Source organism: Mesoplodon mirus, assembly GCF_964341445.2.
Source record: "Mesoplodon mirus genome assembly, chromosome: 8".
Taxonomy (NCBI): Eukaryota; Metazoa; Chordata; class Mammalia; order Artiodactyla; family Ziphiidae; genus Mesoplodon; species Mesoplodon mirus.
Window position 1 is genome coordinate 18909512 of NC_138984.1, and position 254696 is coordinate 19164207.

The 254696-nt window shown below is 49.2% G+C and overlaps 15 protein-coding genes across 42 annotated transcripts; 9 read left to right on the forward strand and 6 right to left on the reverse strand.

Moving 5' to 3' along the window:
- The first annotated feature begins 12170 nt into the window (after positions 1 to 12170).
- Positions 12171 to 31378, forward strand: PTPRN (protein tyrosine phosphatase receptor type N). Of its 3 annotated transcripts, XM_082630097.1 has the most exons (23): positions 12171 to 12360; positions 14003 to 14053; positions 14298 to 14411; positions 17310 to 17406; positions 18867 to 19128; positions 19213 to 19567; positions 19997 to 20128; positions 20719 to 20753; positions 21452 to 21726; positions 21920 to 22006; positions 22335 to 22414; positions 22584 to 22648; positions 23314 to 23532; positions 23960 to 24160; positions 24261 to 24408; positions 24570 to 24643; positions 24851 to 24928; positions 25041 to 25160; positions 26250 to 26416; positions 29460 to 29513; positions 30153 to 30217; positions 30437 to 30510; positions 30727 to 31378. In XM_082630097.1, exons 1-23 carry the CDS (start codon positions 12246 to 12248, stop codon positions 30796 to 30798), a joined length of 2940 nt encoding a protein of 979 aa, XP_082486223.1. In that variant the 5' UTR covers positions 12171 to 12245; the 3' UTR covers positions 30799 to 31378. The 3 variants fall into 3 exon arrangements, with proteins under 3 accessions (XP_082486223.1, XP_082486225.1, XP_082486224.1); XM_082630099.1 differs by lacking the exon at positions 21920 to 22006; XM_082630098.1 differs by lacking the exon at positions 14003 to 14053.
- Positions 31379 to 33086: 1708 nt separating this feature from the next.
- On the reverse strand, positions 33087 to 40258 carry DNAJB2 (DnaJ heat shock protein family (Hsp40) member B2). Of its 3 annotated transcripts, XM_082630101.1 has the most exons (10): positions 40163 to 40257; positions 39785 to 39885; positions 39037 to 39146; positions 37915 to 37968; positions 37607 to 37729; positions 36769 to 36861; positions 36435 to 36537; positions 36175 to 36245; positions 35114 to 35320; positions 33087 to 34008 (listed from the first exon to the last, which is right to left on the reverse strand). In XM_082630101.1, exons 2-10 carry the CDS (start codon positions 39847 to 39849, stop codon positions 33998 to 34000), a joined length of 837 nt encoding a protein of 278 aa, XP_082486227.1. In that variant the 5' UTR covers positions 39850 to 39885; positions 40163 to 40257; the 3' UTR covers positions 33087 to 33997. The 3 variants fall into 3 exon arrangements, with proteins under 3 accessions (XP_082486227.1, XP_082486228.1, XP_082486226.1); XM_082630102.1 differs by lacking the exon at positions 40163 to 40257 and having other exon boundaries at positions 35089 to 35320; positions 39785 to 40151; XM_082630100.1 differs by having other exon boundaries at positions 33988 to 35320; positions 40163 to 40258.
- Positions 40259 to 45761: 5503 nt separating this feature from the next.
- On the reverse strand, positions 45762 to 47663 carry LOC309809200 (tubulin alpha-1B chain-like; the record flags this gene model as incomplete). Its single annotated transcript, XM_082630103.1, has 2 exons — positions 47495 to 47663; positions 45762 to 46742 (listed from the first exon to the last, which is right to left on the reverse strand). Exons 1-2 carry the CDS (start codon positions 47630 to 47632, stop codon positions 45762 to 45764), a joined length of 1119 nt encoding a protein of 372 aa, XP_082486229.1. The 5' UTR covers positions 47633 to 47663.
- Positions 47664 to 62369: 14706 nt separating this feature from the next.
- On the forward strand, positions 62370 to 66204 carry LOC309809810 (tubulin alpha-4A chain). The gene is made up of 4 exons (XM_082631256.1): positions 62370 to 62458; positions 64231 to 64453; positions 64765 to 64913; positions 65160 to 66204. Exons 1-4 carry the CDS (start codon positions 62456 to 62458, stop codon positions 66129 to 66131), a joined length of 1347 nt encoding a protein of 448 aa, XP_082487382.1. The 5' UTR covers positions 62370 to 62455; the 3' UTR covers positions 66132 to 66204.
- A 1456-nt stretch (positions 66205 to 67660) lies between these two features.
- Positions 67661 to 71111, reverse strand: STK16 (serine/threonine kinase 16). Of its 4 annotated transcripts, none has more exons than XM_082630593.1 (8): positions 71045 to 71111; positions 70489 to 70677; positions 69698 to 69917; positions 69314 to 69447; positions 69020 to 69140; positions 68799 to 68894; positions 68271 to 68392; positions 67661 to 68157 (listed from the first exon to the last, which is right to left on the reverse strand). In XM_082630593.1, exons 2-8 carry the CDS (start codon positions 70572 to 70574, stop codon positions 68019 to 68021), a joined length of 918 nt encoding a protein of 305 aa, XP_082486719.1. In that variant the 5' UTR covers positions 70575 to 70677; positions 71045 to 71111; the 3' UTR covers positions 67661 to 68018. The 4 variants fall into 4 exon arrangements, with proteins under 4 accessions (XP_082486719.1, XP_082486721.1, XP_082486720.1 ...); XM_082630595.1 differs by lacking the exon at positions 71045 to 71111 and adding an exon at positions 70976 to 70998; XM_082630594.1 differs by lacking the exon at positions 71045 to 71111 and adding an exon at positions 70883 to 70959.
- Positions 71112 to 71217: 106 nt separating this feature from the next.
- On the forward strand, positions 71218 to 82388 carry GLB1L (galactosidase beta 1 like). Of its 5 annotated transcripts, none has more exons than XR_014294906.1 (18): positions 71218 to 71339; positions 72725 to 72811; positions 72993 to 73159; positions 73387 to 73537; positions 74025 to 74085; positions 77880 to 77974; positions 78073 to 78247; positions 78336 to 78394; positions 78498 to 78619; positions 78729 to 78769; positions 78967 to 79085; positions 79437 to 79511; positions 79631 to 79720; positions 79851 to 79964; positions 80253 to 80384; positions 81069 to 81284; positions 81446 to 81805; positions 82256 to 82388. XR_014294906.1 is itself a non-coding variant. In XM_082631462.1 (18 exons), the coding sequence occupies exons 3-18, from the start codon at positions 72743 to 72745 to the stop codon at positions 81707 to 81709; spliced, it is 1950 nt and encodes a 649-aa protein (XP_082487588.1). In that variant the 5' UTR covers positions 71218 to 71339; positions 72174 to 72226; positions 72507 to 72742; the 3' UTR covers positions 81710 to 81874. The 5 variants fall into 5 exon arrangements, 4 of the variants coding, with proteins under 4 accessions (XP_082487588.1, XP_082487587.1, XP_082487590.1 ...); XM_082631462.1 differs by lacking the exon at positions 82256 to 82388 and adding an exon at positions 72174 to 72226 and having other exon boundaries at positions 72507 to 72811; positions 81446 to 81874; XM_082631461.1 differs by lacking the exon at positions 82256 to 82388 and having other exon boundaries at positions 81446 to 81874.
- On the reverse strand, positions 81822 to 88341 carry ANKZF1 (ankyrin repeat and zinc finger peptidyl tRNA hydrolase 1). Its single transcript, XM_082631465.1, is given in 21 exon segments — positions 81822 to 82091; positions 82093 to 82115; positions 82118 to 82154; positions 82381 to 82466; positions 82596 to 82601; positions 82605 to 82751; positions 82883 to 83031; positions 83137 to 83268; positions 83271 to 83553; positions 83556 to 83569; positions 84250 to 84375; positions 84378 to 84392; positions 84589 to 84817; positions 85424 to 85571; positions 85665 to 85777; positions 86173 to 86262; positions 86266 to 86366; positions 86490 to 86592; positions 86814 to 86926; positions 87821 to 87970; positions 88234 to 88341. Coding segments are annotated over 21 exon segments (2130 nt in total). The 5' UTR covers positions 88238 to 88341; the 3' UTR covers positions 81822 to 82030.
- A 222-nt stretch (positions 88342 to 88563) lies between these two features.
- ATG9A (autophagy related 9A) lies at positions 88564 to 98151 on the forward strand. Of its 8 annotated transcripts, none has more exons than XM_082629908.1 (16): positions 88564 to 88738; positions 89713 to 89770; positions 90188 to 90319; positions 90441 to 90484; positions 91335 to 91399; positions 92189 to 92350; positions 92542 to 92683; positions 92922 to 93670; positions 93751 to 93904; positions 94010 to 94189; positions 94597 to 94845; positions 95047 to 95225; positions 95327 to 95444; positions 96230 to 96452; positions 96647 to 96792; positions 97079 to 98151. In XM_082629908.1, exons 3-16 carry the CDS (start codon positions 90217 to 90219, stop codon positions 97082 to 97084), a joined length of 2520 nt encoding a protein of 839 aa, XP_082486034.1. In that variant the 5' UTR covers positions 88564 to 88738; positions 89713 to 89770; positions 90188 to 90216; the 3' UTR covers positions 97085 to 98151. The 8 variants fall into 8 exon arrangements, with proteins under 8 accessions (XP_082486034.1, XP_082486032.1, XP_082486033.1 ...); XM_082629906.1 differs by having other exon boundaries at positions 88564 to 88727; XM_082629907.1 differs by having other exon boundaries at positions 88564 to 88727; positions 89716 to 89770.
- A 414-nt stretch (positions 98152 to 98565) lies between these two features.
- ABCB6 (ATP binding cassette subfamily B member 6 (LAN blood group)) lies at positions 98566 to 105809 on the forward strand. The gene is made up of 19 exons (XM_082629905.1): positions 98566 to 99390; positions 99714 to 99851; positions 100111 to 100297; positions 100493 to 100594; positions 100762 to 100945; positions 101557 to 101678; positions 102202 to 102311; positions 102494 to 102559; positions 102732 to 102857; positions 102995 to 103071; positions 103160 to 103223; positions 103335 to 103420; positions 103633 to 103690; positions 103906 to 104010; positions 104441 to 104615; positions 104759 to 104871; positions 105112 to 105206; positions 105278 to 105346; positions 105534 to 105809. The coding sequence occupies exons 1-19, from the start codon at positions 98842 to 98844 to the stop codon at positions 105640 to 105642; spliced, it is 2535 nt and encodes an 844-aa protein (XP_082486031.1). The 5' UTR covers positions 98566 to 98841; the 3' UTR covers positions 105643 to 105809.
- A 98-nt stretch (positions 105810 to 105907) lies between these two features.
- ZFAND2B (zinc finger AN1-type containing 2B) lies at positions 105908 to 108813 on the reverse strand. Of its 2 annotated transcripts, none has more exons than XM_082629914.1 (10): positions 108766 to 108813; positions 108569 to 108641; positions 108212 to 108306; positions 107854 to 107985; positions 107574 to 107725; positions 107229 to 107324; positions 107093 to 107153; positions 106940 to 107007; positions 106536 to 106608; positions 105908 to 106315 (listed from the first exon to the last, which is right to left on the reverse strand). In XM_082629914.1, exons 2-10 carry the CDS (start codon positions 108621 to 108623, stop codon positions 106271 to 106273), a joined length of 777 nt encoding a protein of 258 aa, XP_082486040.1. In that variant the 5' UTR covers positions 108624 to 108641; positions 108766 to 108813; the 3' UTR covers positions 105908 to 106270. The 2 variants fall into 2 exon arrangements, with proteins under 2 accessions (XP_082486040.1, XP_082486041.1); XM_082629915.1 differs by having other exon boundaries at positions 108569 to 108644; positions 108766 to 108806.
- Positions 108814 to 122784: 13971 nt separating this feature from the next.
- RETREG2 (reticulophagy regulator family member 2) lies at positions 122785 to 128774 on the reverse strand. 2 transcript variants are annotated; one of them, XM_082631258.1, is made up of 9 exons: positions 127960 to 128774; positions 127563 to 127669; positions 126479 to 126506; positions 125982 to 126117; positions 125523 to 125607; positions 125077 to 125220; positions 124821 to 124915; positions 124531 to 124666; positions 122785 to 124273 (listed from the first exon to the last, which is right to left on the reverse strand). In XM_082631258.1, exons 1-9 carry the CDS (start codon positions 128238 to 128240, stop codon positions 123660 to 123662), a joined length of 1626 nt encoding a protein of 541 aa, XP_082487384.1. In that variant the 5' UTR covers positions 128241 to 128774; the 3' UTR covers positions 122785 to 123659. The 2 variants fall into 2 exon arrangements, with proteins under 2 accessions (XP_082487384.1, XP_082487383.1); XM_082631257.1 differs by having other exon boundaries at positions 126479 to 126509.
- Positions 128775 to 128844: 70 nt separating this feature from the next.
- On the forward strand, positions 128845 to 134504 carry CNPPD1 (cyclin Pas1/PHO80 domain containing 1). Of its 5 annotated transcripts, none has more exons than XM_082631260.1 (9): positions 128845 to 128911; positions 129813 to 129900; positions 130348 to 130456; positions 130988 to 131069; positions 131233 to 131353; positions 131439 to 131567; positions 132514 to 132575; positions 132943 to 133060; positions 133294 to 134504. In XM_082631260.1, the coding sequence occupies exons 2-9, from the start codon at positions 129832 to 129834 to the stop codon at positions 133837 to 133839; spliced, it is 1236 nt and encodes a 411-aa protein (XP_082487386.1). In that variant the 5' UTR covers positions 128845 to 128911; positions 129813 to 129831; the 3' UTR covers positions 133840 to 134504. The 5 variants fall into 5 exon arrangements, with proteins under 5 accessions (XP_082487386.1, XP_082487388.1, XP_082487389.1 ...); XM_082631262.1 differs by lacking the exon at positions 128845 to 128911 and adding an exon at positions 129326 to 129545; XM_082631263.1 differs by lacking the exon at positions 128845 to 128911 and adding an exon at positions 129476 to 129550.
- Positions 134505 to 136290: 1786 nt separating this feature from the next.
- Positions 136291 to 142841, forward strand: SLC23A3 (solute carrier family 23 member 3; the record flags this gene model as incomplete). 3 transcript variants are annotated; one of them, XM_082630820.1, is made up of 12 exons in its annotated part: positions 136291 to 136455; positions 136583 to 136740; positions 136854 to 136975; positions 137164 to 137237; positions 137562 to 137743; positions 138067 to 138190; positions 138345 to 138453; positions 139604 to 139857; positions 140450 to 140555; positions 140836 to 141003; positions 142007 to 142102; positions 142549 to 142841. In XM_082630820.1, the coding sequence occupies 12 exons, from the start codon at positions 136291 to 136293 to the stop codon at positions 142839 to 142841; spliced, it is 1851 nt and encodes a 616-aa protein (XP_082486946.1). The 3 variants fall into 3 exon arrangements, with proteins under 3 accessions (XP_082486946.1, XP_082486947.1, XP_082486948.1); XM_082630821.1 differs by having other exon boundaries at positions 136854 to 136951; XM_082630822.1 differs by lacking the exon at positions 139604 to 139857 and having other exon boundaries at positions 136854 to 136951; positions 138098 to 138190; positions 138414 to 138453.
- Positions 142842 to 144060: 1219 nt separating this feature from the next.
- Positions 144061 to 219877, forward strand: NHEJ1 (non-homologous end joining factor 1). 2 transcript variants are annotated; one of them, XM_082630165.1, is made up of 8 exons: positions 144061 to 144168; positions 147046 to 147222; positions 147660 to 147872; positions 155208 to 155346; positions 155926 to 155984; positions 218088 to 218205; positions 218773 to 218891; positions 219361 to 219877. In XM_082630165.1, exons 2-8 carry the CDS (start codon positions 147046 to 147048, stop codon positions 219433 to 219435), a joined length of 900 nt encoding a protein of 299 aa, XP_082486291.1. In that variant the 5' UTR covers positions 144061 to 144168; the 3' UTR covers positions 219436 to 219877. The 2 variants fall into 2 exon arrangements, with proteins under 2 accessions (XP_082486291.1, XP_082486292.1); XM_082630166.1 differs by having other exon boundaries at positions 144063 to 144168; positions 146946 to 147222.
- A 14021-nt stretch (positions 219878 to 233898) lies between these two features.
- On the forward strand, positions 233899 to 239775 carry IHH (Indian hedgehog signaling molecule; the record flags this gene model as incomplete). Its single annotated transcript, XM_082630507.1, has 3 exons — positions 233899 to 234210; positions 236643 to 236904; positions 238645 to 239775. 3 exons carry the CDS (start codon positions 233899 to 233901, stop codon positions 239301 to 239303), a joined length of 1233 nt encoding a protein of 410 aa, XP_082486633.1. The 3' UTR covers positions 239304 to 239775.
- Between the last annotated feature and the right edge of the window lie 14921 nt (positions 239776 to 254696).

Here is a 254696-nt window from a genome sequence, read left to right on the forward strand (position 1 = left end):
CAGACCAGTAGCATCAGCATCACCAGGAGACTTGCTGGAAATGCTAATTCATGACCTTCACCCCAGACCTCCTGAATCAGAAACTCTAGGAGGGAGGAACAGAAATCTGTGTTCTAACAAGCCTTGCAGGAGATTCTGATGTACTCTAAAGTTTGGGAATCACTGCCTTAGAGTTTTCTCAGCACTCTGTACATCCTTAATCTCATTTAATTTTCACAATAGCATCAAATGAGTCAGCAAAAAGAGTATAGTCCTAATCCTAACTGAATGTTTATTATATGCCAGGCACTGTGCTAAGCAAATTTCATATGCCATCTCATTTCATTCTCTCCACAAATTGTGATCCTTTGGCTACTTGAGGGAGAGGGGGAGTGTTGACCTCACTCTGGTCTCTGGAGTGGGCCAGTCAGAGCATCCCAGGTATTAATTCACCACATCCTTTCAACCTGCAGGTTTGTTCTGGAAGGATGACATGACCCAGGATGTGATGACACAGAAGATGGGGCACATTGGCAAACTCCACCCCCAGGATAAATGCGTGAGGATCGGGCAGGCAGCCTTTCCCACCAAAACCACCGGGGTGAGGTGTGTGAAGCCTATGGTCAGTCCATGCTCTCTGGTGGACAGAGAGAACAGGGAGGGAATGGGTATTAAAACTGCAGGTAAGAGCCGCCAGGAGCACTCTGAGAATGACTCAGAAGTCCTGTCTGGGATCTGCAGGAAACAGTTCCATGAACCACTGGTGACATCTGCAAAGGGAGACGAGGGAGGCGCCAGCAAGCCTAGGTCCCATTTGTCATCCCCATCTCTTCTAGGGGCAAGCAAGGGGAGAAACTTCGACTCTGTTCCCCAAGGTGAGACTCATGTGTCTTCTCAAGACTTTTAAAGCCCTGACTTTGGGTCCCATCTCTTTCCCTCTGGGGCCCTGTCACCCTTTTCTGCCTCCTTCTTGACTCCTGGCTTCCCTCCTCACAGGCCCCAGTGGTCAAGGTGAACAGGGATCAGTGCTTTACCTCCAAAGTGGTTTTGAAGGCCCCGAAACGAGAGGTGACCAACCCTGTCAAGGTGAGGGGCTCGCTTTTTCTAGGGAAGTTGGAATCACCAAGGACATGTTTAAATGAGGGAGGCAGGTGTGAAGGAGGGAAATGGGTATTGGTGTGTGAACACAGAAGCTGAAGAAAAGATCTTTCCCAATTGAAAAGTATCGCCATTCTCCTGTCTCTCTCAGACTACTTGTGGGCATTCATATGAAAGGTTGGGGGGCATGATGCAGATGCTGGGAGTCTCTAAGGATGAAATGATCTATAGGATCATTCACAGGCACTGAGTTTACAAAGGCATAGAAAAGTGCAGAATTTTCAATGTTAAGTAAAAAGTCCTTCTTTTCTCCCTTGTATATAGCAAGTGATAGCAAAGCTCCTTTGGATGAATGGGAGACGTAGCCCAGAGGCCTTCATATTCACCTTTTCCCCACCTTGCTCTATTCTGTGGCTTGGGCAAGTCAACTGGGCAAGCCTCGGAATTATCTACCTAGGATGCTTGAACTCTTCAGAAACCAGATTGAAAACACCCATTTAGCACTCCCATCTATCTATAGATGAGGCATTGGGGCCCAGGCTGGTCAAGCAACTTACTCAAGGCTGCATAGCAAGTTCATGGCAGAGCTAAGACTGGACCCAGGTCCCCTGATTCCCAGCCCTTTCCCCTGCACAGTCCCTGCCCTTCCTCTCAGGGACTGCAGTGTGGGTTGTGCTGCCCCAAACATCAGACTCCTCCACATTGACAAAAGCCCTTTTTTGAACTAAGACCTAAATTACAAGAAGGTGGCAGCCAGTGGAAGATATGAAGGAAGGGCCTCCCAGGAAGAGAGCACCGCAATGACAAATGCCCTGACAGAAGGATACCATGGCAAGGCTGAGGGAAAGTCAGTGGTAGAAGATTAGGTTGGAGATGTAGTTTCAGGGTTGACCACACAGGGGCTCATAGGTCATGGTGAAAGTTTGGATTTTATTCCAAGGGTAGTGGCAAGTTAACTAGGAAATTTTAAGGACGGGGATGTAATAATGTGATATGATTTTAAGAGGTCACTCTAACAGTGTCAGGGATGGATTGTGAGAAAAGCGAGAGTGAAAACAGAGAGTCCTGTAAAGAGCTGATCATCCTGGTCCAGGGGAGACTGAAGTGGCTTGGACTGGGGTGGTGACAGCGGAGCCGGCACCTCCAGCTAGCCATGTGCTCCATCCAGGGGCAGCCTGCACCTCTGGGGGCTTCTAGCCTCTCACGCTCTCCTAGGAAACCAGTTCCTACTCCCATAAGATGGCAGGTGAGCTTCCTAAGCTTAGGTTGGTCACTGGATCCACACACTCAGAGCTAAGTGACAGACCCACCTGTGAGAGACCGGTTGCTGCCGAGCCTTCATGAAAGCAAACAAGGTGCTGCCATTCTTCTCCAGCCTGAGCCCAAGGGAAAATCAGCGGATGAGAACTCTATGAATTCTGTGTGGGAGCAAAGGGAACAGGCACTCAGTCGATGGGTTGAATCACTGTGAGCTGACTCAAATCAGGCTGTTATTGAAGCATTTGCGGGAGAGTAGGTGAGAGAAGGGCCACCTCTCCACATACCGATTCCAATCCTTTGTTCCTGGTTTTAGGGCTTCTTTGAGTCACCCCCACTGTGGGCCACAACCTTGTCGCTGATTGAGACCTAATGCAAAGCTGCTTTGCCCCAGTGCCCTCTGGGGGGGCAGTTCCAGGATGACCAAAATCTGGATCATTAAAGTGACTTTGATGCAAACTCTCTGTGACTTGCCCTGAGGCAGGATGGGTCGGGTTTGGACCTGGCCACAGCCTTCAAAGTGAGAGAGGTGGGACCAGAACAAGAGTTGCGGTGAGGAGAGCACAGCTCCTCACTGCTGCCGGAGGCTGCTTCTCGTCTTGTTTTCTTTCCAGTGACCATTCCTGAAGTGAGGAAAGTGAGGATGGGACCACAGCTGGAATGGCAGCCTTCTTTACACACATCCAGCTATGCTGTGTGGTCTAGTTGCCCATCCTTCCATGTCAGACCGGCCTGGACCCTGCTGTTTTATGAGGGTCTCCCACCTCCTGTATTACAGCCCCTGCCAGGGCTCTCCCACTCTTTGTGCTCTCAAGAATCAACATAGGGCTTCCCTGGTGGCGCAGTGGTTGAGAGGCTGCCTGCCGATGAAGGGGACGTGGGTTCGTGCCCCGGTCCGGGAAGATCCCACATGCCGCGGAGCGGCTGGGCCCGTGAGCCATGGCCGCTGAGCCGGCGCATCCGGAGCCTGTGCTCCGCAATGGGAGAGGCCACAACAGTGAGGGGCCCGCGTACTGCAAAAACAAAAAAAAAAAGGAAAAAAAAAAAAGAAGAATCAACGTAGAAGTGCTGTAATCAAAGTGTACACACATTAAATGTTTTGCTGACTCTTGCCAGTTTGCTCCTGGTAGCTTAAAATCTTACAAGGGAGGGAGTAATCTGATCACTCATGCTCAGCTCAGCCAAATACCAGAATGTCCTATTTGCAAAGCTTTATACTTCCCACGGTACTCTCATACTCATACTCTCATACATCAGAGGTGTAAGCACGTGGCAGATATCAAAATTTAGTTTCTCTGAAGAACTGGGACTTGGCCACACATCTCATCCATTTAAGCAACCCAGAGAAATTAAGTGACTAGTCCTTGATGGCACCGATTCTTGGTCATGCTGCTGTTTTTGCCCTCTCCCCCTCTATTCGTTGGGTTCAGGAATGTACCTAAACCCAACACTAGACAAGTCATATTCATTTGTACCTAGTTCTCATTCAATTGGGCCCCTGCTACTCACCCACATTTCCCCCTCATTCATTCCCTCTTTCTTTCCAAGACAGAAAATGGAGAGAAGATGAGCATTTTTTTTTTTTTTTTGCGGTATGCGGGCCCCTCACTGCCGCGGCCTCTCCCGCTGCGGAGCACAGGCTCCGGACGCGCAGGCCCAGCGGCCATGGCTCACGGGCCCAGCCGCTCGGCGGCACGTGGGATCCTCCCAGACCGGGGCACGAACCCGTGTCCCCTGCATCGGCAGGCGGACCCTCAACCACTGCGCCACCAGGGGAGCCCAAAGATGAACATTTTTAAAAGGAAGGTAAGTTTAGTTCTTATCACAGAGGGGCAGATTATATGATTTGGATCATATTATTTGATAGAAAATGGGAAGCCATTGAAGGTCTGTTGAGCAAGGGAGTGACACAATGAAAGCAGAGCCTAAGAAGAACAATCTCACATTTCTGTAGAAGGATGGGTTAGGGAGTAGGAGAAAAGTGGCAAAATTCTAGAAAGTCTATTGAAATAGTGCAGTGTGCCACACGAGGACCTGAACTTGAGTGAAAGAGGACATATAAGAGGGATATCTTGAAGGATGAATTAATAGGCCTTGGCAACTGTTAGGGGTTGAATCTTGTCCCCCCTCAAAATTCATAAGTTGAAGTCCTAATCTCCTGTACCTCAGAACATGACCTTATTTGGAAATAGGAGTGTTAACAGATATAATTAGTTAATTTAAGATGAGGTCACTTGGGTGGGCCCTAATCCAGTATGACTAGTATCCTTATGAAAAGGGGAAATTTGGAGACAGACATGCATAGAGGAGAGATGACATGAAGAGATACAGGGAGAAGATGGCCACCAACAAGCCAAAGAGAGAGGCCTGGAACAGCTCCTTCTAGCCCAAGAAGGAACAAACCCTTATAACACATTGATTTTAGACTTCTAGCCCCAGAACTGTGAGACAATACATTTCTATTGTTTAAGTTCCCCAGTTTGTGGTACTTTGTTACAGCAGCCCTAGGGAACTAATACAGGTGACTTTTGGTTTTGTTAGAGATGTTTTGCCTTAGTGAATAATGATGCTGCTCATGGAGCAGGAACATCTGGAGCATTGGTTGGGGAAGGAAAATGGATGTCCTCTTTTTTTTTTTAATTTTATTTTTGGCTGCATTGGGACTTCATTGCTGTGTACGGGCTTTCTCTAGTTGTGGCGAGTGGGGGCTACTCTTCATTGTGGTGTGCAGGCTTCTCATTGCAGTGGCTTCTCTTGTTGTGGAGCATGGGCTCTAGGCATGCAGGCTTCTGTAGTTGTGGCATGTGGGCTCAGTGGTTGTGGCTCGTGGGCTCTAGAGCACAGGCTCAGTAGTTGTGGTGCATGGGCTTAGTTGCTCTGCGACATGTGGGATCTTCCTGGACCAGGGCTCGAACCCGTGTCCCCTGAATTGGCTGGTGGATTCTTAACCACTGCACCACCAGGGAAGTCCCTGGATGTACTCTTAAAGGTTAAAGCCAAAAGCCTATTCAAGGACATCACAACAGCAATTCTCTCCTACATCATTACTTTTCCCCTGCATGCCTGATTATTTTCATCAATATATAAGTATGCTGCAATATCTCCTAGATCTAATTTTTTTCTCGACTTCTGCTTCTGGTAGTGGTGCACTACGTAATTCATACTATCTCTGCCTGCTGAAGACAGCTTGTCTTAGTCTGATTCCTCCCAAAATCAAAGCCTGAAGTAAGGGCTTGCATGGGGGTCATGTAGATTGGGATTAGATTTCAAGATGAGGAGTGAGAGAATGGGAAGGGTGAAACAGAGGGCTTGGAAAGCTATTTAAGGGTGCATTAAGGAGTTATACGCAACTGAGGTACGTTCTTGTGGGGACTCTCTTAGGCATCATGTACAATGCACCTCAGAGCTGTCCTCTGAGACAGAGAAAAGGAAAGTATTTATCCTATGGGACCATCCCCCACTGGATAAAGGGTTGCACTACAGGATGCTAATTTCTTCACATATCCAGGTTTTTCATACATGAGAATGTCTGAGCAGAGTCCCAAGGATATCTAATGCTGTGGTAGCAGAGAGGACCCAGGCCAAAAACAAAAGATCTGCAGTGCAGGTGAGGCAGGCGGTATCAGATTACACCTGCGTCTAGCTGGTGGCTGCAGTAATGGCTAGAATGAAAAGGTAACCCAAGAAGATGCAAGATTTAGAAGAAATGGGGTCTAATATACCTTAAAAGCTGGATGGAAGGGCTTCCCTGGTGGCGCAGTGGTTGAGAGTCCGCCTGCTGATGCAGGGGACACGGGTTCGTGCCCCGGTCCGGGAAGATCCCACGTGCCGCAGAGCGGCTGGGCCCGTGAGCCATGGCCGCTGAGCCTGCGCGTCCAGAGCCCCTGTGCTCCGCAACGGGAGAGGCCGCAACAGTGAGAGGCCCGCGTACTGCAAAAAAAAAACAAACAAAAAAAGCTGGATGGAAAAGTATCCAAAATCTTCTTAAAAGCGTCAAGGAGCTAGCAAAAGAGTGAGGAGTAATTGACTCAGGTCAAGATCCAGGAAAGGAACAGAATCCAGAGGTGGTAAACCCAACAGTTGCTTTGGACTGGGGAAATTTTCCATTTTAAGAAGCAGACAAAAAGCTGATTTAGACAGCCTATGGAGCTAGAGTAGCAGATGTCAGTGTCCAGGCCTGTGAAAGGAAGAATTCGAGTAAACTGCTCTCTGTTTTGGTCTGGGACCAAGAAGCAAACCCTAGAAATAAAGGGAAAATGGAAGTCAATCTACCCTTGCTCAGATCGCAGCATGTCCTTGTAATTGTATTAAGGTTATATCAGATTGCTAGTGCTTTTAGGCACCTGAAGAAGTAAATGAAAATCCTCTAAGACCTTAAATTATTTCTACAAAAAATTTTTCAAATACTATAGTCTGCACAATAGATAACAGAAACAGACACATAGTGATCCAATGATTGCAAAGCAAAACAACTGTGCTTTACTATGTTCAAGCATATAAAAGCCAAAGTGTAATTTTTGACAAGGATCTAGAAACCACAGAAAGTAATATGGAAGATTTTTTTAAAAGAATCAAACAAGTCAAAATACATGAGGCAAGAACTGATAGAACTGAAAGGAAAAACAGAAAAATTCACTTGTATAATTGGAGACTTCAACACTCCTCTGTCAGAAATTGATAAATCAAGCAAGCAGAAGTTCAGAAAAGATACAGATGACCTGAGCAGAACAGTCATTCTATTTGATCTAATTGACATTTAGAATATACCATCCAACAACAGCACAATGCACATTCTTCTCAAGCTCACATGGAACATTCATTAAGATAGACCACCAGAAAACACACCTTAACAAATTTGAAAGACTAGAAATCATACAGAATACATTCTTAGACCACAATGGAATTAAACTAGAAATCAATAACAAAAAGATAGCTGGAAAATCTCCAAATATTTGGAAAACAACACCTTTCTAAACAATCCATGGGCCAAAGAAGAAATCTCAAGAGAAATTTTAAAGTATTTTAAAATAAACAAGAATAAAATATAATTTATCACAATTTGTGGCATGAAGTGAAAACAGTGCTTAGAAGGAAATTTATACAATGAATGCATACATTAGAAAATAAGAATGATCTAAAATCAATAAACGAAGTTCATACTTTAGGAAACTAGAGAAAGAAGAGCAATTTAAGTCTGAACCAAGCAGAAGAAAACAAATAATTAAAATTAGAGAGAAATCAATAAAATTGAAAACAGGAAAATAATAAAGAGAAATCAATAAAACTCAAAACTGGTTCTTTGAAAAGAAAAAGAATCAAACAGAAATTCTAAAACTTAAAAATGTAAGAACGGGCTTCCCTGGTGGCACAGTGGTTGGGAGTCCGCCTGCCGAGGCAGGGGACGCGCGTTCGTGCCCGGGTCCAGGAAGATCCCACCTGCTGCGGAGTGGCTGGAGCCTGCGCATCCGGAGCCTGTGCTCTGCAATGGGAGAGAAAAAAAAAAAAGTAAGAACCAAAATTTTAAACTAATTGAATAGGTTTAATAACAGATTAGAGACAGCAGAAAGAGAACTGGTGTACCAGAAGATACGTCACAAGAAACTTAGTCCTTCCCTCCAAAAAAATACAAAGAGGCAAAGGGTGGAAAACGCAGAAAAAAGGGTAAGAAATCAAGAGGATTCAGTGAGGAGGTCCACTATTCATTTTAATTGAAATCCCAGAAAGAGAAGAGAGAGAATAGGACATAAGCAATATTTTAAAGATCGTGGCTGAAAAATTTCCAAAATTGTTAAAAGATATTGATCCACTGATTCAATATTATCAACAAATCTCAAGCAAAATATTAAAAAACTAAAGCTAAGACAGAAAATATGATGAAACTGCAGGAAAACAAAGACAAAGGAAAAATTCTTTAAAGCAGCTGTGAATGTGGTGGAGGAGGGGATTATTTTCAAAGGAGCAACATTTAGTCTAATAATTAAGTCCAAGACAGCAACAATAGAAGCCAGAAGAAAGAGAAATGACATCTTAAATGTATTGAAAGAAAATAACTGTCATCCTAGAATTCTATAACTAGCAAAATTATCCTTCAAATGGAAGGAGTTCCACTTCTGTCTGTGTTGTAGGAAACTCAAAAGATAAACACTCTCATTCTAACCACAAGAAAATAGCTGGTTTAACTATAGAATCATGTTTTCTTGAGCACATCAGAGGAAATGGTTGGGGGACACAATGAGTCTTCTAGGGTGCTGGAAATGTTCAATTCCTTGACCTGGGTTACATGGGTGTTCATTTTGTGATAATTTATTGAGCTGTTCATTTTTGTCCTATGCATTTTTCTGTTTTTTATATTTCAAAATTTACAAAGTTTTAAAAACGGAAATAAATGGGGTGAAGTGAGAAAGATGGCAGGGGGAATTGTGGAAGGTGAGGAGAAGACTTTCCTGAGTATATCTTATTATATAAGTTTGATTTTTAAACAGCGTAAATATGTTACATATTCTAAAATAAAAGTATATAAAAATAAAAGCAAATCCTAATATTGAAAATAAACAAACTAACCAAATTATATATCAGATTAGTAAAAATGACTACACAAACAAAAGAATTATTTCAAATTACTTTAGAACACAATATTTTGATGATATATCCCTGGGGATTATAAGGACAAAATAAACTACCCAAAGTCTTAAGTGTATTCACTGTTTTATTAGTAGAGTAATATCTATATTATTATTTGTAAATTATTGCATGCATATTGTAGGATTAAACAGATAAATGATTATGTTAATGTTATGGGAAACCAATTTTTTCAGTGTAATAAAGAGATACAAGTATAAAATTAAGAGTTCAGTAAAAATCACAGCTAAATTTTAATTGGAAATATCAGTGTGTGTGTGTATTTGTGAGGGTATCTTAATATCCTGGCTCTGTGCACTGAAAGGACCTAGAAGCAACATCAATCACCTCAGTAGCCATTATCACCCCTAGAACCCAGACTGTGGTCTCTAAAGTCAGTTCTTGCTAAAAGCTACCAAGTCTCTTTGGAGGAATGACTGCTTCCATGTCTAGGGCAAGGAATAAAAAAAAAATTAACCTGGTACATGTTGGAATGATAGAAAGCAAGGGAGCTTTCAGTGATTAATGGGATGTTTCAAAAGGAAAAAAAGAGGGGCTTCCCTGGTGGCGCAGTGGTTGAGAGTCCGCCTGCCAATGCGGGAGACACGGGTTCGTGCCCCGGTTCTGGAAGATCCCACATGCCGCGGAGTGGCTGGGCCCGTGAGCCATGGCCCCTGAGCCTGCGCATCCAGAGGCTGTGCTCCGCAACAGGAGATGCCACAACAGTGAGAGGCCCGCGTACCACCAAAAAAAAAAAAAAAAAAAAAAAGGAAAAAAGAATGAGTTTAAAGGAGCTTTCACTTAATTACTTACTTTAGGACAATTTGAATATTACTGTGATTGACTGATATAAAAAATCCGTACTTCCATAGTAATGCTCAAAGAAAAAAAGTTATAACAAATATTTTTAAAACTTAGGGACTTCCCTGATGGCGCAGTTGTTAAGAATCCACCTGCCAATGAAGGGGACATGGGTTCGAGCCCTGGTCCAGGAAGATCCCACATGCTGCGGAGCAACTAAGCCTGTGTGCCACAACTACTGAGCCTGCACTCTAGAGCCCACGAGCCACAACTACTGAAGCCCGCTGCCTAGAGCCTGTACTCCACAACAAGAGAAGCCACCGCAGTGAGAAGCCCACACACCACAACAAAGAGTAGCCCCTGCTCGCCGCAACTAGAGAAAGCCCGCGCACAGCAACGAAGACCCAATGCAGCCTAAATAAATAAATAAATAAATGTATTTTTTAAAAAAACAAAAAAACACAAAACTTACTTGCCACTCTTGACGGTAACTATTACACCAGCTCATTACTCTGCAAATTAATAAAGAGAAGAAACTAAGAATGTATGCTACCTTTCTAGTTGGAATTGTATCTCAGGATACAACTAAGTGCAGTTGATGAGAGAATGCTCTTCTTTATGAAATAATATCAGCTCACAAATGTTAAAGGAGTGATAGAACTAGAAAATCACGATTTTAGTCAAAGATCATCAATGAATGGCAAAACCACTAGGTGAAAAGTTGCTGGGGAACTACTTTATGACAGAGATCTGGCTGTCTCTACCTTAAACCAGTGATCAATTATAGTATCACTAATAGTGGGACAGCCAGACATTATACACTTCCTGAAATGATGCAATTGGAGTCACACAGCATCACCTGTAAATTTTTTGTTATTAAAAAATTTTTACCTGATCCAGTCAAGAATTAAGTTCTATTTTTCAGGAAATGCAGGGGATATACAGGATATATACAGGTAAAATACAGGGAAACATATCACGAGGAAACAGTCACAAATTCAGAAGGTAGGGAGTTGTAAAGAAAACCTGACCTGGTATCTTCCACAAGAAAATGTCAAAAAATGGGGAGGGGGGGGACACACTGTTTATGTTAATTTAAAGAGAATTAAGAAACATAACCAAATGCAATGGTGGTCTTTGATTGACTGCTACTTTGAACAAAACAGCTGGAAAAAAGGCATTTTTGGAAACAATTTGAGACATTTGAATATGAACTGAGCATTAAATGATATTCCAGAATTATCGTAAATTTTGTTAGGTGTCATAATGGCATTTAGGTTATATGGGAAAATACCCTTATTTCTTGGAAATGCATACTGAAACTTTTGGAAGGGAACTATAATGTCTATTGTTTACTTTTAAGTACTAAAAAGAAGCAAATATGGCAAAATAATCAATAACTGTTCAGCCTAGGTGATGAGTGTATGAGTACCATGCACCACTATCTTTTTAATTTTTTTAATTTTTGTATTTTGGAAAATTTTTATGAACAGCAAGAGAGTAAAGTGATCAATTTTGACCTTTAGAAAGCTCACTCCCAAGCTTATTGGGTGACAAGAATGGAAGCAAAAGACTAGTTAGATGATTACTGCAGTAGTCATCACGAAAGAGCATCGTGGTTTGGATAGGATAGCGAGTATGGAAAGAAGTGGGCTGATGGGAGACATATTTTGCAGGCAGAAACCGTAAGATTTTGATAGGCTCGAGGCGGAAGAGGGCGAAAGAAAGGCGAGCCAAGGCTAATAACAAAAGCCAATATATATCCAGTGTTTAGTATATGCCAGTGCAGTGGTTGTTCTAAGTGAGCTTAATTCCTGTAAATCTTCACAACCAGCTTGTGAGGGAGGCACTATTGGCACCTCCATTTTACAGATCAGGAAACTTGGGCACAGAGAGGTCAAGCAACTTGCCCAAAGTTATACCCCTAAGTAGGTGGCATTGCTAGAACTGGAATCCGAGCACACACGCAAAACCATTCCTGCTCTTAAGGATAACATCTGTACCATTAATTGAGATGCGAAAGAGTACATATTGTATTCACTTGTATGCTCCTCATCTTAAGGTTTATACTACCCGGCTTACGTATCTTTCTTGGCCCTCACCCACTGGAACCCTTCTCGCCAACCGTGCGAGTGGGTGATAGAGGTGGTGGTCCTTGGGGAGAAGCCTATGTCAAGGTGAGGCCAAGTGCGAATTCTAGAGAGGCGCCTACTATTTGGGGTAGGAGGGACCGGGTGGGTAGGAGGGACCGGGTGGGTAGGACCCCCAGTAAGCCAGTGCTTTTACGCCACGAATGACGCAAATCAACGCAAGAGCCGGGGGTGGAAATGTCGTCACCATCCGCCTGGGGTTGGCGGAGTTGCCGCGAGAGGGGCGTGTAGACCCCGCCTCGGTGGGTGGGGAGTGGCAGGCCCCGCCTCGGCCCCTCTGGCAGGCTCCGGCTCGAGTCGCTGCGGCTCCGGCAGCCGAGCGGGAGCGCGGAGCCCGGAAGGATGCGGCGCCCGCGGCGGCCTGGGGGTCCCGGGGCATCTGGGGGTCTCCGGGTGCTCCTCTGCCTGATGCTGCTGGGCAGCCGTCCGGGAGGCTGCAACGCCATTAGCGCCCACGGTCAGGAGGAAATGGGGGGATTGGGGGAGGATGGTGCCGGGAGCAGAACTCGGTGGGGGGCGTGGGGGGAAGTGTCACGCAGGTCGCGAGCTCAGGTAGACTGTGTGTGTGGAGTGGGGTAGGGGGAGGCACTGTGAGATGAGGAAGATGAGAGGGCGTCTGCGAGGAAAGGGGCGTAGGCCTGGAGGTGGGGCTGGGAGCCCGGGGGCGGGACCTAAGAGAAGCGGGGAAGACTGCGGTTTGGGGAGACGGAATGGGGGTGCATATGGACAGAGGGACCTAGAGACGGGATACAGGACCTCAGGAGAAGCAAGTCTCTCCGAGGCTCCAAAAAGTGGCGACAGGCGCTGAGGGATGGAGGAGGGGAGGGAAGGAGAGGGAGCCCTGATCTGCTGGGAGTAGAAGTCGGGGCCGCGAGCTCCGGGGTCCCAGCTTTCCGTACAGGATCAGGCCGAGGGAGGGGCCAGGGTTTCTCTTCAAGCCCAGAGAGGCCGATGGCTGTAATCTGATCTCCGATAAGAGAGGGACAGCTGGGGGAGGGGGCCGAAGAAGGTGAAGAGGGAAGGGTCGTCTCACGTCCCCCTCCCCACGGCCAGGCCTGGTGCTGACTCACGTCTGTGCGGACAGAGACAGTCAGCGCTGACTCACGGGCAGGGGGAGGGTGGGGGCGGGGCGCGCGTGGGGGAAGGGGGCAAGCTCGCCGTCTGGCGCTCTTCTTCCCCGCCGGGCTTGGAGGCCAATGCGAGATACTTCCTGTGGCGCCGCGGGTTAGGAGGGTGGAAGATGAAGGCTGGAATGGCGGAGAGGTGACGTCCCTTGGAGACTCCTCACCCTGTTACCCTTCCCTCCCCCATCACTGCTTCCAGGCAAGCCCTCAGCGGCGCCAGGCTCAGAGCTTCAGCACCACGAACCGCCCCAGCAGTACAGGGGCCGCGGACTGCAGGGACAGCGTGGGGAGCATTGCCTTAGAGACACCCCGCTGCTACCCCTTTCCCACACGAAGGGGAAGTGTGCTGGGGTTCCCATCTCTTCTGAGCCCCAGGCCATCATAAGATGCTTGTGGAGATTGGGAAAGGAAAGTCCCCTTTTCCTCAGAATTTGGACAAACACTGCCCCATAGTAATTCTATGAAAGCAGAAGTATCAGTATATGATTCTCCACCATCACGACTCCCATGCACCTGGAGGGTTCTTTTCCCCATTACTCACTTAAGCTCACAGAGGCTTTTAGGGAAAGAATCCAGACTTGCAGATCTTTAAAATCCAAAGCCAGGGGCTTCCCTGGTGGCGCAGTGGTTGAGAGTCCGCCTGCCGATGCAGGGGACGCGGGTTCATGCCCCGGTCCGGGAAGATCCCACATGCTGCGGAGCAGCTGGGCCCGTGAGCCATGGCCGCTGAGCCCGTGCGTCCGGAGCCTGTCCTCCGCAACGGGAGAGGCCCACGTACCGCAAAAAAAAAAATCCAAAGCCAGATCCTGTGCTTTCTTCTCAAGAGGAGGACTCTTCCTCCTCTCCTCCCAGCATAAAGCCTTCCTTAGAATGAAAGAATGGACCCCATCTGCTCCCCCCTTTGCTAGCCTGTTCATCCATCTGACCGTTCTATGTGTGTGGGTGTCTGAGCCTCCGCTCACCTGTCCCCTACAGGCTGTCTGTTTGACCGCAGACTCTGCTCTCACCTCGAAGTCTGTATTCAGGGTGAGTGAGGCCCAAACATAGGATTTACAAAACAGGGTTGGGGGGTGGGTATATAATAAGAAAGAAGTGGGGTGGACTGGAAGGGAGAAGGGGAACTGGGCTTGGAGAAAAGGGGGACTGGACTGGAGGAGCGGAGCTCTCTGAAGCCAAGAGAGGAGATTGAGGGAGTGCTGTCTATTTGCAGCCTGGACTTTGGAAGGCCTGTTGTCCAAGCCCCCCGCTGACACCACTTTTGTGCTCTTAGATGGCTTGTTTGGACAATGCCAGGTGGGAGTGGGGCAAGCCCGGCCCCTCTTGCAAGTCACCTCCCCAGTTCTTCAACGCTTACAAGGTGTCCTCCGACAGCTCATGTCCCAAGGTGAGGTCTAGATGCTCTGGAGGAGGGAGACTGTAACTTGTTTAGATAAGGGTGGGGAAGGGAGGGGTCACCTGACTCCAGGATTTCTCTCACGGAACATTCCTATCACACCCACTCTGGAACCTCACCTTCCCAGACCTTACTGGAGAAGGAGACAAGACAGGAGTGGGGGTGGAACCCTAGAGATAGGCTGTTCACACTTAGACTCTCTGGAGGAATCCAGAGGAGGCTTCTAGAAGACGCCACTGGAAGAGGCCAGCATTTATATCTTTAGGACCAACCCACTCTCTGGAACTGACTGAGTACTCCAGGGCCATGAATCCTGGAGTCTTCAGCCAGGAGAATACCCCCCTCATCCAATTCCCTCATTCAACCAATATTTATCGGGTACTTGTACGTGGCAAATGTAGTTTTAGGTGCTTGGGATATATCAGGGAGTGAAACAAAGATCTCTGCCTACTGGGGTTTACATTTGGGGGTGAAGGGAGGGAATACACCAGAAATTAGAAAACATTAGTATGTCAAAAGGTGATAAGTGCAATGGACAAAACAATTACAGCAGGATAAAGGGATCAGAAATGGTGAGGTAGGAAGCTGTGGTATTAAATTGAGTGGTCAAGATAGACCTTATTGAGACTATGAAATTCAAATAGACATCAAGGAGGTGGGGATGCTTTCCCAGAAGGTTATCTCAGGGAAGAGTGTTTCGGGTGGCCATGGAGCTAGAATAAAAGTCCTAAGATAGGAGCATGAGTTTGAGGAACACCATGGAGAACCCCTGTACAGAGTGTCTCTAAAGGAGTGCTGGAGAGGAAGAGTAGAAGATGCAGTCAGGTAGGTAATGAGGGAAGGGGTGCTCTGGGATTTTATATGAGAATGTATGGACATTGGCTGTACTCTGAGTAAAAGAGGAAACCATCGCAAGGTTTGAGCATAGGGGTGCCTGATCTCACTTCTGCTTTAAAAAGATCACTCTTGCTGCTGTGTTGATAATGGAATGTAGGGAGTCAAGGGTAGAAACAGAAACACGAAACATTAAAAGCTATCACAGTAGCTCATGTAAGAGATGAATAAGCATGGACCAGGGTGGTTGCAGGGAGGTAATGAGAAATGACAGAATTCTGCCTGTATTTTTAAGGTAGTGAGCATGATTTCATGAAATATCGGCTAGGGCCATGAAAGGAAGGGAGTAGTCAAGGATGACACCTAGGTTTTATTGCCTGAACAACTGGGTTGATGGACATGTCATTAATTATGCAGAAGGATCAACTTGGGGAAAGGGGTGTTCAGTTTTGAATACACTGAGTTTAAGATATCCATTCAATAACGTGGGAAGTTGAGTATATAAGATTGGGTTTTGAAAGGGAGAGGTCTGGAGTGGAGATAGGAATTTGGGATTCTGTGGCATATAGATGGTAATTAAACCCATGAGGTGAATGAAATAACCAAAAGATTGTGTGTTTATGAAGAAGAGCCCTAAAGAATTCTATTATTAAGAGGACCAGGAGAAGAAGCAGAACCAACAAGCGAGTCTGAGAAGGGAGAGCCAGCAAGGTAGGAGGAAAAACAAGAGTGTTTGGTGTCCTGGAAGCTAAGTGAAAGTGTATCAATGAGGAAGGAGTGATCAACAGTGTCAAATGATGGTGGTAGGTTAAGTAAGATGAGATCCGAGAATTGACCCTGGGTTTAGATATGCAGAAGCCACTGGTGATCTTGATGAAAGCAGTTTTGGTAGAATAGTTGGGAATAAAATCCTGAATAGAGTGGATAAGAGGGAATGGGAGGAAAAGCATTGGATACAGCCAGTATAGAGAACACTTTCAAAGAGTCTTGCTGCAAAGAAAAGCAAAGAAATGGGGTGATAGCTGGAGGGGAATGTGGGATCAAACAGTATTTTTATAAGATGGGAGAAACTGCATCATGTTTGTATGTGAATGGGAATAATTCAGTAGAGAACAGGAGAAAATGATGATGTAGGAAATAGGGGAGAATTGTGGGGAAGATGTTCTTGAGTAGGTAAGGTAGTAGGGGATGAAATCTAGTGCTCAAGTAGAGGAATTGGCCTTATACAGGAACACAGATAGTTCATCTAATGTTAATAGGCAAAAAAGCAGGTATAGATCCCAGGATATGAGTTAAGAGCAGTACAGATTATTAATCCAGAAATAAGGAAAAAAGGAATGGGGGAATGGGGGTGGAGAGTGGGAGATTATCCCTTTAAAATAGATGACTGACCTTTCCTGAGAGCAGAGTTTCATGGAGGAAAATGGTCAAACAGGAGATCTGCCTCAGGATAAGATGATGTTGATGAATGTTTAAAACAGGTGTATAGTGCTTTGGAGTTTTCCAAGCACTTTTATTTCCCTGATTGCACTTAATCTTTACTACAGACCCATAAAGTATATATTATTCCCACTTTACAAATAAAGAAAACTAAGGTTCAGGATCAATAAAAAGAAGCTGAATAATAATATTGATGATGATGATAATAATAGCGCTTATTGAAAGCTCCCTATGTGTCAGGTACTATTCTAACCATTTTGTATTGTGTATTTTAATTATCGCAACAATTTTAGGAGGTAGAACCCCCATTTTTCAGATGAGAGAACTAAGGCTCAGATAGGTTCAGCTAAGGTCACACAATTAGTTAAGTGGCAGAGGACTTAAACCCAGTCTCACTGGAAGCAGTCTCACTCCCAAATCTATACCTGAGTGTGGGACAAGGACAGCTCAAATCACCCACCGCATCTCTAGACCCCCTCCGCGGCTCCTCTTCCCTGCCAGATTCAATACACTGCTGGGTAGAGGGTGCAGTTTTGATCTACACTGGTCCCTGTTACTGGGCCCTCAGACTGTCCCAAGCCAATCTCAGTCTCACCCTATTCTGTTCCCTGGCAGGACTGTCCTGGCACGATGACCTCACCCAGTATGTGATCTCCCAGGAAATGGAGCGCATCCCCAGGCTTCACCCTGCAGAGCCCCATCCAAGGGACAGGTAGGCATCATTTCTCATCAACTCTATCATAGCAAGGCTGGTGGATCTGTGGTCATCCTGATGGACAGAGGGAAATGGGTACAAAAATCAGCAGGCTGGGGCATGGGTAAAAGAGGTTCTGGAGTAGTCATCTGACATGCTCACATGCCCAACACGAGCTGAGCTCATCCCTGGGGATCCAGCAAAAGAGGGCCATTAAAAACTGTTTTGTTTTGTGTTTTTTTTGCCTGACAAAGTCTTTTTTTTTTTAATTTTTATTGACGTATAATTGATTTACAGTGTTAAAAACTGTTTTGAAACATTTGGACATTTGGTATTTTGGTTTTGGTCTGGTTTGTCTTTTAATGAATTCATTTACTCAGCAAAAAATACAGGGTTATACTATGTGCCAATCACTGTGCTAATCTTTATGGATACAAATTAGTAGAACAAGACAAATTACTTTTTCTCTAGTACTGACATAGGAAAGATATGTTAACAAAGTTTCACCCACATCAGACTCAGATATGAATCAGATAATGGTAATACTTGAACCGATTTCTGGGATGCACCAGGAGATAGAGAGAGTGGAGAAGCTATACTAATTAATACTACATGGTATTGGCACAGACATATATATAAGTACTTATAAGTACGTGTAAAATTATGTTCCTTTTTACAGTTTTTTAAAAATATACGTGTATCTATTCTTTTTCAAATTCTTTTCCCATTTAGATTGTTTCATAATATTGAGCAGAGTTCCCTGTGCTATACAGTAGGTCCTTGTTGGTTATCTATTTTAAATATAGCAGTGTATACAGGACATTTGGTATCTTAATAGAAGCATCAAAGTAGTCCTCATGGAACAAATTAGAATTTGTCGGACTGAAGTTGTTTAATGTTCAGTTTTGTTACTATGTGGAATTGTATATGGTAGGAGGTACCATCATCTTTTAGTGGTTAGGGCCTCTGAAGGCATCATTCAGACCCTGTAAAGCAAAGGAAAGTAAATGACGGCTTGGGGCTCAGATGATGATACCAGGTGAAGAAGGCAGAGTGAGAGGGCACAGTACTGAATGTTCGAATGCGTACCTGGGGACATGCCCACAGGGACAGTGTGGCAAGCTGCAGACACAGTTCATCTAGAGCGGTTCCCAGCTGCCTTCCCCTTCTCCTGTTCTCCCCTTTCCATCCCTAGCCTCACGCTTCCAGCTCTGCCGCTGTGTTGCAGGGACCCAGGCATGCTTACCAGGGAGGCAATGACCTCCGCCCCAGGCTTGGCTCTCTGGCCCTTCCCGATGCTACAGTCTGCTCGCCTGAGGCTACCTCATCTCTTAAGAGAGCAGGCTCATTCTATGCTAAGCCTGGACCCACCATCTCTGCCTCGTAGGCTCTATACGCCCTCCCCCACACAACCAACACACACACACACACACACACAGAAACATAAACACACACACACACTTTGCTTTCCTCCCCAGATCTGGCTTGGCGCCCAGGAGACCGGGTCCCGCTGGGGAGCTGCTTTTACAGGGCATCCCCACTGGCTCCGCCCCTGCTCCCCATCATCGGCTTCCTCGACCTCCAGTAGGTAGGGGTGGAGCTGGGGCAGGCTCCCCCCTCTCCCCTTTGCAGGCTGACCTGCTGCCCCCTCTCCTGGAGCACCTGCTGCTGCCCCCGCAGCCCCCCCACCCTGCCCTGAGTTATGAACCTGCCCTGCTGCAGCCCTACTTGTTCCATCAGGTGAGCCCTAGACCTCCGCCCCACCGCAACCCCAGTCCCCCAGCCCTGATGTCTGCTCTCATCTGAATCTCTGGTTTCCCACAGTTTGGCTCCCGCGATGGCCCCCGGAGCTCAGAGAGCTCCCCAGGAATGGTCAGTGTTGGCCCCCTGCCCAAGGCTGAACCCCCAGCCCTCTTCAGCAGAACTGCCTCCAAGGGCACGTTCGGGGCTCACCCTGGCCATTCCTATGGGGACCCTCCAGGGCCTCCGCCTGCTCAGCTTTTCCAGGAGTCAGGGCTGCTCTACCTGGCCCAGGAGCCACAAGTGCCCAGCAGGGCCAGGGCACCAAGGCTGCCAGAGCAAGGGGGCAGCAGCCAGGCAGATGACTCCTCAGAAGGCTATGAGGAGAAAGGACTAGAGGGTCGCAGGGAGAAGCCTCCTTCCCCAGAAGAGCAGCCAGGTAACAGAGTCCGCAGCATCCACTCCCTGCCTGTGGGGCTGCTTTCTGGGAGGTGGAGCGGGGAGGGTCCTTCCTGACTGCCCACGCATTTGTTAACTTGTCCTTAAAGTCATCCGCACACTCAGCTAGTGTCTACCAACCACCTGCTCTATGCCAGGCACTAGGTAGGCAGTGGGGATACAGTGGGGGCAGTAGAGCTGACATGACTCTTCTTCAGCTGGGGGATCAAGGAGTCCCTGCTGGGCCTGAAGTTTGGTCTTGACACAGGAAGCTCTTTCCCCCAAAGTGTGGACAAGGGTGGGAAGGGGAGGGCATCAGTGTCCTGGTGTTTGAGAAGTTCGTAAATGTGCCGGTCCCCTCCCACCCCCAAACGCGTCCCACAAGTTCATCTCGGCACCAGCCCTGAGCTCCGTGTCTGGCTCCCAGCAGATGTGACTCTGCAGAGGCTGGCAGCCGTGCTGGAGGGCTACGGGGTGGAGCTCCGTCAGCTGACTCCTGAGCAGCTCTCCACCCTCTCCACCCTGCTGCAACTGCTGCCCAAGGGTGCAGGACGAAATCTGGGTGAGTGTCCAGGCAGAGAGACTACCAGCCCCGTGGAGGCCTCCACAGCAAGCAACCTAGAGGGAAAGGGCCAAGGTCAGAGGAGGGAGTTCTTTTGAGACACGGAGTCATTGCCAGCCAAGGGCAGGGAGCAAGGGGTGGGGTGGTGAGCCGAGGAGTTAGAGCAGGAAAGGACTGGAGGATGGAAGCAATGGGAGAAGAAGCCAACAGGGGGTGTGAGCTGGGACCAGGAGGCACGGAGAAAGCTGGGCGGAAGGTAATGAGGACCTAAGGAGGGGCATGGCCACTAAAAAGGAGAAGCCAATGATTGATGGGTAGAGGGAGGACTGAGCAAAGAATAGCTTTGAGTGAGAGGTGTGGCCACTAACAGAGGGAGGAGTTGATAAAACAATGAATTATAAGGCAGATGCACAGAGGCATGAGGCCATGCTTAGGATGAGACCAGCGATAGGGTCTTGGTTACTGACTGCAGGGAAAGAGGCCACAGCAAATGTAACAGGCTCAGGGCCTCTGGCCTTTTCTCCCACCTGCGTTGTGTGGACCTTGGCCTTGGCCCTTTGCCCAGAGTCTTGTTTTTCCTGTCTCTGCAGGAGGGGTTGTAAACATTGGAGCTGACATGAAGAAAGTGAGTTTGTGACACCTCCCTGACCCATAAGTGCCCAACGGCAGCAAACCCCTTGACTGAAATCCAAATCTCAGGATCAGGACCCAGAATCTGTATCCTCCAAGCCCTCATTTTGGTGGAACTGAGGCCCAGAGGCTGCAAGTCATTGTTTAAGGTCTCACCTCAAGTTGAAGGCAGAGCTGGGACCAGAAGCTAGAATTCTTGATTCACTGCTTTTTTACACTACAGTCATCTCAGACCTCACTCTGAGGGTCCCTAGGGGAAGCGGGGGGACGCGAGCAGGCAGGCTCCTGACTGCCCTGCAGCTTGAGGCACTCTGTTTCACATGTTGGATTTCTAAGATTGTGTGGCTAAACAAAAGTCGAAAAACCACGGCCTGCCTGTTCATCTTCTCCCCTAACCCCAGCTTTCCTCCCTCCGGAGCTTCTCCCCACTCCAGCCCCATCCTGCGGATTATTACTGATCATGAATAATCACTCATTCAGTCCTTTTTTCATTCATTCATTCATTCTTTCATTCATCCACTTGGCTCACTTTCCTGGATGCCCTCTCTGTACCCAGTGCTGACCTGGGCCTGGGGATAGAAAGAGAAACATGTCCTAAGCACCCCTGTGGGAGCTCAGTGTCCAGAGTGTGGACCCCCTCCCCCCGACCCCTCCACTGTTAGAGACCATACCTCTATCCTCTCTTCTAAACAGACAATGGAGGAGCAGGTGCAGGGCGCAGACTCAGCCGAGCCTCCACCGCCCACGCCCTCCCTGGCCGGATCCCCCACTGCTGGTCCCACCTCCAATAAAGCCCAGCAGGAACTGAGCTCTGGATCCTCTGAGCCTCCCAAAGCTGCCGGCCCCCCTGCCATGCCCATCCTGCGAGAGGAGAAAAGCCCACTGGGCCAGAGCCAGCCCACGGCGGCAGGGCAGCCCTCTGCTAGGCCATCAGCAGAGGAATATGGCTACATTGTCACTGACCAGAAGTAAGGGCTCCAGCCTGGGGCAGTCTCCTGGTCCCTTGGGTGTTGGGCTGGCCTGCCTGGCAGGAAGCAGAGAGCAGAAGTCCAGATGTGAAGTAGACACGGGGCTGGGCTGCTATGCACCCCTGGAGATTGTTTCAAGATAGTGGCCTAGAGGGTCCCCACTTTCCTTCCTCTGCCGGCTCCCCACCTCCAGGCCCCTGAGTCTGGCTGCAGGAGTGAAGCTTCTGGAGATCCTGGCTGAGCATGTGCACATGTCCTCGGGCAGCTTCATCAACATCAGGTGGGGCTGTATCTGGCTGGGGCTCAGGGATCTAGCAGGTAGCTTGAAGCGGGAGGTGGCTGGAGGGGCTCAGGGTAGGAGGGGAAGACAAACTGTGAGTAAGGGGCCAAGGTCGGGTCAAAGATGTTTCCAGCTGCACTGAAGGTACAGCCACACCCAGCCCTGCTACTGGCCCAATCCAGTATCTTCCCAGCCTCCAACACCCCTGTATGGCATCTCTGATTGGTTTTAGCCCCATCCTCTAACAGGGAGAGGGCCAGAGAGGACCTCTCATTTTGAATCTGGCGTCTGTGGTGGGTGAAGCAGTAACATACCTCCTATTCGGCAGTGTCGTGGGACCAGCCCTTACCTTCCGCATCCAGCACAATGAACAGAACCTGTCTTTGGCGGATGTGACCAAGCAAGCTGGTAAATACTCCTTGACCCCAGCCCGAGTTGTATATATCCAGGCCTGTGGCTGGTGCTCCCCTTGAAATATTCCCAGCCCACATGGACCCTGCCTGCCACCTGGCATAGCATGACATGGGGTGGAGACCACATGGGGCTGGACGGAATCTGACCTACATCCTTCCTGCAGGGATGGTGAAGTCTGAACTGGAAGCACAGACAGGGCTCCAGATCTTGCAGACAGGCGTGGGACAGGTATGAGATAACTGAAGGATCAGTCAAAGCCCCAGAGGGCTGATGTTGCCCACAAGAGATGAAGGCAAACGACGGGAGAATAGGAGCTGAGATCTATCTGGCTGGTCCCCCAGCTTGGCCAGAGCAGCCCTCCCCCATGCAGTTTTCTTTCTGACCAGCAGATGGCCCCAGCGGCTTCTGCTCCCCGCAGGTCCAGCCTTCTCTCCGAAGCCAGCTTACTTGGAAGAACTACCTGAGATGGCCATAGCTGTCCATAGATGTTCTAGAGCAGAGTCTCAAATTCCAAGGGAAAACATGACACAGAAAGGACACTGAACTCAAAATATGCTTCTATTCTGCATCCAACACTGATGCCTCACATTCTACTATTTGATCCCTTGGGTCTCTCTACCCTTCTCTGTATCCATTTTTAAATGCAAAAACTCCTAGGGAGGGTCACCCACTAAGTCTCTGGCAGTGCAATGTGGTTGAGTTGCCTCAATGGGGATTGAGAAGGAAGATCTTCGGCCTCTCCAAGTCCTTCTGCCTGTACCGCCATGCCCCTGCCTCCCAGCTTTGCCCCAGAAGATATCCTAGCAGGGAGTGGGCCATGGAACAGGGGTGGGAAGCAGCTCCTAAGTCTCCCCGCACCACCGCCCCCCTTGATTCTAGCCTTGTTCCCACAGAGGGAAGAGGCAGCCGCCGTCCTTCCCCGACCGGCCCATAGCACCTCTCCCGTGCGCTCCGTGCTGCTTACTCTGGTGGCCCTGGCGGGTGTGGCTGGGTTGCTCGTGGCTCTGGCAGTGGCCCTGTGTGCGCGGCAGCGAGCGAGGCAGCGGGACAAGGAGCGCCTGGCCGCGCTGGGACCCGAGGGCGCCCACGGTGACACTACCTTTGAGTACCAGGTGTGCAGCCCCAGACGCTTGTTGATGAGAGGGAATGGAAGGGGCTCGGGAGTCTGGGTCTCACCTGGGATGAGGGTGGGGAGCTGGATGTCCAGGCAAGGGCTGGAGAAGCCCCAGTGGGAGTGCTGTGGGGCCATTTTGAATGGATGGGAACTGAGAGCCCGTGGTTGCTGAAGTTCTCCCCGGTGCTGCGATTCGGGGGGGCTCTAGGCTTCTGCTCTGTGACATCTGAGGTTGTCATAGGCACCAGCCAAGCAGAACAGCCCCGAAAAGGATGAGAGCCATGGCAGAAGACCCTACCCCAGAGGAAATGGGTTTCATTCAAAAGCAATCAAGGACAAGCCTAGGGACTCTACTGAACTGAGCTCAGGACTCTGTTGGGGAGGATTCAGGGGACCTTGGACCCTATCCCATCCTTCATCCGCAGGACCTGTGCCGCCAGCACATGGCCACGAAGTCCCTGTTCAACCGGGCAGAGGGTCCACCGGAGCCCTCTCGGGTGAGCAGCGTGTCCTCGCAGTTCAGTGACGCGGCCCAGGGCAGCCCCAGCTCCCACAGCAGCACACCGTCCTGGTGCGAGGAGCCCGCCCAGGCCAACATGGACATCTCCACGGGACATATGATTCTGGTCAGGACAGGGCATCGGCCCAGAGGGGGTGAGGGGGCCGGACGGTGGGAGGGGCAGGGCTGGCAGTGGGGGCCAGCGCCAGGCTGTGGTGTCCCTGTAGGCGTACATGGAGGACCACCTGCGGAACCGGGACCGCTTAGCCAAGGAGTGGCAGGCCCTGTGTGCCTACCAGGCGGAGCCCAACACCTGTGCCACCGCCCAGGGGGAGGGCAACATAAAAAAGAACCGCAACCCTGACTTCCTGCCCTGTGAGTGAGTCCTGCTGACCTGCCAGCCCCAGCCCTCTGTCTGCTGGGAGCTCTGGAGGGCTTGGGGGCGGGGCCGGGGTCCTGGCTCAAGCTGAGTGGCAGAGGAGCCAGGACCCCAATGACTGGAGGGGCTTCTGGGGTGGGATGCGGGGTCTGTGCAGATGACCACGCTCGCATCAAGCTGAAGGTGGAGAGCAGCCCTTCTCGGAGCGATTACATCAACGCCAGCCCCATTGTGAGTGGCCCCCACCTCCTCCCCCTTTTCATCCTGCCCCCATAGACTCTGTTTCCCCACCCAAGGCCCCAGAATTGTGAGCCTGTTATCCTAGCATGGAAATGGGGCCTCTCAGGCTCCCCCAGACCCTGGCCCGCTCCCTTTGACCAAGCCTCTCCATAGTGGCATTTCCCATTCTGGCTCATGATGTATCTTTCCCGTCCGCAGATTGAGCACGACCCTCGGATGCCAGCCTACATAGCCACACAGGGCCCACTGTCACATACCATCTCAGACTTCTGGCAGGTGGGCTTTTGGAGGGAGGGCTTTTCCAGGGAGTAGGCACCCTTGTGGCCAGCCAGGGCCAGCCAGGGCCCAGGGAGGTTAGAATGGAGCTTACCTGTGTCTCTGTCCCTAGATGGTGTGGGAGAGTGGCTGCACCGTCATTGTCATGCTGACCCCGCTGGTGGAGGATGGTGTCAAGCAGTGTGACCGCTACTGGCCAGATGAGGGCTCCTCCCTCTACCATGTGTATGAGGTCAGCAGGACCCCACGGCCAGGAGACGATGGGGGTGGAGAAAGTGGATGGTGCACCACTCATGCATGTGTGAACATATGTGTATATAAACATATCTGTGCATACACATATATTCACATACATGCATATACATGTGTGTATGTGTGTCCAGTCTAGGGCCAAAAAGCACTTGTAAGGACCTATGATGAAGGGTACAGATATAAAGCTATAAAACCACTGAAACTAAGGTGAGAAGCTACAAGTCAGGAGTACAGTTTTGAGACAGGGAAGATATGTATACTCAAAGGCCAAGATTGAGACCTACTTTTATCGAGCCTAACTTAGATCTGAGTTTCCTGGAGGCTGAAGCAAAGAAAGAAATGCCACCAGTCACATATATTGCTTATTTAAAACAGAAACAAACTTTTTCATTAGGAGAAAAGATAGGTAGGGGGGAACTGGGCAGAGGCAAAGCAAGGGAAGGAGCAACACTCCTGACAAATGGGAGGTGACACCCCCCTCCAATAAAACAAGAGACATTAATTGCACACATCCAGTTTCTCATGAGCACTGGATAGCAGTTTTGCATCATCAGACGAGCACGCAACAGTCTTTTTTTTTTTAAGTTTTAAAAATTGGTCTTGCTTGTGGTTAAAGAAAAAAATCAAATGAAAATACAGAATTTTATCAAAGTTTATGGTGTGTGTAGCAAGACACTTTGCTAGTCTCTGTGCAGAAGAGGAAGGAGAAACTTTGAATTCACGAAGCTCACAATATTGGGAATTCCCTCGCGGCCCAGTGGTGCTTTCACTGCCCTGGGCCTGGGTTTGATTCCTGGTCGGGGATCTAAGATCCCTCAAGCCACGGGGCGCAGCCAAAACAAACAAACAAACGAAAACTCACAATAGTTGTGTCTAGATGAAAAAGCCACCAGTTGTCCTGAGCAGTCCATAAGTGACACAAACAGCTAGGGTTCTTGGGGACAGCTGGAACAGTTGGGGCGGGCGGTTGGGTGAGCTTCCTGGAGGATTTAGAATTTGACTGGCCTGGGAGGCCGGGAGGATTTGGGGATGCCCTGCCGCGCTCAGGCCTGCGCCCCCTCCTCCGCAGGTGAACCTGGTGTCGGAGCACATCTGGTGCGAGGACTTCCTGGTGCGGAGCTTCTACCTGAAGAACGTGCAGACCCAGGAGACGCGCACGCTCACGCAGTTCCACTTCCTCAGTTGGCCGGCAGAGGGCACCCCGGCCTCCACCCGGCCCCTGCTGGACTTCCGCAGGTGAGCGCCCCAGCGCCTGGGCGGTGGGGCGGCCCGGGGGAGGCTCCGAGGAACCGGGGAGAGAGCAGCACAGGAGCAGGGGGCCGGGAGCCAGGCTCCCTTACCTTCTCCCAGTCCATCAGGTCCTCCTCGGGCCCCAGGTCAGGTGAGGCAGATCCTCTAGCCTGACCTGGAGCCTCGGCCTCAGGTCCGCTGGTGCCCCCTGCTAGACACCCCAAACCAGGACTGACTCTGACCCCCTGGACCCCCTTCCAGACACCACCTCCCAAACCAGAACTGACGCTCTGTGTCGCTGTGCCCATTCCTCCACTGCTGTAGTCCAGCCCCTGTCTGCTCTCTGTCTGCTGGCCAGCTGTCTCCTCCCTCTCTCTTGCCCTCTTTTTCTCCCTGCCTCTCCGTGTCCGGTGCTTTCTCCATAACCCCATTCCCCCCAAGAAGGGCTCACTTTGTTTCTAGCTCTCTCCCTCTCTCCTTCTCTCCCTCTCCCTCTCCTCGGTCCCTGTTGCCTGTTTCCTCCTGTCCTGTGCTTCCAGGTGGCCAGCACTAGTCTCTGTGTCTGCTGTCCCCTCGCTGTCTCTCACTCCCTCCTGCCATCCCCCTTCTTTATCCCTCTGTGTCTCTTTGCCTCTATTTCCCTTTCCCTTTGTCTTTCCCTCTCTTTCCCTCCCTTCCTTCCCTCTTCTCTCCCCCCTCCCTCCCCCGCCCACCTCTTTCTCCATCACTCTGTCTCTCGAAGGCTGCCTCCCTCTTCCCCTCCATCCACGTTTCCCCCTCTCTGCACCTCTCCCTGTCCCTCCTCCCTGCTCTGTTTCCCCCACCTCCCTCCCATGTCTGCCTATTTACTCTCTCTGTGTCTCTGTCTCCCCCCACCATCTCTCATTCTCTTCATGGCTCTGTCGTCTCCCCTCTCTGTCCCCTCCCTCCTCCTCCTCTCTCTCTCTCTCTCTCTCTCTCTCTCTCTCTCACGGCTGCCAGTGTCATTTTTGTGATCTGCAGCTAGTATTCTCACTCCAGTTGCATAGTCACAAAAGTGATCATTGGCAGGTGTGGCCGCTGCACGGACAGGACATGAGGACGTGTGGGCCCAGGGACCACCCTGAAGGCTGCTGGGAGAGCCGGGGGCTGGGGGGACTCAGGCAAGGGACAAATACTATCAAAGGGAGTGCGGGAGGATCTCTGGATTCTTGGGGACTCAGTGGAACCAGGTGGGGGCTGGGACAGGAGGCTAACAGGGGGACCTGCCCTGTTCTGACGCTGAAACCGTGCCCAGACCAGGCCTCCAGCATCCCCTGCCTGTCCCCTCCCTAGACAGGTGGCTGAGAAGCCTGCTGCCATGGCAGGGGCCTCACCCACACTGTGGCCGCTTCCTGCTTCTCTGCCCGTTGCCAGGCTGGCCTGAGGTCTCTAGGCGCTAGGCAGAGGGCAGAGGGGCAGAGCCGGCGGGGTCGGGGGGCAGTAGAGGGAGGAACCTGGAAATAGTTTCTGAGCCTCAGGACAATGGTTTCTAACTGGAGTCCCCGGGGCCTGAGGCACAGGCTTCTCAAAAGCAACGCTAGGGGCATCAGAGCTATTTTTTTTGTTTTCCACATTTTAAAAATCTTTATAGAACTAGTGCATGGACCTGTTTTAAGGCTGCACAGGTTAGCTAAAAGGTTATATTTCTTTGCTTTAGGCTGGGATTATGTAAACTCAGTTGGCATTAGACACCCAGAACAAATTAATTGCTGCTTAATAAATATAGTTTGGTGAAGGTCCACCAGAGGCAAGGCAAAATAGTTCTTTAAGTCCTAGAAAGTGACTCTGAGCAAGTTCCTTGACCTCTGTCTGTTTTCTTACCTGTGAAATGAGAATGATGACCCATACTTTAGGGGTTGTTACAAAAGTCAGTAGCATAAAGTCTGTAAAATCTGCTTTAAGTGCTTGGCATGTAGCAAGGGCTCTATTAATTCTAAATACTGTTTCTCATCATTATTATTAAATGATTGGGAACCACTGTGGCAACTTCTGTTCAACCCCAGCCCTGATGTACCAGCCAATATGCTAGAAAACCATGTGGACTCCTGGAAAACCTTTCAAAGTCACCTGGCCCCTGCAAGCCTGGAGGAACATCACTAAGTTCCAAGCTTCCCCTGAAGTACTCTAATAACCCCTCAGAAGGTCCTCCCTTGCCCTGGCCCATTGGAGGTATCAGAAATCTGCAAGTGACTCTCAAAGCAGGAATGTCATAAGGGACAAGGGCAGGTTAGACTGGGCCACCGAGAGAGGAACAAACCCCCTGCTCATTGCTGAGCTGCTGTGATCAGGGCAGCAGAGCCTGAGGTCCAGGTGGACCAAGTCTGAATATGACCCAACCACGGAGCACCAGTGCGGAGGCAAGACTTATCCAGGGAGACAGGCGCAGCATCATATTCAGAGCGGAGGTGTTGTCCTCCCCTCGCCAGGGGAACTCCGTGCCCAGGGCTACTACCTGACCTCACTGCTGGTGAGGACCACAGGAAGCCTGGGTGGAGAGCGGAACACCTTGGGCAGTCGTAGGCGCAGAGCAAGGATGTGGCAAGATTGACACCCTTGAAGTCACCGGAAAGCCTTTCCTCCCTGAACTTCTGGCAGAAGTGGCTGTTAATATTATGTCTTATTATTAATCATACTATCATTTAATGAGCACCTACTGTGTGCCAGGTATTGCACTTAGTTCTTTACATGGATTATTTCACATAATCATAGTAAGAACCCTAAGAAGGAGATTACTACTCTTATCATCCCCATTTTACAGGTAATAAAACTGAGGCTCAAAGAGGTTCAGTCAGTTGTTCCAGGTGCACAGCTTGGGTACATAGCTCGTAAGTGATGAGGCAAGCCCAGTACCACCTACACTATCTCTGGTTCTTTGCCTCCAGCCCTGACTCCTGTCTCCAGCCCTCTTCCCTCCTCTGCCCTTGGCATGTGGGGAGAAAAGGAAGAAAGAGAGGCCCTCAGGTGTGTGTTTCAGTTCCCCTTTCCCTATGCCGGTGCGCCCTGACCTCACGCCCATTTCTTATTGCAGGAAGGTGAACAAGTGCTACCGGGGCCGCTCCTGCCCCATCACTGTGCACTGCAGGTGAGTGCAGGGGGGCTGGGGTGGGGATGGAGGGGGACAGGCCAGCCCAGGCCAGAGGGCCCTGAGGTGGGGCATTCCTGGCTCCCACCCCCTCTCTGGTCCTGCTCCCTCAGCCCACCTCCCAAGCATGCTGCCTGCCTGTCCCCTTGATGCCAGCGAACTACAGCCCATGGGCCAAATTCAGCATACCATCTGTTTTCTTAATGGCCCATGAGCTAAGAATGATGTTCCTATGTTTTGAACAGTTGAAGAAAAAAAAAAAAAAAGAACGTACTACAGAGACTATACGTGGCCCACAAAGTTGAAAATATTTACCATCTTGTCATTTACATAAGAAGGTTGCTGAATGAAAGCCTGGCCAGAGGCTGGAGAAAGCGATTCCCTCCCGCTGCCTCTGCCTCAGGGCAGAGCCAGGGCTATCCTTTTCGGTTAGCTCACTGCCCAAGAGACACCCCACGGGTCACAGGCTCCCCGCTCGAGGCCCAGTTCCCAGGACCCAGGGGCCATGACCGTTCCCTCATCCTCCGCTCACTCATCCCACCCCGTCCCCAGCTAACCCTAACAGCTCTACCAGTCTCCCCCTGTCCTCCCGGTTCCTGCTGGGTCCCAAACTCAGCCGGTCACCATCTCCTCTTTCAGTGACGGTGCAGGAAGGACTGGCACCTACATCCTCATCGACATGGTACTGAACCGCATGGCAAAAGGTGACGACCCCCCTCCCCCCAGCCACAGCTCGCCCACAGCCCAGCCTCTGATTAGGGTCTCCCCAGCCCCCGGGATCACAGGAGTTCGTGGAGGGCAGGTTGCCACACCCCCAGGCTTTCTCCAGTCCTCCAAGCCTCCCACCCCAGGATGCCCTAGGCTTTCGGGATCCTACCCTCCTCTGGACACCCCCTGAGCAGCCCCGTGCTCCCCCTACCCAGGAGTGAAGGAGATTGACATCGCTGCCACCCTGGAGCATGTCCGTGACCAGCGGCCTGGCCTCGTCCGCTCCAAGGTAACCGTTCCTCCCTGCACCCACCCTAGCCACACCACCCTTCCCCAACCAAAGTGGCAGCAACCGGCCTCTCCTGCCTGCCTCCATACCCCTCCTCTGGGAGGGCTCCCTCCCCGCCCCCGCCACGCAAGTGACCTCCCCAAAGCACCCCCCACCCCCGGGGCAGGAGCAGAGGCCAGGCCCCCCCGTGACCCTCCTCCCCCTGCCCCTCCCCAGGACCAGTTTGAATTTGCCCTGACAGCTGTGGCGGAGGAGGTGAATGCCATCCTTAAGGCCCTGCCCCAGTGAGGCCCTTGGGGCCCCTCCGTGGGCAGCCCAGCCTCTGCTCCCTCTTTGCCTACGTGAGCGTCTATCTGTGTACTCACTCCTCACTTCCCCACCTGCCACCTTGGCCCCTCTTGGGCATGTCTGGCCCTTCCAAGAGGAGCGTGTAAAGAAGGGGAAGTGGGAAGGGGCACCCCGGGAGCCCTGGCATCAGTCCCGTGGGGGAGCTGGCCGCCGGCCAGGAGGAGAGGAAAGTCAAGAATTCCACCCCAGAGCCTCCTCCTGCCTGAGTTCCCTGGCCCCCATTTCCCACCACTCTGGATGCTCCCAATATGTCTGTGTGGATGCCCTCCACCCTCCGGTGTGGCTAGAATGGGGCGGAGGGGCCACCATGTCCAGCTCTTCCTGTTCTCCCAGCCCCTGCTGCCCGCTGACCTGCCTCCACGACCCACACTCTGGCCCTTGCCCTTCCTACCCCCTCCCCCGGCCCTCCCGCCGCCACATGCCGCTCAACTCTCTCCCCCTGGCACAAGAGAACATTTCTAGAAAAATCTACTTTTGTATCAATGTGAATAAAGTTAGTGTGTCGTGTGTGCAGCTGCAACCCAGACTCCTACGCACTTCTGTCTGCTCTGCTTCCAGACTCCAGCCCCGGCCTGGAGCCGGGCCCCGCTGCCTTTCTCAGGAGATGCAGAGAGGGTGAGGGGAGGGCCAGGCTGCCGAGTCACGCTCTCCAAGGCTTGAATGGTAGCTAATAACAATTGGGCAGTGGTTTTTTTATGCTGTGCTCCCTGTGTGTCTGGCAGTCTCCAAGGTGCTTTACACCCATTAACTTGTTTAATCTTCAGGACACGCTACCAATTATTAGCCCCATCTTACAGACGAAGAGACTGCGGCACAGAACTTGCCCCAGGTACCACAACTAGTTAAGTGGTGGAGTTAGGATTCGAACGCAGGCATGCTTGACCTCTTTGCTGCCGGTCCTCTCAGTTCTTGGGCGGCTGCTTCATGTCCTTCGGCCTCAGGAATAATGTACGTCGAGCAGGACTGAGGTTAGGACTAAACGAGGTGATGCAGGCCAAGTGCTCACCACACCTTAAGCACAAGTAGCTAAACTCTGAGAGCGACTCGCAGACCCGGCCTATGAGATGTGACAACAGCCATTCACCTGGGGGCAAGGGGCACTTTCTCCCCCCTCCCCAAGAACGTTCCGCCCTGTATGGCGCCAGAGGAGCCCTCATCTGCATGTCACGAGGTGTCCTTGTCAAAGGTGGTAGATGTAGAAATGAGGCAAGAGAGCCTTGGGCATGGAGGTACTCGGGAGTTAGGGCCACCTAGCCTTGCCAAGGTTCCGACCCGTCACATGAATAATGGGCGAGTACCACCCGTCCTGCGCAGGGAGCGAAGGGACCAGTGAGTGGACCACAGGCCCTTCACCCTTCACCTGTGCTCTGCTGAGGTTCAACACCACTGGTTTGTCATCTCAAAGGCCGGACGTGGGCAAAACAGCCATTTTACAAGCTTCCAGCAGATTCTCTCTCTCTCAAGATAGAGGCTTGACATTCCTCTTTCAGGGCAGGCTGCTTCCTTGCTTTGAGAAAAATACAATATAGACCCTTTGGCCACTGAAGATGAAGCCAAGTGTTCATCCCGGAATGGAAGAGAGAGTTGGTGGGGAGCCACACCTCCCCGCTTGACAATAGAAAGGTGCTTGTCAAAGGTGGCTGGGAGGGCATCTCTGCAGGTGTCTGGAGAGAAAAGGGGGAGAGGTACCTGGCTTTCTCCTCCCTGGGACCCTGATGAGTTTGGGGCCTGGACCCTGGGTGGGGTGGACGTGTGCCACTCCACATGGAGAGGGGCAGGCCTCTGACACTGCCCACTGGCCTTAAGCTAAGGAGACCTGTGGAGGGGACTCAGTCTCTGGGCCTTGGGAGGAGGTTTTTACAGGTTTTTCACCACGTGTTCCCGGCTTTCTGTTGGCCCCATGCTTTCAGTCAAGTCATTACTCAGTCTGGTCCTAGCTGTGCCGCAGAGTACTGGGTGGTGGGACCCTGCGTAAGGGGAACAACAGCTGCCTGGGGAAAGCCAGCTGTGGGGCCCCAAGAAGTGAGGGCAGAAGAACGAGCATTTCATGGACATCTACAACGTACTCAGAGAGGGCCACCTTGGTCAGAGAGGGGACTTCTGTCAGCTGGGAAAGCCTGCAACCTCTGGATGCCTGGGCAATAAAGGGAGGTGTGTCACCCGCTGGTCCCCCAGGGGTCCCCCCGCCCCGGGAAAGGAAGCACAGGGAACACGGCACACCACCAAACTCTCGAAACTCAGCTTTATTGAGTTCCAGTGTCTCCCTCTTGGTCTGAGCTCAGCCCCGCTGGCTTTGATAGGCCTCTGAGACTCAACGGCCCAGGGTCTGGCAACACCCCGGCTCCACCACTCCCCTCCCCAGCCACCGGGCTCCCCAGGGAGGGAGGAGGAGAGGCAGCTTCTGTGGTGTTGGAGAGAAAGAATGGGCAGCGGGGTCAGAGGCCGAAGAAGCCATACAAGCAGCAACATGCCCAGAGCACCCACCACACACCAATTCCAGCCACACACCGCCCCCCCCACCCCCGCCCACCACCACCACCGAGAGGGCTAGCTTCCAAGCTCCCACGCCTGTCAGCCTTCTGAGACCAAGCCCTGCTTAGCCGATCAGCCGTGGCTCATTCTCAGACCCCGGGACTGCCCACAGGAAAAGAGCCTCTCCGAGATGCCACAGGGCCTTGACTGGTACACTCTAACCCCGGTGCTAGCAAGAGTTGTAAGGGGAAACAAAGCTCAGACCATTACCCCTTCATCCACATTCTTGCCACCCCTGCCAGGGACAAATCAAAGAACACGATCGCCCCATCTCACAGTGAGTTAACAAGCCGACCAGGGCTGGAACTACATGTCCCAAGATGCACAGCTCCATAACTGTGCACCACTTCCCCCAAGCATGATCTAACAGAAAGGAGGCATGGTGCGTTGCATTCTGGGACTTGTAGTCCCCAAGAGACAGCACCAAACACCCAGGGAAGCGTTTACAGGCTAAGACTACTTCCCACCCAGCCCCCACCCACCACCCAGGCCCGGCTCTACGCTCAGCATGGGCGAGGGAGAGGAATGGAGGGTCCCCTCCCAGTGCACAGGGTTGGGCGCTGTCCTGTTGGAACTGTGCAGCCATTCTGGGTCCCGGACATCCAGCTCAGAACACATCTGGGGAGAGAGCGGGGGCGGGATGACAGGAGAGAGGGTCAGCAGCAAGCCGTGGAGGACGGAGCTGAGCATGCAGCCCTGGGCTAGCCCTGTGGCCTCTCCCTGAGCCCTGATGCATGGTGCAGGAGGATGGGGTATGGTCCCCTCTTAAGCCTCCCTCCTGGGGCAACCTGGCCTTATCCCCCCTCTCCAGGGTTAGCCGGCCTCACCTCTGGCTAGTCCCAAGGCCTGGGGCAGGCTGAGGCAGCAAGAGGAAGGGAGGAGGAGTAGGCTCCGGTTCCGAATCTGGACGGCCGAGAGGCTCCCGCCCCACCCAGCTAGTCTCCCCGGAAGACCTTATGGCCCTACTGGCCACAGAATCTTCCTCGCCACAAAGAGGCCTTCTGGGGAAGCAAGAAGGGAGTCCCAGCCAGACGGCAGTGAAAGCAAGCGACGCGGCCCACGGGGAATTGCAGAGAGAAGAGTGCGAGGGAGAAGCAGCACCAGGAGGGAAGCAACAGAGACGTCAGAGCTCAACACTGCGCAGAAACCAGGGTGGGGTTGTCTGCAGCCGGATAAGGAGAGCCGTGGCTGCCGACTCTGGCTCAGAGAACCTCAGGCCAAGTCCTCCTTCCTTAATATCATCAGCAACACAGGTGGCAGAAGACCTGGGCACGAAAGGCCTGACCCAAGCCACTAATGCCCCTTTAAACTCCCTGTCTGATAAGAATAAGTGAATCCTGGCTCCTCAGGCCCTCCCACTGCCCTGAGGCCCCCCACCCTGGGCTTTGCCAGGGACCTATCAGCCGTGGGCTGAGCACAGCAAATCCTGACTCCACGCTGGAGGGGGGTGGACCAGGGAGGGAGCACGGAGGTGGAGAGGGGCTCCTGCAACTCAGGCCACACCCCTCTCTGCTCTCCTGACAGTGAACAGGACCCCTGGCCCCCTGAATTGGGTGGGTTGGGCCTGGTGATCAGAGGATGAGGCAGCGAGACGCCTTCTCCTCCGGAGATGGGCTGGATTTGGCTGTGTCACCCCTTGCACCCTCATGGGTCTCCCCCACGCCTGGGTCGTGGTTCTGGGCCTTGGGCTGCCCCTGCCGTCGACGCTGTGCCCCCCGCCCACCTGCTGGTTTCTTCCCAGCTGCCTCCATCTCTGACAGGCTGTAGGCCATGGCAAGCTGCAGGTCCTCGTCATCCTCAGAGAGGTCGCTGTCAGGGGGTCGCGACACAGGGGTCTGCCGGACCTGTGTGGCCCCTGACCTGGAGGTGACAGACTGTTGCTGCTCGCGACGGCTCAGCTCCAAGCCCAGTGCCAGGTCATCCGGGATACCTGTGGGAGTAGCAGCCACCATGAGGCCCTCTGATCCAGGCTGCAGGAATCTGGCCAGGCTGCCTCATGCAGCAGCCACTCTGACCACTTACAGCCCCTCCTCTGGAACTGGTGTGCATGCATTTTGGCACCTAGCGCAGTGGTTATGAGCATGGCCAGGCATTTGGCTCCAGCAGGTATGAGCTGTCTCCCTTGGCAAGTTACTCAACCTCCTTAAGCCTCCCTTTCCTCATCTATAAAATGGGAATGACGTGAGTGCCTGCATTGTCAAATTGTTCCAGTGATTAAATAAGAGAGCCCATGAAGAGCCTTTAGCACACACAGCTCCCAGAGTCGGGGGCATAAAAGGGTAGTCACGGCGACCATCCTGTACTGCGTGGCAGCGCTGTGGGAAGGAGAGTTCAGCTCCAGGAGCCCTGTGTCCTGAGTTTCATTCCTGGCTTTACCCTTTGCTAAGTAGGTCAAAGCCTTGGGCCTGGGGCTACTTGGGAGTTAGGGCCATTTAGCCGTGCTGAGGCTCAGTCTCCTCAAACGAAAAGTAGGGCGAATGCAAACTGCCCTGCTTTCCCCCGGCTGTTTTACGAATACAAGGGATGTGGTGTGTGCGCAAGTGCTTTAAACATAGTCCAGTGCTCTGAAAACTCCAGGCACCCCACTCGTGATGACAGCGACGAGCTGGCCCTCTGAGACTCCACAATTCTCTGTCCCAGCCCCCTTCCCCGGGATCACCATCTCCGACCCTGCCAGTCTGGCCTCCCTGCCCCAGGGGCGTTCAGAGAGGAGCAGTTAGGGGAAGGGGCTTTGGGGCCTGGGGCTTCCTGATCGGGATTGGGTAGCAGAGCCGTGTTGCTCACCATTGATTGTGACAGACTTCAGCTGCCCGTCCTCCTCCACTTCCACCCGCTCCTGCCCGTTCTCCATGATCCTGGGGGAGATAGCACGGTTCATTGGGCGGGCATGCCCGAGTCCTGCGGGCGCCCGTCCAGGCTCCGGGATGTCGCAGTGGACAGGGCAGTCTGCGCTCTGCCCTCAGGGAGCTGCTCTCCAGGCGTATGCGGCTCCGCTCCACCCCCACCCACCCCACACCCCGTATGGTCCCGGAAGGAGCCCTCACCTGCGTGTCGTGATGCGGCGTCCTTGGACAAAGGTGGTAGATGTAGAAACAGAGCGAAAAGCACCAGCCCCAGGACTGAAGGAGAAAGATGAGGAGGAGAAATCTGGCATTGGGACAAAGGAGGAGGAGGAGGAGGAGGAGAGGATGTTAGACAGAGGCTGTACCAGGCAGGCTGCACTCACAATGGACCAGGAACCTCTGTGGGGTCTCCCCGCAGAGCTGCCCAGAGGCAGGGTTCCAGAGACACAGAGAGAAGGCGTGGGAAGGTAACAAGCTGAGGCGAGGGGCTCCAGGACTCCAAACGCTTGCAAGCATGGGAAGGGACGGCACTTACCGGAGTGTCCAGGGAAGGAGGAAGAGAAGGTGAAGAAAGGGCCCGAGTGTCGGGCACTCCGGTTCTGAAGCTCTGAGAACGGGCCCAGGTCGTCTGCAACGAGTAAGCAGATGAACCATCATCTGGTGAAAAGATCCCCCCACCCCTAGAATGTGTGAAGCCTGCTCTGATGTCTCGAAATATAAGCTGCTAAGCAACTGGGTACATTTCTGATTTTTTTCTTTTTTGCTTGGACTGATTTATAAATTAAATTCCTTTTTAGTATTATTATAAGAAAAAGTTCCCTGGTCAATTCTGGCCACTATGAAGAATAAAGGAACGGGGGTGGGGAATAGCTCCTTTAGTCTTATGCAGATAAGCCTGGTGTGATGTCAGGCAGACACAGCTACAAGCCCCGGCTCCGCCATCGGCTGTGTGACTGTAAGCAAGTTTTCAGAATGTGCCTCAGTTTTCTCATCTGTAAATGCGGATAAAATTATCTACCTCACAGGGTTCATTTAACCATTCAAAAAAGTGGTATCTGTTGTTGTTTGTAATGGCATTATTACTGTCCCATGATGCTCTGAGTCTTGCTTTCATGGCTGTCACTGTGGAGGTTTAACAATGAATTATTGTTATCATTTAATAAGGCGAGTCTCTGAAGTGTCACTACAGGGTCACGCGGATTCTGGAATGTGTAAGGTTCTGTCCCAGAGCTCACTGGATCCACCCACACAAAATCTTCTGTCCGTGGAATTCTGCTTCCCTCTCAGCCTCCTGCCTAAGGGCCTCCCAGCTGATGGAGAGCAGGCCTGGAGGGAGAAGTCGAGCTTGTCAGAGGCCTCCCGAGTCCACTCACCAAAGAGCTCTGCAAAAGGGTCACCACTCCCGAAGAACTCCCGGAAGACCTCCTCCGGGCTGCGGAAGGTGAAGGTGAAGCCAGGGCTGCCACTGCCAGCTTCCGCCCGACACGGGCCAGTGCCTGAAGGAGAGGCAGGATGAGGAGGGGGCTCAGGGCGTGCACCCTGCCCTGAGCCAGGGGCCCCCCTAAGGCACAGAGACTCCAGGAGCCTCGAGAGCAGTGAGAGCAAGCATCCACTGCAGGAATCTGCCCTCCCCCTTCCTCCCTGACCCACTTCCATCCCTGGGTGCCCCCGCTCCACCTACCTGCCCCAGTCAGCCCTTCCCGGCCATAGTGGTCGTAGATCTCACGCTTATGCTCTGGAAAGAGAGAACAGATCATTTCTCCCTCCCTCTGGGATGACGGCCTCCCCTTCCAGGCTAGGGCCCTCAGAGGACTGGCCAGAGACTGACAACTGGGGGGCAGCAGGTTGCATAGGGGACATGCGCTACAGGTTTTAGCAGCAGCTCAGCCCTTCACATAGTGGCTCCTTCTCATCTGTAAAATGGACACAATAACAGCACCGACCTCAGAGTTGCAAGGATTAAATAAGATAATCCATCTAGCACAGTGCCTGATACATAGTGCTTCAAAAATGTTAGCTAATCATTACTATGTTATTATTAATCAGGGCCTAGCCTAAATGTCACAGAGAGACCTTTCTTGACTACCTAAAACTGGTGCCTATTATTCCCTATTCCCTATCACATCACCCTGCTACGTTCCTTTGGAATAATCTTGTCTGTGCATTCACTTGGTTAATGTGGGCCTTCCCTGACCAGACTGCGATAAACCCATCAGGACTCGTAGTGCCCGCTTGTCCTCCATCGTTCCTCAGTACCCAACAAGGGCCTGGCACCATAAGCACTCAATGAATATTTTTTGAATGAATGAATGAAAGACCTGGAGTCATATTCCTCGAGCAAGTTACTTCACCTCTCTCAGCCTCAGTTGCCTTGCCTGAAAAATGGGGGTGATAAATCCTGTCTCACAGGATGGCTGTGAGGACTCATGGAGATTACAACTACCAATGCCTGGCATAGAGGAGGCTCGGCACACCTTGGTTACCTGCCCTGCTTCCTTCCCCTTGTCAGGATCCATGCTGCAACTAGCAGACCCTGGGGAGCAGACACTGAGCCAGGGGATCAGGGGAAGAATAAAAGGGTGCTTGACACACAGTAGGTGCTCCTCTGAATTGAAACAAACAAACAAACAAACAAATCCCAGAGTCCCTGTGGGAGGGGGGCACTTAAATACCAGGTTGGAAAAAGCATGGAGGAGACTGGGGTGGTGGCAGCATGGCTTTGGGAAGGAGTGTGAGGGGGCATGAAGAGGGAGTGACAGGTGCTGCCCTGCCCTGCCCCCTGACCCCTGACCCTGGCCCTTACTGTCCGACAGCACTTCATACGCCTCGGCCACCTCCTTGAACTTCTTCTCAGCAAACTCTTTATTATCTGGGTTCTTGTCTGGGTGCCATTGTAAAGCCTTCTTCCGATACCTGCAGGAAGTGGGTTCAGAGGGGAGGGTCAGGAGACAAACGCAGGCACTTCCCACTAGGGAACAGAATGACCCACTTCCTGTTAGCCCACTATAGCCCTTCCACCACTCAGATCCCGGCCCATGCCAGCTACTAGGGCTGCCCCTGCAGCAATGTTTTAACGGAGTCCCTATCTCGCCCCTCTGCAGCCAGTGCTGGGACTATATACTTGTATTAGACGTGAGGACGAGAAAGCCCCAGGCCTAACGCCTCCCTGGGGCTCGCTGGGGCTGGGGTTGCTAAGGACGTGGGTACATGTGGCCATGGTGGGGAGGGGCACAGTGCTTGAGCATCTTTGCACTGCATCCTGAGAAAGCCCACACCTAGAGGCTGGGGGTTGGCGTAGGAATAAAGGGGAAGGGAGGGGATGGGGGGACTGTACTGGAAAAGAGCTCACACTGCACCTTCCAGCGGAGCTTCACGCTGTAGACTTTCTCCTACTCATCCAGGGGTCTCCTTCCTCCCTACAGGGGTCACTCTCTGAGGGAGGCCCGCAGTCCTTTCTAAGGACCTGGCTCTCTCAGCCCCGCCTCTGAAGGGCCCCAGGGTGGTGGAGGGGGGGGGTGAGTGGCTTTCTGGTGCACAGCGGAGGCACTTACGCCTTTTTGATGTCATCAGCGGACGCACTTCGCGGCACGTCTAGGATCTCGTAGTAGGATGCCATGGCAACTCGTCAGTCGTCAGGAGGGCCTCCTTGGGGCTGCAGTAGAGAAGGTACAGTCAGGCGGAAAGAACCGAGAGCCCCTCCCCGGGGCTGGAGACCCCGGGGGCGGCGGGAGGCGCTCCCAGGGGGCCGCGGAGCCTGCGGGCTCTTCTCGCGGCCGGTGACTCGGCTCCCTCAGGCAGCCTTATCGGCCCTCGCAGGCCGGTGCCACGGGCTATCTCGGGGCCCGGGGCCGGGGCGCCCTATCGCAGCCCCCAAACGCCAGCAGCCCGGCCCAGGGCCCCCCAGCCTGACCGGGGCCCCCCGCCCGCACCTCCTCCGCCGGGAGTCCCTGGCCTCTTGGAGCGCCCCGCCCCTGCCCCCCGCCGGGAACCGTCTGGCACCGGCTGCCCGGCTCGCGGCTGCTGCGTAGGACGCGGCAGGCCCAGCTGTGCGCGCAAGCATGCGTCAGCGGCACGGAAACTACTAGAGACCCAGAGGAGGCCGGCTCGGCCTGTCACCTTGGGGGGTGGAGGGGGGGGTGCTGCTGCAGGGGCTGCCGGGAGATGGAGGCGGAGCCGGCTATTTTGGGCTTGCACCAGGACAACGTCATCCCCAGATGGAACCCGGGGGACAGCGGCAGGCTCCATGCAGGAGCGGCGCACTTGCCAGCAAACAAGCCACCCAGCCCCTGGCCCCTCTGTGGCTTTCCTAGAGACAGGTTCGCTGACCGAGGATTACTCACCCAAAGGAAATCACCACTTCAAGGGCTCACAGACTCCCCTCTGGGCCTAAATCCTCCCCCTTCTTGAGATCCCTGCTCTAAGCCCCAGCCCTCAGAAGAGGCTGTCCGACTTCCCTGAGTAGGTCAGACTTGCCTCTCATAGCATCTCTTGGCAACCTTCCTCACACTGGTCAGAGCATTTATTTGTTTGCTTATTTGATTGACAGTCATCTCCCCCTCTAGGATGCAAACTCCACAGGGCAGAGATTATGTCTTTTTTCTCACTAGAGTATTCAGGACGGTAGTGGGGTTCAAAAATATGCATTGGATGATTAAATAATGAACAGATGGGAACGTGTTATTAACAGTTTTGACACGTTTGGGAGATTAATGGGATTAATGGGTGGTTAATGGGAAAATGGGGGGAAAAATGGAGAGGAAGTTCCCCAGATTCGAGGTTTTTCTTTCCAAACTGACCCTGAGTAGACCTCTTCCACCTTAGAGTGATTTCTGGCTTCAGGCCTCATGGGAAAGTTAGAGAACCTCCTAGAACTGGCTCCCACTTGATATCCAGGCCAATACACAAGCATTAATTGAGCATCTTCTATGTTGTAGATGCTGCCAGGATGTAAAAAGAAGACTGCGGCCCAATCCCTACCTTCACAGAGCTCCAACTACCAGCCCATCAGTATAGACCACTGGGAAACCCCAAGGCTTTGGAAACAGACAGACTTGGGTTTGCAATCTGGTACTACTGTGTGACAAGAAAACCTCTAAGGACTCAGTTTTTCCTCCCTAAATACAGGTAACGCCTAGGGCTGTTTGAAAGTCAAATAAGGTATGGTACATAGTAGGTCTTGGTACAAAAGTTCTCTGCCATCATGACTGGCCCAAGCAATACTGGTTATGTGAATCCAGAAGAACATTTTAGGCTGGGTGACCCAGAAATGCTCCGTCAAAGAGAAGGGCTTGAGCCAGACGTGAGAGAAGAGGCTGGTGTGCGTTTTGTCCAGTTTTCCTGGCTGCTCACAGCCTGAGCCTCCTACTTACCTACATCTGGCAAATTCCCATTGCGTAGGCTTTGATGGAAGACAGGCCACTACCTGCCACAAAACCCGACACTTGCTCTCCCAGACTTCCTGGCTCCAAGGTGTAGGCAAAAGCCGGATGTTCTGCCAGTCGGAAGCTCCACCTGGGACTTTGAATCTGGAGCAAGTCACAGAGAAGCAGGGGCAGTTGAGAATTCATTTCTGCAGTGGTGGCAAGCAGAGCCAGCAGTGGCCTCTAGTGTCTGGAGGAGGAAATGTCAGCCTCGATGCCTGGGTGAGAAGAGGCCTCACTGCAGTGGGTGGAGGGGCCAGGGGTTTTTTAAGCAGGCTGTCCTGTGCCCTGACCTTGACTGTGGTGCTGGCTGCCCAACTTCCCTTGGTGCCTACCTGTTTACGGAGACTTGTTTGGCAGCCCTTGTATTGATTCTGTATGCTACCCAGTGTCTCTCTAATTGTGTGTGTGTGTTGTATGTACATGTGTGTGTGTCGGGGGTCCTTTTCTTTTTTTATTTTGCCAGAGTTAGTTCCTGCTGTTTCCAGTCCTGACTGACCTTGGTATAAGAGGAAGGAATAGATTAGGTTAGGTCACTCCAAAATCTTCCAAATCTCTTTATTTTTACTTCTCTTATCTCAACAGACACTTGACTAGCACCCTACCATGTATGTGTTTGTTTTTTTGTGTTTTTTTGCGGTACGCGGGCCTCTCACTGTTGTGGCCTGTCCCGTTGCGGAGCACAGGCTCCGGACGCTCAGGCTCAGCGGTCATGGCTCACGGGCCCAGCTGCTCTGCAGCACGTGGGACCTTCCCGGACCGGGGCACAAACCCGTGTCCCCTGCATCAGCAGGCGGACTCTCAACCACTGCGCCACCAGGGAAGCCCATATGTAGTTTTATATTAAGAGTAGGAGTACAAAGAGCTTTAAGTTTCAGTCCCTGTACTCAGGGAGATGAAAACCTCGTTGGGACACAGACAAATGACAGCCAAGGGAAATTATGTGGAACACATCTAGCAAGCAAAGGGTTAATTTCCTTTGTTCACAAGGAATTCCGACAAATTTATGAGAAAAGACAATGCAGTTTTTTAAGTGGGTGAAGGGCACTGATGAGACAGTTCACAGAAGAGAAAATACTGGCTTTTAAATATGAAAAGATGCTCAGTATCATTCATAGCAAGAGAATTATAAAGGAAAGCTGCAGCAAAATACTTTCACTTCTTGGATGATTGACAAAGATCAAAAAGTGTAATATGTTGTATGGACACAGGCGGTCTCATACATTGGTAGTAGGAGGGGTATTTGGATATAACTTCTAAAGAGAGCAGTATGAAGTATATATCAAAATTAAAGGTGTATAGCCTTTGACCCAGTAATGCCAATTCTAATAATTTGTGGTTGTACATATGTGCAAAGAAGCACGTACAAGGGTTACAGCATTCTTTTCATAGCAAAGGATTAAAAACAACCTAAATACTGTATCATTAATAGCAGACTGGTTAAATAAGCAATGGTACAATGTACTGTGGAATACTATATTGTCACCCAAAAGAATAAGGTATATCTATATGTACTGATGTGCACCATCTTCTAGATTTATTGTTAAGTTAAAAAAACAAGATGCAGAGCAAAGTGTTTTTAAATGCGTGTGCACACATTTGTATATACATAGATGTCTGGAAGGGAGTACTAACCAAAAAAGTGAACAGTGGTGGCTGCCAAGAGGGGAACAAATGAAGGGGACTTATTTTTGCTGTTTGTAAATCTCTTTGGTACCTTATGAATACTGAAGCATGTGCACATAGTAACTGGTCAAATGTAATATTTTTAAATCTAGCTGGGGAAATAGGATATCAGCAACAAGGTAAGTGCTATGGTACAAGGCAGTCCATGCCAAGTACTGAATGAGTGATAGAGACAGCCAGTAAGAGGGAGAATCTAGATGAGGGAGAGGTCTCCAGTGCCGGATGGGTTCTGGGTGACTGTGATCTAACCTGGAAAAAATGGCAACACTGAGGCCAGCAGGGGGAGGTGGCGTTCCGGAAGGAGGGAGTGCAGCTTCGGAGGCAGGCATGCTCCTGACACATTAGAGGTGAGGGAGTAAACGTGTTGGGTGGAATCCAAGGTTGGGGCTCTGTCTCTTGTGTCTGCCTGCAAGAGGTAATTGTACCCTGGCTTTAGAAGCCTCAGGGATGACAGCATTCCCCTGCACTGAGGGAGTCCCCAGGAGTCAGGCTGGGTGGTGCTCCCAGCTGTCCCATGGAGATCTGAGTTGCCACCTCCCCACACCCACACCCCGTCCAACCTAGGCCTGCCAGGGCTTGCCTGCAGAGTTAGTAGCTGGGAGGCCTCACGGGGTAAGAGAAGAAGTGGCCATCCAGCTGCCCAGGGTGGGCTGGCTGATACAGCCATCAGGAGGGGAGCCTGGCCACCTCTGTGGATGCCCAGCCGTGTTGGGTGATAAAGATCTCACCTTCCTCAGGGCCCTCCCTCCTGGCCTCTCCCAAACCCTTACCTCACCTATTGGATGTCAGTGGCAGGGGTTTTTAAGAGGACACTGACAACCCCAAAACCTGGCCCCAGAGACACCCGTGCCCTTGTTCAGCCCTGGAAGCTGGGTCCCTCCTCCACCGCACATCCCTCCACCACAGTGCCTGGGCAGGGAAGTGTTAAGTGCCCCTCTCTGCTTTTGAGGCACCTGAGTCACTGTCTGGGCACTGCGGAGCTGGCAGGCCCAGAAGAGGTGGTGTCTGGAGAGGTGTTTGTGTCTGCTGAGGGCAGGAGGGGAGGACACCCTAGGAAGGGGAGGGCAGCAGCGTAAGCTTCGGCCCAGGCTGACCTGGGTTTCAATTCCGACTCCTTCACTTACTAGCTGGGTAACCTTGTACAAGTCACATGACTTCTCCAAGCCTCAGTCGCCACATCTATAAAATGGGCATTCATCGAACAAGTCTGTTTAACAAATTTGAGAATCTATGTGTCAGACAGCATTCTGGGTCCTGAGCATAGAACAGGCCTTGTTCCTATGGAGCTTCCAGTCCAGTGGGTGGGTACAATAACTGTATTTACCTCAGGATTAAAGAAGATAGTATGGATGCAGGGTCTAGTATACTAGGTACTGAATAAATGACAGCGATTTTTTCTGGGGTTTGAAAGGCTCCCCAAATAACCTCTCTTCCTTCCCCAAATTTGAAACCAGTTAATAAAGAGAAAGACACAGAACAGAGATTTGAAATTCAGTCCTTTCAGAGAAAAAAAAATGGGTTGGAGGATATAGCTGAGCTATTCAGCCAAAATGGGCTCCTAAATAATTAAGCTATCCTCCTAACCCAGAAGGCGCTGCAGAAAATCCACATACAAGGATTTTAGGGCAGCCACCTGGTTGGAAGTGGGGGCTTAAAGCTGTGCATGTGGCATAGTTTAAAGAAAGGTGATTTGTCTTTATCAAAAAGTGATGAATGTGATGGAGATTCCAGTGAGGTAAGCTCCCCCTTGACCCCCATTCCCCCGTTGTTGCTTCCACTGCACCACTTCTGCCTTAATGCCAGCTTCTGGACTCTCTACACTCCACACTGAAGAAGACAGGAGGGTGGGCTAGTGAGGACCAGCTGTATCAGATTACCCTAAGGCACTACTTCAGATCCCCTGGCCTCACCAGGCTCTTGTTGCAGCCCTGTGCAGCTTGGACCAGCTTCACACACAGACAACCTATCAGCGCCTCACCTCTTGCCCAAGGATTCCCTGTTGACCCTGCAGCCCAAGTGTGTGCAACCTGAAGTACAGGCAAGTTAATGTTTGATGAGGCGAAGGTTTAACCAAGGGAAGAATGGAGCCAGTGCAGAAATTCCCCACCCTCACCTCCTCTCCTGCCCACTCACCCAGGGGATGGTCTGAGATGCCACCTATCCAGCTACATCTTCTCTAGGGTGAGTTCTCCCTCCTTCTCTGCTTTACCCACTTCGGCCCCCATTCTGCTCCATGGAATTGCACTCATTAATGAAATCTGAAGTCAAATCTGCTTTCTGGGGAACCCAGGCTAAGATACCAACCTTCCTATCTCTTATGAAGGAAAAGCCCCTCACCCCCATGGTTTTTCCCAAGAGGAAAAGACATTTGTGAGACAATAAGGCCATAGCACTTTATTTAGGACAGACACGAAGGATTCCCCTAGTATTCATCCCCCTCCTCTTCTCCCTCCCCCTCCACACTATCCATGCCCACCTCCTCATAATCCTTCTCCAGGGCAGCCATATCCTCCCGGGCCTCGGAGAACTCACCCTCCTCCATGCCCTCGCCCACGTACCAGTGCACAAACGCCCTCTTGGCATACCTCAGGTCGAACTTGTGGTCCAGGCGGGCCCAGGCCTCAGCGATGGCGGTCGTGTTGCCCAGCATGCACACGGCACGCTGCACCTTGGCCAGATCACCCCCAGGCACCACAGTGGGGGGCTGGTAGTTGATGCCAACCTTGAAGCCCGTGGGGCACCAGTCCACGAACTGAATACTGTGCTTGGTCTTGATGGCAGCGATGGCGGCATTGACATCCTTGGGCACCACGTCTCCACGGTACAGCAGGCAGCAGGCCATGTACTTGCCGTGACGGGGATCACACTTCACCATCTGGTTGGCAGGCTCGAAGCAGGCATTGGTGATCTCTGCCACCGACAGCTGCTCGTGGTAGGCTTTCTCTGCAGAGATGACTGGCGCATAGGTGGCCAGGGGGAAGTGGATGTGAGGGTAGGGCACCAGGTTGGTCTGGAACTCTGTCAGGTCCACGTTGAGGGCCCCGTCGAAGCGCAGGGAGGCCGTGATGGAGGAGACGATTTGGCTGATGAGGCGGTTGAGGTTGGTGTAAGTCGGGCGCTCGATGTCTAGGTTGCGGCGGCAGATGTCATAGATGGCTTCGTTGTCCACCATGAAGGCACAGTCTGAGTGCTCCAGGGTGGTGTGGGTGGTCAGGATGGAGTTATAGGGCTCCACCACGGCTGTGGACACCTGCGGGGCTGGGTAGATGGAGAACTCCAGCTTGGATTTCTTGCCATAGTCAACAGAGAGCCGCTCCATCAGGAGTGAGGTGAAGCCAGGGCCAGTGCCCCCTCCAAAGCTGTGGAACACCAGGAAGCCCTGAAGTCCTGTGCTCTGATCAGCCTTGAAAGTGAAGGCGAAGAGAAACATGGGGTGTGAAGCACAGCTGACCAACAGCAAAGAACCAGCTTGTGCTGTTTGAGATTTCCCCAAAAGTTTCATAAAATCCTTGGAAGACTTTTCCAAGGGCACAAAATAGACCCTGATAAGGAGGTCCTACTCTCTCCTCCTTGTCTCTCTTCCTCTCTCAAACCTCCTGAAGCCTTCCACAGACAGCTCTCTTGACTCTTGTGCCGTGGTCATTTTTGTCATCATAACTTGCCACCTCCACCTGGCTTCCTATCCGTGCCCCCTGATCTAACCAGATGTTTCTGGAGGGCTTCCTTGCTGAGATTAACAACCCAGTAACCTGATCCCGGTCCTTGCTGGAGGCTGAAGTTGATCAGAGAGCCTTGAGCTGGTATTGTTTGGATCCCTGTTTTTCACAGGGCCTTCTGCCCACATACCTACAATACAAGGTGACATTCTGGGACTGTTTATGGGTGCTCATATCTTGGCCAGGCAGCCTATCAACTGGCAGCCACTCTGCCCAGCATTGGGCCACTTCCTGTAGCAGATAAAAGGGACACCCGGCTCCAGGCTGGAGCCCACACTCTGCCTCCCTTCCTCACTAGTCCTGATCCTGTGTGTTTAATTCTCGTCCAGGAGACTCTCCCAAGGATGGAAGCTGCCCTTTCCCCGTCTGCTCTCCAGACCACTTCACAACAGAAATCCAGATTCCCCCCCCGCTCCCCAGCCCTCAGCTCTTCTCTCACCAGCTTCCGAATCCGGTCCAGCACCGGGTCGATGAGCTCCTTTCCGATGGTGTAGTGGCCACGGGCATAGCTATTGGCAGCATCTTCCTTGCCGGTGATGAGCTGCTCTGGATGGAAGAGCTGGCGATACATGCCCATCCGAACCTCATCTGCAGTGGGCAGAATTTTAGGTCCCCCTCCCCTTGCAGCCTGGCTCCTGGAGCCCCAGGGTACCCAGAAGAGGTGGGTCACCAGGCCCGACGTTCTACCCTAGAGGAGCCCCATTCAGCCTGCTGTTATTGCCCTTGACTTTAAGTGTACTTCAACGAAAAGGCAAGGGATGTGGAGTGACCTTGAGACTCTGGAGCTGAGTGACAGCAGAGCTGGAGTTCTGATTCGCTGCGGCAACTGGAACGACAAACCAGTGCTCTGCAATTATGGAGAAGGGCTTGCTGTGGTACCTGGGACAAGGCCGTGGCAGGGGCTGCTCATCACTCCCCAATCACAGCGGGCTCCAGATCCACAGACACCACCCGGGGCACATGTTTTCCAGCCCCAGTTTCACTAAAGAAGGTGTTGAAGGAGTCCTCCCCTCCCCCGATTGTCTTGTCGCTGGGCATCTGCCCATCTGGTTGGATCCCATGTTCCAAGCTGCAGAGCTCCCAGCAGGCATTGGCAGTCTGCACTGCAGCCTGCCCCACGTGGACTGAGATACACTCACGCTGAGTGGACAAAGGGCAGAGAGAAGCATATCATGCCTGGACACGATTCCTGCCTTCCTTCCTTCCTTGAGTGGTTCTCTCGCTGAGATCAGGAGCTCCTGGACTCTGCTCTCTGTGCCCCACGTCCCGGGGGTGGGGGGCAGTGGCGGGGGGCAAAACCCTCAGGGGAAGCAGAAGATGTGACCAGTTCTAAGATTATAGAGCCTTTGCTCAGTGACTAAGCATCTTGAGGAACACTGAGGGGCTCAGATGAGTCTGACAGAGCATGATAGGCAACCCACCCATGTCCAGAAAGAAATTAGGGGCCATTAGTAAGGAAAACAAGATCCAAGTGAGGTTTCAGGGGTCAGGGACAAGGATGAGGTTTAGAAAAGCAGAAAGGACTCTGGATTCATGTTAAAGCTAGGAATGCCAGCAAGGAGGGGGAAAGTGGGCCTGGAATGGATGTGTGTGTGTGCACTGTTCTTTCCCCTTGGGTGTGTGTGATTCTGGAGTGATGAGGGGCTGGGAAGAAAGTTCTTCCTCACATGACTCGAGGCTGGTCAAAGAGTTCTTGGTGGGGCTTCCCTGGTGGCGCAGTGGTTGAGAGTCCGCCTGCCGATGCATGGGACACGGGTTCGTGCCCCAGTCCAGGAAGATCCCACGTGCCGCGGAGCGGCTAGGCCCGTGACCCATGGCCGCTGAGCCTGCACGTCCGGAGCCTGTGCTCCGCAACGGGAGAGGCCACAACAGTGAGAGGCCCGCGTACCGCAAAAAAAAAAAGAGTTCTTGGCCCCCGAAGCAGGACTGGGGTAACCTGCTTGGTCCTAGAAAAAGAGAAAGGTCATTGCCCTTCCTGGGGAGCCCCATGAGCATCAAAAAGACTTGACCCTCTTGCTTCATCATGTACTGAGCCTCCATTATCTGCCTGACACTGGGCGGAGACTGGGAATACATAACACCTAATACCCAGTCCCTGCGCTTAAGAAACTCACTGGGGAAGGGAGCGTTTCATACGATAACAGATATGTGACAGTGTGGTAAGTAGGATCCCAGAATGTTTCTTCCTGCTTGAGAAGTATTTATGGCAGACTTTAACAACAAAACGAGCACACACATCCATCAAATTTCCCCAGGCTTTAAGGCTTAATCGTGTGGAGGATGTAAAGAAATGAGAATTCTCACACTGCTGCTAGAAGCCCAAAGTGATGCATCTTTTTTGGAGAGTGATCTGGCAATATCTAGGAAAGCTGAAGATGCTCTTGCTCTAGAGAAATTCTCACATAGGTACACAAGAAAACAGGTGCAAGAACAGTCACAGTACCATAGCAACGGAAGCCAATTAAATGTCCTTCAACAGGAAAAAATGAATAAAGAATGATTCAGAAGTGGATGTGGATGAATACAAGAATCTTGGGCTTCCCTGGTGGTGCAGTGGTTAAGAATCTGCCTGCCAGTGCAAGGGACACGGGTTCGAGCCCTGGCCCGGGGAAGATCCCACATGCTGCAGAGCAACTAAGCCCGTATGCCACAACTACTGAGCTCTAGAGCCTGCAAGCCACAACTACTGAAGCCCGCACGCCTAGAGCCCGTGCTCCACAACAAGAGAAGCCACCGCAATGAGAAGCCCACGCACCGCGACGAAGAGTAGCCCCCGCTCACTGCAACTAGAGAAAGCCTGCACACAGCAACGAAGACCCAACACAGCCAAAAATAAAATTAATTAATTAATTAATTATTTAAAAAAAGAGTCTTACCCCCCAAAATTCTTAATAGAAAAAAAGCAAATTAAGAAGAATCATAATACAATACTATTTATATAAATCTTTAACTTGTATGCATCATTTACAGATAAATTTTTGTATTTGCTATATATTCTTGGAATATATCACAGAAGTAAAGAAACCAAGGGAAAATATTAACACCCAATTTGGAATAATGTTAGAGGAGGGAGGTGAATGCGTTCGGAGAAGGATTCTATTTCTTAAGCTGGGTAGCAGGTGTTCATTATATTATTCTTTATACCTTTCCGCATGTCTGAAATATTTCATAATTTTTTAATGAGGATGCTTTATCCATAAATTTTACACTTCTCTGACTTTGTAAATATGACACAAGGGCCTTGACTTTTTATGATTTTTAGATGACTGGGATTAATACATAGACCATCTGTATCCCAGCCCCATCACTCCCCCACTTGCCTCTCTGTGGGCGTCTTCCCCTGGCGAAGTGGGGCGATAACAAGAGCCCCTCCTAGAATCACTCTGCAGATGAAAGAATGCGTGTAAGCTGCCTGGCTCATTGGACGACACAAAGTAGGGTGCGCCATACCTGTTGGACCCCCTTACCAATTCCCCATCCCCCAACCCCGGGGGTCATAGTAAGAGAAAGTAATGAATTAAGCTGGGAGGGATTTCGGGACAAAGGACTCCAGAAATCCCCAGGTCCAGGAGGGAGGGCTGACTCAGCTCACCAATCACCTGGCTGGCAGGGCCAGCACCCGCTGCTGCACCTCAGAGCCTGCCCAGGCTCTGTGCACAAAGCCAGACCCTGTCCAGCCTCCCACAGCTGCTGGCCCATGCAAGGTGTGTCTGACCTGGGGTATGCCAGAGTCGCTGGAAACGATGCCCCTCACTCTGGGTTTGGGCAAAGAACTCAGCGCCTGGAATCACACAGACTTGACCTCAAACCCCACCTCAGCTGTTCCCATCCCCTTTTCTTGCTGGTGAAAATAGTATAATCTCACACTCAGCAGGCTTTGTCATTAGGTTGTTTAGTTCTGTATAGTAAGCATTAATTAGGTGCCAGGCACTGTGCTTAGCGCTTCACATACACTATCTCCTTTAATCTTCACAACATCCCCTTAGGTAGGTGTTTTTATTACCCTATTTTACTGACTCTCAGAGAGGTCAAACAACTTGCTCAAAGTCATGAGCAAAACCAGGAATATTCAGAGGGGACAGTCTGGGTCCAACCACGCTCCTAACTGCACTTCTATCCTGCCTGTCAGGGAGCCGGTAAAAGATATCAAATGAGCCCCATACCCAGCACCCTCCCTATCCCCACTGATATGTAGCTGAAATGAGGGGTCAGACCAAGGCACAGCAGAAGGACAGGACTATGAGGATATGTCCTTGCAGCCGGGAGGTGGGACCAGAGGCCAGCAGGGGCCCAAGGTCTGCAGGAAAGTGCCTGCACTTTCTGCCCCTGTCCTGCTTACCCCACTCTCCCTACCCCTAAATTCAGAGCCCTTCAGCAGCCCCTCAGACTCAGACCATGTCCTAGTTACCATGGCCTGTCCCTCTCTATCCCCTGAACATACCAGCACATTTGGGGGGCTGCACTCACATCTGGAAGTTTCTCTCCCTCTCCCCCACCTGACCTGCCCACCCGCTGTAACCCCATGAACACCTGGACCATGGGACCCTCATTTGCACGCTCAGCCCCACCTCTGCTTACCATGCTACCTGGCTGGGGGCTGGCTGGGGTCGTCTGTCTGTCTGTCTGCTGCAAGATGGAAGGCAGGGACAGGTCTGTGACGGACCCACAGCTGCCGGCCTCCTTATCCTCTCTGGTCTGCTCTCGGGGAGGTGGGGGGCGGGAATGTTGTTAGAAACGGCCCCAAGAGGCAGGCCTGTTGATGTGGTTACTGTGCAGCTGGCAGGCGCTGGGCCTAGGCCTAAGCAGGGGAGCGAGATGGGGCAGGCAGAGGAGGGGCCTGCTGGTAGCCCCACATCACTGGGTACACGGTGTCTGTTGCTCAGTCACACAACTCCATTTCCTGGTGGTGCAGCCTGGCCCTCACAGGTGAGAGGGGGTTTAGAAATCAAGCCCCCTGAGCTCCAGCACCGCCCTCACCCCCAAGGTTGGTGAGGATTGGAAGAGGAGTAGGCAGGGCTAAGAAAAGTCTGCAGTGGACCAGAAATGATGAGTCCTAGGGCAAGAGGTCAACTCAGGGCCTTCTGGGTAGAAACTCAGAATATCACAGAACAGAGGGAACTAGAGCTCAGGTTAGCCCCGTCTCTAGCACTTAACTTCCTTTGCCATCTGCAGAATGGGGAGAGGTAGTATTGTGAGATTAAGCAAGTGGGCCCCAAATCCATTCATCTGGATAATAATTTCTGAGGTCTGTGGTTTCATGGATCAACCCAGGGTAGACTGGGCTTCCTTACCTTTGAAGTGTTGGTTGGCTGTGTCTTCTCTCCAGGGATCTTGGCCTCTTAGTTCCAGGTAGGAGAGAGAAGACTTCAGTCCATAGCCAAAATCAGAGTTAACCATCTTAATATTCTGGGTCGCACCCTTGTATGCTGTGGTGAGAAGGGCTCTGAAAAAAGACCCAACCTCAGGATAACTCTCTCACCATTTGCCATTACACATTTAGTCCAGAATTGCTGTTGTTCTCCACAGGCAAAGCAAGATGCTGAGCATCTTCAGGACTATTCCTCAGTGTCTCTCCCTATTCCAATCCAAGTCTTTGCTGTTCCAGCCTGGCCTTATTTCCCCGCGGAAGGAGTCACCATATGGCCTTGGGCAAACTTATGAGACACAAATGTTACTGTTTCACATTTGTAACCTGCTTTGTAGTTCTTAAGGCAGCTTCACCCCGTATCTCCTTTGAGTCCCTCAATAACTTTGTGAGGTAGGCAAGGTGAGGCCTCCACTCCCAGAGGAAGAAAAGGAAATTGCAGCCCCTTGTGTTTTGCCCAAGGTCACGTGGGAGTTAATTAGTGGTGGAATTAAGATTCTTCTGGGACTCAGGCTCAGTGACTCTCCCCTTTCCACATGGCAGAGTTTTCGATGTCCCTCATCCACCTGAGGCGTTTTTGTGTTTTTTTTAAAAATAAATTTATTTATTTTATTTTTGGCTGCGTTGGGTCTTCGTTGCTGCGTGCGGGCTTTCTCTACTTGCAGCAAGTGGGGGCTACTCTTCGTTGCGGTACGCGGGCTTCTCATTGTGGTGGCTTCTCTTGTTTTGGAGCATGGGCTCTAGGTGCACCGGCTTCAGTAGTTGTGGCTCGTGGGCTTTAGAGCGCAGGCTCAGTAGTTGTGGTGCACAGGCTTAGCTGCTCTGCGGCATGTGGGAAGCCCCCCTGCTGCTTTTTTATTTTCTTTCTTCCCATCCTAAATTCTATGGGGCTTCCCTGGTGGTGCAGTGGTTAAGAATCGCCTGCCAATGCAGGGGACACGGGTTCGAGCCCTGGTCCGGGAAGATCCCACATGCCACGGAGCAACTAAGCTCGTGTGCCACAACTACTGAGCCTGCACTCTAGAGCCCTCAAGCCACAACTGCTGAGCCCGTGTGCCACAACTACTGAAGCCCACATGCTTAGAGCCTGTGCTCTGCAACAAGAGAAGCCACCGCAATGAGAAGCCCTCGCACAGCAAAGAAGAGTAGCCCCCGCTCACCGCAACTAGAGAAAAGCCCGTGCGCAGCAACAAAGACCCAATGCAGCCAAAAAAAAAAAAAAAATTGTATGGTCAGCGGTCATCACTCCCTTGCATATCCCTCACCTCCCTCACCTCCGTCTAGCTTCAGTTTCCTCGTTTGACTAAACCACAACCCTGGTTAAATCCATTTCTTCACCAATTCTGTGCCTGCACTGACTCAGCTAAACAGTGGCTGTAGAAAAACCCAGAACCATACTGACTGATCCGACTTCAAATGCATGACCACTAACCTCAAATGGACCCTAATGCTGCCTGGAAACCACATTACCTCTCTCCAGTCACACTTCTAGCCAGCATCATGACCAGGAATAGGAATGCTAGATTTAGCAAATAAAAGAATTTTTTCTAGCAACGCTACCCAGGAAGAAGATGCTAATGTGAATTTTCAGTCAATGTGGCAAATGGTGAGAGAGTTATCCTGAGGTTGGGTCTTTTTTCAGAGCCCTTCTCACCACAGCATACAAGGGTGCGACCCAGAATATTAAGATGGTTAACTCTGATTTTGGCTATGGACTGAAGTCTTCTCTCTCCTACCTGGAACTAAGAGGCCAAGATCCCTGGAGAGAAGACACAGCCAACCAACACTTCAAAGGTAAGGAAGCCCAGTCTACCCTGGGTTGATCCATGAAACCACAGACCTCAGAAATTATTATCCAGATGAATGGATTTGGGGCCCACTGGGCCCAGAAGTCTCCTGCTAGCACTCCAACTTCTCCCAACTGGTCTTTGAAGTTGGGCATCTCAGAGTCAACCTAGACAACACTAATTGTGGAAAGAAAATTATCCCAAAGGCAGGCAGGGGGAGGGGTCTTATGTAAAACAGAGTAAAGAGACAGATTTTTTGAGAGCATGTTAATGTATCTAAGTTATAAAATGAGGTAATCAATACTCTTCATTCCTTCAACAAGTATTTATTGAGTGTCTGCTATGTGCCAAGCACTGTTCCAGATGCCAGAGATACAGTGGTAAGCAAAAAGAGCCTGTGCTTTTTAAAAAATTTTTATTTATTTATTTATTTATTTATTTATCTATTATTTTTGGCTGCGTTGGGTCTTCGTTGCTGCGCGCGGGCTTTCTTTAGTTGCAGCGAGCGGGGGCCACTCTTCATTGTGGTGCTTGGGCTTCTCATTGCGGTGGCTTCTCTTGTTGCGGAACACGGGCTCTAGGTGTGTGGGCTTCAGTAGTTGCAGCACGCGGGCTCAGTAGTTGTGGCTCACGGGCTCTAGAGCACAGGCTCCGTAGTTGTGGCTCACAGGCTTAGTTGCTCTGCAGCATACGGGATCTTCCCTGATCAGGGCTCAGACCTGTGTCCCCTGCATTGGCAGGAGGATTCTTAACCCCTGCACCACCAGGGAAGCCCCAAGAGTCTGTGCTTTTAAGGAGTTTATATTTTTGTGGGAAGACATAATAACTAAACAAACAAGAGAATTTCAGATAGCAATGAACACGTGAAGAAAACAAAACAGGGTAATGGCCCAGAAAGTGATGGGGGGCTACTACTGAGAAGAAGCCACTCTCTAAGAAGGTGATATTTGAACTGAGCGGTAAGGAGATGGCCACACCAAGATCTGGATTGTAGTGGTTCAGGCAGAGAGAATAGCACGTGCAAAGGAGCAAGCCTGGTGTATATAAGGAAACTGAGGGAGGGAGGGAGGGGGTTATGCAAGATGAGGTCACAGAGGTAAAGGGGCCTGGCAAGGAGAATGGCTTTTATTACAAGTGCAATGGGAGGGTTTTAAGCAAGCCTCATTGCCTACTTTGTGTTTTGTTTTAGAGAGATTATTGCAGCTGCTATGTGGAGAATGCATTATAGGGATTCAAGAGTAGGAGAAGGAAGCTGGTTAGGAGGCTATGGCAGACATCCAGAAATGAGGGGCTGGTGGCTTGGACTAGAGTGGGGATGGGGGAAGTAGCTGGCTTTGAAGTAAAGTGATAGGACATGCTAATCTGGGGTGTGCAGACCTCACCAACGGCCTCACCTGACTCCTGCCTCCACTTCTTCTTTGCTGGCATGGTCCTGATTTTGTATAATTATTCACCCTTCCACTTGGTCATGGAGGATGGCCTTTCCCTAGACCTAGGGCTAAGTATAGGTTAGTCCAAACCATTCATAGTAGTTCCATTCCCTCCTTCCAGTGACTAGTTTAGGCCCGGGACCAGTGAGATATAAGGGAAAGTTTGCTAGGGTGCTTTAAGGAAAGGTTTTTCTCCCTGATAAAAAGAGATGTGGGAGGAAACCAAACCCCTTTCCCGCCTTAAGATGGTGTCATATGAGAGCATAATACTTGGAGCTGCTGTGGCCATCCTGTGATTAGGAGAGAAGATGTCGCCAGCCCATTGAGGATGCCAGAGCAGAAAGCTGGAAATACTGAACTTATTGGTGACATCACTGAATCAACCCTGGAACTGCCCTACACTCAAGATTTCTTGTAGGATAATAAATACACCCATTGTTTAAGCTGCTGGTAGTTAGGCTTTCCATTATTTGAAGCTAAAACATTCTCACTAATAAAAGAGGGGAAGGAGAGAGGGAAAGAGGAATGCAGGATGATCCTAGGTTTTTACCTAAGCACTTGGGTGGAAGGTGATGTTGTTGACTCACACTCGGAAGCCTAGGATAGAAGCAGATTTGGCAGGGAGTGGGATGAGGGTAGTAGACTGAGAGTTCTACTTTGAATGTGTTACGTTGAGATGTCTAATGTGCTTTCAAGGTATGATGTCAAGAAGGCAAATAGTCATGTGAATCTGAAGTTTAGAGGAGAGGTCCAAAATGGAGGTATACATTTGAGAGCCATCAACATATAGGTGATATGTCTTTCTTTTTCTATCCTTGCACTCAGTTTGGCAATGTATATACTCTAGGTATTCTTTTTTGAGTAACCCTAAATATGTTACAATCACTTTTTATTAAGGACCATTAAAAATATACCCCAGGGGCTTCCCTGGTGGCGCGGTGGTTGGGAGTCCGCCTGCCGATGCAGGGGACGTGGATTCGTGCCCTGGTCCGGGAGGATCCCGCGTGCCGTGGAGCAGCTGGGCCCGTGAGCCATGGCCGCTGGGCCTGCGCGTCTGGAGCCTGTGCTCTGCAGCGGGAGAGGCCACAGTAGTGAGAGGCCCACGTACCACAAAAAAAAAAAAAATATATATATATATATATATATATACCCCAAAGTAGAGATAACATAATAAAACCCCATATACTCATCACTCATCTTCAACGATTGCTCCTTCAGGGAGAAAAGCACATGGAGAGCCTGGGACTGAGCTATGGGGAATACCCTTACCCTCAAAGGTTTACCCTTTGAGGTAAACCATCAAAGACCACCAAAAAGGAGTGGCCAGAACAGAAACCAGGAGGGGAGGTGTCATCGAAGCCAAGAAGTAAGTGCTTCAACTACAAAACACTATAAGGGAAGGATAAGCTACGTCAAATACTGCTGAGAGGCTGAGAACGATGAAGAGAGAGACGTGACCTTTGGCTTTGGCAAGATGGAGGTCACTAGAGACCTTGGCAAGAACATCTAAGTGGAGCATGTGAACCAGGTCTGCGTGGACAGCAAGAAGGAGAGAAGACATGGAGATATCCCTTTGGAAAGATGGGTCTGTGAGGAGGACAGCTGGTAGATGCTCCATCTGAAAACACGGAAGGATGTGCACCAAGGCTCAGCTCCACCTCTCCCAGATGGAATCAATGGAGACATTTTAAACTTTGATGACCTTTGCTGCACTGCTCCAAGGTTGTGGTGAGACCCTGAGAAGGAGTTAGAAAAGACAGAGATAAGAATGGGCGTGGTGAAGAGGGAGAGCGATCCAAAGAGAGAACGGACATCCGTGTAGGGTAAGTGGACTAAGCAGTGCGTCATGAGGAAGAGTGAAGAAGTGCCTAGCACCATCTTCTAGATTCTGTACATGTATGTGAATGTCTAAGAGTTTTCCATCTGCTAATATGGACTGTTACCTGCACACCTACCCGGAGTTCATGGCCCTAATTCAGGGGAGCTGTATATACCCTGAGAAGATACATACACACTCACAGCCATGCACATACACACGAGTGTGCACACTCAAACACACATGCACAATCAGAAGCAGAATCTATGTTCGACTAACACGCCTTGGGCATGTCTCCCTGAAACCTTGTCTTCTCCATTTTTCCTGCCAGGAGGCCTGCTCAGTGGTTGTGAACTCCTTGCTACAGGGGCCAGGGTAATGTAAATGTGTGATGTGGGCTGAGCATATGATGTTAAATGGCAACAGGCACTGGTCTTCTGTGTCAGGGAGACACAGAGTGATGAGGGCTGCCTGAACTGGAGCAGCTTGTTGCCCATCCTAAGAGAGTAGCCGCCACCCAGCTGCATTTGTTGCCTATTGGTTTCCTAGGGAGGCTGTAAGAAATTGCTACAAACTTAATAGCTTAAAACAACGCAAATTTATTATCTCACAGTTCTGGAGGTCAGAAGTCCAAAATAGGTCTTATAGGGATTGCAGTATTATGATTTAAAAGAAAAAATATATATATGGTTACTCAGATGACCAAAATATATTTCTTATGTGTTATTTGGTCTTTGTCCACTCCTCCTGGCTCACAGTTCCCAAAACCCTGAGAATTCCCTAAGTGTTGAGAGTGATCAAGGTGTCTTTTGTTATGTTAATGAGGTGACTTTTGGACCCACCTAAGGAGGGGGGCTGCTTGCCAGTGGAGCCAACCGAGTGGTTAGAGGGTTAGAAATTTCAGTCCCACCACCCGCTTCTGACCTCCTGGGAGGGGCGGGCAGCTGGAGATTGAGTTCAATTACCAATAGTCAATGATTTAATCAGTCGTGCTTATGTAATGAAGCCTCCATCCAAACTCAAAAGGATGGGGTTTGGAGACCTTCCAGGATGGTGGACACATGGAGGTGCTGGGAGAGTGGCGCTCCTGGCGCTATGGAAACTCATGCCCTTTCCCCGTACCTTGCCCTCTGCATCTCTTCCATCTGGCTGCTCCTGGCTTATATCCTTTTGTAATAAACCAGTGATCTAGTAGGTAGAATGTTTCTCTGAACTCTGTGAGCCTCTCTAGCAAATTAATTGAACCCAAGGAAGAAGTTATGGTAACCTCTAATTTACAGCCGGTCAGTCAGAAAGACAGGTAACAACCTGGACTTGTGATTGGTATCCTGAGTTGGAGGGGGCTGTTGGAACTTTCAATTTGTAGCTGGTGGGTCAGAAGCACAGGCAACAACCTGGGCTAGCGACTGGCATCTGAAGTGGGGAGTGGGTGACAGTCTTGTAGGACCAGACCCTTAATTGGGGAATCTGATGCAATCTCCAGGCAGAAAGTGGCAGAATTGAGTTGTATTCTTCTTCTTTTTTTTTTTTTTTTTTTTTTTTTTTTGCGGTACGTGGGCCTCTCACTGTTGTGGCCTCTCCCGTTGCGGAGCGCAGGCTCAGCGGCCATGGCTCACAGGCCTAGCCACTCCGCGGCATGTGGGATCTTCCTGGACCGGGGCACAAACCCGCGTCCCCTGTATTGGCAGGTGGACTCTCAACCACTGCGCCACCAGGGAAGCCCTGAGTTGTATTCTTGAACACCCTGCTGGTGTCTGAGAATTGCTTGGTGGTGTGTGGGGAAGCCCCCTGCCCCGCACACTGGAATTGGAAACCTGTTTAGGGATAAACTAAAGGTGTTGGCATGGCTGTCTTCCTTCTAAAGACTCTAGAGGAGAATATGTTCCTTGCCTTTTCCATCTTCTGGAGGCTGCCCACATTCCTTACCATGGCCTCCTTTCATCTTGAAAGCCATCACTCTGACCTCTGCTTCTGACCTCTCCTTCCCTGACTCTGACTCTCCTGCCTCCCTGTTCCATTTATAAGGACCCTTGTGATTACATTGGGCCCACCCAGAAAATCCAGAATAATCTCCCGTCTCAAGACCTTTACCCTAATCACATCCACAGAGTCTTTTTCCATGTAAGGTAACATAGTCACAGATTCCAGGGATTAGGATGTGGACATCTTGGTGGGGAGCTACTCTGCCTATCACAATTGCTAAATGGGAATGCAGGCCTAGAATAGCCATATCTTCCAATTCTTTTCAAGATAAGCTAGAAATCTGGATTTTTACATGATCGTGCAGAAAAGAGTTAACATAGCAGAACTGAGACTTAGAAAGGCCTGCTCACAAGGTTGGCCCTTGGCTGGCATCTGGGAACTTGGCTCTTAGAGTGCACCCAGTCAACAGCTAACTGATAAAGATGGTTCGTTGTGCCTAGATGGTGTGTGTAAACGATATGATTTATACTGAACACCTGCTTTTCTTCTAAAGAGTCTGGAATTTTGGTAAGTGCAAGGCAGACGTGCCTATGTGACCAGACCCCACTAAAAACCTTGGGTGCCGAGTCTCTAACGGGCTTTCTTGGGGAGAAACACTGCAGGGAAACGTCCCATTTTCATTTTGGAGGAAGAGTACACTGTGTGAGCCCTTATGGGAGGGAGAGGGCATAGATTCCTTCAGACTCTGCTTGTGTCTTTTCCCCTTATTATCCAGTTGTTATTGTTCCTACATCACTGTAATAAGCCTTAGCTGTGAGTACAAGTTTATGCTGAGTCCTGTGAGTCTGTCTGGCAAGTCTCCTAACATCGGGGTGGTCTTTGGGGATGCCCCAAAGACAATTCCTGATGTTTTTCATATTATAAACGCTATGGGGGTTAACACTATGGGGGAATTTGGCCTCCAGGCTGCTAATTTGAAACTTCTGACTTCTTAGAGTTTTACCTTAATTTTAGTCCCATCTCTGTAGTGAAAAAATTCACCTCACACTTAGCAAATCTTTACCACATGCTAAGCACCATACTAGGAGCTACGGACACAAAAGTGAATAAGACACAATCCTTACCTTCAACAAGGTCGCTATCTAATAAGATGGACATGTACAAGAATAACTGCAGCATGATGTGCTACACACACTAAAATAAATGAATAAAATGCTCTAAGAGTCCAGACAACTGCATTCACGGTGCTTTGCTGTGTATGTACACATCCCTCAATTCATCTGGTCCTCACAATCTGAAGTTATTATCCCAGTTTTACAAAGAAAGAAGCTGAATCCGAAGGGCAAATAGGTTTTGGATTTTGCCTAAGATAGCGCAATCCTCTTAAAATATTCATTCTGCTGGGGATGGGGTGCACAAGGAAAAAAGAGGGCCAGGGAAGGTCTGCAAGAGGCCGTGTGTTCTGTAATCACCAAGGCTCCTTGCTCTGTAGAGACCATGACCCCATTTCCCAAAGCAGCCTCATTGTATGCCCTTGCCAGTTTTCTTTTTTATGAATGAGTCTTGTTCTCCCAACCATATGGTTAGTCTACTGGGAGAAGAGACCTTGTCATATTTCACTGTATTCCTTTCCATGCCTTGCCTAAGTAAGGTGTCAATTAGCTATTTTGTTGGTAGAAAGTTGCCATTGCTAGTTATTTTATCCTGCTGTGTTGTTTTGTCAGGCAGCCCTGGCCCTAGGAAACACTATGATAGGAGAGGCAGGTGAATCCTTTCTAAGTGACTAGCCTGGGAGACAGGTTTCTTAATGACGTGCCAATAGGCACATAGGGCACGTTCTGATGATTTCCCCAGTGAAGGGAGACAGCTAGAAAATGTAAGGCATGCAAGGGAAAGCAGAAGTAGATTGAAAAGCCCATTCTTGCAAGAAATGGAAATGAAACGTAAAAAGAAGGAATAGCTTCAGCTGAGACCTCCACCTGAGCTCTGAGGGCGTTGAGACGCAGGTCGCAGATCCTGCTTATGGCTTAGGGACAGAAGAGGGTGGGGAAGTCAAAATCAGCCATGATATCGGAATCTCCATTTTCTTTTTTCCTCTTTGGAGTCAACAAACGTTATGATATCTCACAACAATGCTTTCTGGGGGTGGAATCATTGTCTCCTTTCACCGGTGAAAATGCCAAGGACTCAGTGAGGTTAAGTCACTTGCCCAAGGTCACACAGGGCAGTCAAGATGCGAATCCAGGTACTGAGGGCTTCGGTCCAGAGCTCAGGCGGTTCTGGCGGCAGGAAAACGGGCAGGTGACGGTGGCGAGGGCCGGCTAACTGTGACGGCGCTGATGACGGGGCCACTGACCGGCGGGTAGCCTGCGAGCCGCAGGAGATTCGGGGGGTCGGCCCTCGCAGACAGACTGTGGGGCTCGGCTCTGCGGAGCAGCCTAAGGGATCGGCAACCTGGGGCTCAGGCTGTGCAGCTCCTGGTCCTCGGCCGCCCACTGGCGTTGGCGAAGGCCAGCCATCCCGGCCGGGGACCAGCAGGCCGCTTGCGGCTGCAAGGGGTTCCTGGGGGACAGGCCAGAGCCAGGCAGTCGGCCGGAGCCTCCAGGGAGGCGGGTCGGGGAGGGCACCGGCGAAGGCTGGCTACAGCCACTTCGGAAAAACAGCCTCTACAGCACCCGGCCTAAGTCAAAACACCTGAGCCACAGGCGCCCCCATGACGCAGGTACAGGCGAGACTCGTCCTGGCACTGCGCCCTGCGTCCCAACAGCGGAGCTCAGGAGCTCTGAGTGTCGGCTCAAAACCCGGAGCGAAGGGTTAAAGCTCCGGTCGCTACTCCTAACCCACGCGGGACAGGTGAGGGACGGGGGCACGCCAGGGGGAGGGGACTCGCCTTGGCCCCACCCCTCAGGGCCGCCTATCTTTCGGGGGCGTGGCCTCTGGGCCGCCCAGCTCCTAGTGGGCGGTCGGAGCGCGTGGGCCCGCCCCCCGCATATAAGAGCGGTGCGGCACTGCAGCTAGCGCAGTTCTCACTGAGACCCGTCACCCGGACTCTACGTGAGACCCACCGTCTGGACTCACCATGGTGAGTGCGGCCCCACCGGCATCTCGCCCGTCCCTTAGTTGCCCCTCTTCTTCGAGGAACCTCCCTCCCGGGGTGCTCGGAGCCCTCCATCCGAAGTTCCTGGTCTTGAGGAGTTGGCGGGGGGGTGGGGTGGGGGGGTGCATTTCCCCCACCCCACGCCCTCCCGGTGACTTTGGCTGAGCCACGTTGTCCACTTTCGGAGGCTGGGGAAGGGAGTGGAGTGGGGTGGGATTCTTCACGAGCAGAGAGGAGTCCTCCTGGAATCCCCTCCTGCTCCACCAAGCATTTTGTGCCCTAATTCTCCTGAGGGGAGTCACGCGGTCCCGTGCCCAGTCCTTTCCGCCGGCGAGGGAGACCCGCTCGGCTGCCCTCCGCCCCTAGCCTCCCCCTCACTTCCCGGTCCCCGGAACTGACCAAACACGTGCTTGGCGCAAGAAGGTGGAGGGGGTCAGATTACTTGGTGCAGCATCCCCCTTTCCTCCGACTGTGTGTGTATCCCTCCTACCCACAGTCCCCTGTGACTCAGCACCCCTCTTCTGATCCTGGAGAGGTGGCGAGAATGGGGTTCAGCCTAGTCAGGCGAGCCGGATTCTCTCCAACCGGAATCAGGGTGCACGGACGGGCAGAGACAGCTGGCGCTGAGCGAGAGTGCGGCCGGGGCCAGGTTGGGGGGAGGGGAAAGAGGTGTGTGTAGGGGGGTGGTATTTATAGCCCAGGGACCGGGACCGAAATCCAATCCTCGCTTTCCGCCGGGATGTAACTGGAAAGAATCTAGAAGGGGGGGCGAATGCAGGGCCAGGGTGCAGGATGGCGCTTGCCCTGCCCAGGGCAAGGCGTTTACCTCTGGGGCCTCACCGCAGGTTCCGCTTCCTTTTCTGGGTATTTGGAAACCGTCACCCCGCCATTTCGGTGTCGAAAAGGGAGGCTGCGCCGGCCCTGCGTGGCACCACTTTGGCTCTTCAGAGGTTAATTTCACACGGGCAGGGATGAGCCTAGGGCAGCGAGTGCCCCAGTACCCACAACCCGTATGGCCTGCGCCTGCCGTCTTTTGCTCTCTGCAGTCTCGGTGAGGGCTCCGCAGTGGACGAAGGTGGTGAAGACACCCAGGGTGTGGGGGTGGAGGTGACGAGCGCAGCCAGACGGGCTTGAAAGGCGGTGGGGGGAGGGCATCCTGCTGGCCAGCGTGGTCAGTTGACGCCTGGCTGGAAGGCTGAGACACCTCTGCAGCCCGCAAGAATGAAAGGGCGTGAGGGTTATACGAAATTCTAGTTGTTCCATCCTCAGAGCAAAGAACTAATCAAGCTGGGGACCTCTAGCTCTAAATTCATAGCTCTGGAAAACCTTCTATCCCTCCTCAGGCTCTTGAGAAGCTGATTTGTGGAGTAGGGATTGGGAACAGCTGAAAAATCGCTTGTCCTTGTCTCAGTTACCGCAGTGTCTGCCTGTCTCGTATGCACTTGCCCTCTCCGTCCTCCCTGAGTGTCCTATGAATGTGGCAGGGTCATATGGAGCCACAGCTCTTCCTTGACAAGGTCCCCATGGAGAAGTAGGCTGAGGGACTGGCCTGCCCTGCTGGGTGCCTCCAGTTGGAAAGTCCTATGCAGGGGAGCCTGGGCAGGCTGCCAGCCTCTTTGACCTCTGCCCAGCCCCAAGCCTCCACTTTTGCCAACTGAGTGATCCTAACTGGTAGGTGATAGGGTGGGAGAGAGGCTCATGAGGTAAGGACTTATGTAGGTGGAGCTTATGCCATGTCCCCTCTCTTTATCCTTCAGCGTGAATGCATCTCAGTCCATGTGGGGCAGGCAGGTGTTCAGATGGGCAATGCCTGCTGGGAGCTCTACTGTCTGGAACATGGGATTCAGCCAGATGGGCAGATGCCCAGTGACAAGACCATTGGTGGAGGGGACGACTCCTTCACCACCTTCTTCTGTGAAACCGGCGCTGGAAAGCATGTGCCCCGGGCAGTTTTTGTGGATTTGGAGCCCACCGTAATCGGTGAGAGGAAGAGAGGGTGGAATTGACGGGATGGAAAGTGACTCTAAGCTTCTCTCTGGAGAGAGGGTGTGTAGACCTGGCTTTCCTGGCCCTAAAAACCCCTTGCCCTGCTGGAAGCTAAAGAAGGCAAGCTGATGGCAGGCTGGCCTGGGCAGCAGGTCTGGGTTTCCCTCACACACTGGTATCTCAGGCTGGCAGAAGGATGAGCTCTTCCATACATCTGACCACAGTTACCAGGCTGGGGGAGGGAGGTACGTGCTGAGCACAGCCTTGTGGTTTCTGCCCTAATGATGTGGTTTCTGCCCTTCCAGATGAGATCCGAAATGGCCCATACCGACAGCTCTTCCACCCCGAGCAGCTCATCACTGGGAAAGAGGATGCCGCTAACAACTACGCTCGTGGTCACTATACCATTGGCAAGGAAATCATTGACCCTGTACTGGACCGGATCCGCAAGCTGGTGAGAACTTGGGATGGAAGGAAGGGAGCGTTTGAGAGGATGCTAATGGTCAGAAACATTTTTTCCCAGATCCTTTTCATGGGGTCATCTCTAACTGTACATGTCCCAGAGCATGCTGCAGCTATGGGATACTCATTAGTCTTTGCCTTGACTCCTGAGAAATTTTAGGCTTTTGTGAAGCCAGAAGATAAGAGCTCCTCAGGCCCCTTCCCTGCCCACATTGCTCTTTACTTTCTTGCTTTTCAGTCTGATCAGTGCACAGGACTTCAGGGCTTCCTGGTGTTCCACAGCTTTGGAGGGGGCACTGGCTCTGGCTTCACCTCACTCCTGATGGAGCGGCTCTCTGTTGACTATGGCAAGAAATCCAAGCTGGAGTTCTCCATCTACCCAGCCCCGCAGGTGTCCACAGCCGTGGTGGAGCCCTATAACTCCATCCTGACCACCCACACCACCCTGGAGCACTCAGACTGTGCCTTCATGGTGGACAACGAAGCCATCTATGACATCTGCCGCCGCAACCTAGACATCGAGCGCCCGACTTACACCAACCTCAACCGCCTCATCAGCCAAATCGTCTCCTCCATCACGGCCTCCCTGCGCTTCGACGGGGCCCTCAACGTGGACCTGACAGAGTTCCAGACCAACCTGGTGCCCTACCCTCGCATCCACTTCCCCCTGGCCACCTATGCGCCAGTCATCTCTGCAGAGAAAGCCTACCACGAGCAGCTGTCGGTGGCAGAGATCACCAATGCCTGCTTCGAGCCTGCCAACCAGATGGTGAAGTGTGATCCCCGTCACGGCAAGTACATGGCCTGCTGCCTGCTGTACCGTGGAGACGTGGTGCCCAAGGATGTCAACGCCGCCATCGCTGCCATCAAGACCAAGCGCAGTATTCAGTTCGTGGACTGGTGCCCCACGGGCTTCAAGGTTGGCATCAACTACCAGCCCCCCACTGTGGTGCCTGGGGGTGATCTGGCCAAGGTGCAGCGTGCCGTGTGCATGCTGAGCAACACGACCGCCATCGCTGAGGCCTGGGCCCGCCTGGACCACAAGTTCGACCTGATGTATGCCAAGAGGGCGTTTGTGCACTGGTACGTGGGCGAGGGCATGGAGGAGGGTGAGTTCTCCGAGGCCCGGGAGGATATGGCTGCCCTGGAGAAGGATTACGAGGAAGTAGGCATCGACTCCTATGAGGACGAGGATGAGGGAGAAGAATAGAACAGCTGCCTGGAGTCCACTCACTATGTTTATTGCAAAACCCTTTCAAAATAAACAGTCTCCTTGCACGGTTTCTTGTCCCCTCTGTGAGTGATTAAGCTTCTGCTGCCTTCCCCTTTTGTGCTGCCGCTGCTTCTGCTGCTGCCCTCACTATGTGCTGCTCATGACTTTTTCCCTTCCATGGCTGAAAGTGAGACCTTCAGGCCAGGAAAGAAAGACCTTCCTTGCCAGGCCCAGGAAACATGACCCCGTGTATGATCCTAGAGGAGCCCAGGATAGGGGGGAGATGAGGACCAAATCTTGGACCTGTCTGTCCAGCCATGAGCTGTTAAAGGATCTGAGGCTTCACTTCCGTTCCAAGTAGGAGTTTAAGCCCAGCACTTTCTGTATTTGAGAGTTAGACGGCTACCCTATTCTTCCCGCTGCTCCGCATTCACTGCCTCTGGAAGCAAGGCTTGGCCCAGGTACCTCTGTGCGTTATAAGGGCTTGGGAGTGGGGCTGAGCTGGCCCAGAGTTCCTGGGCATGGAGCCTAGTCATAAGCTTGGGGGATGGGAGGGAACAAGGGCGATCTCCTAGAGTTGTCTGTGTCACTGCACCTCCTAGCAGCTTTGCAAAGCTTACTGTTGGTCTTGATGCTTTGCTGGGGCCTAGGGTTGTGCCATTAAAAGTCAGGTCATTTCCCCTCTGTTTGTGCTTTCTTTCTGGCCTCAGCCTCTGTGCTAGCTGGTGGGAGGCTCCTGCCAGGGCCCTGGGGAAAACTTCAACTTTGCTAAGAGGCACCCCGGGACCCACACTGACGTCAGCAGTTGGGGGTGGGCACAGCGCGGGGAAGAAGCTTCAATCTCAGGAGGAGGAGATGCGAACCCTGCCCTTGCTTCCCCTCCCCGGTGATTCAGGAACACAGTGCCCTTCCCAGGGGAACATGTTTCAAGCCCAGCAAGGGCAGGGCCCCCGTTTACTCAGTAGAGTAGGCAGGAAGTGGCAGCTGGATACTGCCACACCACACTGGCCTCATTAATCATTAACCATGTGTGAACTAGAACCATCTGGGAGAGATTCTGGGCCAAAATGGCTGCCACCTCCACTCCCCTTGCCCCCAGGCAGAGGCTGGAGACCAGTTATGTAGCTGTCCCAAAGACTCCTCAGGTGTCTCACCCAGAAGCCCTTGCCTGGAAAACCAGCTGGGCTGCTCTGACTAAGCTACCCAGCCCTGGGAATGAAGAAATGAAAGTATGAGTTGAGGGTGCTTAAGGCGGCCCTGGTCACAGTTCTTGGCATAGAAGCCAGCTCAAACCAGAGCATCTCGAAGTTTCTGAATAAGACAAGCTAGGAGAAGAATTGCCCACCACCAACCAGCCAGATCTAAGGTAGGCACACCTGCCTCCGTACGTGGAATGATGAAGTCACGCCATTCTCGATGCTAGGCCAGTTCCTCTTCTCTCCAGGCACTCCCTTGGAAATGGCAACCAAACTTTTCGCCCCCTGCACCTCTTCTCTCACTCCAGGCACAATGAAACTAAGATCACACCAAGCTACTTTCACTTTATTCTTCTATTCATACATTTTCCTGCTCCCAGATTTGGAGGCAGATCATGAAGTAAGCTCAGCAGTCCTGCTCAGAGCCTTTACCACATTCTATCAGTTCCCTTTTCCCCGTTCCCCACCCTCACCCACCACTACCCAGTCAGGCCCCCAGTCTAGTTGTTGCTCTTGGGCGTAAGAGAGCAGAATGAGAGACAGAAGACTGAGCTGACTGTCCCCACCCCCCAGCTGCCCCCAACTACAAGAGAGCTGTCCTGGTTAGAAGGGAGGGAGATTCCACTAAGGGATGGGAGCTTCTTCCCAAGGCACAGGGGCCACCTTCTCAACATGGCCACTGGTTTCTTCAGATTTGGGTAGTGTGCTGGCTCTGAGCTGGGGGCTGAAGTGCCTCCAACTGACTCAGGAGGAAAGGAATATGAGGGCGCTGCTGGGGGTCCACAGTCATCATTAAGGTCAGCAGCTGCCGCAAGGCTGAAGAGTGCCTATAGAAGGAGGAGGGCAGGGTGATGAGGGCAGCCATCCCCTGTGCCACAGCTCCAGCCCCGCCAACGGCTGGGAGGAGTCTGAACTGCTTGCTGCCCCCTTCACTGCTCACCTGGGGCTCTGCGGGATGCTTAGTTGGTTCTGCACAGCAAGGGCCACACTGTCACCCTTCTGGAACACCATGTCATAAGGGCCTTCCCCAAACATCATGGCATAAAGCACACAGCCTAGGGACTAAGCATAACTTGGTTATTCCTTGGAAGGGGACCAGTGGAGGTGATATCGCTCCTCTTAATTCTGTAGTGAAAGGAAACTACAATATGTGGACTTCAGTCACATGACACCACCAGGGCCCAGAGAAACTGCGAGTTACCTGGAGGCCTCTGCACCCTGTGCTTAGCCACTTCCTTCAGCCCTGACAGTTAGCTTTACTCACCCTGTTCAAAGGGCGGGATTATACCACTTCCTGAGCAACTGAGTACAGTGTCAGTGACAGTTTCCAGGAAGAAAGTCGAGGGGGGATGAGGACATATGTGGTTCCCGGGGCCCCATGCGCTAGAAACCACTGACCTGTTCTACTCCACAGCAGGTACAGAGCAGCACTCCTCCCCCCCCAGGTTCCCACCCACATGCTCCTCACCCAGACATCAGTCCGCTCATCGATGACACAGTGGCTCTGCACGGAAAAGAGCTCCGGGGCCCGGTAGGAGATGGTGCACCGCTGGGCTGCCCAGTCCTGGAACAGTGGCCCCAGAGCTCAAAAGTGGGGCGCAGGTCATGGTCATGTGACCAAATTGGGGCACGCACCAGAAGGGGTTGAGGATGGGGAACAAGTGGGCAAAGGAACCTAGAGACTCTTACCTGGAGGGTCAGAGCCTGGCGGGAGCCCTCCACGTGGATGCATGCTTGACTCATGGAACCCAAGTCCATTAAAACTGGCTGCCCCTCATCTCCAAGCAAGATATTGGTGGGTTTCAGGTCCCTGCAGGAGAGTGGAAATGAACCATGAGCGTCCTTGGACAGGAAGGCTGGAATCCTAGGCGGGGGCAAAAGAATCATGGGGGCTGTTCTTTGGGAGGAGAGCAGAGACCTCTCATTTCTCTTGATGAGGCTCTTCCTTTCTGCCCAGCAGGTACACAGGAGCCTCCCACTGACCTGTGGGCATAACCCTTGGCATGAATAGCCTCAAGGCCTCTGCAGATACTCAGCAGCAGCCGAAGGATTTGCTCTTCAGTCAGGAAGTTGCCTTTGTCCTTCAGCTGTTCTATCTCGTCCCATAGCGTACCTCTCTGCAAAACAAGTTTCCCCACAGTTGATGTTTTTTTAGCCTCCGCTCCTTGAGCCTGAGTCCTTCCCTATGGCAAAGCCTATCAACCATTTCACCACACACCCCACAGCCCCATCTGGGCTCCTGAAACCCCAAATCTGAAGTAGTCAAACCAGAACATGGTCTCTGCTTCCCAACGTGCTTGACTGCTCACACAGCCCTTGGCAGGTGGCTCTGTTGCAACCCCCTCCATAGCCAGGAGACTTTCTGACCTTGAAGAAGGGAAGCAGCAGCCAGGCCTCATGTTTGGTGCCTCGCTCCCTCAGACAATAAGCCACAAGGCGAAGGATGTTGGGGTGACAGAAGAGGCGATGCATGTCTGCTTCTCGTTGCGCCTCTTCCCGGTCCTGCTGCTCATGACACAGGATTCGCTTCAGGGCGTAGAACTGTCCATCATGTAACCCCTCCACTAGGTCCACATAGCTGAACCCACTGTGGGCCAAAGGGGTCAGTGAAGGACCATGGTCATCTCCCACACTGCTTGCACCCAGAGGAATTCCCTGGGGAGAAGGGTGGGGCGGGGTGGTGTATTTCCCATTTAGTAGCAACCCTCCCAAGGTGTGACTCTAAAAAGAAGTCTGAAGATTATTACACTTTGAGCTCAAGACCAGGGACAGTCACACTTTAGGTGCTATGATCTTAATGCAGGGCTCTGCACATGACAGATGCTCAATAAATATTAAATAAATAATAGCCAACATTTATCAAGTGCTATGAACCAGGCCGTAGGGGAGACATTTGATACGCAGTACCTGGTTTAGTCCTCACAGCCCTGCAAGTAAAGCATAATTAGCTCCAAAAGGCAGATGAAACTATGGCTTATCAAGGCCATACATGGTGAATCTAGGAAGCCTGGCTCCACAGTCCACTTTCTTGACCACCACGTAGCTGGGCTCTGAATCAGAGGCTAGGCATAAAACTTTTGTGCCCCTATCATGTGCAGACTGCTGTCCTTCAAACACCATAACCCTAGGGACTAGTTAAATGATTTCCAAACACTCACCCCTCCCCCAGTTTCTGGATGAAGAGGTAGCGCTTATTGTCAATGATGACAGTTCCCCGAGAGCAGACACAAAGCGCGTGGCCCATAGTGTCTCAGTCATCCTCCTCAAGGACGGTCTGGGGCTGCCAAAGGGTTCGTCCAGGTTGAGGGTCTCTTTCAGGCAAGTCGCTGGGGGTCCAGCGGATCATGCTGGAAGGAAAAGAACGGCAGGGTCGCTGGCCGGGCACAATCCAGAAGACCCCTAAAGTGGCAACGTGGAGCGCTCAGGGCCAGATCTCGGAACCTAGAGAAAACGGGCCCTGGCAACGCCGGCTCCAAGAAGGCTGGGGTCAGGTGCCTAAAAGCCTCAGGCCCCGCGGCGACTCCCAGGCCACTTCCTCCAACCCCGGCCCACCTTTAGGCGGCTCCCACTCCCACGCCCGTTGGGCCGCAAAGGCAGGTCATGGGGGAGGGGGTTCCGGGGGGGAGGTGCGAGGCCCGGACCCACCACTTGCAGAGCCCACCCCAGTATCGGCGCGCAGAGCCCACGGTCGGCCAGCCTCAATCCCCCACTCACCCGGCTTCGGCTGGAGGTAAGCGCCAGACACCGGAAACAGCGGTTACGTCATCAGCCCGCGCCTGTGTAACGGCCCGTAGTATCCTAGCAACCTCTGGGCACCCAGACGATGTGGGGGCGTGGAGCTGAGAGGCCCGGTGCTGGCTAGGCCTGGGGGAGGACGGGTCCCAGGACCCGAGTGAGGGTTCCACACCTGGCCTTCAGTAGGGGTCAAGACGCAGGCACCTACGCCAAAAGGGAACAAAGCCGGGCTCGGCCCGAGGCCCCCCAGGACCTCCATCTCCCAATGCCAGAGGTAGGAGGCGTCATACCTCCCGCGCACTGGGTAGCCAGCTGCGGTCCAGCCCGAGGTGGATGCTGAGAGGGGCGGGTGCTGGCGGCCTGGACCCCTGGAGCTCTGATGAGTACAACCTTGAGGGCTCTGGCCTGTATCCCATTACCGTAGTCTCAGTAGTTAAGAGCTCAGGCTCTTGAACCAGACTAGGGTCTGAATCCTGTCTTAATAGCCTATTAGCTGTGTGACCTGGACAAGTTACTTAACCTCTGGGAGGCTCACTTTCCCTCACTGTAAAATAGGTATAATAGTACCTAAGGTTAAGTGCATGAACTGTGAGGCCAGACTGCCTTGTTTAAATCCCAGCTCTACTAAACTAGTTGTGTGACATTGAACAGGCTACTTAATATTTGTATCCTTCAACCTCCTCATCAGTAAAATGGAAATGATAATCATCTGCCTCATAGAGTTGTTTGAAGATTAAATGAGAGGTAAAGTGCTTAGCACAGTATTTGACACATAGCCCTCAGCAGTGTCAATAAGCAGAAATTAATAATAATATTATCCTGGTCCTCACATCCCAGGCTTGGGACTGTGAAGGCAGGTGTAATGGAAATTCACAAATTCCCAAGCCTTGGAACCAAGCAGTTGTCCTTGACGTCTCTTGCCTAAGCAGGCAGGGATAAATTGGAAAGGGGTGCACATCCAAAGAAAATAGCATGGCCTAGATGGTCTCTTTTGTTGAAGCAGCAAAGGACTCCCCAGGAAAAAGATCCCTCTTGTAATCTGGTCCCCCCCACACCCCCTTTCCTCTGATTTCCCTTGGTTCTGAACCTGTTTCTGACATTCATCTAGATTTAACCTGCTATGTGCCGGGCCCTGAGATAGAAGCAGAGGGTTCAGGATGGGTAAGACTCTCCCCACCCTCAGGGGGCTCAGTGTAGTAGAGCATTGCTTCTCAATCTTTATTTATTTGGCTGCACTGGTCTTAGTTGCGGCATGTGGGCTCTTAGTTGTGGCATGCCGGATCTAGTGCATTGGGAGCACAGAGTCTTACCCACTGGACCACCAGGGAAATCCCTGCTTCTCAATCTTGAGTTTGCTTAGGAGCACCTGGAAAACTTGTCAAAATACAAAATCTGATTCTATAGGTTTGAGGTAGGATCTGAGACTCTGCATTTCTAACAGGCTCCCAGGTGATGCTGGTGAAGCTGGCTCATGAACTGCACTTTGAGTAGCAAGATGTAGAGGATTTTACAAACTAGTAGAGTAGCGGGTAGCTGCAGGCTGTAGACAAAGTCCAGACTAATTCGCCTGGCAACTTGAGGTGGTCTCCGCCCACTTGCCCGCTGAGGTTCCCTCCCAGGAACCCGCCACGTGACCGTCGGACCACCGTCTCTGACTAGAAGAGCCCCGAAAGCGCCATGGCTCCCAAGAAGCTGCTCTGCCTTCCCTCCCTGCTGCGGCCACTCCTGACGCTGCTGCTGCCCCGGGTAGGATGAGAGTATCGAACCACCCGGCAGGGTGCGGGGAGACAGGATCAGATCTGGCGGAGGGGAGAACGAAAGTGAAAACAACAGAATACTGGGAAGGGCTAGTTCCATCTCCTCTGCTCTTGGCAGACGCTGACCCCCGACTCCAGACCACTGCTGAGCACCGTCTCTCCCCTTGCAGGCAGACACTCGGTCGTTTGTAGTGGATCGGGATCATGACAGATTCCTCCTGGACGGGGCCCCGTTCCGCTACGTGTCTGGCAGCCTGCACTACTTTCGGGTACCGCGGGTGCTTTGGGCAGACCGGCTTTTCAAGATGCGAATGAGTGGCCTCAACGCCGTACAGTTGTAAGAAGTGCTCCCGGGAGCCATGGAAGGGTGGGATTTACTCTTCCTACCACCCCCTTAAGAAGGGGATCAGGACAGGAAGACTGGCTGCGTATGAGAGGGGGTGGGAAAGGGTGGGCCAGGACCTCCTTCCAACAGCTTCCTGGAGATTCCCTGCAAGGCCTGAGCCCATAGGCCTCCCCAGCATCTCCCTGCCTTGGGCCCTTGTTAACCTCTTTCTTTCTCAGTTATGTGCCCTGGAACTACCACGAGCCAGAGCCTGGGGTCTATAACTTTAATGCCAGCCGTGACCTCTTTGCATTTCTGAAAGAGGCAACTTTAGCGAACCTGTTGGTCATACTGAGACCAGGACCTTACATCTGTGCAGAGTGGGAGATGGTGAGTTAGTTGGAGAATGGATAGAAGCAAAGCCTCCCAAGTGCGGTTCCCAGGCTACTCACATCTGCCCCCACTCTAGGGTCACTTCCATCACTATACTCAACTTCCTCCCTTCTTACCTCCCCTACTCCACTCCCAGACAACAAAGCCCAGTCACTTTTTTTTTTTGGCTGCGTTGGGGCTTTGTTGCTGCATGGGCTTTCTCTAGTTGCAGTGAGCAGGGCTACTTTTCTTTGTGGTGTGTGGGCTTCTCATTGCAATGGCTTCTCTTGTTGTGGAGCACAGGCTCTTGGAGCGCAGGCTTCAGTGGTTGTGGCATGCGGGTTCAGTAGTTGTGGCACATGGGCTTAGTTGCTCTGCAGCATGTGGGATCTTCAAGGACCAGGGCTCGAACCCATGTCACCTGCATTGGCAGGCGGATTCTTAACCACTGCGCCACCAGGGAAGTCCCTCACTCACTTCTCTGTTGTCTTTATGTTTGTCTCAGGGAGGTCTCCCAGCCTGGTTGCTTCGAAAACCTAAAATTCATCTGAGAACCTCAGATCCAGGTGAGTTGAGAAAAAAAAGACTTGACACAGAAAAAAGCAAAGGACAACAACAAAATGGGTCATTTGAGTGCCCAAAACAGAGATCATTCATTCAAATATTTACTGTTTTCATCATGCCCAGCAGAATGCTAGGAACTGGGAGACCAGACAGACCCAGTCTGGAAGAAACATTAATTAAAAAAAACCCCAAACTTATAAGATTATTTAAAAATACTACACAAGAAAATAGACAAGGAGTTGAGATAGTGAATAACAGGGCCTCTTTTAGGTAGGAAGGCCAGAAAAGGCTTTCCTGAGAAGATGACATTTCAGTTACTCTAGGGAAGGGAAAACACCGGTCATATGAAGAGTGAGGTGAGAACGACCAGGTAGAGGGAATGATGTATTTTTTTAAATTAATTAATTCATTTATTTTTGGCCACGCCTCAGGGCTTGTAGGATCTTAGTTCCCAGACCAGGGATTGAATGGGCCCTCGGCAGTGAAAGTGCGAAGTCCTAACCACTGGACCTCCAGGGAGTTCCTGGATATGGTATCTTTTAAGGCCCAGAGATAGGAAAGAACATGGCATGGCTGAGGCCAGCATGGCTGGAGCACAGTGGGTAAGGGAGAGTAGTATGACAAGAAATTGTAGATAGATAGGGACTGTTAATGTGGGATCTTACAGGCCACTGTAAGCGGTTTGCATTTTATTATAAGCACAGTAGAAAGTCATTGAAAGAGTTTCACCAGAATTATCTGATTTGTTTTTAGATTACGTTAGCCTGGATGTGGAAAATGGATTGAGGGGTGCAAGGGTAGAGGTGGAGAAACTTAACTGGGAGACTATGATTGTAGCTGAGGAGAGAGATGATGGCTCCTGGACTGTGATAGTGGTGGAAATAGAAAGAAGAGAGCAGAACTGAGCTAAAGGTTGGAGATAAAAGTCACCAGGACTCTATTGACAGATTTTGATGAGATTGACAGATTTTGATGGGGGGGTGGGGGCAGTGTGGATAGAATGAGGAAAGAAAGGAATCAAGTTTCTGGCCAGTCAAGATGGTGGTGCCATTTATTGACTTAGGGAAGATAGAGGAGACAAGGGGTGGCAAAAGAACAACTTTTGGGGAAGAAACACTGGTTCTGTTCTGGTCATGTTAAATTTTTATCACTCAAGGGAGGATATTAAGTAAGCAATAGGATATGTGAATGTGGAGCTTAGGAGGAGGTCTGAGCGAGAGGTGTAAATTTGGGAGTCATCAGTGTAAAGATGGCATTTAAATCCATGTGTACTGAGACATCACCTAGGGAAAGAGCATGAGAAAGAAAAGATGAGATGCCCAATATTTCAAGGTGTTTGGATTTCATTTCAGGTGCAAGTAGGAAGTCATCAGAGCAGGGAATAATTCTATCTGCTTTACACCTTTTAAAAAGTTTACTGTTTTAAAAAGGTCAAAATTCCTTATATCTGCTGGGGACTCTCCAGGTGCTGTTTCACTTCTTAGGGTGCTGGAGAGCTTTATGCCACTTATAGCATTTCCGAAACTCAATTGACTATGAAATACATTTAAAATGATGAAGTATTGATGGAAAAACAACATGCAGTCTGTTTTTCTCAAGAAAACAAGTGACCTCTTCATTGCTGAATCCATGGTGATGTCGCAGATCTTATCCCCCTTGACCAGTCAGCAGCATTCAGCCCAGTTGATCACTTTGTCCTTTGAAATACTCTTCTCACTGTTTCCATGATACCACACTTATTTGGTCCCTGCCCCTCCCCCTACAATCTTTCCGACCACTCCTTCTCACTCTCTTACTGATCCTTCTCCATTTCCCTTTCCACTAAATGCTGGGGTGTGTCAGGGCTCAGTCCTTGGACACTCCTCTTTTCCATATATATTTACTCCCTTTATGATCTCATTCATTTGCATGGCTTTAAATTCCATCTGATAGCTAATGATTCTGAAATATGTATCTCCAGTCAGGACCTTCCCTTGGCTTCCAAAACCATATATCCAACTGCCTACTTGACTTCTGCATTTGGAGGTCTAAAAGGCATACTGATACAGCTAAGTTCCTTCCAAACCAGCTATTCATACACCCTCCCTGTCTCAGTTAATGGCAAGTCCATTTTCCAATTGATCGGGCTAAACACTGTGGTGGAATTTTTCACACCTTTCTCTCAGGCCCCTCATTCAGTCCGTCAGGAAATCCTGTCAGCTTCACCCTCAAAATATATTGAATTCAATTACTTTTCATCGCCCCCACTGCCACCACCCTGGTCCAAACCACCTCTCTCAGCTGGATTACTTTAATACCTTCCTAACTGGTTTCCCTTCTTTGCCCCTCCCCCATGTAGTCTATTCTTAATTCAGCAGTGTGATCCTCTTAAAATATAAGTTTAAATATATATTTTAGATCATGTCATTTCTCTGTCTAAACCTCTCCAGTAGGTTCTCAACTCATTCAGAATACGAACCATGGATTCCTTAAAATGGTCTATTAGGTCCTACCTAATTGGCCCAGTCACCTCCCTGACACCCACTCTTCTCCCCATTGTTCATGCTGGCTTCTCTGCTGTTCCTGTCTTGAGGCCTTTGCACGTGGTACTGCCTCTATCTTCCTGCAGAATGACCTCGCTGACGCCTTCCCTGGGCCACCCTCTAAAATTTAAACTCCCTTCGCCCCACCATTTTATATCCTCCTTCCCTGCTTAATTTTTTCTCCTTGGCATTAACACGCTACATATTTTACCTGATTATTTAATTCACTGCCTCCCTCACTGGAAAGGAAATTCCACAAGGACAGAGATCTTTGTCCATTTTGTTCCATTCTGTATCCCTGACACCTGGAACACTGCTTAGTGCATAGTGAGCACCCATAAATACCTGTTGAATGAGAGTTAATGTATGCTTGGATTAAAGGAGGCAAAACAACCTGGGCCTCCTTTATACAGAGCACAAAATGTAAAGGAATTAAATGTTTTAAGAATATAAAAATACCCTCTAAAATATCTTTTGTTGACTCCACCTTTGAGAGTCCGCTATCTGCTAAGCACTGTCCTCAATGACAGGGATGCAGCAAATGAACTTGACAGACAAGGTTCCTGCTCACTAGTGGGGGAGACCAACAGGAAACAATTACAGAAATAAATGCTTAATTATAATTTGTTAAGCACTCGAAAGGGAAGTATGAGGTGATGTGAGAGTGTGTAACAGGGGGATCTACCCTCATCTAGGATATCAGAGGTTTCCTTGGGGAAGTGAAGTTTAAGACCTGAAGCCTGAGTTGGAGTTGCTTAGGTAAGGAGGCAGAGGTCATGCATGAGTCTTCTGAGGGTGAGTCAACAGAAATCACCAATAGGAGTTGAGAATTTAAGGCATGATACCTAATATAATGATCTTTCATTTGATGACTTAAATCTCCTGGACTGTCAGTTACATCAGGGCGCAGGTCAGATATTCTACATTTTTGTAAACTCCCATGCTACTTCATAGCAATCTCAAGTATATATGATTACATAATAACAGCTCCACTTGATGTGTTTTAACATTTTTCTTACATTTAAAAAATGAATTTACAAGAAGTACTGCTTTGTTTCCTATGCTCAAATTTCATTGCCGTGCAACTATACAAGTGCTTAGGGTTCAAAGATTCTCCTGACAAGTCACTGCTTCCCAGACACAGCTGTGGACAAGTGGGATGCAAAGTGCAGCCCAGAGTTCAGGCAGCACTGAAGTTTCTAGCACTGATGCTAGGGGTGGGGGCTGCAGAGGTGGTGGTGCCCTGATGAGCAGATCACTGCCCCTTCCTTTAGACTTCCTTGCCGCAGTGGACTCCTGGTTCAAGGTCTTGCTGCCCAAGATACATCCATGGCTCTACCACAATGGGGGCAACATCATTAGCATTCAGGTACAAGTGGAAAGTTGACTGGGCTAGGGGAAGGAGGTGCCGGTGTCCTTCATTTCTCCACCTCATAGCTGACCTCCACTTTGCCTTTCCCCTGGCAGGTGGAGAATGAATACGGTAGCTACAGGGCCTGCGACGTGAGCTACATGAGACACCTGGCTGGGCTCTTCCGTGCACTGCTTGGAGACAAGATCCTGCTCTTCACCACAGATGGCCCTGAAGGCCTCAAATGTGGCTCCCTCCAGGGACTCTATACCACTGTAGATTTTGGCCCAGGTCTCCTGAGCAAGGGTTCGGAGTGAAGTCTGGGGAAGGGGCACCTGTTCCATGTTGCTTATCTTTCACCTTTGCCTCCTCTCTGCAGCTGACAACATGACCAAAATCTTTGCCCTGCTTCGGAAGTATGAGCCCCGCGGGCCACTGGTGAGGAGCCTGAGGGGAGGGCGATCAAAGCAGGTGTCAGCGTGGGAAATGGGTTGAGCTCGGTTCCCATCTGGCTCACAGCTCCTTTCGCTTCACGCTGTAGGTGAACTCTGAGTACTACACAGGCTGGCTGGATTACTGGGGCCAGAATCACTCCACGCGCTCCGTACCAGCTGTAACCAAAGGACTAGAGAACATGCTAAAGTTGGGAGCCAGTGTGAACATGTAACTGGAGACACCGGGGCCAGCATGACTCTGTAACTGGGTGCTGGGGATGAAGGTTAAGATTCAGTGGGTCAGCTTTTACCTCTCCCCCTGCTCTCCCCCACTTTAGGTACATGTTCCATGGAGGTACCAACTTTGGATACTGGAATGGTGAGTCCAGGTGGTCCCTGGGGTGGCAGCAGGGAGGCAGCAAGGAATCAGAATCCGCGGGCTGCACGGATCAGGGCTCTAGAAGCTGGGTATGGCCACTGCTGCCCCTGCTGACAGCAAAATTCTCTGCGTGCGTTTCTTTGCTTAGTGCCTATCACCTGAAAGGTATATTGAATTAATTACATTGGTTTGACCAGGTGCTGATGAGAAGGGACGCTTTCTTCCAATTACTACCAGCTACGACTACGATGCACCCATATCTGAAGCAGGGGACCCCACACCTAAGCTTTTTGCTATTCGAAATGTCATCAGCAAGGTGCCCCACCACTTCATTAAGCACCAAAGGCTTTTATTAATTTGGGGGGAGGGAGTACCCAAATGGTTTGTAAAGGGATCCCACCAATCAGTGGTTGTTGTCTGGGCCACAGAGCCCTCTGAGCACCCTATGGCAGCATTTCTCACCCACCCAAATGGGATTCCCTGGGGACACACACACACACACACACACACACACACACACACACACACACACACGTGTAAAATTACAGAATCTTCATGACCCCTGAAGCCCTTCCCTGGACCCCCCGTTAAGAACCCTGCACTAGGGTCTTGGAATAGGGGTTCTTTGTGTGGTTTTCCTATGGCTCCTGAGAGAATGTGGGCTCAGTTTCAGGAAGTTCCCTTGGGACCTTTACCTCCCCCCAGCCCCAAGATGATGCTTGGACCTTTGAGCCTACACCTGGTAAGCTTCTCTCCATTACTCTCTAATTCTACCCCTTTATTCTCTAAATAGCCCAGCCTGTCCTACCCTCTATTCTGAAAGTTCCCTCATATTCTGATACTTTCCCCTTACTCTAACAGGATGGGGATTTGCTGGCTTTCCTAGACTTCCTATGCCCCCAAGGGCCCATCCGTTCAATCCTGCCAATGACCTTTGAGGCTGTCAACCAGGTAAAGCATAATCCCCCATCCGGTGGGTATGGCAACAGCTATACCAAGGGTTCCCTCAGCTATGCATCTTCCCTACAGTATCCTTTCTCCTCTCTCAGCACAGCTTATAAACTTATTCTTACACACCCAGGACCATGGGTATATGTTGTACCGGACCTATCTGACCCATACTGTTTCTGAGCCAACACAATTCTGGGTGCCAAACAATGGAGTCCATGACCGTGCCTACGTGATGGTGGATGGGGTGAGAACCTAATACCAGGCTATCTCTGAGCCCATTTCCTCTCCTCCCCAGCACACTTTAGTCTTAAGTTTCCCATATCTACCTTTTCCCACTGCCTGCTCACATTTGAGGGGATAAGCTGGGATGAGGAAGAGTTTGACTAAGGATAAGGTTCCATTATGAATGGATAAGTGACAGAAGGGCTACATTCTCTTTGCCCTCTAAATCAGTGTCCTAATGTGGCTTCCTGTGTGGTGGCCACAGGCTAGATGCTGAGCTCCTCCCTTTCACAGATACTCTTATCCGCAGGTGTTTCAGGGTGTTTTGGAACGAAACATGAAACACAACCTATTTTTGATGGGGAAAAAGGGGGCTAAACTGGATGTCTTGCTGGAGAACATGGGGAGGCTCAGTTTCGGGTCTAACAGCAGTGACTTCAAGGTGAGGTAGCTATGCCCACTCCCTTGCCCCCATACTTTTTTTTCTTTTTTCATTTTTTAAATTATTTATTGATTTATTTGGCTGCGCCACGCCTTACTTGCTGCATGTGGGATCTTTGTTGCGGCACGCGGGATCTTTTTTAGTTGCAGCATGCAGAATCTTTAATTGTGGCATGCGGGATTTAGTTCCCTGACCAGGGATTGAACCCAGGCCCCCTGCATTGGGAGCGCACAGTCTTAACCACTGGACCACCAGGGAATTCCCACCCCCCAATATTCTTATTGACTGAACTCCCTTGGAAAGATAGGGGCCTAATGGAAGATAAACAAGAGCTATGTCCTGGGCTTCCCTGGTGGCGCAGTGGTTGAGAGTCTGCCTGCCGATGCAGGGGACGCGGGTTCGTGCCCCGGTCCGGGGAGATCCCACATGCCACGGAGCAGCTGGGCCCGTGAGCCATGGCCGCTGAGCCTGCGCATCCGGAGCCTGTGCTCCGCAACGGGAGAGGCCACAACGGTGAGAGGCCCACGTACCGCAAAAAAAAAGCTATGTCCTTAGGGCTTAGGCAGCAAAGTAGCAGCTTGTGGGGATCTGGACATGGCCACTAGCTGCATCCCAGGGCTTGAGTAGGGATAGTTTGGCCTTAGAACTTAGAGAATGATGAACTTTCATTTGCCTTCTTTACAGGGCCTATTGGAGCCACCAATTCTGGGGCAAACAGTCCTTACCCAGTGGCTGATGTTCCCTCTGAAAGTTGATAATCTTGTAAAGTCGTGGTTTCCCAACCAGTTGCTGAAAAGCTCACATCCTCAAACTCCCTCTGGCCCCACCTTCTACTCTACAACCTTCCCAGTTTTAGACTCAGGCGGGGACACATTTCTCTTTCTACCTGGATGGACCAAGGTATTGCTGATGGTGAGGGTGGGGCTGGGGAGTAGGGTGGTAAGAGAGGAAAATCATGGGAGGGAGAGCAGAAATTATTCCTCTGATTGGAAACCCCAAAGGGGATAATTCTACCCCTTTGAGAGCTGATCCTTTATACTCCTCTCCTTCCTCCTCCCCAGGGCCAAGCCTGGATCAATGGGTTTAACCTGGGCCGCTACTGGACAAAGAGGGGGCCACAACAGACCCTCTACGTGCCAAGACCCCTGCTGTTTCCTAGGGGAGCCCTCAACAAAATCACGTTGCTGGAGCTAGAAAACGTGCCTCTTCAGCCTCAAATCCAATTCCTGGATAGGCCTATCCTCAATAGCACTATGCATAAGACATGTATCTATCCCCTCTCAGCTGAAAGTGCCTCTGAACCAATGGAGTTAAGTGGGCACTGAAAGAAAGGTAACCCTTGGACCTGGGACATGGAGTGGGCAGGATCCCTTGGTGCTAGCCATGGTGACCATAAGGAAACAAAGGCCACAGGTCTGAATGTAAGTACAAGTGCAGTTTCCTTGCCAAACTTTATTGTGATTAAAATTCCAGAGACAGTACCAGCTCCACACACCTCTATGGCCCTGTCTTTGCCCTGGTTCCTGAACGTCCCTCACCCCAATCTTCCAAATACTCTCTGGTTTCGTGGGGAAGAAGAAACCTAGGGCCAGTGTGTATGTGCCCTCTCAGAGCCTAGAGTTGGCCCCAGGTGGAGCTGTAAGAGATCAGGAAGAGGGCTTCCCAGCCCGACAGTGATGATCCTGGAGGCAGCGTGTGGAGCAGAAAGAAGTCAAAGTAGTGAAAGGGAATATGAGGCCTTGGAGGGATGTCCCACAGCTCCAGTGGCATCTGAACAAGAGGAAGAAAAATGGCTGGAGAGGTGTCCCAGAAACTTTCTAATCCAAGCCTTCCCTATCCCTCCTCCTGCCACTTCTGTTTTTATTCCAAAGGTTCCCAGATCATCTCAAATCCCTTCAACAGCCTTTCTGAGCACTGAGCGGGCACACATTCTACTTGTCCCGAATGGCCTCTAACTCATCACACCTACCCACTCATGCCCACCCTCTCTATGTACTGAACGCTGATGATGGCAGGGTCGGGGACCTGAGGGGTAGGGGCTCCCAAACGGGCAGCCAGTCGGCGCTCTGCAGCCAGAGCTCCCTGAGGGGAAGAGAAGTTGTGTTAAGGACAAGGCCCCAGTGGTGGAGAGGGTACCCAGGAAGTGATGCTGCACACTGGATCAGACCTCTAAGGAAGTGTTAGTGGGGAAGAAAGAACCTCCAGCCTCGCCTTCTCTCAGTCGCTGAGGGCGGCAAATCCCCGCTGCTCTTCTTGCTCCCACTGCTGCTCCTGCCGGTGCCGGTGCCGGTGCCGCCGGGCTGCCTTCTGCTCCCTTTTCTGAATGGCCTGCCGCGCCTCCATTTCTTCTGTCAGTGGCCCTGGCACCTGGAGGATTTCCGGGAAGGTATAAGGTAAGACCTATACAAACTATCCTTGGTAAAACTGTAAGAAAATAGAAAAGATCTAGCCAGGATCTCTGATGCCTTCCCACTCTGCTGCTTCCTCTTCCAGCTGACCTGAGCTTTGCTATAATCATGAGCATCTGGATCCTTCTCCATGAAGCTCCGGAACTCATCACGTGTTGATTTGTCAGCTGCAACCGTGTACAGTGGCCGGGTCCGGGAGTCCCTAGGTGCGAAAACCCAAAAAATGAGTTCAACATCACCTGCCACCGGCTCCTCCCAACATCATCCAAGCAGACCAGGGGAAACACTGCCAAGTAGCTGGTGCCAAGATCATTGTCAGGAGGGGTTGGCACGAGGGCCCTTACCTACTGAGCCTCTCCCAGCTGTGGCAGCTGCGTGCAGGAGGGTCAAGCCACCAGAGCCCAAGGGGGCACTGAGCAGAGACAGAACTCCAGGGTCTAGGGGACTGGCAGCTAGCCGGAGCTTCAGCATCCCCCATCTCCAGCTCGGCAAGCAGCCAAAAGCACATGCCAGAGCTCCAGCTGACCAGGGGACTTGGCCTCATCTGGGGAAGGGCCCAAAGGGGCTGACTCTGAAAAGGCCTCATCTTCTTGAGGTTGCTGGGAAAGAGTCATTTGCGCCCCAGCCTCCAGGTCTTGGTTTCTCTCCCTCTTATTCCTTTTTCTCCTCCTCTGCTTGGGCAATACCTCAAATTCACGAAGATCCAGCACCCCCAGTGTCACCTCTGCTAGCTCCAACTGTACCTGGGAGCCATCCTCTCTCCCTCTGACTCTGAACCTAGGGAAACATTTGCTATGTTAGATCCATCTCGGGAATAAGCAGAGGGTAGAAGGTTGTGGGCTGCCCCAGATGCATAAGAATGTACACAGAGAGAGAATCCAGATCACTTGAAATAAAAGTGTTTGTATTTTGTCACCCAAGATAAAGCAGCCCATCAAGAGCTGAAGCCGTTAGTATCACATGCAGAGATGCGGCTCGCAGCCCGGACAGGCCCAGAAGAAGCTATGCAGGGACAAGAGTCCCTGGACATTCCCATGACAGCCTTAGGGTGGTGCACAACAGAGGGAAGCACCAGCAGTGACAGCCATGCAGGCCAACAGTCTGCAGCGAGGCGAGCAGCCCTTAGCCCAAAACCAGAGCGTCCAAGAAGACAGGTGAATTATGTAGGGTCCACACAACACACATTCAAGCATCGGCTTCACGCTAAGACTTTTCAGAGTACTAGAGAGAGCGTCAGTGGACAAGAGATGATGGATTTGGAAAAGTCACAAAACGTGTAATTGCTACCACACACCCCACACTATAAACAGACCTGTGTGTGTGTGTGTGTGTGTGTAGTATGTAAGGGTTTACCTATAAACAGGGAAGTGAATAAGTTATGACGGTAGGGGATTTGCCACTGCAGTTCTAGGACAGACCCCGAGAGAGACTTGACAATTGCCAGATGGTGCTCAAACCCCATTTGGGGGCTTCCTCATTCCACCCGAGTGCCTCATTTTCATCACTGCGGACCTTTCTTTCTTCCTCAGTGGCCTTCCTTTCTCTCATTGTCTTCCAGTGTGTCTGAGGTAAATCCAACCTGTCTCCCGGGGGTCTTCTCCTGCCATAAAACAAAAGATGGTTCTCAAATTTAGCTGAGGAGAAGCCAGCCCATCTTCATTTCTCTCAATGAAGATGCCATCGGGCTGCAGTACGAGGGCTAGAAAATCATCTGGATGCACAAATGAGAAGCCGAGGCTTGGGCTGGGAGGTACGGGAAGGTCTAGGGAGTCCGGGGATCTGGACAGAAGGCTCACCATGGACATGCAAAGTGGTCAGCCTACGGAGCACACGCTGTAGCTCTTGGAAGGTGGGTCTGCGGGTAGCGAGGGGGATATCCCTAAGTTGGGGATCCCCACGCTGCAGGGGAGCCTCACGGCCTCCGAAGAACAAGGACCTGCCAGAGTGGGGTACACGCATCAGTATCATCCCAGCCTTCTCCAGCACCTGAGCCCCATCTGGCCCTGCCAGCAGGTCATGAACATCCTAGAGAAGAAAGTAACTCAGCCCTGCATCTCCTCACTTGCTACTTTTAAATCTCCAACCAAAAAATGACCCACAGATAATGTGTAGGGAGTGGGAGGTAGAAGATAATGGAGGGGGCTTCCCTGGTGGCAGAGTGGTTAAGAATCCGCTTGCCAATGCAGGGGACACAGGTTCGAGCCCTGGTCCGGGAAGATCCCACATGCCGCAGAGCAACTAAGCCCGTGCACCACAACTACTGAGGCTGCACTCTAGAGCCCTCGTGCCACAACTACGTAAGCCCATATGCCTAGAGCCCGTGTTCTGAAACAAGAGAAGCCACCGCAATGAGAAGCCCGCGTACCGCAACAAAGAGTAGCCCCCGCTCGTCGCAACTAGAGAAAGCCCACGCGCAGCAATGAAGACCCAATGCAGCCAAAAAGAAAGAAAGAAGATAATGGGAGAATGACAGGACTAAGACTCCTGGGCATTCACCCCATTCTACCTTCATCTACCCAAAAATAACCAAGACGGAGGATACAGGAGCCAGCCTCCCTACTGTAACATTTAATCAGTTGAGAGGGAAAAAGTGTGGATTAGAGGAGCACCAGATCTGGACACTTAACTCACCTTATATAGCATGTCTTCACTGTAGCGCCTCAGGTTGGCTCCAGCAGAGCGGGAAGCCGCACCCCGGGCATCCCAAAGCCCCTGGGCTGTGCCCCACTTGGCCCGCACTGTGTAGCGTTGAAAGGTCTTGTGTGTCAACACTTCTTGTCTGTAGACAGCACAGACTCAGTACTGGAAACCAGCTGGTACTCCCAGGCTACCAGGATCCATTCCATCCTTACCCCATGCAGCACCCTCTCACCCTTGGAAAACAGCACCAGCAAAGTGCCCAGCGGCAGCCATGAACACCACGCAGTCCCTGGGACCTCCGCTTTGCAGGTTCTGTAGCAGAAATTCTGCTTCTCCTGGGGGCACCTGGATGACGGAGCAGCAGCACAAACATATCTGTGTCACTTACTGACAGCAAGAAATAAGTGCCAATGCAAAGTGCTTCACGTGCATCATCTCTTTTAATACAACTTATTTGTCTCCATTTTACAAATAAGAAAATTTGAGGCTTGTGGAGGTAGTCAAGATCAAGTGGTAGAACCACAATTCAAACCTAGAATGGTCTATTTCCAAACTTAATTCCATTACACTTGACCCTTCTAAGATTCAAGCCAGTTCAATCCAAGACTGTGCTGTCAAGTGTAATACCCACCCCCAACAGGAAGGAAGGAAAGAAGTGAGACATGGACTGTGCTGAAGGGAAATCTAGGCTGAGTGTACAGAAGGCTGGAGTTGACCATACAACCTGTGCTGGCACTTGCCTGGCGAGGGCCTAGGACACAGCAATAGGCATAAAGAAACTGGCCCTGGGCATTTTGGAAAAGAACCCGATGTGGGTGGAAGCCTCGGGGTCAGTTAGGCTTCTCAAACTCAGCCCTCTCCTCATCCAGTATCTGTAAGTCCTCCTCACTGGCTGAGTCCGAGTCTTCTGATCCTGAGATGCTGGAAAGATCTCCTGAGAACAACATGAGATACGCAAGTTTGGTGCCCCATCTTTGACCTTTCCTCAAGCTCCTAAACTAGGGTCTTTCTCCATCCTCATGACCTATCCCCACACAGGTCTCCCAACAGTCAAAACCTGTGGAGCTCTGCTTTTCAAAGTCCAGGGCAGACAGGAGAGGCTTGTCCTTGAGATGCTGCTTTAGGTTAAACCGATGCCAGTCAAGCTTATAATGTTCCCTCTGGTTGGAGGCAAAGAAAGAAGCACAGTGTGGAAGCATGACCCAGCCTGGCCTTCTATGGTATCCAAGACCTCTAACAGAACTCCAGGAAGTATGACCAGGTAACACTAACTTTCTTAGTTAAAACATGGAACTTTATTCATTAAAGACAAATGTCTACCTCTCCCCACCCACCATTACACCTCTGCTTCCACCATTTAGCTCTGTACCTGGTCTTTTACCTGTTCCTGGTGGCTCTGGAAGGTCTGGTCACAGGTTGAACAAAACAACTTCTCTGAAATATCCAGAGGACCCTGGAGTGGTTTTCTTTCTGGGCTTATTCTCTCCCCTGAACCTAAATAAGGAGAGGGTAAACAGAGGAAGAAAAGGAGCCTAAATCCACAGTATCTAGGATTACATTCAGTGTCTGATATACAAAGCAGAGGAGGATACAAAAAGAGATGGCATGTCCTTGCCTTCAAGGAATTTACAATCTAGTAATAATGAAGCGAATTGCACAGCAATTACTTTATACAATTAATATGCTTCTGAAAAGATGTACGTAAAATGAATATAAATCAAACATTGTATGTAAATTAACCAAAGGGATTGTTTAGAGAAATCCTAGAAAATGATTTCTGGTAAGGTTAAAATTCTTTTTAATTGTGCAAAAATCACTTCCCAAATGCCACTTTTTAAGCTTATATTTCCAATTACAGTGTGCAGTTTGTTTTTTAAAAAGGTACAAGAGAAACAGCCAAACTAAAGCTGTATGAAACCAAGAGTAAGTTGTTTTATATTCAGCAAGAAGGAATGATTTGATTGGAATAGTTAAATTTGGACTATGTCAAGGAATTTTGAAGTGTTTTTGCAGGCAGCGGTGGTAACGTGATGAGGCATAAACAATGGCAAGAGATTTGTTTGGAGACAATTCAGGAGCCTGTTCTAGAAATCCAGAGATCGAGTGAATTTTTTTTGACCAAAATATAGACTTTAATTGTACACGTACAAATGTTGCCTTAAATTCATAACAGTTAAGAAACATATACACAAACTTCAGCTTAAAAGGAAAAGTAAAAAACAAACACTCTGCAGTTGGGGTTTGATAAATTTTATCCAGTAGAAAGAGATGTCAACAAGGGCTCCTAAGCTGGGAAACACCAATAAGAATGTGTTCCCTGAAGGCGCAATAAGCTCCAAAGAGCCCTGTCACGTCCCTCACGGGTCCATCCCAAACCTTCCCAGATACCTGGACAGGAAATCTGCAGAGCCTGGGCCAGAGCCTCCCCGGGAGCGTGGGTCACCAGGCGCAGGCCCTGAAGGACCGGAGTACCTGCCTTGAGGTCAAACAGGGAGACCGATACAGAAGCCTGGGCTGCAGCTGGAGCGGGGGACATGGCTGAGCAGAAAGGCGGTTAAGAAACAGAGCTCCCCAAAGCAAGATCCTATGCCGCGTCTCCCGCCAGCATGACTTGGTCTCCCCCACGCCGCAAGGCACCACGGCCCTCACCCTGGTGACAGGGGTTAATACGTGACCCCAGCCCGCTTTCTCACACCACCCAGTCTCGGACCACACAAGAGTGAAATGGCGCATTCAGCAACCAAATCCAGTCCAACAGAATTAAAATCACTGAGGTTCCTTAACCAACCGCTCCTCATTACCCATGCGACGACCTCCAGCAGTGACTAAACCGCGTGAACTCGTCCCCGCCCTCAGAAGCTGCCCCAAAGGTCCCGGGGAAGCGGAGTGACAGCCGTCTACAGTTCGAAGCACGGATTTCTACAAAAGCACAACAATCTCGTCACTACGGGGCAGCAAAGAGGACAAAAGGCCTCGCCCGCACCTGAACCCCTCCCCACGTAGAGCGCACAATTGGTCCCCTGACTTCCAAGGCCCGCCTCTAGCCTTTAATCCCGCCCCAGACGCCGAGATTGGCCGTCGTGTCTCCACCCGTCATGTTCATTGGTCAGGCTGACTGCGGGTGACAGTGAGTGGCAGACGCCGGGCCTACTGCTCCGGGTCCGGCTGAGCCCAGTGGAGCCGACGGAGACCCTGGAATCACTCGGGTCACCGTCCCTGAGGTGAAACGCGAGACCGGATACCGAAATCTCACGGCCCGGGTCGGGCCTGGCCAGGGGTGCCCTCGGAGCCCTAAGTGAGCCCGCGGCGAGTAACGGGGGAAGGGGCGCCGCGGGCGGGGCGGGGGCGCGCAGCCGGAATGTTTTGATAGCGGGGGCGTACGGACGGGGGCGCGCGCGAGCGACGGGGCCGCGCGCAGGGTTGTCCGCTGTTGGGAGCCGAGCCTTTGGCCAGGGGCCGGGCGATCTGGGGGCGCGCTGGGCTCGGGTCGTGGCAGCTGGGTGTAGGGAGGCAACCCAGCCCACCTGCGGGTATCGGCTGTCGGACTGGATCGATTCCTCCAACGTTCGCAGGAACCCCTGAGTCCAGGCCCGGCTGGCAGGGGCTCTATGGGCCCTGGGTCTACACTGACCCAGTAAGTGGTGAGTTCCCTGAGGGCTTGGTCAGCTTAGGACCCAGGGTTCTCACTAGCCCAGGGAATCCCACCGGGGCCTGGCTGGGCAGGGCTCCACAGCCTCGGGGTCTGCACTGACTGGTTGAGTGCCACCTAGATCATGCCTAGCTCCAGGACCAAGGCAACCCACAGTTCACCGAGGATCTGGGTCTACACTGACCCAATCAGTATATCCCATCCAGGAACTTTGCCTGCCTGCTGGGCCTTTGGGGCTAGGGAAGCAAGGGAAGGAGTTGACCAGAAAGGTCCTCTTTAGAAAAGACTCTCTTCTTGGCTTTTGGGTTTGGGGCTTTGTGGACCCTGAACGGTCCATCTAATTTCTGAGGCCGAAGTTGGGCAATGGAGAAACAGTCCAGCCCTGTAGAGACTCAGTCTCCACGGGTTCATTAAGACACTTCTTGGGACCCTAGAGTTGAATGAGTGGCCGTGTATAATACAACCAGAGGAAGTACGCATAGCCCTAGGCTGGAAGGGTGCCTCTTTCCCACTGCAGCCTCCCTGCCCCTTGCCTGGCCGCACCTGAGTGTGGGGCGTGGGGGGGTGGTAGGGTTGGGTTTATTTCTCTTCCCACTCCCCACTCTCCGGGGCCTGACACCTTCTCCTCCAGCAGCTGCAGAGCCAGGGCATCGAGGGCTGGAGTGGAGCAGACACTGCCCATGGAGCTGGTAGGGCCATGTGCTTATCTCAAACCTCTGTTTACAAAGTGCTTCCAAACTGCTAGTCTCTTGGGAGACCAAGGTTTCTCTAGGAGGGGAGGGGGAGGACCCCTTCTCTCCAGTGAATAGAAGATGAAGCAGACCCCCCACAGGGCCAGAATCTGCCTTCAGGCCAGCAAGGCCTCGGTAGACACTCGATAAAGGCTCTGGGAATGACTGACCTCATTGGTCAGTGAGGGCCTCCCAAGCCCTGAGCTTGCTGCTCTCCGTGGGTTACTGCTCTTTCTCTGCCTTTGATCCAAGAAGACTGGTAGTGGAGACCAAGCCCAGGATTCCTTCTCACTCATTTCTGGTCTAGTAGGCAGGGGAGAAGATGAACAGCACCAGGGGTCTGAACCTGGGTCTCTCCTTCCTCATTACCCACAGGTGGACAAGGAGGACAGGGGGCGGTGGTGATGGCGCAGTTTGACACTGAATACCAGCGCCTAGAGGCCTCCTACAGCGATTCACCCCCCGGGGAGGAGGACCTGTTGGTGCATGTCCCTGAGGGGAGCAAGTGTGAGTTCCTGGACATGACGGCCAGAGCTGGGGCCTGGGGGGAGAATTGGTGGAGGAACACTGAGGGAGCAGGGGCTTCCACTTCTTCAGGGCTCTGACGTCTCTGCTTCTGTACCCACAGCACCTTGGCACCACATCGAAAACCTTGATCTCTTCTTCTCTCGAATATCCTTTGTGTCTCTGTGTTGGAGCTCTGGGACCTTTAGCCCCTCTCTAAGCCAGGCCCCTGATGAGAAGTCGGTGTGGGTATGGTTCTAATCCTTTTCAGGCACCTTGAGCCTATAGGAGGCTAGAGAAATAATGATCATTATAAATAATGGTACCTCACATTTATCAAGAGCTACGTGCCTTGCATTTTGTAGTGTTGGTTTATAAGGAACCTCTCTAAGCGTGATTCTCCTTTTTGATGGTATGCTGATAACCATAATAATTAATGTCATTTGACTTATTCTGTGTCACTTCTGTGTTAAATACCTTATATGCACTATCTCAGACCTAATAATCCTATGAGGCAGGTGCTATTATTCCCAACACACCACTACAGACAAAAGCTTAGAGAGGTTAAGTAACTTGGCCAAAGTTACACAGCTTGAAAGTCATAGAGCCAGGACTTCAGCTCAAGTATGTGGCACCAAAGTCTGTACTTTTTTTTTTTTTAATTTTTTAATTTTTTAATGCCATGTTGGGTCTTCATTTCTGTGTGGGCTTTCTCTAGTTGTGGCAACCAGGGGCTACTCTTTGTTGCGGTGCACGTACTTCTCATTGTGGTGGCTTCTCTTGTTGCAGAGCACAGGCTCTAGGAGCATGGGCTTCAGTAGTTGTGGCTCACGGGCTCTAGAGCTCAGGCTCAGTAGTTGTGGCGCACGGGCTTAGTTCCATGTGGGATCTTCCCGGACCAGGGATCGAACTCATGTCCCCTGCATTAGCAGGCAGATTCTTAACCACTGCGCCACCAGGGAAGTCCCTGTGCTCTTAATTGCTGTCTATACAGACCACTTTTTCTTAACAATTACACGTTTATAATCTACACCAGAAGAATGGCTTCACTTGTATGCTCATCGGGGAGATCTTTGAGCTCATGTAAGTATAAGAAGGGATGGACGATGTGGTGAAGGAATACATTTCAGTGTTTCCTCTCTTCGAGCTCAACACCTGGCCCAAACCGCCAATGCAAGTCAGTCCTAGGCTCAAAACTCTGCAAACACTTATAGTTTAAGGACTGGGTGTGACACCGTTTTACAGCCTTATCTCTTTTAATCTCGCTTATAAGGAAAGCTTTCCAAGTCCCGTCTCTTCCACAAAGAGAAGTCAGACTTGATCATTTCATCAGAGCTCCAGTGGAATGGGCATGGTTCAGGCAGGAGGTGCCAGCCACTTACTTGAGAAAAATGTCTCTGTTCTGCCTTGGTTGCACCTTAGGCCTGCTGCTGAGTAGAGAGCCTGCTAGGAGGGAGGAGCCATATAGCTTTGCCAAATGTCAAGGGGTTGCGAAACCTTCCCTCCGTAAGCAAAGAGTTCAAATCCGCAAAGGGCTTCTAACTACCATCTCAAAAGGAAATCAGGTACTGGGGACCACAGACCACAATTTAAGACCTTTGAAAGAGTCCAGCGACTGGCGGCAGAGATTACTATGAGGTAGAAAAGCAGGCTGATTCTGTGGTGCCTGAAGCTAAGAGCAAAAAATAGGAGCTGGCTTGGGTCCCCTGGGGCCAAGCAGTAGAGAGAGCCCACGGGGAGTTCTCCAGCCCATTTCCCCAGAGGCTGCTCCCTAATCTTGGTCTGGGGCTTCCAGACTCTGCCTTGTTCCCATGTTATTTCGCTGGTATCTCTCTGACTCTCGGGCTGCGCCCTCTCTGCCCAACTCCCCAGGCAGTTCCTCTTTGTGGTTGCGTTCACCACCTTCCTGGTCAGCTGTGTGGACTACGACATCCTATTTGCCAACAAGATGGTGAACCACAGTCTTCACCCTACCGAGCCTGTCAAGGTTACTCTGCCAGATGCCTTTTTGCCTGCCCAAGTCTGTAGTGCCAGGTAAGTGCTGCAGTTCAGAGGGCACCAGAGCCTGTTGTTCAGCCAGCAGGTGGGGAATGGAGTGGAGTGTGAGGCAGTGACATTCCCCAGAACACAGGCTCAGGCTCAGCCTCTCCAAATCCTTCAGGACAGCAGCATGTCTGCCAAGGCTCCTCAAGGGCCACTCCTCCTCCCCTTCTTTTCCCCACCAGGATTCAGGAAAATGGCTCCCTTATCACCATCCTCGTCATTGCTGGTGTCTTCTGGGTTCACCGGCTCATCAAGTTCATCTATAACATTTGCTGCTACTGGGAGATCCACTCCTTCTACCTGCATGCTCTGCGCATCCCCATGGTGAGACTGGGAAGTTGGGCAGTTACAACCACAGGCCAGGACGTCTTCTGCAGCTTGGGAAGTCGGGGGGAGGGGGTGTATTCCCGGGCATCGGGCAGCCTCACCTGTCCTTGGCAGATCAAGGAGCATCCGGTTAAAGGCTCCACTCAGAGGACCCCTGAGCCTCACAGCTCATGCAGGGCAAGGGGCCGAGGCAACCACCCCACCTTCCATCCCTCGTCTCTTCCCCACCCCATAGTCTGCGCTTCCGTACTGCACGTGGCAAGAAGTACAGGCCCGGATCGTGCAGACCCAGAAGGAGCACCAGATCTGCATCCACAAGCGTGAGCTCACAGAGCTGGACATCTACCACCGCATCCTCCGTTTCCAGAACTACATGGTGGCCCTGGTTAACAAATCCCTCCTGCCTCTGCGCTTCCGCCTGCCCGGTCTCGGGGAGGTTGTCTTCTTCACTCGGGGCCTCAAGTACAACTTCGAGCTGATCCTCTTTTGGGGACCTGGCTCTCTGTTTCTCAATGAATGGAGCCTCAAGGCTGAGTACAAACGTGGGGGACAACGGCTCGAGCTGGCCCAGCGTCTCAGCAACCGCATCCTGTGGATTGGCATCGCCAACTTCCTGCTGTGCCCCCTCATCCTCATCTGGCAGATCCTCTATGCCTTTTTCAGTTATGCCGAGGTGCTGAAGCGGGAGCCGGGAGCCCTGGGAGCACGTTGCTGGTCGCTCTACGGCCGCTGCTACCTCCGCCACTTCAACGAGCTGGAGCACGAGCTACAGTCCCGCCTCAACCGAGGCTACAAGCCCGCATCCAAGTACATGAATTGCTTCTTGTCCCCTCTGCTGACACTGCTGGCCAAGAACTGCGCCTTCTTTGCTGGCTCCATCCTGGCCGTGCTTATTGCCCTCACCATCTACGACGAAGATGTGTTGGCTGTGGAACATGTCCTCACCACTGTCACGCTCCTGGGGGTCACCGTGACCGTGTGCAGGTGGGCCCGGGGAGCAGGTGGGAGCAAGCCAACTAGCATTCCCGGGGGCTTATGTCTCACCATGACCCTGATCCCACTAGGTCCTTTATTCCGGACCAGCACATGGTGTTCTGCCCTGAGCAGCTGCTCCGCGTGATCCTCGCTCACATCCACTACATGCCTGACCACTGGCAGGGTAATGCCCACCGCTCGCAGACCCGGGACGAGTTTGCCCAGCTCTTCCAGTACAAGGCAGTGAGTGGAGTTGGAGTTAGGGCCTGCTAGAGACTGGCTGACAGCCTGGTGGCGAGGGCTGGGCTCCCTCCTGCTCTCTTGTGACCCTGATCCCTTCCCTTTTAGGTGTTCATCCTGGAGGAGTTACTGAGCCCCATTGTCACACCCCTCATCCTCATCTTCTGCCTGCGCCCACGGGCCCTGGAGATTATAGACTTCTTCCGCAATTTCACCGTGGAGGTCGTTGGTGTTGGAGATACCTGCTCCTTCGCTCAGATGGATGTTCGCCAGCATGGGCACCCCCAGGTATTAGGAAAGGAGGGAGGGGGGCAGTTGGCCAGAGGTGATGCCGGCGTATACAGTGTCTTTGGGCAAACTGCAAAAAGGCGCCCTTCTGAGCCAACAAATCACAAAAAGGCAGCCCTGCCTTGGGGCAACCCTGTACCAGGGCACACAGTGCTTTGTAAACAGGAGCCTGGGCTCGATCATAACCTTAAACTTGCACCCTTGGCCAAGCTCCCCGAAAGGCACAAACCAAGCAGCTAGCCTGGCACGTGGCCACTCATGGGGTGGGCACCAGGGCCCCTGGACAAGATACAGCAGTGCATTGTGGTCTCTGTCCTCCAGGGGCAAGGCCTCCCCAGTAGTAGGAAAGGTACAAAAAGGGTTCCTGTAAGGAGACAATCCTGCTCACTGCAGCCTCCCTTGTACAGTGGCTATCCGGTGGGCAGACGGAGGCCTCAGTGTACCAGCAAGCCGAGGATGGGAAGACAGAGTTGTCACTCATGCACTTTGCCATCACCAACCCTGGCTGGCAGCCACCACGTGAGAGCACGGCCTTCCTAGGTTTCCTCAAGGAGCAAGTTCAGCGGGACGGAGCAGCTGCAGGCCTTGCCCAAGGGGGTCTGCTCCCGGAAAACGCCCTCTTTACGTCCATCCAATCCTTACAATCTGAGTCTGAGGTGCGTTCCTAGGGACTGGGAGATGACAGGAAGAGTGGACTCCAGGACCTGGGACATGGGACGTGCGCATGGGGCGGAAGGGCCTACCGGGTCAGTTTCCTCCTGTCCAGTCTGTGCCACTGGGCCCTAATGTGCAGAATACTGGGGGACTCAGAGACCTCCCTATGCCCTGAGCATTCTACCCACCCTTTTCTTTCATAGCCACTGAGCCTTATTGCAAATGTGGTAGCCGGCTCATCCTGCCGGGGCCCCCCACTGCCCAGAGACCTGCAGGGCTCCAGGCACAGGGCTGAAGTCGCCTCTGCCCTGCGCTCCTTCTCCCCTCTGCAGCCTGGTCACGCTCCCACAGGCCGGGCTCCCAGCACCATGACAGGCTCTGGGTGAGTAGAGGTGGGCCATGAGAGGAGGGCATGGCAGTGGCCCCCAGCCATTTGTGTGGGTCTCAGAAATGTTGATAACTGCTGTCTATGCTGGGGGGCAGGGTGGACGCCAGGACAGCCAGCTCCGGGAGCAGTGTGTGGGAAGGACAGCTGCAGAGCCTGGTGCTGTCGGAATATGCATCCACTGAGATGAGCCTGCATGCCCTCTATATGCACCAGGTGAGTGGGCTGGAAGGGGCAGGGTCGTAGAACCAAGGTGGCAGCGGAAAACAGAATAGAGGGTTTTAGATGTGAAGCACGACCTGGGTTCAAATCTCTCCTCTGCCATTTACCTGCTCTGCAACCTCCATTCCCACATATATCCCCTTCCTATCCTCTTTAGCCTAGCTTACTTTCACCCAGGGCTTTTCCACACTTGTGGTTTCCCCTGCCAGGAATCTACTTCCCTGACATATCCACAGGGCTCCCTCCTTCTCATTCAAGTATGCTCTTTCTTTGAGACCACCTCTGGCCACCCTGAGTAAAAGCCTCCCCTGCCTACCCTCCTGAACCTTCCTGTTCTGTTTTTCTCTCCATAGCCTTTAGCACCATGGGACATTGTATTTTTCCCTTATTTATTTGTTCATTATCTATCCTTCCCCACTTCCCCCAAGTATAGAAGCCCCACAGGGGGTGGAATTTTTGTCTATTTTGTCCACTGCTGTATCCCTAGCACCTAAAAGAGTTCCTGGCACTTAGATTCACAACCAATTTGTTCCAGAATCAAATGACTGGGGAAAATGAGAGCTATTACAATCTGTGCACAGGCTTGTTCCAGGGATCTGCTGAGAATTTAACCTGTAAGATATGATGTGTATGTTACACATTGTTAACACATCAGATACTCTGGGTCAGTGATTCTAGGTGAGGCAGTCTAAATGGGAACTGGCCGATACCATGGTGGAGGGTAGCTATTTCAGACAGATATTCTTCTGTCCCCAACTAATGAATCCCCCACTTCTCAGCTCCACAAGCAGCAGGCCCAGGCTGAACCTGAGCGGCATGTGTGGCACCGCCGGGAGAGTGATGAGAGTGGGGAGAGTGCCCCCGAAGAGGGGGGAGAGGGTGCCCGGGGCCCCCAGCCTATCCCCCGCTCCGCCAGCTATCCCTGTGCTGCACCCCGACCTGGAGCTCCTGAGACCACTGCCCTGCATGGGGGCTTCCAGAGGCGCTACGGAGGCATCACAGGTACCCACTGGGAAGGACACAGAGTCTTCAGGGAAGGGTGGTCCTTCTGGGGCCTCTAGGGGATGAAAGAAGTCAGAGGGACCAGACCCAACGACACTAATCCCTCCCCCACACCTCCACCTACCCCAAAAAGCCCCAGAACCCTTCTCGTTCCTGTTTGTGTTCATTCTAAGAGTATTTACTTGTATCTTTAGATCCTGGAACAGTGCCCCGGGCTCCCTCTCACTTCTCTCGGCTGCCCCTTGGAGGATGGGCTGAAGATGGGCAGTCAGCATCAAGGCACCCAGAGCCCGTGCCCGAAGAGGGCTCAGAGGATGAGCTTCCCCCTCAGGTGCACAAGGTAAGGGCTTCAAGACCCAAAAACAACTGCCAGAAGCAGTAACTTCCAGGCTGAGGTCAAAGCTTCTCATGTGAAGGGAGGTGGGCCTCTCAGGCAGAGATACTGCAACTTCCCCACCAAAGTACACTTCCTTTTCTTCCCTCACCTACTGTGAAATCCAGGACTTGATTTTTCCTTTGCTTACCTCCTCAAGAATCAAGTTTTCCGTTTCCTTTATCTCCAGGCTTCTGTTGCGTAAGCAGATAGCTGAAGACTATCTCCATTACCAACCCTTTTCTCTCCACAGGTATAGACGAGGCTGAGGAGGGTCCCTATGCCCCAGGATGGAGGCCACCGTTGCCCTGCCATCCCATCCGCCTGCCATGGAGGGCTCCTCTGAGTGTTGCCTGGCTCCACGCGTGTGGTGTTTGTGTGTCTGTGCCTGGCCAAGGAAGGTGCCAATGCTGGGCTCGCCACAGCCCCAGGAGAGAGATTGGGGGCCTAGGAACCAGGGCACACAGGACTCTAGCCTCATCCCCAGGATATCCCTTGGCTCAGAGTGTGGTGCTAGAAACTGGTCCCCAGCCCAGCCCCAGTACTGCCACCTTTGCACCCACCCCTGCAAGTCTCCAGAGGACTGCCCACCACAGAAGCTGCCAAGCAGGGAGAACCTGTGCCAACTGTGGAGTGGGGAGGTGGGGCCTGGACCCTCAACCTCTGCAGCCGTTCTCCCCGCACCCTGAACAGATGAGCAGCTCAGGCTGTGGACCTTACCTCACCCCCAGTTCTCTCCCAGTGCTGCAGCCTGCTCACCTCTCCCCTGCTTCCTGCACATCACTGGCATGTGTGCCACTTGCTCCTGTTCTGTTCGCTTGTTCCCCTTCTGTTCAGCTTTTGCTTTGTCTTGGTATGGAGGCTTTAGCTCCTAGCTCCCCTCATGCTATCTTTTGACACTAAGAAGGAAGTTTCTAAGTTGCAGGAGCAGGATGGAAATTCTTTGCTGCCCTCTCCAACTTTTAAGATGGGCCCCCCGGGAGACTGAGGCCTTCCTGGCCCCTATTGCTGCTTATTGTACCCCCACCCCCACCCACCTGCACATGGGATGGACAGGGCTGGAAGTGTGCCCTCGACTGGCTTCGTACCAGCAAGAGAGCTCTGGCCTGCATCCCACTGTCCCTTGAGGGGGATGGAGGGGCGACAGGACGGCTTCGCTTTGGGCTGCCGCATTGCATGCTGGGACCCAGCTCCTTCCCTCCGCTCCACCCCTCACGCAGCTGCGGTCCGCTGCGGGTGAGCGGTGAACTACGCTGCCCGAACTTACAGCGGAGTGGGGTGGGGACCGTGTACAGCTTGACAACCCTTAATAAAGAAGGGACTTTGACCAGGTCGCGGCTTGTTGTCTCGAGTGGCCAAGGTTCTGGGGGCAAGCGGGCTGTGGGGTGTGTGTGACCCACCCAGGTGGCTGGGGACCGGGTCGGCCCTGTGGGAAAGCTGGCCAATGCGATCGCTTGGATATACCGACCTAGTGGGCGAAGAGAGGGCGGCTTCCGATCCCAGGTTCCGTGGAGGTCAAGGACTCCGGCAGGACGTGCGATCAGATTTCCCGCCCTGAGCACGTGATCATGCCGGCTCCGCTGGTCTATTTTGCCTTCCCCAGCGTGCGCCATTCCCCCGCCCCTTCGGAGACACTCGGCCAATGGGGCCCTGGGTAGGGGCTGGGAGCGGCCCCGGTGGGCGGGGCTGCTGCGGAAGAGAGCGGCTGGAGGCAGAGGCTGAACATTCCTGTGGGCCCCAACTTGGCCAGAGGGTCCCCCGGCCGCGAGCTAGGGGCGGGCGGCGGAGACTGCGTACGTGCCCGGCGTGAGTGCGTGGCGGCGGCGCGTGCGCGAAGCGAGTGGGTGGTGTGGCCGGGTCCACGTTCGTCCCTGCCCCGCGACCCCCGCGGCTTAGCGCCCCGAGGCTCCATGACCCGAGATACCCGGGATTCCGCTCCGCGCCCCGCCCCGAGCGGCCGGTCCAGTTCTCCTGCCCCTCAGTCCCCTCAGCCTCGGCCGGCGGCCACGCATTGCCATGGTGACTGTGGGCAACTACTGTGAGGCCGAAGGACCCGCGGGTCCGGTCTGGGCGAAGGGTGGCCTCAGCCCCTGCTTTTTCTTCACGCTTGTACCCTCGACGCTGGTGGGCCTGGGGGCTCTGGCCTTGGTGCCGGCTCTTCCCTGCAAACGTCCGGAGCGGCCAGGTGGCGCTGACGCGGTGTCTTGGGCGGCCGGCCCTCGCGTAGCTCCCTACGTGCTGCAGCTGCTTCTGGCCACACTTCAGGTGGCGCTGCCCCTAGCCGGCCTGGTTGGCCGGGTGGGCGCTGCCCAGGGTGCCCCACTGCCAGGCTACCTATTGCTGGCTTCTGTACTGGGGACTGTGGCCAGCGCCTGTGGCCTGGGGCTGCTCGTGGCGGAACGGAGCCAGGCACGGCAGAAGCTAGCAATGGGCGTCTGGATCAAGTTCACGCACAGCCCGGGTCTCCTGCTCCTCTGGACTGTGGCTTTTGCAGCCGAGAACTTGGCCCTCGTGTCTTGGAACAGCCCACAATGGTGGTGGGCAAGGGCGAACTTGAGCCAGCAGGTGAGTGACCTCGTGGGGGGTGGGGAAGCGTGGGTAGCGGGTGCTGGGAAGAAAGACGGCATGTCTGGTCACACTGGCTCCATGCTTTCGAATGCCTCTAAGAAAGGGAAGAAAGGAGGGGCCAGCGCTGCTGGGAGCTGATAGCCAGCTGGTGGGGAGTGGCTGTGCTGAGTCACTGTGGATTTTTTTTAAAGCCTATTAGATGCTGGGCCCTTGAGGAGGACCTGGGTGTGTGCCCTACCCCAGTCCCTAGATGTGTTATAAGTAGTAACAATGGGATTCTGGCCCTCGTTGACAGTCTCCCCACATATGTTTAATTCTAGGTTCAGTTTAGCCTGTGGGTGCTGCGGTATGTGGTCTCTGGAGGGCTTTTTGTCCTGGGGCTCTGGGCCCCTGGACTTCGTCCCCAGTCTTACACCTTGCGGGTCAATGAAGAGGATCAAGATGTAGACAGGAGCCAGGTACACCTCAGTTTCTGAAATGTCGGATCTATCTTAATTCCATTCTCTGTCATTATTTCTTCCCACCATAAAAACCCATTTCTTTCCTAAATCTCCGTTTGTGCCCTGTTAGCTTTTCTGACCCCATCAGGGATTGCTTGTTGGTCTGTTACCGTTACCGGGGAGCTGTAATCCCGTACATTTTCCCTAGGGGCTTTCTGGCTAGTGCACTTCATTTTGATTTCTGAGCTTCCCTCCCTTACGCGTTTCACCATCCTAGGTTCAGTCAACAGAGGGGCCACCACGGTCTACCTGGCAAGACCTTGGCAGGAAACTCCGCCTACTGAGTGGCTACCTGTGGCCTCGGGGGAGTCCAGCTCTGCAGTTTGTTGTGCTCACCTGCCTGGGGCTCATGGGGCTGGACCGGGGACTGAACGTGTTGGTCCCCATCTTCTATAGAGACATAGGTGAGGGGGAGAAGGGTTGTCAGCTCAGCACTCTGGTCTTTCATTGGCCTGGTTGGTGCAGGGGACTAGCCTAGGGAAGTGGGACCGAGTTGAGAGCTGGGTGGTCAGAAAGAGGCTGTGGCGGATTCCTGGGGCAGTTTCTTCTGAAGAGGGTTCTAGGGTCCATAAGTGGGCTCGGACTCGTTTTCTCCATAGTGAACTTGCTGACCCAGAAGGCACCTTGGAGCTCCTTGGTCTGGACTGTCATCATCTATGTCTTCCTCAAGTTCCTCCAAGGGGGTGGCACCGGCAGTACAGGTATGAGGGACCCTGCTCTCACCTTGGTTGGTATTGGCCCCTCTCCCTTCTCCCACAGGCGTCCCTCCCCCAGGCCCCTTGGTGCTCTCAGACCTTTCACATCTTGCTGCTGGGATGATGTCATTAGGCTTCTCAGCCCTACCAAGGCCTCCCCTGGCTTCCCCCAGGCTTCGTGAGCAACCTGCGCACGTTCCTGTGGATCCGGGTGCAGCAGTTCACCTCTCGGCAGGTGGAGCTGCGCCTCTTCTCCCACCTGCACGAGCTCTCGCTGCGCTGGCACCTGGGGCGCCGCACGGGGGAGGTGCTGCGGATCGTGGACCGGGGCACATCCAGCGTCACGGGGCTGCTCAGGTGCCAAGCCAATGGAAAGGAAGTGTGGGAGGGCGGGTCTGGAGAAGCAGGGGTGGAGGGGCTGTCAGGAGAACCGACCCAGCTTGAGGAGCTGCTTCTCTGTCCTCTTTTTTTTTTTTTAATTGTAAAATTAATGTACACGTGCTCTCGTAATAATTCAAATAAAGAAGACAGAGAGCTAGTATCTTTTGAATTCCGCTCACTTCTCCAGAGGTTCTCATTCCATTCAGTACGTTGAGTTCTGTTTTTTTTGCGTTGTTTTACATATATACATGCAGACTCACAGAACTAATGTGGTATCGTGGAGGTTTTTCCTAAAATGAATGGTGTCATGACGTAGATGTCATTCTCAGAACGGTCCTATTATCAAAACGTTAGGGAGATGTATTCTAACCCACACATGAAGATCTTCCTCATTCATTATAATTGATCCAGAGCATTCTATAATTTGGGCATCCTATGGTTTACTTTGCCATCTACCTCTTAAGGGGCATTTAGCTTGATTCCAATCTGTTGCTGTTGAAAACAAAACACTACGCTGAAACCCCCCAGGGAGAGTTGCTGGCTCCGAGCCCTTAAACCTTTCTTCGTTGCTTGACTTTACCTCCTAGCTACCTGGTGTTCAACATCATCCCCACGCTGGCCGACATCATCATTGGCATCATCTACTTCAGCATGTTCTTCAACGCCTGGTTTGGCCTCATTGTGTTCCTGTGCATGAGTCTTTACCTCGGTGAGCGCTGCTTGGTGAAACCACCTCCCTGAGCTATCCATGGACTCCCTTGGGCATGAGCCCTGCCCCCACTCAGGTGACCCAGCTTTGGGAGGTTGTGGATCAGTGGACCCGCATAGCCTCCTGCTGCTCCCCAATGTGACGGGTGAGCCTCCTCCGCTGAGGGAACCTCAGCTCACCCGGGGTGGAGGGAGGGCTGGGGAAGGGCATCCTGGTCACATTAGGTGCCCGCTGTGGATGCGAGTCAAGGACGAACCTCATTTTTGTAACAGGATGCAGCTTGCGTTCATTTGTTCACCACAACCATTTTCACACAGGCTTTATGCAGCCTGCAATGAGGTCTTGGACACAGCCCCTTCCCTCGGGGAGCTTAAGACTCCCTCCCCTTTGGAATCTGGGTGCCTGGGCTGTAGCACAGGGTTAGTGTGCATGTGACCGGCAGCAGACATGCACATGGTCTCCGCTGCTGGGAGTGATGTCTTGCTCTCTTCGTCTCCCTCTCCCTCCTCCTGTCACTCTCTAGCCCTGACCATTGTGGTCACTGAGTGGAGAACGAAGTTTCGACGTGCTATGAACACACAGGAGAATGCTACCCGGGCACGGGCTGTGGACTCTTTGCTAAACTTTGAGACGGTAACAGAGGCCTTGGTGGCGGTGTTGTGAGGCTCGGAGACGTGGAAGAGTGTGCCTGGGACCATCGGGGCTGATGAGCAGCTGGGGGGTGCGAGGTGTGCTGTTTGCAGTTGGGGAGGAGGGATGGGGAATTGAGCTGAAAGCTGTGGCCATGTGGAACAGCGGTGGTTTGAATTCATCAGGTGAAGTATTACAATGCGGAGGGTTATGAAGTGGAACGCTATCGCGAGGCCATCATCAAATATCAGGTGAGGATGCCAGTTTGAGGCCTCCTGAGAGCAACAGCCTGGCCTTGTGGAATTACCAGGACAGAGAGGAGTAAAATGGGGGCTGTGAGGTTGAAGGTGCCCAGGGCCAGGTTGGGATTTGGTGACTGTCAGCATGTATGTGATATTCCTTCCTCTCATGTCATGGCCCCAGGGTTTGGAGTGGAAGTCAAGTGCTTCACTGGTTTTACTAAATCAGACCCAGAACCTGGTGATTGGACTTGGACTCCTCTCTGGCTCCCTGCTTTGTGCATATTTTGTCAGTGAGCAGAAGCTACAGGTGAGGGAATTGTGCTGGGCCTGGGGATGAGGGGACCGGGATCTTTGTTTAGGCCACCAGGTTCCTGGGTGGGAAGCAGGCAGGGTGAGAGCCCGCAGGCCTGCTGTGACTCTGTCCTCTTCCCTTGATGTCCACAGGTTGGGGACTTTGTGCTGTTTGGCACTTACATCATCCAGCTGTACATGCCCCTCAACTGGTTTGGCACCTACTACAGGTAACCTGACCCTGGCCCTCACCTGTTCAGGGTGCACCATTATTTCTCCAGCTCCTCAGAGGAGCTCCAGCCAGCATTCTTCTTGCAGGATGATCCAGACCAACTTCATTGACATGGAGAACATGTTTGACCTGCTAAAAGAGGAGAAAGAAGTGAGTGAGGAGACAGGAGCCGGGTTTGTGGGGAGCGGGAGCCTGCGTGGCGTTCTTTGTGTCTGGAGAATACCAGGCCTGTAATGGCACACGTTGGTGGCACTCTCCCAGGTGAAGGACCTTCCTGGAGCAGGGCCCCTTCACTTTCAGAGGGGCCAGATTGAGTTTGAGAATGTGCACTTCAGCTACACCGATGGGTGAGCCCCTCCCCTTTCACTGTCCCCCAGCCCCCTTTTCCGGTGTCCATTTACACACTGCCTTCCTGCCCCTCCTCCCTGCTTCTCAGCCCACCACTACCTGGGAAGAGAGCCTGAGCAAGAGAGGGGCAGGGCCCAGTAGTGGCTCTAGTGTTGGAGGGGGCCCCTGGCAGTGCAGCAGGCCTGCTAAGCATGCCCATCCTTCTTTGCAGGCGGGAAACGCTGCAGGATGTGTCCTTCACCGTGATGCCTGGACAGACACTGGCCCTGGTAAGAGGAGACCCAGCCAGCTGGCCCAGACTCCTTGAGCTTCCCTTATTCGAGTGCCCGTGGTAGCTTGGGACCAAGGCTGTGGAGTTAGCCCTGTCATGCCAGGTTACTGGAGTGAATGTAGCAGCCTCCATGGACATTGGTGGCCTCTTGGAGAGAAAGACTGAAAAGCCGATGGGCCTTAGAATGTTTTCCCTTTGTTTCTCATGCAACAGGTGGGCCCATCAGGAGCAGGGAAGAGCACAATTTTGCGCCTGCTGTTTCGCTTCTATGACATCAGCTCTGGCTGCATCCGAATAGATGGGCAGAACATTTCACAGGTAAGGATGCTTGGGGAGAAGACTGTAATTTAGGGGCCTGTGTGTGAAAGGATGGCAGGTGCTGGGCATCCAGGGAGTGGAGGAGGAGCTGTCACCCCTGCAGAAAGTTGGGCCAGGACACCTCAGCCTTTCTAGCAGCAGATGACCTACATAAGGAAAGTAGTCATGAGAATGAGTGGTATAGTGCTGTATGAGGCACAAAGATCTGCAGCAGCCCAGGGAAGCAGGGAGAGAAAGTGTATTTTCTCTTTATCGATGGGGAAACAGACTCAGAGAGGTTAAGTGATTTGCCCGCACAGCTAGGGTTTGGGGAGGTGGAGGCAGGATTCTCATGCAGGGCCTCTCATCCCATCTGCTTCCCACCATTCCATCCTACCTTCCAGGCCTGAGTGGGTCTCACAGGCCAGAGCATGTGGTCTTTTGGCCCCAGGTGACCCAGGTCTCTCTCCGGTCTCACATTGGAGTCGTGCCCCAGGACACTGTCCTCTTCAATGACACCATTGCCAACAATATCCGCTACGGCCGCATCACAGCTGGGAACGATGAGGTGAAGGCTGCGGCTCAAGCTGCAGGCATCCATGACACCATTATGGCTTTCCCTGAAGGTGAGCCTCCCCTGCAGAGTCCCCCTCCTGCCCAGTTCAGTCCCGTTACTCCCTCTGACCTCGGTTCCACCTCTTCCTTGCCCATCTGGTCACAGAAAACAAGTTGATTACTGCGACTTGAGGGAGGTGGGCAATTTCCACAGGGTACGATACACAGGTGGGTGAGCGGGGACTGAAGCTGAGCGGTGGGGAGAAGCAGCGTGTCGCCATCGCTCGCACCATTCTCAAGGCTCCAGACATCGTTCTGCTGGACGAGGTGAGGGCCCTGAGTGCCTTCTCCCCTCCTTCCTCCCCGACCCGTGCCCCAGCCATTCCTGCTGGGCACCGTCTCCATCTGGGAAAGCTAGCACAGATCCATGTTTCACAGAAACACCTTGCAGTTTTCAAGCGCAAAACAGGTTCTTTTTGATTCCTGAGGCTTTGGCCAGCAGCTTGCATCCTCTTCCCACTGGGGTTTTGGGTGGCAGGGGCAGTTTTACCCAGTCCCTCTCTGTAGGCAACATCTGCGCTGGATACACCTAATGAGAGGGCCATCCAGGCTTCTCTGGCCAAAGTCTGCGCCAACCGCACCACCATTGTGGTGGCACACAGGTACGGGACGGGCAGCAGGCAGCGGGGCCCACACTGGTGGTGTGGTAGGTGACTGATCTCTGACCTCTCAGGCTCTCCACTGTGGTTAGTGCTGACCAGATCCTCGTCGTCAAGGATGGCTGCATTGTGGAGAGAGGACGGTAAGGGACACAGCAGGATGAACAGGGAAGGGCCTCTGAATTGAGGGCCCCAGGAAAAGGTTGTGGAATCCCAGGGCTTTCTGGAAGGATCTCCCTCGCCAGTTCCGTCATCTCATAGACTAGTGGCGAGGACTCTTGGGGTAAAACTGATAGTTGGTTGGGACTTATGTTTTTCTCCTTGCCCCAGGCACGAGGCTCTGTTGTCCCGAGGCGGGGTGTATGCTGACATGTGGCAGCTGCAGCAGCAGGGACAAGAAGTCTCTGAAGACACCAAGCCCCAGACTAAGGCATGGTGACAAAAGTATCCTTCCCTCCCAAAGGATAACTGAGGGAAATAACCCTCTTCCCTGCCGTATTTCATCCTGGTCTTGGTGCTAGCTATAGTGAAGGAAAGGAGCCTTTCAAAAAAGCACTTTTGGGGGAATAAAAGTGTGGACTGTGCTGGGATCACTGTGACTTTCTGGTGTGGGGGATTGCAGCGGGCCTCCACCCTTAGATCAGGTGAGCATTCTTGACAGGACTCTTCTGTTCTTGGTTGGAGAGGAGAAAGAAACACACCGCTTTGGTGTCTTACTGACTGCCAAGATTCTTTATTCTTTCTAGCACCCCCCCAGCCCCCTACATGTGGGGGGAGCCCCAGTATACGGGGGATGTCAAGATGCAGGGGGCCATGTGGGGTCTGGCCAGGGCCCAGCCAGGCAACAGTTCAGAGCTGTTCTCTCCCATGCAGCTGGAGAGGCCAGCAGAGCCATCTGTAGGCTCAGCTCCACAAGCTGCTTCTCCTGATGCTCCCCGTAGGCGGCCTCCACGTTACTCCTCCTCATCTTCACTCTAGGCTGCGCCGGGCCTCCGCTCCCTGTGGACCCGAGAGATGCGAGGGCCACAGTCCTCCTCAGCTGAGCCTCCCTCCCCAAGCCCAGGGCCCTAGCACAGGCTGCAGTTGGACGGCTTCAAGCTGCGGCTCTGAGCCTGGAGCGAGGAGAGGGGGAGGAGAGGAAGACAGGGTTCGACATCAAGGAAATGAGGGGGACAGTCCTCACTGCAGAGCTCAGCATGGGCTGGAGTCATATTGAAAACACAAGGATAACCACCGTTCCAAAACTCTGCTACTTGGAAGAGCACCCCCCAACCCCCCGTAAACTCCTTACTTCCTCCCAGCGCAGGGCCTGTCTCTACCCCGTCCTCATACCTGCCGTTGTCGGTATTCTGCCTCGCTGGCTGATAGTGCTTGTGCTAAAGCTAAGTCTTCTTCCTCCTGAGAACTGGGAGGGAGGAACAGCTTAAGCTGGATGACAGTATCTAAAATGTGAGCATCTCATCTGTTAGGCATCACTGTGCTGAGCACTTCTGAGCATTATCTCAATTTTCATAGGTAGGGTTCTATAAGGTATTAGTACTGTCCCCATTTTATAGAGGGCATTAAGACTAATGGGTTAAAGAACTTGTCAGAGGTCATATACTGTAGTTCAAAAGCTTAATTTTGAGCCCAAGTTCCTAACAGTTATCCTGCATTGGATGAGAGTGGTCCCACCTACCTCCCTCCAAACTGAGGCCTTGCCCACGTCCCACCCTCTTTCACCAGAGAGAAGGTACCTTGGGACCTGGGGCTTGGTCTCTGCCAGGGACAGTTCCAGGGCTCGTTGCAGAGCCTCATCCTCACTCTGCAAAAGGAAAAATAAGACCAGTTGCCTTGGACTTTACTCTCTGTGGGTTTGCTTCTGTCCATCTGACCTCTGCCCAACTCACCAAGCCATTTTGCAGAGCAATCACTGGAGAGGCTGTCCGGGATGGAGACTGAGTTGTGGCTCTATGGCAGACATTCAAGAGGCTGAGGTCAGAGATGTGAAGGGAAAAAAGGAAGAGGAGAAACAGGCAGGCCTACCTGCTGGCAGAGGGAGATGAAGCCAAGGTCTGGTTTGGGCTGGGGATGGTCTTTGTAGAAGCTGCTAGGCTTTGTGCTCTGGAGATGGCAGCCAGTCTGTAGGGAAGAGACACTCTTGGCATGCCTCCAGGCACGGTCAGCTTGCATGTTCCTCCCTGGCCTGACCAAGGAAGTCTGGAGGGGACCTCCTCCACAAGGTCTGGAAGACATGCACTTCAAAAGGAAATAAGACTCCCTAGCCAAAGGGGACAGGTTGACGCTTCCCAACTATAATGACAGAGGTTGAGTCAGTTTCAAAAGGATGGGATGGTCCCAAAGGCAAGTAGGGGACTTGGTTGCAATTACCCTGCCCTACTTGTGGGGTGCCCCTCCCCAGAGCAATCATGGTCCAGTGGGTGACGGTGCTTGATGCAGAAGTTTCGGCCACAGTGGTCGCAGGTCAGTTTCATCATTTCCCGCTGCCGGCAGCCAGAGCGTTCACACTTATTGGTGAAGATCTGAGGTGGAGTACGGAGGATTGTCTCTGCTGAGACTCTGAGCCCCCTTCAACCCCATCCTAACAGTTGTACAGACTTCCAGGCATCTGTAGTCCCAGGTGACCATGGTTAACCCCTCCAACGCTTACCTTACGTTTCTGCTGAGCTGGATCAGAGCGGCAGTCTCCGTCAATGTGTTCCCCAACAGCACGGTCAGGGGGCTCCCCTCTGGCCACAGGAACAGGCACATTACAGAGTGGGCATACAGGTACCTGGATATCCTACAGTCAGGGAGCAGGGTTCGGTGTGTGGCCTACTCCCAAACCAGCCAAATCTCTGGTCCTGAAAGAACCTGGACATCCCCCCATAAACGCAAAAGGAAGCAATGTTCCCAGCACTGAGCCTCAGAAAGACAGTAAAAGAGAGGAAATGGGACGCAGAGGGCTTCCAGAGATTCTGCATGCCATCCTCCATCCGCCCCCTTTCACCCTCAGACCGCCCCCTCACCTTTTGGTAAGCAGATCCACAGTGATGCTGGGCGTAGGCCACGTGGTCTGCGCAAAAGATGCCCGAGCAGGCGTCGCACTTGAGCGGCAGAAAATCTGCAGGAAGTGGGTTGGACTGCAGGTCCAGGGGGACCTCGACCTCGTTCCCGCTCACTCAGGGGAACGAAAACGCCGCCGTACTCGCAGTGAACTGCACCCCTGACCTAGCCCACTACCTCCTAAGCCCCGCCCCAACCTCGAGCCCCGCCCCCCATTGGGCACTTCCAGCCCGGGAGCCCGCCCTTCCCGCCACTTGCACTTCCAAGCCCGTCTCCGCCCCGGCCCCGCCTCCCGCCTGCTCCGCCCCTCACCCCCTCACCCAAGCGCTGACAGCTCGGCTCCGAACAGTGAGCCCCAAGGTCCGGAAACTCCATCGCCGGACCGGACGGGGCCTGCTGGGAGAGGAAGCGATGCTGAGCTCCTCTAGGGTTCCCGCTCCGGGTCCAAACCGCGACCCCGCACTCTGGGGGGACTCGCTGTCCCGCCCCTTCCTCCCCACTGCCCAGCCCGGGTTACCGGAGCGTCAGCGCCTCCCGGCCCGCAGCTCCCACTCCTCCCCTGGCGCGCGCGGGCGCGCTGACGTCGTCGCGCAGGGCGGGCACGTCCCGCGCAGTCCCCGGGGGGCGGGGGAGCGTCCCGGAAGAGCCGAGCCCCGCCCCTCCAGTTGCGTGAGGCTGGGAGCTGCGTGGTTTCCCTTGGGCGCGGGCCTACCTCCACGAAGGGCGAAAGGGCCGGCGAAGGCAAGGACCGATGACATCTTGGAGGGGTGGGGTGGTTTGGGGTCTTACACAATTGGGTCCTTCGTCCGCTTCTCACTCTACACTCTCCCATTAGCCGTTTCGTTCGCAGCCACTGCTGTACTTACTCTCCTTGTTTCTGTGAAATACACATTTCTCTTCAGGGCTGTAGCTCCTCCAAGTTTAGCTTCCATGTCCTTTTGTAAGACTTCTCTGACCCTCCTCAGTTTGAGCTAAGCGCCTCTCTTTTGTGGTCTCCCTGGTTCTGTTTTAGCACTCTATCATCTTATTGTAATCAGCCGTTCCCTCACTCCCCTGCCTACCCCTGCCGCACATAAATATACTGGTAAGTCAGGGACCACGTCTGCCTTGCTTTGTGTTAGGTGGGCCCCAGCACCCAGCTCAGTGCCTGTGGTTTTCAGACCTCAGTGTGAATCCAAATCACCTACAGAGCTGCTTTAAAATGCAGATTCCTGAGCCCCCAGGGCTTCTGATTTAGTAGGAAGTATAGGAGAGAATTCTGACAGATTATCCATGTACTACACTTTGAAAAACACATGCCTAGAATATGCTGAATGCTTATTAAATATTTCTTGAATGAAGCTAGAGAGTCACTGGATTGATGTCCTGCTTTACCTTAGGGAGCCCCAGGTTGAGACCTTCCGTTTCAGCACATTTTGTTTCTCACATGCCTCTCTGGCCCCTCATGCGTGGGCTTGGTTGCACTCTTATTTTCCCAAAAGTTTGGGCATGGGGACAAGTAAACAGGTGAAATAAACTTAGAGTTGAACAGTGTCCTCCAAAATGGAGACAGAACCAGGCTACAGCTGGAAATGAGGAGCCAGCCTTCTCCAACTTTTGGCTCTGTTTCCCTCTGTGTCTGCTTCTTACAACCTTACAGCTCTAAGGCTAGTGAAAATTAAAACCATTTTTTCCTGGTTCCTCAAGCAGAAGGCCTAATTTCAGCTCTGACTGGGCTGATTGCCTTGACTTGGATTATCTGCCAAATCCTGACCTATGGCCCAGGGGCCAGGGTATGTGTTGTTCTGGTGGGCCAGGCCTGAGTCTCATGTTTGGGGGAAGTGAGTCAGCTTCACCTAGAGTGAAAATCACCAAGCTGGCTTGGACAGTCATTCCAGAAAACCCAAGAGAGTCCATTCAGTTCCTTCCTTCCTTCCTTCAACATACTGAGTGTCCTCCCACGTGCCTGTCACGGTATGATACATGCATAGACTAGGATCTACCAGGTAATACGGCAGTGCATTTCAGGTACACCCATTCTGGAGTTGACAAGTGTTATTCAAGCCAAAACCTGAAGGGTGAGTAGATGTTGGCTAGGTGAAGACCAAGGGAGAAAGGAGTGGGGTGGAAGGAGATGGTATTCCAGACAGAGGAAACAGCAAGGACAAAAACCTGGAGATAAGAGGGAACAAGATCTTTTAGATGAGCTTTTTAAAAGCTTATAGCATCGGGATCTTAGAGTGTAAGAGACAGCTTAGCAGAAGATAAAGCTGGAGAGTTAGCTGGGTTCAAATCTCAGGTCATGGGGCTTCCCTGGTGGCGCAGTGGTTGAGAGTCCACCTGCTGATGCAGGGGACATGGGTTCGTGCCCCGGTCTGGGAAGATCCCACATGCCGCAGAGCGGCTAGGCCCGTGAGCCATGGCCACTGAGCCTGCGCGTCCGGAAGCCTGTGCTCCGCAACGGGAGAGGCCACAACAGTGAGAGGCCCGCGTACCGCAAAAAAAAAAAAAAAAAAAAAAAACTCAGGTCATGGAGGCCACATTAGTGTTGAGAATTTTAACATGAACGTAATAGGAAACTGTAGATAGCTTTAAGCAGAAGAGTAACATGATCCAATTTGTATTTTGGGAAAGTCACTCTGACTTCAGAGTGGGGAACAGATTGGAAGAAAGGAGACTAGGTAGAAGGCTGTTGCTATAATAGAGACAAGAGATATGGCGTGAACTAGGGATGATGCTTAGAATTAATGAAATCTCAGTATAGAGGTTAGATATGAGATAGAAATTTTAAAATAAGTAACTTTCCAATATATCACTGAAAGAATAAAATGGTAAAAAAAAAAAAGAGAGAGAGAAAGAAATTCTGTTCCCAGAGCAGCCATAAAGTACACAGAACAAATTTTTTTTTTTTTTGCACATGCCATGCGGCTTGTGGGATCTTAGTTCCCCAACCAGGGATTGAACCCGGGTCCTCAGCAGTGAGAGCACTGATTCCTAACCACTGGACCACCAGGAAATTCCCTCAGAGAAAAAATTGTGACTTTATCTGTGGGAAACACCTCGACCTACCTCTATGCAGAAGTTCAGCCCAACATTCAGTGAGTGTATGGAACACCTTTGGCCAATCTTGCAGGGAAATTTTGTCAGCTCCTTCCCTCAACCCATCCTCACACCCTGGGGTAGGCCCTGGGCAGCCATGTTTCTGCCAAAGATGATTGGTCTGAGAGTGGTCATCTGACCCACACTGGGTAACTAAGTTTGTGTTTCCCAAAAGCATAACCTGAGACAAGGATTTGGGTGCAGATAATTCATGTAGGAGGTAATCCTAGCCAGAGTAAGAGAGCAGGAAGGAGGGAGACAGGGAAGGAAGGAAAACTAATAAAGTGTGTTATGAACTGGTTACTACTGTGGTTCCCAATTCCACTGGGAGCCCTAGGAGGAAGCATGTAAAATACACTTCAGAATCATCCTTCTAAAGGACAGGAGGCTGGGCTGACTCCTGTCTTCTGTAAGTTGGGGGTTTCTCCTGGGAGTGGTAAGTCCCCCATGTCCACCTTGCACAGCCAACCCGTACCTGTGTGCAAGCTGATTGAGCTAGGAGGGGCTTTGGGAAAAGCCCTGAGGCAGAAATACTGAAGCTGGCTCAGCTTGGAGGTGGGAAGGCATCATAGGAGCTGTCCACAGCGACAGCTGAAGCCCAAGATGTGCCAAGCAGACGAGGCACAGGGCACCAGGAGCATCTGCTATATTTGGCCAATCGGATTCTTTCCTGGGAATTTGGAATCGAGGCCAAAAAAATCAGTGTTCATAAGACCATTGGATCTGTAACATACAAGCTATGGGCTTGCCATCTGCCATACTACCATACTGTCATACTGACTGAGGGACAGGAAGAGATTGTTATCTGCAATACTATGACTGATGGGACACAGCCCCATAAAAAGAGATTGATTTTGTAGCTTACACACATGGGTTTAAATCATATCATTACCTCTTTTGCCCCCTCCTAAAGTCTACACCACCACCCCCAACAAAACTGTGGCTAACTGCCTTTATTTCATTAGTTTCACTTTGTCCCTTTTAAGATAGTTATAAGTTATCCCATTAGATTCACTATATGTCCCAAGGCTTTGTCAGACTCTTATCACACCCGAAGTCAGGCTATTGACATGCAGGAGACTCTTGATCCGGGTATGCACCTAAGCGTCCTCTGCCATAGGGATTCAGCTTTTGGCCTAGGCCCTTCAGAAAGGACAGTTGTTGAAGAACTTGCTATTTGTGAGTTCCAAGACTCCATATCTGTGGAATCCAGCATCAGTTCTGTTAGATTTAAACATATGAAATTGCTAATAGTTGACTTTTTTTTTTAATTTACAAAAACAGCAATTTCATATGGTTTAATCTAAGCAGCACATGTCACAGGCAAGAACTGTTGTACCTCTGACCTTCAATCTAATCCTCACCCTGCTGGGTTTTGGAGCCCAGATATGAAGACAAACAGGCACTGTCTGGGAATATGGTTTAAAGTCCACACACCTTAAAATCAGATGTGTCAAATGTCTATGTACCTTAGCACTTCAAACTTGCACCATTTTCTACTAACAATGTATAAGGAGAGGGTATTGGGTAGGATATAGGTTAAGCTGCCATAACAGTGACTCAGAAACAGTGGCATAAACAAGAAATAATTCTTGCTTATGTAATTATCCAGGGCTGGCTGGTATGATAGCACCTGTCGGGGACTTGGACATCTCCTATTTTGTTGCTTCACCATCATTAAGGTGTTGCCTTTGTCTACGTGGTACCAAATGAGTCCTTGTTCTAGGCAGCAGAATGAGGGAGAAGAAAAAGAAGGCATCCCCTCCACCCTCCACCCGCCCCACCTCCACCATTCAATGACCTTGAATTTGCATACATCACTTCTGTGAACATTGTATAGACCAGCTATCATTGTATAAATCATTAACTTAGTCACACGATCCTACCCAACTCCAGGGAAGCTGGGAAATGTAGTCTTTAGCTGGGTGGCTATGTGTCCAGATAAAATTCCAATTATTATGTCAGTGAAGGAGAACAGATATTGTAAGGCATGTCTCTTAGCTCGGGGGGTTGGAGCATGAGAACAACAGGACCAAGCACCACCTGGTCAGTCTTCAATTGTAGCCCACTCTACCCAATAGCCATTCCCCAGCTCCCTCCTTGAGGACAAAACTCTGATTTTAATCATCTTTTTCCAAGTAGTTGTTTTTTGCATAGGTCCCTTTGCAGCTCCCAGGAAGAGTCTTAAATGGTCTAAGTCAATGTTTTTCAAACTTTTTAACCATTACTCTCAATGGGAAATACATTTTATAACCCAACACACACACACGCAAACACACACATACATGCCTGATACTTGACCTTATTTTTTTAAAATTAATTTATCTATTATTTATTTTTGGCTGTGTTGGGTCTTTGTTGCTGGGCTCAGGCTTTCTTTAGTTGTGGCAAGCGGGGGCTACCCTTCTTGTGGTGCACGAGCTTCTCATTGTGGTGGCTTCTCTTGTTGCGGAGCACAGGCTCTAGGAGCAAGGGCTTCAGTAGTTGTGGTTTGCGGGCTCTAGAGCACAGGCTCAGTAGTTGTGGCGCATGGGCTTAATTGCTCCGCAGCAAGTGGGATCTTCATGGACCAGGGCTCCAACCTGTGTACCCTGCATTGGCAGGCGGATTCTTAACCTCTGCGCCACCAGGGAATTGACATTATTATTATTTTTTAAAATAAATTTATAGTTTGTTTATTTATTTATTTATGGCTGCATTGGGTCTTCGTTGCTGCACGCAGGCTTTCTCTAGTTGCGGTGAGCAGGGGCTACTCTTCGTTGTGGTGCGCAGCTTCTCATTGCGGTGGCTTCTCTTGTTGCACAGCACGGGCTCTAGGCACACAGGCTTCAGTAGTTGTAGCACGCAGGCTCAGTAGTTGTCGCTCACGTGCTCTAGAGCGCAGGCTCAGTAGTTGTGGCGCACGGGCTTAGTTGCTCCGCGGCATGTGGGATCTTCCCGTACCAGGACTTGAACCTGTATCCCCTGCATTGGCAGGCGGATTCTTAACCACTGCGTCACCAGGGAAGCCCAACCTTATTATTTTTGATACACTTTGATATTCTATTTTATTTTTTTAAAATGCTAGTTGCCATACACTACATTGATTTCCATCCACCATCCCATTAAGGGGCTACAACCTTCAGTTTGGGAAAAAACCCAAATTCTCTAAGCCAACAAAACTTCCCCTTTGTTGAGGCATGTAAAACAATTTGTATCTGAAAGAAAAATTTATCCCAAACTTTAAAGAAGACAAAAATGGGGAATTCTCTGGCAGTCCAGTGGTCAGGACTCTGGGCTTTCACTGCCGAGGGCCCAAACTAAGATCCCACAAGCCACGTGGCCAAAAATAAATAAATAAATTAGAGCTAAAAAGATAAAGACTTTTAAAAAATAAAGAAGACAAAAAATGATGATCATTCTTTTTTTAATATAATGCTAGAGTTTTCCTAATAATCCAACTTAACCTTCACGTGATACTCCTGGGAATATAACTGTTGTCACAGTATATTTGATTAACAATCCACTACTGATAAAAGCACAGAGGTTGGGCTTCCCTGGTGGCGCAGTGGTTAAGAATCTGCCTGCCAATGCAGGGGACACGGGTTCGAGCCCTGCTCTGGGAAGATCCCACATGCCACGGAGCAACTAAGCCCGTGAGCCACAACTACTGAGCCTGCACGTCTAGAGCCCATGCTCCACAACAAGAGAAGCCACGACAATGAGAAGCCCGCACACCGCAATGAAGAGTAGGCCCCGCTTGCTGCAACTAGAGAAAGCCTGCGCACAGAAACGAAGACCCAACACAGCCAAAAATAAATAAATACATTTATTTAAAAAGAAAAAAAAAAAAGCACAGAGGTTACAGTTCTGTAACATTAACCTGTAGAAATTGATAAGGTGTTGTTCTTGTATAGCCTTGAAGAAACATTAACCTAAAAGTTGTTATTATTTATTTATTTATTTATTTATTATTATTATTATTATTTTTTTTGCAGTACGTGGGCCTCTCACTGTTGTGTCCTCTCCTGTTGCGGAGCACAGGCTCCAGAAGCGCAGGCTCAGCGGCCATGGCTCACAGGCCCAGCCTCTCCGAGGCATGTGGAATCTTCCCGGACCGGGGCACGAACCCGTGTCCTCTGCGTTGGCAGGTGGACTCTCAACCACTGTGCCTCCAGGGAAGCCCTAAAAGTTGTTATTTTTTAGCCCTGTGGAATGTTAATCAGTTTAGTATCTAACCTAGTAATTTTTTTCATTCTGATATGTATACATTTTTTTCCTGAAAAAGACTCAGAGAACCAATTTTTTGTATTCTTTATCAGTTCCCTCATGAATGATTTATATGTGCATATAGTCTATTTGGATGAGAATTTATAATATTTCTGCTCTGGACATTACCTGTGACATCTAGCACTCAGGCAGCTATTTTGTGACCATGAGTGGAGCCAAGCAGAGCCAACATGCTGAAGATGGCAGAGAAGAAAGATGGAAAAGATCCAGGGTCACTGATAAATTAACCAACTGGGGATACCACATCTGGCTTCTTGTTATGTAAGAGAGTAAATGTCCTTGTTAGCAATGTTTTCTACATTTTGCAACCCAAAGCTTCCTTTGTGATATACCTGTTGTGGCAGCTCACCTTAATAAAAGTGAACATTTGATTCACCCAGATGGAACTTTTTGCTGGTGTATCATCAACATATGATGGTGGCTCTGGTGGTAGCAGTGGAATGATCACTGAGTTTCCCAATCAACTTTAGAGATCCTCCCCTCACAGCTCTGGAAAGACTCCTGATACAGTGATATTATATTCTATACATTAATATTCTGTTTACTTGTTTTTATCTTTATTTATTTATTTTTGTTTACTTGCTTTTTAATTTTAAATTACTTCCAAGGCTTTATAAATCCTTTTAATATACAGCTGTCTGATTTTAAATATTTTTTTCATGTTAAACTATAATCATTTCATTTTAAGAATTTTATTTATTCATTTTTTTCCTCTCTACATTCATGGCTTTAGAGTGGTAGGCTTCCAATTTTTTGGAACCTTGTGTGGAACAGACTAAACAAAGAGAAACACTGCCTCTTTCCCCGCTCCCACTCCACAAATGCTCAGATAACCAAAAGCTTAGAGAACCCTAAAAATAAAATCTTGGAAGTTCTCTCTTGAGCATAAGCCAGAATGTTTTAACTGTCAGAGACCCCAAAGACCACAAGAGAGAACGAAGCCCTCACAGTTTCCCTTGTCTCAGGCAAAACTTTTCCTGACTGATGGGTTATAGTCCAGATTAAGCTATGCATGCTGATCAGCAGCCTAGGAGCTTCCCAAGATTTAAAAGGATGATGAACAGACCAAAGCCACTACCTCCTGCTCCATAGTGTGGATGTAGGTTCCTTGCTTCCGAATAAAGGAGAACGTTGAGAGAAATCCAGTAACACTTTCCACGTTGAACAAGCTGTGTCAGAAGATATCAACTAGCAATTGAGCATTGCTTAAGTCTCTTTTATTGTAGACCAACAAAGCACACGCAGACCTGCTAAGCAGCTTTGTGCTTCAGCTGTGGGAAGCTGAGCTGCAGGCTCCCACAGGAAAAGGAGAAATGGTCTCCTCTACAAATCAGCAGGTGCAGTCACGGCCAGACACCTCTTATCTCAGCTTCAGCAGGTTTAAAGCAGACAAGGTCAACGTGAGGATGCCAGCAAGGGTGTCTCGGGCCCAATTCTACTCAAATATTAGTTTAATGATATCTGTTTAGTTTAGTGGTTTTCCTCCTCCTCAAATGACTCTTAGAGAAACAGTGCATACTGAAAGGGAAAGAAAAACCGTTTTGCTAACTGTCCTGTCCTACTATTACTCATCTCTTAGTTTATTTAATCCCCCATGAAAACCTTTTGAAGTGGATATTATGTATTCCCCTTTTGAAGATAAGAAAAGTGAGATTGAGAGAGATGAAGTTACTTGCTTTTGGAGATGGGATCTGGACCCAGGTTTGTGCATTGCCTTAAGTCCCATGTTCTTTCATTATACAACATTGCCTCCCCCAAATCGACTCTATAACCTCCTCAGCAACTGAAAAGAAGAATCTTAAGCGGTGGTTTTCTCAGAGTGTGGAAAATCCCAAATCTCTCCATGGGTTATCAATAATCAAACACCCTTTCAGAGCAAGGTACTATTTAAATATCTAAATATTACTATTTAAATAACCAGGTGTGGAAGCTCTTTGATTGGAACTGACTTCAGACCCCAGGAAATCAGAAGACCAGCATGGCCTGCCTTCACTGAGGTCTGCCTTGCTTTCTCAGGTACGTGACATACAATCTTTGTGACAATATTCAGTCACTTTTCCTGAGGTGCCCTAACTCTCCTGTGGATTAATTATAGACCTAGTTTAGGCGCATAGTTCAAACTCATATGATTTTATAGGTTACACAGTGATTTCACATGTATCTGATTCAACCCACTAAATATTGACCAAGTCTTATCAGATGTTATACTAGGCCCTGGGCATAGAGGTGAATAACTTATGGCCTCTACCCCGTAGTTGTTCAATGTCCAGAGGGGGAAGGGGATAGTGGGGGAGAGGGTGCTACTGGCATCTAATGGGTAGAGGCCAAGGATGATGCAGCTAAACATTCGACAATGAACAGGACAGCCCCTATCACCACCAACAAATAATTATCTGGCTCAAGGGGCTTCCCTGGTGGTGCAGTGGCTAAGAATCTGCCTGCCAACACAGGGGATACGGACGGGTTCGAGCCCTGGTCCGTGAAGATCCCACATGCCACAGAGCAACTAAGCCCGTGGGCCAAAACTACTGAGCCTGTGCTCTAGAGCCCACGAGCCACAACTACTGAAGCCCACATGCCACAACTACTGAAGCCTGCACACCTAGAGCCCGTGCTCCTCAACAAGAGAAGCCACTGCAATGAGAAGCCCTCACACTTTGGGCAAGCCATTTTACCTCACTAAGCCTCAGTTTCCTCATCTGTAAAATGGGGAAGGGGTCCTACATCCAAGCATGATGGTGAAGATTACAAAAATGATACATGTAAAGCACTTAGATCTACGACTAACATATACTAAATAATCTAACATATGTGTATTGTTGGTTGTTTAACTGTGTATATTATTCATTATTGCTAAATTTGTTCATTTTCCATGTGTTGATACATTGTCTTTATTTTTTATAATGGGTAGATTGCCAGTCCAAATTCTTGAATGTAATTTCCAGATAAGCTTGGTGTCGTGGTTTTAAAATATGTCCACGAGGGAATTCCCTGGTGGTCTAGTGTTTAGAACTAGTGGTTTCACTGCCATGACCCGGGTTCAATTCCTGGTCATGGAAGTAAGATCCACAAGCGGTGCAGCCAAAAAAAAAGTCCACAAAATTTTTTCTACTTTTCCCTTAAAGAGCTTGGGCTGGACTCAGTGACTTGCTTCTAATGTATAGAATACGGTGGAAGTGATAGAGTGTCACTTTTGACACTAGGTCATAAAAACCACTATGGCTTTCTTCTTGCTCTCTCTTGGACCCCTTGCTCTAGGGAAGGAAGCTGTCATGTCGTGATGACACTCAAGCAGCCGTAGGAAGAGGTCAGTGTGATAAGGAACTAAGGCCTCTCGTCAACAGCTATCTATCCATATACACATACACCTCTGTACTCTGTACTCCGTACACCATACTCATAAGAAGATTCTACGTGATATGTGGAAAAACAGCAGTATACTGAAGGAGCACTAGGAGAGAAGGTCTGGTATGGGGGGCGGGGTGGGTGACGTGCAACATCAGGAAAGCCTTCGAAAATGGAACGTGGTCTGAAGTACATCTTAAAAGACAAGTGAAATGTTTAGCAACTGGAGGGATGAGGGGTGTGGGCGTAGAGCAGGGGTGGAGGAGGGCAGTGCAGCTGAGCCAGGGAAGGAATCTGTCTGGGGTTGATGCTGTAGTGTAAAGACCAAGACAGGGCAAGGGCAGATCACAGAAGGCTTCTTTTTTTTTTCTTCATAAATTAATTGAAAATTTTTTTTTTTTTTTGCGGTACGCGGGCCTCTCACTGTTGTGGCCTCTCCTGTTGCTGAGCACAGGCTCCGGACACTCAGGCTCAGCGACCATGGCTCACGGGCCCAGCCCTCTGCGGCATGTGGGATCCTCCCGGACCGGGGCACAAACCCGTGTCCCCTGCATCGGCAGGCGGACTCTCAACCACTGCGCCACCAGGGAAGCCCTGAAATTATTTTTTAAAATATTTTTTTGGTTGCGTCGGGTTTTAGTTGTGGCGTGCGAACTCTTAGTTGCGGCATGCACGTGGGATCTAGTTCCCAGACCAGGGATCAAAACTGGGCCCCCTGCATTGGGAGCACAGAGTCTTACCCACTGAGCCACCAGGGAAGTCCCTCAGAAGGCTTGTTAACCATATCAGGGAGCTTGAATGATACCTTGTAGGAGGAGAGCCTTGATTACTATTAAATAGCAGAAAGCTCATCCAATTTGTATTTTTAACTTATTTAGCTACTTTTTTGGGCATAAATTTCAGTGGGGGACAAGAGTGTGGGCAGGGAAACTGTTGCATTGGGCCAGGTGAGAGATGAGGAGGTTGTGAATCAGGGCTGTGAGGGGGGTGAATCAAGAAATAATTAGGACATCCAATTAGCAGCAACTTGGGATTGACTGGGTGTGGGATGAGAGAAAAGCAGGCCTTCAGAGCTGGTGGTGATGACACGCATGATAGTAAATACAGAAAAAGCCTATCTGTGTAGGGGAGTAGCGGGGTGGAATGCAGAGTGGAAAGAGCATGGGTTCAGTTTTTGTTATGCTGAATAGAAGGTGCTCGTGGGACATTCAAGTGGAGATGCTCAGTCGGAAGTTCTGGGAAAGGAGCTAAGATTTAGAAGTCATCAGCATATGAGTGGAAACTGAATGGGTGAACAAGTGAAATTGCCCAGGCAGACTGCAAGGAAAAAGTGAGCCAGCGATAGACCCAGTGAAAAACCAACATTTAAGGGAGCAGGAGGAGGAAGTCCAAGAGACTTTAGTTGGACATGAAAAGAAAAACAACATGGTGATATACTGTCCTTGCATGATGGAAAATTATTATAGTCTCTGTCCTTGATCCTTGTACTTTTAAAGATCATTTAAATCTGTTTGCAATATCCCTGACCAGAAAAACAAATTCTGCCTACACTATTATTAATCAAACTCTTCTCAAAGATTTAATTTCTGGGGCTTCCCTGGTGGCGCAGTGGTTGAGAGTCCGCCTGCCGATGCAGGGCACACGGGTTCGTGCCCCGGTCCGGGAAGATCCCACATGCCGCGGAGCGGCTAGGCCCGTGAGCCATGGCTGCTGAGCTTGCGCGTCCGGAGCCTGTGCTCCGCAATGGGAGAGGCCACAACAGTGAGAGGCCCGCGTATTACAAAAAAAAAAAAGATTTAATTTCTGCCCTTTGCAGTACTACAGATAACCCTGCAAAGTTTGATGGCAGCTAATGTGACTTACTTCAGCATTCCCTTCTTGGCCTGAACATTGTTACTTCACAGTTCCCCATATGCTCCACGTGATGACATTTTCAGCCTTCATCTCTGGTGATCCTCTTCTGGGCACTCTGCTATTTGCCAACTTGTCCACAAGCATAGCAAGCCATCCTCTGGAAGTAATCTAACTTGTGCACAGTATACTCTAGGTATTATATTCTTTCCAGTAATGCAGCCTAAAATTAAGTTTAGGAGCAGCAACATTACACTATTAGCTGTTTGAATGTATAGTTAACTAAAGTGCACTGCCCTCCCCCTGCAAACATAAACATGCAACCAACCCTTTTCCCCCCAGCCTGTACTTCGTTTTTTCTTTAGCCTAACTGTAGGTTTCACATTTCTGCTCATTTTTCTTTCACTCATATGAAAAGCTTTCTTCTTGTCTCTTTCATCATGGGGCAGGAAATAGCCAGGACACCTGATAATAAAAAGTTGTAGACAAACGTATAGCAACCATCAGACCAAAGCAAGTGTCAAGAATGGACTCTCGGGCTTCCCTGGTGGCGCAGTGGTTGAGAGTCCATCTGCCGATGCGGGGGACACGGGTTCGTGCCCCCGCCCGGGAAGATCCCACATGCCGCGGAGCGGCTGGGCCCGTGAGCCATGGCCGCTGAGCCTGCGCATCCGGAGCCTGTGCTCCGCAATGGGAGAAGCCACAACAGTTAGAGGCCCGCGTACCGCCAAAAAAAAAAAAAAAAAAAGAGAGAGAGAATGGACTCTCACGGAACTCCAAACATATGGTTAATGTTTTGACCCAACTACAGGCTTCTGGCTCTATCTTCAAGCTGCAAGTTTAACAAGGAAGTAGTTTATGGGTGGGGCAGACGGCAGCCATTGTTTTTCTGATTAATTCTACTTTTCCTGAATTGCCTGTTTGATGATAACTGTTTTCTCATTCTCTTCAGAAATTTCCAGATGATTACAAGTTCATATTCCTTCAGTGACAAAAGACAGGGAGGGCCATTGAAACCCTGAGTCTCTCAGGCAAATGTAAAACAAATGGAAAAGAAAAATTTCTCACACGCTTAAGAGAGATGCAGCATAGAAGTCAGCCTCAAAAAGCCAGGTAGCATTGCCATATGGTATCTCCAGCTGAAGGCCGAGGATGTGAACTCATAAAAAAGGCCATCTGCCCAGTTCTGGGCTTTCCTTTAACCTTGTTCTCCCCCAAAGAGAAAGGATTGTTAAGAGACCACTCTTTGTGAAGCTGAGATAGTATGCAGATCGGTGCTCTATCATTCCCACACCCTGAGTATCTTCCCATTCGTGCCCTATTAATGGACAGGGGCTTCCTGTTCCAGGGTGATTGCTGGAGCCAAACTGCTTGGGTTTGGATTCTGGCTCCACCACATACTAAGGTCGTGGCCTTGTGAAAGTCAACATCTGTAAAATGAAGTAACAGTATCTATTATCTCAGGGTCATGAGGGAAAAACGAGTTAATATAAATCACCTAGAGGAGTGCCAAGCACATATCCTGCATTCAATTAGCGCTAGACACCATTTCTTCAATGTTCCTGGGCCTGGAATCAGTTTTAATACAGGTATAGGTCCTGCTTGTTTGGTTCTCCCAGGATAGATAAACGAGGACCGAAGGAGTTAATTGTCAGCATGTAGATGGGTAAGGACTTCTTGAGAAGACGGTGTTAAGGTTGTGGGCAACACTGTAGAAAACAACTGTTACGGTCCCAAATTTCTACTGACTGGGAAGCCAAAGCAATTTCCTCCTGCATACAATTTATTTGTACGTGCTCAATCTCACCAAGCATATCACACCATCAGAGAACATGGCTAAGGGCAGGTTACATCTGTCAGGGTAACCCTTGCTTCTTGCCTTGTTTTGCACAAAGGTAAATAAACAGCCAGGAGCGAGATGGAGGACAACGAAGTAAGGGCAGAGCACAGAGGGAGGGACATAGCTCACAGTGAGGCAGGCAGGCAGCAGCAGTTCTAGCCATCAACACTTTATTGTTCCAGTCAACACCTGCACAGATGTTACTGTCCACCTCCTGACCCTAGTAGGGGGTCCCACCACACTTGGACCATGGCCCAGAGAAGCAGGTCTCCTTATTCCTCCCTAAGGTAGTAAGCAAGCCCTTCGCCCCACAAGACAGAGCTCCTGCTCACTAACGTAGTGCTGGCGCATGGGCTGTGGGGTCCCTGCTCCCATCCTGACTTGGGAAAGGCTGGGATGAACCAGGGCGAGGGTGCAGTGGAGGTTATACGAGCTACAGCGACTAAGTGCACGATTACTGACCTGACCCACCACCCCGGGCTTCGTCTGCACCTCCCAGACAGGAGCCTCCCTAAAGCTTAGCCGGGACCTGCTGGGAAGGAGCTGGCCAAGAGTGGGGATTGAGCTGCTAAGGACAGGACACAGCAGGGAAATAAAGCAGAGAGGAGCATGGCACAGGAGAGAAAAATGATAAAGTGCCTGAACTAAACAACCGAGTGGGACACGAGGACAGAGCAGCACAGGTCCCTGAGGATAGGAGGAAAAAGAAGGGGCAGACCACCAGGGCTTGGGGCATCGTGGAAGGAAACTGGAGTTGAGGCAGGGAAGCAGGTGGGAAGGACTCTCCTAGCCCTGTTCACATCCACTAACCCAAATGTCAAATTATTTACAAGCTTAAAACCAATCCCAGGTACTGTACCAGGCCCAGGACAGCAGGCAGGCAGGCAGGCAGGTGGAGGGCGGACTGGCTCCATCTGATAGCCAGCTTCCCCACATATTGCTCCTCCCCAGGGCAGTAGGGAAAGGAGGAAACAGTGACACCCCTAGCCAAGAAGCCCTACTGTGCCTGCAACTCCTTCCCCTGGGGTTCATGGCTCTGCCGTGGCCTGAGCCTCTTGGGCTGACTGTACCAGAGATGGGGTATTGGGCCCTAGGGGTGGAGCATCAGCGGGCTCTGGGAATGTCTCTGGCCCCAACCCCAGCTCTGCATTCAGCTGCTCCAGCTCCCCCTGATCCAGCAATTCGAAGTCCTCAGTGGTGAGTGCCTCTTCTTCCTCGGGGGCAGGCAGGGGCTGGGGTGAGTCCTGGGGAAGAGGCGGGAGTACTGAGGGGGAAGGGGCCGGGTCATTTTCAGCAAGGCAAAGTAGGGGTGACAGGGCGCTAGGTGGAGTGATGAGATCACCACTCACTGCCTCTGGGTTCAGTGTCTCCACTGGTCCTCCAGGGGAGAGCATCACTCCATCTGTGGGAGACCCTGCCCCATTGAAGTGCGTGTTCACAAAGTGAAGGGGGGATGAGAGCCGAAGCAAGGTTTCCTTGGATGCCACATCTTCTTCCTCCTCCAAGTCTAAGTCTTGCCTTGAGAGGGCCTGAGGGGAGCCCAGCAGGTCTTCGGGAGGGGCCAGGTCCGTCTCCTCTCCCTCCCCCAGCTCCCGACTCAGGGCCTCCTCTGGCTCACTTGGCAAGCTCTGCTGGTCCAAATCTGGGCAGAAAACAAAGGGCCAGGAATGGGCCTGCTGTGCTGAGTAGCTGCAACAGGCCGATCAGTTCGAGGTTGAGGAACTCAAGACATGGAAGGCTGGGCCAGGCCTTAGGCATTAAGGCCTTTCAGGAGTTTGGAGTAGAACTAGAGGATCAGCTCCCCACAGAAAACACTTATGGGGGCAACTGCCAGAGAGCACAGCCAGCATCCCACGACAGGGAACAGGAAGCTTGGAGGGAACAAAGGACTTCCCATACCCTCCGACACGTCAGTTAGTTGTGGAGTCGTCGCCCGGGATACAGAGAAGCCACCACTTTCCAAAATAGAAGCTTCCTCATCTGACAGCTCTGAGTCTGTAATGGCCAAAGCCAGTGCTGTTTTCTTCACATCCACCTGCAGGAGAACCAGGATGGATGCCCCAGGCAAGGGGCTAAGAGAGCCCATTTTCCAGGAGCATCCCTGCCCCACCACCACCACCCACCCCCTGGAGAGGTGGCTGCTCTAAAGCAGAGCAATTCTCCTCCAGCCCACCTCCCTTGGACCTCACCACTGGGGAGAAGCCGGCCAGTTCTGCCTCGCTCTCACTCTCCGTCTCCGCCAGTGGCTCGTCACCTCCGGGGGGTGCATTCTTCCCCTGCCGCTCTAGAGAACCAAGAACAGCTGGGCAGTGACCAAGCAGGAACAGTGGTGGGGGACAAACACTGCCAAAGGTATGGAAAGTATCTAAATCCCAGGGCATTTCACAAGCTACAAGCCAAGGTCCTCCCCCATTCCCCCCCTTCTGGGTCATGGGATCCCCTTACTCCTCTTGTCGTGTTTGTGATGCAGGGCATCAGCTTCCGCCTTCATGCTGTAGTCCAGCTGCATGAGCAGGGGCTCCAGACGAGTGTACATCCTCTGGATCAGTTCATGATAAACCACCAGGGGCCACAGCAGGATACTCAGCACTGGGGGTTAGAGTGTCCACTCAGACATCCCTAAGCCTATTTCCCAAGGGCCCTCATTCAACTGATGCTTAAACAGAAAAGGCTGAAGGAAGACAAAGTCCCTTCCTGAGGCTGTTCCAACTTCTTCCCACATCCACTGCCCTCCCCAGATGACTATTCCACTGTTACTAATATGACAGCATCCCCTGGAGGACTCTGTAAATGGGTAACTGGGCAGACTGTACCACCCGCCCCTGGGTCAGTCCATGCAAAGAAAACAAAAGACAGGGCTTTGGAAAGGGGAGAGGTCAGACCCTACTCACAGACAATGTAGGAAATCATAATCCCCGGAACATAGTGTCCCAGCGCAGCCAGCACAGCGCAGCCAGAGCAGACGCGAGCGCAGAACTGCAGAGGAGAGCACAGGATCTAAGAACTGTAGGCTGAGGTATACGCTCCACTTATCTGGGTAAGAAATACTACTGCTCAGCCGGTGGAAGGAGGTGTATGCCCTCTAGGAATGCGGTGATCCAGTTTAGTCAAGAGGATGCCCAGGACCACCAACTAGGAAGTTTGCAATAAACACTGCCAAACACCTATAATTCAAACAGCAGAAGCTTATTCTGCCTCCTGTACCAGACTACTAGCTGTAAATCTTGCCTCAAGAAGGCACCAGGCCTTATCCTTCAGTCTCCAGCTGGGGAGTTCGAGTCACTCCTCCCCACCCCCGCCTCTATTTCTCCACAGCGTAGAGAACTGTTGTGTGATGTGGGGGAGGTTACCTGAGCTGGATTCTGCCTCTTGTACTGCAGCAGCTCCTGCAGGTGAATCTGGAAGGTGAGCCAGCTCTCAGCCAGGTATCTGCACAACTCGGGCACACTCAGCAGGTGCGGCCGGGCGCCTGACCCCGCACCCTCACTGGGGAGACATGACACGACCCCTGGAGGCCTCAGACACCAGCTTCCTAGGCACTCAAATCCCTCTGAGAACGTCAATGAGCTCTTTAGTCTAAGGAAGTGGACAACCCCACCTCCCAGGGGGAGGCCGTCCGGGTCCTGGGGAACAAAGCCCAGAGCTCCCAACCCTTTGCCCTGAAAGGAGCAGGCACACAAACACCTACGCAAGAACCTGGGACCAAGCGTGTTACCGGTGCATTCACTATGCTGGGGTCTGTGCCTGCAGAAGCTGCAGTACCGCCTATGCATTGTGGCGGTGAAACACTGGCACCAAAGCAAGACAGGGACTGGGCATTTGTCTTCAAGGGGTGGCCTGCACTCACCTGTCAGAGTGTGGCTCCTCTGGGGATGCTGCTTTAGAGAGAGAAGGAAAACAAGTTATTGAGGTGTAGAGCTCTGGGGAACTCCCCAAGCCAGAAACAGCTGCTCTTCCTCTGCAGTCCCAGAGTGCTTTTTTGAGATGCCATTTGCAGGAAGTATTACATTGTTATTGTCGTTTGTATGTCTGTCTCCTTCTTTAGACTTTACCTTTTTTGCACAGTGGGAACGACATCTTATTCACGTTTACACCACAATCAACTCACACACCGTCTGGCACCTAGTTACTCCAACATGTCAATTAAGTGAATATGTGGACAACAAAAAACACAGGAAAGGGGCTTCCCTGGTGGCGCAGTGGTTGAGAATCTGCCTGCTAATGCAGGGGACACGGGTTCGAGCCCTGGTCTGGGAGGATCCCACATGCCACGGAGCAACTAGGCCCGTGAGCCATGGCCGCTGAGCCTGCGCGTCTGGAGCCTGTGCTCCGCGACAAGAGAGGCCGCGATAGTGAAAGGCCCGCGCACCGCGATGAGGAGTGGCCCCCGCTTGCCACCAGTAGAGAAAGCCCTCGCACAGAAACGAAGACCCAACACAGTAAAAATAAATAAATAACTAAACTCCTACCCCCAACATCTTAAAAAAAAAAAAAAAAAAACACAGGAAGAGCTAATGCTCCTATAGTTCCTACCATATATGAAGCCCTACCACAGGCACATAAAGTGTATTCACTCCTTTATTCTCCACCTCCTTATGAAATAAGTTTTACAGTCCCTGTTTTATAGTTGAGCAAACAGGCGAACGCAAATCGGAGATCGAGTGACTTTTCCAAGGTCACATACAGGGTAAATGGGAGAGCAGGCAATGGAACCCAGGCCATCTGGCTGCAGAGTCCGCAGTCGTAACTACGACACACAATAACATTAATTTTGAGAAAGGGCAAATTATATTTCCCATCTGGGGAAGCAGTCGTGCTTTGGGAGGCAGGTGGCCTGCTGCACGCTCCCCTCACCACTCAACCCAGCCAGGTGAGTCAGGCACAGCACACGTGCCCAACGGGGCTTGCTGAATGAATTAAGTAACACTCACCTGAGATGTCAGGGAGGAAGCGAGGCTGCCAGAGATCCAACAGAAAATAGGCCAAAAGTGAGATGCTGAGTAGGAAGAAGGGCCGTAGGGAGGAGGAAGACAGCAACCTTAGGGAGAGACAGGCAGCTCAGCGGTGAGTGGGTGAGAGAGGCTCCCACATCCATCGCAAAGGCGGAAAACCGCCCACTGATGGGGGAATGGGAACCTCCAGGCCTAACTCGACACCCGAAGACAGAGAAATGGGGCAACCCAGGCGGACGACGACCTTTAAAAAACAGCTGATGGGTCAGTCCCCCAGGACAAGCATCTTCCCCAGAAAGAGGAATGGTACTCCGGGCTCTCCCGCCCCCGCTCTACCGCGCAGCCCGGCCCCGCCCCCCTCCTCCGCGGCCCTTACCAGAAGAGGCCGTTGAGCGCGGCTGCCGTGACCAGGCTGTGCAGCGGCTTCTCCCACACCAGCAGCCGCTGCGCTGCCGCCAGCACCGCCTCCCAGCCGCGGAGCCGCAGCCACAGAGCCGTGGCCAGGCGTCCCACCGCCTCGGCCGTGGCAGCCTCCTCCTCCGCCTCGCCGCTGGCCTCACCCATGCCTAGGCTCAGGCCCAGGCCGAGGCTCAGGCCCAGCCCCGAGCCCCCACCTGCGCCGGTGTTACCAGCGCCACCGCCACCGCCACTCGCCATAGCCCCGCCACAGCCGCCGCCCGAGCCCGCGAGGAGCCAGGGCTGCGCGGCCGCCGCCGGGGGCGCGTCAGGCGGAAGGGGGCGCACGCAGCGGAGAGGGCCGCTGAGGCCGCGGACGGGCGTCACGTGACGGCGGAGCGACGAATCTGTCACGTGACACGCCCTAACCGCCGAGCTGGGGCGGCCGGAGCCTGCGCGCAGGCGGTTGCCGGTGACCCTGCTCCTACGCAGATGCTTGTTTTGGCTGCGCCGAGCGGTGTCTGCCTCTTTCGGACGGAAGGACGGAAATCTCCGCTTTTACCCACCCCAGCCAATTTTCTTCTCCTTGTGTAGTCAGGGCGGCTAGGGAGGCTGGTCTTGGCCCGGTATTTCTGGAGTGATGCGGCCGATAGGGCCAGGGAGTGGGCTTCAGATGCCCAGTATACCCCGAGAGGCCTGCTTCTGCTCTGGTAGGGCGGCGACCGTCCCTTTACGCAACACTCGACGGTACTAGTCCTCCCAGTTCCGTCTCCTCAGCGAATAAACAAACAGCAGCGCGTGACTCGACAGGCTCAAAAACAGCTTCAGCTATTAAGAGAAGTAGTTTCCTTCCCATCTTTCTGTAAACTCTCCCGCCTTTACGCGTGGAAAACTTCCAATCCCTTGCTTAAGCAAGAGATTGGGGTCTGGGGGTGAGTTTAAAAATAAAACCGTTTAGGTGCTGTTTACTCTTTGGGGGGCATGTTAACACCATTTGTTGAGGTTTAAAACATAACAAGCGTTTTGTGTTTCCTTGAGATCATTTAATCTTTGCAATAATCCTACAAAATACGTGTTTAATTAGGTCTAAAATTCCAAGCTGTACAAAAGGAAGATGTACAGCCAAAAGTGCTCTTGCCTTTTGTACACAATTCACTGCTGTTAAATTTTTGTGTACTCTTCCTGACGCTTTTTTTATGTATATTATTCTGTGTGTGCGTATTATCTCCTCTTTAAAAAAACAATCGCGAGCAACTCCCTGTTCTGAGTCTTTGTTTTATTTACATCGGTATGAAAAGTTCAGCCGGGCTCGTTCATCCTCACTGCGCCAAGGTCCCCTAAGAATTGTTCCGCTTTCTCAGACGAGGGCACGCTGGGGCTCAGCGATACCAGGAATAATAGCCCGGCTCCTTCCCGGCGGTCGGGGCCGGCGGCTCGGGCCAGCGGGCGGCAGGAAGTGTCAGGCGCTGACTGGCCAGCGGCGCCCCCGCGGCCTGTAAACGCAGGGCAGACGCGCGGCGCGGCAAAGGCACAGCACGCGCCTCGAAGCCGGGTCTCCTCTACTGGGTGAGGTGGGCGCCCTGGCCCTTGAGCTCCACTCCCCGAGTCCGGAGCCCAGATCCCGGGGCCGGGAGCCCGGAGCCCCGCCCGGAGCGGAACAGGAAGACGCTCCCGCCTGCCCGGCCCCGCCTGCCGCCTCTGGCCAGTGGCGGGGGTGCTCCACCGGCGAGGGTGGGGGCCCGCTTGAGGGAGGCCGACGGGCAGGTGGACAGGCGTTCATTGGCGGTTCCGCGGCTCCCTTACAATTCGTTCCCTTTCCTTCCACCTTCGCAGGGCGGCGGCTGGTGGCGCGATGGACCTGGCCGGGCTCCTGCTGGACGAAGAAGGCACATTCGCCCTCACCGGCTTCCAGGACTTCACGGTGAGCGTACGGCCCGCCCCCTCCCCTGCCTCCCCGAGCTTGGAGCCGGGACTCCGGGCGCTCCCGTCGGGGCCCGAGCGGGGCCGCGAGCTCGCCTGATGACTCTGCCGGGGAACCAGGCGGTAGTCGCTCTAACCGTGCCTACTCGAGGCCCTGGCTGCTTGGGCCCCGGGGGTGAGCCGCGGGGTACAGGACTATGGAGTAGGAGGTGGCCAGCCGGGGCCCTTCTCAGAGAACTTCTCCTCCAGAGCCCTCAGCGAGGAGGATTCCACCCCCTGTGGACAGACTGCTGTTGGCAAACAGTCCGGAGAATGCGGGGCTGGGTGGGGCATGGGCCCCGCCAGCGGTGAGGCCAGCCTCTCGCCCCGCGCCCGCCTTCAAGCCTTCACGATCTCCATCATATCCTTCCCTGCCCTTCGCACTCCACCACCCTCCTGTCCTGTTCAGTTCCTCCCAGGACACCAGCAGCTGAGTGCCCGGATCCGAAGGAGACTCTACTATGGCTGGGACTGGGAAGCTGATTGTAGCCTGGAGGAGCTCTCCAGCCCTGTGGCAGGTCAGACAGTGTGGTGCGAATGGGCCAACGAGAAGCCTGAAAATGGGGTTGTCAGTGGTCACCAGGATGACTCTAGGTGTCCGCTGGGAACTGCGCTGTCTCTTCATAGCCAGTGCATTTGCTTGACGTGAGCAGTAGGTTTGTATTTCACTTTTGTTTTAAGCCTAGATGAGGAGGAAACATGGCTGTTTTACAAGTCTGTATCATGCTTGATTTGTATACCAGAAGCTTTAAATTTTCCGAGGATACATGTCATATATTTCCGAAGCAACGCATGTGTACCTTTTCAAATGAATTAGAGTAGAGAACAGATCTATATAGTTTCAGGTGACAGGGAAATAAGCCTTCCTGCTGAAATTCAAACCTGGAAAGGGCTTTTCGTCTCAGTGTGGGAGAATTCGATGTCTATTTTGTTATTATGGTTCTGCCCCCAAGGCCTCAGATAATACTGTTTTGGGTCTCCTGTTGATAGCAGTGGGGACAACTTTGGAGGAGTTGTTTGCTCACTCTGTTTTCCTTCTGCCCCTGCAGACATTGCTGTGGAACTGCTCCAGAAGGCAGCCCCCAGTCCTATTCGCAGGCTCCAGAAGAAATATGTAGCCCATGTGTCCCGGTGAGTCTGCAATTGAGAGAGATGGAATGAGAGTGTTTCGGCCCTAGAGAGAGGGAACGGTTATTTCTAAGGAGAAGTTGTAAAGATACAGGGATGAGCATCATAAGAGTTACAAGAGCTGAAAGACCCCTGGGCTTAGTTACTAATCCTTTTCGCCACCCAGGGAGGCTTGCATTTCCCCGTGTGCTATGATGCTAGCCCTGGTGTACATTGAGCGGCTCCGGCATCGAAACCCAGACTACCTACAGCATGTGTCATCGTCCGACTTGTTCCTGATCTCCATGGTAAGATGCCCTCTTCCCTTCATCTCTCTGGTGAGCTGGGAGCCCGGTGTGAGCTCTCCTGACACCACCTCTGGTTCCTCTGCAGATGGTGGCCAGTAAGTACCTCTATGATGAAGGGGAGGAGGAGGAAGTCTTCAGTGACGAATGGGGAGCTGCTGGGGGTGTGGCCGTGCCCACTCTCAATGCCCTGGAGAGGGGCTTCCTGAGTGCCATGGTGAGTAACTATTCTCTCTCGCTCTGCTTTCCTGGCCCATCTTTATGTTCCTTTCCCCCTTTGCCTTTTATCTCCCAGCTTTCTGCTGTCTCTTCATTTCTCTTTTTGCTTGTCCTCCCTGTGCCTTCCCTTGTTACTGTCTTCCCTTCTAGCTTTTCTGGAATAAGCACACCCTTTGGAGGTTCCTGGCATGGTGAAGCCAGAAATGGAGCATCCCTCATCACCAATCCTCCAGGCACCATAGGGGACACTCTGAGTCAGAGCTTATCTTACTGGGCTCTGATTATTTGCTTCCAGACTTTGTCTGTCCCTAGGTTCTGGGTTCCCTATGAGTATGGACCACCCTCAAGAATACTTTTTCCCCTTGCTTTTAATGGAGGCTGCAATGTGAAACCAGATATGTGGTGACTAAATAAGTTAATACGTAAAAGCTTTTAGAACAGGACTTCCCTGGTGGTGCAGTGGTTAAGAATCCACCTGCCAATGCAGGGGACACGGGTTCGAGCCCTGGTCCAAGAAGATCCCATATGCAGCAGAGCAACTAAGCCCGTGTGCCACACCTACTGAGCCTGCGCTCTAGAGCCCGTGAGCCACAACTACTAAGCCTGCATGCCACTACTACTGAAGCCCACGTGCCCAGAGCCCATGCTCCGCAACAAAGAGAAGCCACCGCAGTGAGAAGCCCATGCGTTGCAACGAAGAGCAGCCCCTGCTCACCGCAACTAGAGAAAGCCCGCGTGCAGCAACGAAGACCCAATGCAGCCATAAATAAATAGATAAACAAACAAACAACAACAACAAAAAGCTTTTGGAACAGTATCTGGCACACAGTAAGAGCCAAGTGTTACCCGGAGCAGTGGTTGTACTTGCTCCTCTAGGTCTGGTTATTAATTGACTCTGGCTCATATCCAAGCCTGGTTCGACGCTCTTCTCTTCCTACCCACAGGATTGGCGTCTCTACACTGACCCTCGGGAGATCTTTGAGGTGCTGAGCTGGCTGGAGAGCTGGTAGGTTCCAGGAGTTGGGAAGAGGTTGAGGGATTTGGTGGGAGGCTTCAGCCATAGGAGCGAAACAGAGATGAGGGTGTGTGTAACTGGGGGAGAGAGAAGACGGGAAAAAGAATCGCCCAAGGTAGTGGTTCCCAAAGCTGTCTGCGGCCCTCTTTGTAATAACCTTTGAGAGGGTGGGAGAAGCTTCTTTAAAATACACATCTTGGTCTCACTCTCAGCTTCTGGATCAACGGGTCGTCTAGGAATCTGTACATTTAACAAGTTCCCTAGTGTTTCCTGGTGGGTCCCCAGGGGAAAGAGGGTGCCAGTGGGCCAGCTGCAGGAGGGTTGCAGGCTCTCTCTGTCTCTTCTCCTCTTTCTGCAGCGTGGCTGAGCAGCAGGGCCGCCGGCGGGGCTGGTACACCTATACAGACCTGTGTGTGCTGCTGGAGCAGCCTGCCTGGCAGCTGGCCCTGGGCTCCCTCTGCCAGCGGCTGGCAAAGGTGAGGAGGGGTCAGGAAGGATAGGGAGCTTGAGCCGGCTGTGGTGTAGGGTGGGATGATGTAAAGCAAATACGGAAAGGCTCAGGAGATGAGGTTTGGGAGTAGATGGTGATAGAGAGCTCTCACTTGAGTACAGGTGTCCAGAAATGAGGGGTGGGTGTGTTAAAGACAGTGAGAAGCGGGTTTGGGGAAGGGGATCTGGGCACTGACCTTTCTTAATCCCTCTCCTGCAGCTGTCCTGCCTGTTAGCTATGGCATACGTGAGCAGTGTGGCCCTGGCTGTGGCATCAGTGGCCGTAATACACCAGTCCTTGGGGCTGTCCTGCAGCCCCCCACCTGGCCCCCCAGACCTTGGACTGGCCTCCAGGTGCCTTTCGGAACCCTGCATACCTGCTTCGGTGCCACAGTGCTTGCCGTCTCCTGCTAACGTCTCCAGCTGCCTGGAAGTCGACGTAGGGCTGCGTCCACTCTGGGGCAGCCTTCCGGCCTCACGGGCTCCGCCACCATTGCCTCCCCCGGCTGCTCCTGCTCCTCTCGCTCTTCTCCACAGCTGCCCCCTTTGCCGGAAGCTCCAGAAGGACTCCCCAGCCTGCCGTAGCTGCCACCACCCCAACCATACCGTCCCCACTGGGCCCCCCAGCCCCCGGTACCACTCCCACGGCCTGGCTCCCCCCTGGCCTTGGAGCCCGATGCTCCCGCTGCTCCCACAGCCCCAGCAATGCTCCCTCTTCGGCATCATGGAACTGGCCCGCCTTAAGTCTTTCATTTTTCCAGGCTAGGTAGGGTTCTGAGGAACGCATTAAGAGGATTTGGGAGTCCCTGAGAACCTGGAGGAGCAAAGCGTGATCTGGGTTCTTGGCTGGTCCCCTGTCCTCCTGAGTGATGGAGCTTAAGGACGTTGTGGGGCAGAAGCACTGGAGGTCACTTGCTCTTCCGTCCCTCAGTGGCTGGCTGCTTGGCCAGGGCAGTGGTGGTGCCGGGAGAAGCTTCAGCTCAGCGACCAGGGGCGTGTCACAGGTGGACAGGGGAGGAGCCCCTGTCCCTCCATTTCCCCTGGGCTCTTTTAGACTTTTGAGTTTCCTAGGATGGGGGGAGGGAGGGAGGAAACACTGGCCATGGTCTGTGTGATGTCCCTGATGCAGGAGAGGCAGGGATTGACAGGGCCATCCACGGTGGGAGCTGCTGCGGGCAGGCGGGGTGAGGGGGGAAACCCTCTCCACACCCGTCCCTGGGACTTAGTCTAGAAGAGCCAGGGACTGCTGGGACCTGCAACCTGGCCCTTTCATCTTCCACCCTTCTCTTCTTAGTCTCCCCCTCCTGGGCGTCCCTCTCTTCTGGTTCCTCTCCCGGGTGTTCTCTTCACAGGCCTCTCTGGCCACTGCTTTGTATCTGGGTTTTTCACGCTTTTTGTAGAACCAAGATTTCAATAAACAGTTTCAGTTGCGTGGCTTGGACTCTTCCTTCTGCAGCAGCCCTCGAAGAACTCTCCCCGTATCTACCTTCTCAGCCTCCCTACTCTCTGGTCCCATCATCTTGCAACTCATTCTCTCTCAGCCCCATTCCAGAACTTCCCTGTTGTTTGATGGTCATATGGTCCCATCATCTTGCAACTCATTCTCTCTCAGCCCCATTCCAGAACTTCCCTGTTGTTTGATGGTCATAGGCTCCCATATCAAGCTTCTCCCTCATCCCTGCTCCCAGCACCCTGAGGCCCCAAGCACTGCTTGACTTGGATGCAGTGGGGCCCAGAAGGTGACTGTGCCACGCCTGGGGCTAGTAGCCCTGTCTGTCACAAGTTCTGAGTGAGCACTGTCTTTGTGGATCCCTAAGCACATCTCGTGGAGAGAGGCCAAGCCAAGTATCCAGCAGAGCCCCACGAGCTTGAGGGCAAGCCCAAGGACACCTTACCTCTCTCCTGACATCCTTTCTGTTCTGACACGTGGTTGTTGTCAGCGTTATTAAAGAGAAGACCAAGGCTGGGTTATCACTGGAAGAAGGAAAACCGAGCAGCCAGCTGGACTAAGGTTATTTGGGACCATGGAAGAATATCCTCAGCAGGGGTGGTGCAGCTACCTAGGGTGCATCTTGGAAATTTATGGGGCTTTTTGTTTGTTTTTTGGCCGTACCGTGTGGCATGTGGGATCTCAGTTCCCCGACTAGGGATGGAGCCCATGCCCACTGCAGTAGAAGCATGGAGTCTTAACCATTGGACCACCGGGGAAGTCCCTATGGGACATTTTTTGATTGAAAAAATTTGAAGGGAAGGGACTCGCTGGCATTTAGTCACCCTGTACAGGATGCTACACATCCTGAAATGCTCAGGAACCCCCCTCTTATTATGAAGAATTCCTGAGACAACTTTTGAACCACCGGATGTACATCACGTATATGCAAAGCCTGTTTATCTGAGCCTAGAATTATGCAGTGTTTTACATGTAAACACAGAATAGATTTTGCACATTTGGAAAAAGACTCGGTTTGCTAGGAATGCACCTCTGTGTAAATGAAAACCATGCTTTGTTCATCACTTTACCAAGAACTTGTTCACTATTTTGGAACTTCAGGTCCCTAATGGCAGCAGTGCCTGTGGTACATGTGTCATCAGGAAAGCACTGATACCAGTTGGCATCGCAGTTGTCACGTCCACGTTGATTCCACATATGGGAGTGGGCACTGGGCTACTTCATTGTCTTCTGGTTTAGTTGGGCCCAAGCTTTCACACACTGAAAGGGTAAATTCCTTTTATTTCTCCTTTATATTACAGTGAGGACATTATACGGAGTTGTGGTCACTGTTGTACGTGATGTAGGGATGTTTCCTTTTGAGGTAGTCCAGGGGGCTGGACCCTAATAGGATTGAGAACTGCAGTGTCATCGTGGTGGTTCCAAATGGCAGTCGTGAGGAGGGAATACAGTCTGTAAAATCTCCCCAGCCTATTTTAGAGGCTTCCTCCCCACCACTCCTATCCCGGGACAGGGGCTCTAGATGGAGATTCTTGGGGGGAGGGGTCCAGAACTTGGCTCCCCGGTTAATGGGTGATGGAATTTGTGCAAGAGCTGGGCAAAGGTGAAAGGGCTGTGTCCTGCCCCAAATCCCTCATCCCTTCGCTTTGCTTCATTGACACTCCCACCCCCTGCCCGCTCCAGGCAGCTAACTTCACACAAACTCTGACCTCTTACTCTCCCTCCTTAACTCCAGGGCAGGCAAGACAAGACGAAAGGCAGGGCAGCATGAGCCGATCACCCCCCAACGCCATACAACTCCGATCCGTGGGCTCCCAGGGTACCATGGCTGCCCTGCCGCAGCCGTCTGCTGTCCAAAATCCCTCCTCTCACTCTTGGGCCTCTGTGTGTGGGTGTCCTCCCTGGGGCCTCAGCTGTCTTCTGGCTCTGCAGGTAAGAGCAGAGGTGCAGGAGCTGGTGCTGGCTGAAGGGGGTGTTTGGAGGGAGGAGGTGTGGCATGAGAAACCCTCTGGAAGTAGGTATTTCTGCCTATTTCTGAAGACTGTTCCTCTGCCTGCAGCATATCTTGGTCCTGGCTTCTCTGCTCTGCGCCTCCCACCTGCTCCTGCTTCAAAGTCTCCCTGCAGGAGGACCCTCTTCCTCCCCTGCCCAGCTCCTGGCCTCCAGCCTCTTTTCATGTGGCGTGTCTACAGCCCTGCAAACTTGGATGGGCAGCAGGTGAGGGGAACTCCCTGCAGAGAAGGGGACAGGGTCCCAGCACGTAGGAGAGGCTCGGGGAGGCTTTCAGCTGCCCCATGTTTCCAGACCTGCTGGGGCTGCTGTTCCTACAGGCTGCCTCTTATCCAGGCTCCATCCTTAGAGTTTCTTATCCCTGGTCTGGTGCTGACCAGTCAGAAGCTACCTCTGACCACCCGGACACCTGGAAACTGTGAGCACAGAGCAAGGGCACAGGGTGAGGGTGAGGTCGGGTGCTCACCTGAGCACACAGTTGTACGTGGGTGCAGGATTGAGATGGGGCAATGATGGGAGGGCTAGGCACCATGGAGTGCTGGAGCTGTGTCAGGCACCAGCCAGAACTGTAGAGCAATGGGTCTCCAACCTGTTTACCTCTCTCCTCTCCACGTCCCCAACTTCTCCCAGCCTCCCTTGTGCTGCGCCTGTGTGGGGGACCTGGCTGCCATGGCCTGGAGCTCTGGAACACTTCTCTCCGAGAAGTGAGTACGTGGGGATGCGGAGGAGAGCTAAGAGTGGTGCCCGACTGGGGAGGCTCTTGTTTCCACTTTTCAGGGACTGAGATGCTCTAGGACAAAGAGTTGGGTGGGGGGAAGCCCTCCTGGAGTTTTTTTTTTTCCACACCACGTGGCTTGCGGGATCTCAGTTCCCTGACTAGGGATTGAACCCGGGCCACGGCAGTGAAAGCCTGGAATCCTAACCACTAGGCCACCAGGGCACTCCCTGGAATTAGTTAAGATGTCCAGGCTGAGGTCATCTCAATTGAGCAGAATGTTTTCTCTTTGTCCACTTCTCCACTCCACCAGGTGTCCGGGGCCGTGGTGGTCTCCGGGCTGCTGCAGGTCATGCTGGGGCTGTTCGGGGGTCCTGGCCACTTGTTCCCCCACTGTGGGCCCCTGGTGCTGGCCCCCAGCCTAGTTGTGGCAGGGCTCTCGGCCCACAGGGAGGTAGCCCTGTTCTGCTCTGCTCACTGGGGCCTGGCATCGCTGTACGTAAGTCCTGAGAGGCGTGGTGCCCGGTGGGGTGTGTGGGAGCGGGGGAGGGCAGAGGTGCTGGCTCCACCAGGTTCAGCTGCCATCTTGAAAGGGACAACACTCTGTGGATCTGGAATCCAGGACTTTTGCTGGATTCATTTGTTCACTCTGACTTTCACCTTGTCTCCCACTGGCCCCCAAGGTACCCTCCTTCCCCCTCCATGGGGGGCTTTCTTCTCCGGGACCCCCTTTTACGGTATTCTGCCACTCCCACCTCCACTGCCCCGCCTCAGGATGCCTGCTTCCTCTGGCTCGTAAAGCTCCTTCCCTCTCCTAGGCTTATCCTGCTCATGGTGGTCTGTTCTCAGCACCTGGGCGCCCGCCTGTTACCGCCTCACCCCTGGAGGCGAGCTTCAACCTCTTCAACCCACACTCACATCCCTGTCTTCAGGCTCCTCTCGGTATGTGGAGGTCTGGGCAGGGGCAGTTGAAGTTAGAAGGGCTGGTGCGGAATGCTCGCTCAGCCCCCTACCTTTTGGTTTCTGTCTACCCCTCCAAGGCTAGCTTGAGAAGTTCTGGGGGAGGGGTTCTTTTCTGTCTCAGTCTTGTCCTCAGGTGCTGATCCCAGTAGCTTGTGTGTGGATCATCTCTGCCCTTCTGGGTCTCAGCATCACCCCCCGGGAGCTGTCTGCCGAGGCACCGTGGGTTTGGCTGCCTCACCCAGGTAGGTTTTCTCCTCCTCCATCTTCTTACTCAAACAAAGGTGTCTCTTTCTTTGGACTCTGAGTTAATGAAATTAGCTGTGCGGACTCTCAAAACACACAAGGGAGAGAAATTGCCAGTCTGAGGGGCAATGCCAGCCGCTCACCACAGGTGTCTTGTTACTGTTTAGAGACATCTGTAAGCCCCACCACTACGTGTTGATACTTCTTACCCAATTTACACATTTATGTTACTTACTCCTACAGACATTTGAGTTGGTGACCTGTGCACAAAGATTGCTTTTGAGGAGGCATTGTATATGAAATTTGCTCGCTCATCAATTTAATAATGGTCTGTTGAGTGCTTATTATGTGCTAGGCACGTGATAGGGGACATGGTGATAAACATGACAGACACGGTACCTGCACTCACGAAGCCTATAATCTGTTGGGGAATACAGATACTAATTAAATAGTCACTCAAGTAAATGTAAAATTGCATGCGGTAAATTAAAAAGGGCAGGTACCTTGTGTGATGGAAGTTCATAATGGAGAATCTGACTTTATTAGAGGGTTCAGGAAAGGCACTCTTTTTTTTACGTTTTTATTTTTATTTATTTAATTTTTAATTTTTTAATTTTTTGGCTGCATTGTGTGGCCTGTGGGGTGTCCCCGACCAGGGATTGAACCTGGGCCCTCAGCAGTGTGAGCATGGAACCCTAACCACTGGACCACAAGAGAATTCCCAGGAAAGGCATTCTTGAGGAAGTGATCACCGAGCTGAGATGTGAGAGATGAGTAGGAGCTTACTGGATAAAGGCAAGAGTGAAGAGCATTCTAGGTGGAGAGGACAGCATATGCAAAGGCCCTCTAGTGGCCAGCAACACAACAAGTACAAGGGCCTGAAACAAGGCCAGTGTATCTGGAGTGAAAGAAGTGAGGCAGAGTGTGGTGGGAGATGAGGCTAGAGAGAGAGGTAAGGGTCAGGCCAAAGAGGACCTTGTAGACCACAGTGAAGGGATGGGTCTTTACCCTGAGTTTGATGGTTTTGTCCCAAGACATTATCTTCAGAGACAATGGGGCCTTTAGGGTCCTTGTGTCATAGGCTGTCAGAGGCAGGGGGATGCTTCAGACGTGAGTCTGGCCCCAAAGCAGCTCTTTCTCCCTCCCCAGCTGAGTGGGACTGGCCCTTGCTGACACCCAGGGCTCTGGCTGCAGGCGTCTCTATGGCCTTGGCAGCTTCCACCAGCTCCCTGGGCTGCTACGCCCTGTGTGGCCAGCTGCTGCATTTGCCTTCTCCACCTCCGCATGCCTGTAGCCGAGGGCTGAGCCTGGAGGGTCTGGGCAGTGTGCTGGCTGGGCTGTTGGGGAGCCCCATGGGCACTGCATCCAGCTTCCCCAACGTGGGCACAGTGAGCCTTCTCCAGGTATGTGGACGGGGGTGGTGGTGGAGGGGAGCCGGAGGTGCAGGAGAGGGAAGGGGACTGATTGCCAGCTGTGCCCAGCCCTCTGCCAGGCACTTCACAGCAGTGATCTCATTTAGAGAGGTACCTAGAAGTGGTAAGGGCTAGGAGTGTGAGGAAGACACTAAATCACTACTGAACTCCTTCTGTGCCTCAGGCACTGTACCAGGGCTGAGGTTCTAGAGAGAAGCAAGTCGGATGAAGTCTCTGCTCTCTTGGGGACTTCAAGAGAGAGAGAGGTAGACAATTTAAGAAAAAAAAAAAGAAGATAATTTCCAAGAGTGATAAGTGCTATTTAGGGATAGTGGTTGAGTAAGGGAATAGTGGTTAGTGGGATAGTGGTTGAGTAAGTGGGATAGTGGGATAGTGGTTGAGTAAGTGGGATAGTGGGATAGTGGTTGAGTAAGGGCAGCCGCTTTAGGTAGAGTGCCGGGGGATGCTTCCTGGGAGAGTGACATTTGAGTTGGGATCCAAACGATGAGAAGGTGTCGGCCAGGTGAAAACCTTGAACGGTCGAGGAGGTGGCTGTGTGTTCTAGTGTATCTTCATCATCTAGGCTGGATCTCGGCGAGTGGCCCACTTGGTGGGGCTGCTCTGCGTGGTGCTTGGGCTCTCCCCGAGGCTGGTCCAGCTCCTCACCACCATCCCGCTGCCTGTGCTTGGTGAGTGGATGTATCAGCAGGACTGGTACTGAATCAGTTCCCCCCAGCAGGGCCCAACTGGTTGCTGGTGGTCAGCACCCTTTCTTTCTGAATAGCCTCCTAATATATGGATGTATGTGTCAGCTGTCCTATTTTCTCAGCCATAACTTGGCCTCTTGACTGGCCTTCTCTGCTCCTGAGCCTCTTGGTGGTCTCTGCCCATTACAACCTGCCCTGGACTGCAATACTCTCTGCTGTGCCAGCCCTCTCCCAACATCTTCATTACTTCTATATGAGACAGGTGGGGTGCTGGGGGTGACCCAGGCCGTGGTTCTGTCTACTGGATTCTCCAGCTTCCACTTGGCTGACATTGACTCTGGGCGGAATGTCTTCATTGTTGGCTTCTCCATCTTCATGGCCCTGTTGCTGCCAAGATGGTTTCGGGAAGCTCCAGTCCTACTGAGCACAGGTGGGAAGAGGGGGGATGGAAAGAGAAGTTGCTCTGCAGTGGGAAAGCAAGGGCTCAAGGCTTGAGTTTCTCTGGACTCCAGGCCCCCGCACCCAGAGAAGGGCTTTGGTATAGCCCATCCATTTGTTTAGCAAATATTTATTGAACACTGTGCTAGCCCCTTGGGATACAAAGGTGACTGTAGATGTGACAGTCTAGAAAAAGAGATGAGATGTGTAGAAACATAACTAGAAAGGTTCAGATAAAGAGCTGTGGTGCTCGGCGGTGAGAGAGATGGCTTCTGTTGGAGATGATCTGGGTAACTTTTATGGAGAAAGTAACACTGAGCTGGTCTTGAAGGATGGTAAGATTTAAAAACATATTTGGTGAGAAGGTCATTCCTGGTGGAGGAACCACCATAAACAAAGACATAGAAGTAGGAAGTCATAGGGTATGTCCTGGGAGTGGCAAATAACTTAGCTAGCTCAGCTTAGCAAATAGCAGTGGTTCTTAACTGTCCCACAGAGAACATCTGGCAATGTCTGGAGACATTTTTGGTTGTTATAAGCAGGGGAGAAGTGATTGTTAGTGGCACTTAGTGGGTAGAAGGATGCTACTAAACATTCTGCAATGTACAGGACAGCTCCCTCAAACAGAAAAGTATCTAGTCCAAAATGTTAGTAGTACTGAGGTTGAGGAACCCAGGCTAGAGCACAGAAGGTAAGAAATGGGAAATAAGGTTGGGGCTTTTAATACCAAACTTTCAGGAGACAGGGAGCCTGGAACTATCGAAGCATATCTGGAGGGCACGTGTATGCTCAGAAGATAGGGTGTTGAGCAGGGACCCTGTGGGAAGGGCCTGGGTGTGGGAAATAGAGAGCAGAGGGACAAAGGAGGGGGGCATGGAACAATTCAGAAAGATCTGTCCTTGGTCCAAGACTTGGGCTTAGGTTGGAAGTATTAGGCTCCTTGGCTTTGCATAGGATCAGAGTTTCCCCTCCTGCCTGGCCCCAACCCCCTGTAGGCTGGAGCCCCTTGGATGTGTTACTACGCTCACTGCTCACAGAGCCCATCTTCCTGGCGGGACTCTTGGGCTTCCTCCTAGAGAACACCATTCCTGGTAAGTTGAGGCCAGGCCCCAGCAGATTGGGGAATGGCCTGGAAGTCATCACTCCCTGGGTTGGGCAATGGCCTGAACACCCTCTCTCTCTCTCTCTTTTTCTTTTTTGAATTAAAAAAAATTTATTTTTTTAAAATTTATTTTATCTTTGGCTCTGTTGGGTCTTCGTTGCTGTGTGCAGGCTTTCTCTAGTTGCGGTGAGTGTGGGCTTCTTATTGTGGTGGCTTCTCTTGTTGTGGAGCACGGGCTCTAGGCGTGTGGGCTTCAGTAGTTGTGGCTCGTGGGCTCTAGAGCACAGGCTCAGTAGTTGCAGCACACAAGCTTAGTTGCTCCACGGTATGTGGGATCTTCCCGGACCAGAGCTTGAACCCGTTTCCCCTGCATTGGCAGGCGGATTCTTAACCACTGTGCCACGAGGGAAGCCCTGACCACCCTCTCTTTTGCAGGCACACAGCTTGAGCGAGGCCTAGGTCAAGGGCTGCCATCTTCTTTCACTGCCCAAGAGGTTCGGACGCCTCAGAAGTCCAGGGAGAAGCCTGCTCAAGAGTATGAGCTTCCTTTCTCCATCCAAAACCTGTGTCCCTGCATTCCCCAGCCCCTCCGTTGCCTCTGCCCACTGCCCGAAGACTCTGGGAATGAAGAAGGAGTGCCCTCTGAGCCAGGAGAGACAGCCGACTTGCTGCCTGGCTTTGGGGAGCAGTGCCCTGGGTCTAGCAGAGAAGAACTTAGGTCCCAGTAATTACCAGGAGTCCAGCTTCCACCTTGATTACTTTAGCCCTATCTCTCAGCTTGCTGGAGAGCCAGATCCCAGGCTCTACTTTCTCCCAGGGAGAGGAGTGAGTGAGTGTGTGTGTGTGTGTGTGTGTGTGTGTGTGTGTGTGTGTGTGTGTGTGTGTGTGTGTGTGTGTGTGTGTGTGTGTGTGTGTGTGTGTGTGTGTGTCTCTCTCTCTCTCTCTCTCACACGGGCCCACCTAAAGGTCTCATTTCCCAACAGGTGTGTTTGCCTTTCCTTCTCTTAATTAGGCTCAACTGTTCTAGAGCAGGGCCATGGTTTAGTGGGCCATGATTGAATGATATTTTGCCTGTGAACTGTCTATATTCGAACCCCAGCATTCACTAACTGATATTTATTGCGCTTCCTATGTGCAAGGTCCTGGAAATACAGATATGGATAAGACAGGGTCCCTGCCCTCTCAAACACTTACGGTTTAAAAAGACATGTAATTACCAACTAAAATCCAAAGCAGAAAGCAGTCTGCAATAAAGATCGAAACAATGCTATGGGAGCAAAGAGGAAGAAATAATGAATTCTGATTGGGGATAGTGGGAAAAGCTTTACATAGAAGCAGCACTGAGGCTGGCCTTAACAAGAGGATTTTTCGTTGTGGAACAGGGATGGGGAGAATTTTTTAGGCTCAACTATTCAGCTCGAGCAAAACAGTAAGTTGTACAAAGTGCAAGATGAGTTGAAGGATTTCAAGCTTCTCTGTGGTGATGGAGCATAAATTGGGGGTGCATGGAGGGAGAAATGAGACAGGAGAGGTAAAGGATGAGGTCAGACCATGGGATTTATGCCTGGGAGACTCATCTCTTAAACAACTCGAGTGCTGGTGGAGACCCAAAAGAGATATCTAGTGACGTTCAATCCCCTCGTTTTATTTAAAAACAAAACAACAAAAAAGGTTGGACGCGTACGGAAGGGAAATGACTTCGGGTTTATCAACAAATCCAAATCCGGGATCCCCTCTCCTGCACTTCGTCCGGCATTCTTTCTACTCTGCCTGCGCGACACTGAGGGGCGCCACTACCCCTCCACCTCTCTACCAGGGGGTCCTCCAGCCTCTTCTCGCTTTCCCGGCCACGGAGTCCCTCCACCTCCGACGGCTCCAGTTTATCAGCTCCGTGGGCCCAGATGTCCCGCCCACATCAGGCTTGGGCTCCGCCCCAGTGTCCCAAGACCCCGCCTCCCCGTGGCTGGGGGGAAATGCCCCTACTCTAGGCCTTTCGGTTTGCTCGGGCGGGCCAGCTTGCCGCGGGGAGAGTGAGAGCGCTCCAGGCCGCTCACGGTAGGTGGGGTCGAGCTCTAATCGGGGCCAGGGCCGGGGCTGGGCGGCGAGAGATTGCTCGGACTCTGCGGGCTGGCCCTGGCAACGCGGTTCCTCCCCAAATTTTCCTCCCAGGAGGGACCCGCGCGCGGCCGGGGTTCTGGGACAGGCCTCCGGGGGTGGGTGTGGGCGGGGCCGGGGGGCCGCGCGTGCGCAGCTTGCCTCCCGGCCGCGAGGCGGGGTTTGTGCGGGTACTCCTATGCGGGCAGCTCGGCGCCACCAAGTAGCCGGTTTTCGGCTTTGTTGCCCTTTGAGGGGTACCGAGCCGCGCCTCATGCAGCCGGTGCTGTAAAAATAGAAACGTGGACGGTGAAGTGCTTCCTAGTGAGGGCGAATGGAAACTGGACGCCAGGCGGGTCTCCCGGGGTGGGGCTGTGGTAAAAGGACCGAGGGGCGGGGCGTGGCCCAGCCCGGACGGTCGCCGGGATTTTGCTGCCCTCTGCAGGATGGCGGAGGAACTGCGCCGAGGGAGGGGCTCACGGCCAAGGGGCGGGACTGGGGCCGACCCGCTTTAGGCCACCCCACTCCTCTGTTGGCCCTCGGCGCTTCCCCTCCCTCATTCAAAATAATAAACGGGTGACTCTGGTTTACGTGAGGGTTAAAGGCGAGATATAGAGGCCTCAAAGCAGGACACGCGTGGTGGGAGCAGCTAACCCAGGTCTGATGCTGAATTTCTCAGACCTTTTTAGGGGGCTTGTTGATCCCAGATCCCACATTTTAAACTCCTCCCCCACCCGCAAAACAACATACTGTGTGAGGGTCCTGAGCTTCCAGGCTTTCCGAAGTGACAGGCTCGGATAGTCAACCCAATTTTGGTGCTCTTAGAGCGCACGCTGGGGCTTGGCGACTTGCTGTTTGTGACCGACTTGCTGTTTCTGACCTTGGGCAATGTGGAACTCTGGTCCCGTGAGGACTAGCTTAATCATTCCAAGATCTTCTCTTCCCAGTAGGAACAGCAGGTGGGAATGTGACTGAAATACCATCCTCTGAACACAAGGTTTTGAGGCTGCTGCAGATAAAAATCACAATATATATAGTTCTATTTCACCTGTCTAGTGACTGTACAAATTATGTTACAAGGCCACGCTTCAAAAACTAGGTTATGGTTGGAAGAATAATGGTTTAGATTGAGATGAAAATGACTGGAAGGACAGCACCGTGTTAACCACGTTAATGAAATCCAAGGATTTTCATTGTTTTCTTTGTATTCTAAGATCTGCGGCCCCCCCCCCAACTTCACTTTGTGTTTATAAACTGAAATTACATCACTTTTTTTTTTTTTTGGCTGCGCCACACCGCACGCAGGATCTTTGACCAGGGATTGAACCCGTGCCCCCTGCAGTGGAGGCATGGAATCTTCTTAACCGCCAGGGAGGTCCACCCTTTTTTCTTTTTTCTTTTTTTACCCTCAGGAAAAATCAAACTGCCTGTAAAGTAGCCATAGTTACTGAACATCTACTAGATTAAGGCTACAAATTTAGTTGCTGAAGTAGAAAGGTTGGTTTCCAGGATGTGCAGTAGGGCATGATATCACTGATGGCCAGTGCCTTGGATGTGGGTGTGGATGATGAGTGAAGTGGAGTTAATTCATGGTTTCTACCTCTGTGATGTGCTGTGCCTTATATTGACTTCTTAGTCATTCAGGGTCTTCTTGAAATGGGGTTGGGGCTTTTCTCCTTGCTTCTGGACACAGAGTTATTAGCTCTTTATTTGTGTCTCATTGATTCCTTTGAGAATTTGACCATAGCTGTGGACCTCTTCCCTCCAAATGGGTATATGCAGGTATGCACAAATTTTGCATATAATTCCAGAGGGTTTACATGCATAGACTCTAGATTAAGAATCCCAGACTTAGAGAATGTATATATATTTAGAGAAAAAATATATTTAGGGGGCATATAAATGTGTATATATATATATATATATATATATATATATATATATACCCACACACACATATTTAAAATTCTGAGAGCTTCCAGAGTTTTTTTTTTTAGATTTTATTTATTTATTTATTTATTTATTTATGGCTGTGTTGGGTCTTCGTTGCTGCATGCAGGCTTTCTCTAGTTGCGGCGAGCGGGGGCTACTCTCCCCTGCGGTGCACGGGCTTCTCATTGCGGTGACTTCTCTTGTTGCGGAGCACGGGCTCTAGGCCTGCGGGCTTCAGTAGTTGTGGCTCGCGGACTCTAGAGCGCAGGCTCCATGGTTGTGGCACACCGGCTTAGTTGCTCCACGGCATGTGGGACCTTCATGGACCAGGGCTCGAACCTGTGTCCCCTGCATTGACAGGTGGATTCTTAACCACTGCGCCACCAGGGAAGCCCAGAGTTTTGTTTTTAGATAATGATCAAATAATTTGAATTTCCTGCGCATGACACTTATGACGATGTTTTGTAAAACAAGAACTATTTCTTCTCTTCTAGAAGTTCTGGGAAAGGATAGCATTGACATATTCATTGGGAATGTGATAAAGATGCAACAAGAATGGTTTAGGTTTCCATATTGTTATATTATTAGAAAGCAGAAATACTAGTACCAATATGCTGAGGCTTAACCGCTATAGAAGAAGGAGATATTTTATGTTTTCTAGGAATTTAATATGGGAAAAAAACCCCTCAAAATTCTAAATAGATTTTTAGTGGCAAGAGGTGGTAAGGTTGGTGCTCAGCTGGTTATATACTGGGAGGGTGAAGGAGAGGAGGTAGAATGTAAATCAATGCCTTCTGTTTTCTTAGGATTTTCACAAGATGTATTTGATAGAGAACTCTCTGAGTGGTGTCCCCCCAGGCCTACAGCACCCTGGGGGCACTTTGCTAAATTAAGACTCTCCTGCAGATGGAGGAACTGGAGCAAGGCCTGCTGATGCAGCCGTGGGCGTGGCTACAGCTTGCTGAGAATTCCCTCTTGGCCAAGGCTTATATCACCAAGCAGGGCTATGCCTTGCTGGTTTCAGATCTTCAACAGGTGTGGCATGAACAGGTGGACACTAGTGTGATCAGCCAGCGAGCCAAGGTAAGTGTGAAGAGAAGTACTGCTATGGGTGGCAGTGGACATAATTTCTTTCCTAGTGAAGGTCAGGGGGCATTGACATCACCCAGCTCATTGGCCTATAGGTAGCCAAGGAAGGTCAAATTAGGTTGCTACAATTCCCATTAATGTTCTGCACTTCTACCTCTAGCCCTAGGATCTTTCCATATGAGTGTGTGTGTGTGTGTGTGTGTGTATGTGTTTCTGTAGTGCATTCAGTGGAAGGCAGAATTGTGAAGTAGGCCAGTTGATCTCTCTTCTTTTTGTTTTCTTCTTTCCTGTTCTGATGTTTTTATTTTCCCTTCCCTTCCTCTTCTGCCCTCTGTCTTCATGTTAACCAGAGCTTCCCTTTGCTGTTACTTACCAGGGAGTCAGTTTCCTTTTAGCCCTCTCACCCTGTACAACGCTTGCTCTCTTTTTAGGAGCTGAACAAGCGCCTGACTGCTCCTCCTGCGGCTTTTCTTTGTCATTTGGATGATCTGCTTCGCCCATTGTTGAAGGACGCTGCTTGCGCTGGCAAAGCTACATTCTCCTGTGATCGTGTGGCAGAGGCGCTGATACTCCGGGTGCGGAGTGAGCTGTCTGGTCTCCCATTCTATTGGAATTTCCACTGCATCCTAGCTAGCCCTTCGCTGGTAAGTGCAATTCAAATATGGGGTAGGGAAAGGGGTGCCAGCTGCTTTCCCTTCTCAAAGATTCTCAAATGAAGCTTTAGGTGGTTTTTTTTTTTTTTTTTTTTTTTGGTAAACTCCATTTGACATTTGCCTCCAATTAGAAAACTTTCCTTGACTAGAAAGAAGGCAAAAAGTTTTCTTGACTGGTACATTCTTTCCTTACAAAAGGAGCATAGTTTGGGCCTACATGCTTTACCGGGTATCTTTATTTGTTACTTCATTTATTCAACATTTATTAAGCATCTGCTATAGGCTAATTGTTGGGTGTCCAGATCTAAAACAATATAGCCTATTCCTGGAGTTCATAATCTAATGAGAAGGCAGACAGACAGGAAACAGGATAAATTATGGTATATACTTTGATTGAGATAAGCCCAGGATGATTGAGGATCTGAAAAACCTTTTTGAAGAGATAGTTTCTGACCTGAGGTTTGAAGATGAGTAGAAAATAACTGGGAGAAAATAAAAAGATCATTCTAGGCATGAATGCATTCTGAGAGGTGTGGAGATGTATAAGTGTGGGGCAAGTGGGGGAACTTCATGACTACAGGGAGCCATGAGAAATGAGGTAGACAGCGGCCAGATCTTGAAGGATTCTAATGAGTTTGGATTTTACCCCAAAGGCAACAGAGATTCACTGAAAGACTTTAAGCAGGGGTTTAACACGATCCAATTTGTAATTTATCAAGATAACTCTGGCAGTAGGGTAGGCTGTATACCAGTGTTGAGTACCTTTCTGAACATTATCTTGTCATTTAATCCTCACAACTGTCCTGTCCTGCAAGATAAGTATTATTGCCATATTTCAGAGTAGCAAGCTGAGATTGAAGGTAATTTGTCCAAAGTCATCCAGTTTATAAATGAATGAGCTGGAATTTGACTCCCAGGTAGATCTGATTCAAGAGCCCATTTTCAGGGACTCAGAAGATAATGTCCTCTGCTCACTTGTAGCTTTCTAGGCCCCAAGAGCTTTTATTAGCAATTAGTTAGTTGAGAGTGAAGAACTAGTTTGCAGGAATTACTTCTGCTTGTCCTTCCACCCTTTTATATAAACAGAGCTTGTTTTAGCATTAGAGGACAGGGTCTTCTATGGGGGTCCTAAGGTTGTAGGTTTATCAGCAGAGGGATCTGAAGGCAAGTGGGCATCATTTCCTGTCTCCCTTCTTTAGTTTCCCAGAGGTAGTGTGATGCTTTGGCAACAGTAGGGTGATGGAACAAAGTGCTTTTCAACAAACTGTTCCGTTTTTGATCTAGTATTTTTGACCCAAGCTAGTCTTGAGTGTTTGGAGAACTGCTGCTCATTAACCTCTGAATTTTTTTTTTTTTTTGCGGTACGCGGGCCTCTCACTGTTGTGGCCTCTCCCGTTGCGGAGCACAGGCTCCGGACGCGCAGGCTCAGCGGCCATGGCTCACGGGCCCAGCCGCTCCGCGGCATGTGGGATCTTCCCGGACTGGGGCACGAACCCATGTCCCCTGCATCGGCAGGCGGACTCTCAACCACTGCACCACCAGGGAAGCCCTAACCTCTGAATTTTTAAGGCCCATAAACAGTGCTTAGCAAATAATAATCACTCAATTTTGTTGATTTTAATTGAACTTCTTGTGAAAATTTCCACCTTGCTTTAGGTAGAATTTATCTATCTTGTTCAAAACCCCTGTAAATTTTTCTAAGTAACACCAGGAGGCACTGTTCCCTCAATAATGCTTGTTATGGCACCAAAACATTTGGGCAGCCTTGGGGAAGCCCTAGCAATAGCTACTCTCATTTTATATCACACAGCCCTGGAAATTCAGAAGAGTGAGATTGGGGAGGCAGTTCTTGTTGGAAGCTGATGGACTCTAATAGTTTTTTCTTTTAAAAGAATACACTAATGAACACTTGTATAATGATATTATAATTGAAAGTAATGGGTGAAGAAAACCTATCTATTCTAGGCAAATTCCTCTAATTGGGGAGCTGCAATTTAAAAAGGGGCAACAGGGGCTTCCCTGGTGGCGCAGTGGTTAAGAATCCGCCTGCCAATTCAGGGGACACGGGTTCAAGCCCTGGTCCGGGAAGATCCCACATGCCGCAGAACAACTAAGCCCGTGCGCCACAAATACTGAGCCCGTGCTCTAGGGCCCATGAGCCACAACTACTGAGTCTGTGTGCCACACTAGTGAAGCCTGCACGCCTACAGCCCATGCTCCACAACAAGAGAAGCCACCGCAGTGAGAAGCCCGCGGACTGCAATGAAGAGTAGCCCCCACTCGCCACAGCTAGAGAAAGCCCACACGCAGCAATAAAGACCCAATGCAGCCAAAAAAATAAATAAATAAAATAAGTTATAAATAAATAAAAAGAGGCAACAGTGTTTAGAGTAGAATGAATCTTGGTTGGCCATGGGGAGAACAATTTATTAATAATTATGCTTCAAGGTATATTATTAAAAGAAGAAGAATACCATCCCAGGGAAATCCCTGTACCTGAGGAAGCTTTATAGGGAAAAAGTTAGAGCCAGTGGACACTGGTGAGGATGTAGGCGGATACTATTTCAGGCTTGTGTGTGTGTCTGCGAGGTCACACAGTCATAATTTTTGTTTGTTACTCATTCTTGTCATAGTTTTTATTTAATTCTTTTTGAATGAGTAACTCATGCAAAAGGCAAACACTTCAAATAGCATTTAAGGGTATGTAGGGAAGAAATAGGTCTTCTTTCTACTCCCTTTCCAGTCCCTCATTTTCCTTCTCTGAAGCAACTACTGCTGTCAGCTTCTTGTGAATTCTCAAGGAAAGCCACATATATATGTGTGTGTATATGTATGTATATATATATATATATATATCAGTATATATATATATAAAAATATACTCATATAGTCAAATACATATCTAGATATATGTATTTTCACAAATGGCAGCGTTCTGTTCACAATGTTCAGTACCTTGCTTTTTTCACTTAGTTTTAGAACGTAGAAATCATTCACAGTAATACATTTAGAAGACCTGCCTTAATATTTTTTAATGGCAACATAGCATTTTTTTTTTTTTTTTTGCGGTACGGGGGCCTCTCACTGTTGTGGCCTCTCCTGTTGCGGAGCACAGGTTCCGGACGCGCAGGCTCAGCGGCCATGGCTCACGGGCCCAGCCGCTCCGCGGCATGTGGGATCTTCCCGGACCGGGGCACGAAACCGTGTCCCCTGCATCGGCAGGCGGACTCTCAACCACTGCGCCACCAGGGAAGCCCGCAACATAGCATTTTGATGAATGAGTTTATCAATGTGTATTTAATTGCTCTGCTGCTAATAGACACTTAAATTGTTTCCATTCTTTTGTTTTTATATGTAGTGAATATCCTGCATTTACTTTTTCTATGTGTAAATGTGTGAGTAAGTTCCTAGAAGGGGAATAGCTGAATCAAGGAGTATTTGCATCTTTGATCTCGCTAACGTAATGTTGTGTTGTCTTCCAGAGAGACTGTGCAGCTTAACTCCTCCAAGTCATGTCGGAGAGTAGGAGAGTACCTGTTTCCCCACACTCCCTACCACATTCACATTAATAATGTAATACTTTTTATGTCTCTGCAGGATATTATGGAATATACAAAGCTTTCTAACACAGAGCCCATTTCCACTTCTGGCCAACTTCTCTTCATCACCCCCTCCTCCTTCCCACTGTCTATTCTTCCTAGTATCTAATGTAATTCTTTTTTGTTGTTGTTATTCTTATCTTTTTTTTTCTAATGTAATTCTTTATATTCCATATTTTGAGTTTCAAATTTGTCACCTCTTTGGCCAGATTATGATTCCCAGGAGTCACATCTGAAGGTTTTTTTGGTGGTAGAAGGAGCACAGGCAGACCTGAATTTGTAACTCAGCTCCATCACTTTGACTACTTGTATTACCTTGGATAAGTTACTGAATTTTTATGAGACTCAGTTTCTTCATCTGTAAAATGGCGATACCAATCCTGACCTTACCACAGAGATGTGAGGATTAAATAAGAGAACATATGTAATATTACTTAACCTTAGCATTATAGTGGGCTTGTGAGAGCAAATAGTCCAACTCCATAATTTGTCTTTTTAAAAAAAGACAAGGGGTTTCCCTGGGGGCTCAGTGGTTAAAAATCTGCCTGCCAGTGCAGGGGACATGCAATCGAGCCCTGGTCCGGGAAGATCCCACATGCCGCAGAGCAACTAAGCCCGTGCGCCACAACTACCGAGCCTGCGCTCTAGAGCCCGCGAGCCACAACTACTGAAGCCCGCGTGTCTAGAACCTGTGCTCCGCAACAAGAGAAGCCATCGCAATGAGAAGCCCACGCACCGCAACAAAGAGTAACCCCTGCTCGCCGCAACTAGAAAAAGCCGGCGTGCAGCAATGAAGACCCAATTCAGCCAAAAATAAATAAATAAAATAAATAAATTTATTTTAAAAATAAATAAATAAAAATAAAAAAGACAAGGACCATGAGAGTACTTGGGGTTAAGCCATTTTCACATCTAGGTGCTATGAGAACCAGGGCTAGAATCTTGGTCTCCTAATTCCCAGTTTACTATTCTTTTCATTGTATCTAAACATGATACGTTTCATCTTGGGATTGATAACTGCCATCCTGCTCTTCTGCCTATGACTTATGAACATTTCTATGGGAAATCTGAAGATGCTGGGGAAAATTATAAATAGCTTTTCCTCTGGAGAAGATTGGCGACTCCTGTTCTGTATCCACCACACTTCCTGACTTCCTTAACTGTTGTGATCTCTTTGAGCGCAGAAGCCTCACAGGGTCAGAGCATGTATTCAGCACCCAGTAGGTATTTGTTGAATTGATTTATTGAACTGCATCGTTTCATATGTTGCTGTCTGTAAATGAAGGGGAGGGAGTGTCCCAGCCTCCTAAAGCACTTCAAGATTTTTCTTTGTAGTGTCTGTAGATTTGCTTTGAAATCTGTTGCTTCAGCCACAATGTTTTATTCTAATTAATTGATCTAAGTTAGGGTTCAACTAAGTTTGAAATGAGTTACACCCCAATGAGTCAGAGTGGTGTAACCCAATCCTGTGAAATTATTTGAGAAGTTGAAATATTTAAGGATAAAAAGCTTTTAAAAAATGCTCTATAGACATTGGAGTCCTATCAATAATTTCAATAATTACCACATTTAATTAGACATGGCATTGATTAAAAACTGTTTCTCATCATGTCTCATGCTGTTATATTTACCACTACTCAAAGGAATTGCTGTGAAAGTAGCCCCCAGAGAAAGGTTGGTTATTAACTCTAGGAATTTCTGTTATTTGAGTGCCACCAGCAAATGGATGGTGATGCTGCTTGGTTAGCAGTGGCACTTATTTTCAATTCAACTCACCAAACATTGGCTTGCTTTCATACAAGTATTCACCTCATTTTCCTCCTGATCTCCCTTGAGAAGGACCAAACTTAAAACAATTCCTAGGAAAGAGAGTTGAGTCTAGAGCAGATACATTTTCCAAAAGCAGAGCTTCTGTCACGTTCTGAGCAGTACTTCCTGGAGGTTTGAGTTTATACTAAGGACGGAGCTGGCAGACAGTTCTAGGTTGGGACGTGCTACGTGACAGAAAGAAGTGACGGGTGTCTATAGCTGGGCCTGATGGCCGGCCTTGCACTCTGCGCTGTTACCCTGCATTTCTTGGGTCCTAGTGCTGGTGCAAAAGCTGCTGCCGCTAAACCCTAACCTCCCGCGACCCTAACACACACCCAGTGTCTTCTCCTCTACTCTGTCTTTAGAGAGAAAGAATCATTTCCTGTTAGTTTGAGCCACAATACACCTGAAGTCTTTAGTAATAAGTTTTACTAGAAAATTAATGGAAATGAAAACATACAAGTCTGAAGAGTCCGGACTTCTGATCCTCATCCAGATGAGTCTGGCTTGCACATCTTATGGGCCACTTTAGTACCTTTTCCTCACTTCAAGCCTCTGTGGGGTTTCTTGTCTAAAAGCTATCCTTTTTAGGTCTAGGGTATGGGTTGGCATACTATGGCCAACAGGCCAAACCTGGCTTGCTGCTTATTTTTGTAAAGTTATACTGGAACCCAGCCACCCTCACTTATTACATGTTTTCTATGGCTGCTTTCTTGCTACAACAGCAGAGTTGAATATTGTGACAGGGACTATATGGGCCACAGGGCTGAAAATGTTGACTCTCTGGCCCTTACAGAAAAAGTTTGCTGACCTCTGATCTAGGGCGTTTCTTCTCACTGCCTCCTTTAGTTCATCTCCTTGGGGGAAGGGAAAGGAACTTTCATAATATCCCCCAGCCACAAATTATCGATTTTAGCTAATTTTTTTGACAGCTAAGGGACACCTTGTATAGGTGAATGGAATGGTTATTCTATATAGCTATGCATTATCATATGAGAACATCACTCTAGCTGCGCTGCAGTATAGCCATGCTTACATCCTTCTCACCTCTGGTTAAGAGCAAGCTGTGTAGAGGGGTGGTTTATTCCTTCCTAGGCTGGTCTCTTGGTGACCGGCTTGTTTCTGTTACAACAATGACCTTAGACTTTGCTGCATTTGTGGGAACAGATGGAAACTCTGGCCTCATAGGCTATCATCAGCCCTGAAATGGTTCATAATTGGTGTCTGGGTCTGATTTGACTTTCACAGTTCTCTACTTTCTGTTGATATTTGTCTTCTATTACAGTCCAGCTAGCATACTCTGTTTTAGTTGCACCTACTTGCTTGGAGGTACTTGGATCTTCTGCTTTCATCTCTCAGGTTTTTTTTGTTTTTTGTTTTTCCTTTTTTGCGGTACGCGGGCCTCTCATTGTTGTGGCTTCTCCCATTGCGGAGCACAGGCTCCGGACGCGCAGGCTCAGCGGCCATGGCTTACGGGCCCAGCCGCTCTGAGGCATGTTGGATCTTCCCGGACCGGGGCACAAACCCGTGTCCCCTGCATCGGCAGGCGGACTCTCAACCACTGCGCCACCAGGGAAGCCCTCTCAGTTTTTGCTTAGAGTTGAGTCCACACTTAGCTCTTACCACCTGTATCACATCCTTCTCTTAAATCACAGCTCTAGGTTGTCTATTCATACATGTTCTCCTTTATTCTTCCCATCCTTTTATCTGTGCCACAAAGAAAATCCTTGAACCTCTTTCATATACTTATTTAATTATTATATTTGTGTTTACATTCATGTAAATGGGTTGCTTGACTATGAAAATAGAAGTTCCTGTGAAAACATTTGTTTTTCAGTATTTTTTCCTGGTACCTTATACACTGTTAGGGAGTACTTTATGTTTATCTGTTGGCTAATTGGTATCTCTTCCATGGAAGGTGTCCCAACATTTGATTCGTCCTCTGATGGGCATGAGTCTGGCACTGCAGTGCCAGGTGAGGGACCTAGCAACATTGCTTCATATGAAAGATCTAGAGATCCAGGACTACCAGGAGAGTGGGGCTACGCTGAGCCGAGGTGAGAGGACATTCTTTGAGGAGCTGGGTCGGGAGTGGTACAGACAGTCAAAGAGCCTTAGCAAAGGGGGAGACTCATTTGCATTAGGGAGGTGCTTTCCCGAGGGTGGGTGCTGGGTGCTGACCAGGACTGGAGACTAGATGACACTTCTTTTGCATCAAGTACCTGGCTGGGGCCCAAGTATCCAATAGAAGCTGTAACTGAGTCCAGACATGCCCTAGGCAATGGCATGGAAAGACTCTGGAAAGGGCCAACAGCTATATAAAATCGCATGAGGGAAAAAGGACTTGGGACTTTAGGAAGCTGCATAGCTCCAACTTCAGAATAAAAATTCAATTTCACCTGTCTTTGTGGTGGGAAAACCTTCTAGAGCACATGCTGCCACTGAGCCTGTCATTTATTGCTAATCACCCTTTCCTGCTCCTGGTTGTCCTCTTCTCCCACTGGACGAGGTGTCTCTGGGTGTTGCATCTTTATCCTCTTTCCCAAGAAGTCCTGGGCTCTGTTCCCTTTCCATCTCACAGGTAGGAAACTCATTCTAAGACTCATATTTCTTTTCTGCCTCCCTTCTTGTTACAGATCGGTTGAAGACAGAGCCATTTGAAGAGAATTCCTTCTTGGAACAATTCATGGTAGAGGTAGAGTATTTGTTATTTCCTTTCTCCTTGTGCAGCTTTGCTTTACTTCCTCTTTCCAGGTGCCTGAGTGGTGACTTGCATTTTGGGTGTTAGGTTTGCTTGCATCGTTGGAGAGCCCTTTCTGTGGAAAAGTTACCTATAGAAAGTCTGATAAAGCTTAAGATGTTCCTGGGGAAGATGGGGAGAAGTAGGGGGAAAGATGTAAAAGGTGAAAGTGAGCTGATGAACATTTGTAAAACATCTCTGCTAAAGTACCTAGGGACTTTGTTTGGAATTCTCTTGGAAACCTTGGTTGACCAGTTGCTAAATTTTTGCTTGCTGAGATCTGATCCCAGGTCTGGATTGTGGAGCGGGGGGCTAGTCATTATTACTTGTCCGGGCCCCTTCGACATCCCGCAGTAGAGGAAGGTGAAAAGCACAGGGCTACCATTTGGGGACTGTCTTGTGGGCACAGTAGGCTGTGGAAAATCACAGTGTTTATACAAGGGGACTGGCAAAGGAATGAATGGGGAGTAGATAATTGTGGCCTGTCAGAAGCTCCTGCCTAGGTTTCCCTTCTAAGGATTGAGCTTGGCCAAAAGAAACATCTACTAAATGCCAAGCAGGGGTAATATTAATAGTAGTGACCTTTGATAATACCAGTCAATATTGATCTTTTTCTCTAACTCTTCTGAGACTTGTTGGTCGTACAGTTGGTACCCTAGTATTATTGCACTATTTCTAATTATACATGTTACCCAGGTTGGTACTTTATTGTGTAAGTAAATAATGCTGTTATAATATTGTGTTATGTATAGATTATTTATATTTCTGTCTTGTCTTCTAGGCTAATTTGTAAGCTTGTTGTGGACAGGGACTGCGACTCCTACTTCTTTTGAACCTGAAATTAGTGCTTTTCACAGGGCTGAGCAAAAAGCAGGTGATCTGGAACCTTCTGTTCTGCCTTTGTCCGTTGACTGAGCCGTAGCCTCATGATGCTTGAGGTCTTGACAGTGAGAACAAAACATGTGAGTTGAGCGCTCAGTCCATCTACTGAAGCAGTTGTAATTCTGGAGGAGAAGGAAATCATGTGTTGCTAAGTCCTGAAGCAGAATAGGTTTCAGGTCTTCATGGGGAAAGAGAGATCATTAAACCTAAACTTGTGACAGAGAGAGATTTCCTAGGCCATTTTTCTCTCAGATAGGTCTGGGTGTTAAGGAGGTTAATGTAGGCTGGGATGGCATACTAGTTCCCTACCTCAGCCCCTCAGTCAAACAATGAGAGGCTTATTCTTAGCTCAGCAGGGAGGTCCCTTCCTGATCTAGTGCCTGCATACGTATCCAGCTTGGTTTCTCAACATTTTTCTCTGTGTATTTTATGCTTCAGCCATGCAGAATGGCTTTGAATGACCAAAAATGCTGTTTTCTCTAGCCTTTGTGTCTTTGCACACATTGTTCCTTTATCTAGAATGCCCAGTGCCCTGGTCTTATCTACCTTGTAAACTTCTATTAATCTTTCAAGTGTCAGCTTCAGCTTCTTTGGGAGACCTTTCCGGACTGTCCTTGTAAAGATAATCCTTCTTTCCTGCTACTATAGTGCCTTGGTTCATGCCTCTATTTTACTAGTTATAACTTTGTCATGATGCCGTTTGTATGTCTGCAAGACTATGTCTTTTTCCACTGATCTATGGACTCTTTGAGGGCAAGGACCACGTTGAATGTGTTTCTGTGTCCTCAGCACCAAACACAGTGCTTAGAAGTAATAGGTTCTCAGCAGGTTTGTGGGTGAACATGTCGATAAGCCTACACTGGAGGGATTTTATGAAAATGGTGGCGGTGTGGGCTGTGGATGTAGTGTTGCTTGTTAGACCCATATTTGGGATCTTCAGTTATTCTCCTGATTTATTTTGCGGCTTCGGATAAATCACTTCTCTCAGAGCCTCTATTTTCTCATTTGTAGAATTGAAGTCTCATTTCTTCCATGCTACTGGGCTGGAGGAACACTGCAGAACTGAATGAGAAAGCATACGGAATACAGGTGCTAGCCCAGGGAGGGGATTGGTGTTTGGAACCAACTACTTCAAGAACTCTGGTCCTCTAGATTCTGGGTGGATCACATCCAAACTGCATAGACTTGTAGAATTTTATTATATCTGGAAAGGATCTGGGCGATAGATAGTTGTAGCTTTCCATTTCATAGATTAAGAAATTGGGCCTCAGAGAGGTTAAGTGACTCGCCTAAGGTCATATGGTGCTAGCTGTATGTTTAGGACCATCCACACTTCTTGACTCATAGTCTAGGATTATCCCTATTTTGTTTTGCTACTTTTATACGCACAAATAGAGGAGAGTCAAGGGCTAGGATAATGTAGAATTCTTGTGATCCCTGGGATCACTGCCCTGTCCTCGGAATGTCCTGCAGAACTGCTAGAACCAAAAGGTTTCCTACCGGGACTGCAGCATTTCTTATGGCCAGTGCATCTTTTCAGTTACTCTGCTTGCCTGGGGTCCTACAAACAGGACACAGAAGGGTCACGGGGTCACCCAAGACTGAGCTGAAAGGATGTGCCATCAAAATAAGCAACATAGGAAGATAAACAAACCAGAGACAGAGAGCTCGGGATGAAGGTGCAGGGGGGCCATGCGGTCAGTGCCTGGGGTCTGTTTTTCCTTCTTCTCGTTAGGACTATTGCTAGGCAAGAGGCCATCAAGATAGGGCACAGGAGGCCGTAGGATGGGAGGTTTCTAGGATACTAAGTCCAGGAAGAATATTTAAGGATCGAACAGGGGTTACTTCTCCATATTTAGTCCTTTTGTTTTTCCTCTCCCCTTAGGAGCCTGATTTTCATTTCCAGGGAGCCCAAGGGGGCCAATCGATGGTGGCCTAACTAGAGGGGGATTCCTGGCAGTGCCCATTCAAGTCAGGGCTGGCCCTATTCTTACAGAAGGCAACATCCCCATGTAGAGCATTTCCTAGGACTAGGGGCTAGGAGTAAAAGACCAGTCAAGGAATTGGGGGCTATTACTACATGCCAGTATGAACAGTGTTAAAGAGGAAGTTTAGGATGAGTGGGCTGGCATGGCCCACGCTCAGCAGGGTCCACTGGAGGGAGTTCCTTCCCCTGGCCGCGTCCATGCCTCTCTCTCTTCATCTGGTTGCCATCAGGCTGTACGGCTGCTGGCGTGCTCTTTATTTATTTATCCCAGTGTAATGGGGTGAGGAGGGAGCTGGCCTAAGGCTGGCATTCCGAGGCCATGCCACGAGCCACAGGCGGTTTGCATGGGTGTGTGAGTCACTGGGGCTGCATGCTGCTCAAACCAGACGCGGCTGGGCTCAGGGACAGCAGGCAGCCCAAAATAGAGCCCCGCCCTCTGCAGCTGGCAACCCCTGGCTGGGAATCAGCCCTGTACACCGAAACCTGGGCAGTTGCATGAAGTTGGCTTCCTTGGGGAGGGAGGCCTTAGCAGAGATAGAGATTTTTGCAGTTCTCTCCTCTATCTTCAGAGGAGAATATTCAGCATAGCAGTCACTCCAGTTACTGCTTTCTGAATGCCTTGTAAGACTTAAAGAATCTGTTCCGTGTAATATCTTAAACCAATTTCTATTATGTAGTTATAGTTCTACAACTATAGTTAACATTGATTTGACTCAGCATCCTAAATGTAGCCATGGCCTTTGTGTCCTGTCTAGTTTTAGTTAGTATTTTCATCCCCTGTCTGGTTGCAGCCTGATTCTAGAGCAGAGACTTCAAGCTATGAAGATATTCATTGCTGCTCTTCTGAAGCTAGAGCTTATATCAAAGACACCTGGGGAAGATGCAGAGTTCTTTAACCTGAACATTGCTGTCCTGTTAAGTTCACAGACAGCTTCTACTTGGTTTCCTTGGCTGGCTCTCCATCCTTTCCCTACCCTCAGATGTTCGTGTTACCCAGGATTGGGTCCTCCCTCCTCCCACCCTTCCCTCTCTTTCTCTCTGGGTGATCTCATCCAGAACCCAGTTCCAGCTATCACTAGTACACCCCTGAGTACCAGTTTTATATCTCCACTATGTTTCAGGCCCATATTTCTTTCTGCATATTTGACATTCCCACCTGGATGTCCCAAATGCAATACCCTAAACGTGTCCAAAATTAATCACCTACTCCCCCCAAACCCAGTTCTCTTCTATATTCCTTATCTTGGGGAATTGTACCATTATCCATTCAGTTTTCTAAGCTAGAACTTGCGAGTTATCCCCTCTTCTCTTTGTCCTTACTTCCAGAGCCTAACTTATTAACCCTTTTTTGAATCTGCTCTTCTCTATTCCGGCTTCCATTGCCTTAGATTAGCCATTCCCCACCCCGTTTCTGGTTTGACTATGCCACAGCCTCCTAACTTGTCTACCAGTCAATACTTATTTTCCTGCAGTTGAACTTGCAGTTATGTCAGAGTGATCTCTTTAAAACAGGAACTTGATGATGTCACTCTCTCGCTTAAAGTCCTTAAGTGGTTCCCAGCAGCCTGCAGGGTAAAGTTCAAACTCCTTGCACGCCACACAAGATGGTTCATGATTTGGTCCTGCTGACCTCTTCTGCCTGACCTTCTGTCACTCCCCAGTAGCACCCCACCCTTTCATCATGTTCAAGTATTGACAGCTTCCTGCCCGTACGTCTCGTGATCCATTTGCCTGGTAGTCTCTTGTCCTCATGCCAAACTCCTGTTCAATTTTCCCCACTCTGCACTGGTGTCATCCCTTTTGTGAGTCTTCCATGACAGTTTTTCCTTTTCTCAGTCTGCTCTCCTTCCTCCAGGGATAAGTACACTACCCTGCTAGCCCCACAGCCCCCTGTACTTATCACTGCTGTAGAATTTGACATCAGGGAGGATGTGGAAATGAAAAGAAGGGTAGGGAGACAGAGGACAATCGAGATGGCTAATCCTTTCCCATTTAGGTTTTTCCTTTATAATGCTTGTCAGTTCCTTCTCCTCAATATACTTTCTTGGGGCTTCCTTGGTGGCGCAGTGGTTGAGAGTCCGCCTGCCGATGCAAGGGACACGGGTTCGTGCCCCGGTCCAGGAAGATCCCACATGCTGCGGAGCGGCTAGGCCCGTGAGCCATGGCCGCTGAGCCTGCGCGTCCGGAGCCTGTGCTCTGCAACGGGAGAGGCCACAACAGTGAGAGGCCCATGTGCCGCAAAAAAACAAAAAACAAAAAACTTTCTTAACATGTCTTCCACAAAACAATACTCTCCTGTTTCTCCCTGTCTCATTGGTTGTTCCTTCTCAGAATCTTTTGCTGGTTCTTCTCCCTTACCTCCTAATGTTGGAGTGCCTTAGGACTCAGTCCGTGATGCTCTGATCTTTTTTCACTCGTTTAGTGATCTCATCTAGTCCCATGGCTTTAAATATCATCTTGTTGATGAATCCCAAGTTTAATCTTAATTCTAGACCTTGCCCCTAACTTCAGACTGCCTCCTCAACATTTTTACATGGAAGTCTAATGGCATCTCAAGTTCAACATGTCCAAAACTGAACTCCTAATCCTAACCCCCAAATTTGCTTTTCTAAAAACCCCCTCCCACGTTGATGAAAACTTCATCCATTTACTTGCCAGGGCCAACAACCTTGGAGCCATCCTTGACTTCTGTCCTTTCGCATCCTACACCCAGTTTATCAGCCTCTTAGCTCTACCTTCAAAGTACACCTGTAATTTCACCTCTGCTGCTACCACTCTTGTCTGAGCCACCATCGTCTCTTACCCACATTTTTGCATTATCCTCTTCATTAGTATCCCTGTTGCTACTTCTCCTCCCTTCTGGGCCCATTACCAGCAAAGTGATCTTATTAAAACACAAATCACATCATGATACTCTCCCGCTCAAAGCTGGCTTCACATTTCATTTATAGAGTAAAGCCCAAAGACCTTATGATGGCCTACAAAATCCTACATGATCTGGATCTTATTACCTTTCTGACCTCATCTCCTCCTTCTCCCCCGACTCCCACTCCACTGCAGCCACACTGGCCTCTTGCTGGTTTTCTAATACTCTAAGCATCACCTCCTTTAGGCCTTTACACTGCCTATTCCCTCTGCCTGGAACGCTCTTTCTTCAGATATTTGTATGGCCAAATCCCTCCCTTCTTTTCTGTCTGTATTAGTTATCTATTGCTGTATAACAGATTACTCCAAAACTTAGTGGCTTAAAACAATAAACATTTATTATCTCACATGGTTTTGAAGGTCGGGAATCTAGAAGCGGCTAGCTGGGTGATTCTGGCTCAGAGTTTCCCTTGAAACCGCAAGTCAGGATCTCGGCTGGAAAGGCAGTCATCATAAGGGGCTGGAGAATTCACTTCCAAGCTCTCTCATGTGACTGTTGGCAGGAGGTGCCATTTCATTGCTACATGGCCTCTCCATAAGGCCGCTCACATGACACGGCCCTGGCTTCCTCCAGAGCCAATAATCCGAGAGGCTGAGAGACCAAGACCAAGACCAAGACCAAGATGGGAGCTGCAGTCTCTTTATAACTTAATCTCAGAAGTGACACCTTATCACCGTCTTGTCTTGTTATATTCTCTTCGTTAGAAGTGAGTCACTAAGTCCAGGCCACACTCCAGGAAAGGGTAATTAAGCTCCACCTCTTAAGGGGAGGCATGTCAAGAAATGTGCCGGCATATCTACAGGGACTACAATCATGTCTTTGTTCAGATGTCACCTTCTCAGTAGGTTTACCCTAATTACCCTATTTAAGACTGTAAGCCACATCCCTGCCCTTCTGCACCTGGCACTCCCACTTCACTTTACCATACTCTACTTTTAATTTTTTCGCCATAGCACTTATCTTCCATATTACCATCAAATTTACTTATTTTATTATGCTTATGGTTTATGACCTGTCTTCCCCCTGCCCGAATGTATAAACTCAATGAGGACAAGGATGTGTGTTTCGCCTGCTGGTTTATCCAAGTGCCTAAAGCAGTGCCTCCACACATAGTTGGCACTCAGGAAGTATTTGTTGATGGATGAAGGAATCATATCTTCCCATTCTTCCTTATTTTTACTGTCTTATGAATAGGCCATGAAACCATCACCTGTTGGTAGCCTGAGACTTAGACAGCCCTACTGTAAACAGATGAGTAGCCTAAGGAGAAGATCACTGTCAGATTGCCAATCTACTACCTGCCTTGTTTCTTTGACACTTAGTTTACTGGGAGACAGTCCCAATTTGGGGATGAAGTATAAACCTTGAATCTTTTATTACTGAGAGATCCTAGAACCTCTTTTTTTAGAGCCAGTTAAGAAATTAAATATCCCAAAAACCAAAGGAATAAGAACCTGACAAAATCCTGGAAAGAACATTAGTCATAGAGCCCGAAGTAAGTTATTAAGTTTCTTCCTTCCTCAGTCTGTCCTCTCTCTGGGCTCTACTTCCAAGGCTGGAAGGGCTGCTCCTCTGACATATATCTGTTTTTCAATATGTAGAGGAAGACATAGCATTCAGAGGATGTTTTTTCAGTTTCCTTCATGGGCATCATAAAGAAGGATAAGTCCAGATGCATGAGAACATCCTCCATACGATTGTGTGTGTCAGTTCTCTGATCTTGAGAGACTTGCAGCTAGTTCATCCTTACAGTATTCAGTGCTGTGCATATGTATTATGAGCATAAATGGCAATATTGCCATCAAAGAGCTTGCTGTACTTAATGACTGGCTACAGGGGCCACAGTAGTGGAGTTATTGGAAAAAGCTTCCTGTAAAAGGCATGACTCGAACTGGACTTTAGTATTTCTTTCAGATTTTGCTAGGGAACTATGTGGAAGGCATTTTAATTGAGAAACACATGGACAAAGGATGTAAAGTAAGAAGAAGAGTGGGTGAGGATTAGTAGAAAATAAAGTTAGCAAGATAATAACTTGAGGCTAGATTGTGGGGAGGCCTTAAATGCTGGCCTGGAAGATTGGTGCTTTGTTCTGAAGGTAAATGTTTTTTAGCTCTTTTCTGCCTGTAATCCATTTATTTGCCCGTTTCAGTCCAGTTATTAACATCTATCATTACATGCAGTGATTTTCAAACAGCGGCACGTCTCCTAGGAGGGAGATGGGGCGCTTCCTTCTTGCAGTTAATTACTGTTATAGAGAGTGGGAAACCATTGGAAGTTTTGACTGGAGAAGTGACATATGAAAGTGATCTTTTAGGAAGATTAGGCTGTCAGTGCTTTGCCTATGTGATCTGAAGAATAGTGGTGCCATTGACAGACTGGAAAAATCATGGGTGGGGCTCAATTAAATCTAATCTTGGGCATATAAAGGAATGGTTTTCCTTATTTAAAACACAAGTCCACCAGTATTTGAGGTCTGGAATGAAAATCTCCAGGGACGAAGGGATGGCTGCACATGTTTCTCAACCATATTTCTTCTGAATTTTGCCTTCTCTTTGGGGTTTTCTTACTGGGATTCCTGTATTCACCACTGAGCCCTGCTACCAGGGGTCACCACTTCTCTCTTTTTGCCCCAAGAATGTATAAAAAGGCTTCTTTCTTTATTTTCCCTTTACAAAGCTCTATAAGGGCTTATACTTTCAAAAGAAAATTTATTAAAAATCTGAGGGGAAAAAAACCACCAAAAATCTGTGGGAAAACAAGAAGGAAATCAATATAGAGAATACAAATGGGTTAAAATTACTCATTTCCAAAGTTGGGCTTTCTGATTCTGAGAATCGCAGTTGTAAAGGGCTTTATCACATTTAAATTCTCTTATCCTAAAATGCTCAAAACCAGGTATTACAAACTCAGATGACTACAGGGGGTAGGTATATAACAGAAACATGTAGCCAGCTGGATAAAAGACAACAGAGTTTGTAGGGGCCTGTGGGAAACTAAATCCTGCATGTCTAGATACATCTAGACCCAGATTGGCTAACACAGTTTAACAGACACTGCCGCAGGGGCTGTGCACCTTATTTCATTCAAAGGAAGTTACCAACTCCTCTAAAATGAAAACTATTTTTCTTTTTTTCTGTTTAGCTTCACCAAATCCACTGCTAGTCTCTCATTTGGTTTCAATCTCTGGTCTGAGAAATCCACTTAGTTGAGAATTGAGTAGTGAGGCAGTGATAACTGATACCTTATTTCTGGCAAATATCGAGTCCTTTTAGGTCTACCCTATAAGCTTCACATACCTCTGGAACATTTTGCCACAGTTCACACAGTTGAGTCTCCCTCGTCGTCCCCTAGTAGAGGAAGGGTTTCATAAAAGCCCATTCGTTCCAGTGTGACCACTTAACGATGCCTTAGCTTATTAAAAAAAAAAAAGCCTTATATATAATTAGAGTTAATTTAAAAACATAAGATGAAAATCTTTTTCAATACATGTTGGATTTAAATTGATTATAGGACATACAAGTGGGAATGTTCAGGAAAGAGTTAAAAATAGGATTGAAGCTTAGGTTGAAAAAGGACCTCTAGAAATAGAATTGGGAATGTTCTACAAAGGAGCAGCATTTGAAGGCATGAGAATGGAAGCATCTTTTGCTGGGAACAGCATGGAGAAAAGAACAGAAGTCCAATGATCGAGATTTGGGGAACAATCATAATTGGAAGGTAGTAGGAGCCAGTGAAGGAAACGTGAGATAGGAAGAGAATCTGGATAGAGGAGTAAATTAGCTAAGAAAGGGGAACTAGCAGTTATCAAGTATGTACTGCGTGTGTGTTAGATACAGCAGTAGGTGCTTCAGCTAAGTTATAACTTTTAATCCTTACAACAAACCTTTGAGGTTGGTGATATTATCCTCATTTTAAAGATAAAGAAGCAGGGGCTCAAGGGCTAGGTAATTTGCTTCGGGTCACTTCAGGCCACAGAATTTGTCTCTATTCAAATCCCATGCTCTTCCCATCACCAGGGAGGGTCATCCACTGTGCCACGTGCTGGATAGAGACTAGACTGACTGCCCGAGGAAACATCATCAGGCAGTTCGGAATCTTGGGCAATATCAGCAGATTGTAGGCAGCTAAAGAAGGGTCGATTGATAAGGCAATGGAGGCAATAAGTGTAGAACTCTCATCGGGAAGTTTCACAATGAAAAGGAAATGAGAGCTAGCTGGAGAGCTAGAAGTGGCCCAGCAAAACTCCCCTTTAAAGAAGAGAAGACACATATGTGTTTGAAAACAAAGAAGCCACTGGAGAAGGAGAAACTTACGGTGGTGAAGGGAAAATGACATTGTGAAAGCAAGGACCTACGGAGTGGAGCAAAGCGAGGGGATAGGACTTCCTCTGGGATTTGTGGGTGGCATGAAGGCACAGGCGATATTTTGAAGATAGACGATTTGATTTCTGCCTATTTCCCTCTTCTTTCCCCAGGGGATGTAGCCTTTTCATCCAGGAAATTTGCAGTTCTTTCCAAGGGCATTTAATTCTCCTTACTTAAAAAGAGAATCAGATGGTTCCATGACGTTTCTGTTATGCTAGAAAGAGTGAAACGGACAGAAGTCAAGGTATAAGCTATATTCTTTCCCTCTTCTGAGATCCCACAACGCTTTGTATCTTTCCTGTGTCTCTTATCACTTTGGCCTTGTATATAAGAATTTCTGTACTTATCGCCCCTGTTAGGTGATAAATTCCATCGGGGCAACACTGTCTTGCTCATTTTGTTTCCTCTTCTGAACCTACCACAGTGCCCTGTAGCAGGAGGTACACAATAATGAGTGCTTGTAGTTCAAAGGTCTTGGCATTGGAAACGTTTCTCACATGGGTAAACGTCTCTGCTTATAGAAAGGAAGAGAGAAAACAAAAGTATCCGGTGACTTACCTTTAAGCTTTGCCTGATCTATTGACTTTATATAGCCTTATACCTAAAGTGATCTCTTCTGATGGCCTTCGCTTGTGGGTGAAACCTGTTTTGGATAATGAGCCACAGTGAAACATGAGAGGGAGTCTGAGTCCTGTAGGTTGGCAGCTCAGCTGTCCAATGTTTAGGGAACAAGACAGCAGGATTCGTGGGCATCCTTGTTATCTCCCATAAGGGAATTGTCAAAGGGGAAATTGCCCCGGAGTCTCAGGAAGCATTTTTTTCATTCTGTGTGGGTGATCTTTGGTCTATTTGTTTTTTTATTTGGAAATTTAAACTCTGTGTGGACAGTACTTATTAAGCACCAGTGAAATATTAAACATCGTGGAGCCATACTGAGAAGTTAAAACATGGTTTCTGCCCTTGAAGGATGGACTTTTGAAGAGAGAGATTAGACCATGTTTACACACATGCAAAGAATATTCTAAATACATAAAATATATGTTGTCTGAGAGGAGGAAGAAATAGATTCATTTGGATGGGACCTGGGGTTCATACCGGGCTAGTTTGGGTAAGGTACTTCTGGAAGAGGTGAATCTTGAGCTACAAGTTCAGAGGGATTTTGTACGGTGAATAGCTGCTGAAGGAAAGACACATCTAGGGATTTTATTCATTTATACAATCTGAGAGGCTCTCCCTAAGTGTGGTGGTTTGAGGGAATCCTTCAAAAGCTCTTTGGCATCTGTTACTCTTACCCTTGAAGCCTAAGCGGTTCTGATGCTGTACGTTGTCTTCTTCGAATCTTTATTCCAAAGAACTCCTTCCAACTTGGTGTGAGTGAAGCTAGGGATGAAGAGGAGCTTTGAGACAAGGATGATGATACTGCTCGGTGTAAAGAAGGACTAGTCAGTGAGCATCTTAGCATTTAGTTTTCTGCAGTACCCGGCAGCCGGGGAAGAGCAGAGTGAAACTGCTGAATTTAGTGGGTACCTAAGGAGATGCAAGTCTCAAGCAGAATATCCCCCCCAATTTGGGGTCACTTCTGATACTGAGATAAATAAGAATCAATATTAAGTGGATGAGATTAGCTACCTACAGAAGTAATCCACCCAACTGTTTGTAAATATATTGCTTATGAGATGAGGTTATAGATCTCAAGGGCCTAGGCTAGTACCTTAAGAAGGAAATTATGGCATCTCAGATATCTTGTTCAGAAGATTAGAGCCATAGAATTTTAAGAGCTGGAAGGGACTTTATCAATCTAAGGATATATCAAGCCTCTTTGTTCTACTTATGAGGAAATTAGGGCCTACAAAGGTAAAAGAACTCTTACGTAGAAAAACAGTGGTAGATTTTGGCACCAGGACCCAGAATTTGGCACCAGGACCCAGGGCTCTGAACTTCCAGCCCAGTGTTCTTCCATCATGTCCCATTGCCTTGCCGCATGTTACACCGCTACACATGGAACTTTCTGTGGGCAGGAGGCAAGACTAAGACCCATCTATGAGCAATAGGGAGACTCGTAACTATCTCGTAACTTCATTTTTTTTTTTTTTTTTTTGTGGTACGCGGGCCTCTCACTGTTGTGGCCTCTCCCGTTGTGGAGCACAGGCTCCGGACGCGCAGGCTCAGCAGCCATGGCTCACGGGCCCAGCCGCTCCGCGGCACGTGGGATCCTCCCAGACCGGGGCACGAACCCACGTCCCCTGCATCGGCAGGCGGACTCTCAACCACTGCGCCACCAGGGAAGCCCCATAACTTCATTTTGAGATAGGGAAGTGGTCCATGGCTAGAGAACTCTGCCCCAAGTACTGCTTCATTTCTTACCCCATATCCCTTTCTTCCAACTCTTCGTCTTGCACACCTCTTGGCTCTTACAAGCAATTTGAGAAAAACTGTTATATAGTTAATTCACGAGGTCTGAGGAGATGTACTAACAGAGGAGAAGAGTTGTACAGAATTTAGGAAAAGAAAAGCCAAGGAGTAACAATTGATTAATTTGCCTAGCACAGTGCCAAAGCAATGCTAGAGTAGAATGAGGATGAATGGCTAGTTTTTTCCGCAGTGTATGTGAACTATCACATAAAGTCATTTGCTGTGTTTGCCTTTTTTCTGTGCTTAGCAAGTAGCACTCTCAGTGTTTATTCAGCGTCCCAGGAAAAATCAGCTGAAGATATATCAGTCACTGGAATAGTATAGCCCTCACCTTGTAAACTCATAAATTGGTACTTTAATTTCTAAATTGGTCTCTTATGATTTTAGTTAACATCAGTTAATCCTCTAGAGTCTGATTATCCCTAAACTAACCAATGAAAACCAAGTTAAAGACTCTGGACCTTTGGTGATGCCAACAAAGTAGAGACTCCCCATGAGATGCTGCCTCGGCAGCCACTCAGGGTGTCTCAATCCATGTATCTATTTCCCTCCCCCAACATTTCTTATTGAAAACTGTCAATAGTAGGGGCTCATCGGACTCCCTCTTGGAGGATCAAGGTGATTTTAAATGCATCACAGATCAGTCCTCGGAGAGTGGGTATTGAATGCTGTGCCTTTTGTTCAGTGCAGTAAACGTACACACGGCCCCTTTCGTCAAACCTAACATGTACAGTAAGAAATCCTCCCATCAATTTTGGGGCTTTGCCCAGCTGGAGAAGCCCTTTGGTGAAGGGAGGTATGAAGTTCTAACTGGAAGGGGGGGTCTCTCTCAGCGCTCTCTTAACTCATAGCTTTCTTTTTTTTGACTTCATCCACCGGTGGAGGAGGGAAATATCGGTGCCCCTTTGACTCTCTTTGTTCCATTTTAGAAAATTTAGTGTCAGAGAACTTCCCGGAGTTTTGTTCCCCTGGTCTAGTGAGCCCTGATATCTCAGAAGTTCGAGCATTGTTTCTGGCTGTACTGATCTGGTCAGAACCGCCTGGATCAACTAGCAATCAACTGACACACAGACCAATAGCTCCTCTCTCCTGAATCAAATGGCCATTGTACTAACCTCATATCGAGGCTCAGAATGTCAGTTTCCAGCTTGTCCTCATATATAAATATAGGTCTCTCTAGATATAAAAAGTGAGAGAGTCTGTAAGTTGCTTTTTTTTTTTTTCTATACCCCCTTTCATGGGGAAGGCTAATGAGATGCATATCATTAAAGACCCGACGTTTTGTGGGACGGAGCCTTTTAAACTGGATGTGCCTGGCTTAGTCATGGCAAATATTTACCAAAAAAAAAAAAAAAAAAAAAAAAGGGACATACCATATAAAATTAGAGTTCTGAAAATAGTACTGAGAGAGGGAGAAAGAAAAAAAAAAAAAAAAAAAAAAACCAGGACAGAAAATACAGGCCAGTCTGTTTGGGGAAAAGGGAAAAAGAGATAAAATGAGAGAAACCTCGCAGTAAAAACAGCATCTTGGTAAACAGACTATAAAAAAAATTGTGACCTGCTTTCTGGCAGCCCTGGCGGCTGTCGAGCGGGTGAAGGTGGCGAAGCTGGCGTCTGTGTGGACACACGGTGCCCGGGGCGCACGGCTCCCCTGGCCGCGCAGGGCGTTAAATTTAGCCACATAATGATGGGCCTGAGGACAGCCTCTTGTTGACCACACCATAATTACTGCTTCGCTTTATGAATTTTATTTTGCTTATTCTGTTTCCTCCTTCTTTGGCATAAAGGAGGCCTGGAGTGGGGGGAGTCCCGCCGCCACACCCCTCCTCTTACTGGACAAATGAGTCTTCATAGAAACTTGGACTCTTGAGCCAGCAGGGTAAAGAGTAAGCTCCCTTGATTAATCAGAAGGGGAGGAAGATTTCCTGGTCCCCAAGGCTCTTGATTGATCATAGTAAAGTCATAAATAGGACTTGCCAGCCCTACTTCTCAGTGCTCTTGGAGAAAATGTTCCGAAGTCTTTGGTCTTAGAAGGTGCTCTCCTGTGAGTCTGAGAGGTTGACACTCCTACTCTGTTTATACCCCAAGAGCTAGACTCCCAGGTGGTGTCGCATGTTTGGGTCTTGGGTCCTCACTCCCTAGCTGGCTACTAGAAGTTTAGTTTTGACAACATTCTGCATCATGAAGAGGTGCATTGTTTTATATATGTTAGTCTTGGTGATAACTGGGTTCTTGAATCTGAGAACCTAATATAATTAAGTGACTATTCAGATAACTTAAAAATACTTGTTCAGAACATTTTATTGAAAGCTCATATATTGTTCTTCTTGGGCACTTGTATAGGTGCTGATTTTCTTGGTTTTAGAGTTAAAATGGCATAGTTTGCTAGAGCATACCATGACCTTTGTCAGAGTAGTGCTCTCAGGCTTAGCTTTACCTACAACTCTAGGGAAGGATGCCCTTGGTCTCAGACCAAAAGTACCATACTGGGAAGAGAAAGTAGGCTGTAAGAAGGGCATCGGAAGAGTCATATGGAGTAGGTACTGGGTCATTGGGGGTGAAGTTCTTGAGTGGTGACCTAGGCTGGCAGCTCCCTATGGCCCCACAGTGGCCCTCCAACTGAGGAAGTGGTGGAAAAGGAAAAGCAAACAGGGGTTGTGGTCAGGGTACTGGCTTGTCTCTCACTGGCCAGGACCGTCCTGTTTGTGTGTCAGGAGTGGTTGGGCTCCTCCCGAAGCCAGGCAAGAACGTGTCAAGGAGAGGCTTCTTGCAGCTCTTGTTTTCCCAAAACAAAGGAAACTCCTTGCATTGCTGGAAGTCGCGTGCTTGGATGCTGAGTTTGTTATTGCCTGATAACCTGGCCACCAACTCCTGCCCTCCTCTTCACCCCACACAGCCAGTGGCTTAGTGGGAGCAGCTTCCTGTTCCTCATCCTCAGCAGCAGATTCTCTCTCTTGTACCCAGAACGGGGGTGGGGGGGGAGAGGAGAGCTAGCCCTCCTACCCCAAGACCTCTCCTCTTCTCTTCCCATGGAACCTTCTAGAACAGTGCTTTTCAAAGTAATCTGACACATGGTCTTACTGTGCATAACTCATATGCAGCAGGTGCCACATGTGACAAGTCCGATAATACTCAAACCGTTTTATACCCTGTTCATTGAGATGAGTCCTCTGAACATGTGTTTGGATGTCATGGCGATATCAGGTTGCTATAAAAGTTTTCAAATGCTTACACTTGATTTCTGTACTTACCTTATGTGTGGGCTGGTAACAAGGAGTCCATGGACCAGGACCAGTTTGTTGATAACACTTTGAATAGCATTATTCTAGAACCTTAAGACGTAGTGAGTTTGAGCTATTCCCTATTGGACATAGAGGTCCCACCCTAAACCTGTTCAATGGGGGATGAATCTAAAAATAAATTCTTAAGGAAATTTCAGGCAGTAAGAAATAATCTGATCTCAATTGCCAAGTCACGCCAAAGAGCTCTGACACTCAGGTGGAAGGCTGGGCTAGAGGATTAAAGGTTTCTTTCCCAGTGCCAAGGTTCTGCAATCCTAAGGTTAAATGGTGAGGCCAAGAGATAAAGTTAATGACATGATGATTTTCCCTTAGGGTATTGATTCTAAACCTTAAACTGTGGCTCTAGGTGACTTAATGAGGTAAAGAAAGAAAAGGAGGGGATTTTTTCATACAGTTCATTTGCTAGTCTGTCATTATCATCCAGTTATGAGGTCTTTCTTATACAGATCGATCATGTGTTTGGGCAGCATTATCTTAGCCTTCTGTTAGGAGGCCACCAAATTGTTTCTACAGGTTGAAAGATCTAGGATTGAGGAGAAAAGTAAATATTGGCAGAGTTGGTGGAATTCAAGTAAGAGATAAGAAATGGCCCTTGGGTTAGAAATGTGGACTATTGCCTGGGTTACCTGACAGCCCTCATTGGAGAGTGGGGGGTGATACTCAAGAAAGGACAAGAAACCAGATGGAAGCTCCTGATTAAAGTAAATCTGGTCACGTGTTCCTGCTGAAAACTGATCGGTGGCTCCCTATTGACCTTAAGATAAAGTCCAAACTCCTTAGTAAAACCATTATGGCCCTTTATGATCTGGCATCTACTTACCTCTCCCACTCTTTTGCTAGGCCACACTCACCCCCAAATCTACACTTCCAAATCTACACCCCCAAACCCATCCCAGATCTTCACTTCAGTCGCAGTGAATGGCTGTCAGTTCCTAGAGCCCATTATTCTCGTATCTCTAGTCCTGGGCACGTGCTCTTCCCTCTGGAAACCTCCTGCCAACCGTCAGCAAAACCTTCTCACCTGGATGACTTCTGTTATTGTTTGGATTTCACTGAAGATGTCACTTCCTCCAGGGAATTTTCCCTGGCCCTCTGAGTTCAGGCTAGTTGCCCTTCTTTTTTTTTCTTTAAGGCAGCACCGCATGGCTTGCAGGATCTTAGTTCCCCTACCAGGGATCGAACCCGGGCCCCCAGCAGTGGAAGCACAGAGTCCTAACCACTGGACCACTGGACCACCAGGGAATTCCCTAGTTGCCCTTCTTATGTGCTACTTTATTTGTTCTATCATAGGCCCTATCAACACTGCAGTGTACTTACTGGTTTTTCTGGCTCCTTCCACTACATGGTAAGTTCCCCAAGAGCAGGAATATTTTCTTTTTTTATATAAATTTATTTATTTTTTATTTTTGGCTGCGTTGGGTCTTTGTTGCTGTGCACGGGCTTTCTCTGGTTGCAGCGAGTGGGGGCTACTCTTCGTTGCGGTGTGCAGGCTTCTCATTGCAGTGGCTTCTCTTGTTGCGGAGCACGGGCTCTAGGCGTGCGAGCTTCAGTTGTTGTGGCACGCGGGCTCAGTAGTTGTAGCACACGAGCTCTAGAGCGCAGGCTCAGTAGTTGTGGCACAGAGGCTTAGTCGCTCCGCGGCATGTGGGATCTTCCCGGACCAGGGCTCGAACCCGTGTCCCCTGCATTGGCAGGTGGATTCTTAACCACTGCGCCACCAGGGAAGCCCCTGAAAGCAGGGATATTATTGGTCTTGTTTAACTTGTCTCATCCATTGTAGGTACTCAGCAAATTTTGTGGTGCTATGTATTCTGCAGAGAATTTTTGCCTTTGTTATTTAATTTGATTCTCATAACCATCTGGTGAAATGAGCAGGTTTCACTGAGGAAAATTCAACATAATATATTGATCACCTACTCAGATTTTTAAAAAGGCTAAAAAGAAAACAAATTTACATAAAAATATTTTTCACTCCACTAGTGCCATTTCAGATTAAGGAGATATGACGGATTGGCTAAGAGAATTAAGTGACCTTGTGTCCCACAAGTAATTGCAGTTGAAGCCAGAACCTCATCCTTTGACTTTCTAGTACAGAGCTCTTTTCCACTATCTCACACTGTCTCAGAGACTCTTGTTCTAATGAAATACATTTCAGAAGGGAGGATACTCAGAGAGTAAAAAGCATTCCTGTAACTCTTCTTAACTCTGCCCATTGAAACACAGGTCTGAAATTATAGAAAAAACGGCCAAGCACCAAACTGGAGCATTATCACACAAAAGGTCAGGGGAAAATGTTAGGACCGTGGGACATAGAAATGAGCTGAGACGCAGTTGCAGGGGGATCCTCTATTTTGGAGAAGGATCTGAGAAACACTGACATTTTCAGCTGCCAAAATGTTTCCCTTGGGGCTGCCCTGGGAACAGGATAGCCAAGTGGGATGAGAACAGAACTGGGTGGGATACTTGCTAGCCCTCTTCCAGCTCTAACAATGTCTCAGCCACTGAACAAGTAAGGCAGAGCTCGGACCATTAAGGTTGCCTCTCAGCCCTTTGTATCCTTCAGCTCTTGGGAGCTGGAGGGAATTGGTATCAGCCAAATCAGCGGAAACATAGTCTGTAGGCAGAGCTGGCCACAAGGCTAGGTTCAAAATGATTCCTGTGCCCTGGCCTTTGGGCAGGGAAGAGCGTGGCCCGGGTTCTCTCACCAGCAGGGATCAGTAAATTCTAGCCATATAGGACCCAGACGCTCTTTGTCCAGCAATGTTTTCCCAGTGTCTCCTGGGGAGTGATTCAGGGCCAAGGTGACAGTGGGTTTGGAGCCTAGATGAAAGGATCGCGGGGACCACAAGACAAGATCCCTTGTGTGGTGGCCGGCTGGAAAGAGGAGGGAGTGAGTGTGTGTGGAGGTCAGTGACGCAATCCCCCTGGCTTGCAGCGATGGAGGAGCAGGCTCGCGGTGTGTCTCCTTATAAAGAGGCCCTTACCACATGAAGCAGGGGTGAAGGTGATCCCACTGTGAGTCACCCAGGAAGGGACGCCGTGTGCCCAGAGCCCAGAGGAGAAGACTTGTGGATTTCCCACTCTTTCCTTCTATGATTTTATGTGTAATATGGGCTGGTTTAGTCACTCAAGCTGCACTGTTTCTCTTTCTGTCTTCGAATCCATTATGTCTCCTCACTCTACACCATCCCTGATGTGTGTAGACTCTACATCTATCAATTTGCTCTTGATTTTTAATATTCTTTTAATCTGAAGTTTGATATCTGTTGATTTCAAGAAACCCAAACCATTTCTAATTGTGTTTGCCTTTGAGGAGATGGTCTGGTGGTTCTTTGCCAAGCATGGCTGTTCTTAGATTGTGTTTGCTTTCCTTCTTATCTTCAACCAAGGCAGGTTCATATCCTGGCCTGGAATCTGAAGAGATCCTAGGGGCCCCCCGGATCCAATTGCCCCTCAGTTGAAAGCGACTCTAGTCTGGCCTTTATTGAGGTCTGGGACTGCAGAGAGCTCTGGGGAGTGTCCCTGTAATCAGCCAGCCACCAACCCCACACTGCCTTGTAATAAAGCAGCTCTATATTTGTTCTGTTTCTAGTCTCCTCTGTAATAATGCCACAGCCCTCACTGCTCTCTCTTTGGGGAGATTTTCTGGGTAATAGGAAATTTTGAAATGTTAAAGAGGGTTGTAGACTCAGAAAATGTTTTTATCTAGGATGTGTCTTAAGTTGGGAAGGTGCCCGGGAAATCCAGGCAGCCAGTGAGAGCTCGTGGGGAGGAGTGTGCTGTGGTGAGCGTGTTGTGTGTGAGACGCTGTGGCCGTAGGGACCATGCGTTGGGGGGGGAGGCGCTGGGCCACGCTGTGGTTGTCATACGTGTGAAGCGCACCGCGCTCTTGGTGGCTGCAAGTGGAGTGTAGGGTCGGCACGGGGAGTGTGAGAGGGGTTGCAGAGGGGAGAGTGCAATGACGGAGAACCCTGTTTTGGCAAATTTCAAAACTGGCAGGTATGTTGGATGGTGAGACATACAAGGTTAGCCTCAGAATAGAACCTTTTAGAGTTCACATTCCATTCATTCTTTCAACTGCCATCCCCTGGTCCCCAGCCTTTTCAGGCCTCCACACAGTTCTGCGGACATTCCTTCTTCCTTCCCAGTCCTTTCAATTTCTCATCTCTTTCTTTGTTAACCAGGAAGAAGTCAGAGGCAGACTGTTCTGGAGAGGGAGTGGAGCCACCTTGATCGGGGCTAGTGAGAGCCAGCCAGGTGGCCCAGGCTGACCCTTTGAAGTTGAGCTACGTGACGAATACTGGGGCTGCTGTTGCCAGGGCTCTTGCGAACAATTCTGATTCCTCTCCCTGCCACCCCCCACCCCCTGGATTCTATAAATACTTTATTATATGGCATTAGTAAAAGTGTTTCTTTTTATTAGAGCTACATAATATGGTAATTGTGTGACAGAACACAGCTCCGTGAGTAGTCCCCACCCTCTTCCTAGGTGTGGCCTCCACCACCTCAGCTGGGGTTAGGCCCACAGGCCTCTCTGTTCCTCTGGAGTGTGTGCGAAGGGGGTGGGGTCAGATATGCAGACAGAGCTGGGGGTCAAGGCCTTTGGGTAGGATCAGGCAAGAGGAGTAAAGAGGTGTTTTCTAGTTTTAAGCAAAGTCTGTTTTGGTGTGCAGAGTACAGCAGGAATCCTATTATTAGCATTAATTCCACTCCTCGCATGGGGCACTTAACCTGCCTTTCCTTTTAATAGTATTGTCATGTGCCATAGAAGTAGGTTTTGAGCTTAGACCCAGGGCCAGTGGTGGCTGGGTTTCTTTGGTCAACTCGATTCATGGTACTTTTCCTTTATTTATGTATTTCTCATAACAGTCATCATTCTTACTGGTGTCTCCTGGGTTCAGAATCTGTAGGTGCTTAAGGAACCCGACCCCTCTTATCTCTTGCTCCTTCAATGTTAGAACATCTTTTCTCTTACCCCCGAGTCATTGGTCTCTGTGTCCGCTTGTCTCACGGAAGGTGTAGGGCTGGAAATTCCACAGCCTGTGGGTCTTTCATTACTGTTAATGTGTGACCTGCTAACTGTGTATTTTGTTGCCTAATTGAGCCTTATTATTTGATTCCGGTTTTTGTCCAATGAGATCTGACTTTGAACCTTCCCTACCCCTCTACTGTAGCTCTTGATCTAGGTCAGGGTATCCCTACCAGTTCTTCTCTGAATTGAGTAGGACGTAGCTTCTGCATCCTTATTTCTGTAGAGCTTGAGCATTGGGGATTTCTGCCTGGGTAGCAGCTAACAGAGTCCTCAGTGCCAGGGACGTGGGCACAATGTTTAGTCCTTTCGTAACTGCCCTTGTGCCCAGCGTTTGCATAGGGGCCAACCCCCAACTAGACTCTGCCATTCGCTCTTTACTCGCCACGGAGTTGTATGGGCATATGCTCTTCCCACCTTTTGGGACTAGCCAAGGTTAATATTAGACCTTCTAGCTGGGCTGCTGTTCCCGAAAGCCACAGGGTGTTGTTAATATTCATGTGACCGCAGAGGCTCATCAATATTCATGAGGTATCTGCAGCCTTCCTTCGGGCCCTTAGCTTGGAGAAAACAGGAATGATTAGAGTTTCTAGAACTTAAAACTAGCCCTATTTCCTGGAGTCTCTTGAGGAGAAGGCAAACCTTAAGAGTAAATGTCTGGGCCAAGAGAAAGAGGAATTTTCATGCCAATATCCTGAGCTGGTCTGACAACTTAGCGGAGTCGTGCTGGATGGCTGTTGTTCATGCTATTGTCCTTGTCCAGTGTGTACTGAGTACTGCTGGGTTTAGGTTCTTGTATGAGGTACTCTGTGGGGTAGGAAACTAGCACTGGCAAGTACTCAGTGAGTGCTAGGGATACAGGGATAACCGCCATGATTCCTGTCCCAAGAGGCGCGTGGAAGAGAGGGGGAGACAGTTAGGTATACATATATCTATTATCCAAAGTGAGAGTACTGTTCTGGAGACATACACAAAGCGCTGAGCGAAGACAAATGAGGAAGTCGTTCTCTGTGAGAGAATTAGTGAAGGAGTTCCAGGGAGCGCTTGAAAGGAAAGAAAAGTAGAATTTCCTGCGATTCCTTTAATAACCCTCAACAAGGTGTAAAGCCCCTCTAAATGCCACCTCCCCCGGGTGCCCTGCTTACCAGCCTTGCCTGCTACACCTTTTGTCAGCTGTTTCAGCTATTCCAGTATCTTATTTAATAGAACTTCTTTCCTAGAAAGTATCCTTCTGCTTCCTAGGTGGGAAAATTTCCCCCTTTTTTACTGAAAGATTTAACTAGTAAGAGCTCCCAACTGTGATATAGTTTTTGGTAGTTTGGTTATTTAAAAAGATGAACATAATTCCAGATTGCATAATTAAAAGAAGAGTAGGAGAGCCTGAGGCCACCCTTCCATTGTAGCACTAGTTGGCCACTTAGGATTTTGGTGTCATGTTTGAAAGATGCATATGGGGCCTTAGTGCCCATAGGAAGATCAGGACAATAATAAAAGGGATGGAAACAGAATTTTTAAAAAAGTATCCGGGCTTCCCCGGAGGTGCAGTGGTTAAGAACCCGCCTGCCAACACAGGGGACACGGGTTCGAGCCCTGGTCCGGGAAGATCTCACATGCCGCGGAGCAACTATGCCCGTGCGCCACAACTACTGAGCCTGTGCTTTAGAGCCCGTGCGCCACAACTACTGAAGCCCGCGCGCTTAGAGCCCGTGCTCCACAACAAGAGAAGCCACTGCAATGAGAAGCCCTCGCGCCGCAACTAGAGAAAGCCCGTGTGCAGCAACGAAGATGCAATGCAGCCAAAAATAAAAATAAATAAATTTATTTAAAAAAGAAAGAAAAAAAAAGTATCCAAAGAAAACGGGATTCATTAATTGAGAGAGTAGATTGAGTGGTAGCTCATTGTTTTAAACATGAAAAGTTATCATCTGTAAGATATGCTTTTCTACATTTCATACACGATATTGCAAGAAAGGATGAACTTGAATTATAGCAATAAGGATATAGTTGAGGTGGAGAGAAGAATTTTTTACCTGACTATAATGTTACCAGGGAAGCTTTGGAAACTACCCCCCTAGAATTCTTTAAGACTGTTTCCCTAATGACAGGTGTCGTCCCTGCTTGGAAACAATTGGAAAGCAATAGGAGAGGGCATGGCTGGCCCTAAGATTCTATGGTTAACTCTCTATTCCCCTCGATTTGCTGGTTTGTACTACAGCCTAGCAGAAGTTTCTCCCTCTTCTACCAGATGACAATACTTTTTATGGAGCCCCACATATTTCCTATGGTGACATTTGGGGAAATACTTGCATAGAATTTAAGCTGTCAATCCCAGGCATCCCTCCATACTTTCTACTAAAGACCTACTAAATCCTTCTTGAGGTCTGAGGAAGCTGACCTTGGAAGCTGGCATGCAGTTCCTAGAGTTAGGTGCAGGAATGGGTTTTAGGAAAAAAACATTTCTTCATAAGGAATATGAGGAAGGAATAATATTAACAGTTCTTTTTCTATACACATTCATTGTCCCACTCTATATCCTTCCTCTTATATTTCTTCATTCTGTCTCTTTACAAAGTCTGTTTACATTTTTTCTTGATCTTTGCTGTTCACCTAGATATTCTTTAAGATGGGTGAGAAATTGCTAGGTTACCTTAAAGAATCAGATAAATGATGCTAAAATGGAGGCTTCATGAGAGCTGGGTGCTTGTGTGTCTTATTCACCACTGTACCTCCAGCTTGTGCCTCGTTCATAGTAGGTGCTACAGAAATATTTGTTAAATGGATGAACAAATGTTTATATTTGTGAGATGAACTGACCGCTCAATGAGCATATTGCTTATTAGAATGTTTGCCCAGACCATAGTGAGGACCACAGGAATGGTAAGAGCAGTGTGAAATATCTAAGTCATTGCTGGTTGGTGACACTGCTTTCATTCTACTGTTTGATGACAAAGGATCATGTCATCTCGGTGCAAAATTAGAATTTCTACTTAAAACCAAGAAAACCAGACAGTGTGATACAGAAATATTTTTAAAATATATGGAATTTATTAACTAGAGAAAGGGCTTGTTGAGTGTTCACAGTTCTCAAATCAGCAAGTCTCTTGGAGAAGGAACCTCACAGACTAATGGCTGTTAAGACTGGAACTCAGAACCCACTAAGAAGGTTCTGGCTAGTTGGGGTTCCTAAGACATCAGTCCAAAGGAATGGGAGAAGCGTGGAGCCCTGGACTTGTCCATTGTTTGGATTCCGTTCTTTTAGGGCTTGTGATGAATTAAAGAAGGTGAATTTGAGGTCCATCCAGTTTTAGGATCGAGTGTACTCAGCTGTCAGGAAAAGACAGCAGGTGGCGCCAAAACATTGTCCTACTTCTCACGCTGGCTTGGGGAAGACACGACGTGGAGAGAGGGAAGGGTTCTCTCGGGGACAGGGAGAGGGGACTGGCTGCCCCGGCTGTTGCTGAGGTAGGAAATCCTTGCGGGCTCAGTGTCTGCTCACTCCCCCTCAGCCAGGGACTGTACCTCCAAAGTCCTACTTTGACCAGAGGTTTGGTGAGGAGAGGGGGATCCCAGCAAATCCAAGAGTGGAAGAAGGGCCAGCTCACCTTCTGTGCCTGGCGAGACTGTCTTCTTCAGGGCCTGATGCTACCGGATGCCGTGGGTTCTGAGGCTCTCGCCTCAGTCTGTGAGCCTTTCTGTGAATTTCTTTCTGTCTTTCGACAGATGCCCATCTTGGGATACCCTTCTTGTTTCGGGACACTTTCCTCATGGGTAGATCTCTTTTTTCGACCTGTCCCCCCACCCCGGTTTCTCTGGGAGGCTGAGAGTGGGGTTAAGGGAGTGGGGAATGGAGAACACTAGCCCCTGGATGAATTTAAACCGGAGGTGCTGGTCAGGAGGGCAGAGGAGGACAGGGGAAGCTGGTTCATGAGAGGCTCTTTGGTTCTGAGAAGGCAGCAGGACACTGTCCAGACTGTAGGACACCAAAGCGAGTGTTAGAAGTCACCTCAGGATCTGCCAAAACTCAGAGGCCGGCTCTTTGGCCTCCAGGTGTTGGAGCAGGCACGGCTCCCCAGCCCTGACTGATTCCCACAGCCCAGTCGTTAGCTCTCTTCTACCATTGTCCCCGACACCCCTGCTTTCCCCACTCCCTTCGCAAACCCGCCGGGCTGTCTCCAACCTTCATTCCTTGAGCTTGTTCCTTGGGCCTCCCCCCTTCTCCGGGGCGGGTTTAAGGGCTGGGCGGAGCTGTCCGCCTGAATCCCCTGTGGCCCCTTTGGTTCCTGGTTCTATATATATCCCTGTCCTTCTCTGCGCAGGGTTTGATACGGCTTTATGGGCATTTCCATCCGCTTCACAGGCACAGCCATCACAGAGGCGTGTTTCACCCGAGAAACCTCAGCGGAGCCTGGCCTGTGGCACGGACTCAGTCTGGCCCCTGAATCAAGGCTCTCTTCTCTCCCTGCTCTCCCCCGTCCCTCCCCCTCCGTGTCCCCACTACCTACCCCCAAGTGAATAACAGAGCTCTGGGGAGCACTCAGCCTCATTGGCAGAGCGTTTTGGAACTCCAGAGACTCATGGAGAATTCTTTAGTGTCCATTTCTCCACTCAGTTAGCTGGGGAAGGTATGAACCCTGACTTCTGGCTTAGACTCTGCTGTAATAGGGCAGTCAGGCACTTCTTGAAGAGAATGGAACCCAGTGGGAGGTTCTCTTGAGGCATATGAAGAGAAAGAAGAAGAGCCTTTATGGACTGAGGCCGGAGGAACCAACGGGGGCCTAGTGAGGAGGGTCATATGAGTTCAAAGTGATGAAGTGACAAGGGTACTCAAGACAGTGGGTAGGAAAGAATACTCCCCCTGGGGCCTCCCTTTTGGCTCATTCTCTGGCCAGGAGATGAAACGGTGGAATCTGGTTTAGAAAGGGAAAGTTTTCTTAGAATAAAGGGGAAACCTGTTCAGCAGGCTAGAATTTGCGTGAGGAAGCAGTAGAACCCCCACCTGCCCCGTTTTAGGATGTCTAACATCCCCAGTAATCATAATAGCTACCGTTTTGGGGTACCTCTTGAGCGCTAGATCCTCTGGCTACAAATCTCGTTGCTCTTCACCACCTTTTTATGAGTTGGTATTTCCCATGGTGTGGAGAGTGAAACTGAGATTCAGAGAATGCAAGTTTCCCAAAGTCACATAGCTAGTAAGTGTTGAAGCCAGCTTTCAAAGTGAGTCAGCTAAATCCAGAGCCCATGCTCTTTCCACTACGCCATGCTGCCTCCCTAAGGAGCCCATAAGAAGGTGATAGAGCTGATTCTGACTTCGTTTGTGGTCTGAATAATGTTTAGTCTCTTTATGTTATTTAAAATTTCACATTTCCACGTGGTTCTCTAAACCTGACACCTGTGTTTACTCGTGAGTTTCCCTGACATTCTGGCTGATTCTTTGAGCCTGGGAATTCTCAGGGCAGCAGGATGCTTGGCTGTGCCCCATGAAGGATTGGCACATCTGGGTGTACATCTCTTTGTTATTATCCAACTGAGCTCAAGCAAGAAGGCAGCTCATTGTTATTGCCTAGAGGGCTTCATCCGTGGCTTATAGACATCAGTCCATTTGTGACTCTGCTGTCCGGAGTGGCCTGGCTAGGTATTTTCTTTTCCCTGCGATGTTTACTGTTCTTTCGTGGGATTTCAGATTTCCATGATGGTGGAAGGCTTGTAAAATGTAGGCGTGGGGAAGAGTTACTGTGGCAAGAGCCTGGGCCAGGCCAGGTCGAACCAGCAGCACAGACAGCTTTTATAATGGTGTGCAGGGCTAGGAGGCTTGTAAAGGCGACGCAGGCAGATAGGGGGATAAATCATGCAAGCAGTGGGCAGGGTGGTGAGCCGAGGTTAGGAATTAACTTTGTGTTGGACGGAGCCCAGGTTGTGGGATGGGAAGAGAGGCCTCTCCTCTTTTCCTCTCCTCTCAGCTCTGTTCTTTGCCTCTCCTTTCTGTTGGCCCCATTCACTGCAGGCTGTGACATGTTTGCCCTAGCCCTTCCTGTCCCTCCTCCAAGTTGCCTGAACTAAATAAACAAAGGAGAGGGTACCCCAGAGCAAGGGAAGAAAGTACTTCACGCTTCTACCAATCAGACTGCTTTGTTCTGTTGCAAACATGGAATGGAGCTAGCTGATCCCTTCCTTCCTATAGCCACGTGTATATGAGGGTGCCCATCCCTAGTTCCCTTCTGCTTGTTCTCATGCAGTATGACTTTTACCTAGAAAATGGACCTGAATCCTTCAGGATCATAAGGAAAGCAGAAAACACTCTTCCAGCTCTTCTCAGTTTCCCCATCTTGATGTCTCAGCCTGCCTGAGCCAGGGTGTAGACCTTGACTGGCTTCTTTTGAGGGCTGAGGCGAATCCAGGTAGCTTCATTCAGGAATTATATTCCATGACGGCCTGTTTTTTCTCGTGAGGTCTCTGTGTCTCGTGTGTGGAAATGAGGAGGGAGCCGGGAGCAATGCAGAGTCAGGCCACATGAGTGGTCAGAGTGGACTTTGTAAAAGAAGTCGAGGTTAAATTTTCTCTGAAGACTTGTGCATGTGTATATATAGTGGCTGAGAGTTAAGAGGTGGGTGCTTATTGCAGGGATAGTGTTTATAAGCCTCTTCAGGTCAGAGCTACATCTGTTACGATCTTTATTCCATTCCTCCGTACAGCCTTTCATGTGATGCTTTGCAAATTGCGAGCGATCAATAAATGCTTCTGACTACGTGCTTTGGCTCTTGATTGGCATGAGCAGTCAGCCCCTAGGCCCTCTTCCTCTGTTGCTCCCTTCCCCTCCAGCATCTCTCACCATAAATTGTCCCTCTAATCATCACAGCTTTCAAGTGGATGGCTCAGCCCAAGCGAAAGTCATTGACTGCATTTCTTCCTCCCCAGATCTATATTAATAGCACTGCCGCTTTTCTTTCTGATTAGGCCCTGATTGAAAACTGGTTGCATTCAGACTTTTCTCCTTCTGTTCTGCTTTTTAGTTCCAGTGGTGGAAAAATATTCAGCTGAGGTTTGGGTTTTTCCTTTCTCCCCCACCCCACCCCACCCCACCCCACCCCCGCCTCTTTTTCTTCTCCTTTTTCTTCTTCTTTCTTCTTTTGCTTCCTTTTTTTTTTTTTTTTAATATGGTGGGATTCTTTTGGAAAAGCTATCCCCAGCCTCTTGGATTCCCCACTCACAAATCCCAGCTTTCTTCTAGAAGACCAGGTCTTTTCAAGCAGTTTGCGTTGAACATGTCGGAGCCCCCAATGCCTGTGACAGTTTCTGTTAATTATAGACGCTCTTTCCCCCTCTCACATTAGTCAAAGGAGTTTTGTGTATTTTAACAGCGCTTTCCCTTGGCTTGAATAAGTCTCTGTTCAGACATTTCCCAGGGCTGGTGAGTCGGCAGCACTCACTGGTACCCGGTAGCAGTGTTTCCTTATTTACTTCTCTAGGGGCTTCAGAGATTACCAGAGAAGGATGCTTCCTAATGTGCTTGAAATTTAGTTGTTTCTGGGTAACAGACATAGTTCTTACACAGTCAAAAACTTCTGCAGTGTCTGAGCCTCAGACAGGAAATAGATGTGCACTTGTGTATGGAGACGTTCTCCAGGTCTGTGGGTCCCTTCTTTGTGCTTTCACTTTGCTCCCAGCCTTATCCAGGCCCTGTGTAAGAGTCCCCGTCTTGACCTTACTGTTGGGCTACATCAGAGCATTTCTGGGGACCCTGGCTTCATTTTGTATTTCTTAGTCCTGAGTAAGCATTGCTCAAAGGCCTGAATAGGCCCTTGGAGCATTTGCGGAGCTGTCATCTTTGATATTAAAGTGCCCTCCTGCCTTGAAGCCCCCAAGAAAGACATTTTGCTTGCTTGGTCAAGCCAAGGCATTCTAAGTGGGAATCTGCCCTGGCACGTGATCTGCTCAGGGGCTGCTCTGAGAGGTCAGTCTCCCAGTTTGGCTAGGAGAGAGCAGGAGATCATTGAAACAAGCAGTATTCAACGAGAAATCCTAAGTGGGGCTGCATTTTGCTGCATTACGTTGAATTTGGGCAGCCTGAATTTAGTCTGAGAGGGGATCGCCGGGGTCTCACAGGTGAAGCTGTGGGTAGAGGGTCAAGAGACTCCCTCGTCAAGCATCTTTGGACATGTCACTTCTAACTGCTGGATAATAATCGCTTGTCCCATTGTGCCCTTTATTATTTTCTTGGAGATTTACTTAGCTGTGAATTTCTCCTTAAGAATAGTTTGCTTTTGAAGATACTTGTTTCCAGCTCCTGTACCATTTTCCAAGCCTAGACACCTCCCTATCTAAAGCATTGATTTTATTTGGATGAGAGCATTGAGGCAGGAGGATCTTGAAGAGTGACAGACTGACACGTTCTGTTCAGGGCTTCTCCTGGGAGCACTGGCACTTAGAGTGAGGATGGACTTTTTTGGAGTATTAAATGGATGACACTCTTAATTATGGTAACATCTATTTCCCTTTTTCTAGAAGTAGAGAGTGCTTGAAAACAATATCAGTTCTGGGTATAGCTTAATAGGTAAGGAATCTTAGGCTCCTGCAGAGAAGGTCCGCTAGCTCAGCTAGCTTGGCTTCTCCAAAGTTCACAGAAGATGGAACTAAAACTTACAGAGGGGGAGTCCTTTGCCTATGGGAAAGGGGGTGAGGGGAGTGAGGAGAGAACTCTTTTCTATGAAAGAATAACAAAAGCTCTTAGAGGCCCTGAGCAGCTGGACCTGGGGGCATATCACTTCTCTTTGTCCCTGCAGAAGGATAAAGCCATAGGAAGAGGGTTATGGAAATTCACAGTGACTCCATTTTAAAATAAGTTCTTGGATCACAGTTCAGGGAAGCTGGTTCCCCACCTGGAGTGTAATTTCCCCACTCTCTTCCCCTTTTCTTTCCTGTCTGTCTCCCCCTCCCCAATTTGTTTGGAGTCTCTGCCTCAGCACGTGTTTGGTGCACCAAATAAAAAACATCTTCCTGGGCTTCCCTGGTGGCACAGTGCTTGAGAGTCCGCCTGCCGATGCAGGGGAGATGCAGGGGACACAGGTTCGTGCCCCGGTCCGGGAGGATGCCACATGCCGCGGAGCTGCTGGGCCCGTGAGCCATGGCTGCTGAGCCTGCGCGTCCGGAGCCTGTGCTCTGCAACGGGAGAGGCCACAGCAGTGAGAGGCCTGCGTACCGCAAAAAAAAAAACAAAAAAACCCATCTTCCTGTCCTGTGACCACAGAGACTGCAGCGTTGGAAATTCCTCCTGAACTGCTGACATGGTTGTGCTGTACATTGTTTATGTTTTATGACACACGTTTAACAATATAAACTGTAATATATTAAGGTAAAACATTGAACAAGTGAAGCAGAGTTGGAAGATACTAGTGATGTGTCTGGTTAGTACAGAGGAGGAGGTAAAGGACTTTAATTTCATCACTACCGTTCTCATGTGCCCTAAGTGATAGGTGCTTGTCTACCCCATGCTTTTAAGGTGTGGTGTATAAACAGTGTACCACATAAAGGCACAGGGGCTTTCTATAAAACTGGTGACTAATTTCAGCAAAATCTTTTCATGTATTGTTCAAAGTTGAAATACTTTCAGAATTGTGATTCTTGGTGGCACAACTGGGGGAGAGGGTGTTATCATGCCCTGTGTAGAGATTGGATCCAGGCCTTTTATGTGTATTATTATTGATCATGAAAGTCGTGTGTGTAAAGGAAAGTATAAAAGAGGGTGAAGTCATCAGAGTTTGGAACAGAGCTAAGTTGCCCAGCGTCTGTGATGTTTGTTCCTGCAGAACCTTAGGTTGCCAGAGATCAGCTTTCAGGGAAATAATACTGATGAGTCCTTTCTCCTCCTGCTTACCTAGGCCTTTTGCAGCTGTGAGTGTGGCTTTTGGGGACTATTTCAGCGAGCTGGCCTCCCTGTCATCCTGCAGCAAGGGAAGGATTAGGTACATGCCTTTAGGAGGCTTTTAAACAAGTTCAGGGGAAGCTCAGGCTCTCCCTTCTGACCCCTCCTGACTTTGCTCTTAGAGAGACTGCAGTTTATTGGCCAGTTTGGAGCATAAAGGTGCACAGTTAGCTGGAATAGAATTAATAAAAGTAATGATTTATATCTGCGTGGTATTTATAGTTGGCAAAGTGCTTACATTTACATTGTCTTCTGGTTGTGGTCTTTGTGAATTAGGACAATGTTTTTATATTACTACCCCTATTTTACAGATGAGGAAGCTGGGGTCCCTGAGTTTCCCAAGGTTACATAGCAAGTAAGCAGCAGAGCCACGACTCAATCCAAGTCAGTTTAGATTGTTCCACTGGGTTAAGTTGGTCACCTGGTCTTCTACCTTATGACTCTTGGTTTGACCAAGGGCCAGGGTTCAAAAGGATAAGCTCCCCAGTGTTTTCTCCATTCAGTTTCAATCTCTGTTATATTTCTCACTATTTTTAGCAATTTTTTCTTTCTGACACTTCCTTTTTCCTCTCTATCCCTACTTCTCTGACCCCCCACTTTCAGAGACTGCCTTATTTGCTTTCCTAGAAATTCCTCTTTTAAGGCTGTCGGGAACTTTGACCTACCAGTGGTAACTACGTTTAAGAGAGTGTTTAAAATGTCTCCTGCCCCTCTCATTCATCCCCCACCCCCAAAGCATGGCCTCGCCCCGTCCTGCCATCATGCTGGCCAAGCGCGTGGGGCAGCTGTGGTCAGTCCCATTTATAAAACTGGTAAATATGGGACCGGTGTCTGTCCCCTCCAAAGGTCAATATTTGTGCAGAGTTTAATTTTAACTTAACAAGCAGTTGTTTTCTGCAGCTGCCCTGGTGTGTTGTGTTGTGTGTGCTTTCCTTTTCCCTCCTTCCCCCTGACTGTGTGGGTCTGTGTGTGTGTATGTATCTGTATCCATGCTGTAGACTTCATCTGGCCTCCAGACCTGCGGCCCACTGGCTCGGCCACGCTGTGTCTCACAAAGGACATTTGGGCTGAAGAGAGCTAGGTAAAGGGGAGTGGGCCTCGCATGTGGAGATAACAGACTTTTTCTAGGGGTCAGGGGACAGAGAACACTATTTAGTCTTCGGTAATCCTAATGTCATCACCATCACCTCCCTCTGCAGGAGAGACTCTAGAAATGTGAGATTTGAGAGAAATGGTCCCCTCTTTTAAAATCTGCACTATCCCCCTCCTTTGCTTTCTAAGGAGTGCTAACCCTTATCCAAGAACCCTGGGTTCTAATTTGGTAGCTGCTTCTTGTGTAAGATGAGGGGAATGCGTAAGATAATCTATTAAGGACTCTCCAGCTTTTAATATGCTATGATTTGATGAATCATGGAGCATCGGACTGGGTATCAAGAGTAAATTCTATTCCAGTTTCTAGCTTTAAAATCATTTAATACATGATTTTGAGCTAGCCATTTTTCCCTCTGGTCCTTAGTTAAGGGGATATGACCTTTGTTCCTTGGAGGGATTTTGTGCAAATGGATGAGATTTTATTTAAAAGAACTCTGAGCTGTTTAAATAATGAGAAAGACTTTAATACTCAGCTCATCTTACCTACTGACCTGTGCCCCCTTTCACCGATGTATTTACAATTTTTCTGCTTGTGATCACGTTCCTGGCTTCGACAATTTAGTCCATCAGGTGATCAGAGCCACAGGATCTGAAGTGGAGGAAGAACTCTGATGTGAACAGTGGGATGTGGGCTCCAGCCTCAGTGGCTACCTCCTTAGTCTTCCTTGGACATCCTAGACGTGTGTCCCACCTCAGGCCCTTGGCACTCGCTGGTCCCTCTGCTAAGAATGCTCTTTCCCCAGATACCTGCATGACTGGTTCCTCCTCTTCCTCCAGGCCTTTTCCCTGTGCCTTCTAGTTGAGGACTTCCTGGCCACCCTATCTAAAATTCCCCACCCCCCACCCCCACCAGTACTTTCTGTCCCCTTTCCCTGCTCTGTTTTCCTCCTTAGTAATTATCATTACCCAATGTACCCCAGATTTTACTTTTTACTTTTTTATTATGTTGTTTTCCTCCTCTGTGAAGGCATGGATTCTCAATGAGGGCAGGAATTGCTGTCTACCCAGTGCCTCTAGAACAATGCCTGGCACGTGTAAGCTCTCAAAATGTATTTGTTGAATACAGGGAAGGAAGGAAGGGAGGGAAGGAGAAGTAGGCTCTCTAAACCGATGATTCTTCATAGGGGGCACATAACCCACAGGGGAGGTGATCAGAATGATTTGGAGGCCTTTCTGAGCATTCATACCCTTACCGAAAAAAATTCCAATATGTGCCCCCGCCAACCCCAGGATGGTTAGGATCATTGCATAATGACCTGTAGTTACTGATGAAAATATTTGGTATGCCTCATGTGTGTTGGGTGGGAAGAAAAAGGTCGAGAACCACTGTCCTAGGCAGGCTGACAGGCTTGTCCCCTCCTGGCCTGGGAATTTCAGGCAACCCTCATGGTAGGAGATTTGTTGTTTGTTGTTTTTCTCCTCCTTTTCACCTTTCCCTACCTCCTATATACCCCCAACCCATGCCTCCTTGCCCCTCCTGTTTCCTTTATTCTCAGTCAGACACCCACCCACCTCCAGCACACACAGGCTGCCTACATTGTGAGTGGTTGTAGTCAGGACACAGAGAGCCCTTGACGGCAGCAAGCCCTTCTTGTGACATCAGCTCTGTGGCTTTAGGGGGAAGGCTGTGGCTCCAGGTCCCCAAGGGAGGGGGCTGTTTTCCTCTTCTTGATCGTTCATGTTGGTGCCCGTCTGACTTATAAACTTTAATGGCCAGTTTTAAAGGTTACCGCCATGGGGCACCTTTGTTGCCAGTTTTAGTTTTTTAATTTGGAAACTTTTTCCCCCTTGTGGTCTTGGGAGGAAAGATTTGGGGCCATTTGGGGCTGGGAATTGGTATTTGTGGGTGATGATGAGATAGCACAGCAGTATTCTGGTTCTGGCTCCAATAACCAGAATCTCTGGCATATCACCCAGTGGCCCAAATGAACCCCAAAGTGAGAAGGAAAAGACTGACATTGGGATGTATAGTCTTGGGCAGTATCGGTCAAGGATATAGAGGGTTGGGAACTTGTTGGGCTGTCTGAGAAGAATGGTAACCGTAGTTGAGGCACTGGAGCACCAGGAAAGGAAGGAGACTTCTCACTTTTATTCTAAGCCCTTACCTCTTCCTTTATTTCTAGTTGTAATCCTTTGCTCTGAATGTGAACATCATTGACAATGGTCAGATTTAACTGGGATGGAGGCAAGGCTTCAGATTAGAATTGATGGTTGGGAATGTGGCCCATTGGTGGTTGTCCCAGTGCGGCACAGATACAGATCTAACACAGAAAGCTTCACTGAGTCTTTTTGCCAAGTCTTTTTGTTATTAATCTTTGTGCCTTTATTTTAAAAAAAACCCCGAAAAACCCCTTTTTTCCACTCAGGGTGACTTCACAAAGCTTCACATATCAAAAAATGGTCATTGTCCACCTCAGAATCATCTGCATTCCTAGGAGAAAAACTGTATTATGGAATAATACTCAAGTAATAGCATCTTGGAATCAGAAGGGATTTTTAATACATAGAACTCTAATAAAACTAAAAAGTACTTGGGTACTTGTCTTGTTGTGGCATAGTAATTCAAATAAATGGGTAGATAATCTAACAAATAGACCCTAAGAATGGGCAAGCCTACCAATCCATAGATGCTTAGACACTTACTCAAAGAGATATGCTCTTTATGGACTGTTGGCTGATGTCCTCCCCTCTCTAGTGTTTGAATGGATTAGGCTGAACTCAGGATTCAACTTTGGATGATCTTGAAGAATTCGGGAAGGGATGCCTGCTATAGAAGGAAGAGATACAGCTCAGCTTTCCACGATATGCAGTATGAGGGCAGACCCTTTGGGACAGTTTCGATACCTTCCACGGGACATATAATATAGGGTCTTGGATTCAGATCTCACTCCTGGCTGTTCTTTCTGGGCTGGACAGAGCTGGGTTTGCTTCTCGTTCCCTGTGTTGCAGGGCGGGGGAGGAGTGGGGGTTGGCTCGGGGCTGGGCCACAATTAGTGACCTGGAAGCCGGGCTGGGCACCCAGAGGCTATAAATAGCAGACATGGCGCAGTCGCTGAGTGGACTCGAAGCCCAGCCAGACTAGCCGCGTTTCAAGTGGTCTGGGTGGGATTTTTTTTTCTCCGTTAACCATTTGTACATCTGGTTTCCTCAGCATTGGTGGGGGCAAAGGAGGAGGGTGGGGTTGTGAGCAGAACCAGAAGTTCACATGTGGAGTAGCTTCTGGGTTAGTTTTGCCATATGTGTATCTTGGAGCTTTTGGGGCCCTCAGGACTAGCAGGCATCTGGGAGTAAAAATGGTGACTGCTAGAAGATAAGGTCTCAGAGAAGGACATGCTGTGTGGGAAATGCGGAAGTCCTGCAGGGCCCCTGTCACTAACATATGGTGGGTGTTCCTGAGGAGGGAGAGAAGTAGGGTCTCACATGGAGCCACTCGTTATCTGGGAATAGACAAGGGCTTCTTAGTTCTCAGTACTCTATGAAACAGGCCCTCTGTCGCAGCTAAGCCAATCTGCTCACCTTCCTCCTCACAGGCATTGCTAATTCTTGCTTCTCTGCATTTGTTCCCGTCATCTGCCCTGGATTTGAAGTCAGAATACTTTGACTTTTCAAATTATTATTGAAATATAGTTGACGTACGGTATTATGTTAGTTCCAACTGTGCTACATAATGGTTTGACATTTGTACACATTATGAAATGATCACCATGATAAGTCTACTAACCCTCTGTCCCCATATAAAGTTATTACAATATCACTGACCATATTCCTTATGCTGTATATTACATCCCCATGGCTTATCTATTTTATAACTGGTGGTTTGTACCTCTTAATCCCATTCACCTATTTTGTCTCCCTTACCCCTTTCCCCTCAGGCAACCACCCATTTTTCTCTGTGTTTATGAGTTTGTTTTCATTTTGTTTTGTTTGTTTCTTTTGCTTTTTAGATTTTATGTATAAGTGAGATCATACGGTATTTACCTTTGTCCGACTTATTTCAATTAGCATAATACCCTCTAGTTCCATCCATGTTGTCACAAACGGCAAGATTTTATTTTTTATGGCTGAATAATATTCCATTACATATATAATATTCCATTATATATATGATATTCCAACACACACACACACCCATATATATACACGTCTTCTTTATCCATTCATCTGTCGGTGGACACTTAGGTTGCTTCCATGTCCTGGCTACTGTAAATAGAGCTGCAGTGAACAGTGCTGTTACTTTGGTTTGAATTCCAGTTCTTCCACTTATTTATTCGTCACTTGGACATATTATTTAAGCTCCCTGGGCTTCTGTTTAATTCATCTGTCAATGAGCAATCTTGATAGACTATCCCATAAGGCTCCTTCGAGCTTTTATAAACGCATATATGGATTTCAATCAGTCCATTTCTATTTTTCTTCTTCAGGATATATTTTTCTTCTTTCCTTGCATATATCAAATGTTTCTTTGCAATTATTTTCTGGCTATTTTCACATATTTATATTTTGTCTCTTCAAGTAGATTACAAGTTCTTTGAAGCAGGGAACCATATCTTCTCTATCTCTACCACTCACTGCACTTACTTTGAATGTTGTAGGCAGCATTAAAGCCCACTAATACTTCTCTGAGAGGCCGGCAGGCAGACTTGGAGGGGATTGGGCATAGGAAGTAATGAATATGTTTTCAGCAAACTCCACTTTGAGAGATGACTTTGTTAGAGTAAAATGGAAAATAGCGAATTAGAGCACAGATGGGAGATTTCATGTGTTTTACTGAACGATGGGATTCCAGGCCTGTTGCTTTGCTGATCTCTTTCTCTTTACCGTTTCTTCTTTCATCTCCTCTTGGAGGTGCTTTTACTTATGGGTGCAGTCTGAAGCAGTGGTTTTTTTGGACACTGCTTTAATAACACTGAGTATGGGACTATAGTTTGCATAATGGTAAAAGGACTTTCTGTTCCAAGCATAGGCTCTTTGATATTAGGTTTCGGTTCTTCTAGTTTCAGTAATCCGTCTGTTTGTAGACCTCCTTTAGGCCTGAGGATGAGGATAATAACACTGGCTGATATCTGAAAATGTATATGACATTGTTTTCTCAGTCCAGGGAGAGCAGTGTCTCTCCTGGTTGGCTTTCCTGTCCCAGGGCTTTGATCTTCCATCCCTTGTTTCATCCTTTCTCCTACTTTTAGCTCTTTGGACCAGGCTAAACAATTCCTCCCCTCTTGGGTGTTTACACTCTCCCAATGTTAGCAGAAGGTTATCGTGTCCAGTCTCAGACGTCATAGGCCATCTGCCTGGCTTAAGCCCCTAATCACTCCTTTTTTATCCTTTCCTCCCTCACCCCAAGTCAGTTATGTGACTCTTCCTGGAGCTCCCCCAAACTTATCTCTACAGTTTCGGTGCCAGAATGCCCAATACTGGGCACATGAACCAGGCAAGAAAGAGACCGTTTCTCTAACTTCAAGGCATGATGCCTCCCAGCCCTGGGATTTGAGGCAAGGAACTTTCGTTTTGTTGATATTTTCTTTCTTTCAGGTCATTCGTGTAATAAACATTTCTTGAGCACCTATTATATGCTTCCTTCTTATTAGACACCAAGAATATAATTCTATTTTATTAAACTTAGCAGACATTTAGATAATGGCTATTTATTTGCAAGGTATTATGTTAGAAGATGGGGGTTCAAGAATAATTGTATCCAGAATTTTGCCCCCAAGGAGTTTATAACCCGGTTGAAGGGCCCCTGACGTGTGTATACTGAACTGTAATGCAGTGCAGAATGAAATGAGAGCAAATATGGGTCGAACTAATGTGCTCTGGAAGAAAAGAATAAAGTAGGTTTGATTTTTGGCTCTTTGAAGGAGGTAGGGTTGTGGGCAGCAGGAAAAGATCAGGGAAGACTTTGAGAAAGAGAAGAAATTTGAGCTGGACCTTGAAGGATAAGAATTTCCCTAAGTAGAGAATGTGGAAAAGGATATTAGACACAGCAAACAACATTCATTCTTTCTTCCCAGAAATATTTTTTGAGAGAATGGAAAAGGGGCATATTAAACAGAACAACACTTATTCCTTCTTTAGATATTTGTGAGTGCCAACTGTGTGCCGGTCACTGTGCTAGATGCGGTGATAGAGCAGTGACCAAAACAAAGTCCTTGCTCTCAGAGAACTGACAGTCCGGTGAGTTGTCTAAACGAACGTGACCTTTTTCCTCTGTCCCATTGCTATTATCACTCATCATGCTTCTTACTGTACTAAGTCCTTTGAACTGAAAAAGATCATGTCTCTTAACCCTCTGGGCATTGTCATCTCCCTATGTGGTGCCATCTCCATCTTTCTAGATTATTTCTTCTTAACTAGATTTTTGACACGTCAGTAACAGAGACCAGATTCTGCACAAGCCTTGGGCTATAGTGATGATTGATACTTTTGATAAACACCCCATATCATTAGAAGATTATGAGATGTCTTATATTTTACTGTTATTTTTACTTTACAGTATACTTTTGAATTCTTTGAAAATTGATAATCTGTATATGTAACAAATGGTAAATATTAAACCAGAAAATATGATTAACCAGAATATCCGCTTCTCAATCAAGCATGTGATTGATACTATAATCATATTTACCTTGGCTGAATCTGCTCCATTTCTTTCAGTTACTGTGCTGATTCTCAAGGCCCATCTTCTGCCCAGCTGATGTATGTTTCTGTTTTACCCATGGTCTCTTCATGGCTTTAGGCCATTTTAATTTGGTCAAGTTAAGCCTTTCTTCCCAAGTCTGCAATTGCCTTTGCCTCAATTCTAAGAGAGGCTGACAGTAGGAATGAATCCAAAATTCCATTCATTTTATATTCACCACATCTGGGTTTCTTTTAGCATCATTTTCCCCCTTGAGAACATTTTCAAGGTTCTCCTAATTTTCTAGGTTTTTTTTTTTTTTTTTGGAGGGGGCAGTGCCTTTTATAAGATTGCTAAGAAGTTTCCAGGACTGACTATCTAGTCTTGAGTCTATTTATGTATCCCCTCTTCTCTACCACCTTCTCCAGATTAGTAAAATAATTTTCTTCTCCTTTCTTCATTTATTCTGTAGGCATCTTATTCTTGAGACCCAAGATGTGGGTGATACTTATCCTCTGTTCCCCTTTGTTTCCTAGGGAACCATTTGTTCTCTAAAGAGTAGTCCTGATATATCTTGCATTCCCTTATAAGGGAACCCTCTAGGTAGAGAGAGCAGCAATTAGTTTTCATATCTCCTGATTTCACTACAGCAACTACCCTAGTTCAGCAGTTCTGGAGATTTCTAGCTAGACTTTTGTGGTTGTTAACACCGTTCTGAGCCACTAGGGGCCACTCTGTTTCCCTTAGCTCTTTTGGCCTAATTATGGGAGAAATATCCCTTTTCCTTTAGTCAGTCTGTGTCTGGTCCTGGGGCCACCACATTTGGCCCTGCAGGTTGTGTACTGCACAACTCCAGTGAGTTCCATTCACATAAAGTATGATGCCCTGGAGTCATGCACTGAGTGGCTCTGCCGTTAGTTCAGCCAAGGCAATCTCAGTACTTTTTTTTTTTTTTAAACCTTAGACAAAACAGAACCCAAAATACCAAAACCCGAACCAAAAAAACAAAAAAAACCCCACGTTTACTTAGGACTAAATTCTTCCCCACACCATCACTACATTATTCATATAAATAATGCAAGTTCTACTAAACAAACAAACACCTTACATATGTGTGCTCTGGAGTTAGACAGTCCTGGGTTTGACAGTCTGGGTTGACTGCACCACTTGCTGGCTGTGCAACTTCGCTTGAGCAAGTTACTTAACTTGTCTGAGTGGGGGCTCCAGAGTCAAGTGATCTGGTTTCAAAGCATGGTTCTACTCAGTTACTAGCTGTGTGACTTTGAGAAAGATACTTAACCTATCTGGCTTCAGTTTCTTTTTCTGTAACATGGGTATATTAATGTACCCTATAGAGATGTAAGAGCTTGATAAGATAATATACTTAGGTACTTTTCACAGTGTCTGGGCACATAATAAACTCTCAAAGGTACTGGTTATGTTTATAATTATTATTCTCATATTTCTTTCCATTTAGCAATCAGTATATTGATAAAGATGGCATTCCTTGGTTCAGTGTTCATGTATATAAATGGATTTGAAATTAGTTCTCATTATCATTACACTGAACTATACTTCCCTACCTAAACAGACAAACAGACAAAACAAAAAGGAGTTCACATTAAAACAAGAATGCGATCTTCTCCTATCAGTTGGCAAAACTTAAGATGGATTATTATAGTTTTGGCAAGAGTGTGGGGAATTGGGCATTCTTTATACAATTTTAGTGGGAAGGTAAATTGATACATTATTTTTGGAGGGCAATTTTTGGCAGTATCAGATATAGCCTTTAATCCAGCAGGTAGGAATGTAATCTGTTAGAATTATTAACATGCAAAGATATACACAAGTATGTTCAAAGTAGCGTTCTTTATAATAGGAAAATTGGAAACAGTTTAAATGCCTACTGTTATGTAAATAAGAAAAATTATGGTTTATCCGTTCAATGTAATACAAGGAAGCCATTAAAAAGAATGAGGTAGACCTGTCTATACCTTGAAAAGGTGGCCATGATATACTATTAAGTGAAAAAAGAAAAATGCATAAAAATATGTGTAATATGATCCCATTTTAGGGGTGAAAATCACCTCTGTGTATGTTTATATAAGAATAAAAAAATGTCTGGGAGGATATACATCAAATTGTTCACAGTGATTACCTCTGAGGAATGGACTGGAGGTGAAGAGAGGGAGTCTTTTACTTATATAATTCTGTAGTGTTTAAACTTGTGTTAAATGTAAACTTAAGTGTTAGGTCAGTATGTTTCTTTGTAATTTTTTTAAAAGGAAGAAAAATAAATGGATGAGTTTACCCAGCACCAATTCCTTATCCTGATAGAGTTCTTTGCCTCTTCTTAGACTGATTGATTGGTTTAGCTTCCGGGGCCCACTGGTCCTTGTTCCTTTCCTAAGTCTTGTCTGGCTTGGTGGGTGTGTTGCCGGTGGGATAATTCTCAGTCCCTCTGGGAATTTACAAATTCTAATTCTCTTCCAGAGTGTAAGCACGAGATCAAGTCCTCTGGATTCTTGGCCATATTTCATTGCTTCTTTAGAGCTCCTCTGGCCCTCTTAAATCGCCCTAATTTCTAATCTAATGAGGAAGGCACTTTCCTAATTGGCCCCAAGAGTTCTACTTAGGTCTTTAGGCCTGTCTTCACTAACCTTACACAAGCTTCACCCTTCTTGAAAGTTTCCTTAGCTCCTGGACTCTTGAAAACCCTGTCCTCATCTCTTGAGAGATATGTGTCTGTTTGGTTGACTTCCTAATATTAAAGCTGGTGCTATTCTTTGGAGCTTAGAAATCTATCCTTTTGTTCTAGACTAGTTCTAGCCTCCAGTTGGTAATTATAGCATGACTCCTAGTGGCATGTGCTGTATTCCCAGCAGATTGTTACCTTGTGTCCACCTTCCTGCCAGGATAACAGAGGCTTCCTTCTTTTCTGTTCTGAAGATTTGTGTCCTCCTCACCACCACTCCCGTTAGTGGACCTTCCACTGGATTCCACCTTCCAGTTTGAGGAACACATCTTGCATTTCTCCATTCTGTCCTCTTTTCCCACCCTTCCCCAGTTGCTGAACCCTTCCACTGTGCCTTCTGGAATTAATAGTACATCATCAGCAGAATCTTCTTTAGCTTCAGTCTCTTCTCTGGGCATTTCTTTCTCCTTCCTGCTCAGAAACCTGGCTTTCCCCTGAGGATGTTTCTTTTTCACACTCCTCTCACATGGTAGCTATTTCTTCTCCCATAGTCCTCTTACTACTGAGTTTGAAGGTGGGATACGTGTCCTCCGTGCTTCTAATTGCTGCTTTCCGACTGTTCTCCCTCCTCTTCCCTAAAAAGCCTGGCTTTGAATCTCGTGTCCTACGATTATATCATCCATTATTCTTCATTGCTGTTGTAACGCACTGACTGAGTCATTCCAACTCATGTCTTGCGGACTTTAGCTCCTGACTCAGCACCGCTTTCTCCAGTCTTCTCTGATTACCTTGACTTCTGCTCTGACTCATTCACTGAGTACTATGGACATACTCTAGAGCACTGGTTCTCAGCAAGGGGAGGTTGTGCCCTCAGAGAACCTTTGGAAATGGCTGGAGACATTTTTGGTTGTCACCATTTGTGGTGGGGTGCTGCTGGCATCTAGTGTAGTATGTAACATCCAGGGATGCTGCTCAGCATCCTGTAGTGCACAGGCTGGCTCCCATCACAAAGAACTGTCTAACCCAAAGGGTCAGTAGTGCCACTGGTTAGAAGCTGCTCCAGGGTCTACTCTGGACTCTGTCATCACCAGTTATCGCAACCCCTCCGTAATCTCAATTTTATACATCCTACTTTCCAACCATTTCCTTTTCTTTTCATTCCAGCTCTCCTTCTCTACCTCGACTCAACATTCCTTTAATTCCACAGAGACCTCCAGTCCATTGACCTGACCCTCCTTTTCATTGTCTTGACTCCTTTGATGTCCTGCTTCCTTTCCTTACCCAGCTTCTATGGTCAATCATTATAATCACTTCCTTGCATGCACCCTTGATTCTGTTGCCCATCTCTTGTGTCATGTACAGTTAAACCCAACTTTTCTACCTCATCCATATCTGCATATGCAGCCAGATATAGTCAGAAAAAAAAAACAAAAACAAAAAACAAGCATGCTGACTAGTTTCAATTTAAATTCTTGACCAAGAACTTCAAGTGCACCCTCAATAATGCCAGGCAGTCATATTATACTTCCCTAATCCATTCACTCTCCCATCATTCTAGATGACTATTTCATACCTTCTTCTCTTTCCTCAAGTCCCTATCACCTTAACCTTGCTTCCTAATTTGCTGGGGGAAAAAGAAGAATCAATAAGAAGTGAATGGTAACAGACTTACGCCACCACTTCTACTTACTGCTAACATATATACCCTCATATACTGACTTTCTGCTTGTTTGAATAGATAAATTAGCCATCTACCAATCTAAGAGCAGTCCCTCTATTTGTGCAATTAGATTCCATGTTACCTATCAAGGAAATTGCTCCAGTAATTCTCCCCTCTCTAACTTTTTGCTTTCTGTAAGTTTATCATATTAGCATACAAATGTGCTATTATTTTTCCTACCTTAAAAATCCTCCTATTGATACCCTGCTTTGACCAGTAATTACTACCCTACTTCTTTGCCCCCTTTGCTACAAAACTCCTTTCAAGAGCTGTCTATTTTCATGATGCTCAATTTCTCTCTTGTTCTCTCTTAAAACCATTTCAGTGGGGTTTGACTCTCACTCTACCAAAGCTGTTCTTGAAAAGGTCACTGCTGACTTTCTCACTGCTAAGTCCAATAGTTAGTTCTTGGTTCTCATCTTTTTTGATCTACAAGCAGCCTTTGATACAGCTGGTCACCCAGGCCTTCTTGACACACTATCTTCATTTGGCTTCCAGAGCTGTGCACTTTCTTGGCTTTATTTTCCACTTCTTGGTTACTTCTTCACAAGTTCCTTTGCTGATTCCTTCTCTTCTGCACTCCCTCCAGGACTCAGTCCTGGGTCCTCTTCTGTTCTCTACCCACCTTCACTCTGACTGATTGCATTCAATCTCATGGCTTCAAATACCATCTTTACGCCTGTATCTCCAGCCCAGATCTTCCCAAACCCCACACTTGTGTTTCCAGCTGCTTGTTCAACATTTCCACGTGAAAGTCTAATAGGCATCTCAAACTCAACATATTCAAATTGAATATTTCCTTTCCATTCTCTGCTTTATTCTCCCACAGATCTTACAAAAGCCACCTCTGTAACTAGATTCAGTGGGAGTGGGAAAGGAAGAAAGCTGATTTGGCCAAGTGTTTCCTTAGCTTTTCTCTCATATCCACTGCCCACCTTCCCTTTCTAGGAAGGGACCAGTACAGCCTTTCACATCTCTTGGTCAGTCTTTTCTTTAGACCCTCCCTTAGGTGCCTTTCTACTCTGGCTAGTGGCCTTTGGGGTGGAGTGGGGGTGGGGGGCCCCTGGGGTGGGCATCAGAGGGAATAAATTCCTCTCCCACCCTCTTCCTCTGTTTTGGTGGGTTGGAGGGCCAAAGCCTTGACAGATAATGTTTTATTATCAGCAGGTGTTGCAGATGCCCTGTAACCAGAGCCTAGATTTGGTCCTTCCTTCGTCCCCTCACCTGGAGATGAACCCTGGAGTAGCTGTTCTGTTCCCTAGGGTCAGCCTGGTGTCAGGGCTGCCTGTTCTTGCCTCCTAAGTGAACCTGAGGATAAGGGCTTAGCAAACTCAGTGGGAATCTTAAACCCACAAGATTATGGCTTCCTACAAGGAAGTGGAGAGTGTATCAGTTAGGAAACGCTTAATTAGGTAACCAGGGCATTCTCTCCTCCTCAGTGAAACCTAGATCCAAAGGAGTGTGGGATGTACTGTACCTAGAAATGATCCAGGCATCTTCGAGTCCCTGTGGTCCCTGGACTACAGCGGGGAGAGTGGACAAGGGATGCAGAAATCCCGGGCTGAGGGACTAGAAAGGCTCAGAAGGCAGCTTTTAGCGTCAAGCCTGATTACATCCATTTAGGAAAATTCCCTCCTAATCAAGCCTGCCTTGACCCCTCTGCAGAGTCACACTTCTCTGTTTGTCCAGCCCCCTTCTCCCACCACCCTCAACTCCCCCATAGTGCAACCACACTCCTGTTCTGAGTCGTGGTCTGGTTGAAGTGTATCTTTTAACCTCCACTGTTCTCCTAGTATTCCTTCTTTTTCTGGCATCTCTTTAATGCCTCATTAGGCCTGCCTAGTTTTCCCTAGGCACTGGATTTTAGAGTCATCATTGGACAACTTTGGGTCACACCCCTCCATCACCACCCCAGCTATGTGTTAGGCAGGTGCCCTGTTGTGAATGAGTATTTTGAGCTGAACTGTGGCAGGTAACTCAGGCCTAGCAATTACCCTGCTAGCGCTTCAACTTCCTAACCTTGAAGCCTGCCAGGTTCTTGATTTTCTGGAAAGTGACTTTGTATCTAGAAGTTTCTTTTTCTTAGAACCTCAGATTTCTTGGAATCTGTGCCCTTTCTTTAAACTCAGAGTTCAGGGGGGCCAGGCACTGGTACAAGTCTGAAGAGCATGTCCCTCAACAGGTTTGCCATGCTTGGACTTTGGTAGTCACTGCAGCGTTGTGTTAAATATTTTTTACATTTTCATTTGGATGTTTGATTTGATTTGGTTATCACTGTCTTTTAAAATATTTTTACTTGTCCTTGCCCTCCCTAAACCTAGAGCTCTACAATGATTCAGATGGTACCAGGACCTCTTTCTTGATTTTCCATCCTAATCCATTTCATCAGGCTCCTATGAGCTCACTATCTAAACTGCCTATGTTTGCCTGCCAGGTTTAGCCACATAGGCAGAAGAAAGGCAGCTTTCCCTCCTCCTCAGAGGCATTTGATATTGTTAGTATCTGCTACAGTGAGCTCATGGACATCAGCAGCTATGGGCTTTACAGAATTAAGATTATACGTACTCTGAACTCTTAAGGAATTCATAATCCAGTAGGATGTTAATGTACACAAATAAACGTAGTATATTATAAACATGTTTCAGTTCACTCATTTGTTTAAAGAATTATTTCAGTAATTAATTGTAAGGAAGAAAATCCCCTCAATTAGCTTAGGGAAAAAGGAAATTTACTGAAAAGGCACAAGGAGATCTGTCCGTGTCTAATTTCAGGACACCTAACCATGTCTCACAGGAACTGGAAAGTTAGCGTCTTTCTCTGGGATCTCAAGATCGCTCATCTCAGGACCCACTGACAGGTTTGTTTCTGCTCCTATAAGCTATTGACTGACATGTGGCTTTGGCTTGCCTTACTGCTAACTCTGACTAGGTCTGCATGGCCTTTCTAAGTAAGCAAGCACTATTATCTAATGCAAGTCTTTATAGCAGGAGTTTTTCACCCTGGGATCCATGGATACCTTGAGAATTCATGCTTAGAATTCAGGGTTTCATGAATTGGATGCGGGGGTGATTGCATCTTTATTTTCATTAACCTGTAACAAATTTAGCATTTCCTCTCTTATAAACGTAAACAAGGTCAGAATGGCTGTCATCAAAAAGTCTACAAACAATAAATGCTGGAGAGGGTGTTAAGTAAAGGGAACCCTCCTACAGTGTTGGTGGGAATGTAAATTGATACAGCCACTATGGAGAACAGTATGGAGGTTCCCTAAAAATTAAAAATAGAGCTACCATATGATCCAGCAATCCCACTCCTGGGCATGTATCCCAAAAAGATGAAAATTGTAATTCAAAAAGATTTAAGCACCCCAGTGTTCATAGCAGCACTATTTACAATAGCCAAGACATGAAAATAACCCAGGTGCCCATCAACAGATGATTGGTTTAAGAAGATGTGATACACACACACACACACACACACACACACACACACACACACACTGGAATATTACTCAGCCGTAAAAAATGAAATATTGGGCTTCCCTGGTGGCCCAGTGGTTGAGAGTCCGCCTGCCGATGCAGGGGACGCGGGTTCGTGCCCCAGTCTGGGAAGATCCCACATGCCGCGGAGCGGCTGGGCCCGTGAGCCATGGCCGCTGAGCCTGCGCGTCCGGAGCCCGTGCTCCACAACGGGAGAGGCCACAACAGTGAGAGGCCCGCGTACGGCAAAAAAAAAAAAAAAAAAAAAAAAAAGAAATATTGCCTTTTGCAGCAACATGGATGGACCTAGAGAATATCATACTAGTGAAGTAAGTCAGACAAAGACAAATATTATATGATATCACTTATATGTAGAATCTAAAAAATAATATAAATGAATCTATATACAAAGCAGAAATAGACTCACAGACAGAAAAAACTTACAGCTATCAAAGGAGAAAGAGGGTGGGAGGGATAAATTAGGAGTAGGGGATTAACAGATACAAACTACTATACATAAAACAGATAAACAGAAACTAGGGGCAGGACGGGAATAAAGACTCAGATCTACTAGAGAATGGACTTGAGGACATGGGGAGGGGGAAGGGTAAGCTGGGACAAAGTGAGAGAGTGGCATGGACGTATATACACTACCAAATGTAAAACCGATAGCTAGTGGGAAGCAGCTGCATAGCACAGGGAGATCAGCTTGGTGCTTTGTGACCACCTGGGTGGGTGGGATGCGGAGGGTGGGAGGGAGAGAGATGCAAGAGGGAAGAGATATGGGTGTGTGTGTGTATGTATACCTGATTCATTTTGTTGTAAAGCAGAAGGTAACACACCATTGTGGAGCAATTATACTCCAATAAAGCTGTTGAAAAAAATTTTTTTAATTAAAAGAAAAAAACCACCAAAAAACAAAAAACAGATAAACAACAAGGATTTACTGTATAGCCCAGGGAACTATATTCAATATCTTAACCTATAATGGAAAATAATCTGAAAAAATATGTATATAACTGAATCACTTTGCTGTAACCTGAAACTAACACAATATTATAAATCAACTATATTTCAATTAAAAAAATAAACAAATGTAAGCAAAATTCACCATGTCATTAACAGTATCTGTGACTTTGTCACCAATAGAAATCACAGATATTTTCGTATCATTTTATAGTTGCTACAGATATCATGAAATATAATTTATGCTCATCACTACTTGAAATTCTGGTGGTTATTTGACCCACTACTAGATCTTATAATTTAATGTGTTAATAAAGAAGTACGTATATTATTCTGTTACACATTTTATTTTATTTATTTGTTTTAAAAAAATATTTATTTATTTGGTTGCGCCGGGTCTTAGTTACGGCAGGCGGGCTCCTCTTAGTTGCGGCTCGTGGCCTCCTTAGTTGTGGCATGTGAACTCTTAGTTGCAGCATGCATATGGGATCTAGTTCCCTGACCAGGGATTGAACCTGGGCCCCCTGCATTGGGAGTATGGAGTCTTAACCACTGTGCCACCAGGGAAGTCCCCACATTTTAAAAATATTTGAATATGGCATTTTAATTAATTTATTTCCTTTGTAATCTTATATATTTTATTTTATGCATTTAAAAAGGGTCCCCAGGCTTCACCAGACTGCAAAGGAGTCCACAGCACACACAAAAAGCTAAGCATCCATGCTGTGACTTTTGGGTCACACACCCAATGAAGAGAATCTGGTTGATCTAGAGATTGACTTCTCTTGGGTCAGGTGTCCACCCTTGGTCTAATTAGTTGGGGCCAGGGGATCAGAGTCACACTGATTGAATGATTGATCAATCAGTCAATAAAGGATTGATTGTGTGTGTGTGTGTGTATGTGTGTGTATATACACTCTTGTTCATTTAACAAAGAATTCGGGGCAGCTTTTTAAATATTCCTTTCAATTTTATTATCTCCCAATCCTGGAAAACAATGTTCTCTTGGCCTATCCCCAGAGAGTTTGCTGCTGAATATATTTACTAAAGTCTAATGGAGCATCCCTAGACCTCAGGCTGGTTTTAGCAGGAAGCAGCCTTGGGATGGTCAGGATCAATGCTAGAGAAGCTCAGACTATGGGAAGCAGCAATCTCAGGGCACTGAATTTGAAAAGTGCTGAGGACTCAAGTTATTCCTCCTCTGCAGGACTTAAAAGGAGCCTTTTGCCTCCCTATCCCCACCTCCCATCTCACCCCCATCCCAGACAGTACATCCCTTGCCTGATACCGACTGTTCTTGCTTTTAGAATGCTAATATGAATAGCTTTGTAAGGAAAGAACTTGCTGAAATGTCTCTGAGGTTGTGCTGTTTGCCCTCGCTTAAACTCTGCTGGACTGTGAGCATGGGAATCTGGGACTGCAAAAGGAAGAACTAAGACGTCCCAAGAGTTCCAGCCCCTTGCCTTTTGGACTCAGTGAGAGATTGGCAGCCAAGGGCTCATCTCTAACTGGGCTAATCAGAAGAGGTCCTCAGCCAGGATTGGAATATACTTGCATCCCAAAGCTCTGCAACAAATATAGAGTATAAACTCCATGAGGGAAGTGGCCATGTCTGTACCCCCAAACTGAATTCCCAGCACATACTTCAGAGCCTGGCACGTAGTAGATACTCAATAAATATTTGCTGAATGAACCTGAACTCTAGGAGCTCACAGTCTACTGGGACAGAAAGGAAACAAGTAAACATAAATAATTGAAAATTATTATAACTGTTTTGTGGAAAAAGAATAGAGTGCTATAAGAACAAATACTTTAGATGACGTGGTAAGGGGACCAGGAGAAGTTCCGTTTGAACTGAGATCTGAGATCTGAAAGATGAGAAGGAACCAGCCACTTGAAGAGTAGGGGGAGACAGATATACAGGAGATGCCCTTAAGCCCCTGGCCAGTTAGTAGCAATGCTGAGGAGGAAGTTGAAGTCTGCCTGCCTATTTATCTAGGTTCCTGTAAGCTATTTGTAGAAAAAAGAAGGGGTCTACTGTTAGTTCATGGTTAGTCTGTTCACCGCTGCCCCCACCCCACACCATTCCGTACGTATCCAGCTTGGTTTTATAATGCCTTAGACCTAGTGTTGCTGACTGACAATCAAAGGCTCCAGTGTGTGCCCAGCCATAAGAACAATTATCTGTTTATGTGTCTGACTCCCCAACCAGACTATGAGCTCCTTGAAGGCAGTGAACTCCATCTTATCCTTAGGACACAGCACACTATCTGGCATAGTCAACAGTTCTGATTAATGGCTGAATTAATAACAACAGTTAATATTTATTGAGCGCCTTCTATGTGGCAGACAGTGTAGTGAGGACTTTACATGCGTTATCTCATTTAATCCTCAGAATTACTCTAAAATGCACGTAGTATTCTTATTCCCGTTGTATAACTGGAGAAACTAAGGCTTAGAAAGATAAAGTAATGGACTTGGGATCTGAGTGTAAGCAATTCAACTCCAGAGCCCACACTGTTTTGCCAAATTAAAGTGCTTCTGGTTGCCTTCAGGTAGCTGAGGTTCCTTGGAACTCCAAGAGAGCAGAATTAATATGTTACATGATCTCATTTAACAATCCTCACAACAACCCTCTTTGATAGGAATTATTCTACTCATTTTATAGAGAGAACATTGAGGCTCAAAGAGATTAATAGACACTTAGCCAAGATCATGAAAAGAATATGTAAGTGGCGGGCTTATTTTCAAAGCTAGGCCCATGCGACTCTAGATCCCGTGTTCTGTCCCCATTCTGTGCTAACGACAGTTACTCAGCCACTAGGCAGGAATCTGCTCCACTGACTGTGTTAAAGTCCTTTGAAAGTTGTCCAGGCCTGTTGGGAGCCTGAGAGTCTATTCCTGACAGAGGGAACAGAGTGGAGGACAGGCAGAGGAGTGTGGGAGAGTAGAGACTTTATCTTTTTAAAAAAATCTTTTTGAAAAATTGAGATATAATTCACATAGCATAACATTTACCAAAAAAGTATAAAGCAAAAGTATATAATTCCGTGGCTTTACAATATTCATAAAGTTGTGTAACTACAACTACTATATAATTCCAGAACCTCTTCACCACCCCCGAAAAGAAACTCTATATCCACTTGCAGTCATTTTCCATTCCCCACTCCCCCCATTCTTGGAAATCACTAATCTACTTTCTGTCTCTATGTAGATTCACCTCTCTTGAATATTTCATGCAAATGGAATCATACAGTATATGGTCTTTTGTGTCTGGCTTCTTTCACTTAGCGTTGTTTTCAAGGTCCATCCATTGAAGCAAGTATCAGTACTTTATTCCTTTTTATGGCAGGATAATAGGCCCTTATACGGATATACCACATTTTGTTTATTCATTCGTCAGTTGATAGACAGTTGGGTCATTTTCTACTTTGGGGTTATTATGAATAAAACTGCTATGAACATTTGTGTGTAAGTTTCTGTATGAACATACGTTTTCAATTCTCTTGGGTATATACCTAGGAGCGCAATATAATAACTATATGGATCATATAATAACTCTAACTTTCGGAGGAACTGCCAAATTGTTTTTCTTCTATTAATAAACTTTTAACGTCAAAGTATAAGAGGCATACAGGGCTTCCCTGGTGGCGCAGCAGTTGAGAGTCCGCCTGCCGATGCAGGGGACACGGGTTCGTGCCCCAGTCTGGGAAGATCCCACATGCCATGGAGCTGCTGGGCCCGTGAACCATGGCCGCTGAGCCTGCGCGTCCGGAGCCTGTGCTCCGCAACGGGAGAGGCCACAACAGTGAGAGGCCCGCATACCACAAAAAAAAAAAAAAAGATGCATACAGAAAAGTGCCCCTATCATAAGCATACAGCCTGAAGAATTACAAAATGAACATAGCTGTGTAATCAGCACCCAGATGAAGAACTAGACAATTTCCAGTACTCAGTACCTACTGCCTCCAAAGGGTCACCGTCCTGACTTTTAATATGATAGATTAATTTTTCCTGTTTTGAATTTCATATAAGTGGAATTATATGGTATGTACTCTTTTGTGTCTGACTTCTTTCACTCAACAAAATTTTTATGAAATTCATCCATGTTAGTAGTACTTTGTTAATTTTCATTTCTGTATAATATTTTATTGTAAGACTATTCCACAATTTATTTACCCATGTGTTCGATGCTTCATAGTTATGCATATGTTTAGATTTTGTAGATACTGCCAAACGGTTTTCCAAAACGACAGTATCGATTTATACTCATACAAGCAGTATATGAGAGTTCTGGTTGTACCACATCCTTGTCAGCACTTGTATTATCTGCCTTTTCTTTTTAGCCATTATAGTGAATATGTAGTGGTATCCTACTGTGACTTTTTAACTCCCCCAGTGACTAATGAGGTTCTGTACATTTTCATGTAATTATTGATCACTTAGCTATGACCGAGCCTTTTGTCAATTTTCTGTTGGGTTATTTGTCTTTTTCTTATTGATTTTTCAGAGTTCTTCATATATTCTGAAAATGAGTCCTTTGTTGGTTATATGTATTGCAAATATTTTCTCCCACTTTATAGCTTGCTTTTTTGCTCTCTTATTCGTATCTTTTGATGAACAGAAGTTCCTAACTTTGATGTAGTCCAATTTGTCAATCTTTTCCTTTATGATTTATGTCCTGTTAAGAAATCTTTGCCTACCTAGGTCATGAAGATCAGGCCCTTATCATGAGCATGTGTGTGTGTGTGTGTGTATATGTGTTACGGGGAGGCGGTGCATCGCCGTATAGAGGAAGATTCCGTGGGGTGGAGAGGACAGGAAGGGTGGGGGCGAGGAGACCATGAGATCACAGCCGCCGTGGGCTGTGTTCCCAGCTGTCAAGCGTGTAATGGGGAGTGAAAGAGAATCCCTTTGGTGGTAGAGGTCCTACAGATAATACTACCGGGTCCTCTAAATCACCTCTGTGCCCTACAGACCCAGTTGACTGTCCTCTCTTCTCCACTGATACGGGGAAAAAGTGAAATATGTGCTCCTGTGTAGCGCTCATGGCACAGGGCAGGGATCACAAGCTTTCAGAGTCAGATGCCTGCTGTATTGTTGTGATTTTCTTTTTGTTCTTAAACCTGAGGCTCTTTTCTTTTTGGTTTTTACCTCCTTGTTTCATTTCCACTTGGAGAAAGGATGGTGAGGTGGCTGACTTTGAGAGAGGGGCTAAACTATCCTTCAGACTGGTTGTCCCCGATGGGCTGGTTGGCACCCCCTCCCTGAGCCAGAGCTGACAGGAGCTGCTTGTTCTTCCTGGAGAAGGAGTGGGAGTAGAAAAAGAAGGAATGAGAGTTGCTACTGCACTTTCTGAGGGGCTCTGAGGATTCCTTCCCCCCCAGGAAACCACTTGCGTCCCCCCAGCCCCTTTGCTGCTTGTTAGTTAGAAAGCCGTGGTTTGTGCTGGCGCTGGGTGGGGCTTCGGGGACAGTGTAGGCTCTGGCCCTGCGGAGGGGAGGGGGTGCTTACGAGCGAGCAGAGGGTCACCGCTCAGGCTGTACCATTTGCTTGTCACCTTGAGAAGTTCCACCTTGTCTAGCAAAACCTCCTTTCAGAGGCAGCCACCACAAAGGGCTCTTATGAGAGCGGCGGCCCCTGCCCCCACCTTCACTTCCACTCCCTTTACCATTATTTTTCTTTGGGGGCAGAGCTGAGGGGCCTTCCTGCTATGACTTTGAGGGGCTGTACTTATTTTAAAAGGAGATTTAGGGTCTAGAGCCTCCCCGTACCAGAGATTCATTTTTCTGATTTTCTAGTCCCGTTGGAGGACAGTCAAGGACTTAAGTAAGGCCCTCCTTCTCTTGAGGGCATTTTGTCTTTTCCCTCTATCAGTCTCTTGGGCTCTTTGGAGGTTTCAGAAGGAAGGCGGGAGAGCTACATTCTAGTACCACTAGGGTCTCAGAACAGGGACCAACCTCCTTCTGGGGAGTGGGAGCTGGGGGATGGGAGGGAGAAATGGCTGCCTCAGTGGGTGATTTTATGAGGAGGTACAGTGAAGGGGTTCCAGTGTATGTTCTGGAGTTCAGCTTCCTGGGCCTTCTGCTGCCCCATTCTGCAACTTTCTAGCTGTGGCCTTAGTCAAGTTTCATAACCTCTCTGAGCCTTTGTTTTCCCCTGTATAAACTGAGAATGATTTTAGTGCCTACCTGGTAGGCTTACTGTGGATATTAATTGAGATAATGGATTAAAATGCTTAGCCTAGTACCTAGTAGGCTGAAAGCATTCCAAAATGTTCATCTGACTAATATTATTCAAGCCTTCTGTTTGGACCTCTCTTTATAGTCTTCCTTCCCGTCTGCCTTCCCTTCTGACTGTGCCCTTCAGGGAGCTACCTAGGCCTCAAGCAGAACCAGAAAACTCTGGACTTTATCTCCAACTGTTTTGAACTCTGCACCTATTTTATCTCGGTTGCATTTCCAGCACTGTGAGGGAGAGTGCGGCAGCAAAACTGCCCCATTCTGAAGGGCAGACCACAAAGAAAGCGATGTCATGATTTGACTGGATTGCACGTATGCCTGCTTGGATAGGTGAGTATAGGCACGCATCCATTCTCCCACCTAGCTTTAAAAGTGAGGAGGGCTGAGGTAGACTATAATTAATTTGCAAGGTCTCAAACACAAGATTAAGTTCAGGTCTGTTTGTGTTTTTTTTCCCTAGTAGAGTCCAGTGCTGAGTGGGTGGGTGCTCAGGAACCAGAGGCCGACGGGAGAGCATGGTGAGGTCAGCCGCAGCAGGGCACAATGGTCAGGGTGGGCCTTGTGTGACACAGACCCAACAAAGCCAAACCAGACCAAACACAGGAGCAAGTCAGCTGTCTCGTCGATTTCACATATGATCTCAAGGTCAGCGTGCCTTGTATCCTTAGAGCGCCGGGTCTCTCCCAAATCACCAAGGTTTGTGATCAGTGAACTGAGGGAATTCAGAGGCGTATTCTGTGAGGGACAACACAGAGGGACCCCTTGGGCTTAGATCTTGCCTGAAATACCTCATCCAAGTGAGCTGCTGTGGAAAAATTTCAAGGGAGGCGAAGGGAGAGTGAGCTGGTCGTCTTTTGAAAACCAGGACATCACCACCACATCTCTTTTCTCTGTCCTATTAATGTTTTTTTTTTCCCTCTCAAACTCTGAAGAAGCTGTGAGATTAATCCCATCAAAAACATATGACTGACTGTTTGAATGACGTATCTGCAGGTCACGTTTTTCTACTTTCCAAATAGCCTTTACTGAGTGTATATTACTTTACAGTGGAAACACCATAGTGGAGCCTCTTGCCCAGGCCTCACTGGGGAGCAGGGAACGGCAGTGAGAAAGGGTTCCTGGTGGAACCCTTGTTGGACTTTAGCTAGAGTGTTTCAGGGAGTAACCTGTTTGTGCTTTGTGTGCTTCTGGAATAGGAAGCTTTACTCTCCACTATTATACCCACCACCTCCCAAAAAAGGAGGGTGGGGAGAATGAAGCTGAAACCTTGGCTTCTTGGGTAGGTCCTGCACATTAGGAGAGTAAAGGAGATATTTGAGAGGCAACAAGAGCATTTGAGGGGAGGTCAGGAGACATAATTATATGGAGCAGGCAACCTTTACATGTATTACCTCATATAATCCTTCTGTCAGTCTCATAAAAGTAGGTATGGGTCTCCTCATTGTTCTGGTGAGAGGACAGAGGCTAAAAGAAGTTAGTAACATAGCTGCTAACTGGCAAAGCCAGAGTTTAAAGCCAGGACCTTGGTCCTTACTGGAGACTGAGGATTGGGCTCGTGTGGCCATGGTGGACAGTGAACTACCCACAGGTTACTAGCTGGGTTTCTGTGACTGTATCTCCCTGACCTGGGCTTTGAGTAGTCACTGAATTTTTAGATCATATGCTTTGGGACGCAGTGGGGAAAGGTTAACATTTGGGTGAGACCCTGGTTTCTCTAAGTACTAGAGCTCATTAGGGCATTTCTTGAGGCTCCTTTGTCTTGCAAAGGGAGGGGAGAGAGATTTCTTGGGTACTTATTCTACTGACTGTTTGAATGACATGTTTAATCCTCTCATGAACTCTGTGATGGAGATATTGTTTGTCTCAGTTCTCCCTCCCCACCCCCCCATATCTACCCAACCCTCCATCTCTTTTTTTCTCTTAAAATAGGACGTTGATTAAATACAGTAAATTGCCCAAAGTGTCACAGCTAGCAAATAGAAGACCTTAGGTCCAAATCCGAGTCTTTGTGACTCTAAAGCCAGAACTGAAAGCTTGTTTCTACTTATCTTTTTTTCTGAGACTTTTTCCCCCTAATTCCTAGACAGTTTTGTTTCATCCTCTTTCAGTGAGAAGCCACTTATGGCTTCCTCTTTTTAAACTTTTTGATACTTCTCTTGGGCATTGGGTTCACCTCCTTTCCCACTGAGTCTCCCTGTTTTACTACCCAGGTTGAGTCTGTGTTGTCGACCCAGGAGCCATTTCAGGTTATCTCTGATTTGATGTTAGGTTTCTGGATCATCCCTCTGTAACATGTGCCTTCTGCCCTGGAGTGGAGTTATCCTTGATTCCTCTCACATTCTATATCCCATCCATCAATGAATCCTATCGGCCATACCTTCAAATACATCCAGAATCTGATCACTTCTCACCACCTCCACTGTTACCACCCAGGCCCAAGCTACTACCCTCTTCCACTTGGTTATTGTGGCAGCCTCCTAACAGATCTGCCCACTTGTCTTTCTACATTCAAAGTGATCTTTTTAAAATGTGTATCAGATCATTTCACTCTTCTCTTTATAACCTCCAGTGGCTTCCCATCTTACAGAATAAAAGATCACATGCTACATCATCTCACGATTTCAGATAAACACACAGACACATATCCACATACCTGCTATGCTCTTTCTCTGATATAGGGTGACCATCTAATTTATCATCCAAATTGGGACACGTATAAGAGAGAAAAGGAGCTCTACTAATAAACGACAACAAGCACAAACTGGGACTGACCCAGGCAAACTGGGAATCTGGTCACTTGATCTAGATAGCCAGTGGATCGTCCTGTTACTTTCCTTTAGGTCTTTTTAAAGTGTCATCTCTCAGTGAGGCCTTCTTTGACCTGTATTTAAAATTGCAACACATTCCTGCCCCATCCCGTAATCAGCCTGTGCTGATTTATTTTTCTCTGTGGTGCTAACACCATCTGATAGAGAGAATATGGTTTAATTAGCTATGTTTGTTGTTGATCTCCCCTCTCTAGAATGTAAACTTCAGGAGGGTAGGGAATTTTTATCTCTTTTGTTCAATATACTGTATCCCCAGCACCCACATCATCGCGAACACTGTAGGTAATCAGTAAATACTTGCTGAATGAATGGATGGTGTGGGGGGGTGGAATTCTATTCCAAAGAGTCTTTCTCCTTGGAGTCCTCTTCCCAAACCAGTTTTCTTGTTCCTCCCTATTTATTTTGGTAAACCTTTGGTAATCTGAGACCTTAGGAGGGTTTTCCAGTATGCTCTTACCGCACAGAGGAGCTAGTGATGAAGATTACCATGATTTCCTAACCTGACTTGGGCCCTCTAGGGAGGGAAGTTTGTATCCAGTACAGTAGTTTACCACATTGCAAGAGGGAGGAGAGGATTCTTACCCTTGGGAAGTCACGTGTTGGGGGCCCTGCCCTGGCGGTTATGATATTGTGATGGTCAGTGTCAGGGCCTTGGGGCTGTGCCAGCTTCTGGGGCTGGTGCCAGAACCAAAGACCTACTCAGGGCTAGTGTTGGGGGCTCCAGTTTGCTCATTTCTCCCTTCTCTTCTGTCTTTTAAACCTGTATACTTCACCTGTGGGTCCATACTGAGTAGGGTGAGCAGTATATCCGGGTCCAGCCTTTCCTTACCCAGGATTCTAAAGGTTTCTTTTCTGAAGCAGCCTCAGAGGAAAGGAGGGATGAGATGGGGGTGGGGAGTGGGGGTAGGATCAGACCTTTCATTTCTAGTTGAAAGTGGCAGTTGGGATTGCTCCAACAGATCCTGTTGGGATCACGAGGTAGGAGGGAGTCTTAGAATTTCCAGACCACTGGGAGTGAGTTTTAGACTCAGTGAAGATGGGAATTATGGTTAAAGGAGGGGAGTTTGGGGCCTAGCAACCAACATGGGCTGCCATAGGGACAAGAAGGGGAAATAAAATGCCCTTTATGATTTCTGTAACTTTGGTTTTCCTAACGCTTCTGATGTAGCTGTATAGCAGGGGCCAAAGTCCTAGTGGACTGGAGGTGAGAGAGTAACAGAGCTACTGGAGACAGGAGAGTGATGTAGCTCTTGTAGCTCTTAAAGGGTCACAGTACCAGCAGTAAGTAGTGAAGAGGTTCTAAATGTAGCAGAAAGCCTCGAAAGGGAAACCTTGAGGAAACTTCTGACTCCTCCATGTTGTATCAGTAATAGTTTGATGCCAAGGAAGCCTTGGCAAGTAGTTGTATAGCAGAGAAAGCCACTTGGTGAAACAAAAGGGATTCCCATGGGCATATCCTTAATTCAGAAAACAAAGTCCTTTGCCATCTCGTGGATATGAATTTAGCCTTCCAGTCTCATTTCCCACGAGATCTGTCCACCTGTCATGTCCTTTCACACCTTTGTGCTTCAAATACTTCCACCACATTCAAAGTCTAACCTTGCAAAGGCTTAACTCAATGTCACCACCTCTGAAGTGTTTTGCAGGACTCTCAGTGAGACTTGGTCCCTTCCTTCTTCTCTGGGTTCTTATTACCCTTTGTTTATAACTCTGTTATAGCATAATGCCTGAAAAACACACATACACACATACAGGTTCCTCCTTCTATCTGAAAGTAGAGCGCTCCTATGAACCATTTCATAAGCTGAAATGGGGTAAAGTGAAGGAGAAATTACCTTTTTTCATAAAAGTGAAAATCTTTTTTGGATTTCTTCCAGTTAGCAAAAACAGGTATTAATGTAGGCTTTTCCTAAAAGCAAAGTGGCATCAAGCAAATTTTCAAAAAGTGAGGGATACCTGCATCTGCCTCTGTCCCACGTGTGACTGTAAACTCTTCGAGGCAGGGCCTCTGACTTATTTATCTTTTTTTTTTAATTTTTATTTATTTATTTTTGGCTGCATTGGGTCTTCATTGCTGTGTGCTGGCTTTCTCTAGTTGTGGCGAGCTGGGGCTACTCGTCATTGCGGTGCGCGGGCTTCTCATTGCGGTGGCTTCTCTTGTTGCAGAGCACGGGCTCTAGGTGCGCGGGCTTCAGTATTTGTGGCTTGAGGGCTCTAGAGCACAGGCTCAGTTAGTTGTGGCACATGGGCTTAGTTGCTCTGAGGCATGTGAGATCTTCCCAAACCAGGGTTCAAACCAGTGTCCCCTGCATTGGCAGGCGGATTCTTAACCACTGCGCCACCAGGGAAGCCCTGACTTATTTATCTTTATACTAACTCTGTCCTGTTCTGAGGAGGGAAGGACTGGTGCATCCACTTCCCCTCCCCCAGTCCTGTAGTACCTGGCGCATGGTAGAATCTCAGTAACTTTTCTGCTGAGTGGAATTGATTCTGGGTTAATCAGATGAACATATTATACAGTAGACTGACCTGGCTCTTCTTCCCCTCCCCATTCTGGGCAGTGACCCGCTTGTGGCTGGTACACCTTGCTCCTGGCTCAGGTGTACTTATAGCAGGGGGCACTGCTATTTGCTTTTCTTAGTCCTGACTCCAGCTTCTCCCTTTGATCTCTGCTGCCCGCCCCAGCTCACCCCTACCATTGTCCTGCACAGGGAACTAATATTTCTCATTCCCAGGCTCAGGCCTCACCACTTGTCTTCCCTAGCATATTCTGAGAATGATACCCAAGGAATCAGTGATGATGGGGAACAGCTAGAACAGGATTATGGGTATGGCCCTTCAGCCCTCTGAGAGTTCCAGGTAGGGCCAGTTGCCTCCTTTATATCTGCTCATGTTTTTCTTGTCCCCTGAGGGAGCTTGTTTCTGAGCTGGATGGGTGCAGCTGATGATCTGTGATGCAGATGATCTGTGATGCAAGGAATTAAGGACTGTAATCCTGGGGAAGGCTGTATTGCCCTTTAGACTAAAATTCTATGCTTCAGAGAAGTAAATAGGGTAGTTGTTATATGCGAGGGCCCTGAAGCCACATGGTCTGCATTCTGATCTTGTTCCACCACTTACTAGCTGTAACTGCCTCAGCAAGATGGGGTCATACTCATGCCTACCATAGTCCTGCATTCATACATAGTTATTGAGCATCCCCTGTGGGCCAGGTTGTTCTAGGTGCCAGGGAAATCGCAGTGAATAAGACAGAATGGGTTGATACCTTTAAATACTTAGAGCAGTGTCTAGCACATAGTAAATATGCAGGAAATGTACCAATATTCCCTTCCTAGTACTTTTCTGAGAATAGACAATCGGGTGGGATGACCTTTGGTAGCAGCTGCAGGACCAGATCTCCCCGAGAAGGGGAAGGATGGAGGAAGGGCTAAGATACAGGTTCTGGATTTGGACTTAGGTCCAGGACAGCAGTAGCTCCAGTGGCCTTTTATTTCTGGCACTTCATTTTGAGACTAAATACATGAACTGGCTAAAGGTCACCCTGGAAATTTTATGAGTCTGTTTAGTTCCATAGAAAGAGCAGGAGGAGATGACCCTGGACTGCCTAGATTCTGCCTGGCCCGTTTGTACAGGCAGCGCAGTGCCTACCAAACCGTGTGTGGGTGACCCTAAGAGAGGCCACACTTCTAAGCAGTATGAAGGGAGATCCCAGGGACATGAGATGTGAGTACAGAGAACAGCCGTTTGCCTCTCTGCTGTCAGGGCTCTCTGGCCATAGAGTAGAGGACCTTCTGCTGGAGGAGGTGGCTTGGGGGTTGGAGAGCTGAACTTAGGAAGCAGAGTGAGGTGAGATAGAGGTCGGTGGCCTGTTTCAGTTCATTCCTCAGGGAATGCTGCTGAAGAGGGCTGTTATACTCCTAGTGAGATTACTGCTGGAAGCAACGTCTGCACTCAAGGCTCCTGATTGATTGTCTGCGGTTTCCAGTGAAAGTCCAAGACTGATACAGTCTTTATGTGAGTAAGGTTGGAGTAGAAATCTATGTTACATCTGCGGTTTCCAGTGAAAGTCCAAGACTGATACAGTCTTTATGTGAGTAGGGTTGGAGTAGAAATCTATGTTACATCTGCGGTTTCCAGTGAAAGTCCAAGACTGATACAGTCTTTATGTGAATAGGGTTGGAGTAGAAATCTATGTTACATTTCCCAGGGATCAATAAGTTTTTCAGCTACCACCATGCTCAGGGAAAGAGCTGTATAATCTTGACCATGGTTCAGCAACTACTTCACTGCTTCTCCCACTTCCTCTCTTCCATCCTTCTCCCACAGTGGGTTTTCAGAAATGAATGCCCTTATAGCACAGAGAGAGTGCCCTTGACATGAGATGTGGGCCAATCCAGGATTCTTGGGCTTGTTCCCATGTGAGCTGTTGGCATGGCTTCCCTTGGAGAACCTGCTAACTTGGCTGGGAGCCATGGCGATTTGCATGCGTAGGGACAGACGAAGTGGTTCTGGGCCCTTTCCAAGATTCTGAAGTACAGCCAGGTTTAGGTCCACTGGACACCATACTCTTTCATCTCATTTTTATTGCACTTTCTTAAGTCTTCAGCCATTACTTAAACTCAGTTCAGCCAAGTATATGAAACCTGAACTAGGCAAAGCATTCTGCTGTGGATATAAATCCACAGTTCATTCCATAATGAAGGAAACAGATAAATATAATGTGATTGTAGCAGTGTTTCTCAATTTTTTTTCATTGTCACCTCCGTGAGGAACCTTTTAAGACATTTTTTCCTAATCATCCCCCCTCAGGAAATTTTAATACCATAGATAAACCAAAATTCTGTTTATGTACTATTTGTGTATATGTGCTTTATACTTTAAAAGAGTAAGATTTTTTTCATCCCCCAAGAGCAAATTTTCTCCCCACTTGGGGGAAATATCACCCCCATTGTGAGTTCATGGATTATAGTAAAGCACAATGGGATTGCATAAGAAATATAAAATGGCAGGCAAGCCTCCAAAGCTTTGTAAACTGTGTTTCTCCCATCTCCTTTGACCGAATGTCATAGCTCCATAATTTCTTCTTGTCTCTAAGTCTGTCATTCCCATTTTGCTCTTTTTCCCCTTTCCTGGATTTCATCCTTTTTCTCTCTCCAGTGTAAAAGTTTAGGAGTGAATTTAATTAAAATAGTAATCTGTACAACTCAGGGACAATTTAGGGAAATGATTTCATAAAACAGTCCTCTAAGAGGTCATCCTTTTGGACAGAAGAACCTACAAACCTATGAGGTATTCATGGGGAAACATAATAGACAAGTATTGAAGGAAATAAAGATATTTGTTTGGAGTTGCCTTTCAGAGGAGAAGACCTCCCAAGCGGTCTTTATATTGGTCCTAACAGGTTTGGATATGGATGTCCTATATTGGATCTAAGTTCTGTATATAAATTCTTTTAGGGTTGATGCCAGTTCTGCCAGCGGGATATCAAGTTTCTTTTCTCTAGCAATACCACGTCACCAGTGATAGCATCTCCTCTCTCCTGTAGAAACTACCAGAGGCATGCAGTGTTGGTGATGGAAAACCCTTTGTCACAAATCTACAGAGTCTGTATATGGCAGTCACCAGACAAGAGATCCAAGTGGGACAGAAGCTTCGAGACACTGGTGAGTAGCTCCAGAGGTACTTGCTCTCCTGGGGTTAGAGTTAGGGTCTAGGTTTGTGCTGTTCAATATGGTAGCTCTAGCTAATAGTGACTATTTAAATTTAAATAAATAAAAGTTAAATAAAATGAAAAATTCATCCCCTCATTTGCACATTTCAGGTGCTCAATGGCTACATGTGTCCAGTGGCTACCAGGTTGGACAGCTCATATACAGAACATTTCCATCACTGAAGAAAGCTTTATTAGGACTGGTCTACATGCTTAGGAGAATTAGTGAGAGAACCAGGAAAAAAATTAATCTCCCTACCTGAGACATGGCAGGCAATATGTAGAAGAACAGTGAGCTGTTTTGGGTCAGGGAAACTCTTGTCCTACATGGTTAAAGTGGTCTTGGAGAATCTTCATCATAGAAACAGTGCTTTTCAGAATTTAGTTGGAAGTGGATTTGTGTCTGTTTCCATATTAGTGCCAAAGCCTGGCCTTTATCAGAATGCTTGGTAAATGCTAATGCCTTTCTGGTAAGAAAAAGGCAGTTATCACTATCTTCCCTTGATCTTTCTGATTTCAGGAGATCCCCAGACCTCAAGCAGCACCTCCTCACAAGGAACTGATAGCCAACTTCTGAATCAGCCAGAAGAACCAGTCTCCTCAGCACCATCCCTCCCAGTGCCTGAAAAAGAGCCCACCGTAAGTCATGAGCAGCTTCCTAGATAGCATTTCAAGATTTGGGAGAGTCAGCACCTATAGCTCCCAAGCCAGTGGTCCCTGGAATTGTCACCTAGTTGACACTGCCTTAACAACACTGGGGGATATTTGTGACCAGGCATCTAAATTGTGGATTTCTAGATGGAGAGTCATGGTCTTTTGCATCTTCCCTTACTGTATCCTCTCTGCAGTTCTTCTGAATGATGGACCTTGACTCCTTTTTTGCCTTATCGCACTTGCAGTGATGGTCTATGAGGTTGTTCCCTAGGGGAGAAGTGATGTGCGTATCTCCTGCATAGAGTCTTATATCACATTCACTGCCTGACACGGACTTCAGACCTCCTGCGTCAGCCACCCGTCTTAACCAGAGCCATGGGAGGAAGGAATTTCTTTTCCTAACTTAAGTGGAACTGTTTAAAACCTCGATTAACTTGGGTTCCTTTTTTTCTAGGTTACTTCAGGCCCTATGCAGAGACCTCAGCTGTTGAAGGTCAAGAGGAAGAAACTAAGGGGGCTCTTCAGTTAACCTGTCACTGTCTCAACTGCTGAGGATGGACTCGGAGAGTAGTTTCCTAGTGTCACCTTGAAAGGAGGTCCTGTGCCAACAGCATCTCTGACACAGAGTTACCCAGTCAGGGACTCCACCGTAAGGGCAAGAGAACTGAAGTTCATGTTGACAGGCATGGACACTATTAACGGAGGGGATCCTGGCTCCAATCCATCGGGCACTGGCCTTCCCTGTCCGAGTGGAAGCCAATCTCTGGGAATCCCATACCCTCCTTTCTTTTGGTGAAGGTTCTCTAGACCCAGGATCTAACATGGACTTTAGGTATATGGGGCAGGTCTGCAAAAAGGCACAGCATGCTTAGGAAGCCTTGTCTACCTTTCTTAAGAGTCCCTAGCCAGTCCCAGGTGTTCCTCAGAGACCCTTTCCTCTCTTTAGCATGGAATAAAAAGCACTCACACTCCCCTGCTTTTGAGATTGCTTATCTGTGGGACACATAACCAACTCACTTCACTTTACTGGGTCCCACCCCATTGTTGTCTCTGGATGAAGTCTAGGCCCTCCGTCTAATCCTTCAGGTTCTTCTTATACTTCTCTCCTGTGGCCTGTGCTAAGCCTCCAATCGGGAGCTTTGATCTTGAGACCTCTCTCCATGGTGGGCACAAGATAACAGAACATATGGTTTCTGTGCTATTTTGGTCCAACTTGATATGGGGTGTGTTTTGTCTATTTCCAAGGCATAGACAACAGGTTAATATGGGATTGAATATGGGATTGAAATTACAAAGAGCTCTGAGCCCTAGGGCCAAGTTAGTTTCCCAGAGTGGGAGAAAAAGGAATTTTATTTTCCCATCCTTCACTTCACTTCAAATAACATAGTAACTAGAAGAACTAGAAAAGATAGGATGACAGGGAACAGGAAATATGGCCAGAGGAGTTCTCTGGAACCCAAAGAATTGATGTATAGAATGAATAGTGCTTAGCAGGAAAATATGTAAAGACTGTATGAGATAGGCAGAATCTTAGTTAGAAAGTGAACTCTTTGGACAAATCTAGCAGGATTTGAGACTTCCCTGGCTGTCCAGTAGATAGGACTCGGTGCTTTCACTGCTGTGGTCCCGGTCGGGGAACTAAGATTCCACAAGCTGCGTGGCATGGCCAAAAAAAAAAAAAAAAAAAAAGATTTAGCAAAAGAGGATTCACAGAGTTCCTTGGCCTTCTCTGCTAGGTTTTCCTCTATAGGTAAGACCACCTGAAACTTCACCTTGGAGAGACAGGAAGGAAAGTAGAACTCAGGTGTTCACTGGGGGCTGTTAGGTAAAGGCCTTTTCTGGTTCAGTTACTTATGATGGTCAAAGGCCTCCTCATCCACATGTCCTCTCTGGCTGGGACTGGTGTGTCTGTCCCCATGTCAAGTCTTGGGGGAAAGAGGATGATCCAAGTAATAATAAAATAATAATGGTTATAATAACGATAATAAACAGCTACCAGTTAATGTATACCAGGTACTCTAATAAGTGCCTGACATTGAATCCTCACAGCATCATATGAAGAAGATACTGTTAACCCACTAGGAAATGGAGTCTTGAAGGGACTAAGTGACTCATCAGAGGTCACACAGCTAATAAGTAACAGCCAGAATTTGCACCCAGACAGCTGAGTTCTAACCTGCATTATCACATACATGACCGAAAGCATCTTCCAGGAAGGATGTAACGTCCTCCTTTCTCCCGTGACGCTACCTCTTTTCAAAGAGGATGTTCTTTCTACTCCCTATTAGCTCTTCAAGGGAGGAGCCTTGGCGGACTCCCGGACTTACCACCAGGCCTTTTTACCTGCTGGCCGAGTCTGAGAGAGCTCCACCAGGGCTCATTCCCAGTTGCTGCTGATAACTTTCTTTACCCTCAGACCCAGTCTGTGCCCTGGTGGTGACTGTCATTGAAGTGAATTGGGAACTATGTAAAAACAATCTATCAGATGACTTACTTTGTTGTTTAGTTTCTCTTGGCATAATTTAGATGGCCAGATTTCAAGGTATGAGACCACATGAAAAATGGAAAGACTTCTGCAGCAAGCTGGGGGAAAATAAGGGTTCTTTACCCTAGGTGATCCTTCTGCCCTAAGAGCACAGTCTCAAGAGCAGGCTTTTTTTTTTTTTTTTTTTTTTTTTGCGGTACGCGGGCCTCTCACTGTTGTGGCCTCTCCCGTTGCGGAGCACAGGCTCCGGACGTGCAGGCTCCGGACGCGCAGGCTCAGCGGCCATGGCTCACGGGCCCAGCCGCTCCGCAGCATGTGGGATCTTCCCAGACCGGGGCACGAACCCGTGTCCCCTGCATCGGCAGGCGGACTCTCAACCACTGCGCCACCAGGGAAGCCCTAGAGCAGGCATTTTTAATCAGAGGGGGATCAGGGGTTTGTGAATCCCCTAAAATTATAAGTAAAATCTTAACAGCATAATTTTTCTTTTCATGTTCTCAAAAGAATGTGTAACTTTTTAAAAAGGTTAAGTAAGAGTATGCCTAATGACCTCCCCTCCCACTGCCCCCTTTATCCCCAGAGGTTACTGCCCCCATGGGGGTGTTGCCCAAACACACCCTTAGAGAAACATTGCTCCCCAAAGCCCTGCCTCAGTCATTCTTGCTCTGAAGCTCTTGCCCCCCAAAGCAAAGGGTGGTGTTTGAAAATCATTCATCCCAGGGCAACTCCAGGGAAATCCCTGCCTTGACAAATTGGCCTAGCCAGGCTGTATTCCAGCCCTGCCCCCTGGCTTGGGCCCCTCCCTGAGGCCCCCAGGCTGGCCCAGCCCCACTCCACATGCACATAAAAGGGTCGAATTCTCGTGGCTGCTCCATAAATTTTATTCCGTAAATATTAGTTTTCCCTGTGTTTAATAAAGCAGTGGCCCACCTCCCCGCCTACCCACCCGCTCCCCGGGGCTGGGGCTGGGGCCAGGGCTGGCTGGTGGGAGAAGGGACTCTTTCAATTGCTTTGGAGTATTTTTAGAAAAAAAAATAATATAAGGTGGTTTACAGCAGCAAGCCAGCAAACCAGGAGCAGGACTAGGGACCTCGAGGAAGTTCCTGCAGGAACTTGACCTAAAAAGTAGAGAAATAGCGCCACCTAGGCTGCAAGGCCTACTTGGCCCTGCTGGTGGTTCACCCCTCCCCCACGGTCAGCCAGGACAGGCCAGCTCTTTGCTGGGAGAGAAATCTTCATCCCTTAGCACTCCAGCTGGGCAGCACCTCCTCTCTTCAGGCCTCACCGAGGGCTTTCTCAGCAGCCCTGAGGGCAGAGCCCGAGCTGGGTCCTGGAAAACCCCACGAGGGTCACTCTCTGTCCTGTCACCAGTCATCCAATCTCCCAGATCAAGGAGTGTCTCCAAGGGGTAGTAAAATTATGGAAAAGGGAGGAAGGAGCTTCTAGTCTCTGCCCACTGAATCCTGAGGAAGTAGCCCTGGAGTCCCTAGGGTGTAAAGTGGCAAAGAGTGAGAGCTGAGCTCCTGTACTCTGGACTTGGAAAGAATCTGTTCCTGTTGGACCAAGATCCTTCCACAGGCCTGATACAGTTCACCTTCGGTGAGCACTTGGGGGAGGGAGAGATGCTCCAGTCTCCTGAATACTCAGCCCGCTACTTCTTAATTTTATCCCGTGGTCCATTTGAACTCCCTTTTCTTGCGCTCCTGTTCACGTAAACCTCCCATTTTCCGAAGCCCTTACCTCCTCCTGTCTGGTCTGCAGGCAGATCAGTAGGAGCCGGTGTGTCATTCTCTGTACAGAGATGGTGGGAGTGGGGATGGACAAGCCCGTGCCTTTTCTCCTCGCCCTAGATGTGGTCTCGTTCTTGACCTTGTCACCAGGGGCATTTCCTTCGTCCAGTGATTCTGTCCTTCATTTCCTCCCGTTTACAAAGCTACGGGGATTTGCCCCGAGAGTGTCGGGGAGACCTAAACTCCTCTGAATTACCCCTCCTCGTGGTGCCGTCAGCTCACTTTATCTGTCCTGCCCACCGCCTCGCTATTTGTACTGTTAATGTAAGCAGCGTTTAGACACAGATTTCCTACGGGCGTTTTGTGTTCATCCTGACGTTGGCATATACTCTTTGAGAACAGGGTCAGTTTTTAATGCTACATCAAAAAATTTCACTGCGTTGGCATTATGCTACTAAAGGGTGCAATGTTATGTTAGCTGGGTTTTCGTGCAATCACGATAGGCTTTTCTGAGCTCTTCCCAGAAGTATTTTTCTGTCTTCTAATTTTCCTGAAGAAGAAACTGTTCAAGAGGAGCAAGTGACATTCGACAAGGAAGCCACTAAACTCACAGCTCAAGACCCTTGGTTCCTAGTCCCTGTTACCAACATGAGTAGATGTACGGACTCACAGAACTGTAGTGGATTCTGCTAGGCACTTAGATACAGAGAGAAATGCCAGAAGAGAAGGGAGCCCACGCTCTGGAGAGAGGATTTTCCCTAGCTGCTGTGACCTCCTGGAAGCTGCTACAGGGTATTCTTGTTGAGGGCTTCTTAATGCTCTACTTTTCTTCCATGTTCTCTTGGACAGGGCTTCAGAAGATCCCACCCTGAGGGGAAACATTCAGAGAGGGGAGGGTGTGAGGTAGCTTGTCTGTCTGTGATGGGTGAGGGACCCTAGGGAATCCTTCTCTACTTGAGGATCTAGAAGCCCACCTATCCTCTGTCTTCCATCCCAGACCCATCAAGGAATACTTTCTCCTGAGACTTGGATTTATGGTGGGCTTTAAGCTTCCCCTCAATTCTGGGGTCTCACTTTTCTACCCTGGCACCGAAGCATTCTACTAAAAGGCTCAGTCTCTTCACAGCTGTGAAATCCTACCTGCCCTCGGTTTCTCTGTCCTGGAACCCAACAGATTTTGCTGTGCTTTCCACACTCCTGGACCCTTTGAGTGAGCGCTAGCCTCTCAGCACCTAACTCTCCTGGACTCCTGAGAATCTGGGCCAGCCTAGGGGAACCCGGAAGAAGCATCGGAAAACTCCAGGGTGTGGGGAGCACACAGCCATTGACTCACCTGGGAATATTGTGCCAGGTTACTCGTCCTGCCCGGCGGCTGAGGGCCAGGAGTTAAAGGAGCATGCAGTGTCACACTGTTCCTCCCTCCCCTCACTTTGGAGTTAGAATTGGGGAGTAGGGCTTGGGGGCTGCTGGGAGTCCCTTCTGAAATCTGGGTGTTGTATTTACTTTTTCATATTGGCAGCTGGAAGGGGAAGCCCATCCCAGCTCGGCATTGTTGTCTAACATGGTTAATCAGATCCTATAATCCTGCTGTGGAAATATTGGGCCTCACTCAAAACAATAGAGACCAAGAATATTGTGGTTAAATTTCAACCAGCTGCCTCCCTGGCCTGTTTGCCTAACCCCTACCCCCCTCTCCTGGGCCAGAGTCCTCCTGGCTTTATGGACCCCTGATAGGATCGACAGCCAGTCAGAAATGGGTGACAAGAGAAGGGAGGATGGAGTAGGGGAAGGGTAATCCTCTCGACTGGCACTCCATCCTGTCTTGCCCCTCCCACTCCAGGCCTTGAAGGTTGAGCAGGGGGTGGTGAAACAAATTGGAGCTGGTGGGGAAGCCCCCGCTGGGTGTGGGTGTGTGTTCAGGGGTCAAGAGCAGTACTACTGGGGATCCTGGATGGTAAAGAGACCCCTTATTCAAGACAGAAAAAGACTCCTGCCAGATGAGAAGGAAAGACCGCCAGTTTCATTTATTACTACTGCCTGGTGCTTCCAGGGCACAAAGCAATGCCAGTTGGTCGTATGTCACATATGGGGGAATAGGAAGGCACTGGTTGGGGGAGGGGGAGCTGGTAATAAATATTTCTGTTTCATTAGTAACCTGATATATCAGCAATATAAATAATACTGTGATGATGTATGAAGGTGATACTGATACCCCAACTTGAGTGCTTTTCTGGTAGTGGTAATGTCCATTTTGGTGCTCTCTTTAATAAGTACAAGTTAACTGTGGCAGGGTAATTTATATAATTAGAATAGCAGGACAGAGGGAATAGGTAAGCTGTACAATGGCATTTTGGAAAAAAACAAAAAGATGCAGTGTCTGGATTGTGCTAAAGGGGAAAATTAACATGTGCTACGTTTGGGAAAAGGCAGAGGACGTTCCTGTTGTACATCCTAGGGTATCCAGCTTGTGAAGTGGCCAACTTTGAGTTTGTACTTGGCCGTCACACACCCACTGGGCACAAGTTGCCACCACACTGCTTTTGGAGGTGTCATCAGTCAATGAGGTGAAGTACAGCGAGGCCCTGCAGCACCGTGGACTATTGAACGGTCAAAGGGTATGCATTTTTAGGATTTGAAGAATGAAAATAGGAGAGCCGTGCCAAACGAAACTGCAGGTATTTAATCTCTTCATATAGGGCAGCAGTAGAGCAACAGCAGAGGACATTAGATGTTTCCCACCTGGGGTGCTATGTGATGATTCAGGGACTGGCGTGGCTCCTGAGGGTCATTCCTCAAAGCCATTTTAAAGCAGGGACTGCTTGGTCGGAGCTGAGCTTCCCATCAGAAAGACATCTGGGAACTACTTCCTTGGACTAAGAATCTAAGAGTTGTGTATGCTTCTGTGTGGGAATCTCAAAAATACCTTAATGGCAGTCATCAAATCAAATTGAAGCAGGTATGAAACTGATATCAAGATAATTTAAAGATGACGGAAAACATTTCAACAGTTAAACTTGGGTAACTAGTGGGAAGAATTCAGTGTGAAGAAAGATCCCCCATGAAATCTTTGAAGAATGGGCTATATTCCTGACCAGGAAAGGGGATGTAAGAAACCAAGTTGGTTACGCTGTACAGAGACGTGAACTGCAAAATGGGAAGGTCCAACAGGAACATTCCAAATCACTGCAAAAGAATTCAAAGGAATGGCATGGGTTTGTTGGAAATGTGTTGGGAATGAGATAGAAAAACCCACATTCAATAAGAAACAGGAGTACTTAGACATGTATTAACTCATATATATATTGAATGCTTACTCACTAGAATTCCCACCAGTGGGGCATTATGCTATTTGCTTTCTTATGGCCACAAAGACATATCTTCTGCTCTCAAGAAGTCTACAATCCAAAGATGATATTTAAAGCATAGATTTTTCCCCCCAAAGTTTTTCAAGTGTGTGAAGAAGCAAGTGAGAGCCATGAGTATGTATCTCTTTTTTAAAAAATTTAAAAGAATTCTATGGATAAATTCTGTTCTGTTACCTGCCTTTACTTAACTGCATTGTGTCTGTATTTACATGTCAATACATAAATCTCTTTAAAGGATAGGTTATCTTCACTCTGAGCTTCATAAAAAGTTTGAAAAACACTCCCATGATCAGAAAGTAGAAAGTCAAGCTTATTCACTCCATCTGCCCCTTGCTTCATCTTTGATCTCACTGGTCTCCTTGCTATTTCTCTAATATGCAAACATCTGAGGGCCTTTGCTCTTTGCATTTCTCTCTGCCTAAAATGCTCTCCCCTTAGGTATCTGCTTGGTTGAAGCCCTCACCTCTTTCAGTTCTTCGCTTAAATCACACCATCTCAATGAGGACTCCACTAACCCCCCTACTTAACAGAGCCACCTGCCTCCTGGCCTCGGACCGCTGCCCACAGGCTGGCTGTACTCTCAACCTTTTACCCTGTTTCATGTTTTGTGTTCACAGTCCTTATTCCCTTCTAACACATTATAATCCATATTTACTTTTTTACTTTTATTTTATTTTTATTTTTTATTGTGGTATAGCTCATTTACAATGTTGTATTCGTTTCTGATGTACAGAAAAGTGATTCTTTTTTAAATTCTTTTCCGTTATAGGTTATTACAAGGTATTTAATATAGTTCCTGGTGCTATACAGTAGGACCTTGTTGGTTATCTATTTTATATATAGTAATATTTTTTATTTTTATATTTATTTTTGTCTCCCCAATGCCTCTCCACTAGAATAAAGTTCCATAAGGGCAGGAATCTTTTTTTTTTTTTTCTCCCATCTTGAGCACCTCACCAGTGTCTGGCACTTAGTAGACTCTCAGAAATACTTGTTGAGTGAATATATGAAGAAGGATTATCACACACACACACACACACACACACACACCTCCACACCTGCAGTATCTTGAAGTGGTTTTAGAAATTTGTGGATATCAATGGATGTAATCTTTTTTGTTTGGGGCAACCAGTCATAAGGTGAGAGTGGGGATTAAATACCATTTTGTTAGCTATAACCATAACAGAATGAATTTGTCATTTTACAGAAACTAAGAATACACGTTATTAAAAAGTAAGTTACTGTACACCTTCTTGCTTTCTTTGGCTATAGATCCGGCATCCTTAGGGTGCTATCTTGACCAAGAGAGATGGGTGAGAGAGTGTGGGTGGACTAGTACAGACCCAGTTACAGAAAGCTGACAGGCATGTCAGAAGCATCACTTGAGTAGTAAGAGTAGAACCCCTTCCCCCTCTGCTGCATTCATTCACTGAACTAGTATCTTCCAAGATTCTCTTTTTTTTTTTTACATCTTTATTGGAGTATAATTGTTTTACAATGGTGTGTTAGTTTCTGCTTTATAACAAAGTGAATCAGTTATACATATACATATGTTCCCATATCTCTTCCCTCTTGCGTCTCCCTCCCTCCCACCCTCCCTATCCCACCCCTCCAGGCAGTCACAAAGCACCGAGCTGATCTCCCTGTGCTATGCGGCTGCTTCCCACTAGCTATCTACCTTACGTTTGATAGTGTATATACGTCCATGCCTCTCTCTCGCTTTCTTCCCAAATAGAGACACTGGGATGGACATAAAGCCCATTAGTTAGTAAACATGTTATTATCCATATACAGAAATATATGTATGTCTTTCTGTCTGCAAGTGTCTTTCTGTCTATAAGAGTTTCACACAGTCTTTAGTCTCTGACTTGAGGGGAAAATACTCTCTTTGTAACTAATTCTGCTACTTTTTCCTACCTTGTCAAAGTCATCAAAGCAAGATCTTTAATGCTTGAATCTCTCTGAAGTGCCTTGTAATGAGCTTATTGTTAGGGCAAAGGTAACTTGACATTCCCATTTCTAATCAATAGCCAGCTTTTAAAGCATTGTTAGTTTTGAGTGGCTCTAACTGGATCTCCAAATGTGTTCTGCACTGATCAGAGGCTTGAAAGACAGGCATGCTTCTTTCATTTTAGCATACGGGTGAAATTTGGTGGAGTTGGTAACCTCTTCAAAAAATCAACAGTTGGAGTCAGAATGATCCCAACCAGTTGGGGAAATGGTTAGTTAAAGAGAGTATGAATTTTAAAAGCCCAAGATGGGGCTTCCCTGGTGGTGCAGTGGTTGAGAGTCTGCCTGCCGATGCAGGGGACACGGGTTCGTGCCCCGGTCCGGGAAGATCCCACATGCCGCGGAGAGGCTGGGCCCCTGAGCCATGGCCGCTGAGCCTGCGCGTCCGGAGCCTGTGCTCCGCAACGGGAGAGGCCGCAACAGTGAGAGGCCCGTGTACCACAAAAAAAAAAAAAAAAAAAAAAAAAAAAAAGCCCAAGATGAAGATAATAAGAGTTTCCTAGATTTAGAGAGAAAATGAGTGACTTGAACAGAGGTCAGCCCAGCATGCTTGTGCTAGGACTCACTCACCAAGAAACTGGATTATTATGGAGTCAGACAGGCCTGGATTCCAACTCCAGCTCTTCCAACCTCCTCACTTAGACGCTCTGAACCTCAGTTCCTCATTCATAAAATGAAGATGGTTGTGTAAACTTCATAAGGTTTTTGTGAAGGTTACAGCAGATAATATTAGGGCTTCTCCCCTCTACTAGATCATCCAACTTGGCGCTTCATGTTTACGAGCGCCAGCATCTTTGCTTGGGCCACTGTCCTTTCCTGAGCATCCTCTTCATTTCTTTCAGTCATTCCTTTCCCTCCTTCAAAACATCTCTTCCAAGAGGTCTAACCCCAGGCTAATTGTTTCTTAATTCCATATTCTTCTAGATCAAGTTCATCTTATCTATTAACCTATCTAGTTTAGAATGCATTATTCTGTACTCATTTATGAATGGCATTCATGGCTTTGTAACTGCCTTTTATTTTCATGATTCGAGGTTAGATAGTAAATACCTCGAGGACAACTATGTCTTCTACTTTCCTGTTTGCATTTTCCATCCTTTTGTGCCTATTACACTAGCATGCACAAGGTAGATGCTTCCCTAATAGAAAGAAGTAAGGCCTCTTAATCCCCAGCACTGTCTTGGGTGCACATATATGAGCATCCTGATGTATTTCCCGTGGACAAGTAATAAGAGTCAGAGAACTGCTACTGCCAGTGAACCGTCCAGAGGGTGAAAATGAATTATACGTAAGATTTGTATTTTACAGCTTGTATTTTTAACCCTCGTAACAACCCTACGTGGTAGGTGATATTAATTTTCACTTTACAGATGAGAGAACTAAAATTCAGAAAAGTCAAGTGACTTGCTCAAGGCCACACAGGTAAAAGATATCAAAGAGAGTTTTCAGACCCAGATCTGCCAACTCCAGGCCTTAGTGCTCTTTCTACTGAGCCAGGGCTGCTGTGCACTGAATCAGTGGAGGATATCTGACTAACTGCATTCCTGAAACTTGTCTGGTTGTGGCTTAGCACCTGTGGATTTAGAGCAGGATTGATCTGGTCAAGAAGCAGGATCAGGAGAAAAAAGACTACATTATAGAAGTGTGTACCTACACTGTGTGTGTGTGTGTATCATTATTAGCACAGTGTATTTGTACTATGGTGTTAAATTCAAGACTGACTAAAAATGCCAACATGGTAATCTACTAAACAGATGTTTAAATTATCAGGTTCTAATGGTGTATTTTCCTCCCTCCCTTTCCTTCCAAACTATTTTCCCAACTTTTACTCTTGTAAGCAAAAAATCATATTATCCAAATAGATTTTACTTTGTTTTCTTCAAAATAGAGATGGTCGAGGGGTAGAAGAGATCCAAAGTTGAGAGAAGAAAAGTGATTTTACCAACAGGCCCAGGACTCAGATGTGAGGTGCCCTGATAAGACTCTATTGCTGCTGCTCAGACCCCAGGCCATTGGTGCCTCCAGAATGGCACACCTCGGTCCTCCAATTTTACTGCAGGCAAAAGCCTGGCAGTGACCAGAAAAAGAGCCAGGCTTTGTCTGATAGGTCTAATGGATTGCCCCAACTCAGGAGCTACCCTACATCAACTGAACAGCTAAGAACATAGGCAGCTAAGAAATGACCAAGGTCCTTAGGCCCCAAATTGGATTAAAAGTGCTCCAAGGTCATTGCTGTAGAAATTATGATGCTTCCAAACTCTGTCGTTCTCTCCCCCCTCCTCCACTGAAGGAGATCGGACTGAAGCCGACCTAAATTTGAGATTCAGATCTTGAATGGCCATTGTGTCCTGAGAAAAGATTATAGGTTTGGAGCAAAAAAGCTCTGGGTTCAAGTCTTGACTGTGGGACCACAGGCAACTTACTTTACTTCTAGAGCTTTAGGGTTGTATACTGGTAAAATGAGGATAATTGCTGTGCACAGAGGGTTATTCTGAAGATTTTTACTAAGTGCTTAAAGCACCTGTCATAGAGAAAGGACTAAATAAATGTTAGCCCCCCATCTGCTTCTCCCAGGACACACCCTGGTCACTGCTCCTAAGTTGCTAGGCCGAGGAGGGTCTAGACTTAGTGGAGCACAATCTAAACCGACAAGGTTGCCCTGCTGTGGAAGCACCCCTGATGCCAAGCTATATCTGCACTGTATAAGTAATTCCTATTTGACGCTGATGGATCTTCACCAGAGATTTGTATTCAACAGGATCACAGCTTAAGAGAAGAAATGAGAGGAAGAATGGTAAAGTTAATAAATGGTTATAAGGTAGAACCTCTGGGGGAAGCTTAAAGAAATTGTCTTTCACTTGGAGAAAAGAAGATTGAAAGTGAATTTAACAACTCTTCAAGACCATGCATACTGGATAATAAGCAGGATAATGGCCCTAATCTCTATGGCCAGAAAAAGAGGAAAGGTGTTGAATTTGCATTTGAGACGAGGAAGAAAGAAAGATTGAATTTAAAGCAAAACTTCTCTAAAAAGTTATTATAAAACACCAGGATAGGTGACCATGGGAGCCTATGGGATTTTCTTTTTTGGACCTCTGAAAAACAGAGAGCCCTTATTTGTCTGGATTGGGAGAGGTACTGACCCGGCTGAGTAGTGTGCCCCAGAAATCTGAGCAGGAGAGAGGGAGGGGGTGGGGAATATTGCAGGGATAGTTCTTGAACCCCGAGAAACATACATGAAAGCACTTTGGAAGCTTTCAAGGAAAAGAAGCAATGTTACAGTAATCTGTGACTGGGAGACACAGAATCTGAATGCAAATATAAGAACAAACATGCGGTGTGGGGAGGAAGTACAGGCAAAGAGAACTAAAGGAAACGAGCCATTTTGTTTCCAAGTGACAGACATCCCTCCACCCTGGTGGAGCCGTCCTAAATTCCCTTCTGTGGGCCTCAGTTTCCTTTTCTGTAATATGAAGTGCTTGGATTAAGCACTCTCTTTTGAGTCCCTTCCAATTCTGAATTTGTGTTCATAAGATCGATCCAGAGAAAATGTGAGTACATCGGTGAAAATCTACCAGTGTCCAAAACCCAGGCTGTACTGGATGGCTGAGTGCTGCCCAGTGAGGGCCCGGGCTCTGGGGTCAGTTGGTGTTGGGGGGCAGGGGGTGAATCCCTCAGCCAGGAGCAAGTTGCTTTTCTTCTCTGAACTGCACAATCTTCAGTCTTTTTGAAAATGGAAATTTCAAAATGGGGATGATAATAGCTCATTTGGAGTTGTAAGTTTAAATGAGATAATGCAAGTAGAATGCTTAGTATAATAATATCTAATAGCTTCCATATATCCGGCACATAAGCAGTACCTATTGTATTAATATCCTTGCAATGAGAATTTTTAAACCGTTTTATTTCTCACCCTTTTATTTCTATCTCTACTGAATTTGTAGAAAATACTGCAAACAAATTACATAATTTGTGGTGGTGGTGTTTGTTTTTAACACACTTGTCTTCTCTTGTTTTAACAGAATGAATCCTAATTCATTCAGCTTTCCTGAATGTCATATTAAAATACACACACAACCCATGTTTACGTCTCTGACTGCCACCACGCATTCTCTGCCCTTGTTCACTTGTGAAGTAGAACTAAGAGAGTTATTTAGCAGCTCCTGTGTGCTGCGGCTTTGAATCATTTTTTGCATTCTCAGCAAGCCCCAGTCCCTGCGATCTGTGCCTGCCCGTCTTCAACGTGGTCAGTCGGGGTTCGCCCGTATTCTGTTGATGTCACCATTTAGCCTCTCTTCTCTACACCTTGGCCTATTCCTTCGCAACTTCATCTTGCTCCTTTTAACAGTGTTTCCAACTCAACCCCCCCGCCCCTTTACTCTTCATGAGGCTGAATGCCCCACTCCCAGCTTCAGACCGGACGGCCGTGGGATGTGCACCGGGTTGATACAGAATTTCAGCTCCAGCAAGCTGAGAGGACGCGCCTCCTGGGCCAGGGTGGGGCACCAGGTTATGAGCGGCCTCCTGCCTTTTGGGTTTACTTCCCCGCAAGGGACACCGTAGGCGGCTATGCGGTCCGGCCACTGCCCCCCGCCCCTCGCGTCCGGCCGCGCCGTGGGTTGCGGTCTCTGTGGGGGTGGCAGCTCCTGGCGGGGCACCCCGGAGCCGCGGGGAGCCCAGAGGCGAGGCCAAGGCGGGGTGGGGCGCGTCCGGGCGGTGAGGGCAGACTCAGGCAGTGCAGGGGGCGCCAAGGGCAGCGGGCGGGCGGACGCGCGGCGGAGGAGCGAGCGGGACGAGGGCTGGCTAGTGCCGCGGCCGCCCGCCCGAGGGGGAGGAGGCTGTGCTGCCCTTGCCGCAGGTTTGCTGTCGAGCGCACAGGAGGCAGGGACATGGGTAGGGTGCGGTCTGCGCGGGGCCCGAGCCCGGATCTCTTCCATTTCCCCTCTCACTCGGCCCCGGGCTGCGCCGCAGACGGCAGCAGCTCCCGCTCCGCCCCAGCCGCCTGACCGCCGGGCCGGGGTGCTAACCGCGGGGCCCGCCAGCCCGCCGGCCCGGCCAGCCCAGCCCAGACCGGCGGCCCGCAGCCCCGCCGCCCGCCGCCCCCCGCCGTCGCCGCGTTGCCAAAACAAACGGGCCGGCCTATTTATTGGCGGCCGGCGAGCCGGGCAGCTCAGAGTCGAGGCGCCGAGGGGGACAGAGCGCCGCCACCAGCCAGGGCCCCGGGCCCCCGCCCTGCACCTGAGTCCCGCCGGCCCTGCGCCGCGCCGCGCAGCCCATGGCGCCCCCACCTGGAGCCCCCCGGAGCCACCCGGACGCCTGAGCCCCCGCAGCGCTCCCGTCGACTCGCCCACCCATCAGCCCACCAGGCGTCCTCTCCCGCCGGTCTCCCGGGCTCCCCGGCCATGTCTCCCGCCCGGCTCCGGCCCCGACTGCGGTTCTGCCTGCTCCTGCTGCTGCTGCTGGTGCCGGCGGCGCGGGGCTGCGGGCCGGGCCGGGTGGTGGGCAGCCGCCGTCGGCCGCCGCGCAAGCTCGTGCCGCTCGCGTATAAGCAGTTCAGCCCCAACGTGCCCGAGAAGACCCTGGGCGCCAGCGGGCGTTACGAAGGCAAGATCGCGCGCAGCTCGGAGCGCTTCAAGGAGCTCACCCCCAACTACAATCCCGACATCATCTTCAAGGACGAGGAGAACACAGGCGCCGACCGCCTCATGACCCAGGTGAGCGCGAACCGCCCTCGCTGGGCGCCGCCGCCGAAGCACCGCCACCTGCCCGGCCCTACCCGCCCCCTGGCACCTTTCCTTGACTGGCTGGCACGCCCCCTGGCACCTGCCCTTCTCGCCGAGATGGGCCGGCCGGGGTCCCGGCGGAGTGTTAGCATTCCCCGAGCCCGCCGGAGGCTGTGAGAAGAGCTCCCCGCTGCCAAGAGGCACAGCCCAGCCGGTTGGCGGTGGCCCCTCTGCCCCGGAGTGCTGGCAGCTCAGGTCAGATGCGGCACCTGGAGGTACCTCTACCTGACTGCCTCCTGCGCCACTGGGATGCACCAGTCCCTCCCGGCCTAATCTTCCGTACGGCTGCGCCCCTTTCATTTCGAGGCGATTTGGCACCCCTGAGGCGAAGAAGCTCCGGGCGCCGGGGCCCCACTGGCCTTTCCTTCCCGTGCGCTCTCGGTTCTCAGCGCTGCCCCCTCCTGGAGCAGCGCCCCGGCGGGGTCTGGGTTTAAGGAACAGCGGGGAATATTAGAGCCAGGAGGTGGAGGTGGGGAAGGGAACTTGAAGGGCAAGCCCACGTGTCTGTCCCGAGAGCTGAGAGGCGCAGCTGCAGTTGAAGGGTGAGGTGCCAGGCCTCCGGGCTCTGAGACCGAACTTGGAGGGGGGAGCGGGGGGTCCCTGGATTTGGTGGCGGGGATGGATTGAAAGAGAGGGGCTGGGATGCCGGACAGCCCCACAGCAGGGCTAACTTTAGTCTCCGCGTGCTCGGAACAGGACCGGCGCTCAACCCAAGCGCCTCGGGAAGGGGTGGGGGTGGGGGGGCGGAGAGCAAACTTTCTTCCCTGCTGCCGGGTTCGCAAGGGAAGAGATCCCCGTCCCCTTCCTTAGTGGTCTCCCGGGGCTTCCACCGCAGGCAGGCGGCCTGCTTTCTAGGTGCTCTGGGAACGGCAGCTAGACCACGGCCCTCAGCATGCGCCCTGGCGCCGGGTCTGGCCGGCGGGTGTCGGGGCGAAGGTTGGCTGGTGGCCGGGCCGGGCCGGGCGCCGAGGAATGCAGATAAGGATCCGGGCCACGGGCTGGGCAATCATTGACAGCGCGTGCCCGGGCTCTGGACCCGAGGAGGGGAGGGGTGGTGGGGGATAGAGGGGCGGGGAGCAGGGGCCGCGGAGCGGACATAGGTGGGTGGCTAGAAGCCTGGCGGCAAGGAACACACGGAGCTCCCTCCCCGGGCAGTGAGCGCCCCCAGCTAGATTGCATCCTGGGATGCATCCTGGGAGGACCGACGGGGCCTTGGGTTTTAGCCGCTGTTGGCTCCTGGAAGACCGAGTCCAAGGGTCCGTGGGGCCCGGGCTCTGAGGGGTGGGGGTAGTTCGAAACGTGGGCTGCCTACATTTGGGAGCGCCTGGCACCTCAAAGTGAAGGACTGTGGAAAGGCCCCTCTCCCCCAGGCCCCTCCCCCCAGTCAACTGCGGGGTCCCTTGGGCTCCAGGCACGAAGGGAGCCAGCACAGACGATGATCTCTGCCGTCCTTCCCCCAGGGCGCGGCTCGACTCCCACCCCATGGGAGGCGGAGCATGAAGCCGGCTCCCTGAGATCACACGCTCTGTTTCTCGGGTCCCTTCCCAGACAGGGGCGGCGCAGAGGTGCTGAGGGCTCTCGACTCAGGGAGAACGTTGCCTGGGTTTATCACCCCGGAGCGCACCCCTTGCAGCGGGAGACGATCCGCATGGTCCTCCCTCTGGCCAGGCCAGGCGCTGGCCTTTACACCAGCTTCTGGTTCCCGGGCTGCCGCCTCCCCTGAGCGGGTGCGGGCCGGTTTTGGATCATGAGGGTCCCAGCAGGAATGCTCTGTGGCGCCGAGGGACCCAGGCAGGCTTGGGATTCCCCTCCAACACACCCTCAGGCTGCTGAGGCGCTTCGCACCTGCCGCGCCTGCTGCGCCCTGGCCGCTTCGGGGGCCTCAGCCCTGGGGCTACGGTGACACCTACTGGGCGCCTCGAGCCTTGCACGCCTAGCAGGCCGGCTGCCGGCAGTCAGCTCTGCTACCACCTTTATTCTCCAGGCAGCAGGCGGTCCCTGGTCCCTGGTCCCGCGGTGAGACCGAGGGACCCGGCGCTCAAAAGATGGAGCCCTGTCCGTGGAGGGGTCAAGTAATCCCAGCAGGAGAGAGAGAGAGAGCTTAGAGAAAAGCCCCCAAGGATGAGCGGATCGACGCGCCCCCCAGATTTGTGGCGCCACCGCGCGGGCCAGGTCCCTGGGGCAGCTGATGCTAGAAGGGAAGGAGCACTTTCGGACTCCCTGTTCCTAGGGGAGAGGGATAGAGCAACCTCCCCGGTTTCCCGACTCCAGCGAGTGCAGTGGGAGAGTGAGGGACGAGGCTGCGCCGTAACCTGCACGCGGGCCAGCTCCTCCCCCTAACTCGGCTTCCTTTCCTCTCGCAGCGCTGCAAGGACCGCCTGAACTCGCTGGCCATCTCGGTGATGAACCAGTGGCCCGGGGTGAAGCTGCGGGTGACCGAGGGCTGGGATGAAGATGGTCACCACTCGGAGGAGTCACTGCATTATGAAGGCCGCGCGGTGGACATCACCACGTCGGACCGCGACCGCAATAAGTACGGACTGCTGGCGCGCTTGGCGGTGGAGGCCGGCTTCGACTGGGTGTATTACGAGTCCAAGGCGCACGTGCATTGCTCCGTCAAGTCCGGTGAGCCGCTGCCGGGGGGCTGGGCCCGGGGCCGGGGCCGCAGGGCGTGGACAGGCGGCGCTGGGCCCGCCGGGGCCAAGAAGGTGAAGAGGCCCTCCCAGGGATGGAGGCGGGGACCCCGGGGAAGAGGACGTCCGCGGCGCTCCCCGCTGCTGCTCCTGACCACCTGCTCGACCCGTGCCTGATAGTGTCATGGCAGGAGCCTAGGGAGACAGGGCCCTGTCCCGGCGACACTGGGTGCTGACTTGGGGGTCCACAGTCCAGAGCCTGCTGCAGGAGGTGCAAGACAGAGCAAGCTGGCCAGATGGAGGAAGCCAGGCTGACAGAGACGGCCTCCCCACCCAGTGTGGAGCAGAACGCTAGGGGGTGGGGTGGGACCAGGGGCCAGAGTGTGCCCAGACACCAGCGTGCCTGAGCGGGAGCCAGGAGCCCAGAGGTTCAGAACCCACAGCCCAGCTGCAGGTCAGGCCCTTTAAGGCACTGTGTACGCCCCTCTCAGGGGGCGCAGGCGTCCCCAACCTCTCCTCCAGGGCCCTGAAGCTGGACATTTGGGGGCAAAGCCAGCCATGAGGGCAAGAATAAACAGAGTGGACTTAATAAAGTGGATTTTCCCGGATTGGCCGCCTTGTTGATCAGAATTGGCAGGCACTGGGGCCTCGTCCCCTCCCTCAAATCTTGTCAGAGTCCCTGTCACCTGCATTGAACCCAGTCGTGGATGCTTCAAATGGTTCCTGTGTGACTGCCAGCGTGGTCCCCCCTCGCTGCAGGCTCAGCCCTCCATGCCGGCCCCATGAGCTGTCACACTCACAGACCTGGCACACTGAGACCAGGCAGGCTTTTCCTATTCCTGATCCCACCTGGGCTCACGGTGGTGACCCCTCCCCCCCCCCCCGACCTTTCCTCTCAGCACTTCCCTGCCAGCTGTGTCTGCTTCAAGTCACATCAACCCTTCACCTGCTAACATCGGCCAGGTGCCAGCTCCTAGGGTGGCCACTTGCCTTCATAACTCCTAACCCCCAAACACTATTCTGCATCCCACCCACTGATGCCATGGTGTCCCGTCCCCGCACAAGGACCCAGCACATTAGCTGAAGATGGTGATTTCACCCTTGCCACTGAGCCGCACCCTGGCCTGGCCATTCACTCTGAGCTTCCCCAGGAGTCTGTATTCTCGCCACTGACTGGTCCTCCTCTCCCTTGGAGTATAGACTCCGGGGGCCGGTTCTGGCACAGAACTTGGGGTGTCAGTCTGAGAGGGCAATTTTGGGGAGCATCTGAGCAGTGGGTGAGAAATAATGGGACATCCAGATGCCAGAGGTGCTAAGCAACTTGCCTTCTCGACGAAGCTGCAGCTTTTGGGTGTCAAGTCACAGCTGACCACTGCTTGGCTCAGCTGACCTCTGGCCTCTCTGACTACTTCACAGCCTTGTCAGGATTGGGAGCAGATGGGGGGGCTTCACCTGGGCTTCAGGAGGGCCCTTTCCCTCACACCCACTGGGTCTTGGAGCCTCAGTATTCTCCTCTCATTGGCAAAGCATTAGGCTGGGGAGGAGGGCAGAAGGTCACACTGTGGGCTGGGGTGAATTCAAAGCTGCATGGAAAGTGGGGGGCTGGGGACAGGATATGGCGATGGGGGGCAGCCTGGGAGCAAGAGGAACTCTGGCTGGACGGGGGAGGGATGCTGTGACTGGGAGTCCAAGCTCCACAGCAGTAATGCCTTCATGTCCCTTCTTCCCACAGAGCACTCGGCCGCGGCCAAGACAGGTGGCTGCTTCCCTGCTGGAGCCCAGGTGCGCCTGGAGAGTGGGGCACGTGTGGCCTTGTCAGCCGTGAGGCCAGGAGACCGAGTGCTGGCCATGGGGGAGGATGGGAACCCCACCTTCAGCGACGTACTCATTTTCCTCGATCGCGAACCAGACAGGCTGAGGGCCTTCCAGGTCATCGAGACCCAGGACCCCCCGCGCCGACTGGCACTCACGCCCGCCCACCTGCTCTTCACGGCCAGCAATCATACAGAGCCAGCCACCCACTTCCGGGCCACGTTTGCCAGCCAAGTGCAGCCTGGCCAGTATGTGCTGGTGGCAGGGGTCCCAGGCCTGCAGCCTGCCCGAGTGGCAGCCGTCTCCACACATGTGGCCCTTGGGGCCTATGCCCCACTAACGAGGCATGGGACACTGGTGGTGGAGGACGTGGTGGCCTCTTGCTTCGCGGCCGTGGCTGACCACCATCTGGCTCAGTTGGCCTTCTGGCCCCTGCGACTGTTTCACAACTTGGCGTGGGGCAGCTGGACCCCAGGGGAGGGTGTGCACTGGTACCCCCAGCTGCTCTACCGCCTGGGACGTCTCTTGCTGGAAGAGGGCAGCTTCCACTCACTGGGCATGGCTGGGACAGGGAGCTGAAAGGATCCCTCTACTGCCCTCCCAGAACTGCCCAAATGGGTCCAAAGGCCTACCTGCCAGGAGGGCGCTGGCCCTGAAAGGGGCCTGAGCGGGGACACTGGTTTCTACCATCTCCTCCACCACAGGTGTACATCACTGAGACTTGGGCAATGCCAGCGTCCTCCACCCCCGTCATGGTGTAGTGACAAAGCTGCAAGCTGAGCTGGCAGTGGGGGGTGGCCTCTCTTTCTACCCTAGAGACCAGTGGGTCCCAACCCAGCCAGCTCTCACTATGATTTTTCATACTTGTCTCCCCCAATGGGGAGGGCTCATTCCATCCACCTTAGGCCCCTCTTAAGTGGGCTTGCACCTCAGTTGATGCTGCTAGATTCCCTGGGAGCCAGCAGGGAGCTGACTGGACTCAATGCTGCCCAGAACTCAGAAGGCTGCAGGGTGGGGCAGCCAGCCTGGCCATCCTGAGGCATGACCTTCCCCTCTGGCCACGCTCCTCGGGACACATCCAGAGACTGTCGCTATCAGTGTACAGAGTTCTGTGTTCCGGCCAATGTGATCGTAGTGCCAGGACTGGGTGAGGGGCTGGATGTCCTTCCCATCCCTGCCCAGGCTCTGCATTCCCACTTCTGCTGAACCATGACGCCCCCACCCCTCCTCCGGTCAGTCTCCCCCACCTTATTTATTGGCACCGAGGGGGAAGCCCATGGGAAAATTTTGGGGATGTTTTGGTCTTTTCTTCCTTTTGTAATAAAAATTATTTAAGTTGTTAGAGCCCTAGTGTCCAGGATGCCGAGTAGGGCCGATACACAGATAGCCCGGAGCCATGGGTGGGGCTGTCCAAGGCTGTGCTCACCTTCCTCCAAGGACAAAGCCTCCAGAGCTCCCACCCCCTCTGTGGGCCCTTTCTCACCCAGTAGGTCTGCAAAGTCTCAACAGAGAGCTGTGCTCTGTGCCAGGCAAGGCCTTTCCATGCTGACTCCAAAGTTTGCCCTAACCAGTTAGACCAGAGAAAGAACTGATGTAACTAGTCCATGGTCATTTCCCTCATCTAGAACCATCTCCTTGTGCCTGATTTAAGGTGCTTTCCCTGCTTATTCTGGTCTTTCTCAGGGCCTGAGTTTCTGATTTTTCACGGTGGATAATGAACCGTGGTATGAAAATATTCTATAGAATTCACACCTGCCTTGTGGCCCATCCTGACTTCTTGGGTAAGTCAGGGGTCCCTAACCTAGCAGTTCTCAAGCCTCAGAATCATCTGGGCAGCTTGTTTAAAAATGATTCCTGGGGCTTCCCTGGTGGCGCAGTGGTTGAGAGTCCGCCTGCTGATGCAGGGGACACGGGTTCGTGCCCCGGTCCGGGAAGGCCCCACATGCCGCGGAGCGGCTGGGCCCGTGAGCCATGGCCGCTGAGCCTGCACATCCGGAGCCTGTGCTCCACAACGGGAGAGGCCGCAACAGTGAGAGGCCCGCGTACCGCAAAAAAAAAAAAAAAAAAAAAAAGATTCCTGGTCCCACTTCCAGGGTTCTGCTTTAATAGATCCAGGTTGAGGCCCAGAAACTTATTTTTACAAGTACCCCAAACATGGCAGATAGTCCATGGACCACACTTTGAGAAACATTGCTTAGTCTAAAGGATGCCAGTTTATTGCCAAGACAGGATGACCCTCTTCTTCCTTTTCTCTTGGTTTCTGTATCCCATGGCAGGTTTTTCTGTACTCATTATAGACCATCTGAGACTCCCAGGTCCTTTGACACAGTTGTTAAATTTTCAGGAATATTGTGAGCCAGTTGAAATAGGCCATAGTGGGCATATTTACACCATAGAAATGGGCATATGCTACAAATTAGAGCTCCCCTGACCATGGAGGGCCAGTTGTTAAAGGACACCCCTGCCTGGGTTCTATCCTCTGACAGAGACTTCTGTGTTGGAAGTGTGGGGGGCATGACTGCCCAGACTCTTACCTTACCATCCCCGCCTCCATGAAGGAAAACTCCAGAGAAAACTTCATTGCCCTGGAGACTGTGTCATCTGGGAGGAATAGGCCCCCACAGACTAGAATGACAACTGCTATCATCTAATGAAGACTAACCATTGACAGGCATTGTTCTAAGTGCTTTACATGTAGCACCCACTTCATTTTCATAGCAACCCTATGTGGTATATAGTGTAATCATACCATTTTCCAGATGAGAACGCAGAAGTATGGGGAGGTTAAGTAACTTGCCCAAGATTATGCAGCAAGTGACAGAAGCAAGATTTGAACTCATGCATCTTGCTCGCAGGTCCACTGTTCTTACCACAAGGCTTTTCCCTTGGTGAACTTGGGTCCTTCCCAGAAGGCACTCTTAGCATTTCAGGACCGGAAATCTGTTTTGTCAGACCACCTAGAGTGTACTACTCATCACCTTGTGGCAGACTCTCATGGACCAGGTTCATAGGGACCAGAACATCTATGAACTCATTTGCAGTGAGAAACAAAAGGTCAAGGTCAGGAGGCTCTTGTCCATTCATTTGCACGTTCCTTCTTTTATAGAAATTTTTCATGGTTGGGGGAGAGGGTGGTGCGGGGTAGAAAGATCAAGACTCTCCCCTATGGGGGGCCTACCTGCCTCTCCTATGGGGCCTGGGCATACTTTGTCCTGCAGACACAGAGCCATGTGGTGTCCCTAGACCTTTCTGTTCTGTAAGAGTCTCCTCAGGAAACACATTTATTCTTCAGACAGAGATGGCTGCAAAGATTCAGAAAAACACTTTGGATTCAGACCCTCAAAAGACCAACCCTGGGGTAGAGGTGAGGCCCTGCAGTTTTTCTGGGGATAGTGGCCCAGAACTGCAGTGGCAGTGCCAGCTGGACAAGCAGAGACAGGCTGGAAAGTCACCCTCCACCTCTGCAGTGCGGTCGCTTCAATCCCTCCCACCAGAACCCAGCGTGCTTATCCTTTGTACGATGCCGAGGCCCAGAGGAAGGTCAACCATACAGCCCAGGCCCGGGTAGCTACTGGCCCCACGCCTGCCTTCCCTCTCGGGCCTAAGCTCAGCCCCCAAGGCAGCTGCATCCACAATGGTCGTGTTTGGTCATCGTTTGCTGGACACCCTTGTGCCAGGCACTGTGTCAGAATGAGGAAAAGAGGCAGTCCCTGTACTCAGTGAGCTCCCGGGTGGCAGGGAGCAGCATGGGGAGACAAATGTCCACACCATATGTTGAGTGTTGTGGCTGACATCCTCACAGGGGCTATGAGAGTGCCATGGAGGTGCTGGGAACTAGGAAGACTTCCTGGAGGTGAGGACGCTGCAGGTAGAGCAAGGAGAAGTTTGCATGGCAGCTAAGTAAAGGAAGGGATCCAGGCTGAAGACATGGTAAATGCAAAGGCTTGGAGGAACCAGCATTAGGTCAGTGTCTCAAAGCCATCTGGCGCAGGTGGGCATGGCGAAGCTGATGTAGAGAGCTGGCCGGAGTTAGACAACACAGATCCCTGTGTTCCCCAAATTTGGACTTTATCTCGGGGGCTTGGGGAGCACCCAGGAGGTCTGAAGTCTGGAAAAACTTGCAACTAGATTGTTTCAGAAATCTTACCCGGCTGCACTGTGGAGCACAGACCAGAGAGGCAACTGTGGAAGCAGGGAGTTCATTTGCTGGGCAGAGAAGTTGGTGACCTGGACTGAAGAGGGGCCGTGGGGTCAGAAAGAAGGGGACATTTAGGCAGCAGAATGACCAGGACTTGAAGCCAGTTCAGATGAGCAATGAGGGCAAGGAAGGAGCACACATCAACTTTGAGTTTTTAAACATGAGATCCAGCTCCCCCACGTCCTTGACCTTGGTCCTTCTCTGGCCTTAGTGTTCACACCTTCAAGGGACATGTCCAGGGGTTTCTTGCCCATAGAGATATCCTCTCTTTTCATTGTCCAAGGCTGGTCTACCTGGGTTCAAGGGACCCTCCAGGCTCTTGCTCTCTCTGCCTGCACCCCTACCCCCATCCCGGAAGTGCATGGGGAGGAGATTCAGAGTAGCCCCTGATATCTGGGTCCAGGCAAAGTGCAAGACCATGCTGAGGGACTTCCCTGCTGGCCCAATGGCTAAGACTCCATGCTCCCAATGCAGGGGGCCCGGGTTTGATCCCTGGTCAGGGAGATAGATCCTGCATGCCACAACTAAGAGTTCACACTCCACAACTAAAGATCCCGCATGCCACAACTAAAAGATCCCGCATGCCACAACTAAGACCCAGCGCAGCCAAAGAAAGAAAGAAATACTAAAAAAAAAAAAAAAAAAAAAAAAAATAGAAGACCATGCTGAAGTGTCAGGTGCTCGGGGAGACCTGGCTTGTGGGAGTCCAGGAGACAAAGTAGGGGAGCCTCCTGGCTGTGAGACCTCTAAAGCTGCCTGGGCAGACTGCCCACAACACGGGCACCACTGCACCTGCCTTCCTAACTAGTCTGTGCGAGGCCTCTCCTCAGGTACCCATCCCCAAGCTGTCCTTGCAGCCTCCTCTCTCGTTTGGAAAGACCCCATCACCACTGGGCATGGCTCTTCCGAAGCCCTGTGGCTCACACTCACCCCTCTCCCCCAGCTCCCGCCCAAAGGGGCTGCCTGTGGAGTGGCTTCTGGCAGAGAGCAGCACTGTGTTGGGAAGGGCTGAACCAATGCAACAGTCCTTTAGGCAGCCAGGCCTGCTGTTAGCACCTGCAGCCCCAGGATGGGAACCAGAACAGGTGACCCTCCATTAAAAATCTTAGCAAAATGCCCCTTCAGGAGATGCAACTAGAAAAGACAACTCTCTTGGCCTGGCATCAGGAAGTCTGTTTAGGAGAAAGCCTCACACTGAGGTCTTTCGGGGCATGCAAAACATCTGGATTTCAGGCCCCGCCCCCCGCCCCCCTTGTCTGCCCAGCCTAGAGCCCTTGTGCAGTGTATAACTCATACAACCTTAAACTCTGGCCCCGATGGGCCTGGGCCTCTGCCAGGCTCAGCCAGATTCTTCAGGTGGTGAAAATTTGGAGAGAAGTTCCCTACAGTGTCGCACGGGAGGAAGTGGGGAGAGATGACGAGGGGTGGGAATGGTATGTACAATGTCTGGGCACTGCCTGGAAGTGGTTTGGGGCTGGGTATGCATGACTTGGGCAAGGGTAGGTGGATGGATGATTGGGAGCAGATGCGTGGAGGAGAACATAGGCCATATGCTCAAGGACTGCAAGCCAGTGCAACTGGGGCTCGAAGGTGCCAGGAGGGGAAATGAAAGTAGGGGTGGAGAAATGCTTCACCGCATAAAAGGGGCAGAGGTGAGGGCCTGGTGCGAAATGTTGGAGCAAGAAACACCCCAAAGAAAGGAATGGAGGCCCTCAGTGGGGAGCACAGGCCCTGCTCCCCACCTCAGATGGTGCCCCTGCTGCAGGAAAACTTCTGGCAGGTGTTGGCGGTGGCCGCTCTCCCAACCCATGCCCTCTGTCCCCCGGGTGGAGCGCGTCTCCCGGAGCTCGGGCCCACATCCCACACCCCAGCCTTGTTCTCAAAGCCTCTTTGTTCCACTGGCCGAGCTGTGGCCAGCCCGGATCTGATAAAGCCAGGTAGGGCAGATAGCGGCCCCACCTTGCAAGCCTGCGCTGCCTCAAGCCACACCCAGGCTGCTTTGCACGCACAGGGAATAGACGTAGGGGGCTTCCCACCCAGGTAGGGGTTGGGGAGCCTCAACCTCTGGGCTGGCACTCCCTGCAGTCCGTGTAAGACCCCTCTCATGTGCATGGGGAATCAGGATAAGGCAATTACCCCCCCCCCCATTTCAGAGATAAATAAACTAAGTCTCCAAGAGGGAAAATAACTTGTCCACAGATATTTCTTCCACAATCAGGAGCATCAATTGCTGGGTCTGCTATTTACATAAAATCCTTTTAAAATCCTAACATCCTGCGAAGTGAGGTTATTTTCAATTCCTTCTTTGCAGAAAAGAAACTGAGGCCCGTAGAGGTGAAGTCACTTTCCCAAGGTCACACAGTAGCAGAGTCCAGACCAGAACTCAGGTCCCCTGCAGCAGCAAACTGAGGGAGATGGGAACTGATGAGGAATGGGACGAATGCACTCCCAGCCTCCACCTAAAGATCTGATAGGGCTGGGGTGGCTAAGAACCTTTCAGGAAGGTGGTCCTGGAAAAACAATGTTCTAGGTGCTGTGAGAGGATCTCATTTTGATGGGAGTGGCAATGGTTAAAATATGTCCATAAATTATTTGACACTGCTCTCCCCTTGAATCTGGCCTGAGACTAAGTCAGAAAAGGCCATGTAGCTTCTGCCTGGTTCTACCCTGAGCTTGCTAAGCTGGAAAGGTTATGGATAGGTTTTCCCAGCCATAGCCTAGCTGAGCTTCCAGCCAGCAGCCAGCATCAACCATCAGCTGTGTGAGTGCACCATCTTGGAGGTCCAGTCCAGTGGAGCCTTCAGGAGGCTGCAGCCCTGGCCAACATCTGACTGTAACTGTATGACAGAGTCCAAGTAAGAACTGCCTGGTCAAGCCCTTCTTGATTCCTGACCCACAAAATCATAAGTAAAATAAAATGGTTGTTTGAAATCTCGATGTTATTTCTTACACAGCCATGGTAACCAGAACAAAGGGTAAAGAGGGAATGGGATTTGATGAAGACATCTCCTGAGGCTCTCCAGAAGCCTTTAATATACTTTTACACAAAAGCTTTTTAAAAATGGAGTCTGCACGAGGCTGGAGGAGGTGTGGTGCTTCTTCATCTTCTAAAGGGGCAGTGTGAGAAGACACACTGACTTGGAATAGACTCGGAGCAGAGAGAGACAAAGGGGAGGGTTGGAAAAGCACATCTCTCCACACTCGATTGAAAGAATGCTATGTATCTACTCTGGTAGCAGGATATCTGGTGATAGCAAACTCTTGGAGTAGTGAAGAGCCTTCTGGAAGGAAGGAAGTTCCTGGATCTGAGCTAGTGGGTAGCAAGGAGTTATACATTGCCAAGAAAGGAATGCTACTAGAGATTTTAAAAACCCAAATGTTATATGTTGAAGAAAGTGCTCAAAGTTTGGGGCCAGACCTGAGAAAGGGGCTGGACATTCCCACATACAGTTGCTGGCCATGTTTTCTCAGAGTGCCCCTGCAAGCAGAAACTTTCCGGGCCTTGACAAAAGGTCCATGAAAATGAACTGAGAAGTACCCTGTTACCCTCATAAACTCCAAGTGTGTCTGCATCTGGCTTCTGCGCACACCTCTGAATGCCCAACTTAAGAAAACTCAGGGGAATTCCCTGGCAGTCCAGTGGTTAGAACTCTGCGCTTTCACTGCTAAGGACCCAGGTTCGATCCCTGGTCAGGGAACTAAGATCTCACAAGCCACATGGTATGGCCAAAAAGAAAGAAAGAAAAAGAAAGAAAGAAAGAGGAGATCTTCAAGATGGCAGAAGAGTAAGACGTGGAGATCACCTTCTTCTTCACAAATATATCAGAAATACATCTACGTATGGAACAACTCCTACAGAACACCTACTGAACATTGGCAGAAGACCTCAGACTTCCCAAAAGTGTCTTGGTGCTCCGTCTGGGTGTCAGGCCTGTACCTCTGAGGTGGGAGAGCCAAGTTCAGGACATTGGTCCACCAGAGACCTCCCGGCTCCACTTAATATCAAATGGTGAAAGCTCTCCCAGAGATCTCCATCTCAATGCTAAGACCAAGCTCCACTCAAAGACCAGCAAGCTACAGTGCTGGTCACCCTATGCCAAACAACTAGCAAGACAGGAACACAACCCCACCCATTAGCAGAGAGGCTGCCTAAAATCATAATAAGGTCGCAGACACCCCAAAACACACCATTGGATGTGGTCTTCCCCACGAGAAAGACAAGATCCAGCCTCATCCACCAGAACACAGGCACCAGTCCCCTCCACCAGGAAGCCTACACAACCCACTGAACCAACCTTACCCACTGGGGGCAGACACCAAAAACAACAGGAACTATGAACCTGCAGCCTGCGAAAAGGAGACCCCAAACACAGTAAGTTAAGCAAAATGAGAAGACAGAGAAACACACAGCAGATGAAGGAGCAAGATAAAAACCCACCAGACCAAACAAATGAAGAGGAAATAGGCAGTCTACCTGAAAAAGAATTCAGAGTAATGATAGTAAAGATGACCCAAAATCTTGGAAATAGAATGGAAAAAATACAAGAAACGTTTAACAAGGACCTAGAAGAACTAAAGAGCAACCAAACAAGGATGAAACACACAATAAATGAAATTTAAAATTCTCTAGAAGGAATCAATAGCAGAATAACTGAGGCAGAAGAACGGATAAGTGACCTGGAAGACAAAATAGTGGAAATAAATCCCGCAGAGAAGAATAAAGAAAAAAGAATGAAAAGAATTGAGGACTGTCTCAGAGACCTCTGGGACAACATTAAATGCACTAACATTCGAATTATAGGGGTCCCAGAGGAAGAAGAGAAAAAGGAAGGGACTGAGAAAATATTTGAAGAGATCATAGTTGAAAATTTCCCTAATATAGGAAAGGAAATAGTTAATCAAGTCCAGGAAGTGCAGAGAGTCCCATACAGGATAAATCCAAGGAGAAACACACAAAGACACATATTAATCAAACTATCAAAAACTAAATACAAAGAAAAAATATTAAAAGCAGCAAGGGAAAAACAACAGATAACATACAAGGGAATCCTCATAAGGTTAACAGCTGATCTTTCAGCAGAAACTCTGCAAGCCAGAAGGGAGTGGCAGAACATATTTAAAGTGATGAAAGGGAGGGCTTCCCTGGTGGCACAGTGATTAAGTATCCGCCTGCCAATGCAGGGGACATGGGTTTGAGCCCTGGTCCGGGAAGATCCCACATGTGGCAGAGCAGCTAAGCCCGTGCGCCACAACTACTGAGCCTGTGCTCTAGAGCCCGTGAGCCACAACTACTGAAGCCCACGCACCTAGAGCCCATGCTCTGCAACAAGAGGAGCCACTGCAATGAGAAACCCACGCACCACAACAAAGAGTAACCCCCGCTCACTACAACTAGGGAAAGCCCAGCACAGCAATGAGGACCCAACGCAGCCTAAAATAAATAAAATTTTTAAAAATGATGAAAGGGAAAAACCTACAACCAAGATTACTCTACCCAGCAAGGATCTCATTCAGATTTGATGGAGAAATTAAAACCTTTACAGACAAGCAAAAGCTAAGAGAATTCAGCACCACCAAACCAGCTTTACAACAAATGATAAAGGAACTTCTCTAGGCAAGAAACACAAGAGAAGGAAAAGACCTACAATAACAAACCCAAAACAATAAAGAAAATGTTAATAGGAACATACATATTGATAACTACCTTAAATGTAAATGGATTAAATGCTCCAACCAAAACACATAGACTGGCTGAATGGATACAAAAACAAGACCCATATATATGTTGTCTACAAGAGACCCACTTCAGACCTAGGGACACATACAGACTGAAAGTGAGGGGATGGAAAAAGATATTCCATGCAAATGGAAATCAAAAGAAAGCTGGAGTAGCAATTCTCATATCAGACAAAACAGACTTTAAAGTAAAGACTATTACAAGAGACAAAGAAGGACACTACATAATGATCAAGGGATAGATCCAAGAAGAAGATATAACAATTGTAAATATTTATGCACCCAACATAGGAGCACCTCAATACATAAGGCAAATGCTAACAGCCATAAAAGGGGAAAACGACAGTAACACAATCATAGTAGGGGACTTTAACACCCCACTTTCACCAATGGACAGATCATCCAAAATGAAAATAAATAAGGAAACACAAGCTTTAAATGATACATTAAACAAGATGAACTTAATTGATATTTATAGGACATTCCATCCAAAAACAACAGAATACACTTTCTTCTCAAGTGCTCGTGGAACATTCTCCAGGATAGATCATATCTTGGTTCACAAATCACGCCTTGGTAATTTTAAGAAAATTGAAATCATATCAAGTATCTTTTCTGACCACAATGATATGAGACTAGATATCAATTACAGGAAAAAATCTGTAAAAAATACAAACACATGAAGCAGCCGCATAGCACAGGGAGATCAGCTCGGTGCTTTGTGACCGCCTGGAGGGGTGGGATGGGGAGGGTGGGAGGGAGGGAGATGCATGAGGGAAGGGATGTGGGAACAGATGTATATGTATGACTGATTCACTTTGTTATAAAGCAGAAACTAATAAAAAAAAATACAAACACATGGAGGCTAAACAATACACTACTTAATAACCAAGAGATCACCAAAGAAATCAAAGAGGAAATCAAAAAATACCTAGAAACAAATGACCATGAAAACACAACAACCTAAAACCTATGGGATGCAGCAAAAGCAGTTCTAAGAGGGAAGTTTATAGCTATACAATCCTACCTCAAGAAACAAGAAACATCTCAAATAAACAACCTAACCTTATACCTAAAGCAATTAAAGAAAGAAGAACAAAAAACCCCCAAAGTTAGCAGAAGGAAAGAAATCATAAAGATCAGATCACAAATAAATGAAAAAGAAATGAAGGAAACAGTAGCAAAGATCAATAAAACTAAAAGCTGGTTCTTTAAGAAGATAAAAAAATTGATAAACCATTAGCCAGACTTATCAAGAAAAAAAGGGAGAAGACTCAAATCAATAGAATTAGAAATGAAAAAGAAGAAGTAACAACTGACACTGCAGAAATACAAAGGACCATGAGAGATTACTACAAGCAACTATATGGCAATAAAATGGACAACCTGGAAGAAATGGACAAACTCTTAGAAAAGCACAACTTTCCAAGACTAAACCAGGAAGAAATAGAAAATATAAACAGACCAATCATAAGCACTGAAATTGAGACTGTGATTAAAAATCTTCCAACAAACAATAGCCCAGGACCAGATGGCTTCAGAGGTGAATTCTATCAAACATTTAGAGAAGAGTTAACACCTATCCTTCTCAAACTCTTCCAAAATATAGCAGAGGGAGGAACACTCCCAAACTCATTCTATGAGACCACCATCACCCTGATACCAAAATGAGACAAAGATGTCACAAAGAAAGAATACTATAGGCCAATATCACTGATGAACATAGATGCAAAAATCCTCAACAAAATACTAACAAACAGAATCCAACAGCACATTAAAAGGATCATACACCATGATCAAGTGGGATATATCCCAGGAATGCAAGGATTCTTCAATATACACAAATCAATCAATATGATACACCATATTAACCAATTGAAGGAGAAAAACCATATGATCATCTCAATAGATGCAGAAAAAGCTTTTGACAAAATTCAACACCCATTTATGATAAAACCCTCCAGAAAATAGGCATAGAGGGAACTTACCTCAACATAGTAAAGGCCATATATGACAAACCTACAGCCAACATCATTCTCAGTGGTGAAAAACTGAAACCATTTCCACTAAGATCAGGAACAAGACAAGATTGCCCACTCTCACCACTATTATTCAACATAGTTTTGGAACTTTTAACCACAGCAATCAGAGAAGAAAAAGAAATAAAAGGAATCCAAATCAGAAAAGAAGAAGTAAAGCTGTCACTGTTTGCAGATGACACGATACTATACATAGAGAATCCTAAAGACTCTACCAGAAAACTACTAGAGCTGAACAATGAATTTGGTAAAGTAGCAGGATACAAAATTAACACACAGAAATCTCTTGCATTCCTATATACTAATGACGAAAAATCTGAAAGAGAAATTAAGGAAACACTGCCATTTACCACTGCAACTAAAAGAATAAAATACCTAGGAATAAACCTACCTAAGGAGACAAAAGACCTGTATGCAGAAAACTATAAGACACTGATGAAAGAAATTAAAGATGGTACAAACAGATGGAGAGATATATCATGTTCTTGGATTGGAAGAATCAACATTGTAAAAATGACTATTCTACCCAGAGCAATCTACAGAGTCAATGCAATCCCTATCAAACTACTAATGGCATTTTTCAAAGAACTAGAACAAAAAATTTCACAATTTGTATGGAAACACAAAAGACCCCGAATAGCAAAAGCAATCTTGAGAAAGAAAAATGGAGCTGGGTGAATCAGGCTCCGTGACTTCAGACTATATTACAAATCTACAGTAATCAAGACAGTATGGTACTGGCACAAAAACAGAAATATAGATCAATGGAACAGGATAAAAATTCCAGAGATAAACCCATGCACTTATGGTCAGCTTACGTTGATAAAGGAGGCAAGAATATACAATGGAGAAAAGACAGCCTCTTCAATAAGTGGTACTGGGAAAACTGGACAGCTACATGTAAAAGAATGAAATTAGAACACTCCCTCACACCATACACAAAAATAAACTCAAAATGGATTAAAGACCTAAATGTAAGGCCAGACACTGTAAAACTCTTAGAGGAAAACATAGGCAGAACACTCTATGACATAAATCACAGCAAGATCCTTTTTGACCCACCTCCTAGAGAAAAGGAAATAGAAACAAAAGTAAACAAGTGGGACCTATTGAAACTTAAAAGCTTTTGCACAGCAAAGGAAACCATAAACAAGATGAAATACAACCCTCAGAATGGGAGAAATTATTTGTCAATGAAGCAACTGACAAAGGATTAATCTCCAAAATTTACAAGCAGCTCATGCAGCTCAATATCAAAAAATAACCCAATCCAAAAATGGTCAGAAGACCTAAATAGACATTTCTCCAAAGAATATATACAGATTGCCAACAAATATATGAAAGAATGCTCAACATCACTAATCATTAGAGAAATACAAATCAAAACTACAATGAGGTATCACCTCACACCTTTCAGAAAGGCCATCATCAAAAAATCTACAAACAATAAATGATGGAAAGGGTGTGGAGAAAAGGGAACCCTCTTGCACTGTTAGTGGGAATGTAAATTGATACAGCCACTATGGAGAACAGTATGGAGGTTCCTTAAAAAACTAAAAATAGAACTACCATACGACCCAGCAATCCCACTACTAGGCATATACCCTGAGAAAACCATAACTCAAAAAGAGTCATGTACCACAATGTTCATTGCAGCACTATTTACAATAGCCCGGAGCTGGAAACAACCTAAGTGTCCATCGACAGATGAATGGATAAAGAAGATGTGGCACGTATATACAATGGAATATTACTCAGCCATAAAAAGAAACGAAATTGAGTTATTTGCAGTGAGGTGGATGGACCCAGAGTCTGTCATACAGAGTGAAGTAAGTCAGAAAGAGAAAAACAAATACCATATGCTAACACATATATATGGAATCTAAAAAAAAAAGGAAAAAAAAGGTTATGAGAACCTAGGGGCATGACAGGAATAAAGACACAGACGTAGAGAATGGACTTGAGGACACGGGGAGGGGGAAGGGTAAGCTGGGATGAAGACTAGCACTGACTTATATATACTACCAATGTAAAATAGATAGTAGTGGGAAGTAGCCATATAACACAGGGAGCTCAGTTCAGTGCTTTGTGACCACCTAGAGGGGTGGGAGGGAGATGCAAGAGGGAGGAGATATGGGGATATATGTATACGTATAGCTGACTCAGTTTGTTTTGTTATACAGCAGAAAGTAACACACCATTGTAAAGCAGTTATACTCCAATAAAGATGTTAAAAAAAAAGAAAGAAAGAAAGGAAAGGAATGTGTGTGTGTGTGTGTGTGTGTATAAAGGAAAAAAGAAAACTCACAGGAAAGTGACCAGGCAGGCCATAGGGAATGGGTATGGCTCAGGAGTGGTTGGGAGTGTACAGATGGATGGGTTACAGCAAGGACAGGTTTCTTGGTTCTGAACCTTAATTCTAGAGAAGTAAAAGATGGGCGTGTTCAAAATCTAATAAAGAGGGGGAGAGAGCAAGTTTACAGTGGAGAATCCTGGTGGACACCACTCTAGCCAAGTGATCAAAGTTAACATCACCATTAATACATATTGACACGATGTACCCTCTGATATCATGCACTGAGAAGGGCCTATAACTCTGTGTTATGCTTCCCAATAATGCACATTTTACTCTAATCACGAGAAACAAGCCCAGACTGAGGAATATTCTACAAAACAATTGACAGTACTCTTCAAAAGAATCAAGGTCATGAAAAACAAGGAAAGTCTCAGGAAATGCCCCAGGGGGGGATCCTGGATTGGATACTGAAACAAGAAAAGGACATTTGTGGACAAACTTGTGAAATCTAAATAAATTCTATAATTTTGTTAATAGTATCATTGTACCAACATTAATTTCTTCTTTTTGATAAGTGTCCTATGGTCACGTAAGATGTTAACCTAAGGGGAAACTGGATGAAGGGTTTATGAGAACCACTTGTACTATTTTGGTGTACATCTAAAATTTACTCAACATTTTTTTGATGCAAAAAAATAATCTAATAAAGAGAGAATCTCCTGGACCAAAGGTTGGCTTCCTTACCATCTTTGAAGTCCAAGCCAACTTTCACACCAAAGGAGGCCAGCTACACTAAGCTGGTGGTCATGTTATAATACCTTTACCTGAGAGAGGGCCCTCATCAGAGATGGGTTGGAAAAGGGTTTGAGGAATTAAATAGGATAGAAAGTCACAGAATAATGGTGTTCTTCATTTATTCAGAACATATAATGAGCCAGGCACTCTGCTAAGTTCTTTAAACCTTTTATCCCACTTAAACCTTACGACCTTCGACCTTCGAGGTAGCGGTTAAAGTTTTCACTGTTGACAAAAAAGCAGGCTGGGTCTTATAGAAATGGAGGAATAAGATCAAACAGCTGTGAGCTGGTGGGTTGGGATTCAAATCCAGTCTGCTTTACTCCAGAGCTTGTTCTGAACCACTCCACCGTACTGTTTTCTCAGGGGTGACCTACATTCAGTTCATACCTCAGGGTTTCTGTGCTGGCATGGGTGGGGTAAGAGGAGAGAGAAGGCAGGAGGAAGGGGATGGCCTAGGATGGGCTGGTCAGCTGGAGCTGTCCATGGTGCTGGTCAGAGGGGCATGGAGCTGGAGCGCCTGTAGGAGATGGTGTAGGGGAAGACAGCTGGGAGAGCTAACACAGAGAAGAAGCCTGCACAGGCTAGAGGGACAGAGTAGTTAGACGTGGTGGCAGGTCCTCTACCAATCAGGAGGAATTAGAAGGAGAGACACTTCAAGTTTTGGCTTAAAATAAATAACCATGTATACAGTAGCTGGTGAGGTAGGATTTTTCCTCAGGTCTCACTCGCAACCAACATGCCATCACTCTCCAGTGTAGCTGTACTGGCTGTTAAAATCTGGAAATACTTTGGTACTAGTTGGTGAGTAGTCACTGGCTGAGTTCTCCACTGCTGGGGCTGCTCTCCCAGTCCTCTCTCCACACCTGCAGGCTTTCCCACAACCCAGCAACTAAAAGGTTAAGGCC

Coding starts and splice junctions, on each gene's coding strand:
- PTPRN (XM_082630097.1), top strand. CDS start 12,246: ATGCGGCGCCCGCGGCGGCCTGGGGGTCCCGGGGCATCTGGGGGTCTC. Junction 22,007..22,334: donor GGCAGCTTCATCAACATCAG/GTGGGGCTGTAT, acceptor CCTATTCGGCAG/TGTCGTGGGACCAGCCCTTA. Junction 22,649..23,313: donor TGCAGACAGGCGTGGGACAG/GTATGAGATAAC, acceptor TTGTTCCCACAG/AGGGAAGAGGCAGCCGCCGT.
- DNAJB2 (XM_082630100.1), bottom strand. CDS start 39,849: ATGGCATCCTACTACGAGATCCTAGACGTGCCGCGAAGTGCGTCCGCT. Junction 36,862..37,606: donor CCCTTTTGCAGAGCTCTTTG/GTGAGTGGACTC, acceptor TACTCGTTGCAG/ACGACCTGGGCCCGTTCTCA. Junction 35,321..36,174: donor GAAGTCTGTCACAATCAATG/GTGAGCAACACG, acceptor CTACTCCCACAG/GTATCCCGGATGACCTGGCA.
- LOC309809810 (XM_082631256.1), top strand. Junction 64,454..64,764: donor TTTGGAGCCCACCGTAATCG/GTGAGAGGAAGA, acceptor CTGCCCTTCCAG/ATGAGATCCGAAATGGCCCA. Junction 64,914..65,159: donor TGGACCGGATCCGCAAGCTG/GTGAGAACTTGG, acceptor CTTGCTTTTCAG/TCTGATCAGTGCACAGGACT.
- STK16 (XM_082630593.1), bottom strand. CDS start 70,574: ATGGGCCACGCGCTTTGTGTCTGCTCTCGGGGAACTGTCATCATTGAC. Junction 69,448..69,697: donor TGCTGCTTCCCTTCTTCAAG/GTCAGAAAGTCT, acceptor CTTGTTTTGCAG/AGAGGTACGCTATGGGACGA. Junction 69,141..69,313: donor GCCAAGGGTTATGCCCACAG/GTCAGTGGGAGG, acceptor ACTCTCCTGCAG/GGACCTGAAACCCACCAATA.
- GLB1L (XM_082631461.1), top strand. Junction 73,538..74,024: donor TCTGTGCAGAGTGGGAGATG/GTGAGTTAGTTG, acceptor TGTTTGTCTCAG/GGAGGTCTCCCAGCCTGGTT. Junction 78,770..78,966: donor CAACTTTGGATACTGGAATG/GTGAGTCCAGGT, acceptor TGGTTTGACCAG/GTGCTGATGAGAAGGGACGC.
- ATG9A (XM_082629908.1), top strand. CDS start 90,217: ATGGCGCAGTTTGACACTGAATACCAGCGCCTAGAGGCCTCCTACAGC. Junction 94,846..95,046: donor CCTTACAATCTGAGTCTGAG/GTGCGTTCCTAG, acceptor TTTCTTTCATAG/CCACTGAGCCTTATTGCAAA. Junction 96,453..96,646: donor GCGCTACGGAGGCATCACAG/GTACCCACTGGG, acceptor TTGTATCTTTAG/ATCCTGGAACAGTGCCCCGG.
- ABCB6 (XM_082629905.1), top strand. CDS start 98,842: ATGGTGACTGTGGGCAACTACTGTGAGGCCGAAGGACCCGCGGGTCCG. Junction 103,224..103,334: donor TGCTAAAAGAGGAGAAAGAA/GTGAGTGAGGAG, acceptor GCACTCTCCCAG/GTGAAGGACCTTCCTGGAGC. Junction 105,207..105,277: donor ACCATTGTGGTGGCACACAG/GTACGGGACGGG, acceptor CTGACCTCTCAG/GCTCTCCACTGTGGTTAGTG.
- ZFAND2B (XM_082629914.1), bottom strand. CDS start 108,623: ATGGAGTTTCCGGACCTTGGGGCTCACTGTTCGGAGCCGAGCTGTCAG. Junction 107,154..107,228: donor TCATCTCCCTCTGCCAGCAG/GTAGGCCTGCCT, acceptor TGTCTGCCATAG/AGCCACAACTCAGTCTCCAT. Junction 107,008..107,092: donor TTGCTCTGCAAAATGGCTTG/GTGAGTTGGGCA, acceptor TTCCTTTTGCAG/AGTGAGGATGAGGCTCTGCA.
- RETREG2 (XM_082631257.1), bottom strand. CDS start 128,240: ATGGCGAGTGGCGGTGGCGGTGGCGCTGGTAACACCGGCGCAGGTGGG. Junction 127,670..127,959: donor GCGCTCAACGGCCTCTTCTG/GTAAGGGCCGCG, acceptor TCTCTCCCTAAG/GTTGCTGTCTTCCTCCTCCC. Junction 124,274..124,530: donor ACTAACTGACGTGTCGGAGG/GTATGGGAAGTC, acceptor TTTTCTGCCCAG/ATTTGGACCAGCAGAGCTTG.
- CNPPD1 (XM_082631260.1), top strand. CDS start 129,832: ATGGACCTGGCCGGGCTCCTGCTGGACGAAGAAGGCACATTCGCCCTC. Junction 131,070..131,232: donor TATGTAGCCCATGTGTCCCG/GTGAGTCTGCAA, acceptor TTCGCCACCCAG/GGAGGCTTGCATTTCCCCGT. Junction 132,576..132,942: donor CTGAGCTGGCTGGAGAGCTG/GTAGGTTCCAGG, acceptor CTCTTTCTGCAG/CGTGGCTGAGCAGCAGGGCC.
- NHEJ1 (XM_082630165.1), top strand. CDS start 147,046: ATGGAGGAACTGGAGCAAGGCCTGCTGATGCAGCCGTGGGCGTGGCTA. Junction 155,347..155,925: donor TGGGGCTACGCTGAGCCGAG/GTGAGAGGACAT, acceptor TTCTTGTTACAG/ATCGGTTGAAGACAGAGCCA. Junction 155,985..218,087: donor TGGAACAATTCATGGTAGAG/GTAGAGTATTTG, acceptor TCTCTCCTGTAG/AAACTACCAGAGGCATGCAG.